The 288358-nt window shown below is 44.4% G+C and overlaps 5 protein-coding genes and 1 non-coding gene across 10 annotated transcripts in view; all 6 read left to right on the top strand.

The window, feature by feature from the left end:
• Positions 1-103088, top strand: part of dst (dystonin) — a 171739-nt gene extending 68651 nt beyond the window's left edge. The window contains exons 9-100 of the mRNA XM_056292248.1: positions 5252-5418; positions 5969-6081; positions 6286-6392; positions 6590-6709; positions 7809-7904; positions 8019-8146; positions 12836-12929; positions 13033-13187; positions 13287-13743; positions 13854-13982; positions 14151-14228; positions 14355-14516; positions 14764-14868; positions 15186-15281; positions 15811-15936; positions 16032-16184; positions 16288-16442; positions 16633-16759; positions 16982-17165; positions 18041-18198; positions 18297-18475; positions 18613-18751; positions 19290-19483; positions 19937-20099; positions 20197-20280; positions 20733-20840; positions 20936-21034; positions 26700-26846; positions 27998-28086; positions 28165-28273; positions 28943-33469; positions 35088-35234; positions 35968-36204; positions 36982-37134; positions 38504-38737; positions 39295-39579; positions 40414-40962; positions 41263-41439; positions 44058-44181; positions 45514-45722; positions 47050-47367; positions 47552-47718; positions 48371-48527; positions 49173-49299; positions 49479-49529; positions 49794-50029; positions 50157-50286; positions 50569-50768; positions 51001-51499; positions 53619-55087; positions 63112-63273; positions 63487-63657; positions 64651-64817; positions 65861-66020; positions 66265-66591; positions 66787-66871; positions 67210-67451; positions 67565-67771; positions 68095-68214; positions 68357-68464; positions 68613-68831; positions 68960-69163; positions 71878-72109; positions 76939-77165; positions 77292-77414; positions 77573-77674; positions 78858-78959; positions 79298-79471; positions 79860-80015; positions 80522-80719; positions 82081-82209; positions 82804-82974; positions 85375-85530; positions 86141-86347; positions 86652-86771; positions 87544-87713; positions 88422-88581; positions 89093-89287; positions 89396-89524; positions 89957-90100; positions 90228-90416; positions 90686-90815; positions 91085-91248; positions 91428-91590; positions 91679-91833; positions 91933-92007; positions 92266-92283; positions 95773-95890; positions 100471-100652; positions 100980-101090; positions 101697-101823; positions 102001-103088. Of these exons, the coding sequence (XP_056148223.1) occupies positions 5252-5418; positions 5969-6081; positions 6286-6392; positions 6590-6709; positions 7809-7904; positions 8019-8146; positions 12836-12929; positions 13033-13187; positions 13287-13743; positions 13854-13982; positions 14151-14228; positions 14355-14516; positions 14764-14868; positions 15186-15281; positions 15811-15936; positions 16032-16184; positions 16288-16442; positions 16633-16759; positions 16982-17165; positions 18041-18198; positions 18297-18475; positions 18613-18751; positions 19290-19483; positions 19937-20099; positions 20197-20280; positions 20733-20840; positions 20936-21034; positions 26700-26846; positions 27998-28086; positions 28165-28273; positions 28943-33469; positions 35088-35234; positions 35968-36204; positions 36982-37134; positions 38504-38737; positions 39295-39579; positions 40414-40962; positions 41263-41439; positions 44058-44181; positions 45514-45722; positions 47050-47367; positions 47552-47718; positions 48371-48527; positions 49173-49299; positions 49479-49529; positions 49794-50029; positions 50157-50286; positions 50569-50768; positions 51001-51499; positions 53619-55087; positions 63112-63273; positions 63487-63657; positions 64651-64817; positions 65861-66020; positions 66265-66591; positions 66787-66871; positions 67210-67451; positions 67565-67771; positions 68095-68214; positions 68357-68464; positions 68613-68831; positions 68960-69163; positions 71878-72109; positions 76939-77165; positions 77292-77414; positions 77573-77674; positions 78858-78959; positions 79298-79471; positions 79860-80015; positions 80522-80719; positions 82081-82209; positions 82804-82974; positions 85375-85530; positions 86141-86347; positions 86652-86771; positions 87544-87713; positions 88422-88581; positions 89093-89287; positions 89396-89524; positions 89957-90100; positions 90228-90416; positions 90686-90815; positions 91085-91248; positions 91428-91590; positions 91679-91833; positions 91933-92007; positions 92266-92283; positions 95773-95890; positions 100471-100652; positions 100980-101090; positions 101697-101823; positions 102001-102257 (20973 nt within the window). The 3' untranslated portion in view covers positions 102258-103088. The remainder of the gene's footprint in view (positions 1-5251; positions 5419-5968; positions 6082-6285; positions 6393-6589; positions 6710-7808; positions 7905-8018; positions 8147-12835; positions 12930-13032; positions 13188-13286; positions 13744-13853; positions 13983-14150; positions 14229-14354; positions 14517-14763; positions 14869-15185; positions 15282-15810; positions 15937-16031; positions 16185-16287; positions 16443-16632; positions 16760-16981; positions 17166-18040; positions 18199-18296; positions 18476-18612; positions 18752-19289; positions 19484-19936; positions 20100-20196; positions 20281-20732; positions 20841-20935; positions 21035-26699; positions 26847-27997; positions 28087-28164; positions 28274-28942; positions 33470-35087; positions 35235-35967; positions 36205-36981; positions 37135-38503; positions 38738-39294; positions 39580-40413; positions 40963-41262; positions 41440-44057; positions 44182-45513; positions 45723-47049; positions 47368-47551; positions 47719-48370; positions 48528-49172; positions 49300-49478; positions 49530-49793; positions 50030-50156; positions 50287-50568; positions 50769-51000; positions 51500-53618; positions 55088-63111; positions 63274-63486; positions 63658-64650; positions 64818-65860; positions 66021-66264; positions 66592-66786; positions 66872-67209; positions 67452-67564; positions 67772-68094; positions 68215-68356; positions 68465-68612; positions 68832-68959; positions 69164-71877; positions 72110-76938; positions 77166-77291; positions 77415-77572; positions 77675-78857; positions 78960-79297; positions 79472-79859; positions 80016-80521; positions 80720-82080; positions 82210-82803; positions 82975-85374; positions 85531-86140; positions 86348-86651; positions 86772-87543; positions 87714-88421; positions 88582-89092; positions 89288-89395; positions 89525-89956; positions 90101-90227; positions 90417-90685; positions 90816-91084; positions 91249-91427; positions 91591-91678; positions 91834-91932; positions 92008-92265; positions 92284-95772; positions 95891-100470; positions 100653-100979; positions 101091-101696; positions 101824-102000) is intronic.
• Positions 103089-112058: 8970 nt separating this feature from the next.
• On the top strand, positions 112059-138043 carry zmp:0000000760 (collagen alpha-1(IX) chain). The gene is made up of 26 exons (XM_056292465.1): positions 112059-112131; positions 112642-112765; positions 114361-114754; positions 115932-116009; positions 116096-116191; positions 116327-116380; positions 118955-119008; positions 119108-119161; positions 119250-119303; positions 119456-119509; positions 119597-119650; positions 119745-119798; positions 120267-120320; positions 120854-120898; positions 120999-121052; positions 121141-121194; positions 121287-121340; positions 121510-121581; positions 121668-121703; positions 132629-132673; positions 132778-132810; positions 133954-134100; positions 134810-134986; positions 136370-136460; positions 137407-137484; positions 137841-138043. Exons 1-26 carry the CDS (start codon positions 112059-112061, stop codon positions 138041-138043), a joined length of 2286 nt encoding a protein of 761 aa, XP_056148440.1.
• A 3305-nt stretch (positions 138044-141348) lies between these two features.
• Positions 141349-213285, top strand: col21a1 (collagen, type XXI, alpha 1). 3 transcript variants are annotated; one of them, XM_056292373.1, is made up of 28 exons: positions 141349-141465; positions 146332-146892; positions 147322-147487; positions 147577-147805; positions 150532-150705; positions 162002-162079; positions 175485-175568; positions 177902-177964; positions 179159-179212; positions 179318-179371; positions 179499-179552; positions 197935-197988; positions 198491-198544; positions 198625-198678; positions 199280-199333; positions 205109-205153; positions 205369-205422; positions 205553-205606; positions 208140-208193; positions 208443-208514; positions 209179-209214; positions 210302-210346; positions 210630-210662; positions 210761-210907; positions 211059-211113; positions 211204-211395; positions 211782-211859; positions 212128-213285. In XM_056292373.1, exons 1-28 carry the CDS (start codon positions 141417-141419, stop codon positions 212313-212315), a joined length of 2835 nt encoding a protein of 944 aa, XP_056148348.1. In that variant the 5' UTR covers positions 141349-141416; the 3' UTR covers positions 212316-213285. The 3 variants fall into 3 exon arrangements, 2 of the variants coding, with proteins under 2 accessions (XP_056148348.1, XP_056148347.1); XM_056292372.1 differs by lacking the exon at positions 141349-141465 and adding an exon at positions 145975-146098; XR_008811286.1 differs by lacking the exons at positions 141349-141465; positions 211204-211395; positions 211782-211859; positions 212128-213285 and adding an exon at positions 145975-146098 and having other exon boundaries at positions 210765-210907; positions 211059-211109.
• On the top strand, positions 208583-208703 carry LOC130123323 (small nucleolar RNA SNORA76). Its single transcript, XR_008811306.1, has one exon. It is a non-coding gene; the product is annotated as a small nucleolar RNA SNORA76 (small nucleolar RNA).
• A 2663-nt stretch (positions 213286-215948) lies between the features above and the next one.
• bmp5 (bone morphogenetic protein 5) lies at positions 215949-230355 on the top strand. Of its 3 annotated transcripts, XM_056291622.1 has the most exons (8): positions 215949-216406; positions 216545-216584; positions 219735-219927; positions 223647-223799; positions 225723-225910; positions 226544-226620; positions 229933-230043; positions 230206-230355. In XM_056291622.1, the coding sequence occupies exons 1-8, from the start codon at positions 216110-216112 to the stop codon at positions 230353-230355; spliced, it is 1209 nt and encodes a 402-aa protein (XP_056147597.1). In that variant the 5' UTR covers positions 215949-216109. The 3 variants fall into 3 exon arrangements, with proteins under 3 accessions (XP_056147597.1, XP_056147595.1, XP_056147596.1); XM_056291620.1 differs by having other exon boundaries at positions 215949-216584; positions 225723-225916; XM_056291621.1 differs by lacking the exon at positions 229933-230043 and having other exon boundaries at positions 215949-216584; positions 225723-225916.
• Positions 230356-241833: 11478 nt separating this feature from the next.
• hmgcll1 (3-hydroxymethyl-3-methylglutaryl-CoA lyase-like 1) lies at positions 241834-269798 on the top strand. The gene is made up of 9 exons (XM_056292246.1): positions 241834-241929; positions 243450-243527; positions 244062-244169; positions 244614-244709; positions 245335-245483; positions 246463-246526; positions 246754-246942; positions 264717-264842; positions 269694-269798. Exons 1-9 carry the CDS (start codon positions 241834-241836, stop codon positions 269796-269798), a joined length of 1011 nt encoding a protein of 336 aa, XP_056148221.1.
• The last annotated feature ends 18560 nt before the right edge of the window (positions 269799-288358 follow it).

The raw sequence follows: 288358 nt of genomic DNA, 5'->3' as shown, positions 1-288358 counted from the left end.
AAGAGCCGGGCGCGAGGTTGGCGTGTTTACACCTCAGGTAAACAGGACCGGCAAAACAGGACTCTCTCTCTCACTCTGTCTGTCTGTCTCTGTCTCTCTCACTCGTTCTCGTTCTCTGTCGCTCTCGCTCTCTCTCTGTTTTTCTCTCTGTCTCTCTCGCTTTCTGTGTGTGTGTGTGTGTGTGTGTGTGTGTGTGTGTGTGTGTGTGTGTGTGTGTGTGTGTGTGTGTGTGTGAGTGTGTGTGTGTGTGTCTCTCTCTCTCAGATCTGGGAGCATATGAGCCGTGCCTCCGTGTGCATTTATGGTGTTTGTGCTGGATTAGCCAAGCCAGAAAAATGTTTCAAAGGTCAGAAAGGATTCCAGTGACAGAGGAGAAACCCACAAGGAGCGAGGCAAAGACAGAGTGAGAAATGAAAGCTGAGAGAGTTAGAGAGAGAGAGAGGAGCTAGTCCAAAAAGGCCAAGGACCTCTCATCTGCGTCTCCCTATGAGGCGCTGTCAGGAAAAGTAAACTCTCTCACCCTTGCGCTACGTGGACGGAGGTTTTAGTCTGGCTGCTGTGCTGTCTGTCATTGATTTGTCCTCTACAGCTAGGATAGGAAAAAATGGCTTTCTCTCATTTAGACGGGGAAGGTCCAAACCGAGTCAGACTCACTGGAGCCTAAAAACAGTGCCCTGCTGCAGGGGAACACTGTCCGGGGAGAGGAGACTGTGAACGACGGCCATGGGCAACATCTGTGGCTGCGTACGTGGCTCTAAGGAGGAATGCTATGTGGACCCCAAAAAAGCTCCTCTCAACCCTGAGTTGAAAGAGGTCAGGAGTCGCCGCTACTTCCAGAGAAAGAAGAGGAAATCGGGGGTTTTTCAGCCTGTTGAACCTCTCAGGAACATTGAGAAAGAGGTTGGGAGTATTGCTGGTGACACCTCCGGGCACGCCGCCCCTCAATGTGGCCCAGAGAGGAGCACAGAGACAAGTAATGCGGGGAGAGATGGAGCTTTGGTTGGGGAGACACTTGGATCCAGGCTAGCCGGTATAAGCCCTGGTCTCCATGTTAAAGAGGAGCCGATATTTATTCCCAGGGAGCCCTCCACCCCACCTCACAGGAAGAGGTCAGCGTTTAAACCTGCAAAGTTTTCTGCGGATGAGACTGACAGTGATAAGGGTCGGTCGCCAGCTGAAGGAAGGCTCCATGGAATCAACACAACCAGACCGGCTAGGGATGGTCTGCTCGAGAAGAAGCTGCTACAGCACCAGTTAAGGAGGGCTGTGAGCTTCGGAGCCGTGGAGCATATGCTTCGAACTTCGAGAGGTTATGAAAGGTCGGTGAGTGAGGAAAGACTTTCCAAAATACTATGTGGTGCTCAAGTACACAGATGGAGGAGGAGGAGGACCTACACCTGCTGTGACTACCTCGTACCTCTCCACATTGCTACACAATGTGTACCCACCCAACAAGAGGTAAACCAGTGATGTTATATATAGCCAGTGTGAGGGTGAAGAAGTGTGTGAATAAGTCTGATTTAACTTTTAATTTGAAGATTGCAGTTGCTATATTTCAGGCCCAGTAGTCTGGCATTATGCCGAGGATATGTTCCCCGGTGTGTTTGATTTGACGGAGGCTGACGGTGCTTCTTAGTTGCAGGAAAGAATATTTTCTTACTGTGGACACCCAGTTACCGTCTCCCATGGAACAACACAGATTTCTCTAAAATGACATCACAAGCAAAACCTGTCATCATGTGCCATGTAAACTCAGTAGTATAACGCAATGAACCACACCAAAGGGCAGGGAAGACTTTAGGGCACAAACAGTGTGGAAGCTTTGGGGTATATTTAGTTTCCTATTATACTGCTCCTCTGCAGGGTAACTGTCTTATGAAGATGAGACTTGAGGAAATTCATAGCGTTGAAGAAATCTTAGCTGACTAACTGGTGGCCTTGTCATCCTTGATGTAGGAAACGACATTCAGCATTGCGAAAATTTGAGTTATGTGAGCAATCTATTGCTGAAATGACTGGTTGTTTTTTGTTTTTTCAACTCTGATTGTGTTATTGTTTGTCATGCTCCCTGCTTAAGTGTGTCTTAGCCCAGAGTACTACATTAAAAAGTTAGTTTTACATAAGTCAAGTCAGTTTTATTTGTATAGCCCATTATCACAAATTACAAATTTGCCTCAGGGGGCTTTACAGCAACACAACATCCTGTCATTAGACCCTCACATCTGATAAGGAACATCCATCCATCCATTATCAGAATACTTTATTCATCCTGCTCTCAGGGTTGCAGGGATGCTGGAGCCTATCCCGGCAGTCATTGGGCAGTAGGCAGGGAGACACCCTGGACAGGCCGCCAGGCCATCACACAGGGCCGACACACACACACACACTTTCACATTCACACCTAGGGGCAATTTAGTACAGCCGATTCACCTGACCTACATGTCTTTGGACTGTGGGAGGAAACCGGAGCACCCGGAGGAAACCCACGCAGACACGGGGAGAACATGCCAACTCCACACAGAGGACGACCCGGGACGACCCCCAAAGTTGGACTACCCCGGGGCTCAAATCCAGAACCTTCTTGCTGTGAGGCGACTGCGCTAACCACTGCGCCATCCTGCCACCCCAGATAAGGAACCAACTCCCTTGGCACTAAAATCTCAATACTTAAGATAAGGAACAACTTGCTAAAAAACCCTTTAACAGGTAGAAAAAATAGGAAGAAGCCTCAGGGAGAGCAACAGAGGAGGGATCTCTCTCCCAAGACAGACAACGTGCAATGATGTTGTGTTTACACAATTTACACAATACAGAAATTATAATGGAATTATAAAATAGTATATGAAGAATATGATGAGGAGGATGCCAAGCAGTGTCCAGACGCCACCAGAACAGCTCAGGACCCGAGCCACGTGACCACCATCACCATGTAGACCTGGGAGGAGGACAGACTACACATGCACACGAGGGAGACTCACATCACACCATTCACACACAGAAGAAGAGAAAGGAGAAGACATCATTTAGAGAGAGAGAGGAAAGACATGTGAGAGAAGAGAACAGTTTGCAACAGTCAGTAATCTATATTCTATGATCTATAATCTATACTCTATATACTTTATTGAGTATAGAGTATAGATTATAGCATATAATCTATACGCTATAATCTATACTCTGTAATCTCGTTGGCAGAACCGTGGCTGTAAATTCATTGAGACAGAAACCGACCCACCATGCAGTACAGGTTGTGAAGCACTCAACCTAAAGACAACTAATTTTAGTTTAAGGCAAAAAGATGAGTTTTAAGTTTGGCTTTAAAGGCCTCAACAGACTGACTCCACCCCCCACCCCACCCCCCGCTGATCCGGGGAGGGCTGCAGACTACCACATGCCTCCTCCCATACATGTGGAGTCAGCAGCCACTTCTTTTCACCTGACAGTGAGGAGTTTCACTAGGGGGACATAGCATATGGGAGGATCAGGCGCCCCGACCAACCAGAGGAGGTGCTAGTGCAGCCACCAGGACACAGACCCACATCCGGCTTCCCATCTGCAGACACAGCCAATTGTGTCTGTAGGGATGCCTGACCAAGCCGGAGGTAACACAGGGATTTGAACCAGGATCCCCAGTTGAAGATTTGTATTTCTATATCTGCTCTCGGATGGTCAACCTTGTCTAGTTGGCCCCTGTAGCATGTCTGTCCATCCTCGAAGAGGGACCTCTTCTCTGATGTGTTTCCTGAGGTTTTTTTTTCTGTGTAGTTTTTTTCCTCATCCAAGTCGAGGGTGTCAGGATGAAGCATGTTGTTTACTGTCATACTGTGTCTACCTGTTGCTGACTATGTGCATGTGAAGCTCTCTGAGACTGGAGCTGTGATTTAAGACTATAGAAATAAACCTGACTTGCTGCTTTAGCTTGTAGTTTGTAGCTGCTGGTTCTCCTGTTTTGGCAGACTGCAGGAGATTATAGCTGAATAGCTCAGTTTAGATGTTAGGACTGTTGCTCTGGTGTCATAATCATGTCATAAATCACCTATCAGGAGATTTTTATTCTGGTTTTAGGTTATCATACTACCAGGAGATTTTTACTCTGGTTTTAGGTTATCATACTACCAGGAGATTTTTACTCTGGTTTTAGGTTATCATACTTGCTTTGAAGTCTGTTGTGAAATTACTGGTTAATGTATTCGCCTATTATTATCTCCCCCTCCCCTCACTGATTATTGCAACCTTGCTCATATATCATAATAATACTCCCAAAGTACACTTACAATAATTTATCACAGTGTCATCATTACCTTTTTTGTGAATTACATTACTTCCAATTAATTAGCATATTTATTTGGTTGGTTCGAGCCGCGGGGTAGTCCAACCTTGGGGGTCGTCCCGGGTCGTCCTCTGTGTGGAGTTTGCATGTTCTCCCCGTGTCTGTGTGGGTTTCCTCCGGGTACTCCGGTTTCCTCCCACAGTCCAAAGACATGTAGGTCAGGTGACTCAGCCATACTACATTGTCCCTAGGTATGTGTGTGTGTGTGTGTGTGTGTGTGTGTGTCGGCCCTGTGTGATGACCTGGCGGCCTGCTCAGGGTATCTCCCCGCCTGCCGCCCAATGACTGCTGGGATAAGCTCCGGCACCCCCACAACCCTGAGAGCAGGATACACGGTTTGGATAATGGATGGATGGATTTATTTGGTTGGTTGGATGAGACAAGGGCAACACTTTAAACACTTAGAGCCCAGACACACCAAACCGACTAGCGGTGACGAAGGCCGACTGTTGTGTCGCCTCACGATGCCTGCCGTCTGGGCCGACAAGTAGCACGTGAACACACCGCAAAGACAACAGCTGACGGCCCTGATTCGCTAGCTTAGCACTGATTCGCTGAGCTGAACAGCCAATCAGAGTAATCTCTCTCACCGACGGGCTCCGCCGATTCAACATGCTGGAAAAGCTGCTGGCAGGGGTCTGACTAGCGCCGATTGTGCGGGACACACCGCAAAAACGAGGGTCACAGACGTTCACCGACGGCCCGACATTGGGTGTGTCAGGGTCCCTTAGGTCAACTTTTAAATGAGAATTTAAACGACATGCAGCATGTTTCATATCTGCTAGATCTCTGAACTGAATACTCTGGACTGGACCTGCGTTGCCCACACACACACACACACACACACACACACACACACACACACACACACACACACACATAAAACAAGTGACCCCTTTTTCTAAAAATGTTTCCTTTCATCAGATCTCAGAGATCCATTTTGAAGGGGTGTCTGAGGACATGACAGCCAAGGAGAGGCTGCTGCTCTGGTCCAAGCAGACCACTGACGGCTACGTCGGCATCCGCTGTGAAAACTTCACTACCTCCTGGAGGGACGGGAGGCTATTTAACGCCATCATCCACAAATATAGGTACTGCAACTCATCAAGTCTCTACTTGCTGAATAACCAAGTAATAAGTATCAAGTGGACTTGAATGGTCTTTGATGGATGTTGTTTGTTTCCTTGGATACTGTCAATCATCATTGTCCTTATTCTTGTTACTGACGCTCTGTTGTCATGTTTACATTACAGCACTATGAATTTGTCGAGTGTTGGATGTTTTCCTCTTTCACCTACATTGTAGTTTTTTTTTGTAACTGATCTCAGGGACATCAAATATGTCGGTTTGCTGTATATTGAAACCATCTGGTAGACTTTCTGCACCCATCCCCTTTATGCACCCATCCTCCCCCTTTATGTGCTTTCTCAATAAGCAAAACAAGAAATTAAACAAAACCTTTAAATCAAGCATAACCGATATTTACCTGTCAGTAACTACTGCAAAGTTACCTTGTTGTTTTCTCTGTCTCTGTCTTTGTCTTGTTCTCTCTCTCTGTCTCTCTCGTTCTCTGTCTCTCGCTGTCTTGCTCTCTCTGTCTCTCTCTCTGTCTCTGTCTCTCTGTCTCTGTCTCTCTGGCAGGCCAGACCTGGTTGATATAAGCCGAGTGTCGACTCAGACCAGCAGATCAAATCTGGAACAGGCCTTCTGTCTGGCAGAACAGCTGGGGGTGACCAGGCTGCTGGACCCTGAGGGTGAGCTCCATTCTTTTTACAACAACTCCGGCACATTTCATTTGACACAGTAAACGTTCTCATTCCTGTTAACACTTCCACACCGTTAAACACTCAGGATGGCAGCGATGGATGTTTTGCTGAGGGGATGTTTCCCTTGGGCACAGCCTGCTGTTGCATACTATCACGTCATTCATTGCTGCCTTTTATTTTTACTTCTCTCAGACGTAGATGTTCAGTCCCCTGATGAAAAATCAGTTATCACGTACGTCTCCTCACTGTATGATGCCTTCCCCAAAGTACCTGACGGAGTCGACGGTATCAGTGCTAATGTAAGTATAGGTCAAATACATTTGCATAGAGTTTTATATGTGTGAAATTAGAAGAAATAAGGCACCAATGGAGAGAGGAAACATGACTAAACGTTTCATTTAAAGTACCAATATGATTAATTTGTTGACTTTTATGACTTAGCTATTTCCAACAAAGTGATGAAAACTGATGATTTGCAACCGTTTGCCCTGAACAGGATGTTGATATCAAGTGGGTGGAGTACCAGAATATGATCAAATACCTCAGCCAGTGGATCAAACACAACGTGACTGTAATGTCGGACAGAGCATTCCCCAACAACCCTGTAGAACTCAAGGTAGGTTGCTGAGCCAATAAAACGTCTTGATCTTTCCTTATTATCACTCAGTATGAGCATATTTTGGTTGTGACAGCCTGTGGACTTGTGCCCAGTACAAATAACCACGTCTCAAATAGCTTTTTATGGATGGCAGAGAACAGCTCCCATTTGCTGCCATTTGTGAAGCGGGAAATACAGGAAAAGCACTGTCATGTGGGAGTTGTTGTGCAGACATACAGAGAAAGAGCAAAGGCATCGTATTGCAATACTGGATTTTTTTGATTTTGATTTTGAGATACTTTATTGATCACCATGGGGAAATTATGCTCTGCGTTTAACCCATCCTGCGTTTAACCCATCCTGTAGCTAGGAGCAGTGGGAAGCCGCCACGCAGCACCCAGGGACCAACTCCAGTTCTTCTTGCCATGCTTCGATCAGGGGCACAGACAGGAGTACTGACCCTAACATGCATGTCTTTTTGTTGGTGGGGGAAACCAAAGCACCCGGAGAAAACCAACCGCAGACACGGGGAGAACATGCAAACTCCACACAGAGGACGACCTGGGATGACCCCCAAGGTTAGACAACCCTGGTGTTCGAACTCAGGACCCTCTTGCTGTGAGGCGACAGCGTTAACCACTGCGCCACCGTGCCGCCATCTGGATAGTGATACTGGATAATGGGCAGCACGGTGGCCCAGTGGTTAGTGTTGTCGCCGCACAGCAAGAAGGTCCCGGGTTTGAACCCTGGGGTAGTCCAACCTTGGGGGTCATCCCAGGTCGTCCTCTATGTGGAGTTTGCATGTTCTCCCCGTGTCTGCTGTTGATTTTCTCCGGGTGCTCCGGTTTCCCCCACCATCAAAAAGACATGCATGTTGGGGTTAATACTCCTGTCTGTCCCCTGACCGAGGCATGGCAAGAAGAACTGGAGTTGGTCCTCGGGTGCTGCACGGCGGCTGCTCACTGCTCCTAGCTACACAGCTAGGATGGGTTAAATGCGGAAGAAGAATTTTCCCACAGGGATTAATAAAGTAGTAAAAAAACAAAATCTGTTTGGATTCTCTGTTGAACAGCTATTCAAAGTAAAATTTGACTAAATTCCGTGTTCTTATTCACAGGCACTTTATACACAGTATTTGCAGTTTAAAGAACATGAAATCCCACTGAAAGAGAATGAGAAGACCAAAATTAAACATCTGTATAAAATGCTAGAGGTAAGCATATGGAAGAGGGCATCGTATGCTTGAGATCAGAACATACCTGATCAGAGACGTCACAGTCGTGCATATGACAGTGGTAACCTCTCTGTGCATGTGTGTGTGTGACAGGCGTGGATTGAATTTGGACGCATTCAGTTGCCCCAAGGTTATCACCCAAATGATGTGGAGAAGGAATGGGGCAAATTGATCGTGGCTATGCTGGAAAGGGAGAAATGTCTGCGACCTGAGGTGGAAAGGTATGTGGGTTTGCTGAGCATTTCTTCTGGATCTGTCCCAGGACACTATGGTCTGAATTTATCTCTAGGGCATAACTGTTAAACACGCCAGCCCGAAGGTATTTCTGTGGTGAGAGTTTGTAAAACTATTTGGAAGTACAAATAGGGCTGCAAAATATGAATTATGTGTTTCTACGCTGAATGCAGAGCTTTTGTGTTGTATGTTTGCGGTGTCTTTTCACAGTGTAAAAGCACAAATAAACTTGAGTCACTCTGACAGTGTGTTTAGACAGCAGAGATATCTCATTTGTTTTCCAAATGTGAACTTTAAGGCGGATTGTCCACATTATTATTTGCGAGTCTGGCATATCTACATGAGTTGCTATAGCAATAATGTGAGCATGTGCACGCTGACTACTGTCACGTTTCCCAATAACTCTTGTTCTAGCAAACTGTCAGTATGGAGATAGTACATTTTCCTGCTGTTTTTACTATGACAGTGGCTAGTCACCGTACAGAACACAGATAAGACAACAGATGTGTTGTCTTATCTGTGCGTGGGAAGGTATGGGAAGATGCCAGCGCGAATTTACATTTGCGGCGGCCTCACCCAGTGCCGTCCGTCCATGCAGTGTCTTTGTCCGCGTCTGGGTTTGTGTCTTCGTCTGATGGCTGGGAGAGCTGGCTCTGGATCGGCTGGGGGACCTTGGTCTGCTGCATCCTGTCGGCCCGTGGACCGTGGCCCTGCCTGGAGCTGCGCCCAAAGAGGGAACACCAAGGGCGGTCTGACAGGACACGGAAGCGGGGCAGGCTAAGCTAACTGCTAGCCCATGCAGACCAGCAGTTCCGAACACACAGAGGACATTCTGGTGGCGGCCTCGCCTGACTTTGACTGTGTTATAGTGTCGTTGTGTGGAGTGTGGGGAGATGTGTTGAGGGTGTCTGGCTGGGAGAGCCTGGTCTGCTGCCTCCAGTGGGCCCAAGGACCATGGTCCTGCCGGAGCTGTGCCCAAAGAGGTAACACCGAGGGCGGTCCGACATGAGGCAGAAGTGGGGCAGGCTAAGCTAATTGCTAGCCCATGCAGACCGGCAGCTCCGACAGTCATCCTGGCTGGCGTTTGCTGTCTTAGACAGTGATTTATTTTTTTTATTTTTTTGTGTGGCTATGTTGGCTCTATGTGTTTTTGTAGTTTTGTAGTTTTTTTGTAGTTTGGATACATATGTTCTTGTAGGTTTTGGATATGTGATTTTGTCTTTGTGTTGCAGTGCCGTGGGCTGGGGGAAATTATATTTCGTTAAATTTCATGTACGCAAGCACATGAAATGAGATGACAGATAAATGTTCCCGATTCCTGATCAGTGATGGAGGAGGATGTAATGTGCCATCTCGTTTCACTGCCAGCATCAGTGTGCAGCAAGGGATCTGGAGCCACCAGACAAGACATGCAGTGTTTAGTGAGGGATCCACCAGACAAGACATGCAGTGTTTAGTGAGGGATCCACCAGACAAGACATGCAGTGTTTAGTGAGGGATCTGGATCCACCAGACAAGACATGCAGTGTTTAGTGAGGGATCTGGAGCCACCAGACAAGACATGCAGTATTTAGTGAAGGATCTCGAGCCACCAGAGAAGACATGCAGTTGGGGAGTTTAATAAATTATTTTACTACTGTAGGTGCATTTGTGTTTGGCCTGCATTAATGCGTTCCCCCACAGTGAAAGCAAAATTGTTATCTCCTCATTTGACCATGAAAGGTTGTTCTGCGGGCTGTCGCACTCTTGCCTGGTGGTGTTGTGAGCGACGCTGAGTGGCAGGAGGAGATACTGGTAATCTCATTGTATGTAATTTGATCTGAGTAGTCAAACTGAGACGCATTTACAGAGATGAGATTTGAATTGGATAGTAAACCACATACATATGTGGTTGAATCTGATTTGAAGAAGTTAGATTCCATGTGGTTTTTGGTTTGTACAGGCTACAGAAAAAGCAAGCTGATTCAAATCAATCAGATATTCAAAATGTCAGCTTTGAGCTGCCAGTTTGAACAAAACCCAAGATTTTGTGATATTGACAAAGACTCTTTTGGCTGCAGTATCTTGTTGGCTGACAACTTGTTCTCATGTTCTGCAACTGCAGCATCATTTAGCCTAACTGGCAAGGTATTTGTATGAATTGAATGAGCCCCCTTCCACCTTTTGTTGCATCATACACTGTGATTCATCTGAACCCTTTTGCAATCTCTTGCCCCCATTAATTCTCTTCTAATGACATTACAAGAGATGACGTTGACGGGTGTCTCAGCTTATTTCCAGCTGATAAAGTGCATTGAAAAATGAGCAGAAAACATTAAGAAATAGGTTTATGTTCTCAGATTTGGGAGCGACTCCATCAAACACAATCTCAAGTGTCGGTTTTTGAAACGGAGTGGTTTGGTGATGCGTGCCACAAACCCACTACTTGTGACAGCATACTGTCTGAACCTGTAATGGATTTTGAACTGCAATACATGACAGCTACCACAAGGTTTTTACCCCCCTGTAGGGATGGGTATCGTTAGGATTTTATCGATACTACTACTCTTATCGGTACTGCTTATCGGTTCGGTACTTTATCGATACTCTTATCGGTTCTTTTTTATTATTATGCAAGAAAAAAAGACACTTAATTAAGAACAGAATCGACATTGCTTTATTATTCTATTATATAACTTTATATAAATATAAACAAATATTATTTATTCAGCAGCAACAGCAGCAGCAATGTTTTAAATGCGTCTGAATTATAGACTTTATAATCAACATTCAACAACAACAAATAAGATAAAAAATAAAAGTAGATAAAGATAAAGAAAAAAAAATATTAAAATAAATTTTTACAGCAAAAGGCTAACGGAAGTTCAAACAAACAAGAACCTAGAACATTATCCTAACAGTTCTTCTGCAGAAAAATCAACATATCTGCCTTCTCCGGCAGGAGTCGTGATCTCTCCTGACTTATAGTGTCCCCGGCTATTAGCCTAGCTAACTCCGTATCTATGGCTTATATATTTGTAGCTAAACAATTAGCTAAGCAATTATATATTATTTATTGGCCTATTCGTAATAATTCGTTATTAGCCTAGCTAACTCCGTATCTATGGCTTATATATTTGTAGCTAAACAATTAGCTAAGCAATTATATCTTATTTATTGGCCTATTCGTAATAATTCGTTATTAGCCTAGCTAACTCCGTATCTATGGCTTATATATTTGTAGCTAAACAATTAGCTAAGCAATTATATTTTATTTATTGGCCTATTCGTAATAATTCGTTATTAGCCTAGCTAACTCCGTATCTATGGCTTATATATTTGTAGCTAAACAATTAGCTAAGCAATTATATCTTATTTATTGGCCTATTCGTAATAATTCGTTATTAGCCTAGCTAACTCCGTATCTATGGCTTATATATTTGTAGCTAAACAATTAGCTAAGCAATTATATTTCATTTATTGGCCTATTCGTAATAATTCGGTATTAGCCTAGCTAACTCCGTATCTATGGCTTATATATTTGTAGCTAAACAATTAGCTAAGCAATTATATTTTATTTATTGGCCTATTCGTAATAATTCGTTATTAGCCTAGCTAACTCCGTATCTATGGCTCATACAGCTTACCTGCAGTGGACGTGGATGGAGCACTACGAGCAAAGCAGTGGAAAACGCCGCATTTCTGCAGATTAATACCATGTTTCGACAAAAGATGTTTCGACAGATTGCTTGTATTGCCACCCTTACTGGCAAATGATTTGTTGCACTTGTGGCAACGAGCGTTGTTGTCATCGACTTTTGAAAAATATACCCAAACTTTTGACCGTTTAGTTCTCTCCGCCATGATGAGCGCTTGAGCAGAGCTGTCTGTGCGTGTGTGAGCGAGTGTGTGGAGCACAGCACAGCCCCGCCCCGCCCCTCGCGCAGTAAGAGAGAGAGACAGAGAGATGGAGAAAACGGCAAACAAGATTATGTTCGCGACGTTTAAATTCCTCGAAAAACACAATTGCCACAATATAAATCTCACTCCATGATTTCTCGAGTACCTACCGACTACCGATAGCAGAACCGAAAACGTCGGATCTTAAAAATGCTCCAGTTTTTACGAATTTAGAACCGGTTCCCGTTTAGAACCGGGTTTCGGGGGGCATCCCTACCCCCCTGGGCAGCATATCATGTTGGGGTGGGTTCTACTTTACTAACTCCAAACTTGGATGTGTGTGGACATGTAGGATAAGTGTAAATGTGAGCATCTGACTGAATGTACTTGCTTCCAGAGAGGTCTGCAAACTCTCAATGTGAACTTGCTATGGTTCGGTTAAGAGGTCCTGTTTCAGGGAATGTGTTGGTTGAGAATCATAGCAGTGATTCTTTGGGTGGCTCGGAATAGCAAAAAGGTTAATCATGGATAGTAATCTGGCATATGTGAGCAGTGTCTCGTCTGTTAGCAATAGTACCCTCGGCAGCTTGGGTTCTGCTGAGAACTTCTTCAGTAGACCTTCCATAAACTCTTTACTCAGATGCAGCCCAGTCTTTCTCAACAACTCTAACTGGTGAGACTTTACTGTGTAGGTTAGGTTTATAAGAAGCTTTTTGTTTTGCAATAGTGATACTAGTGCTAATAGGTGCTAATAATATCAAGCTAACAAAATTAATGTGACTCATTTTTGTGTGTAGACTGGAGATGCTGCAGCAGATTGCCAACAGGGTCCAGCGGGACTGTGTCAATGGAGAAGACAAGCTAGCATTGGCCAAAACTGCCCTGCAGTCGGTAAGTATTATTTGAGCACTATATGACTTTGTTTTATTTCTGAGATTAAACTGTTCAACATCCATGTTTCGTTCTGAGGAATTCTTCTTTTTTCTTTGCTTAGGATATAAAACGTCTTGAGTCTGGTATTCAGTTCCTGAATGAGGCTGAAATTGCTGGCTACCTTTTGGAGTGTGAGACTATTCTCAGACAACAAGTGGTGGACATCCAAATTCTTCTTGATGGGAAATTCCCCTTTGCAGATCAGCTGGTCCAAAGGTACATACATTCCTACCAGACCATGTCCACTAATGTCTTGAAATTCAATATTCTCATGTACTTAGGTATCTCTTATTCTTTCTTCCTGATCAAACACAGGGTATCAAAACTTCGGGATGACCTTCTAGCCCTCAGAACTGAATGTTCTTCTGTGTATAGAACGGGTCACACCCTGACCACAGAACAAACCAAGATGATGATCTCAGGCATCACACAAAGCCTAAACTCAGGCTTCTCCCAGAACCTTAACGCCGGTCTGACCCCTGCACTCACCCCCGGGGGTCTGGTCACCCCAGGATCAACTTTCACCTCTAGCCTTACCCCTTGTCTGCCCTCAACCTTGACCCCTGCCTTGACCCCCGGCCTGCAGCCTCCTTCAGTCCAGGCTTATGTGGGGGGTGGAGGGGGTGTAGACCCAGGGTCACTCAAGCATCTGAAACACATGCAGATACGCAAACCTCAAGGAAAATCTTCATGGGTGGACCCCAACATGACAGAGGAGGAGGTCAACATGAATTTTATTCAAGACCTGCTCAACTGGGTGGAGGAGATGCAGGTGAGCAATGTGAAACACATGTGGAATCTTAATTTTGATTGCACACAACTTGTGTTCGATTCTTGGTTTTGGAAAAAGACTCTGATTATGCAAATAATTTTTCTTTGTAGATGCAGTTGGACCGTGCAGAGTGGGGATCAGATTTGCCAAGTGTTGAAACGCATTTAGAGAATAGCAAAAGTGTACACAGAGCCATTGAAGAATTTCAGATGAGTCTCAAAGAAGCCAAACTCAGTGAGGTACATGCATTACGGTTTAAATTATTTGTGGTCTATACATTGTGTAATTAACATCAAGTTAGCTGGTTAATCCAAAGTGTTGTTGCATCATGTCCCCCCCCCCCTTTCTCTTCTGGAAAGTTTCAATTACTTTGGAAATAAATTACAAAGTGTGCTGTGTTTTCTCAGATTCAAATGACCCAACTTCTAAAATCAACTTATTCTGAAAAACTGAACAAGTTAGAGAGCCAGTATGAGAGGCTACTTGTAAGTATAGCATCAAGCTTATCTATTTGCATTATACCATGTATGCATTCTGTAACACAGTTTTATGTTTTCTTGTTCTATAAGTGACCCAGCTTGATGACTGCTGTGCCTGTCTACTCCTTTCAGAACCAATCAAGAGAGCGGCAGAGCCACCTGGAGAGCCTGCACGACTTTGTGTCGCGGGCTACCCAGGAGCTTATATGGCTAAATGAGAAAGAGGAAGAGGAGGTTGCCTTTGACTGGAGTGATCGCAATAGCAACATCTCTAAGAAAAGGGACTATCATGCCGTAAGCCACGCTAATATTTAGTGGATGGTTTCGGCTTTTTGTTGTTATTGCCTTTAAACTGGGCTATGTTGGATTAAATTTGATAAGATAATGATTTCTGTGAAGTTTTTTTTTTCTTTTGAATTTTGGAATGGGTGGAATTTCTGTTGCAACATGAAACAGGACACAAGCTATGGTGAGGGGAGGAGGGAGTGGACGTTTGCTGTGGTTCAGTACCAGTGAAACACTGTCTGATGTTACTCACCAGGATCTAATGAGGGAGCTGGATGAAAAGAAGGAGGTGATGAAATCCGTGCAAGACAAGGCAGAAAACCTTCTCCTCAAGAACCACCCTGCCAGACTAACTATTGAAGTGAGATCGGTTATTGTTGTTATATTTTTTATTTATGTATTTATTTATTTTGTTTTGGGTTTTTTCCCTCACTGTGAGCTGAACACTCTGGATAGTTTGACAGAGTTGGATTCTTGTTCCCTGACTAATGATAATATTTATGCTCTTCCCTGAGGAACTGCCATCCAAAGTACACCAAGCTGGAATCTGATTTGTATTTGTTCCAATCTGGACTTTTCATGTTGCATGGTCTGTGTGCTGTTTCAGTTACAAGTCCCCCCTGTGGTATCCATTAGCAAACATTATTGTTGTGAATTTTCTCTCTGTTTGTCACTCAGGCGTACAGAGCTGCCATGCAGACCCAATGGAGCTGGATCTTGCAGCTCTGCTCTTGTGTAGAACAGCATCTCAAAGACAATGCAGTTTACTTTGAGGTGAGTTGTCATTAACTATTTATTTATTTATTGGATTCTTTGTCTCCCCAAATGCACTTGGCCAATTATTATCCCGCTCTCTGAGCCGTCCCGGTCTCTGCCCACCCCCTCTGCTGATCCGGGGAGGGCTGCAGACTACCACATGCCTCCTCCAATACATGTGGAGTCGCCAGCTGCTTCTTTTCACCTGACGGTGAGGAGTTTCACCAGGGGGACGTAGCATGTGGGAGGATCACGCTATTCCCCCCAGTTCCCCCTCCCCCCTGAACAGACGCCCCGACCGAGCAGAGGAGGCGAGGCGCTAGTGCAGTGACCAGGACACACACCCACAGTCACAGTCAATTGTGTCTGTAGGGACGCCTGACCAAGCCGGAAGTAACACAGGGATTCAAACCGGAGATCCCCGTGTTGGTAGGCAACGGTATAGACCACCACGCTACCCGGACGCTATTAACACTTTATTAGTACGGCGAAGATATATCAGTTGATTACCTCTTAGTGTATTTCTTCCTGAATTTGCCCCATACAGTTTTTCACTGATGCCAAAGAGTCCATGGACAACCTCAAGAATCTACAAGAAGCCATTCAAAGAAAGTATAGCTGTGATCGAACAAGCAGCTTACACAAGCTTGAGGATCTTCTTCAGGAGTCCATGGTAAATGCTCACGTTACACACCGGGTGGAGAGAGAAAATGAAAATAGAGAACATACTGAATTTTGTAACTTATTCTGAGTGTGGTATGTCCCTAGGATGAGAAAGAGCAGCTCCTTCAGTACCGTAGCACTGTAGCTGGGTTAGTGGGCAGAGCGAAAACCGTCATTCAGCTCAGGCCCAGAAACACAGACAACTTTGTGAGGTCTTCCATTCCTGTCAAATCCATCTGTGATTACCGTCAGATAGAGGTATTATTTGGGTATTTGTGTCACATTATTTCATATTTGTTTCAGATCTTTTTCCAGTTTGATCAGGAAATCTATGATATATTGATACTCTTTGCTCTTTCAGATAACCATCTATAAAGATGATGAGTGTGTGTTGGTCAATAACTCTCACCGAGCCAAGTGGAAAGTGATCAGCCCTGCAGGAAACGAGGCCATGGTGCCCTCTGTCTGCTTCACAGTACCGCCACCCAATAAAGAGGCTGTTGACATGGCTGGCAGGTGGGATGCTTATACCTGTTCATATTGTTTCTTTTTTGACATTTCTGAAGGTCCTTTAGAATTTCCACTTTGTAGAAATTATTAATATCAAGCACTTCATCCTCAAATTTACATGTCTTTTAACTTGGATAGAATCTGGTGACCTGACTTTGGTTGGATAAATCATTACCGCTTCTTGCTTTGCCCGTAGAATTGAACAACTATACCAGAATGTTCTGGCTTTGTGGCACCACTCCCATATCAACATGAAGAGTGTGGTGTCTTGGCACTGTCTTATGGCTGATATCCAAGCCATCCGCAACTGGAACGTGGCCTCAGTACGTTGAATTTACTTTCTTTTCCTTTATACAGTTATGATAAACCACTGTTTCCAGCTCTGTGTGAGCCGGTATGGAGACGGAGGGAAATGTTTCACTGTTGTAGTCTCTCAGTAGCTGTTCATGTGCAATAAACCAATCTCATCTTTCAAAGTTACAGTATAACAGAGAATAAAATCAGTATGTTGGGGCTAATTTGGTCGAATTCTCTGATCCCTGCAGATTAAGACCATGTTGCCCGGTGAGCATCAGCAGGTCTTGAGCAATTTGCAGTCCCACTTCGAGGATTTCCTGGGAGACAGTGAAGAGTCTGAAGTATTCATGGTGGCAGACCGCGCCCAGCTCGAGAGGGATGTAGCTGCCTGCAAGGAGTTTTACGAAGAGCTGCTCAGATCTGCTGAGAGAGGCAAGGCTGAGCTGCTCTTCCTGTTCCCACCAACAAGGGGTTGTTGGTGCACCTTCAGCACCACACCTCAAGGGAAACACATGGCTCTTTAAGCCTATCAAGCATGAAGTTAATGCCTTTGGGAATTATGTTGTTTGACTGGATTAAGAATACTCTCAAAAGTCCTTGGTTTGTTCTGCCTCTCTGTAAAGGCAAACATTTGGACGGTTCTCATCCGTGGTTATGTTTTTAAAGTAGGCCACGTAGCGGACAGAATATCTGCACACAAAGTAACTGTTTTCATGGGAGTGTGATCGAAAGATAAACAGTAACACAAACCCACAACTACGAGCCGAGTATTTGCTACCTCCCCGTACCCTCCCATGTTTCATTCTCCCTTATTTTTTCTAAAATCATCTCCTTTGATTGCCAAACGGTCCCACAAATGTGATGCCAAGTATTAAGATAAAAAAACAACAACACATTGTTAGGTATGTGGGTATTATTGATGTTCACTAAAGGAGACTCCTTTGGCATAACACATTTCATCATCCTGCTCCATGTTGTGCCACTGCTTCTGAGCCCCTATATCACAGTTTCTCCTGGGTCTTATACTGGGATGATGGTGCCACCTAGAGATGCATTTGTGTGCTCTCAGTACTTAAGGAGGCACTGGAAATAAATGAAAATCTCTAAATCAGGATGAAAGGTTTCTACTAATTTTACTGAAAGTTTTTTAAAAATAGTTAAGGATTTTAACTCCTACAATAGATAAATCCAACAGGCCAGTATCATAACTGAACTGGAAAATTGTCTTGGTTGTTGGGACCTCAAACAGTCATTGCATTTATTACATCCTCTCATTTAATTTTTACTCATGTTTTTGTCATGTACAGAGGAACACGAAGAGTCTGTTTGTAATCATTACATCTCAGAGATACGCAACTTTCGAATGCATCTTGAAGCCCATGAGGAACGCTTGATCAGGCAAATCCGTACTCCGCTGGACAGAGACAACCTGGAGCAAAGTCTACTGTCCATTAAAGAGCACGAGGTACACAACGAGGTGTTCAATACAAGTCGAGGAATATTTCTAAGCATTTACAGATGTCATCGTTTCATCATTTACCTTCACACACTCATAACTTGCAGAAGAAGACAGCAGAGCTGAACCAGCTGAAGGAAGACCTTGAGGTCATGAAGAAGAAGTGTGAGATGTTCCTCAGACAGGCTTCAGCCTCCCCATCTGTTCCGACTCTTTCCTCCGAGCTCAACGTCCTCATTCAGAGCATGAGTCAAGTCTACTCCATGTCTTCCATCTATATGGAAAAGTACGATTCCACTGACACTGACACGACGCCTTCTGTCAAGAACTTACACTGCTGACAAATTTGAAAAAAAAAATACTTGCAAAGGGTAAAATTAACTTTAAGGAAGTAATTAACATGTACTTTTCTCTTTGCTACAGGCTGAAGACAGTGAGTTTAGTAGTGAAGCACAGCCAGGGTGCAGAGGCACTAGTTAAAGCCTATGAGTCAAAACTCTATGATGAAGATGCTGTGAATTCTGACCTCAAGACCATTGAGACAGACATTTCCATGCTCAAGGTACTTAAAACACATTTTTAACTCAATACTGTGTCTTTTTTTTTTTTTACAATATTTTATTAGGACAAGGATGTAACACAAAAGCACATCCACAAAAAAACAAGGTATTTTCGTATTTCATAATTTGAAACCGGCTTTCCCTCAAACCAGGGCCCTTATGAGCCCACTAGATGATTCTCACCCCACAGTCCTCAATGGGATTGAAACAGCACATCAAATCGAGCACTCACATACACAGCAACACAAGCAAACTAAAATTAAAAATCATAGTAATACAGACAAATGAACAAACACTAGAAAAGAAGAGTTGGTAGCTGCTGACATTCAGGCCGTTATGCTGGGCTATAGAAGAGCCGAAGCTTGGGAGGTAAAACTGATAAGACACAACATGTGTACTACTGCACACGCGTTGAGTTCACCCCCCTCATCCCCCCACCCAATGTCTATCTATCTATCTATCTGTCTATTTATTTATTTATTTTGGCGAACAGTGTTTGTTGGTTCATGTTTGAAGAATATTATACTCTTCTGACTGTAGCAATGGCGAACAGAGATTGATGAGAAGCAGGAGGTGTTCCACAACATGCAGGATGAGCTGCAGAAGGCACGAGCCATCAGTGATCGCATGTTTAAGGCCCACAACGAGCGTGACTTCGACCTGGAGTGGCACAAAGAGAAAGCTGATCAGCTGAGCGAGAGATGGCTTAACGTTCACTCCCAGATTGATAGCAGGTTTGTGTTTGAGATCAGACAGTGTTGTTGTTTTCCCCAACTGCAATAAGCCATTCATGACAAACCTCCGGACATCTGGAGGGAGCTCGGAGTAGAGCCTCTATTCCTTCGCATCGAAAGGAGCTGGTTGAAGTGGTTCAGGCATCTGATTAGGATGCCTCCTGGGCGCCTTCCTTTGGAGGTTTACTGGGCACGTCCAGCTGGGAGGAGACCCCAGGGTAGACCCAGAACTGGAGGGACTACATGTCTAATCTGGCCTGGGAATGTCTTGGGACCCCCCAGGAGGAGCTGGAGGGCGTTGCTGGGGAGAGGGACGTCTGGAGTGCCCTACCTAGCTTGCTGCCACCGCAACCCGACCCCGGAGAAGCGGCTGATGATGAATGAATGAGTGAATGACAAACATCACAACATATCAGTCCAACATATTACTCACTGTTGTGAATCTGGTTTCAGGTTGCGGGATCTTGAAGGTATCAGCAAATCTCTGAAGTACTATAAAGATTCTTACAACACCCTCAATGACTGGGTCACAGACATGGAAGCCACACAGCTAAAGGCCCAAGAAAACAAACCAGAAGATAGTAAGGCTCTCTCTGAGCTGCTGAATAAACAGAAGGTAGGGCATGAGGAGACTTATTCCATTTTCTAATGGGGGCAGTAACCAAAACTTAGTTTATTGCAAAACTTCTATTTGAAAACATTTTTTATTTCAGGTCCTTGCAGCTGAAATTGAACAAAAACAGAGCAGAGTTGATGAATGCCAGAAGTACTCGGAGCAGTACTCTTCAGCTGTAAAAGTAAGCAGAGTTCATAATATATTAGAAAGAAATGATTTTGCATGAAATTTAATCATTTTTGTTGACATTGTACACTAGTATTTTAGGTCAGACAGTAAGCAACATCCATCCTAGGTTTTTACAGAGTTTGTTTCCTTGACTTTGCTTTGGCTTTTCTGAAAACTTCTAAGCCAGTCTAGTTTCTGCATCTAGTTTCTGCATCTAGCGGAACAGCAAAATAACACCGATTTGCTTGCAACATGTGTCAAAAACGATTCATTTCAATGTAATGCTTCATGTATTTGTTTTCTATAGTGACTGTAGAGAAAATGATGAAGTGACATTTGTTGGGTGGGTGGAATCGATGCAGTCTTGTCGGCCAAGGCTGCAGTGTTTTCTCCCTGGCCACTAACAGAACTGCATCATCATAACATTTACCTTCAGATAATCAATTTCTCTAAATTTCAATTTAGGACTATGAACTTCAGTTGATGACCTATAGAGCAATGGTTGACTCCCAACACAAATCCCCCCTCAAAAAACGGAGGATTCAGAGCTCTTCCGACACCATCCAACAGGAGGTGAAACTTTAATTTGAAATGAGGTTAAAAACTAGCGCTGTACTGTATGTGCCCTTAATGCTTAATAAACTTCTCCTTGTCTAATGTCACTACAGTTTATGGATCTCCGAACCCGCTACACTGCTCTTGTTACTCTTCTGACACAGTATGTGAAGTTTGCTAGTGAAACACTGAAGAGAACTGAGGATGAGGAGGTGAGTAATTCATATTTAAGGCTTCTTGGGTTGATTGCTTTTAGCATTACAGGACGAGGGGCATTTGGGTGTCATTTGGGGTTCATTTTGATTTAGTCTACGTATTTTATGTGTTTGGTTATGCTTCCGGCGGCACGGTGGCACAGTGGTTAGCGTGGTTGCCTCACGGCAAGAAGGTCCTGGGTTCGAGCCCCGGGGTAGTCCATTCTTGGGGGTCGTCCCAGGTCGTCCTCTGTGTGGAGTTTGCATGTTCTCCCCGTGTCTGCGTGGGTTTCCTCCGGGTTAGGGTTATGCTTCTCTCTGCAGCAAAACGTTTTCTCTCTCACTAAGATATAAAATGTATTGTAAAGCACGAACATGTGGAGTAAAGATGAAATTGCTTTACCTTTACATAATTTTTTTAATGTTGTTGACATGATGTTTAAATCATACATATTTCGGTCTCTTAGCACATATTCAGTTTACACCTAAACAATTCCCTTCACTGTGTTCTACACATACATCATGTAGCTGCCCTAAAAGATCTTCCCTGAAATCGTTTTTAAATTCGCTGGGCAGACGTTGCTGCTCTGCATGCGGAATCTCTCTTAAAAAGCCAAAATCACGAGGAAGATCTTTGATAAAACTTGATTGATTGTTGGGATTCATTCAGCTAAACACAAATAAATATATATCTCCTTGCCAGATAGTAAACAGATAATAAATAGATAATAAGTAAATAGATAATAATTCTATAATATTTCAGTAATAATTGTGGTGATTTTTGGTAGTGCATTTAAGGACCTTGTTATTTCTGAAGAGTAAATTGGGTATCTGTAAATATGGGAGATATTAAAACTGACCCCCACCCTCCCGTTTATAATAATTCTGTAGCTATGTCGATATTAAAAAAAAAGTGAAAAAACAAATTGGAAAATCTTGCAAGCACTGAATTGCAAATCCTGTAATACCTGGAGAGACGGCTATGTAGTGCTGTAGTGTTATGGTGAAGGTATATACGTATTAGAATAACATATTTCTCATGAGGCATAAAAACAGTAGATAATGTCTTTTTTTTGCGTCGTGGAACAGAAAGGCTTTTGAAAAAGCAGAGTATGTGAAAAGGACAGAGAGTATGCAGCTCCAAATGTCTACAGGTGAAAGGGAAAACATTTGTCACCTATGTCAATGGGTAAAGAAACTACAGGAGGTTCTTTTAGAGAGCCAAGCACAGCTGGAGAAGCTGGAAGGAGAAACAAGAACACAGAAAAGGACCACTGATGATCTAAAACATCAAAATTCAAAGATTAAGCATGCGATTCAATGGTATCACACTGAACTAGACATGACAAGGTAGGCAAAGATGCCACTGAACGGGAGACTAGAAGACAATTTAAGAATGAAAGATAATGGGATTAAAGTCCTTTAGAAGCACAAGTGCACAAGAGGACTCAAGGTAAAAGGAGATAAAGAGGCAGAGGATACAGAGCTGCGAAGCCAAGGCCACCTGTTTGAAAGTGATCAGGCCCTGCAGCCTTGTGGATCTGGCACAAGGCCATTCAGTTGAGTCGTGGTCAACTGGAGAAAATGACACAATGCTATCTCATGCTTATATGGAGGTGGGTGTCCTGCATTGCCAAATAGTGGAATTAACTTAGGTCGAGACAAATGCTGAAAAAGACATCAAAACGCTCATATCAGAACTGAGCTCTGTGCTTGAGCATAAAACCAGAGTTGAGGAAAAAGCACAGCATGTTAAAGAGCTGTTAGATGACAGTAATGACAGATTAAAAAAACTCCAGGAGGACATGGAATCAAAGAATCAGCATGAGAGAAAAATCAAAAGCACTCAGCCAGGAAACATTGGACATAAAGAAACTCACATATGTGTTTCAAGAGCAAATCAAATCCCTCCAGAGGGACAAGTCTTCACTGGAGCAAAAAAACATTTTCCACAATACTGATCAGTCAAGAAAAGTTATTTAAGAAGAGCACCATAGAGCAGGAAAACAATGCCAGAATGCAGAGCTGAGAGGAAGACTTAGCTTCCAAACAGGAGGAAATTGATCAACAAAGTTCAAACACAGCGAGGTGTCAAGAATGAATACGCTACTGGATGATAATACTGGATGTCTTCAGGTGAACGTAAAGTAATTGCAGCAAGACAAAGCATTCTCTGAACAAAAGAGTAAGTCTTTTAAAAAATGAGGAAGAGAAATGGAAACCACAGTTTGAAAATGCTAAAAAGAAAAGTACCTTAAAGGAAAAATCTGAGCAAGCCACTCAACTGAGATGTAAAAACCTTCCATCAGAACTTCAAAAATGTGAAGTGCTAGTCTCTTAATTACAGAAACAAGTATAGGAGCTAAAGATATAAAAAATGGAGATGGAAAAGAACAAGAAGAATTTGAAGGCTCAGCTTGATGAGGTGACTGCAGAAATTGGAAGGTAAGGATCAGCAAATTCAAATTTACATGTCTCAGGTGGAGGGTACCAGACGGATCAGAATTACTGAAGAGGAACTGCGGCTGAAATCGCAGACCTCTCATGAGCATCTGACAGTCCTTCAGGCTCTCCAGCAGAGACTCATCGATCAGTGTTACTGCCCAAAGGTTGTTGGAAGCCCAAACTTGCACTGGAGGCATCTGTGATCCAGCTTGTGGGAAGAAGGCTCCAGTTGCAGAGGCCCTGAGAAAGAGGTCTTCTGGATGAGTCGTTAGCCCAGCAGCTTCAGCAGTATGAGCAGGCCTATTATGGCATCATTCAGCCAAGAAACGGCAAAGATAATTTCTGTTGCACAGGATATTCAGGAAAATCTCTTCCCAAAGGATGTGGGTGTTCGCTGCCTTGAATTCCAGCTCCTAATTGGAGGATTGATTGACCCCGAGACTTGTGATAAAATTCCATTTGAGGAAGTCATTTAGAGCAGTCTCATGGACAAAGTTACTGCATCTGTGCTGAAAGATGAGAGGTCATACAGCAAAACCCTCACTTGTCCCAAAACCAAAAGGAAAAGCTCCTTTGAAGAGGCTGCATCTACGACTGCCACACTGGGTCGAGGTTACTGGAGGCAACGAAGACCCACAATATTGCAACTAAGTCAACCTGTAGATATATTCAGACTAGATATTAATCGAATTGAACAATTTATGTCATTTCATATTATGTACTACGTACACAAAAGAAACGAAATTCCGTTTCCTTCAGCCCACAGCAGTGCAACACAAAAACACATCCAAAAACAACACCACCAAAAACATACAAAAAGAGAGAACAAAGCAACAAAAAAAGAAAACAACACAGTCCAAAAACTCCACTGTCCAGAGAACGAACGCCAGCCAGGATGACTGTCGCAACTGCCGGTCTGCATGGGCTAGCAGTTAGCCTAGCCTGCCCCACTTCCCATCAGACTGCCCTCGGTGTTTCCCCCTCAGGCACAGCTCCAGGCAGGGCTGTGGTCCCTGGACCTATTGGATGCAGTAGACCAGGCTCCCTCAGCTGATCCAACGCCAGCTCTCCAGACAGACACCCTGGACACCCCCCCCGCACTCCACATGACAACACAAATGCAGACGCAGACAAAAAAACTGCTCAGTTTACGCTAGGCGAGGCCGTTGCCAGACCATCTCGATGTTTCCTCTTGGGCAGGGCCGTGGGCTAGCAGTTAGCTATGCCTGCCCTGCAGCAGACCAAGCTCTCTATTAAGTCAGAATTTTGTAGCATTGAGCAAGTTGTCAAACTTACCCATATTAAGTGTTGTTTTTTCCATACAAACCCCAATTCCATTGAAGTTGGGACGTTGTGTAAACCTAAATAAAAACAGAATACAATGATTTGCAAACCTTTTTCGACCAAAGACCAAAGACAAGATATTTAATGTTCAAACGGACAAACTTTATTGTTTTTTGCAAATATTCATTCATTTTGAATTTGATGCCTGCAACACGTTCCAAAGAAGCTGGGACAGGGGCATGTTCACCACTGTGTTACACCACCTTTCCTTTTAACAACACTCAACAAGCGTTTGGGAACTGAGGACACTAATTGTTGAAGCTTTGTAGGTGGAATTCTTTCCCATTCTTGCTGATGTACGACTTCAGTTGCTCAGCAGTCCGGGGTCTCCGTTGCCATATTTTGCGCTTCATAATGCGCCACACATTTTCAATGGGAGACAGGTCTGGACTGCAGGCAGGCCAGTCCAGTACCCGCACTCTTTTACTACGAAGCCCCGCTGTTGTAATACATGCAGAATGTGGCTTGGCATTGTCTTGCTGAAATAAGCAGGGACGTCCCTGAAAAAGACCTCGCTTGGATGGCAGCATATGTTGCTCCAAAACCTGTATGGACCTTTCAGCATTAATGGTGTCTTCACAGATGTGCAAGTTACCCATAATGCCATGGGCACTAACACTCCCCCATACCATCACAGATGCTGGCTTTTGAACTCTGCGCTGAGAACAATCTGGATGGTGCTTTTCCTCTTTAGCCCGGAGGACACGACGTCCATGATTTCCAAAAACAATGTGAAATGTGGACTCGTCAGACCACAGCACACTTGTCCACTTTGCGTCAGTCCATCTCAGGTGAGCTCGGGCCATAGAAGCCGGTGGTGTTTCTGGGTGGTGTTGATATCTGGCTTTGGCTTTGCATGGGAGAGTTTTAACTTGCACTTGTAGATGTAGCGACGAACTGTGTTAACTGACGATGGTTTTCCCAAGTGCTCCCGAGCCCACGTGGTAATATCCTTTACACAATGATGTCTGTTTTTAATGCAGTGCCGCCTGAGGGGTCGAAGGTCACGAGCATTCAATGTTGGTTTTGGGCCTTGCCGCTTACATGCAGAGATTTCTCCGGATTCTCTGAATCTTGTGATGATATTGTGGACTGGAGATGAGGAAATCCTTAAATTCCTTGCAGTTGTACGTTGAGAAGCGTTGTTCTTAAACTGTTGGACTATTTGCTCACGCAGTTGTTCACAAAGTGGTGAACCTCGCCCCATCCTTGCTTTTGAACGACTGAGCCTTTTGGGAAATGCTCCTTTTATACCCAATCATGACACTCACCTGTGTCCAGTTAACCTGTTCACCTGTGGAATGTTCCAGACAGGTGTTTTTTGAGCATTCCTCAACTTTCCCAGTCTGTTGTTGCCCCTGTCCCAGCTTCTCTGGAACATGTTGCAGGCATAAAATTCAAAATGAGGGAATATTTGCAAGAAACAATAAAGTTTATCAGTTTGAACATTAAATATCTTGTCTTTGTAGTGTATTCAATTGAATATAGGTCGAAAAGGATTTGCAAATCATTGTATTCTGTTTTTTTTTCACGTTTTACACAACGTCCCAAGTTCATTGGAATTGGGGTTTGTACTTTGAAAATTAAAAACAAAATGTACCTCTATTACTCATTTTAAATAAAGGAATCATATCTGTTGAACTTATTTATGTTTCTGTTTCATTCAACCCTTTGAAATCCTTAACAACACTACACGAAAGAACTGGGATTAACATAAAACATGGTTTTTGAGTTCGGGTGTTCTTGGTCTAACTTTAAGATCAGAAATTTAGTTCACATTTGGCCTTTTTTTGGAGTTCGCCTACTTATAAAATCTGCATTTCATATGGCTTGTGTGAAAATGTGACGAGCTGAAGTAACATCTCTTTGGGAAACTTGTGTGTTCATATTGTAGAGATCTGTTGATGAGGAGAAGAGAGAGCATGGTGATAAAGTTAGCAAACTGCTGCACTGGGTGTCCAACGTGAAACCGAGCCTGAACAATGACGGTACAGCTCTGAAAGATGGTAACGCCAACCAAGAAGCTCCTAACAAGCCCCAGGTACGTATACAGTGTGTCTGCCGCTCCTGATGTTTGTGTTGCAGGTCTCCTGTTGTGCATTATCCCCATTTGTTTACAAGAAAATGCTTTTCAGTGGAATTCAAGCATACACTTTTTAATCATGCAGAAATATCAGTGCATTCTCTGTGTAGATGAGTCATTTTTGATTTAAAACAACAACAGCACTGCTATCCGCTTTTTGAAAATGGGAGGCTCACTGCACAGTTAGATATATCTTCATTTGTTTTATGTTTCTTCAGAATGTGTTTTGAATAGGAGTGAAATCTGATATACCTGCAAGCTTCCCAAATATATCAATGTTTTTGAAGACTCAAGCAATTTCCCCCATCGGACTGCACTGAAGCCCAGTGAGAGGTTTTGTTTCCCAGAACTGTAGCGTTTAATTCTGTTTTTGTGTATATGATTCTAAATGAGGCATGGTGGCGCCAGTGGTTAGCGCGATTGCCTCACAGCAAGAAGGTCCTGGGTTCGAACCCCGCGTTAGTCCATCTTGGGGGTCGTCCTCTGTGTGGAGTTTGCATGTTCTCCCCGTGTCTGCGTGGGTTTCCTCCGGGGGCTCCGGTTTCCTCCCACAGTCCAAAGACATGTAGGTTAGGTGAATTGGCCGTACTAAATTGTCTCTAGGTGTGAATATGTGTGTGGGCCCTGTGATGGTCTGGCAGCCTGTCCAGGGTGTCTCCCTGCCTGCTGCACAGTGACTGCTAGGATAGGCTCCAGCATCCCATGACCCAAATTCGGATAAGCGGTTTGGATAATGGATGGATGGATCGAAAAATGTTTACACACCTCACTATAATTTATAGTTGTGATTCCTTTGGTGAATCCCTGACAAGTTTATTCATGGAACATTTATATTTGTAGTATTTTAGCGTACTCTTCATGGCCTTGATGAAATATGAAGAACAACAATTGACTCCAAATAGTTTGGTTGCAGAAGCACAAATATAACTGAAGAGAACCTCATCATAGGTCAGAACCTAAAATCCCTTTGGATATCATATGTGTGAGCCTACAACTTGAATCAAACCCCCTGTAGGTGGTTGAACAACCCATCAAAGTGCTGAAATAAATAAGTAGCAGAAGTTCCTGAGTTCATGTATATAATGTAGCCTCGCTAAATGATGTTCCAGGTTTCGATGGAGGAGATGGTAACCAAGAAGGAGCAAATAGCAGAAGCGCTGAGGTCCACGCAGATGATGCTGAATAAACATAGTGACAAGTAAGCCAAGGATCCACAGCACTTAACTGTCACATGATGTCACACACTTGCATTGCTAAAGCCTGTCACGTCTTATAGGATGAGTGAGGAGGAGAAGCAGAAGGCCCAGGAGCAGCTCAGGGCTCTCAGCCAGGCCTACTGTGATCTCTCACAACACTGTGCGGATCAGACGCCCTCTGCAGACCAGGTGGGTCAGAGGGCTGGCTCTGCTATTGGATGGATTGTGTTTGTGATGTACAGTGTTGTTCCACAAAGTGAGAAACTGCCACCCACTGTTCAACTGCATGACTAACCTTTTCTCCTATATCATCCTATTTCTAGCACGGTGTGAAAATTCTTGTCTCTTGAGTTGCCCTATATCTGTAACACAATACAAGGTCATCTCTTCTTAGAAAACAATGATGAGAAAAACAAAAGTATTTGGACCAATGAGTGAAAGAGAATTGGAGTGTGCTGTAAACATGCTTGGTGCCCACAACATGCAGGTTTATTCTGTCATTTCACAGGCATCACTGAACCCACCCAGATGCGTGGGTTCTCCCCCAGTTCAATGAGCAAATACACAACCATCGTAATGTGATGTGTCTAACATGCTCTCTTTTTTGCAAGATGCTGGAAATGGCATTTGCAGATGCATGTCCGCTTTTAATGTGTCACACTGCTGTTTAAACCCTGATTTAATCTTGCACGTGCGCACATGATGTCTTAACATGCACGAGTCTGTCTGATGGTGAGTACAAGTTTTGTCTTGCCTTTGAATACAGTTGATATGAATTTTACAGTTTACACTTAATATAGGTTTTGACAGGCTGTTTAATATGAATTGAATACCTTTTCATGTTTTCATTTTTCTTAGGATTTGGCAAGCGCAGATGACATTTCTAAGCCAGAGGATGGAGATGCGCACTCTGGTCGAAGTAGCTTGATTGATCAGATGGCTGGAGATGTTCTGTCAGAGGCCCAGTCTAAAAAAACGTCTGATTTCCTGATGTCGACAGACTTGGATTCTCTGAAGCAAGATCTTACTAATAACTCAACTCTGTGTAGACTGAGTTCACAATTCTCCTCTGTACCGCTTTCTGAAATAGCAATAGCAAGGAAAGGAGGCATCTCTGAGCAACTAATCATCAAAGTAATGGAGATCAAACACGGCAGTGATGGTTCGAAGGTGGGCTATACAGGGGAAGCAATGAGCCTGGAGACAGCGTTTCAGTTTGGCGTGATTCCTGCTTCTCTGTATGTAGAGGTTCTTCAGAGGCACAAGACCCGGGAGGATCTCATGTGTCCCGACACGGCTGAAAAGGTTTCAGTGTTAGTGCCTGAGCAGAGGAGTACACCTTGTGAGGAGAACGGACTGGTATCTAAGGGCCAATATGGAGATATACAACTGAGGCCAGGGATGGGTGCTAGTGTCATGGGAGATTTTAGTGAAGGCTCAATAAATCAGAAGGCCAGACTCAGGCTTTTAGGGCCTCAGATGATGTTGAGGGGAGTTAGTGACTCCAAAACAGATGGAGCGACTGAGGAAGAGGGCTGGTTGGAGAATGTCATAGATCAGAATACGTCAGGTATGATCCTGTGTCCACAGAGCCAACTCGGAAGCATTGTGAACCTCCAGGACGAGGGCAAGCTAACAGTGGATGAAGGTGTTCAGTGTGATATGATGCGCTATAGCAGCACACTCATCGTGCTTGGTAAACAGTGGGAGTTTATGGGACTTGTATTGCCTTGCTCTGGGGAAATCTTCACCATGTCCACCTCAAGGCAGCACACATTCGGTGGCACCGAATTTAGTAGCAAACTGCTCAGTAACCGACAAAAGATAGCTGCTTTTTACATACCAGAAAATTCTGAGGTGGTAGACGTCGCCTCTGCCGTTAAAGATTGTTTGATTGACAGTTGTACAGCAGAGGTTTTGAAAACTATAGAATTTTCTGATGCGTTTTCGGATTTTGATCAACTTAGTGCAAAATTTTCATCTTGGCTAATGTTTAAAGAGCTTAACATTGTTGGAGGCTGTCATGTCACAGATTGTCCAGATGTTGGAGAAAGGAACATTAATTCCCCGTCTCCCAAAGAGGCAAGACAATTATTCATCTCCTACCTTATGATGAACAGCTACATCGATCCAGACACCAACCAGAGGCTGTTAATACTTGATAGACAGTTTTCGAAAATAGCGAGACAATTCGTTGAGGATCCAGACATTTTTGAAAGCAGAGAACCGAAATATTCATCTCTCACTTCAAATATCAGTGCTGGCCAAGAAAAGGTAGATTTACAGTTGTCTTTCGAGAGCGAAAAAGACACGGTGGTTTTGTTGCACATAAATGTGGAAACAGATGATTTAATGAAAAATGGGCAAGCATTTGACCGTCAGGATTTTGGTCCCTTGGTGAATGAGGACACGTCTGATGAAAAAATCTCAGGTAATGATGAGGTACTTCAACAACTACAACCCATGGAGGAGTGTTCAGTAGATGAGTACTCTGTTAGGGGCACCTTACATTGTGATCCAAATGAACATGTATTTCAGAAGTACACAAATGGCACACACGATGCTAATGTTGAAAACTGTCCAGGTATTGCTGGAAATGTAGAAACTGAATTTGGAGATGCTGTTAGTCAAGGTATGGATATCCCTGTTGTTCCGGAGAATTCAGACCTTCCCACCTCATTTTCAGGGAATAATGCAGACGTCAGCTTGCCCTTACCGGTAGATGACTGCAACATTCAGATATCACCTGTCAACTCTTGTCATCAAACACAAACACGACATGATCCTGATTCAGTGTGTGTGCTTTTAAGAGGTGCTGATGAAACAGCCACAGAGTTGCCAAGCTCTGTGGATGTTTTTTGGGGGGGAAACGAACAAGACTATGCCATTCATCTTCTAAGAGCCCAGGTTGAGGAGGGGGGCATTTTGGATGTCACATCTGGGAAGCGCTATGACCTGGAGGCGGCTGTCAGTAAGGGCCTTGTTGATGGGGGGATGGTATTAGAGCTGCTTTCACTGCAGCAAACAGGAAAAAGAGGTATCACGGGGGGTGATGAGGGCAAAATGTCTATCCTAAAACAAGCAGTGTCAGATGGCTGCATATCTTCTAATGTTGCTCTCCATATTATGGAGCAACAGAGCCTTTTGGGTGGTGTGTATGACTCACAATCTGGTTGTCTTATAAGTGCTGGTGAGACACTGGACTGCGTATCCATTAGTGGTGAATTTGTTGATGCAATCCTTCATTCAGCCCCGATACCCGAGCCCATCATCTACCCAGAGGGAAAATGGAGTCATTGCACCCCTGATAACCAAAGCCAGGGATTCACAAACGCAAATGAGATTGAGAATGAATGGCATGAGAAAACGGAGAAGAAAGTTGCCGTCATGGTGCTTGAGCTCACCGATGAGCAGGCTGATAAAAAAGGGGTCGATATTAAGAGCCAACATGCGTCAGAGAACTGGAAGGCAGGAGGAAATGTAGAGGAGATGAGTAATCATCCTCGTCCTTTACATCCCCCTTTCATTGATCATGAGCTGGCCTGCATTCAGATGACCACACCCAGCTCACAGAGTCAGGTTACAGAGAAATGTGCTATTCATCAGTCTGACAGAACATCTTTACTGAGTCAAGACTGTGACCGAGAGGTGTTACTCAGTAGTGATCTAATGGATATGACCTGTCAGTCTGGAAATATCATTCAAAATGCTGCTCAACTGAACTTGTCGCAGCTGTCTGATTTGAGTGATGGAGCACATGAGGGTAACGTTCAGACTGACAGCCAGAGTAAATATGCTGTCTCTCTTGAACAGCCCTCTAGGGGAGATGGCTTACAAGTAAATGAAGATTTTCTCAGAGCTGAATGTCACGCCTTGGTGGGGAATCAGGCTGTGAGTCCTGTTCAGAGCGACTCGGGTGTGTCATCACCCTTCAGCGATGTGTTTTTTGAAGAAGGTAGGATGGAGAATGTAGTTGGGGCTATTCAGTCATCCCTGGTCAGTGAGCTAGCTCTGAGTGCAGATTACTCATCACCCAGGGAGTTGTTTGAAAGCACTTTTACCTCAGACTCCCAGTCGAATGATGTCCATGTGAAAATGATCACAGAAGATGACATAATTACATTACCTCAGCAACCAGTATGCTATAATTCAGAGCCAGATTTCAGTACTGAAAATGAGCCCAAATGCTGCCAAAATGGTCTGACCGAAAGCTCGCTTCACTGTGAGATAACTCCACAGCAACTGAATTACTCCTCTCAACAATCAGTTATTTCAGGTGAATTTGATTCAACATTAAACATTGTCAGTCGTGGCTGTGATGTCGAAGAGTCAGAGCTTTGCAAATCGGTTCCTATTGGAATCGTTGCGGGGATGTCAATGACTTATAACTGTCTGACAAATTCAAATGACAGTGCTGCCGATGAGATTGACTCGAATGACTGTGAGATTTACCCAGAGAGGCAACATTGGGACATTTTCACAGTCAGCAATGAAGACAAGCAGACGTCCATGTCTACACATGCACAGTCAGCGGAGACAAGTGATAGCAAATGCAGTGAAGGTATTAATGAATGGGCCTCGTGCTCAAACCTAGCGTTGGGATCAGACATCGAGTCGGTGCATTTTTCAGATGGAGTATTGGCAGGTTTAGGATTAGAGTTGTTCACAGATGGAAGCAACTTAGATACGAGTCATTTAGTTGAGAATCCCCAAGTATTTACTGATGTTCTGTTGGATTACACAGTTATATCTGATACTGAGTGTCAACCCACATCAATTATTTCTAGTGCAGTAAGGTCAAGCCAAGATGGGCAGGGTAAAATAAGTGTGGAAAGAGATATCCACGACTTGGAGGAGGTAGAAACTCAAGATGTTGAAGGTGTTGCCAATGTGATCGAGAGCATTCCTCAGTCCTCATGGAGAGATAATTTGGTTGAAAATAGCACAACCTGTGGATTTAAGGCAAGTAGCTCAGACTCTGCTATGGAGTTTCTGGAGCTGGATGCCCCAGTTTCCAAGAGCACAGAAACAGGGAACTCAGATTGGATACCCCAAGAACAAAAAGTCCAGGAGGAGACACACAGTTCAGATGTTACAAGCATCCAGTCCCAACTACTGCAGGTTCTTCAGAGCATGTCCTCAAACCAAGACCCATCCCTGCTGCAGGGTGTGATGGAGACCTTATGTACTGTTCTGGGTGGTGCTTCTCAGGAGGACAGACGCCACACCCTGGAGATCATACAGGAAGAGATCACAGAAGAGGAGGCTGAGCTGTCAACAGAGGACATCTCAGATCTCTCTCTCACTACCCAAATTAGTCCCCAGCCATCTGTACAGACTGATTCCGATGTCATGAAAGCCAGAGACGTCGCATTAAATGATACGGTAATTCTTGTGGATTTAAAAAAAAAAAATTATTCCGGCTTGAAAGGGAAATTTCACCGATGGTTTTGTGTAGGTGCAACCAGTACTGATGAGTAATGTAGTGGATTGAAGTAATAAAGTCCTCTCTGTGTACTATATTGATGGAGCAATCCCAGATAGCAAAGAATCTTTGGCCCAAATATGACCCACATCTGCACTTATTTTATGGCCCACATCTGGCCCACAGTATGTGCTGTAACCCAAGTCAAGTCTGGTTCATTACAACTGGGCCATTTCTGGCCCACACAACACTTGCCATAACCCAAGTCAGGCCTGGCTTATGACATTTGGGCCACATCTTGCCCACACAACAGTTGCCAGTGCTGTAACTGAGCCGTAAGTACCAAAAGTGCCCCAGATTAGGCCCAAATGTGTCTGCTATCTGGGATGGGTGTTCTGCTCAGACTCTTTGCCACAGTGCCTACACATACTTACCTGAAAGCCTCTGTATCATCATCCATAAAATCCTCTGCGCTAGTGTTGTGGGACATCATTTCCACTATCGGAAACGTAGCTTAGTCAAGAGAATGAGGATGTGTTTTGTTGAACAGGCTGTTTACAGCAGAAGAGAAGTATTAGAAACCCTTCTGGGCTTGTTTTTCCTGCCAGCAACTGACTTCACGATGCGTTGCTTGGCGGCAAGGAAAAAAAAAGTTTCAGTGCTGCTCCAGAGGGTGGCACAGTGGTTAGCGCAGTCGCCTCACAGCAAGAAGGTCCTGGGTTCGAGCCCCGGGGTAGTCCAACCTTGGGGTCATCCCAGGTCATCTTCTGTGTGGAGTTTGCATGTTCTCCCCGTGTCTGCGTGGGTTTCCTCCGGGTGCTCCGGTTTCCTCCCACAGTCCAAAGACATGCAGGTCAGGTGAATCAGCCGAACTAAATTGTCCCTAGGTGTGAATGTGTGTGTCGGCCCTGTGATGGCCTGGTGGCCTGTCCAGAGTGTCTCCTCACCTGCCGTCCAATGACTGCTGGGATAGCCTCCAGCATCTGCGACCCTGAGAGCAGGATAAGTGGTTTGGATAATGGATGGATGGATGGATGCTGCTCCAGAGATGCAGAAATGATCAGGGACAACTACAGGTGTCCATGTGCTATTCCTGTTGCAGATAGACAGGGATAAGGTTGAAAATTTGTGAATCTTCCCTTTAAGATTGCCCCTTCAGCTCTTTGTTCAATCAATCAATCAGTCAAGTTGCATTTTATATAGTGCTTTTCTAGCTGCAACAGCCACTCAAAGCACTTTACATTTCTGGTCAAATCAGAATTTCAGACACCTGTTGTAATAGAAGACAAGCTGTTTTCTGTACAGCCACTACCTATTTTGTAAGTGTAAGGCCACTGAAACGTGATTTAAAATGATTAACGTATTCACACGTGTGTTACTAAAAGATTTGACATGGGCCGTTTGAGACTACTGATATTAAGCAGACCAGTGACAGACCTTAGTCGGTATGCAGATAATGGATTGTCGACAGCAGTGGAATGGTCATCAGAAGCTAGGGCTGCACAATGTATCAAAAATTTGTTGACATTATTTCATAACAGACATCTATTCTTCCTGTTTGTATTCAATTTCCTACAGCTGTACTCCATCCATGATTATTTGGAGTGTGTTGGGAGACTGCAGGATCATGCTGATGTTTTAGACGATGTCAGAACTGACCTCTTAGCTCAGGCACCCTTGACCAGCAACGTAGAAGAGTTACAGAATCAACTGGAAAAATCACAGGTTAACATTTAGTAACACTTTTGTCATTTTTGTTATCTGTAGCATTAATATTCCATAAAAATTAAACTTTATGATTAGTTTTAATAGTCTTTTATAAATGAACGTGTTTATAATCCCTGATGAAATGCACTGTTTTCCAGTCATTGGAGTCCCAGCTTTCTAGACTGACTGGAAATCTAACAGCAGATCTGGAGAAGGCCCAGCACCTCTTGGACTCTATTAACGAGCATATTCCCATCCAAGTCCACCAAGATTTGGCTTCAGCATCTCGAGATTTGGAGCCAAACTTTGCTGCCATTTGCCAAATGTGTGCAGAGAGATCACAAGCTGCAGTTCAGGCATTGGAGACAGCAAAGGTCGGTGTTCAATCCCTATTGTTACCAAGTAAACATATGTGTTCTTTTGACTGCAGCATCAGAATTATTAAACATCTTTCGTGTCATTGTAGGTGTGTTTGGAGTCAACATACCAAAAACTGCTCAGTAACCTTGATAAAATAGCTGTGGTGATCCAAGGGAACACGGAAAAACTGAACATGGATTTAGCGAGCACATACGATCTGGAGACGTTGAAACGCATCATACAGCAGAGTGAGGTATCTCCCAAATACAAACCCAATGATTCGCTAGAACTGAAATTTATACTGTTTTTAAAGCCCAAGTGACCTTAAATTGCATTATTAAGAGGGGCTGACACAGCATAACTTCATGGTACTGAATCCCCATTACTCCAGGACACGGAGAGCAATCTACTGAAGAGGATCCGGCTTGAATTAGAGGACCTAGCCTTTGATATCCAGTGCTTTATATCCGAGCACACCCAGTCCTTGAGCCCGACTAAGAGCAAGCACCTTCTCAAATTATTGAGCACCACGCAGCGGGCCTTCAGGGAACAAACCGAGGCTCTGGTTACCCAGAGACGCATCCTGGAAGATATTCTAGAGACCAGGGAGAGAGAGAGTCAGCTGAAGGTCGGCATTCGGATATGGTCTGACATCCAAGAATTATGGTTGTATTTGCTTAATGAAAACTGAAGTGATTAATGGATATTAACACACTGCATGTAGATTGGGGAGGTCATGGTGCAGGTCACTTGTAATCATTTGTAACCCACAATGTCATTGTGGGTTACAAATGATGTCTGAATCTAAATTCATTTCTATAATTAGAACATTTCATTAGAGCCACTTCCATTCCAGTCTTATGTTTTGAATGACTGAGAAAAATGACAGTACTGCATGCTGAAATCCTTGAACACAGCTATGTATGTCCTAACCCTTCTGCTGGTTGTGTTCGACAGGCCTCAAGACAACAACAGTTAACAGCGGACAGAGTGCAGCCACTATTTTGGAAAGCTTTGCCCTACAACCTGAGCACTAACACATTATGTCCCATCTCTTTTGCGTGTTACCATATAATGAGATGACTGTTGTGAATGGCAAGCATGTTTACAGCATACCAGGTCCATTGCATTTGAGGGTTGAAGGGAAATCTGTTCATTAACAGTAGCTCACATGTGGTGTCTCATTTTGACTCTGGCTGACATCAAAAGCTAGAGCTTCAATTCTCTGGTCTTGACCACTTTATAGAGATGTTCTCATGTGCAAATATTGCATAAGCTGCTCAAGATAGTTGAAATAACCCTTTATTTGTGTCTCACAGAGTATAATTTTTCTGCTTTTACACTGTTTGTTTTATATGACTCATGTTGTTGATATGATATTAACTGTGTATTTTTCCATTTACAGTGTGTAGTGGAGAAACACAAGGAGTTTTCAAACAAGTTGGAGGAACTCTGTGACAGCCTGACCCTGACAGAGAACCGGCTGATTGGTCATCAGCAACAGGCAGAAAACACAGAAACTGTCAGAGACCTGCAGCAATATCAGCAGGAGCATCAGGTGCACTACAGGCTAATGCTTGTTTTGACTTTCTAGACACAAATATCACCACTTTGTAAACCAAGGTATCTCAGAATAGGTTTCCATTACTTCATTTAACAAGTATTACAATCCATTCTGCTTACACTCACTGAGCACTTTATTAGGAACACTATACTAATAGTGGGTAGGGCCTCTCTTTGCTTTCAAAACAGCCTAAATTCTTTGTGGCATGGATTCCACAAGATGTTGGAAACATTCCTTTGAGATTCCGGTCCATGTTGACATGATTGAATCACGCAATTTCTGCAGATTTGTCAGATTTTCATGCTGTGAATCTCCTGTTCTACCACACCCCAAACGTGTTCCATTGGATTCAGATCCGGTGACTGGGAAGGCCACTGAAGAACACTGAACTCATTGTCATGTTCATGAAACCAGTTTGAGATGACTTTTGCTCTGTGACATGGTACATTATCATGCTGGAAGTAGCCATTAGAAGATTGATAAATTGTGGCCATGAAGAGATGCACATGGTCAGCAACAACACTCAAATAGGCTGTGGCATTCAAGTAATGATTGATTGGTATTAAACGGGCCCAAAGTGTGCCAAGAAAACGTTTCCTACACCATTACGCCACCACCAGCCTGGACTGTTGACACAATGCAAGTTGGGTCCATGGTTTCATACTGTTGGCATCAAATTCTGACTACCATCTATGTGCCTGAGCAGAAATTGAGATTCATCAGACCAGGGTACATTTTTTCAGTCTTCAACTGTCCAGTTTTGGTGAGCCTGTGGCCACTGCAGCCTCAGCTTTCTGTTCTTGGCTGACAGAAATGGAACCCGACATGGTCTTCTGCTGTTGTAGCCCATCTGCCTCGAGGTTCAACGTGTTGTGCATTCTGAGATGCTTTTCTGCTCACCACAATTGTAGAGTGGTTATCTGAGTTATCGTAGCCTCTCTTGTCCGCTCAAACCAGTCCGACCTTCCTCCATTGACCTCTCTCATCAACAAGGCTTTTTGATCCACAGAACTGCCTCTCACTGGATTTTTTTTCACTCCATTTTGAGTAAACTCTAGAGACTGTTGTGTGGGAAAATACCAGGAGATCAGCAGTTATAGAAATACTCGTACCAGCCCGTTTGACAGCAACAATCATGCCACGGTCAAAATCACTGAGATCACATTTTTCCCCCCATTCTGATGGTTTATGTGAACACTAACTAATAGAAGCTCCTGGCCTGTATTGGCATGGTTTTATGCATTGCACTGCTGCCACATGATTGGCAGATTAGATAATTGCATGAATAAGCAGGTGTACAGGTGTACCTAATAAAGTGCTTGGTGAGTGTATTAATCATGTTTAATGCCTGTTCCATCTCAAGGCTCTGCAGAAAGATGTGCTGACAAATGCGAGTGCCTTGAATGAGGTTATCACCAGTACTAAAAAGTTTCTGGAGGAGAACCAGAGCAAGCTGACGCCTGAACAAATCACTGACATCGAGAACAAGTTAGAGGAGGCCAAGAGCAAAGCCAAACTCATTGACCAACGGGCTGAGGAATCCAGGAAAGACTTGGAGAAGGTTGTTACCACAGCTATAAAACAGGAGAGTGAGAAGGTCAGAGCCCATCTTACAACCCCTCGTGTCAGTAACACGGTACAATAATGTCTTTATGCATGCTCAATACTCAAGGTAAGGAAATCAGTTGAATCGGTTCATCTGGACACGTCATTTAGTGAGTCTGGGGGTGTAACGATCAGGGATGTGTAGACTCACTAGCCCTTGGCTAACAGGTCAGACCCTTTAGTTGACTGGTTAACGTAGTCTCCCGTAGTGCGGGAGACCCGGGTTCGCGTCCCGGCTGCCCCCCCCCCCCAAAAAAATTCGCTACATTGGCCCCCCTCCTTCGGGACAGGGGGATACCTGTAGTCAGTTGAGACTAAAGGTATCCCCCACATGTGCAGTCAGTTGAGACTGACGAGGCCACTTAGATGCGTGATGAAACGTTTCTCCCAATAAACACTGTGTCCAGATGAACTGATTGAACTTTCTGTGACAGTACAATAATAAATTCAACAACTGTAATAGACACTCATCAAACTGCTGAACCCATATTGTATTCTGCTAGGTTATGTTTTCGATTGTTCAACATTTTTCCATCGCTTTTTGGCCAGGCTGCAGCTGTTGAACAGCTTGAAGAAAGCAAGAACAAAATTGAGGGTCTCCTGAGCTGGATATCCAACATAGGGAATGAGAAAGAGACCGGTCTTGAACAAACCGGCCATATAAGCCGACAAAATGGAAACATTACAGATGAAACGTACGCCAAGGGCTTGATGGAAGAGGATGATGACGCCAATGGAAACGCTCCACAAACTACAGAAAATGATGGTGTGAGGGATGTGAGTGGGAAGCCCTCCTCTTCACTGGACCTTGACAAACAGTATGACAGACTCAAGGTATATTTTGTTTGGTATACGGATCCTTCTATCTTTTTCTCACTGTTACAGAGTGACTGAGGTGTTAATGATAGGTATGTTCTGCGTAAACTAAGAATCTTGTATTCAGCAATTTTAATAAAACTGCCAACAATGTGGACAAAATGTGAACCTGCTGTCAAACTTTGTAGTTACCTTTTAACTGGCCATTTAATGATCATCTAAAAAAAGAATTCAACAATTTTCAGTTTACTGAAGATGTCTCATGTGCCAGTGCACATTTCACTGTCCATCCGGATAGTCTCCGTTTCATTTTCAGTAAACTGCTCTCATAGCTTGTCATATTTTCAGTAGCATTACATTGGCCAAATACACATTTTTTTATCACTTAATTTTGTTAAACAGCACAAGCTTACTTTAAAAAGCCCTACAATTTTTCAATTTTCTATTTGTTCAAAAACTAAATAGCCTCCACTGGTCATCCTATGATCATTTAAAATGTGGTAATAGAAATGCTGTGAAGGTCGTAACGACATTTCTGTTTTCATCACGATAGTTGCTGCAAAGCGCTCAGTGCTAAATGTAATTTCACGGTAATTTCAGACTTAAAGGAAAAACATGGAACAAGGCAAGTTATCTTAGAAGCAGTGCATTTATTTTTAGAAGCAACTGATAACAAAATGGAGTGAAACATGCAGAGATCAATGTGAAAATCCCTTCTTTTTGTTTTATTTGACCTGACACATCAAATCTGAACAAGCAAATCTTTACAGTCCTGTTTCTGACGATTGTCAGTGATTGTCTGTGACTGTCAGGATGTTTTGAATGTGACCACAGTCTCTCTGTATCCTACAGGCCCATCATCAGGAGATTCTGTCCAAGCAGCAGGATCTGATCATGGCCACCCAGTCCGCCCAGGCTCTCCTCGACAAGCAGGCTCAGATGCTGTCACCGGAGGAGAAGGACAAACTACAGAAGGACATCCAGGAGTTGAGGGGGCGCTACGAGACCTCCTTAGCGCAGGCCGAGCAGCAAATGAAGCAGGTGCAGTGTGTCCAGGAGGAGCTCAAGAAGTTTCAAGGTGACTGTGAGGAGTTTGAAGTGTGGATAAACCAGGCTGAAGGAGCATTAGAGGAATTGGGGGTGCCTGCTGACAGCCTCAATATTCTCAGCGACAACCTCCAGCACCAGAAAAACTTCTCAGAAGATGTTATCTCTCACAAGGGGGACCTGCGCTTTATCACTATGTCAGGTCAGAAAGTATTAGACGTGGCTAAAGGCTGTGGAGGCGCTGATGCAGGGAACAGAAATGCCCAGATGCATGTGGATACAACGGGAACCTGTGCAGCAGTCAGGAGTAAACTGGAGTCAGCAGCCAGTCGCTACAAAGCTCTGCATTCTGAGGTAATGAGCTGGTAAATAGTCACTGATCCACAATAGTTGTAATGGGCTACTCTAACCACATGGTGGGACTATTAATCCTTGCAAAAAAATTCAAGCTGTCTTTTTCTATATCCCATGAAGATATCACACTATCTTTTCTGGAACTGTCAAAGCAAATGTGAATCTCAACAGTCTCTGTCTTCAGCTTTAAAACTGTTTGCTTATGACATTCTCATGAATTGCTGCTTTTAGAATTTTGATTGTTCTTGTTATCATTTACATCAGATGCTAGTTAGATGTTGTTTTTTTTTTTTACTTCAGTGCAATCAACTTGGCAACAACCTCAAAGACGTGGTGGACAAATACAAGAAGTATGAAGACTCATCTGTTGGTCTTTTGAAGTGGCTCGACAGCTCAGAGGAGGAGGCGAGAAGGCAGCAGTCAGAGGCCATTGCTGCTGACCCACAATCACTACAGAAACAGCTGGAAGAGACCAAGGCATGACACACTACATACCAGGGCTGTAGTAAAAAGTCCAGTCTGGTTGCTGAGTCCAACCTAATGACCACATTTTAAAAGAATCTATGAATGAGACTGACCTACTCTGATCAAAGTTTTAGATATCTTTGTGTAAGGTCTCCTTACTCTCTAGATCATCACAAGAGCAATATAAAATTAACAAATTATAGTCTTGATTGTTACTCCTGCACAAAGTGTTGTCTCATCTCATCTCATCTCATCTCATCTCATCTCATCTCATCTCATCTCATCTCATCTCATCTCATCGTCAGCCGCTTCTCCAGGGTCAGGTCGCGGTGGCAACAAGCTAAGTAGGGCACTCTGGATGTCCCTCTCCGCAACAATGCCCTCCAGCTCCTCCTGGGGGATCCCAAGGCGTTCCCAGGCCAGACTGGACATGTAGTCCCTCCAGTGAGTTCTGGGTCTACCCCGGGGTCTCCCCCCAGTTGGCCGTGCCTGGTAAACCTCCAAAGGAAGGCGCCCAGGGGGCATCCTAATCAGATGCCTGAACCACCTCAACTGGCTCCTTTTGACGCAAAGGAGCAGCGGCTCTACTCCGAGCTCCCTCCGGATGTCCGAGCTCCTCACCCTATCTCCAAGGCTGAGCCCAGACACCCTACGGAGGAAACTCATTTTAGCGGCTTGTATCCGCGATCTCACCCTTTCGGTCACCACCCAAAGCTCATGACCATAGGTGAGGGTTGGAACGAAGATTGACTGGTAAATTGAGAGCTTTGCCTTCCAGCTCAGCTCCCTCTTCACCACAATGGTCCAGTACAACCTCCACATTACTGCTGCTGCTGCACCAACCCACCTGTCAATCTCCCGCTCCATCCTACCCTCACTCGTGAACAAGACCCTGAGATACTTGAACTCCTTCACTTGAGGCAACAACTCATCCCCAACCCGGAGGGAGCAATCCACCATGTTCTGGTAGAGAACCATGGCCTCAGACTTGGAGGTGCTGACTCTCATCCCGACCATTTCACACTCAGCTGCAAACCATCCCAGTGTGCACTGGAGGTCACGTTCTGATGAAGCCAACAAAACCATGTGATCTGTGAAGAGCAGAGATGCAATTCTGAGGTTCCCAAAATGGACACACTCCTCACCTTGAGATCCTGTCCATGAATATCACAAACAGAATCGGAGACAAGGGAAGACCTTGGCGGAGCCCGACACCCACCGAAAACGTGTTTGACTTTGTGCCAAGAATGCGGACACAGCTCTCACTTTTGTTATACAAGGACTGGATGGCTTGTAGCAACTGCCCGAGTACCCCTTACTCCCGCAGTACCCCCTCCCCCCCACAGAGTGCCCCAGGGTACACGGTCGTAAGCCTTCTCCAAGTCCACAAAACACGTGTAGACTGGCTGGTCAAACTCACATGCCTCCCTCAGCACTTCCGCAAGGGTAAAGAGGTGGTCCGTTGTTCCACGGCCAGGACGGAATCTGCATTGTTCTTCCTGGATCTGAGGTTCGACAATCGGTCGGAGCCTCCTTTCCAGAACCCCAGAGTAGACTTTCCCAGGGAGGCTGAGCAGTGTGATGCCCCGATAATTGGAGCACACCTTCCGGTCCCCCCCCCACCGTTTTTTCTTTCGTGTCAAGATTGTCATGGGGTGTTAGCCAGCTGTGTGTGGGGGGATTGTGTGCATTCTGCTAAAAAAAACACAGCTGGGTAATATTACGTGACAATCTTGACACAATTTGCAAAAGATGGTGTTATTTTGAGCAAGTAAACCAGCCTTGACCCAAGAGCCGGTTATGATTTGGGTTGAAAAAGGCTGGTTCTCAGTTTGTCTTGACTGAGATGGTCTCCACTACAGCCCTGGTGGAAGTCCTTACAAAATCCCCTTCATCATTCTTTACCAACACTAAATATATTACATCTACTTGCAAGGATGGTTGTGTAAAAGATCAAAACAAGTGGGTGAAAATAGTCTTTTTTTTCCAAGACTTACACGTGCTCTGAGCGTTAAATAGGTCATAAAGCCATTACACAACAGACTTACCAGGCCATATACAGTGTTTCTTTTTACTTTAAAAAATATTTCTATTTATAGCCCGATGTTCAAATTCGGAGCATCACGTGAGTAGCTTTCCTCTGGTCGCTGGCAGCTCACAGAGGCTGGGTAGGGGACAAGTAAGAAGGCTGATGGAAGACTCCCCGCTGCAGCTTTTGATCTCAGCTGGCTTGAAGAACTTGTAGAAAGAAATGGAGTAATGTTCCCCAACATTTCTCTTTGGGGAGGTAGTGACTTACATCATAGATACGCTGAGATAGAAGGCGCCTCAGAGTCGGGTGTGCCCCACTGCCTACTGGGCTGTGCCACAAATCATCTCAGAAATATCTGTACAAGCATATTTTAAGAAATGATGGTTATATCAAGTCTAACCTTTTTTTGTGCAGATTACAGAAGTAATCCTGTGCTTTTGATTATCATTGTTTTTGTGTGTAATATACCAAATTATTGCAGCCATTTACGATGTAATAGTATGTATACTGCATGTAGAGAGTGTGTGGGTACAGATAATGGCTTGTCTAAAAAAGATTTTTTTTTCTGACTTTTTTTTTTTACCCCGCTCATCCCCAGGCCCTGCAAGGTCAAACAACTGGACGTCAGGCAGCAGTTGACATGCTACGTAAAACAGCTGACTCTTTGACAGCGTCGGAGGGAAACCTGTTGAGCAATCCGGATGAGATCCAGGAGTCAGTAGGTGAGGGGAGGATCAGAGCAGGGCTTACAATGGAGTGCTGTGTCTAACTCCATGCTTTTTTTTTTGTTGGATTTCCCCCCCCCTTTTTTCTCCCCAACTGTACTTGGCCATTTACCCCACTCTTCCCAGCCGTCCCGGTCTGTGCTCCACCCCCTCTGCTGATCCGGGGAGGGCTGCAGGCTACCACATGTCGCCTCCCATACATGTGGGGTCACCAGCTGCCTCTTTTCACCTGACAGTGAGGAGTTTCACCAGAGGGACGTAGCGCGTGGGAGGATCACGCTATTCCCCCCAGTTCCCCCTCCCCTATGAACAGGAGCCCCAACCAACCAGAGGAGGCGCTAGTGCAACGACCAGGACACATACCCACGTCTGGCTTCCAACCCACAGACACGGCCAATTGTGTCTGTAGGGACGCCCGACCAAGCCGGAGGTAACACGGGGATTCAAACTGGTGATCCCTGTGTTGGTAGGCAACGGAATAGACCACCACGCTACCCGGACACCCCCTAACTGCAGCCTTTTAGCAGCAAACTAGAGGATAATACTAAGTCATTGGCTTTGAATTAAGGCTTTAGAAATATAATGATACGTCCGTGTAGTGTAGCGGTCTATTCTGTTGCCTACCAACATGGGGATCCCTGGTTCGAATCCCCATGTTACCTCCGGATTCGTTGGGCATCCCTACAGACACAATTGGCCGTGTCTGTAGGTGGGAAGCTGGATGTATGTATGTGTCCTAGTCGCTGCACAAGTACCTCCTTAGGTCAGTTGGTGCACCTGTTCGGGAGGGAGGGGGAACTGGGGGGAATAGCGTGATCCTCCCACGTGCTACGTCCCCCTGGTGAAACTCCTCACTGTCAGGTGAAAAGAAGCAGCTGGTGACTCCACATGTATTGAAGGAGGCATGTGGTAGTCTGAAGCCCTCCCCTGATTGGCAGAGGGGGTGGAGCAGAGACCGGGACGGCTCAGAAGAGTGGCGTAAATTGGCCAAAAAACTACAATTGGGTAGAAAAAAGGGGGAAAAAATCCAAAAAAGAAATATAATGATGCATTTTGGAAAACTAAACATCAGGAAAATAATTTATAAACTTAGGTATCCCAATATTATGTTGTAAAATGACACGTATGAGAACGTGTCTGTTGTTGCAGATGACTATTAGATGGTCTGTAAAATTGGTGGCAACAGCTTACTCAAAAAAAGTGGGTTTTCATGAAATTGCACCAAAATGCATAGCAAATATTTACATGACTGTGCATGACACATTTTTGTGAACTGGTGATGAAGTGCTAACATGTTAACATAACCTCATCTGTTTGTGTGCCCTGCAGAGGACATCGTGGAGCGGTATGACAACCTGTCTAAATCTGTTACTGATCGGAACGAGAAACTGCAGATCACCCTCACCCGGTCTATGAGCGTCCAAGACGGCCTAGATGAGATGATGGCGTGGATGGAGGGAGTGGAGGAGAGTATGAAAGGAAAAGAGCAAGTACCCCTGGAATCTGCAGCAATAACAGACATCCTCAGTAAAGAGGCAGTATGTATTCAAACCATTATGGCAACACTTTTAATTATTGATGCTATTTTGTTATATAATGTGTTGTCAGGTTACAACCCAATTTTAACTTCTTTCTTTGATGCTACAATCCTGGAGGTTGTCATTGTGTAATTTACTGACAACGACGATGATACTGGCAATTGCATTAGTGTTTAATTCCACTAGATTGCAGCAATCTATTCAAAATAAGTCACCAGCACCACTGTGTCAGCAACTTTCCTATTGCTAAATGAAAAACATGGTTGATCCTGGGATTTAGCTGTTGATGGGGAACAGTCAGCTGATAAGGACTCCCTGTCCAAAGTAACGGGGAGTGCAGAAGAGAGGTGAAGAAGAGAGTGCAGGCAGGGTGGAGTGGGTGGAGAAGAGTGTCAGGAGTGATGTGTGACAGAAGGGTACCAGCAAGAGTTAAAGGGAAGGTTTACAAGATGGTAGTGAGACCAGCTATGTTGTATGGTTTGGAGACAGTGGTACTGATGAAAAGACAGGAGGTGGCGCTGGAGGTGGGAGAGATGAAGATGATAAGATTTTCATTGGGAGTGATGAAGAAGGACAGGATTAGGAACGAGTATATTAGAGGGACAGCTCAGGTTGGATGGTTTGGAGACAAAGCAAGCGAGACAAGACTGAGGTGGTTTGGACATGTGTGGAGGAGAGATGCTGGGTATATTGGGAGAAGGATGCTGAATATGGAGCTGCCAGGGAAGAGGAGAAGAAGAAGGCCAAAGAGGAGGTTTATGGATGTGGTGAGGGAGGACATGCAGGTGGCTGGTGTGACAGAGGAGGATGCAGAGGACAGGAAGAGATGGAAACGGATGATCTGCTGTGGAGACCCCTAACGGGAGTAGCCAAAAGTAGTAGTAGTAGTAGTAGTAGTCAGATGATAAGGGTCCTGCATGTGCCCTCTCTGACATGTCTGACTTTAGCCACAACAACTTTGCTTCTTCAAATGCACAGCGACCAGCCTTATTCTTCTGCATTTGGCTAATATGGTAAAGACTTCAGATGCTATGCTCCATATCATGTTCCCCCAGAAGGTCCTACCCGGTAGCAACCATTACAATGAACAAGTACAAATTTGTACATAATTTGTATATTTATGGATTAGCACTTGTCTTATCCAGCCGCAGTAGGAAGTAACCAAAAGGACACATGTTTACATGTCATTCTTCAGGATTGTATCTTTGATGTTTCAAATTTTATTTTTGGTCATATTCCATATTATCTTGATAAATTCCCCTTTTTTGAACACCGTCATCATTAAGCCATTTAAACCTTTCTTTTGTTCATTGTGTCTTCATTGAAGGCACTTGAGCAAGACATAGCAAGTCGCCAAAGCAGCATCTCTGCCATGAAAGCCAAGGTGAAGAAGTTTGTGGAGACCGCAGATCCTTCTGCAGCCGCCCTGCTGCAGTCCAAGATGGATGGTCTGACCCAGCGCTTCTCTGATGCCTGTGACCAACATAAGCAGAAGGTGTTGAGGCTGGAGCAGCTGAAGGATAAAGTGGAGCAGTTTGAGAAGGCTGCGGAGGGAGTCCAGCAATTTGTTTTGAAGCGTTCACAGGATTTGCACGAGACGGACGGCCCAGCCAAAAGTTTCAATGAACTCTCTCAGCTAATGGAGGTAACGCCAGTACAGCTGAACAAGTGGTTGCTCACTGTCTCGTATGTATCGGTGTCTGCTATCTTTCTATACTGTGGTGTCTTCAACTTAAAGGAAAGACCAGTTGACAAGCTCTAACTGTGTCCGTTCAGTGTGTTTGTGTGTTACAACTCCAGTGTGTTAAACTGTTAAAATGTTACCGTAGGATACCAAAGCCGAGATGGCTGAACATGCCAATGATTTAGAGATGCTGCAGAAACTCGTGAAGGAGCTTTCTGAAATCAGCCCTGAGGGAAACATGGCCCAGATCCAAAGCAGGTTGGACACCGTCTCCAACACCTTTGATGCCTTCAAGGACACTGTGAGAGAGAAGTAAGTTGGGACATAGAATGCATGGAGGGGATTTTTTTGATCCTGTTTTTCAACAATCATTTTGTCTTTTCAGTATTCAAACCACTTGAGTGATGTTAAGGTTGTTTTTTTTTGGATTCCCCCCCCCTTTCTTTTTTTTTCTCCCCAATTGTGCTTGGTGTACTTGGCCAATTACCCGACTCTTCCGACCCGCCCCGGTTGCTGCTGCACCCCCTCTGCCGATCCGGGGAGGGCTGCAGACTACCACATGCCTCCTCCGATGCATGTGGGGTCACCAGCCGCCTCTTTTCACCTGACAGTGAGGAGTTTCACCAGGGGGACGTGGCGCGTGGGAGAATCACGCTATTCCCCCAGTTCCTCCTCCCCCCTGAACAGGCACCCCAACCAACCAGAGGAGGCGCTAGTGCAGCGACCAGGACACATACCCATGTCTGGCTTCCCACCCTCAGACACAGCCAATTGTGTCTGTCGGGACGCCCGACCAAGCTGGAGGTAACACAGGGATTCAAACCAGCGATCCCCGTGTGGGTAGGCAATGGAATAGACCGCTACGCTACCCGGGCACCCCCATGTTAAGATTTTTTATGATATCGGTTGATCCATACAAGCACATACAATACACGATATGTTTGATTGTTTTTATCTGCCACAGGGAAGATGAAGTTTCATCCTGTCAGGACCAGCTTGGAGAATTCAGGTCTGCAGCCGGAGCCCTGACCAAGTGGCTGGAGAAGACCACCGAGGAAGTACCTGCAGTTCAGCCAAGCAGCAGTGAACAAAGTCTCGGAAAGGACCTGCAGAAAGTCACGGTGAGTCATCAACAAACAGACAGACAAATAGCAAATGTCTTACAGAGATGATGTTACTCCCACACATGGACTGGTCAATTCAAGGTGTCTGTGTTGGACCAGAGGCCATAATGATGACCTGTAAATCTGAAAGACAATTCAGGGCACATGTGTTTTGCAACAGACTGACGTGAGTGTGGTGGTCCTTTACTCCCAAGCCTCCTCATTCTTCCCTTTGTCAAAACTAATGAGAGATGTATGGTTACAGTGTAAAAAACAGGTGTCTGGAGAGAAATGCTACACCATTTTCTCTTTTATCAGATAAGGAAATTATTTTTATTTGAAAAACCAAAATGTCCCAGAAAAGATTGAAGTAGAAAAATCCACAATGAGTAAGTAGCTTGGCATCAGCAAGCACAGTAAATGCCCTGTGATTATTAAGAGAATGTTTGTGCAAGAGAAAATGTAATAATTCTCCAAAAAAAAAAACTAAAAGTGAGGAAAAAAACCCTAGACAGGAAGCGAGTTTCTTTTTAGGTTAATACTTTTGATACTTTTGATCCTGTTATGCCTTTCGTTATGATTGTGTTGTTTTACAAGGCAGCATAATGACAACTATTTCATACCTTTGTAGACCATTTGTTTGACTGACTGGTCTCTCCTCAGGGCTTATTAGAGGAATGGGAATCCAAAGGTCCTGATGTCCAGGACTTAAATAGCAAAGGATCATCACTATGTAGCCTCATCAGTGCCCTCACATCCCCCGCCAAGATGAAGACGCCTCATAAATCAGGTATTTTGTCAACATGTGCTCGCTTTAAGTCTTTCAAAGGAATGGGAAGCATGGCATTTGGAAGCCTTTCTGAATAACGTGTGATTATTAACCAGTAGAGGTGACACTTACTTTGGGGTCAACAATCCTGCGTAGCTTGCTTGTGCATTACTTAAGCTCTACTTGTGTCTTTGTGTTAGCTGTTACTAATGGTGGAGGTCCGGGGAGCCATTCATACTTAACCCATGAAGGTAATCATTTTGGCATGGTATGATGTTTTGACTCTCTTGATGTCAGTATGTAAAAAGATAGTTTTGTGTCAAACAAGAATCAGTAATCTAACAAGTTTACAAAAGATCTCTATCATTACACTGTCTTTCTAAACTGAAATGTGCTAGAGGCTTGATTCCTGGACAAAAGCAACGTTTGAAAGGCGTCATAATCATACCAATGTGCTAATATAGTGCTAATATAGCCTTGAGCTAGCACAATGAAGTCCTTTCTGATGTCCTCAGAGCTGACGGTAGTTCAGCAGAACATGTCGTTCATCAATGAGGGCTACGAGAGCCTGGGAGACATGCTGAAGAGTCGAGAGGCCGAGTTGAGCGGGTTGGTTGGAGAGCTGAGAGAGGCACAAGAGGAGACTGACTCCATGATGACATGGCTGAAGGACATGAAAAAGACTGCAGAAACCTGGCGCTCTGCAACTGCAGAGAAAGACTTGGTAAAAACACAACTTGAACAACAAAAGGTACAGAAACATTTACCCTATATTATTTTACCCTGTGTGTGATAAGCATACAAACTGTTCAGTGGAAGTCAGAGGCTTCACCATGTATTGTGAGTTTAGATCAGGTGTGCGTTTTTGTTTCTCTCAGGCTTTTGAAGAGGAGATGAAGCAAAAGCAAGAAAGTCTCCAGAAGCTCAGACAGAAGCTCAACCTTTTGATTGAGAAACAGCCAAACTCCCCTGATGCAGAAAATTGGAAGCAGATTCTGGCACAGATGGGTATATACTAAAGCGCTACGCTTTATCTTTAAAGGGTCCTGTGTGGACCCTAGTATGTTATCATAAGGAAGCCTTTGGTGACATCTGTTCCCCACACTCATGTTAACCAATGCTAATTCTGTTTCAGTACTTTGACTCTTTCACAGTAATAAGCATGCCATAGTCCTAGTTCAAAGTCCGAACCAGCAGAGGGTTATTAAGAGGAGGATGAGGTTGTGTATAGAGGGGTGATGTTATGCTGACTAATGCAGACTGGTATAATTGTTCTGCCCTCCTGCTCAGATGATGCCTGGGCTGACGTCAGTGGCTCTGTGGAGGAGAGGAAGCAGCACCTGGAACAGTCGAATAGGAACCTGGACATCTTCCAAACAACAGAGCCACAGCTCCGTCAGTGGCTCTCAGAGAAAGAGCTGATGATGAGTGTCCTTGGACCCCTCTCTATGGACCCTAACATGCTTAACATGCAGAAACAACAAGTGCAGGTATTGACAGAACACGTCTTCAGAGATTATTCCATGTATGTACATGTATAAAATGAAGTTTCCCTCTCTTGATTTTGTGATGGAGGGGCCTGTTGTCATCCCATGGTGTTATATATTGACATTTTTGTCAAAGTATCAAATTATGATGTATAAGGTTCCTTTTGGTATGAGACGTGGCATAGTAACCACTTTCTAACCTTAATCCCAAAATTACAAATTTCCTTCCCTTCAGATCCTTCAGAACGAGTTTAAGAGCCGTAAACCACAATATGAACAGCTTGAGGAGGCTGCATCTGCGATCCTAAGCTCCACCAGCAAGCAGGACCCCTCCAGTGAGAAGATGGTGAAGGAGCAGCTGACTGCAGTTTCGCAAAAGTGGCAAGGCCTGACAGGGCAGCTGGACCAGCGAGCCAGCCTTATTGATGAGGCTGTGGTGAAGACAGGACGATTCCAGGAGCTGCTGAAAAGTCTCAGTCAGAGTGTCGCTGAGCTGGAGACTCAGCTCAGCAACCAGCAAGGCCACAGCACCCAACCTGATGCTGTGAAGAAGCAGTTGGAGCAGGTCCACGATATTTCTGCTCAGCTGAGAGAGGAGAGGAAAAGGTTGAAGGAGGCGGAGGCCCTCAGTGCTGAGCTCACGGCTATAGTGACTGAAGACTATCTCAAAGCAGACTTAGCCAGGCAGTTGGAGAGTGTCATCAATCCTTTCAAGCAGCTGGAGGAGAAAGCAGGTTTGATCTTGTTTTAATATACCTTGAATTAACGAACTGGAAGCTTTGTTGTTTAAGAATCAAGAAATGATGCTATTTCCGTTGAGTCATTTTAGAATAGGTTTGTTCTATGAAGCAAAGAAAATAAAATCCATTCCTGGGGGATGATCAGGGGCATGCTGTCTATGTTGAAGAGCAGTTTTAAGTGTCAGTTCATCTGAACACAACGTTTATTGAGAGAAACGTTTCATCACTCATTTAAGTGACCTCTTCAGTCTCAGCTGACTGCAGGTACCCCACCCTTATAAACAATACAGTGGCATAACCACCGAAACCAACAATCGGTTTCATATGCAAATAGCTGTGACCATTAACTAGAGTTTCGATGGCCATGTGTACTATTCACAGAGGATTTGGGAATAGTTGCAATCAAGTCTTGTAACATGGTGACAGATGTACTCTTAGCCCCCCCCCCCCTTCGGTTCAGGGATGGTCATTCCCTCTTCACATAGATGGCCTCTTTGACTCCCCATTCAAACCAGCGTTCCTCCCTATCAAGGATGTGCACATCCTCATCCTTGAAAGAGTGGCCACTGGCCTGTAGATGGTGTAGACTGTGGAGTCCTGGCCTGACGTGTTAGCTCTCCTGTGTTGTGCCATCCTCTTGGCCAGCATCTGTTTAGTTTCCCCAATGTACAAGTCACAGCAATCCTCCTGGCACTTAACAGCGTACACTATATTGCTCTGTTTGTGCCGGGGGACCCAATCCTTGGGGTGGACCAACTTCTGGCGCAGCGTGTTTTGGGGTTTGAAAGCAACTGAGACGCGGTGTTTGGAAAATACACGTCTCAGCTTTTCCGACACTCCTACCACTAGTTTACACTTAGACAGCTGTTGTCCTCTCTTCGATCAGCTGGTGCACTATTTCGGTGTCTTCCAGGCTTTGACAAACGCCCAGTTAGGATAACCGCACTTAACCAGGACTTGTTTAGTGTGGGACTTCTCCCCTTCTCTGGACGCTGTGTCGGTGGGGACGTTGTCAGCTCGGTGGTACAGCGGCCTAATGTCTCCTAGTTTGTGTTCCAGTGGACGATGAGAGTCAAACCTTAAGTACTTATCAGTATGTGTTGGTTTACGGTAAACATCAACAATCAAATGTCCCCATCGCCAATTACAATCTCACAGTCTAAGAAGGCGAACCTGTCATTTTTCACATCCTCCTGGTGAACTTGATGTGGTTGTCCAAAGAGTTAATGTGGTCGGTGAAATGTGGTATGGCCAGGACTCCACAGTCTACACCATCTACAGGCTAGTGGCCACTCTTTCAAGGATGAGGATGTGCACATCCTTGATAGGGAGGAACGCTGGTTTGAATGGGGAGTCAAAGAGGCCATCTGTGTGAAGAGGGAAGGACCATCCCTGAACCGAAGGGGAGGGGGGTGTCTAAGAGCACATGTGTCACCATCTTACAATGCTGTGATTGCAACTATTCCCCAATCCTCTGTGAATAGTGCACATGGCCATTGTAACTCTAGTTAATGGTCACAGCAATTTGCATATGAAACTGGTCGTTGGTTTGGGTCGTTATGCCACTGTGTTGTTTATAAGGATAGGATACCTGCAGTCAGTTGAGACTGACGAAGTCACTTAGATGAGTGATGAAACGTTTCTCCCAGTAAAAGTTTTGTCCAGATGAACCGATTCACCGTTCTATGATTTCCTTACCTGGATTATTGAGCATGCATCAAAAGATGAACTGAGAGTGCATATTACATTGTTTTAGATTGTTTTATTAGCCACATGACAAATAATATGCTCAAACTTGTGAGATTTTTCCCACTGCATTGTTCTTTATGCTTAGTTTTGATATAGTTATGATACTTTTGTATAGAGTTATACTTAACTTTCAAAAATGAAAGGAAAAGAAGCACGTTTTGTTTATTTTGTTTATTATTTTGTGGTTTCTAATATATTTAGTTAGAGATGTCATTAACTACATTTTCAAAATAGTTTCTGGGAGCGATAAATATAAATATATTTCTTACATAAATAATATTAGGAGCTAGAATAATGTGGTTGTAATAAAATTATTATTACACTTGTATAAAATCAGTCTATCACTTGTGTCTCTCCCTTGTAGAGAAGCAGATCCAGCAGCTGAACTCTACCTTCACCACCTCGCAGCAGTTTCATCAGACCTCCAAAGACTTCCAGGCCTGGCTGAATGAGAAGCTCCAGGAGCAGTCTACTCATCAGTCCATCTCTGCACATGTAGATACCTTACGAGAGAGCCTCAAAGAACACAGTTCTCTCCAGTTGACCCTCAGCAAACATGAGGAATCTTATAACACCATCATGGGAGAGGGGGAAATGCTTCTGCAGAACACTGATGGTGCAGAAAAGTTGGCCCTGCAAGGGCAACTCTCTGCCCTCTGCTCCAACTGGGAAGAAGTAAAAAAGAGTTCAGTGGACCAGGGTGACAAACTTCAGGGTGCTCTGCAGAGATCTCTGAAGTACCAGGAACATGCAGAAAAGCTTAACTCTTGGCTCCAGGAGTGTGAGGCCAGTGAGGGCCTTATCAAACTAGCTGTTGATCCTGTGGCAGTAGAGAGCTCCCTCTCTCAGCTGAAAGCTCTCCAGAAGGATGTGGACAAACATCGAGGGATGGTGGAACAGCTCAACGCAGCTGCAGATAGCCTTCTTGAGGTAGCCAATGCAGATACCGAAGCTGTCAAAGAGGAGAAGGGAGGCATTGGCAGAAGAGTAGACAGTGTAATGGAGGGCCTTCAGCGCAAGAGGGATTCGCTGGAGAAGATCTCACAAACTCTGAAGGACTTTAATGACACTCACAAAGAGGCAAAGTGTTACATTGAGGGAGCTAAGAAGCAGGTAGACACATATGAATCACAGGGAGTGCAGGCGTACAGCAACAAGAACTTGACTAACATGAAAGCCCAACAAAAGAGCTTAGAGGGAGTGCAGAACCAGGTTGAGCACCTGAAGAGCCTAGCCAAGAACCTTGTGCTGGAGGCCCCAGATGCTGATGGAGTGACAGACCTTTTACTGCAAGCTGACTCTCTGGATAAAGACTACGGGTCTCTGAGCAGGAAAGTAGAGGAGACTTGTTCAAACTTAGAGAGTAAGCTTCAGGGTATTGGACAGTTTCAGAACAACATCCGTGAGATGTTTACACGATTCACAGACTATGATGATGAGTTGGATGGCATGGAGCCAGTAGGTCGTGACTTGGCCACTCTTAAACAACAGCAGGACAGCATCCAGAGCTTTTTGGCTAAGCTGCACGAGCTGATGACAAACACGGCAAATGCTGGGGACAGCTGTAAGAAGATGCTAGAGACTGAACCCTCACCAGACCTGTTAGGCCTGAAGAGAGACCTGGACGCTTTAAGTAAGCAATGTGGCAAACTGTTGGACAGAGCCAAAGGCAGAGAGGAACAAGTGGGGAATGCTCTCACTAACCTCGAGGAGCTGTACTCTAAACTTGAGCACTTTATGGAAAACTTGGATAGAGCCGTGAATAAAGAAGAGTCCCAGGGTGCAGTTGGCATGGAGACAGAGGTTATCAACAAACAGCTGGAGACCTTCAAGGTATGTCAACACAATCAAAAAAAATATGCTCATGCTCATATACAAATGTATGGCAAATGTACACTTTTCTTTCACTTGTTTGATGTTAAACAGTATAGTGAAATATCAGAAAAATATGAAACAACAGTGTCTACAATGACTGCATTGTGAGTCTCACATTATATTTCCATATGCCTTGTTTTGGTTCTGGGATAAGTTTCATTTGTCATACCATCAGACTTGATGATGTACTTGTGCCAGAGGGATTTAAATGCTCACAAACTGTCTCCTATTACCCATAAAGCAACCCCAGCCTCCAAATGAATTTCTCGCTCTTAGAATATTTGCCATAATAGGTGGGCTACATTTTAAGTTAAGTTGAAATTAAGATTTTGAAAGCTCACCATGTTTGTGTCAAGGCGAGGCCTCATACCCTCCCTGTAGGTACTGTCATAGTGCCATGATGATTTGTGGACCAGTACACAAAGTGTCTTGAAGGTCCCCAATACTCTTACACTGCTAACATTTAGCTGTTTATGAAGTGAAACACTTTCCAGAAAAATTTGAGTACTATTGTATAATCATAAACGTTTTATAAAGGAAAACGCAGAGGATGTCCAGGTGGCGTAGCGGACTATTCCATTGCTTACCAACACAGGGATCGCCAGTTCAAATCCTTGTGTTACCTCCGGCTTGGTCGGGTGTCCCTACAGACACAATTGGCTGTGTCTGTGGGTGGGAAGCCAGATGTGGGTATGTGTCCTGGTCACTGCACTAGCGCCTCCTCTGGTCGGTCGGGGTGCCTGTTTGGGGGAACTGGAGGGAATAGCGTGATTCTCCCACACGCTACGCCCCCCTGGTGAAACTCCTCACTGTCAGGTGAAAAGAAGCGGCTGGTGACTCCACATGTATGGGTGAGGCATGTGGTAGTCAGCAGCTCTCCACGGATCGGCAGAGGGAGTGGAGCAGAGACCAGGACGGCTCGGAAGAGTGGGGTAATTGACTGGATACAGTTGGGGAGAAAAAAGAGGGAAAATTACAAAAAAAATAAAAGGAAAACACCGTCCGTTCATTATAACAGTGGGAGTTAGAATATGCACACCGTTTTTCTTTTCTTTTTTTTAATCTAGGCCCGTGTCTAAATCCTGTCCAAGTTTTTATATTAATTGATGATTTCTTGCCTCTCATTTTGTGGGTATTTATAATAACTGTTTTGCATGCTGCTGTCTTAGTATAAATCCTTATATGGATGCGGATTAAATGGGGCTCTTTACCAGGCATGCTGGCTACATTCGGGGCAGTCCTCTGGGGGTTGCTGGTTCAGGGCATCTGCTGCTAACAAAAGAGCTGAGGCCAGTGAGCGATGGTGTGGGGTGTGGGAGGGGGGGTACGGGGAGGGGGAGCGGAGCCAGGTGGTTACCAGCAGGGTATTACTTGTTTCAGTGGTCCTGGTAATCAAGCTGGTACAGGGTCCTGCTCCTCTGCCATTCTGAAGGAAACCTTTTTTCTTTCTTAATCGCGTCCTAAACGCTGTGATTAGCGGCGGCCCGGCTCTGATTCTGCCCTCTTTGATGATGCGTTTTAGCCCGGAGCAAATTTCAAGATTTTCTGGTGACACTTTTGGAATGTGCCTTCGTAAAACATTTGTTTATCCAGGGCCACAGTGAGGGTCCACTGCAGCTTTATTTTCCATGAAGTCAGCCCGGCGCTAAAATGCGAGGTGATAAGACTTGACTTTGCTTGGCTGACAAAGGCAGACGGCACCGAGCCAGTCGCCTCACAGAGCTGGAGAAGTTACGCGGCTCTGTCTGGAGAAAACATTTGCTACCTGAATGACCATTGTTGTGCACTGTTGTAAATGTGCATCTGACATTAGGTTTTTATTCATGGATGTTATCATAGACGGAAGGTTTCCGCTGCCATGGTGTTTGGGTTACATCTCTGACTTTGTAATCTTTGCAAGTACTGCCGCCGGGTCTTCATCTAGGCCTGTCTTATTTGTAGTGTGAGTGTAGAAACAACACAAACCGGGGCATCTGGGTGGTGAAGCGGTCTATTCCGTTGCCCACTAACACAGGGATCGCTGGTTTGAATCCCTGTGTTACCTCCGGCTTGACGGGCGTCCCTGCAGACACAATTGGCCGTGTCTGTCAGTGGGAAGCCGAATGTGGGCATGTGTCCTGGTCGCTGCAGTAGCGCCTTCTCTGGTCGGTCGGGGCACCAGTTGCGGGGGGGGGGGGGTAGCATGATCCTTCCACACACTGCGTCCCCCTGGTGAAACTCCACTGTCAGGTGAAAAGAAGTGGCTGGCGACTCCACATGTATGGGAGGAGGCATGTGGTAGTCTGCAGCCCTCCCTGGATCAGCAGAGGGGGTGGAGCAGCGACCAGGATGGCTCGGAAGAGTAGGGTAATTGGCCGGATACAATTTGGGAGAAAAAGGGGGGGAAATCCCCCCCCCCAAAAAAGAAACAACTCAAGGCTCATGTGGTCTGCATGTTTGCAAACCCTATTCTCATTGAGACGTACAGACGATCTTTTCATTAACATAAAAACCAGTGTTTGTTTGGCTTCTCTCTGCTGTAGTACTTCTGTCTGCTATAGTACTCTGCAGTAGTACTCTTCCGTCTGCTGTAGTACTCTGCTGTAGTACTTCTGTCTGCTGTAGTACTTCCGTCTGCTGTAGTACTTCCGTCTGCTGTAGTACTTCCGTCTGCTGTAGTACTCTGCTGTAGTACCAGCTATATACTGAGTCTGCAAGTTGTTACGGCCATCGTCAGCATCGGTGTGGGATAAAGAGTAAAAAGCCATTAGATTGACTTGCAGGCACATGTTAAGTGTGTAAAAGCCTGTAAATTCCTGCAGAATTGATGAGAGGATTAACCCGTTTTAAAGTGAAATTATAACAGTTATTTATTCATAGCTCGCACTGCTATATTTACACACACTAAACAGCACCATATGAGCAAAATGACACATTTTTAAAGATATAGGCCAAAGGGATTTTATTCGGTATGGTTCTTTTCCCCCCCTCAATAATAGAGACATTGTGTAGTCACACAGTAAATCCCAGCATGCAGTTTGGTCATTTGGCCTAAGATGTCAAAGGAGATTTCATATCTTGTGCTCTGCTTGTAGCCTGTCTGTGTTTTTGGATCTTAATTCAAACGTCTTTTTTTGTTGTTGTTTTTTTCCCCCCTTTCTCTCCTCAATTACCCCACTCTTCCGAGCTGTCCCGGTCTCTGCTGCACCCCCTCTGCTGATCCGGGGAGGGCTGCAGACTACCACATGCCTCCTCCCATACATGTGGAGTCACCAGCCGCTTCTTTTCACCTGACAGTGAGGAGTTTCACCAGGGGGATGTAGTGCGTGGGAGGATCACGCTATTCCCCCCAGTTCCCCCTCCCCCTGAACAGACTCCCTGACCGACTAGAGGAGGCGCCAGTGCACTGACCAGGACACATACCCACATCTGGCTTCCCACCCGCAGACACGGCCAATTGTGTCTGTAGGGACGCCCGACCAAGCCGGAGGTAACACGGGGATTCGAACCGGGATCCCCATGTTGGTAGGCAATGGAATGGACCGTCACACCACCCAGACGCCCCAATTTAAGAGGTTTTGATAGGGTAACCGTCAAAGAAGTGACTGATTTAAATTGTTGCCAAGCAACACTGGTCACAGTGCTTGTTCTTTATCCCTCTTTGTCCCCATCACCGTTCTGGGTGGAGGGAGTCTGCACAGCCTCCACCACCAGGGGAAAGTCCCCATCGCCCTCGGTCGCATCAGTACTTCTCTGTGCTCAGCACGTTGGTAATGAATATCAAAAATAACAAAGCAGCACTGAGACTTAGGTCATTTCTTTATTTAGTTTCAAGTTTTATCTCCCGATGCCAACAGACTGCGTGTAGTCGTGTTACTTGCTGTGTTGTGTTGATTAGGCCCGCGGCCGTGTAGATTACCAGGCTCTATTGGCAAATCCCGGGGAAGTAATAAACATAGAAAGACAGGGCTGAGATCAGCTCGTTTCACGTGCTGTTACCATTTTAGGTCACGGTTTGAGAGGGACGTCCTCACTTGCGCGATGCTTTTACTCTTGCCGTTTTCCGAGTAAGAGAGCGGGTGTTCCAACCGGGAGGTTCTGGCGTAATGTATATCTTCATGTGCAGCCTGGAAGGAGAGTCTACTGACCATCATCCACGGGGGGTCGTGAGGTACATGGGACGAGTGGGTGTCTTTTCTTCAGTACTCAGACATTACATCAGTGTCTCCTGTGATTCCAGAAGGAATTTCTCTCTTCTGAATCACACCGTAGTTATTCCTGTCATTGATGAGGGGAAAATGTGCCATCGGGGAGCCCACATAAAATTACTCACTCACTGCTGCATGGCGATGACACATGCCAGCCCTAGCCCTCAAAGTACAAACACGAACCTTTGTATACCAGCAGGAGACACGTATGGATGTATTGGTGATGGTTGGACAGCTGTAGTGTCCTAGCACATCTCAAGCAGTGTCTCGCTTATCTGCAAGCAAGAGGAGCTTTTTGAAAGGGAAAAATCCTGCACCCTCGATCATGGTGTGTCATTTGCAGCCATTCTTTGGAGAGGCTGGTGGGTGCTGCTGTGTGCTGTTAAAGGGGGCTTTGTCCAGAAACTTCACAGAGAAATGTCTGCCCGTGATTGGGCCTGAATTTTCTCTTAGACATAAATCGATTACAAGGACGGGTGTCTGGATGAGGGTCCCTGCAAGAGCTATGAAGGAAGGACTTGATGAATAATTTGCCCCCCCCCTTAATTCAATGACCGGATTACTTAAAAAACTGTGTGGGATTCAGTCACCGAATCTCATCTCCAAATCCCACTAGATCTCTTTAACTGCTTATTCATCCCCTCCAGCATTCTGTTTCAGTCCGCCCCCCGGACACGGAGAAACAAGTTGGGATTATTCACCTCCTTACCTCACTCTACTACGATACACCCTATCTAGGCAACATCAGTACAATCCTGTCATTATCTCTGCTACTCTCCTCCTCGCTTCCTGTTCCCCCGTCACTGGCCGTATAAAAAAAAAAAAATCCCCATGAACTTGGCAGAGCTGTTGGGTGTTAAATTACCTGGGTCTTGTGCCTCCTCCACATTCCACAGTAATTAACAATATCTGCAGGGTCCACGGCAACCGTCCGCAAGAGGAAAACAGAGGGCAAAGAGAGAGAGAGGGAAAAACATGTATCTATTTCAGCATGGTCTGATGTCATCCGAGTGGGAGCCGCTGCTGGCTGCAGGTCTGAGATTGTTCTTTTTTTTTCTCCTTTTTTTAAAAGGAGAAACGTTGGTGCGTATGGGTCCCCCTCTCCGCTCCCCCTAGTCGAAGAGGGAAAGTAAAGTGAGTGACCGTGTCACGATGCAGAAGATGGCTCAGAAGTTAAGTCATATAGGCCAAGCAGACAAGGGATAGGGGGGCGGGGTGTGTGTACGGGGGGGGGGGTCAGGGAATTAAGAGGGAAAAAAAAGGGTCACACGTCCACCAATCAACATGTGCCGGAGCAGCCCTCAGCCCCTCCGCACAAATGGAGTTGTGGCAGATGTTGTGGGAATAATGAGCGGGGGGCGGGGCATGCAACCCTCTGCCGGGAGGGCGTCTGTCATTGCGAGGGGAGCGGTGAGAGAGAAAGGGCAGGCTTTTTTGTTTATCCAGGAGTACCGGCTCTCCTTAAAATTGCTTATAGATTTTGCAGCTTCCACTGGATTTGTCTGTGGACGTACAGTTGTTGCACTGAAGAGTTTCCTCCGCTCATGTGGATGATGCTCGATGGCTTTTCAGGGAAAGAAGAAGCACTTTTGGACCAGCGGACAAATAATGAAGTTTTGACACTGTTCATAGAGGAGTCATAAAGAATATATTTTTTAAAGGATAGGTGACCATGATAAACAACTGGATTACTACTCCTGAAACTGATTCCAACGCTGCTCTAAAGTCTTTTTGTTTAGGTTTTTATGCTGTCGGTCTTTTTTGAAACCTTTATATTTTCTATTTCGATTAGCAGTTGTAGTACTTATGTGGTACTATATTATGTGGAAAAAAATCTCCAGGAACAGTTTTTATTTAAAATGCGGAGTAACGATTAAGAAACCTTTTCCTATTTATTTGTTTCCATTTAATTTCGAGGAAGAAAAATATCACTCTTATTTTACACAACTGCTTCTTGTGCAGATTAGAGGCATGTGTGTTGCTGCACACTTTTTGTTGCAAATGCTGTTTGATTAAAGGAGCACTTACCCGAGAGCATATTACTACTCTCTAAGCACTGCTTTATTGTCAGTCAATAGTGACAATTTTCTCAGATGGGGAAGCCTCTTAGCAGGCCAGACTGTCTCCGTCAGAACCCCTCCTGTGTGGGGAAGGGGGAGGAGGAGGACCTGAACATTGATGACTGCTATGTGCCACAGAGGTCCATTTATGACACTGTCCGCCTCAATGAGCAGATAGACTCGGGCTCTAAAGGCAGCCTGTCCTCACGCCACTTCACAGGCACTCTGCCCTACACTCACCGCACACTGGACCTCAGTAGCCTGTGTGGAAATGGAGGTCTCGCCTCTTCCAGTGCATTTGAGCTGCGAACCCGTAAACCGGCCACACTGGATGAGCGCGCTGTCTTTGATGGACTCAAACTCAACGGTGACATTATCAGAGGGACAGATACACTGTTGTCCAAGTCGCGTCTTCAGGGAGGTGAGAAGAAGGACCAACCTCATCATCGTCGCTCATGGCGGACTTTCGCCCCAACTAATTTAGGCGAATACGCCAGCCGCAGTGGTACCCTGTGTACAGAGAGCGTGGAGAGGCCGGGAGTAGTGAGTGACAGGAGGGGACGGAGTATGACTAGTTCGCTGACATCTGAAGAGGACTCGGGATTGTACAGTCCAACTGTGGAGAAGGAACGATATGCCAATCGATCTCACAGGAGACCAGGCACTGGTACCAGGAGCCTTTCCTCCTCAGAGGCCATGCATGTGTCTGGAGACCTAAAACCAGGACGGTCACTCAGTTCAGGGCAAGAAGAGTTCCCTTTCTCCCCTGCTAGAGATAACCTGTCTAGATCACTGTACCATAGTAGCAGCCTTGTCCAGGAGTCGCAACAAGGGGACTCCTACATGATAGACCTGCGTGAGCAGGACTCCATCACCAATGGAGACTATAGATACTCCATGGGCAGGTTATCATCAGGGTCAGCCTCGAGGATACCAAATGGGAGCTCTGGGTGGCGCTCAAGGACATTAACAGATTATGATGAGCTGTCCACCACAGAGTTGTTAGAGGATGTGTCATCTCAGGAGGACTGTGAGTTGGTCAGTGTGGTAGTGACGCAGCCGGAGACGAATAGAAACCCTTTGCTGCTGGCTGACAGCTGTCTGGAGTCACAACAGTCTAGCGTGCAGCACAATGCATCCAAATACAGTATGGAGGACCTGGATGAGTTCCTCCAATCAATGGAGGCTTGTCTGCCTAATGGCAACCTACAAACATACCAACACACAGGAGAGCGTGAGACCTTACCGAATGCCATAGCTGTGTGTCCTCACATGAACCCCATGGGTTATTTCCCTCCGCAGGTGACCAAAAATAGCCCCTCTCCATTATTTCTGGTGTTTGTTCAACCATTCAATACAAGTTTCACTTGATGGCTACGCATGTCCCTTCAGATTAGTGTGTCCAGGCTGCTGGCTCAGCGTGTTCCTTGCATATCAGATTACATGGTGGCTGAATTAGGTTTAGCCCACTAGTCCATCTTGGAAGTCTGTGTCTGTGATGCTGCACAGCTGTGCCTTAACTGATAGCTGTACTGTCTGCTCCCAGAAGCAGCTGAGCTGTTTATGTCACCTTTGTTTCTAACCTCAAGATGATGCTGATGTAACCATTCCTCAGGACTCTTTGTACCTCATATTTCTTTTACCCACATTTCTTATTATGAAGGGTAGGGAGTTGTCTTGGTCTCATCTGAGTCTGTATAAACTGTCTGCTTTGCTTTACTCAATTTGACAACAGGTATTTCAGAAAGAGGAGATCGAGCCACTTCAGACACAGCTTCATGACATCAACTCGCTTGGCCAGGGGCTCATTCAGAATGCTGCCAAAGGCACCAGCACCAAGGCTCTCGAGGACGACTTGGAGGACATCAACACAAGGTGGAATACCCTCAACAAAAAGGTTCGTTGTCATGTAGACCTGTTCTAGCTGGTCTACATTTGCATTCACAGTACATAGCCCAACAAGGTCAAGCAAAAGTGGAGAATTTTTGTTGGTTGTTTTAACATTAGATCTCAAAAATATGAAGTACTTTTATTTTTCCTTGTATTACTACGGAACAGTTTTACATGGCTCATTACATTAAATATTACATGTTTAACATTTGCTGTGTAGATTGCTGAGCGTTCAGCCCAGCTGCACGAAGCCCTTTTGCATTGTGGGAGGTTTCAGGATGCTCTGGAGTCCCTGCTCAGCTGGCTGACGGACACAGAGGAACTGGTGGCCAATCAAAAGGCTCCTTCTGCAGAGTTCAAAGTGGTCAAGGCCCAGATACAGGAGCAGAAAGTAAGCTCGCATCATTTGGCCAAAACACATAAACAAATGTAATAATTAATAATGAACTTTATTTTTCAACACATTTCACATAAATGAATGTAATACAATGTGCTTTACAGGAGTGCGACACAAACCTTAAAAAAGAAACGTTACAATAAAAACGGTAAAAGTGGAACACATCTAAAAACAAACAATTTGAAGTAGATTTTAAAAGCTCTGATGTACAGTATCTTTGAGTATTTAGAAAATGTATTATTATTGTTATCATTATTATTACTATTATTATTATCATCATTATTATTACTGTTATTATCATTATTATTACTATTATTATCATTGTTGTTATTATTATCATTATTATTACTATTATTATCATTGTTATTATTATCATTATTATTACTATTATTGTCATTATTAATATTACTATTATTATTATCATTATATTGTTACTGTTATTATTATTACTGTTATTATTATGATTATTATTATTATTATTACTAGTGTTGCATGTTTTCATATTTACTGGGAGGCTGTTCAGAGTCTGGGAACATGTGAATTTGAATCAGGCTCACCGTAGTTCTTTGTCCTGGACCAAGGCACAGTCAACAAGAGAGAATCACTGGATCTGTGCACTCTATTACCAACATGTTGTGAAAAGTCTTTACACAGACATGTTCATATATGAGTCTTTACATAGACACGTTCATATATGAGTGCATACCCATGCACAAACACGCAAGCATGTAGACACTCCAGCTGTGCTTTTTTTTTAGCCTTCTACTCTATCTTTAGACAGTTTGTGCCAAATTATCCTGGACATCCATTTGTTTTTATAGCCGTCCATTGTCAAAGATGTATGCGGAACAAACCTGAAAGCTTTTATTTCAACAGACACGTAATTTGTGACTATTAAATTTATGTTTTTATGCCATGAAGCAGTCCTCGTAGTGAGAACACGATTAAGCAGTGCAATAATTCTTCTCCTTTGTCTGCCTGTGACAGCTCTTACAGAGACTGCTGGATGACCGTAAGCCAACGGTAGAGCTTATTAAAAAGGAGGGAGGGAAGGTTGCAGAACTGGCAGAGTCTGTGGATAAGGAGAAGGTTGCAAAAGAGATCGAAAGCCTGGGGCAGAGGTGGGACACCATTCTCAAGAAGGCTGAAAACAGGTCTGTATCGCCCGCCACCTGCAACTGTCTCTCGGTGTACTCCTGTGACACTGAAACCTACACTTTATCCATTAAGAGCAGTTTAGTCTCCTGGATTAGATGGGCTTCATATGTTTCAGGCAAAAACCGTGATTGTTAAAAAGTTTCTCCACATTAGTTTGTTAGCCAGTCAGGGAGTTGTGACTCTAGGAGGAGATTTAAAGGGATTTGCAATAGTCAACATGTGCCAAAGGCTCAGTTTGAGGATTAATCATTGAGTTGATTGAATTAAAGGGTTTCAAGAAATTACAAAACAGTTTGCCAGTTGTCTATGATAACTCAACACATAAGGTTCATGTCCTAAGCTGATTTTACTTTGTTTTTCCCACCTATTGAGCCATGCAGATGAATTAATTTTTGTCCCCTAACATTTAACTTGCTGCTAAAGCATCTTTTGTCAGTCACTTTTTTTTTTTGGGGGGGGGGGGGTTCCTCCTTTTTTCTCCCCAATTGCTCCTGGCCAATTACCCCACTCTTCCGAGCCGTCCCGGTCGCTGCTCCACCCCCTCCGCCGATTCGGGGAGGGCTGCAGATTCCCACATGTCTCCTCCGATACATGTGGAGTCATGAGCTGCTTCTTTTCACCTGACAGTGAGGAGTTTCACCAGGGGAACGTAGCGCGTGAGAGGATCACGCTATTGCCCCCAGTTCCCCCTCCTCCCCGAACAGTCGCCCTGGCCGACCAGAGGAGGTGCTAGTGCAGCCACCAGGACACATACCCACATCCGGCTTCCCAACCACAGACACGGCCAATTGTGTCTGTAGGGACGCCCAACCAAGCCGGAGGTAACACGGGGATTTGAACCGGCGACCTCTGTGTTGGTAGGCAACGGAATAGAACCCCACGCTACCCAGACACCCCAGTCACTGGGTTTTTGAATGAAAAAGTTACAGATTTGAAGAGGTCTTGGAGTTTTGAATGAAACTTACTTCCTGTGTGCAAGTTACAGATCTGAAGGGGGACTTATTGTTAATATGTCCTCTCTTTTTTATAATCTCAACAGGCACAAGCAGCTGGAGAGCATCCTGGTAGTCACCCAGCAGTTCCATGAAACCCTGGAGCCCCTGTCTGAATGGCTGGCCACCACAGAGAAACACCTGGCGAACTCTGAACCCATCGGCACCGAGACATCAAAACTGGAAGAGCAGATCTCCCAGCACAAGGTAACACAAGATCATCTGAGTTCATCACCATTTGGGGTCAAGTCATTTTTTCTTTTTCATTGGATTACTTTCTGTCCATTTTATTCGTGTTTACTTTGATCTTGTGATTTTAGTTATCCATTTTGTTGTTTCATTTTTTCCTTCATGTCCATTGTGTTTTTTGTGTATGTTTTTTTGCGTCTGTGTGCTTGTGTTTTGTGTTTGCGTGGTATTCTCGTGGTTTGTGTCGACTCATTGTGATCAGGCCTTAGAGGAGGACATTATGAATCACAGTAAAAACCTGTATCAGGCGGTCAGCCTGGGACAGATGCTCAGAGCCGTGAGCTCAGTGGATGATAAAGAGTTGGTCCAGGCAAAACTGGATGCTACCCAGGCCGGTTTTATAGAGCTCCAGGAGCGCTGCAGAAGGAAGGCTGAGATGCTGCAGCAGGCTCTGGCAAATGCCCAGGTCTTCGGAGAGGATGAGGTGGCCCTCATGAACTGGCTCAATGAGGTGCACACTATGCTGAGCGAGGTGGCTATGGAAGACTACAAAGCAGACATTCTTGAAAAGCAGCTTGCAGAACAACGGGTACACACTCCTCTGGCCTAACATTAAGTTGTTATTCTATTTGGGTTGTCTTCATTGTCTTTCATTTGCTTCATTTCATACTTTTGTCTCATTTGAGCACCGCTTCATTTGACCTTGAATTAGCATTGTTGGAAATCACTGCACTACCGAATGGAGTTTTAAGGATATCTGTTGATGTGTGATTTCTATTTTCAGGCTTTGCAAAGTGAAATAGAGTTGAAAAAACAGAGTGTGGACCAAGCCATCTCTAATGGCATGGAGTTACTGAAGCAAACAACAGGTATCGCTTTCTTATGACTGCCAGAATGTAGGGAGACAAAATTGGCATCACTTCCTGAATAAATATTATTCCTTCAATTGAAAGGTACAAAACCATGCATCCTTGATATGGTGATTAACTTATCATTACCACCAGAGTAATGAATGGTGTACTTTGCCTAAAAGCAGCTTATGTTGTTGGTTTCTCTTCAGAGCTTGACTGGTGTGACTTGCACTTGTAGCGCTCATTTATTGCTGTTGTCATTATTACTGAGAGTTGCACTTTACCTCTCAGTGCCATGAAAGAAATCAACACTTTACTCATGTTAACATTTCCTTATCACTCTGCTTTATTTGAAGGTGATGAGGTTGTTGTCATTCAGGGCAAATTGGATGGAATCAAAACAAAGTATGCTGAGATCAGTGCCATGAGCGGGAACGTGTCGCAGACCTTGGAGCGGGCTCTGACTCTTTCTACCAAGCTGCAGTGTACTCATGAGCAGCTCAGCTCCTGGCTGGAGAAAGTAGAAGCTGAGATCAGTGCCTTTGCTGCCCAAGAACCGGCTGGAGAGCAGCTCACTCACGCACAAGACCGACAGAGAGTAAGCTTGTGTGAATGGGAGGTCTTTCCACTTTGTACAGTTCAAATATGCTAAGCTGCTTTCACGCTGTTGAAGCGACTGGTGCGTATTAAATGTCATGACATCTTGTCCAGGTCTTGTTGAAGGAGTCAAAAGAGCAAAAGCCCCTGCTGGATAAACTGAACGAACTGAGCAGTTCTCTCCTGGATCTGGTCCCATGGCACACTCGTGAGGGTCTGGACAAGATGGTGACTGAGGATAATGAGCGGTACAGGACTGTTCGTGACACCATTACCCAGCATGTCGACCAGATAAACGCCGACATACTGAAGTCACAGCAGGTAAATTAGCGTATCCCAGAGGACTATTACCAAGGGATGTTTATGATTGAGCTGATGTCATTCTCAAAGGAGACCTAAGTGGAAAAAAATAATGTGTTTTGAGCGTGGGATTTTAATTCACCACTGCATTTTCTCTTGCTCTTTCATTCATATTTTCTATTTTCTATTGTAGGCACCTTCTTTATTACTATTAATGAAAATCACCAGACGTGAAACTAAGAGCCACTTTTTCAGCAATGTAATGGCACTGCCCGTTCAATGCAGTAATGCAGTATACTTTGCATATATTTATAAAAATGATTATTCTTGTTCTTTGTTTGCAGTTTGAACAAGCAGCAGATGGTGAACTTGCTTGGCTGACTGAGGCTGAGAAGAAGCTGTCGTCGATGAGCGAGATCAGGCTGGAGCAAGACCAAACCACTGCTCAGCTCCAGGCACAGAAGGTCAGTGTGTGGTGCTGTATCTGTGAAGAGAAACACAGGCCAGCACCAGACAACGTACTGTACACATGGTGGTTTCTGTGGCGGCTGTGTCTGCCCTTTTATTGTACAAGTCAAACCAAACTTCCTCTACCGGTTTTTCCAGGTCCTCTCTATGGACATCATGAGACATAAAGACACTGTGGATGAGATTGTGAAAACAGGCAAGGCCCTCGTGAACAGCAAAAACCAGGAGGAAAAACAAGCCTTGATGGTAAAAATAAAAAAAGCTCTTCAGTGAACATTTCAAACATGAATGACTGACCTGTTTATCTAAATAACTAAAGTTGTCATCATTAAAAATGTTCCCCTCTGACATAAAAAATGAATGAAAATACTAATTTTTTTCATTTTATCATCAGGACAAGAGTCAGACTCTGTTGGACAAGTATGGTGTTGTTAGTCAGCTGAATTCAGAGCGTTGTCTGCAGTTGGAGCGAGCCCAGTCTCTAGTCAGCCAGTTCTGGGAGACCTATGAGGAGTTGTGCCCCTGGCTTCAGGAGACCTTGATGACCTTTAGTCAGCTGCATCCACCTGCCATTGAATATGAAACTCTCAGGCAGCAGCAAGAAGAACTCAGGGTACGAAGTCAGCTAGTCCACATACTCACTAAAACCTTTTTTTTTTAATTCAAAAACAACCTTTCTGCAACAGTAAGTAAAGAAAAAAAGTAACATACTGGTTCACTGACAATGTCAATCTGCTACAGCAAATGAGAGAGCTAATCGCCGAGCACAAGCCACATATTGACAAGATGAATAAGACGGGTCCCCAGCTACTGGAGCTGAGTCCAGTGGAAGGGGAGCCCATCAGAGAGAAGTACACAGTAACCGACCAGCTGTACACCCAGCTCAAAGCAGATGTCAAGCAGAGAGCTGCCACTCTGGACGAGGCCATCTCCAAATCCACACAGGTGAGACACACTTCTTTGGTCTCTGGAAATCTACTTGGGTCTTTCTTTCTTTCTTTTAGCTGGTGGTCATTTTCCTCAGTGAAAGTGACCTTATAACTGTATATGTGATTCCACTGGGGTGAACTACATCCCTCTTGAAGAGATTTTACAAGGTAATAATTGCATTTCACACTCCCAATTTTTTCACTGCAGTGAACTCAAACTGTGTCCATGGTGTTATTGATGCTTTTAAATCATTGATCCCTCCTCACTCCATTCATCTTAACATTTCAGACAAATATTACTTCCACAAGTTGCAAAGAAATGAAAATGGTATGAGACAAAAATGAAAGTATGATAGCTGTCCTTTGAAAATGAATTAATGATGTTAAGAGTTCAAGTAAGCCATGTCTGGTGCCACAAAAGCTAGCATGACTATTTTCTTAATGACATATGACTTTATATTTTTATATATATACAGTGCATCCGGAAAGTATTCACACCCCTTCACTTTCCCCACATTTTGTTATGTTACAGCCTTATTCCAAAATGGATTAAATTCCATTTTTTTCCTCATCATTCTACACACAATACCCCATAATGACAAAGCGAAAAAGGTTTTGTAGAAATTAATTAAAAATAAAAAAATTAAATATTGCATGTACATAAGTATTCACACCCTTTGCTATGACACTCAAAACTGAGTTCAGGTTCATCCTGTTTCCACTGATCATCCTTGAGATGTTTCTACATCTTGATTGGAGTCCACCTATAGTAAATTCAATTGATTGGACATGATTTGGAAAGGCACACACCTGTCCATATAAGGTCCCACTGTTGACAGTGCATGTCAGAGCAGAAACCAAGCCATGAAGTCAAAGGAATTGTCTGTGGACCTCCGAGACAGGATTGTATCAAGGCACAGATCTGGGGAAGGGTCCAAAAAAATGTCTACAGCTTTGAAGGTCCCGAAGAGCACAGTGGTCTCCGTCATTCGTAAATGGAAGAAGTTTGGATCCACCAGGACTCTTCCTAGAGCTGGCCGCCCAGCCAAACTGAGCAATCGGGGGAGAAGGGCCTTGGTCAGGGAGGTGACCAAGAACCCGATGGTCACTCTGACAGAGCTCCAGCATTCCTCTGTGGAGATGGGAGAACCTTCCAGAAGGACAACCATCTCTGCAGCACTCCACCAATCAGGCCTTTATGGTAGAGTGGCCAGACGGAAGCCTCTGCTCAGTAAAAGGCACATGACAGCCTGCTTGGAGTTTGCCAGAAAGCACCTAAAGGACTCTCAGACCATGAGAAACAAGATTCTCTGGTCTGATGAAACCAAGATTGAACTCTGACCTGAATGCCAAACGTCACGTCTGGAGGAAACCAGGCACCTCTCATCACCTTGCTAATACCATCCTTACAGTGAAGCGTGGTGGTGGCAGCATCATGCTGTGGGGATGTTCTCCAGCGGCAGGAACTGGGAGACTAGTCAGGATCGAGGGAAAGATGAATGGAGCAAAGTACAGAGAGATCCTTGATGAAAACCTGCTCCAGAGTGCTCAGGACCTCAGACTGGGGCGAAGGTTTACCTTTCAACACGACAACGACCCTAAGCACACAGCCAAGACAACGAAGGAGTGGCTTCGGGACAAGTCTGTGAATGTCCTTGAGTGGCCCAGCCAGAGCCCAGACTTGAACCCCATTGAACATCTCTGGAAAGACCTGAAAATAGCTGTGAAGCGACGCTCCCCATCTAACCTTACAGAGCTCGAGAGGATCTGCAGAGAAGAATGGGAGAAATACCCCAAATATAGGTGCGCCAAGCTTGTAGCTTCATACCCAAGAAGACTTGAGGCTGTAATCGCTGCCAAGGGTGCCTCAACCAAGTACTGAGTAAAGGGTGTGAATACTTATGTACATACACCCCCAACGACCATCGCCACTAAACATCGGATCACAAAGAGCCACGCATATCAATACCTCTGATAACGATGAGCGTTGCTAAACGTCGGAACACAAAGAGCAATGGACATCTATAGCGCTGATAACGACTCCAAAGAGGATAAATATCTGCGTTTCATCACCAGCCAGTCAGACTAGCTTGGTCTAGTTGGAAAGGCACGAACTGAGGAAGCCTCTTGGATGAGACGCGAAACGTCTTCACGGATATATACCAAGTCCAGTTGCACTTGATTCAACTCCTTTGGATGATTATGTACATGCAATATTTCAGTTTTTTATTTTTAATAAATTTGCAAAAATTTCTACAAAACCGTTTTTGCTTTGTCATTATGGGGTATTGTATATAGATTGATGAGAAAAAAAGGAATTTAATCCATTTTGGAAGAAGGCTGTAACATAACAAAATGTGGGGAAAGTGAAGAGGTGTGAATACTTTCCGGATGCACTATATTTTATATATATATATATGTGTGTGTGTGTGTGTGTGTATATATATATATATATATATATATATATATGTATATGTATGTATGTATGTATGTATGTATGTATGTATGTGTATGTATGTATGTATATGTGTATATGTGTGTATATATATATATATGACATGTGATTTTTTCAAAAGTCTTTTTTAAAGCAATATATCTTTTTGTGAGCCATATGTTATACAAATGTGTGTCAGAAGTGGTTATTTTCTCCACTTTTCTCTATTTGTAGATGTAAACCTGACCTGAAGTGTGTTTTTTTTTTCACTGTGTCCTTTTCCTTTGCTTTACCAGTTCCATGATAAGATTGACCCCATGCTGGAATCCCTGGAAAGAATTGCCGAGCGCCTTCGCCAGCCTCCCTCCATCTCGGTAGAGGTTGACAAGATAAGGGAGCAGATTGCTGAGAATAAAGCTGTCTATGTGGACTTGGAGAAACTGCAGCCCTCCTATGAGACCCTGAAGCAGCGAGGCGAAGAAATGATTGCACGGTCAGAAGGGGCAGACATGGACATTTCTGCCAAAGGTAAGACATATCATCTTGATTTTTGACTTGAATTCTTTAAGTTTTATTATTTATTATCATGTCAATTCAGAGAACGCCAGGAAAGGTTCTTTATAATATATGCACGGACGTGTCCATTTGCATGTGGACACACGTTGATCCTAGATGTGTGCGTATTTGTGAGTTCTCTTGAGTTAACAGTATTTTCATGTGTCCAGCCTTACAGCTGTGACCACACTAACAAGGACAAATTTGAAAACATCTTCTATTTTCTGTTTTGGGCTTCCATTTGCACTGAGCTGTTGTTTTCGATCATAAAAACATACATATTTTTTCAAAAACACTCAAAAGTGGGTAAATTTGAAAGCTATGGTGTTGTAGTGTGGATGGGGAAAATGGAGCTTTTTGTAAACGCTGCCATATGATTATCATGTCAGGTGGCCTGTGCATGCTACATAGAATAGACTTAAACCTGTAGTGTGGAGGTTTTGTCACCCGCTTCTGGCAGTGACAGTAATTACTTCACTTCTTTCAGCACTCTCCAACAAGGAAAAGCTACACCTATGGATATCAGTGTTTGTCCTTGCCGCTGATCACGTTTTTTTTTTTTTTTTTTTTTTTTTACTTTAATCCTTCCTCTGAACGCAGAGTTCCTTTTCTCTCGAGAGCATCAGAAACTTTTCTTGGATGCTTCTTAGGTTTTTCCACCATTGTTCCCACACCCAGAAGCTTTCTGGCAGAAAGCCCTGATGGCACGCCAGTCAGAGGCATGCGAACGCTTTTGTCACACGGAAGTTCAGTTCTGGCAAAACAGTCATTGCTGATTGATGAAAAACGCATCACTTTGCATCACCTCTCGTGCACCAGCGCGGGAATGCAGCACAGGAATGTCGCCACCGACACCAGACTTAAAACTCTGGTATACTGCAGAATACAGATGGGCTTGATCATCATTGTGTGAACTCATTTGGCAAGGGCTTGAATGTCACAGACACTCATTTATATGTAAAAGTCCCGCATTCTAGCTTTAAGCTTTTTTTCTTCTAATTTAGTGTTTCAGTATGGATGGCAAACTTTTCAAAAACGATCTAAAAACACTAGTGTAGATTGAAAAATCACAACCCATTTGACATGAAAACTGAATTTTCCAATTTCTCCAGATTATTGTGGACTTGGCCTAAAGAAGAAAATAGCTTTGGATATGTTTGTGCTGAGCACTGTAAGCTTGTGCTGAAAACTCTTATTAATGTTTGGTTTTCTTCATGAGCTTTGTTTATTAATTTTTGATGACATTTTTCATAAGAAGGGTCAGATAAATTTGAAATATACAAAAGAAGGTCGTCCACATAAAGAGAGACCCTCTGTTCTGTGCCATTCATGGTTACCCCAGTGATGCTGGGGTTAGAGCGAAGCGCAATGGCGAGGGGCTCAATAGTGACGGTAAACTGCAGGGGGCTCAAAGGGCAACCTTGTCTGGTGGACATATGGAGAGGAAAGTATTCTAACTGAGTATTATTTGTTCTATCCGAGGCTTGAGGAGAGGAATAGAACAGTTTAACCCAGGTAATAAATTTTTTGCCAAGTTTAATTTATCTAGAGTATGAAAGAGATCGCCCCATTTCACGTGATCACAATCGTTCTTGGCATCCAATGCTTCTAGAGCAGTGAAGGTAGATGGATTATAAATTGTACTGAATAACAGTCTTAGATTAAAAAAGCAATGTCTATTTCTAATGAAACTTGTTTGATCAGAGGAGATGAATGATGGAAGTGTAGAGTCAAGGCACAAAGATAAGAGTTTGGATAGTAATTTAAAGTCTACATTCAGCAGGCTGATGGGACAAAACGAGGTACAGGACAGAGGGTCCTTATTCTTTTTTAAAATAAGGGAGATTAAGGCATGGGTGAAGGTCTGGGGCAATTTAAGAGATTCAAGTCATTCATTAAACATATCAATTAAGATGGGGGCTAATTTATGTAAAAACTTCTTATAGTACTCGTCAGGATAGCCATCTGGTCCTGTACATTTAATACATTGTATGGAATTAGCTGCTGTAGTGAGTTCTTCAACAGTAAGTTTTCTTTCCAAATCATCGACAAAATCAGCGTGAATGGTGGGGATATCAAGTGAATTAAAGAAACTAACCAAATGCGAAGAATCAGCTGTGTTTTCAGAAGTATACACCAATGAGTAAAAATCTTTAAACTCATCATTAATTTTCTTAGGATCAATTGTTAAGCCTGAAGTTCAAATTTGGTGAGATGATGATGTCTGTCACGGCTGATAGGCTAACAATCTGCTGGCCTTATCCCCATGCTTGTAATAAGTATATCTGGATTTCAGTAGCATTTCCGATGTATGATCCGTAGCTAAAACCTCAAACTCGGCCTGTAAGGAGAGGCGCTGCTTATATAGATCTGGAGAAGGAGAGGTGGCATAAATTGTGTCCAGCTGTGCAGTGTTTTGTTAATTCAATAAGTTTTTCCCTCTTAATTTTCCTCTCAAAACAACTGTAAGACATTATTTCACCTCTGATATACACCTTCAGAATCTCCCATAACACTGACGCGGACACATCGGGAGTCTTATTTACACTAAAAAGCAATCTGTTTGCTTTGAAATAAATTCCACAAAGTCCTCATTTGAAAGTAAATGCTTGTTGAAACGCCTTGGAGCACGGTTATTATCAGATCCTTTAAATATATATTCATACTTGGGCATCTTAAGATATAACTATTGCATTACATGAAATTGACTTTACCGATGGGAGAATGCTATTATAAAAAAAAAACCCATCTATATGAGTAAGAGTGTCATGGACGTAACAGTTCCGGTTGGAGGAGTGGTCCTGTTTACAATCCAGCCAATAGTTGAAATCCCCTCCTAAAATAAGGAAATGTGAGCATATATCTGGTAGAGTGGAAAAGAAAGTTTAAAAAAGCCATCATCACCCCAGTCTGGGCCATAAATATTAACAAGACGCACTGGAGTGTTTTACATTTTACCACTTACAATTAAGTACCTACCGTTTAGATCTGCAATCCCATTTGAACATACAAAAGGAACTGACTAGTGCAATATAATAACTACTCCTCTAGATTTACCCTGAAATAAAGAACAGTAAGGATGGCCAAGCCAACTACTTGTAAATCTGGTCTGATCAGAAACTCTAAGATAAGTTTCTTGTAGATGAATTACCTGGGCACCCAAGTGTTGGAGATGATGCAGTACTTTGCTACACTTAACAGGATTACTAAGGCCTCTACAATCCCAGCTACAAAATTTTAGCCCACTTCCATCTTGCTGTGTTATTTTAAGTGAAACCATAGCAACATCTTAAGAAGCAAGGAATGAAGCCCAATTATAGACACACTCATGGATAACTATCTAATGAATGTATTACATGTTACCAAGCAGACACAAAAAACAAACAAAAACACAAACTAGAACAACCCTTTGTGGTAAACAAATCACTTTATCCCTTCCATAGCCATCACCATCATAGTCAACTCATATAACCTACAGCTACCCCACCAGAGAACTGTGTTGGTATCAAATGATTGTAAACGTACAAAATTAACAGAACCTTGGTAACAGGATACCAATAGATTGCCAAGTTAAGGAAGTCATCCGTTAGTATCGAAGGCAACAATGACATAGCGGGATATGTAGTCCAGGTCAAGGTAAACAAGCAAGTGTAGGCTAGGTTAGCCAGCTCTGCTAGCACACCCGTGTCTCTTCACACATTACTTGGAGTGACTGCTTTCTTGAAGGTTTTGTTGATAAACTTACCTGGCAGTGGCAGGATCTTCAAACCGCTGTGTGTGTCTCCACTCGCCAGGGTGATTCTGAGCACTACCGGGTACAGCAGCCCAAACTTGATGCCCAAACATGAATGGAGCTGATGCTTAACATTGCCAGAAACAGTCTGATTTTTAGCGACAGTGGACACGTAGTCAGCAAAGATGGAAATGGTCTTACCCCAGTAGAAGAGAAGAAGAGAGTTTCCCAGCCTGACGTAGAATCTTATTGCGAATGTGAAAGTAGTGTAATCTTACAACAAATCGTTGGAGTGCATCTCCCTCTTTGGGCTTGTCCCGCAGTGTATGATGGGCTGTCCGGGTGAAGTATATTTCTTCTAGTAGTTGGGCGATCAACTCCCTCCAACCCCTCCAGTAGGCCCACCAACTGAATATTATTTTTTCTGGATCTCCCCTCCAGGTCCTCGCATCCGTCATCCAGATGTTTAACTTGAGCTGCCAGCTTGCTAACTGTAGCCTCCAACTCCATTATCTGGCCGCTATGGTCTGTAGCTGCTTGCTCAAGCTCTAGCATAGTTTGCCCGTGTTGCTCGACCTTTTCTTGTAATGGTTCTATCGACTCTTACTTCTTTTCGGACAGAGGAAATCTCTGAGCGGAGACTGGAAGACAAAGAGTCAGTTTTACCAAAGATGTCAGCTTTCAGGGAGTCCGTCATAGTTTTCAAAGGTTTGGCATTGAGTGTGTTATCAGTATTAGCCTCAACCACCTGTTGAGTAGCTGGTTCAGGAAAAGGCGAGGCTTTGTTGTAACCTCTTCTTGGTGGTTTGGATTTTAGATGAGCAGAAGACATTTTGGTCGTTTTGGTTTATAAAAGTCACATACAACCAATTTTAAGTATATGTTCCATGTTTTCTAACTATAAATGACCAGAACTGTGCAGGAAATTATTAAATTAAGTCACATTCCCAGGAGCAACAGAGAAATGTGTCTTAACTCCTTGGCGCTCTTCAAATCCTCTTAATTTTTAAAGAAAAACAAAATCTTACATATGTCCTCAAGATAATTAACATTGCTCTGTTTCCCCAAGCTGTACAAGACAAACTGGACCAGATGGTGTTCATCTGGAACGACATCCAGGCCTTGCTGGAGGAACGGGAGGCTAAGCTCCTGGATGTGATGGACCTGGCAGACAAGTTCTGGTGTGACCACTGCGCCCTGATCGCCACCATCAAAGACAGCCAGGACCTGCTGAAAGAGCTGGAGGAGCCAGGAGTCGATCCTTCGGTGGTCAAACAGCAACAGGAGTTTGTGGAGGTGAGAGAGAAAGCCTCACCTAAATCGACTCAATTAGCCCAATTGCTGGTGATTGGTAGTGACAGAACACATAAACTATTGTTTATTCTAAGGGTAAGATGTGTTTGGTTTTTTTTTTCCTACCAGGGGTTCAAAGAAGAAATAGATGGACTGCAGGAAGAGCTTGATGTGGTCCAGAACCTGGGGGCTGAGCTTATGACTGCCTGTGGGGAGCCTGATAAACCTGTGATGAAGAAAAGCCTCGATGAGGTAATAACTTACCAGCTGCGTCCTACACAACATTTCTTTTTCTTACAGTGGTCTGCGGATACCGTTGATTGAACAGTAGAGATTTCACTTGTGAATATTTTGGAGTGAATGTTCAGGCAGTGGGAGTGCTATGAGGTGTTCCTACAATGATTTTCCAGGTGAACACAGTGTGGGAAAGTCTGAATAAAACATGGAAGGAGCGGGGAGAGAGGCTAGAAGAAGCCATGCAGACTGCTGTACAGTTCCAGGATGGCCTACAGGTACTTGTGTTACTGTCTGATTGCGTTTAGTTTGAAGCACGCAGACGTGGTCCCAATTACTACTAGAGGCACTTAAAGATACAACAAGAAGTGCTGTGTGGCTTTGGGGGTTTTGGTGCCTTTGAAAGGGTTAAAGTTCTCCTTCTAAACTTAGTTCAGATCCCACAACTCCTCATAAAACACAGTTCTTCTTTTCTGTTTTTCTCACTTGTGTTTTCTTGCATAATTAATAAGATAATTGTCAGTAGAAAGAAATCAATTTGCAGCTTAAACTATGGTTAACTGCACAGATCAAAGTTTTGAATAATGAAACTTTGTAATGTTTTATTGCTGTTAATATGACATTTTACGAAAGAGCTGTTTCATCATGAAGCTCTAAACATCAGCCACGGTGGATGCTATATTTGTACCAAACTTTGGCTGGTGTTTGTAAAATGTTTCTAAGATCTTTTCATGATGTTAAACTAAACAGCTCTCATACTCAAAGCTGGTCCAGTTATACTGATGTGAGGGATCACATTTGCAGTCCTCCAGAATTTTTCCGTCTTACTGTGCATGTCTTTCTATGATGTTGACTGTTCAGATTTACGTCACAAGAACTGGTAGAATACATACATGTTAAGGTGATGATTGTGGGGCATCTGGATGGTGTGGTGGTCTATTCCGTTGCCTACCAACATGGGGATCGCCAGATCCAGTCTCCATGTTGCCTCCGGCTTGGTTGGGTGTCCCTATGGACACGATTGGCCGTGTCTGCGGGTGGAAAGCCAGATGTGGGTATGTGTCCTGGTCGCTGCATGAGCACCTCCTCTGGTCGGTAGTGGCGCCTGTTTGGGGGGGAGGGGGAACTGGGGGGAATAGCGTGATCCTCCCACGCGCTACATCCCCCTGGTGAAACTTCTCACTGTCAGGTGAAAAGAAGTGGCTGGCGACTCCACATGTATCGGAGGAGACATGTGGTAGACTGCAGCCCTTCCCGTATCGGCAGAGGGGGTGGAGCAGTGACCAGGATGGCTCAGACGAGTGGGGTAATTGGCCAAGTACGATTGGGGAGAAAAGGGGGGAACTTAAAAAAAAAAGAAGAAAAAAAAAAGATAATGATAGTGAAATCTGATTCTCTGTGCACCCAGCATTGTGGCATTGTGTACCCTCAGTGACAATGGTCTCATCCTCTCATACACAGGGTATGTTTGACTGGGTGGATATACTGGAGGGCAAACTGGAATCCATGTCACCCGTGGGCACAGACCTGGAAACTGTCAAGCAGCAGATAGTAGAACTGAAGGTATGGTGTTCGGTTTCTGTCTTGATGAATGTCTCATCCATTCAGACAGCAGCAGAGAGTCTCTGATGCTGAAAATACGAGATTTCAATTATTTTTTTTTCTTATACTGACTCATCCACAACCACACTAGGTGTAATAACCAACTGTGTTTGTGCACATGACCTACCCTCTTTGACCTGTGCTGTACTGTAGACATATAATACATCTATGGCTGAATACAAAAGACACCTTTGCTTTGATAAAAAGGGAAAAGAAACGGTTGTGTCAGGTGTATTGTCCGTATTGCTTTGTGCTACTGTTGCCTTATTGACTTGACGATTGGCGTGTTTTGCCGTCAGGAGTTCAAAGTGGAGGCGTACCAGCTGCAGATCGAGATGGAGCGTCTCAGTCACCAGGCGGGCCTCCTACTGAAGAAGGTGGTGGAGGAGGGTGACCGCTGTGCAATCCAGGAGCCCATGTCTGAGCTTAAGATGCTGTGGGACAGCTTGGATGAGAAGATTATTAACAGACAGGTCAGAGGCTGAGACTTGTTAAGGATATTAATGAGTTTCCTGTGTGTCCTCCATCAGAGATCCATCACTGGAACAAAGCAACACCTGCTCACGGTGAAAAAATGTCTGTATGAAAAGAAATCACATTAAAGGTTCCTGTTTAGGTCGGGAGTCATTGTCAGACTTGTTTACATAAGAGTTATGTTCTTGGTAATAGAAGCATTTTTAAAACCTTACCCTAACATCCCTAAAAATCCATGTAGTATTATTTCTCAAAAATAGATACAAATATTGAATCTGTGATAAACAAGATTCATACGTTTAGATGCTGTGCCCTTTGTTATCTTACACATTAAGGGTTTTAATTGTACGGCGTTTCTAATGTTTTAATTTGTCCTGATTTGTCCAGCACAAACTAGAAGGAGGCCTGCTGGCTTTGGGACAGTTCCAGCACGCGCTGGATGAGCTTCTGGCATGGATGACCCATACCGAGGAGCTGCTCAACGAACAGAGAAAGGCTGGAGGAGATCCCAAAGCCATTGAGATCGAGCTTGCCAAGCACCATGTACGACAGATCTCTCCATCATGGTGTTCTATGTTTTCTACAAACTAGGATAAACAGGAGAATTTCAGTAGACAACCTTTTGACCCTTCACTCTAATTAGATTAGCAGCAGATCATCAGCGGACTCTTAATGCTATTCCACCGTAAACTTGCACAGTGCTGTCATCCCAACCGCAGCATAAACAGCACTTAGAAAACAGTGTTAGAAGGTTACAGAAATATGTACTTAACACATACACTTTTCAAATAAGTTTGATGTATAACTGTAGCTCCTAAAAAGGTAGAAACGATGCATCACATTAAAGTATTCTACTGTCTTATTGTTTATTCTGATACAATCGTTTGCTGACGGTAACATATGTATAACTGTAGATAAACCCCAAACTGCTTAGGATGCACACTGACTTTTTTATCTTGAAACTAGCCACTGTAGTTTTGGTTTGGTCCTGTGTCTTTCTCACCCACTTGGCCTTATGCTCACCATTTCTGGCTGCTGTGTTTCTCTAGGTTCTCCAGAATGATGTGTTTGCTCATAAGACCACGGTGGAGACGGTGAACAAGGCTGGTAGTGACCTGGTTCAATCCAGTGCTGGAGAAGAAGCTGCCAGTCTGCAGAGCAAACTGGAGAATCTCAACCAGCGATGGAAGACCATCTTGGAGAAGACAGAGCAGAGAAAACAGCAACTGGAAAGTGTCCTGCTCCAGGTATTTATCAACATCGCGTTAAACATAACTTAACCAAAAATAAACGTGTTCAACTAATATCTGTCATTACTGTCTAAAGAACGTAGCCAGGCCGTCCGGGTAGCGTAGCCGTCTATTCTGCTGCCTACCAACACGGGGTGATGTCAGACGAAACCGTGCAACTGTACGTCAGAATCTACCAAGGGAATGCGTTCGCCATTCAGGTTTCAAGTTGTGCAGCGTGTGATTGAGTGCGGCAGGTTTTTTTTCCACCATATTGTTCATGGGAAATCTGAGGCAGTTGCACTCTATATGTACAGAACAAACAACTCAGATTTTTGTATCAAGATTACTGTTATGGGTGTCCGGGTAGCATAGCGGTCTATTCTGTTGCCTATCAACATGGGGATCGGCGGTTCGAGTCCCCATGTTACCTCCGGCTTGGTGGGGCGTCCCTGTGTCAGAGGAGACATGTGGTAGTCTGCAGCCCTCCCCGGATTGGCAGAGGGGGTGGAGCAGAGACTGGGATGGCTCAGAAGAGTGGGGTAATTTGCCAGGTATAATTGGGGAGAAAAAGGGGGGAACCCCCCCCCCAAAAAAAAAACCTAGCTGAAGGCCTACGTATAATTTTTTAATAAAGATATGATTGATTATTTTCGCTCCAGGAGTGTTAGTTTGTTCTTCAGAGCTATAAATGTCCTTAGAAGAGTGGTTCCTGTCTGCTCCCATCTCATTCCTGTCCTAGCCCTTGGACTTTCTATTCATAACTTTGACATTTAAGGGTATGAGGGCTTCTTGATGTGAGGGGGATGTGAGGAATGCAAACACTAAGGATGTGGATTGTCTCTCACAAGTTGAGCAAGTCTTAGGAGGAACGCTTGACAAGATGTCTCGGAAATCATCCCACAAAAAGGCAAAGTGCCAAATGCAGTGTCCTCAGGTTCAGTCTGCCTTGCCAAAGTACGCTGTCCACTCGAAGAGGGTTTCACTTTAGTATTCAGCGAATTACAATAGCATGATTCGAAGAATTTTTTTGTTATGTGTTGAGTAGATACCGTAGCTGTTTTATAAGAGTTTTGCTCTATACATTGGCAGTGGGAAAAGTGAAAACACAAAAGAAGACATGTACACCGTGGGTGAAGGGTGAAAAGTCACACTGCTTTTCTGATTTTCCATTGGACACTCATCTGTTAGCATTCAAAACTTTCTTCACGCTGTAGAATAGATGGACCTCTCGTGGTAATGAAATGAAATAAGGAATGGTAGAGGAAAGGAAGCGGTGAAGAATTAATAACTGAAAACATCCTCCCCTTTCAGCCCGCGGGTCTTGATAATGGATGGCTGACAGCTTTTGTCCTGACTCAGGTTGTATTGTGTTGTAGGCCCAAGGTTTCCATGGTGAGATAGAAGATATGCAGCAATGGCTGAAAGACACAGAACGTCAGCTGTTGGCATCAAAGGCTGTGGGAGGCTTACCAGACACGGCCCGGGAGCAGCTTACCGCCCATCTGGTATGTGTTTAACAATATGAAAGGCTGCATGCAGATGGCAGGCTTGTAAGGGCCCAACTATGTCTTTTCTGTGTTTTATCTGAAGTGTGAAAATTAAATGACACTCCAAAATGCACGACTGTGTCACTTAAAGTGTTTCTAATTGGTTTAGCCCAGGCTGCCCAAAATGTATGGGGGAAAGTGTTTTTCTCTTTGTTTTCCTTTACTCTAATAGGGAAACCCCTCTCACACTCAACATTCCCTTGGGGAATAATAACCATAACCTAGCCTATCATGCAAATGAAAACAGGGAAGAATTGAAAATATGTATAGATGTAGAGTATAATCTTGGATTTTAGAACTTGACCATATTCAGGGAAAATGCTTGTGTGTGCCTGCCTCACTTCATTCATTTATCCATTTTAGGACTAGAATTTGAATATCACTAAATAAATGTTTTCTTCAAAACAGAACACACGGACAATAACTTGCCAATGTCAGTTGTTCAAGCAAAGTTTGTGTATAAGTTATGTGAGGTACTCACGGTCTCTGGGGCATTTCACAAGGACCCTGCTGGAGCATCGCTCTCATCTCACTGTGTCACATTCCTCACAGGAGTTGTGCTCCACCTTTGAGGCGAAGGAGGAGCTGTATCAGATGCTGATGAGTAAGGGTCAACAGCTGCTCACCATGACCCCTGAGTGCCCGGAGAGCAACACGGAGCAGGACCTCGCAAACCTGAGGGAGAAATGGGAAGCTGTGCAGGCAAAGGTTGCTGAGAAAAAGGTACAATGCCATCAGATATGCATTGGGAATACACTGAATGGATTTTGTAACACCACAGGGGATTATTTATAATGTCGGCTTTTCGACACATTGAGAAACTGCTGACATGCCACTTGGCAAGACCTCTGTATTTGTAAGCCTCTGAAACCAGTATTGGTACTGAATGGTTTAGAGCAGAGACAGCTGTATGGATGTGGTTACAGACTAGTCACCGAGTCAGCCTGGAGCAAGAGTGGGCTAATAAATGGAGCATTCACCTGAAACTATAATTATTTCAAACCAGACTACACGATCAGTCGTGCCTCCATGTTTCCTGTTCAGAATACTATCTAAAGCTGTTTTTTGTTGATAAGAAAAATAAGCTAGTCACTCGTGACTGTTTTTATAGTCATTTGTGACTTGTGACTATCTTTTTATAGTAGCTTTTTATACATGTATATATGGTATATATGTGTGGGTGTATTTATTAACTATTTAGCTGAAGTAGATAGTATGCCATACCATACCATATCAGTATTCTTGCCAGTGAGCCAGTAATACACGATTCAAACGCGTGTGTAGTCGTACAGCAACTTCTGATAAGCATGAGTTTATGAATGTCAGTACTAGTACCACAACAACAGTACAGTTCTTTGTTTTTGTAGACGGTACTCTGCATGAGCAATAATACACAAGGGAAATATAAGCCATCAGTCTTGTAATGGTTGTAATGTCATTTAGTCAACATTTACCGTAATGTGATGAGGCTGTTGCACCGGTCTTCCCATTTCCACTCGGGTGGCGGAAGCATAATGCACGTTTTTTTTTTTACTGGTGCACATTTCACTCATTCAATTAAAAGCTCATCTCCAGAGATGCTAACTTCCTCTGTCTTTATATAGACGTTATGCTCGTATCAGCTGCAGTATTGTCATTATGATCACTGCCTACTGTTGTGGCAACCAAACAGTCTGCAAGCCACCGAGTGCATGAGACTCATGATGTTATGATTCTCTTTGACCTTTGTATAACCAAAGTGTACATCCAGTCATTGCAGACAGGATGAGGAACACACACATCATCATTATACACAGAGACACCAAGGATAACTAGAGGCGTGCAGATCTCTGCCAGTCGTATGTAGCTCCCCTTCTCCGTTGTTCGAACTTGACTACAACCCCCCCCCCCGCCTACCGGGAGAAAGGAAATACAGGGACACAGACAGAAAAAGTAGGGATTTTCCTGTCATTATAAGACTTTTGTGTAGTGCCCAAGTCAGTTGAACAGGAAATATGGAAAAAAAACATTGTTAATATGTAGCGCTCAAGCTAAAAAATCATCCCAATAAAACATTTTGCCTGTCTGTGTGGACAGCCTGTCAGTGTGTGGATGTGCCTGTCAGTGTGTGGATGTGCCTGTCAGTGTGTGGATGTGCCTGTCATTGTGTGGATGTGCCTGTCAGTGTGTGGACAGCCTGTCAGTGTGTGGATGTGCCTGTCAGTGTGTGGACAGCCTGTCAGTCTGTGGATGTGCAGTCTCCTAGGTGGATGCTTGCATGAATGCGACCAAGTCTGACATGAAATGACAGAGATCAGGCTGTCATAATTTCAAAGCCCTTATTAAAAGAATTCAGATGTGTTTAACCGTCGTGGTTTTCATGATATAAAATGAATGAAGGTGAACGGCTGCTCTGCTGAGTGACTTTCATTCATAAAACAGTAAGAAAACAGCTCAGCCATGGGGGATGTGTTATTGTAGCTACTGAGATGATTTCCAGCTGTGGCTGTGATTAATCCTACTCTTAAACTGTATTTTTATAGCAGAGTTTTAACATTGGAGACTATGGCACTTCTGCGTGGCGGCGAGGTGAATGAGGTGAATTGCTGTTGGGTCATCAGTGTTTCCCCAGTTCTGCTGTGCTGAGGTCAGCAGTGAATGATTTGCTGGATTACGAAATATGATTGGCTTCTCATTTATTTTCAAGACTCATACCCGAATACATAATGTTTTGGTTCTGACACTGTCGCTGCCCCATCTGACTCAACCTTAGATGTGAGTTGCACATGTGCACAGTTGATTTAGATCGGGCAGTGACAGAGGGCGGTGTTGGTCGAGCGAGTTAGACAGTGAATTGAGAGAGGGAGTGGTGAAAGGGAGAACAAACGTTTTTCGAAGGTTTTGAATCACTGCAGCAACGAGAGGCTCTTCATTCAGTCATAACTGTGCGCAAAAGATTTTAGGCTGATAGGTCCAGCAGTTTGCAAGATCAGCCATGGACGGACACACACACACACACACACACACACACACACACACACACGTGTGCGACCAAACGCATAATCCCTTCCAGGCTACCGCCTGGCGGAGATAATAAAATGTGGAGGCAAGACTGATGCTCCTGTATCTGTTCTTTCTCTGTAGGTTAAACTGGAGGAAGCCTTGACCATGGCCACAGATTTCCACAACTCCCTGCAGGACTTCATCAACTGGCTCACTCAAGCCGAGCAGACGCTGACTATGGTTTCTCCAGCTTCCCTCATACTGGAAACCATTATGTTTCAGATAGATGAACACAAGGTAATGTTTAAATAGACTCCTTCCTGTATTATCCAAGTGATGATGTAAAGATTCCCAGAGAAGGGCTCTGTGGAGAAAGCTAGTGCTGAAGTCTGAACCAGGCATTTCAACAATGTCTGTAAGAATATATAGTGGGTGCTCATTTACAAAAATGACCTTATCCAAAGTAATTTTTTCATTCATAAGCCGATTTGGTCAGAAGACTTCAGTTCCTGAAAGACCAGGTAAATTCCAATATTAGATATTTGCAAAGTATCTCACATATTACATTTGTTCAGCTACACTAAGAATGTTATATTTCTATTTCAATATATGATCCAGTTCTTCAGCAATAATTTTGGACATGGCCGGAAAACTGTTTTATTGACATGTTGCTCATGATACCAGTGTGCCGTGGAAATGGTGGGGTTATGTTTGCCAAGTCCCTATTCTGCTTTGTCAACTGACCAACAATGGCATAATGAGTCCATCTGTTTTGTCATTCAGTACAAAGCTCACTGGCACATTAGCATGTGAATTACATCAGTGCTTTCATCCAGTCAGACACAAATATCCTGTTTTCCATGTTGATACCAGTCAATTGACTTACACCTGTCTGCTCTCTGGTCAGGTTTTTGTGACCGAGGTGAACTCCCACAGAGAACACATCATCGAGCTGGACAAGACAGGCACACACCTGAAGTACTTCAGCCAGAAGCAGGATGTGGTCCTGATCAAGAACCTGCTCCTCAGTGTGCAAGGCCGCTGGGAGAAGCTGGTCCAGCGGTCCGTGGAGAGGGGTCGTCTTCTGGATGATGCCAGAAAGAGGGCTAAACAGGTATGGCAAGTGTATTGGCTGCTTGTGTTTATACTATATGATTTAGACAAATGAGTCATGGAGGCAGGTTTCCACTACCAATAAAGTTTTTGTTATCCTTGTGCAGGAATTATTTACACAAAGCCCGTGTAACACATCCCGCCTAAAAGCCTGACAAAGCATTTTTGTTAGTGTGGGCCTATGATGTTTCCCAGCCCTGAAAAACGATTCATCGGAACTTTAAACAGAACAGGACAATAAATTAAGTGAAATCATACCTTGCACAAAATATTTCACACAGTGCTTATTTCTTCATCTTCCTCAGTTCCACGAAACATGGAATAAGCTGATGGAATGGCTGGATGAGTCTGAGAAGGCGTTGGACTCGGAGGTGGAAATAGCAAATGATCCTGACAAGATCAAGATGCAGCTGGCCCAGCACAAGGTGACTCATATCATCTATCGCTCCTCAGAAACAGAGTGACAGTTAAAGAAGCTGGCCAGGTTCCTCTGAACACATCTACAGTGCAATGTAGTTTATTACATGAAAACAGCTACTGCAATCAAAACATTTATCAAAAATTGGAATTACCAAGCCAGCTGTTCCCCAACCCACACCCTTCTGTCTTTATACATGCAAATTATATAGAGTTAGATAACCACAAGCTCCCGAGGAAAAGCCATTTACAGTATGGAAGTTTACAGGGTATATGTGCTGGATTAATGCATTTTGTAGTATTATCTACTGAGTCTGCTCTTGTCTTCCTTGCAGTGTTGTGTGAGGAGATTGTGCTAATCCTATCATAATCCCTGGATGGGTCAAATGTATTAAGGGCATCTCTGCTTTTGGATACTTTTAATCTGTGCGGAGCAAAAGCGCTTGAGTTATGACCCCCTTTTTTGTTTCTGTTGCAGTTTACCGCCTTGTTTATAACAAACAGTCCGCAAGAATCTCACGTAGATTAGAAAACTGTGAGACATCTCAGCAGTAATAAAAAGAAAATCCACCGAGTAGAAGCTACGGCTTCACTTTAAGGCTACCCTGCTGAAAAATTTAGGTTTTAATTAGCCGAAAGAGCTCGGCTTTAAAACAAATATAATTTCACTTTCTTTGTACCTGTGCCATCTATTGGTATGTACACACAGCATCTCTCGCAGATTGACATTGAGCGAATGAACAGTATAATGACAATGTTTCCCCATGTGGACATGAACAGGAGTTCCAGAAAGCTCTTGGCAGCAAGCACTCCGTGTACGACACCAGCACGAGAACAGGGCGGGCACTGAAGGACAAGACCTCCCTGCAAGATGACAATCAGAAGCTGGATGACATGCTTAGTGAACTGAGGGACAAATGGGACACGATCTGTGGCAAGTCCGTCGAGAGGTGAGGACTTAGTCTTCACACTTGTGTCTCATAGTTCAGTACCGGCACTGCAAGTTTGCTCTTCTGCCCTTGAATTCCAGCTGTTTAATCAGGGGGGTTAACAGAAGGGGAATGTAATGAGCTACTTGGCGAGAGTAGAAAACCAGCAGGACTGTCTGAGAGTTGGGTTGAGAACCATTGTCATTTGTCTCGGAAACTAGAGTAAAAGTCACAGTTTCACTATTTAAAAATGTCCACTTAGGGGGTATCCAAGTAGGGTAGCGGTCTATTCTGTTGCCTACCAACATGGGGATCGGCGGTTTGATTCCCCGTGTTACCTCCAGCTTGGTCGGGCTTCCCTACAGACACAATTGGGTATGTGTCCTGCTGCACTAGTGCCTCCTCTGGTCAGTCAGGGTGCCTGATTTGGGGGGGGGGGTTGGGAGGAATAGCGTGATCCTCCCATGCGCTACGTCCCCCTAGTGAAACCCCTCACTGTCAGGTGAAAAGAAGCGGCTGGCGACTCCACATGTATGGGAGGAGACATGGTAGTCTGTAGCCCTCCCTGGATCAGCAGTGGGGGTGGAGCAGCGACCGGGATGGCTTGGAAGAGTGGGGTAATTGGCCAGATACAATTGGGGAGAAAAAAAAAAAGGGGGGGTCAACTTGTAGCGTAATAATCTTCTAAAACCTTCTGTACTCATCGGTCATGATTTAACTTTCTTTCAGACAAAACAAGCTCGAGGAGGCGCTGTTGTTTTCTGGCCAGTTCACAGATGCACTCCAGGCTCTCATTGACTGGCTTTACAAGGTGGAACCTCAGCTGGCTGAGGACCAGCCAGTCCACGGAGACATCGACCTCGTCCTCAACCTGATTGACAACCACAAGGTAGAAAACGCCAATCCACCACACACAGCATGGTTCAAAATTGCCAGTATGTTCCATTACACATTGCTGTAGTTACTAGTTGGCCACCATGTTAAAGCTACTCACATGGAAAGGGGAGCCTCAAAACTTGGCTTTGAAAATACTCTTGCAGCCCTTTAATACTGTGTGAATACCACCTATCGTGATGTAGTCATTATGTTTCATCAAAATGGATAACACCTTAGTTGTAAATAAGCTTTAATGCATCATCGTTCTTCTTCAGTCAGGGCTTTATTTAGATCTAACTAAAGCTCCACGGTGGCTGAAGAGCTGACATTTGCATATCAGCCGTTTGGATTTTCTCAGTCATTATAAATTATTGCTTTTACTTTAATTATTGCTATTACTTTGTCATGGCTACTTCTTCCTGCTTTGGCTCTGCACAGTCACCTGTCATGAGCATCAGTTAATACTTAAGGTTATGCTTGTGTGTATCTTATTTAACCTTTCCCTTCCCGGACCCCTTCTGCAGGTCTTCCAGAAGGAGTTGGGTAAAAGGACCATGAGTGTTCAGGCCCTCAAGCGTTCAGCCCGGGAGTTGATCGAGAGCAGTCACGATGACTCCTCCTGGGTCAAAGTCCAGATGCAGGAGCTTAGCACCCGCTGGGAGACTGTGTGCTCCCTCTCGGTGTCCAAGCAAGATCGGCTGGAGCAAGCTCTGTGTCAGGTAGAGATCTGTGCAGCCATTTAAGGAATACTGTAATCACGCCAAGAATATGTAGAGAGACAACGCGAGGTTAAACAAAGTTTGACTGACACCTGTCTTTGGCTCCAGGCGGAGGAGTTTCACTCTACAGTTCACATCCTGTTGGAGTGGTTGGCTGAGGCAGAGCAGAGCTTACGCTTTCATGGCAGTCTGCCCGATGATGAAGAGGCCCTCCGTACTCTGATCGAGCAACACAAGGCAAGCGAACCAGCTATTTTTGTCTCAAGTGAAAGCATTTTTGCGTATACTCAAATTTCATTGAGTGGGCATGTGTTTATTTTAATGTGTTTATTTTAGATCAAGAAGTGAAACATGCTAGCATTCTTTGCTGATGAAGTATTCTGATAATCAAGTATAAACAGTAAAAACTCAGTTTAACCTGACAATTCGTCTAAATCTAGCATGTTTGCCAGTAGCACACTGCCACGCAGTGCTCTTCCAAGACTTAATAATGTATTTCTTTTACTTAGACATGATCTCATCCGCTTTAAAATAGCCTTTCTTCACTCAGATATTAAAACACTAACTTTGTCAGAGATATTCCTTTTTTTATTTTGACTTTGCTGCAGTCATAACCTCATAGCTAATGGAAACTGTTCTCTGTTCTGTTGCACTACGTCCAATTTAAAGGAGTTCATGAAGAAACTGGAGGAGAAGAGAGTGGGTCTGAACAAAGCAATCAGTATGGGAGAGGCTATCTTGAGCATCTGCCATCCAGACTCTATAACGACCATCAAACACTGGAACACAATCATTAAGGCCCGATTCGAGGAGGTCAGTTCACAGCTACGAGCCTGTCTGCTGCTTCATACCAAGGGGCGGCAGGCTTGTACACTGGCAAAGCAGCCATTTTGGGCCTTTATATAAAGTCATCCATATGTGTATGAATTTTTCGTCATAGGTTCAGGCGTGGGCCAGACAGCATCAGCAGCGCCTGGTTGGGGCCCTCAACGAGCAGTTGGCCATGCAAGACCTGCTTGAGAGTCTGCTTAGTTGGCTGCAGTGGGCTGAGACCAATGTCAATGACAAAGACAAGGAACCATTGCCACAGGAGATAGAGGAGGTCAAAAGTCTCATAGCAGAGCACCAGGTACGACATTATGGTAGCTATGAGAATATTACAGGATGGTTTGATGTTTGGGATGTTTTGTTTCGGAAATTTGGGGGATCGTAAATGACCGTACCGACCACACTCTATTCTGTTCCGTGGTGTGGACTGTCATTTTCATCTGCAGACTGTATGCTCTCTGGGCTTTTTAAACTTGTATACGTGTATGATTTTTCTTGTTAGAGCACTGATTCACCCTTAGAGTACACTACACAAAAACTGTACATTTGCTTTGTTGTTTGACCCTGCAGGCATTCATGGAGGAAATGACCAGGAAGCAACCAGATGTTGACAAGATCACCAAGACACACAAAAGGAAGGTTGCAATGGAGCCCCAAATCCAGTCTCAGATCCCTGTGCTCGACAAAGGAAGAGCTGGAAGTATGTGTTCCTGCAAATATCCCTCAAATGCCCTGACACGAGCCATCTGGCACAGAGTTGAGCCACTGCAGGATGACTCAACATCCTCAGTTGGTCCCTGTTTTGATGTTATGGCACCTGGAATGATGTCGCCTCTAAATTATGCCTCTGTTGTAGCACTCTGTCACTCCACCACTTGCGGAGAAAGATAGAGATGGATCACATGTTCGATATACATTCACCAAGAGGGATTAAGTTTCTTTGTTTTTTTTTTTTTTTTCCATTTTCAGGAAAGCGCTCTCCCACGCAAGCCATGTACCAGTCAGCTACACAAGCCCCCATTGAGACCAAGAACCCACAAGTGAACTTGCTGGTCAGCAAGTGGCAGCAAGTGTGGCTGCTGGCTCTTGATAGGAGGAGGAAACTCAATGATGCCTTGGACAGGTTGGAGGAGGTAATAGAGCGCCACACCTCTGACACGAAGGTGGTCATTCTGTTTCTTTATTGACAGGCTCAGGGGTTAACTTGGCACATTTCCACAGTGTTGTCATGGAATTTGCAAAGCACACTTGTTTCTCACCGGGATTTGTGTGTTTCTTACTATGCGCGGTATAATTTGTCTGATCTGTCCAGTTGAAAGAATTTGCCAACTTTGACTTCGATGTGTGGCGCAAGCGCTACATGCGCTGGATGAACCATAAAAAGTCTCGCGTCATGGACTTCTTCCGCCGTATTGACAAGGATCAGGATGGCAAGGTCACCAGGCAGGAGTTCATAGAGGGCATTCTCTCCTCTAGTGAGTACACAACTCTGTCACCCACAGTAGGCCGCCATGTGCACCAGACAGAAGAATGCTAATTTCTGTTCTGAACTGCCCTTTCTAGAATTCCCCACCAGTCGTCTGGAGATGAGCGCCGTGGCAGACATATTTGACAGAGACGGCGATGGCTACATTGACTACTATGAGTTTGTGGCAGCTCTTCATCCCAACAAAGATGCTTACAAGCCGCTAACCGATGCAGACAAAATTGAAGATGAGGTAATGTGGAACGTCCCTGCCTGAAACTTGTGCGAGTGCTGAACGTTGAGACAGAAACTAGGGCTTTGTTACGCTGGCTAAACGACGCTCTCCTTCCAGGTTACACGCCAAGTGGCAAAATGCAAATGTCCAAAGCGATTCCAAGTGGAGCAAATCGGTGCAAATAAATACAGGGTAAGGAGATTTTATCCCTTCTAAATCAGCAGTGTTTAAGAAAGGGAACTGTTGTGTGTTAAATAAGTTCATGGGGTCATTTGTGTGAAGTGTTTTGAATTTTGACTGAAGTACTGTTTCACAAGATAATGACTTTTCTCATATTCCAAGCTGTTGGAAGGTAAGTGTTAATTATGTGGGAAAAAAAAGCTTTCGTGGACAAAAGTTACTGGGAAAACTCTAATGCATCTGTATTTTCATTGTCCCTCACATGACCAGTTCTACCTTGGAAACCAGGTACAGATACGTGTTCTCTTCTCTTTGAATCATTTATGTGATCAAGCTTTCTTTGCTTATCAAGCTTTATTTCCTTTTCATTTACCAAGTTTGTTTACCTGTTAACATTGTCTGCCCACAATCTTAGCTGATAATGGTTTAATGGAACTCAGAAGTGGATAGACCGTCCACCGGCTCCTGTACAAGGACCCGCTGTTTCAGCAGCTTTATTTGTGTCCTGCTACAGCTAATGACATCTGAAGTTTCAATTCGTCACTCAGTTTGACTGAGATTAAGTCTTAAGATGATTTAACAGTGGGCGTCCGGGTAGTGTAGCGGTCTATTCCATTGCCTACCAACACAGGGATCGCCGGTTCAAATCCCCGTGTTGCCTCTGGCTTGGTCGGGCGTCCCTACAGACACAATTGGCCGTGTCTGCAGGTGGAAAGCCGGATGTGGGTATGTGTCCTGGTCACTGCACTAGCGCCTCCTCTGGTCGTTTGGGGCACCAGTTCAGGGGGGAGGAACATCTGGGGGCAATAGTGTGATCCTCCCATGCGCTACGTCCCCCTGGTGAAACTCCTCACTGTCAGGTGAAAAGAAGTGGCTGGTGACTCCACATGTATGGGAGAAGACATGTGGTAGTCTGCAGCCCTCCCTGGATCGGCAGAGGAGGTGGAGCAGAGACCGGGGCAGCTCGGAAGAGTGGGGTAATTGGCCAAGTACAATTGGGAGAAAAATTGGGGGGGGGGCGATTGGGGAGAAAAAGGGGGCGGGGGGAATCCAAAAAAAAAAAAAAGACTTAACACTAAACGTGACCACGAGATAAACGGGGTGTAAGTCAGTGGTATGTACAGATGCTGTGGGTGTATTCACACACATATCTGCTTTTGAGTTTCGGAAATTGTGATGCTGTTAACACCACAACCATCCCAGTACATCTTCTATGGGCACAAGTCCAGCTGCTGGGCAGTAGTGAATATAATGCTTTGTGTGTGCTTGCCTCTTGACGCTTCACTATCACAGGAATGGTGTCCCTCAGTAATGGCTGACGTTTCTGTTTGACAGATGCTGTTGATTCATGCCTTTTTAAAGTTTGACCACCATCTTTTTTATGAATACTTTGCCTTTTTCTTTGCTTACTCACATAATTTGTCTTGAGTAACTGCATGTTTACAACTCAGTACTGTGATGAGGTTGTGTGTCCCACGCCTTCTGGCGCTGGCTGGATAAGGTCAACAGGTTAACGGGAGGTGTTGGTGAGCTGGGTTAGGGGCACAGTTGTCGACTTGGTGTGTGTCACACAGTATGTGCACTAGTTTGTATTGCTGTATTACACGACAATTAAACCACGTGATTCTTTTAACAGTTCGGTCTGGTTCACTGCTTACATGACTCCTTAATCGGCGATGAGACAATAGCAAACAGGGAAAATCAAAATGTAACCCCGCACCTACATGTCGCAGTTTTGGAAAGCTGTATCCTGGTAAATGGTTATTCTTCAGTTGTTTCTTGTGCCTCTTTTCCTTCAGATCATTATTCAATCTCCATCACCTTTACTGTATTTGATCACACACAAAAAAAAATCACCAGTGGCATTAAATCATGTTGGAAATCATACAGTGCGACGGTTTAACCGGTGCGAGAGACTGTTGTAGGCACCTGCAGGAAGGTCATCAGTGTTTGCTCATGTCTGCGTGTTGCACTGTGCTGGACTACTAGACAGAAGTCCTACAAACCATCGCTCATGTTGTTGTTGTGTTTCGTGGAGCTAGCTGCATTGGTTCTGCATCAGTGTCAGTGCATCCTCCGACTATATGACCCGTAGTGATAGTACGTGCAACCGAGTCATGTGTGACTATCTGCAGGAGATTGCTGTATGTCTGTTTAATCAATGTACCATTATTTTCTTTTTGTTGGTTGTTCTTTGTTTGACAGTTGCATGCGGCTGTGATTTTTGCGTGTTAATTCTCCCGTCTTGCTCGTGCATGGTCGTATCCAACTGGCTGACTTCAGGTTTCATCTCACACAGTTTGTGCGCTGCCCTGCCATACCAGGCTCATGTTCTTTCTGCGTCTGTGCCCACACGTTGCCTCAAGCGGTATGGTAAAGGCAGATCGTTGCACAATAGTGCACCCTGGTGGTGTAATCGATCAATCAATCAATTTGCATTTTATATAGCGCTTTTCTGGCTGCAACAGCCACTCAAAGCGCTTGACAGTTAATTAATTCTCTCTCTCACACACACACACACACACGTTGCTCGTATAATGATGTGCCTTTCGTATTGAAGTGTTTTTTAATCCTCATGTTGTGTTCACTGGTCAGCAGTGGATGTGTTGTTCACTGGTCGTATTGACCCAAGCCACTTTTGGATTTTATAGCGATACAGCTGTAATATTTATCTAAACATACCCAGTATGTCTTATCCTCATCTCACTTATTACTAATATTAACTGATATAACACCGTTTATGGTCAGTAGTTGCTATTTTAAATGGGTCATTTTGACCCAAACAGAACACAAGGGTGAACATGCTTGACCCACAGTAGCCGACCCGGACCGCACCTGCAAATACAGCTATAAATACAGTTCTCCAGCTGTAAATACAGTTCTGCAGCTGTACATACAGTTCTCCACCTGTACATACAGCTGTAAATACAGTTCTCCAGCTGTACATACAGTTCTCCACCTATAAATACAGTTCTCCAGCTGTACATACAGTTCTCCACCTGTACATACAGTTCTCCACCTGTACATACAGCTGTAAATACAGTTCTCCACCTATAAATACAGTTCTCCAGCTGTACATATCATTCTCCACCTGTAAATACAGTTCTGCAGCTGTACATACAGTTCTCCACCTGTAAATACAGTTCTCCAGCTGTACGTACAGCTGAATGTTCAGTTCTCCAGCTGTAGTTCAGGACCTCAGATGCAAAGTGTTGTGAAAGCTGTGCAGACGTGACACCAGTGCCTCGCTCGTTTTAGATATCATATCAAGCTCTGTAGTGAAATAATAACGCCACGCTGGCTTAAATCTCACATCATAGCGGCAAAGACGTGACTCTCTCTCTCTCTCTCTCACACACACACACACACTCGCACACACCGACCCACACCCTGACAAGACTTAACCAGTTGGATTGACCTTTGTGTGCCATGTGTGTCTCTGAGAATGGACAAATGTGTCAAAAGTGTGTCTGAATCCTCTCGGCTGTCTCTGGTTGTGCAACATAGCAAGGAAACCAGTCAGGAAGTGGGAATCAAGTGTGCCATCACACACTTTCACAGCCACCATGTCAGTAACTTTATTCCTTTGGAGCGTTCCAGTTTACTTCTAGAAAAAGATGGTGGATAAGTTCTGTGAAGCGGGTACAGGTCTGGGAAACCGGCTGGTTTCTAAGAGCGTTGCACAGCTTTGAGCCGACGAGGAGGAAGTGCTTTTATCAGGTGGACTCGTTTGATTTCCTGTTCACACACTGTTTTCTTCCCTCCTTCCTCGTGTAGTTTGGAGACTCGCAGCAGCTCCGCCTTGTGCGCATCCTGCGCAGCACGGTGATGGTGCGGGTGGGGGGCGGCTGGATGGCTCTGGACGAGTTCCTGGTGAAGAACGACCCCTGTCGAGGTGAGCTCACACAAACATCTGGCGACACCAAAGTGCAGAGTAACTTTACTGTCTTAAAGAAAACACGTGATTCAGGTTTTAGAGTCACACACTCTTTATGCTTCCTCTGTGTTCCTTAACCGAACCAAACCAAGCCAAACCAAACCTAGCCAAGCCAAGCCAAGCCAAACCAAACCAAGCCAAGCCAAGCCAAACTAAGGATTCATTTTTATTTTCCACTTCAGGACACAAAGTCTCGTCTGTGTGTGTGGTGTAGTGGTGTCAGTGTAATGTGTGGTGTAGTGGTGTCAGTGTAATGTGTGGTGTAGTGGTGTCAGTGTAATGTGTGGTGTAGTGGTGTCAGTGTAATGTGTGGTGTAGTGGGTGTCAGTCAGTGTAATGTGTGGTGTAGTGGTGTCAGTGTAATGTGTGGTGTCAGTGTAATGGTGTCAGTGTAATGTGTGGTGTAGTGGTGTCAGTGTAATGTGTGGTGTAGTGGTGTCAGTGTAATGTGTGGTGTAGTGGTGTCAGTGTAATGTGTGGTGTAGTGGGTGTCAGTCAGTGTAATGTGTGGTGTAGTGGTGTCAGTGTAATGTGTGGTGTCAGTGTAATGGTGTCAGTGTAATGTGTGGTGTAGTGGTGTCAGTGTAATGTGTGGTGTAGTGGTGTCAGTGTAATGTGTGGTGTCAGTGTAATGGTATCAGTGTAATGTGTGGTGTAGTGGTATCAGTGTAATGTGTGGTGTAGTGGTGTCAGTCTAATGTGTGGTGTAGTGGTGTCAGTGTAATGTGTGGTGTCAGTGTAATGGTATCAGTGTAATGTGTGGTGTAATGGTGTCAGTGTAATGTGTGGTGTAGTGGTGTCAGTCTAATGTGTGGTGTAGTGGTGTCAGTGTAATGTGTGGTGTAGTGGTGTCAGTGTAATGTGTGGTGTCAGTGTAATGGTATCAGTGTAATGTGTGGTGTAGTGGTATCAGTGTAATGTGTGGTGTAATGTCAGTGTAATGTGTGGTGTAGTGGTGTCAGTGTAATGTGTGGTGTAGTGGTGTCAGTGTAATGTGTAATGTGTGGTGTCAGTGTAGTGGTATCAGTGTAATTTGAGGTGTCAGTGTAATGTGTGGTGTAGTGTTGTCAGTGTAATGTGTGGTGTAGTGTTGTCAGTGTAATTTGTGGTGTAGTGGTGTCAGTATAATGTGTGGTGTAGTGGTGTCAGTGTAATGTGTGGTGGAGTGGTGTCAGTGTAATTTGTGGTGTAGTGGTGTCAGTGTAATGTGTGGTGTAGTGGTGTCAATGTAATGTGTGTTGTAGTGGGTGTCAGTCAGTGTAATGTGTGGTGTAGTGGGTGTCAGTCAGTGTAATGTGTGGTGTAGTGGTGTCAGTGTAATGTGTGGTGTAGTGGTGTCAGTGTAATGTGTGGTGTAGTGGTGTCAGTGTAATGTGTGGTGTAGTGGTGTCAGTGTAATAGTCTTCTTATAGTCGTGTCTAGTTACGATGTGTGCAGGGCTTGGTTAGGAATGGTGATGGCCTCTGATGTGACATGATATTGACGTACAATACTTTGTTCAATACACACATTTCACATTAGGTGGTGGTGTCAGAGGATGTACCCAGTACGTACTGCCATGTGCCCAGTACGTACTGACATGTACCCAGTACGTACTGCCATGTGCCCAGTATGTACTGCCATGTACCCGGTACGTACTGCCATGTACCCAGTATGTACTGCCATGTGCCCAGTACGTACTGCCATGTACTCAGTACGTACTGCCATGTGCCCAGTATGTACTGCCATGTACTCAGTACGTACTGCCATGTGCCCAGTATGTACTGCCATGTGCCCGGTACGTACTGCCATGTGCCCGGTACGTACTGCCATGTGCCCAGTACGTACTGCCATGTACTCAGTACGTACTGCCATGTGCCCGGTACGTACTGCCATGTGCCCGGTACGTACTGCCATGTGCCCGGTACGTACTGCCATGTGCCCAGTACGTACTGCCATGTACCCAGTACGTACTGCCATGTGCCCGGTACGTACTGCCATGTACTCGGTACGTACTGCCATGTGCCCGGTACGTACTGCCATGTGCCCAGTACGTACTGCCATGTACTCAGTACGTACTGCCATGTGCCCAGTATGTACTGCCATGTGCCCGGTACGTACTGCCATGTGCCCAGTACGTACTGCCATGTACCCAGTACGTACTGCCATGTACCCAGTACGTACTGCCATGTGCCCGGTACGTACTGCCATGTACCCAGTACGTACTGCCATGTGCCCAGTACGTACTGCCATGTGCCCAGTACGTACTGCCATGTGCCCGGTACGTACTGCCATGTGCCCGGTACGTACTGCCATGTGCCCGGTACGTACTGCCATGTGCCCAGTATGTACTGCCATGTACCCGGTACGTACTGCCATGTGCCCGGTACGTACTGCCATGTGCCCAGTATGTACTGCCATGTGCCCAGTATGTACTGCCATGTGCCCAGTACGTACTGCCATGTACCCAGTATGTACTGCCATGTACCCAGTACGTACTGCCATGTGCCCAGTACGTACTGCCATGTGCCCAGTACGTACTACCATGTACCCAGTATGTACTGCTACGTTTTCTGTTTCTGTATGAATTTGACTTTTGTCAAATGCAGCCGGCAAGCTCCTTCTCACTGACTTTGCTTGAGCCCCACAGATAGTTTAGAGGAAGAGAGGAGTGGCATCCGGGTGGCATGGCGGTCTATTCCGTTGCCTACCAACACGGGGATCGCCGGTTCGAATCCCCTGCGTTACCTCCGGCTTGGTCGGGCGTCCCTACAGACACAATTGGCTGTGTCTGGGGGTGGGAAGCTGGATGTGGGTATTTGTCTTGGTCGCCGCACTAGCGCCTCCTCTGGTCGGTCGGGGCGCCTGTTCGGGGAGGAGGGGGAACTGGGGGGAATAGTGTGATCCTCCCACGTTCTACGTCCCCCTGGTGAAACTCCTCACTGTCAGGTGAAAAGAAGCGGCTGGTGACTCCACATGTATGGGAGGAGGCATGTGGTAGTCTGCACCCCTCCCCGGATCAGCAGAGGGGGTGGAGCAGAGACCGGGAAGAGTGGGGTAATTGGCCGGATGCAATTGAGGAGAAAGGGGGGGGTGGGGTTGTGTCAAATAAATAAATAAATCGTGTTTGCGCCCACCTGTAGAATAAAAGCTTGTTGTCATTGCCTGATCTTGCTTTTTACTGTAGGCATCATTTTTCCTTCCTTCCTTCCTTTTTTCCTTCCTTCCTGTCTTTCCTTCTGACTGCAACGTTTGCTATTGCTTTGTGTGACGAAAGCGTTGTGTCGTTTCTTCTAGTTCATCACCACGGGAGCAAAATGTTGCGCTCGGAGTCAAACTCGTCAATTACTCAGTCTCCTATAGGTTGGCAAATCTCGAACTTTCTCACCTTGCTCCATGATCCCACTGGTGGTATGTGTGTCTGCACACCCGAATGCGTGCTGGTATTTGTGTGTCGTGTGTGTGTTTGTGTAAGTGTGTGTGATCACTCATCATAAACTGGCTCCACTCACTACCTGCTGTCATTCAGCAGTCTGGTTTCCATGCATGCAGTTGTTTTTCAGAGTCACCTCACTTGCCCCTGAGGCCCCGTGTCGGTGCTGCGTTTCAGATCTCCCCCTCGGCATGTCAGTGGCGGCGCTGCTCACCGCTTCTTTCGCGGGGCTGGTTTTCTGATTTGCTTGACAATCACACACTCCTCGTCATGCAGATTTGTTTGCAATTAAATGCAATTACTTTAGAGCCCAGGAATCGACAAGCCTAGCACATGAATTCACATTAATTACACATTAATTCACATTAATTACACATTAGTCATACATTAAAAGCTACTAGTTCGCAATTTTTGTATGTACTTGAAATCCTTTTGATGTGAAAAGTAAAGATGCTATATTTATATTTATTTATATTTATTTGTTTGCTGAATTCTTGATTATGTTGTTTGACAGGGTAGTTTATAATGTGAATTTTAAGTTTCATTGACGTCCAGGAAGTTAGCACAGTTTTGGAATTTGTGTTGGGGAGACACACGACAACACAACGAGGGTTTACAGAAGATACTGATTTGTTTGATATGCATGGGAGGGGATCAGAAGTCGTGTCCCACATTTCATTCTTCATTATTCCCTCCATGTTGTGTCCTCCATGTCAAGACTTGCAAGGACACTTTTGTTTATTTGCTGTTGATTTATGTGTGTTGATTTGGACATTTTAACTCCGAGGAATGGGGGCCGGCAGACCATTCCTGTTCTGATTTACTGGGTCCAACTAACATTTGTTGAGCCGCTCAACCAAACAGAGTGGTTTTGGTTGACAAAACAACAACACTCACTCAGTATGGTTTTGGACTCGTCACTCAGATTCTCAGTATGGCTTGGCGGTGTGAACCTGCATGACTTGTGTTATTCATCGTGTTTTATTATTTGCATTGAATGTTTTGTATTTTCATCCATTTTAAGCAACTCTGCTTCGTCTTAAGGCAGATCACCACCGCTCATCCTCATTCTGTAAGAGCCGCGCGTCTCCGTGCAACGCCGCTCATTTTGAATGTGGTTTCTCAGCTAAAGGCAGGACCAACGTGGAGCTGAGGGAGAAGTTCATCCTCCCAGAAGGCACCTCGCAGGTGATGGCAAGTTTCCGCTACCGGGGAAGGAGGTCTCGGCCCTCATCCAGAGCTGCCTCTCCAAACCGGTCCAACTCCAGCCACAGCTGTCCGCTTCAGGCAAACCCACTAATGACCAAGGTACGAGAGCCCACCCGCAGAAAAAGCACGCCGTCTGGCACGCAGCCACAAAAAACGTCCATCTTTTCCTTTACGAAACACACAGGAGTCAGTCTGATTGTCTCCAGCGCCTCAAGTTCTCCCGACCCCGTCCTTTCTTTTGCCTGTTCTGTTTCAGTTCGTCGTATTTGATGCTTATCTCATTGATCATTAGTTAGTCCTTTTGTTTTCCTCTCTTATCCCCATCATAGTTTTCTTCTTGTGTTCAGTGTTCCTCTTCCTGTTATAGTTTTGGATTTCTCCATGTGAATCTTTGTTTTTTGTTTTTAATTTGCCATTGTTTCCCAGACTCCCCAACACATTACCAGAAATTATGATAAACCGTGGCTTGCAAACAGCAAACCCTCAACTCCTCTTAAATCATCCGACTCCTTCGGGAGCCAAGGGTCATCCTCTGAGGTATAGTGACGGTCACAGTGTGGAAAACCTTCAGATTTCTCACCTAACCGCCGGCCCTTTCTATCCAACTGAAATCTGTCGCACACTTCTCAAAAGACCGATTGGCCTGGTAGACATGTTGCAGTATTTATACGTAGTCTCAAGGCACATTTGTGTTACTGGTGTGTAGTGCTGGCTTGCGTCATTGCAGGCGAGTCAGCAGCAAACGGCACAAAGCGCAGCATGGTTTATTTTAGTGCTTGTGTCGTACGTATTTCAGTTGGGTCAGTAAAAGCTATAACTTTCTGACGTACTAACTGGTGGAATATTTTGCCCCTGCCTGAATAAGAAGCTGCTTCGGTTACTAACACGTACTCACATGAACCACCAAGCTTTTAATATGTGCATGAATCACTACGAAGCAACCAAGAGCTAACTTGCCCCCAAATGCCCATGATGACGGAGCATCCATTAGGCTTCCTAATCACAAAACCAGTTGAATAATATTAGAAGCTCACTTAAAGTGGTGAAAGTGTGTAAATGTTTTGTTTTTGTGAGCGCCATGCTAACGGCGCTCTGCCGTACGGGTGTGTCGACTCATCGTGATGAACGGCTTGTGTTTCACAGAACACACCGGTTCAGGGCAGCAAGTTACGTCTGCCTGGGTACTTATCCGGGAAAGGATTTCAGTCCAGCGAGGAGGGAACGCTGATCAATGCTGCGGTGCTGAAGGCTCGAGCACAGACGTTAGGTGGTGAGTGAAAGGCAACTTAAAACAGACCGTGTCAGTGCAAAGCATGATGGTAACACAGTACTTCAGGTCATACTGCTGTTGGACGGCGGTGTCCGCTCTACCGCGTGTTATAGGCTGTTCTACATGCCCGGCACTTTACAGTACCCTGATTGGTTTTTCCCTCTGTGTTTCCCCAAGAGCTGAGAAAAGCCGGCAGTCGACCTGGAAGTAAAGCGGGGAGCAGAGGCAGCAGCCGGAGGGGCAGCGACGCCTCCGACTTCGACATCTCCGATATTCAGTCGGTGTGTTCAGACATGTCCGAGACCGTGGGCGACGTGACTCGAGCGACGCCCCGCTCCGCATCCCGCCAGCGCGGAGTAAAACCCTCCAAGATCCCCACTCCTCAGAGGAGATCCACCCCCGCGAGCAAGCTGGCCAAGGGATCGAAGCGATAGTCAGTGGCCTTGAACGAACCCCTGGAACCAGACGCTCCCTGAGACAAAACGGACACTGGAGATTCATAAACTTAAAAGACTGCCATGTGTTGTGTTATTTAAGATGTCGCGAAGATGTAAAATATTCTGTTGAAAGGAAATATGGATTAATTTTATGTGAGAATGGAATGTCAATGGCCTTGTGTTTCTGGTCTTAATGTATTTTATTATTTTGTGAAAAATGTTCATTTGTTTTTATTGCTTTATTTTATTGATGCGAAACCTGTAGAGGTTTGAAAGACAAGAAAAGAAAAACCCGAGGAAGACGACGTTAACGTGAACTAATATTTGTACACGAGTAATGAACTGCAACATGCAGGATTGCACTCTTGAGTTCCTGAATGCACTGTAATTTATGTATGCTGATGTGTGGGATGGGTGGTGCATTACCGCACCATCCAAAACACTGCGATTATCTATCTATTTAAAGTGCTATGATATACTGCCAACACGCATTTAAGGGGCAATACAGTATAACACAAGATACCACAGTGAACACTGCAGAAACTCCTGAAAAGAGAATGAAAAAAGTAAAACCACTACTGAAGGCGAGTTCACGCTAAAGCCCCCGAATTAACTGTAGTACAGCTTGTAAGTCCCGTTGTTCAACAGCAGCCGCAGTCCCTGTTTCGTTTGATCAGCTCACAGCAGTGTTAGGAGTAAACCTGGAGGTGGCGCTCCATAGTAGGCATCCTGTAGTGTGTCCCTGTCAGCGTACGGTTACTTTCAGTTCAACTCAAATGATTTCTGTATCATATTTGTAATAAACCTGCTTGCAGAAAGCTACCGTGAGATACCGATGTGGACCGCAGGAGTCTGTTTTTGTGTGTGTCTGTGTGTGTGTGTGTGTGTGTGTGTGTGTGTGTGTGTGTGTTGTGGACATACTGTCTCCCCCCACACACACACACACACTCCATCGCTCTCTTTTTAAATGTATGGGACATTCATCTGAAACTACCGTAGTGTGCACTGGGGACAGGATAATGAAGAGGGGACTTCTCATTTAATGGGTCAGAGGTGGGGATTATGACTCCTAGAGCCACCGGGGATTTCACTACTACCTAAAACGTCCATCGGCGGTCAAATTGACTGCCGGTTTTTAAACTCTATATTCTGTCAAGATAAATACCCAACTGAGATGTAAATGCATTGCATGTGTTAGTATGTCTGTCAGGAAACGACTGACACCAAAATTTAACATTTTAACACATCTAATACTATTTTTAAACTATTTAAACTTAAGAGAGACATGGTCCAACTTGAATAGTAAAATTGAAAAAGTGAAAATATTACCTGAAAAACAAAACGGAAACACATATTGCTGATCTGACAAACGTAACAAGGCCTGTATATAACACGTGGAATGTTAAAAAGAACTGAACATAAATACTGAAACACAACGACCGGGACTGAAACACTAGAACGACCGTGGGCGGTTCTTCAACTCTGTAGTCTGTCAAGATGAAACCCAGTTGAGATGTTAACGCATTACGCATGTTAGTATGTACGCTAGAGCAGTGGTTCTCCACCTTTTTGGGGTCCTGGACTCCCTGCGTATTTTTGATCTACCCTGAGGACCCCTCCACCTGATCTTGGGGGAGGGGGGTTGCAATTTGATAGAAACAGTAGAAACTGCATTTTAAATTGCATTATAGCATTTATTCACTCTTTGGGGCAAAAATAAGAGCTTTCAGTTGTAACTTAGATATAGTTAACAAAACAGAATTCTTATGCAGTAACTTTCAGATATATTTAACAAAACAGAATATGTATTCAGTAACTTTCAGATATATGTAACAAAACAATATGTATTCAGTAACTTTCAGATATATGTAACTAAACAGAATATGTATTCAGTAACTTTCAGATATATGTAACTAAACAGAATATGTATTCAGTAACTTTCAGATATATGTAACAAAACAGAATATGTATTCAGTAACTTTCAGATATATGTTACTAAACAGAATATGTATTCGGTAACTTTCAGATATATGTAACTAAACAGAATATGTATTCAGTAACTTTCAGATATATGTAACAACAGAATTTTTATGCAGTAACTTTTAACAATGCAAACGGGAGCGAGATCTCTTATTAAAATACAATAGATTACACTTGTGAAACAGATGTAATTAGAGAAAAAAGTCCTGTTACCCTTTATAGTTTAGGTAGAAAAAGGTCTCAGTCACATTTGAGTAAAATAATCCTATTTCTATAAATGTCATAGGATCTTTTTTTTAAAGATATTTTATTTTCACGGACCCCTTGCAATTACACCACGGACCACTAGGGGTCCGCGGACCCCGGTTGAGAAACACTGCGCTAGTGTAACCGGTTATATTCTTGCCCGGTGCGGGATTCGATACGGGGTGTACTGCGCCACAAGGTGACGTCACTAACCGCTCGGCTAAAGGGTCTGACCCGCTAGCTAGGGGCTAAAGGGTCTTATTAGTAGTTTACACTAAGAAACTAACTGACACCCAAATCAGCATTTCAACAACTTTAATATGGAAGCCAGGCGGTGCGCCGGCGTTTACTACTCCGCAGCGGAGAACGCTCGCCGGTTTCTAGGACAGCGACGAACGTCGCGACGGAAATGACGCAACCAACTACGTCACAAATAGTGGCATGACGCACGCGATGACGCGCAAATTACGCGCGGTCATTTTGATCGCTGGTGGTCGTTTCAGGTGGAGCTCATCGTAACTCTAGTTTTTGTGCAGTTGATCCAAAACTCGTTTAATGCGCATGTGTGTAATAGTAGGAGCGTCCAGGGAGCGGCAGGTCTGTATGTGTTTTCCCTCCCACAACCTTATTAAACGTTGAAAATCGGAAACGGTCTAAATGACCGTCTTGGTCGTCCCAGTGGTTTTTAAGTTGCGGTGGTTGTTTGGGCCTGTTTCAACATTTATTTTCAGTTCTTCTTCTTTTAACATTCCACGTGTTATATATCGGCCTTGTTACGTTTGTTAGGTTAGCAATATGGGTTTTCCGTTTTGTTTTTCAGGTCATATTTTCACCTTTTTCGAGTTCGATCACGTCTCTCTGAAGTTTAAATAGTTTAGAAACAGTATTATCGTACTGCTACACCCAATGTGACCCTTGTCCTATATCAGGTTTGTAGAGCCAGCTAGACTCTGCCTTGCACCATATCCTCCAAGGAACAGACCAGGGTTGTATATGGACGGGATTTAATAACAAGGAAGTGTGAAACTGAAAATAAACATACAGAAAAGCATACATCAGTATACAATGCAAAGTAGCTTACTCAATCTAGAATTACAGTTAGGACAACTCATCCTCTATTTTTCAGGAAACAAGGGTAAGTATAAAACTAACATTTTCTTTGCAGGAATAAAATGTAAGTTGTAGCTAATCAGGTATAGCACTGAACACTGTATTTACGCTAGCATCAAAGGTGGTTTAGCATGAATGCCATCATTAAAATGTGCTGACATACATGTTACCAAAATTACACAAACTGTAGCAAATATGAAAAAATACTTCAAAATAAAGATTCTAGCAATGATGGGTAATAGCTTTATTTACAGATATTGCCACTCAAATGGGTAGAAACTAGGTGATGGCTAATGATGGAGCATGAATATTGCTGTGTTGTCACACATTTTCTTGTTGTCACAGGGAAAGGAAGTAGCTGAAACTGCGGTACTTATCTATGCCACTAGAAGGCAAAAGACTCAAGATAATGGAAATATGCCCCTAGTGGCAGGGAGGCTCTAAAAATAAAGGAAACCGTTCCATTACACTCCCCGTCTGGCATTATTTAAAATGCCACAATAAACATTTACATAATCTAATCTTCTGGAGACGAGAAGAATACACTCTGAGATGGGTCTGGAGAAAGTCTTAGTAGTCTTGTGACGGGTAAGCTTGACCTCCACTTTCCTGACTACTCCATCTTTGCTGCGGTCATTGTCCTGATACCAGAGAAAGCGAAGAAAATCTCTATGATCTTCCTGAACAACAAAACATTAGAATATCTGGTCTATGTCTGCTGTGACAGCAACAGGTTCCTTTCGGAAGCGGAGAAGCACACCCAAAAGGGTGTTGTTGAGGTCTGGCCCCGAAAGCAGCACGTCGTTGAGAGACACTCCATTAAACTGTGCACTCGAGTCAAACACCACACGAATTTTACCAGGCTTCTGTGAGTGGTAGACACCGAAAGTGGGAAGATACCATCTCTCTTTATCTTTGGTGCCAGCGCTGCATGATTGTTATTGAGCATTTTATGCATGAACTCGACAAGGTGTTCTCTCATGTCTTCCTTGTCCAGCTGGCGTCGAAGAGGCATAAGCCGCTTGTAGGCATAGGGTCTGTTGTCTGGGAGTAGACGTCTGGGGCTGCGAAATGGTAATGGGGCGACCCTGCTGTTAGTTTCATCTTTGAAGACTCCTTCCATCTTCTTCAGAAAGAGCATGTCTTCGACAGATGGTGCAAGCTGGTTGTTGGTATCAGTACAGTGAAAGACCATCTCTCCTAAACTCTCTTCAGCGGGTCTTGAGTATGGGCTTGAAGCTTGAAGTTGATGGGGAGTGGCTTTCGAGTAACTCAGACTGAAGTTCTCCTTCACATTGGTGCGGCTGTCACGGGGTGAGAAGGCTTGGGCGTCCATTATCTAATACATGCGTTTTTAGAGCACCCACTTTAGTTGGCTTGTGAGCACTGCCGATGCACACATCGCCTATGATAACCCAGCCCAGGTCGAGCTTTTGTGCATATTGTCGTTGTCTCTGCCACCGAGCTGCTTTCTCACCTTGTGAGCTCTCAGAAGGTTCCGTCCAATGAGCAGGAGGATGTCTGCATCTAGGTCGAGGGGCAGTATCTCAGCAGCTATCGACCTCAGATGGCAGTGGTGTAGTGCAGCTTCAGGAGTGGGTATTTCTTCCCTGTTGTTAGGGATAGCACTACACTCAATGAGCGTAGGGAGAGGAAAACTCATTTTCCCATCTACTGACTCTATTGTGTAGCCGCAAGCTCTTCTACCTGATGTTTCTACTACGCAAGCGCAGGTCTTCAGGGTGTTTGGTTCAACTGTGCTTTGAATGTCAAACATGTCAAAAAACTCAGTCTTTGCAAGGGACAGATTACGTTGGTCGTCCACAATTGCGTCCATATTCTTGCTGTTGTGTCGCTGACCTTCAGGGAAGACATGCACAAGACAAATCTTCGAGCAGGATTTTCCTGTGAATCCATTTCCACATACCTTTGTACATGTTGCTGTAACATCCAGCTTTGATGAGCTTGCTTCCTCCCCGCCATGCTGTTTAGGGGCAGAGAGGGGTTCGGTTGTCTGTGGTGCTGGCCCAGGGTGAAGAGCTGCCAAGTGCCTCTCACTCTCACACTCCACACACCTGATGGTGACATTACAGTCCTTTGCCTGGTGACTGGTGGATGCAAGGCAACGGTAGCAGATGTTGTTGTCTTTGATGAACTTCTTTCTGTCTTCAAGCAGCATCATCCTGAAACCTCTACATCTTTTCAGTGGGTGCGGTTTGTGGTGTATAGGACAGTGTCTGTTTAGATCTTCAACTACCCTTCCTACTTTTGTGGTTACCTCTGCTGACACGTCTGTCTTGTGCACCGTAACTGATGGCTGTCTGTTGTAATTACCCAGGGGCTTTTTCTTTCTTGAAGCTGACAGAGGAGATAGAAGCTGTTGTAAAGCTTGTGTCATTCCTTGCTCTTGCCTCTTTCTGCACAAACTCAGAAAAGACAGAGAAAGGTGGGAAGGCCATTCTACGCTCTTCTTTAAATGCTGACCCAACTGTTGTCCACTTTTCTTGGAGGTGAAAGGGTAGCTTCTCCACAATTGGACCTACTCCCCTGGCTGTGTTGAGGTAACTTAAACCAGGTAAATATCCATCTAGCTTTGCAGCTGACAGTTCTAAGAGCAAGTCTGATAGCTCGCGGGGCTTTTGAGGTTTTTTGCTGGAGAGCTTTGGGAAGTTCTCTATTCTAGAGAACAAGGCTCTTTCTATTGCCTCTGTTGAGCCGTAGCATTCTTCGAGTCTTGTCCAGATCATACCTAGACCAACAGATGGATGATGTATGTTGACTGCTTTGACCCTTCTAGCATGTTCTGAAGACTCTTGGCCCAGCCACTTGATGAGCAAGTTTACTTCTTCACTGGCAGTAAGACCAAGGTCTGCAATGGTACTCTGAAAGGTAGACTTCCAGCTGAGATAATTCTCCGGCTTGTCATCAAACTTAATCAGTCCTCCAGTTACCAGCTGGCTCTTTGCTAGGAACCTGGCGAGGTCACTGGTGGTGTTGTGAGTAGGTGTAGGTTTTGGGTTACACCTCCACTGTGGTTGTGGCTCACTGTAGGAAAGACATTGTTGAAGTGTATCTCTTTGCAGCGCCAGTTTACTGCCCTCTGGTGGTGATGAGTGGTACTGATTTGGATCTTGTCTGAAGTAAGATGTGAACTCTGGTGAAGGTTTCACTTGTTTTTGCTGAGGGGTGACGTCATCATGCTGAGTGAACATGTCTTTCTGTCGTTGCGTGAGCTCAGTGTAGTTGCTTGAGTGTTTATTTATGTACTCACTCACTTTCTGCTCTGGGGTTACTTGGATGGGCAAGAACTCTAACTCCTCACTTTGCTCTGCAATAAGCTGAGCAGCAGCAGACTGCATTACCTCTGCTTTTGCCATGAAAGCGTCAGCTTCTTTCTTGGCTTGAAGTGCATCAAGAGTTGCATCTAAGTGGACCTTTTCAACATTTGCATCAGCTTCTATGCGAGTTTTCGCTAAGTTAATGTTCATTTCTTAGTCAGCGTAGGCTGCTCAGGCTTTAGCAGCCTGTGCTTCAGCCAGTGCTAGTGCTGCTGCCATACTGGCTCTAGTTGATGCAGATGATCTTTTTGAAGATCCTGCTTACAATCTAACACTCAGCTTTCTTGAAGATTTTGAGGACTTTAAGGAGTGAGAGGAGAGTGACTTATTCTCCTCACTGTCTTGACCTTGAGCCTCTAAATGTTCCATTATGTTGATGAGTGCTTGACTTGAAAAGGCTTTGTCAGTTACTGACCTCTGGCTGAGTCCGACAGCTAGTTGATGTCCCTCACAGAGTGCTAACTTTTCACTGTACTGCTACACCCAATGTGACTCTTGTCCTATATTAGGTTTTACAGCCAAACTCTCCCTTGCACCATATCCTCCAAGGAACAGACCAGTGTTGTATATGGACGGGATTTAATAACAAGGAAGTGTGAAACTGAAAATAAACATACAGAAAAGCATACATCAGTATACAATACAAAATAGCTTACTCGATCTAGAATTACAGTTAGGATAACTCATCCTCTATTTTTCAGGAAACAAGGGTAAGTATAAAACTAAAATTTTCTTTGCAGGAATAAAATGTAAGTTGTAACTAATCAGGTGTAGCACTGAACACTGTATTTACGCTAGCATCAAAGGTATAGCCTGAATGCCATCATTAAAATGTGCTGACATACATGTTACCAAAATTACACAAACTGTAGCAAATATGTAAAAAATACTTCAAAATAAAGATTCTAGCAATGATGGATAATAGCTTTACTTACAGATATTGCCACTCAAATGGGTAGAAACTAGGTGATGGCTAATGATGGAGCATGAATATTGCTGTGTTGTCACACAATTTTCTTGTTGTCACAGGGAAAGGAAGTAGCTGAAACTGCGGTACTTATCTATGCCACTAGAAGGCAAAAGACTCAAGATAATGGAAATATGCCCCTAGTGGCAGGGAGGCTCTAAAAATAAAGGAAACCGTTCCATTACAATTATAGTTGTTAAAAATTTAATTTTGGCACCAGTCATTTCCAAACGGACACACTAACAGACTTTAATTGGGTATTTATCTTAACAGAATATAGAGTTTAAAAACCAGCGGTCATTTTGACCGCGCATGGTCGTTTTAGGTAGAGCTTATCGTACCTTTTTGTGTGCAATTGATCTAAAACTAATTTTAATGCAAATATATGCAATTTTATGAGAATTCGGGGAGCGGCAGGTCTGTATCTTTTTTTTCCCACAAAGTTATTAAACTTTGAAAAGGCAAAACGGTCAAAATGACGGCCTTGGTCGTTCTAGCGGTCAGGGTGAAACCAGTCACTGGGTTCAATGCAGGTTCAAAACGTTTTCCGAAGGCCACTAGAAACACTACCTCACTAAGGTTCTTCCTGCCCAACCCCGTTTCAGAGTTGTAGGTCTCCTCAAGGCTGCGTGGGTTCATGGCGTGAAGTGACACAAGTGATGAAGTTTGCGCAGGTCGAGCCTTCGCTGCCTGCTGTAGCTGCAGCAGTTTACGTCTGTCTGTATTCCTGCGCTGGAACAGTCCTCTGTATTTTGATAGTTCAGTTCCAAGAGTTCAGCTTAAGCCTTTGGCCCGTTGTTCGGGTGCAGTGTGGTGTTTTCAGTGGGAGGCCGCTCCACCCTCAGCGCCGTGTTTGCAGAGTACCTTGTGCCTATCTGTGACATACTGCATCTCTCTCTCAGAGAGAAACCGAAGACAAGCGCCTTGGGAACAGCTTGCTGTGACGGCTTCCTGAAAGAATGACTGTGCACACTGCAGTACTGTGCATGCACAGTATTCTGCTTTTTTAAACCGTGTCAATGCATGTCTAAAGCAAAAAAACAAAAACAAAGCTGTGAAATCCCTTCTACAGGGTAATATATAATTGAGTTTGTGTATCTTCAGCATTGAGTTGACATGAAAAAAAAAACAAGGGTGGAGGATTAAAATCCATACCCCTTGTTGTCTTCTTTTACCGTAGTATAGACCTTCCTCGTCAACGAGTGAACACCCTGGTGTGTTGGCTGTCTTTCCTGCCCCTGTTGAAAAACTCATCTGTGGAGTGTGTTATCTCATAGTTTGCTCCACCTTGCTGGCCTATGAGAGAGGGCAGATCCCCAAGGGGCCAAAGGTGTTGTGGAGCACAGGGGTCAGGCTTTACTGAGGGCCAGGGTGTCTGGTTTGAATGGTCCTCCTGTTCAACACGGTGGCTGGCCCTTGGGATGCCACTTCAGATCAGGATAGAGCCTCAACTCCAGGACCTGTAAAAGATCCTTCTGCCAGTCACCCGGGACCCTCTTTTTCAGGAATATGTGAGTATTTCTGAAGACTTCTTGCATAAGATCCGTAAGAGGTTTTTGGTGAAAGCAGGGATATGGATTTGGATTTGGGCTGTGTGAGATGAGAAGTAGGTGATCGTTTAAAGCTGCCTCAGCACACCAGGTGCGTCAACTGTGAACATGGTTAATTTAGTATGAATGATGAATTTTTTTCTCTGATTTTGAGACTTGAAAGTGTTTTGTGCTCCTCTACAGACAAACATTTTGTTTTATGTTACTTGGCAGAAGATCATTTTATAGATAATAATGATGACAATGATTTTTTTTTGTATTTTATAAAAGGGATTCTATACTATTTAGAATTGTTTTGTATATGAAGAAGGCCACTTTGGGGCTCCTGTCAATATATATATATATTTGGGTAGAATTTCTTCTCATAAAATTTTTTTTTAAAGGTAGGCTTTCAAAAAGAATCATGTAAACATTTTGATATGTCCCAGATAGATTGTGTCTGATTCTTTACAGTTTCATTCACATTTAGAAATGGGTAGAATTAGAGACTGATGACTCCTTCGTATGGTATGTGATGGGATTAAAATATCCTATCAAACGGTTTTGAATCTGATTATTCGAACAACTTTTGCAGGCACTTATAACCCCTGACTGTCAAAATCTGAAAATGCCAGCTATTGGAGACATGCTGGTGTTGGTCTTTGCCCTCTTGGGATCAACCCAATGTCAAAATTTACCAAGTAAGTCTTCTTTCAGTCTTTTATCTCAGAGTTTAATAAAAGTAGCCGTCACTATCTGGATGTAATTGTTATCCTCATATGTCATGATGGATGATGATGATTTAGCTCATTGAAGTACATGTGGAGGTTCCACTAGGTGCCAGCATTTTCCAACAATACACCCGTAAGTGGCCCAGACGGATGCAGATGTGCCACTCTTTTGCATTGAGAGACGTCATTTCACCCATCGGGTTATTGTTTTATTTGCAATAAGGACCTTAATCGGATTATTATGGATATATTATTGTAAACATAGTCAGCGGTGTCGTGCCGATATAAACTACAACAACTTCATCCAGAGAACTGACAGTCTTTGTTGATAAAGGATTTGCTAACTGATCTCATCAAACAACTTGTGAACTGAGAAATTTTAACATTTAGTGTAGGCCTGTCAACAGCATGGTGTCGAATTCACGAGACATCTTGTCGGTCATGATGACATGTGAAACTGTGATGTGTTTCCCCTGCGAGGCTTCGATCTCCTGGAGGAGCTCCGTGTTCCAGAGTCAAGAGGGGTGAGGAGAGTGAATGGGTCTGAACCCGAGGCGGTCGCCTACCGCGTCAACCCCTCCATCCATCTACAGAGGTCCATGAGGTACTGCAGGGACTGACACCCAGTGAGGCCTCATAGGAGACGCCAACACTCACTGAAATACAATGAACACTCAATATATACTCAACATATACTCAATATATACTCAATGTATACACAATTTCTTTGCCTTTGTCCCTGTTTTTTCTCCACACAAATCATTTATCACTCATTGTGAGAAAACAGGTTTATCGTGATGTTTTCTTACTGTAGCCCTCAAAACCAGATCGATCTCAGCTCACAGAGGACCTCTTCTTGCCTTGCGTTACTGAACACTGTTGTAGAAAGCAGGGGCGAAACACAAAAGGTCACGTAGTTGGTGGATAGTGCAACCAGTCCCTGGTTAACCACCTCAGAAGGTTTGGTGAAAAGGGAAAAAATAAAATAGCTAGTATATTATTTTAATTATCTCAGTGCATCAGAGCACCGATTCCATTTTTGACGGTAATAATTGTTTTATTGTCTGTGCTGGATGTTTCTCGTCGCTGCCTGGGAGGCACACAGCATCACTGGTAAATTTGTTTTGCAATTTCCCTTCTTTCTTTCTTTTTTGTTGCAAGCTCTGCTCCCTGAATCCCCCCTGCCCGGCGTCTCAGCCGAGCTTTTTGTCGGACATTTCTGCTGGGCCGTAACTCATGCTAAATGTCAAAGAAACAAAGAACGGCAAAATCTCTCAGAAGTGCAACATCAAAAGGCAGTAATGGAGATTTCCCCCCAAAAAGAGTCACAAACACAGCTGGATGCTGAGGTTGTCCAATGTCAGATGCTTTTGTGGAAACTGAGTAATTTATGAAACCATAAGTAACTCTGTTTTTCATTCATTCAGATGTTTGTAACATTATCTCCTGGCATCCAATAACTTGGGCCTCTAATTATTCTCTCATGGACCGTATCATCTATTTCAGTGGTGTTCAGTGGAGGGTTATGGATATACAGCGCAACACGGCACCAGCCGGATTACACATTAACACGCTTTTAACCAGACGGGGGACGACTAGTTACTGCAACCAGCTGGTGTAGTTTTTTTTTCTTTTTGGATACCCCCCCCTTTTTCCCCCCCCAATTGTACCCAGCCGATTACCATACTTTCTGAGCCGTCCGGGTCTCTGCTCCACCTCCTCTGCTGACCTGAGGAGGGCTGCAGACTACCACATGCCTCCTCCCATACATGTGGAGTCACCAGCCACTTCTTTTCACCTGACTGTGAGGAGTTTCACCAGGGGACGTAGCGCGTGGGAGGATCACGCTATTCCCCCCAGTTCCCCCTCCCCCTGAACTGGCGTCCCGACCGACCAGGGGAGACGCTAATGCAGCAACCAGGACACATACCCACGTCTGGCTTCACACCTGCAGACACGGCCAATTGTGTCTGTAGGGGTGCCTGACCAAGCTGGAAGTAACATGGGGACTCAAACCGGCGATCCCTGTGTTGGTAGGCAACGGAATAGACCGCTACACTACCCGGACGCCCCCAGCTTGTGTAGTTTTGGATTGTTATGAAACATACACACCACTCTCAATTGCAAATGATTGTGTTATCCCTAATCAAGTCTCTTCGTTATGTGGCGCTGTTAACCTCTGTGATTGTCCCACCACAGTGATGTGTACCCAGATGGCCTGCCCTCCGACTACTCCGTCATCGCCACGTTCAAGGTGACCCAAGGCGCTGCCCGGACTTCCTGGAACCTGTGGCAGGTCAGTGACCCTGAGGGGCGCGAGCAGGTGGGCGTGCGTTTCCACGGGGAGGCACATTCTTTGGATTTCTTCTACACTGGTCCCCATGGCACCCGGATGCTGCGGACCTTCCACGGGCTCGAGAAGCTGTTTGACGGGGAGTGGCACAAGCTAGCGCTGAGTGTGAGGGGTGGCCAGGTGAAGCTGCTGGTGGACTGCACCGAGGTCAGCGCGGAGCCCATTGACGAGCCGAGGCCCGTCATCCGCCGGGGGTACACCACCATCGTCAAGCGGGCCGCAAGAGACCGCTCAGTCGCTGTACGTTTATAGTCAAATTGCTGCCGTTGTACAATAAGGCGTACTTTATTAAGCTTTTATAATGGACACTGATTACTTTCTTAATGGTTGATAACTTATTTACTGATGCGTTATAATTCAGAAATAAGATGTTTGATACAAAAATATCAAGTATTAATAAAAGAAAATTACTTTTTGGGTTGGGAGGCCAGGTTTTATCGATATGAGGGTATCTCCACAGACATTTGGTCAGAAACTGTGACTGGTGATGACTGCCGATTTACATACTCAGCAAGTGGCATGCAAATAGCAAGACCTGAAAATGACATGCAATGTATACACAAAAGTCAGTTTTCACGCAGTAGCGACAACAACTATAGTTAGATGGTTAAGTTTAGGGTTGATGTCAGGCAACCTAACTTTTGAAGAACAACTAAACCCTATCCCACTTTTGTGAGTTTTCTTCCATCTAAAGTAGAAAAACCATCTATATGGCTAGAATGACAATGGGACCAAGTGATGTAAGCATAGCAGGATAAACGGCTGCAGCTAATAACATTAATGATGGGTCTGTGTGATTTAGCCGGCAGTGATAGCAGTAAATAATTTTGACCATGCTGGTTCATTGTTGCACCTAAATCAAACAGACCCATCATTAATGTTACTAACTGCAGCTTTGTTTATCCTGCTATCCTCACATCCCTTGGTCCCAACATCAATCCAATAATAATGGATGGGTTTTCACTTTAACATGGTCGCAAACTCACCAAAGTGATAAAGAATTTCGTTGCCTTTTGAGTTCAGGGTTAAGGTTAGGCGAGGTCAGATACGGGTTAGTGAGGTGGCCATACAACAGTTCAGCTATCTTTGTCTTATCATGTGGTTTCTGAGAGAATGTCTGTGGAGGCTCATCATATTGATACAACGTGGGCTCCCAACACGGCAACCCAAAAAGTCCTCATAAATGTGTTATCATATTACAGATTTGCCACGCATGAATAAACTAGTTATTAACCATTGATTAAGTAGTGAGTAGCCCCTTATATATAAAGTAAGCCTTATTGTTAAGCACTACCATTATATCTATCCCAATTCCACCTCAGTCTTTAAACTACTCATTGTACCTTTTGGTTGGCTGATTTGCAACAAATCCTTGATTTCCCATCCATATGACTATATTTCATCTGTGTCTCTGTAGGTTGATCTTCAGCAGATGGAGGTGTCCTGTGATCCAGAGCAGGCTTACTCAGAAGGCTGCTGCGAGCTTTCCAGCGTGGTGAGTCCTCCATCGTTCAGCGTTTCACTTCCTCTGATACAGATGGGTTTAATCTCACGCATGTTGCCCCTGTCTGTCTACGACAGTGTGGAGGGTACGCAGAAATCGGCCTGACCGCTGGAAGGCCGACCTGCAAATGTATGCATGGACAACCTGGAATTCAGGGACCTTCAGGACCAAAGGTGAACATGACCTTTCTCCGTCGCCAAACTACACAATACAGAGGAGTTGACCCTATTTAACCCTCACCCCACCCCACCCCCACCTATTTAAACAACCAATCAAAATCCATACCAACGTGTTTTATTCATCTTTAGGGTCATAGAGGTCTCCCAGGAAATACAGGGGAACCAGGAAGACTGGGAAACTGGGTAAGTTGGGGAAGCTTACAGCTTGAGCTCACATCAGTGTGAAGTGTACTTGTGTTCATTGCGGCTGCAAACGACAAACTACCATTTAAGACACAACGTGTTGTCAGTGTTGAATGGCGGCCCCTGCAGCAGACTGGCCCAGGAAAGGGTTAAACAGAACTGTGGGCGACTGAAATGGTAAAACTCTTGGTCGTGGGACAGCAGCGGAGCTGTGGAAAATGGCAGTGGGAGCAGTACCAAGAGACGGCAGGATGGAAACAGATCTGGAAGCAAGGCTGTTTAACGATAGTAAACACAGGGGCTCCTCTCATAGTTTGAAACTCATGTCCCCCTTGCAACAGATTTGGGGTGAAGCCAAGAAAAACAATCAACATATGTGGATGTGATAATGAATTTGTTTTTAGGACTTCTTGTATCGACCGTTTACAACATTTTTCAGCCACTGCTCCAATTCAGAATATCGGACTGACTTAGATCGGATTGGCAGAGGATTAGAGGCTCTTACGATGGCTTCGCTTTTCCATTTGAAGATACTAATTCATTTGTAATGAATCCCAAACACACAGTAAAAACAGAGCGACCTTGGAGAAAGAGCTGTACCCCCTAAATCTCTGATAATTAGCTTGCTTAACAGTATGTGGCGTTTGTCATGTTATTTTTTTCTTTCACAAATATTACTACTTTTATGTATTGCTATAATTACTACAGCATATGAAGACCAGCTGCAGCTGTCTGCTGTAGGATCCACTGTCATGTATATGTGTATATATATATATGAGTGTGTGTGTGTGTGTGTGTGTGTGGAGTTCGCCCTGATTCTGTGCTTGATCCAGCAGCACACATGTTTATTTCCACTTAAGATTTATGAGTAATTATCTGTTTGATGCTCAAACCTTAATATGATGTCGGGCAAACCTAAATGTTTGCTGTTAAACGGGAAGCAGAGAGCACATGTTTGGTAGAGTGTTTAAAGAGAACAAGACTGTTTCCTATGTGATGGTTTGGCATTTAACATGCCCTTTGTGTTTAGTAGGGAAATCCCCAATCACGCCTGTGCGTGCACATGTTGTGAGTGCACACGCATGTGCACACCCACACACACACACACACACACACACACACACACACACACACGGAGTACTATTCCAGAAACACGCATGCCACACACTCGTGTGCCAAATTGAAGCCCTTGCTCACCGGGGAGTGAGTGCACATCTGTCTTGTGTAAGTCAGTGAAGGCCTGACCCCCTGCCAGCATGTGAATCACATATGACTCACAGAGCCCCCAACACCATTATCTACAGCCCCGCTGGCACCAAAAGGAGGGCATTTCCTGACTCCGATATATGGACTGCCCATCTCGGGTGGTGTGTGTGGTCCTTCGCCTCCTTCGGACCTATACCGCCTTGGAAATGTCGTAAAGTTCACGGTCATGCCTCTCGCTGTGCCGTCGGCCATCTCTGAGGTTAACCTCCTCCCAGCTGACTGTGCTCAAAGCACTCGTAGGTGAGATGGTTAAATAAACCGCCAGTGCAGAGGCGTGCTGGACTCGTTTCACTTATACTTGTTTGTTGACTCAGTAAAATGTCAGTTGGAAAACACAATTTTCTCTGTATATGTGAGGAAGCCAGCATCTGCACCAGCACTAAAGCCACCCGTTTTTATGTCATTTCCAAAATGCTGTTTTTTCATCTACTTATACTTGTACTACTGAGTACTTTTTGTACTCCGTGCAGCTTCTCACTGAGTACAAAAAAATCCCAAAAATTGAATAAAAGATTTAAAAGATTTTATATATAACATATAGGAGCTGTTATGATTCCCATGGCAACTGCTTAAAGTTTATTGGTACTTTCTAATTGCTTCATTAAAAACAAGATAATACAATTTCAAAACTTTTAAAAGTTTCTGAGCACCGGTGTGGGAAGATGGCAGCACGAATTCATGTTTGTGGCGGCCTCACCCAGTCCTGTCCATGCAGTGTCTTTGTCCACGTCTGCGTCTAAGGTTGTCTTCGTTTGATGGCTAGGAGAACTGGCACTGGATCGGCTGGGAGAGCCTGGTCTGCTGCGTCCTGTGGGCCCAGGGACCACGGCCCTGACCGGAGCTGTGCCCGAAGAGGAAACACCGAGGGCAGGTTGGGCTAAGCTAACTGCTAGCCCATGCAGACCGCCAGTTCCGACAGTCATCCTGGCTGGTGTTCATTCCCTTGGACAGTGATTATTTCTGTTTAGTTTAGATAGGTGTGTTAGTTTGGGTATGTGTGTTCTTGTAGTTTGGGTGTGTTTCGTCTTTGTTGCATTGCTGTGGGCTGGGGGAAACGAAGTTTCGTTTCATTTCATGTGTGCAAGTGCATGAAGTGAAACGACAAAGTGATTCTGATTCTGAAGTTGAAGTCCACGCCGGTAGTCGATCAGTTTCCCAGTGGAAAGTGACTGACATGAAGATGTATTTGTCCTTTGGAAATGTTTAAATTCATATGAGACTCCTCTGTCTGTATCTCCAGTATGTTGATGGATAGATAGAGACCTGCAGCAAAGACCTGTGTGTTACTGACCCGTGCTTGTCTTGCAGGGGATTATGGGAAACACAGGAGACTACGGCCACATTGGTGAGCCCGGCCCCAAGGTAAGACCCGCCTTTACGTGCTCCTCCTTCTCTTCCAGTTCATGTTCTTTTTTTTGTTACTCACTCCGCATTTATGATGAACCTGGTCCATGTCTGCAGGGGGATCAAGGAATGAAAGGGGAGAAAGGGATGAGGGGGCTCCGGGGCCAAGTGGTAATGCATCAGAAAACACATTATCCCCATTTTACTCTGAAACCCAGTGAGTCCATATCAACAAGACAAAATACTGCTGTTTTTACAGGGGGACAGAGGAGTCAAGGGGCTGAAAGGATTAAAAGGAGCAGGGGGCTTTAAGGTAAATTCCTCTGTTGTCTTAATGGAGGTGTGTTTTTAAATCGAAGGCTGGTAGTGTTAGATCCCTGCCACTGGTAAGCGACAGCGGGTGATTAGTGAGGCTTCCTACTTCCAACCGAGGACTTAATGTCGACATCATGTCTTTAATGACAGGGAGTTCGGGGCCCATCTGGAGTGATTGGAGAGACCGGAGAAAAAGGAGAAGTCGTAAGTTAACTTTAAACACACTGTGGTGAGATGTGTTGAGAATGATGATGTGTCGCTGCATCACTGACATCTCGTCCTCCCTTGAAGGGTCCTCAAGGTGAAAAGGGACACGAAGGCATCCTGGGGTACCAGGGAGTTAAGGTAATTCAGTTCAGTGTGGTGACTCTGTTTAAGTTCTCAGTTTTTTTTTCGTGCACATGCAAGGATATCCGTCTCACTGTGGCTTCATTAATAGGGAGAAGAAGGGGCCCCTGGCAAAGAAGGGCCACGTGGCTCTCGGGGAAAGCAGGTGGGTGTTGAGTCTACAAACATGCCCACCGACTCCTGTTTTTGTTGTATAGAAACCCCATAAGATCCATGAGACTCTTCTTTCATTGACTCGTACCTTGAGAAGCTCTCGTGTAAGCACGCAGATCAAATAAATCATGTTTTATGTTGTAAGAGGCGCTGTTGAACAGGACTATGATTTTGGCATATGTGCCGTCTCCATAAACAAAGTTAGTGCATGTGGTTGGATTTTGGCGAAGGATGGAGGGCCTGAACTACATCAACATAAAGTGGTGAGTCATCGAGGGAAAGGCCTCCGCTGCTGTGATAACCTACTGTGCTCCACACAGAGAACAGGCCCTCCACTCGCTGACTCGTCCACAAGACTCGCTTCTCTGGGCCATGTAGGCACCATGCTGTTTGAGGAAATGAGTGATTAGAATTACAGTCAAAAGTCGTGTACCTTGAGAATGTCTTTGTGACTTGACAGGGTGTTGTGGGAGATCCAGGGGAGAGGGGAACTCCAGGAGAAAAGGGGAAACCGGTACGTATTGAAATGTATTATGTATCAGCAATTTGGGCGGCACAGTGACGTAGTGGTTAGCGCGGTCGCCTCACAGCAAGAAGGTCCTGGGTTCAAGCCCCGGGGTAGTCCAACCTTGGGGGTCGTCCCGGGTCGTCCTCTGTGTGGAGTTTGCATGTTCGTCCCGTGTCTGCGTGGGTTTCCTCCGGGTGCGCCTGTTTCCACCCACAGTCCAAAGACATGTAGGTCAGGTGAATTGGCCGTACTAAATTGTCCCTAGGTGTGAATGTGTGTGTGTGTGTGTGTGTGTGAGCCCTGTGTGATTGCCTGGCGGCCTGTCCAGGGTGTCTCCCACCTGCCGCCCAATGACGGCTGGGATAGACTTTAGCATCCCCGCGACCCTGAGAGCAGGATAAGCGGTTTGGATGAGGGAGGCTTTACATTGTTATGCAAACACAACACAAAACAACACCTTATTAGCAGCCATTACTTGCATTTTAAAGTCAGCATAAGCTTGCTGTACATGAGTGTATTGTCTGGTCTTGTGAAACTAGGGCATCCAAGGACCTAAGGGGAGAACTGGCACCATTGGACCAAAGGTAAGTCACCGCTGAGCTCCTCACAGCATCACACTTGTGGCCTCAAGTACGTTTGAAGAATAATTTATGCGATTTTTAATCAATAATGACACTTCCCCAGGGCATTGTTGGAGATCCTGGTTTTCGGGGCAGAGATGGAGACCCAGGAATAGAGGTACTGTGTGCTGGTTGTATTTACGTTTGATTCAGTGGCATGTGGAAGGCGTGTACTCGGCTCTGTAAGTGTTGTCCATTTCACGCAGGCTTATCAAGGACCGCAAGGCCCCGATGGCGGAAGTGGTCAGAGTGGAACGAAGGTGACAGGCCCGTTCTTATTTGGTAAATAAATACACAGCGTGCTGTTTCTGGCAGATTCATTTGCTGAGGTGTGTGACTTGATCTTCAACAGGGAGAAAAAGGCGCCCTGGGGCCACCGGGAGAAATGGGTCCTCAAGGTCGAGCTGTAAGTCAGTATTTCAGGAGTCATTGCGTAACCATCACTGAAGTGGAACACAAAATACATTTTCAAACCCTGTGTGCGTAAAGTGGTTTGCCATCTTAAAGCAAAGCGATGGTGTGGAGAGTGTAGGCTAGGGGCCCTCGGTAGGTTTAATAAACGTTTTACTCTCCAGGGCCCAAGAGGTTACAAGGGTTCTGCAGCAAAGCCAGGAAGACCTGGATTTATTGGACCGCCTGGACCAACTGTGAGTGTTCCAGATGAATTTTCTAAACTCTTTGAAATATAAATTCATGTCCCGTCAAACCACTAAGCCATGTCATCTCTCCACAGGGACACGTGGGTGTACCCGGCAGACCAGGGCCCAAGGTAGCACATCCTCACCCACTATCAGTTAGAAATGCAAAACCAACACGTTCGTACTGTACTGTGGAAGTTCACATTTGATGCCATGGCCAGCCAGTCGGTATCGGCATGTACACAGAACAGAACATTTACAGCTGTATTTGCAGTAGGTTTTTTTTTGGATCCCCCCCTTTTTCCCCAATTATACTTGGCACCACTCTTCCAAGCTGTCCGGGTCTCTGCTCCACCCCCTCTGCCGATCCGGGGAGGGCAGCAGACTACCACATGTCTCCTCCCATACATGTGGAGTCGCCAGCCATTTCTTTTCACCTGACAGTGAGGAGTTTCGCCAGGGGAGGATCACGCCAGGCGCCCCGACCGACTAGAGGAGGCGCTAGTGCAGCGACCAGGACACATACCCACATCCAGCTTCCCACCTGCAGACACGGCCAATTGTGTCTGTAGGGACGCCCCACCAAGCCGGGGTACCATGGGGATTCGAACCAGAGATCCCGGTGTTGGTAGGCAACAGAATAGACTGCCATGCCACTCGGACTCCCCATTTGCGGTCGTTTTATCCAATCAAGATGATGTGGTTTACGTTTTGCAGTTGGCTAATGGATTAAATGCGAAGCGTGTCCAAATAGTATTCATTTAGTCATTATATTATGACAGAAAATGTAGAATAAATAATTATGGCCAGTGGTCAAATGAGGGCTATCTAACATTTTAATTACTTTCTAAAATCCAAACACAAGCCGCGTTCCATACTCCATTCTTTACATTTCTGTTCAGACAGGCACACAACAGGAAGGCAGGGTTGGGTTACCAACCCTGCAAGGCTGCCCCTTCGCTTCATGTGTCACCATAGCTCTCTTATAACTCACAGCCCCAGAGCCGTCTGTCAACAGACCCACGTCTACCCCACGAAGAGGCGAAAAAAACAATTGGATAATTCATTCAGTTCTCCAGAGTGGCTCCTGCCTCTGGTTCTTTACTGGGGCTCCCGGGGCATGCTGGCTCACAGCACCCCGCCCGCCCCATCTGGACATGAGGTCAAAACGAGTGCTACATACCCCTGGGGGACCCTTCCCAGGTGTTTACAGGATACTTGGAGCCAATTGCCAAGACAAATCTTCCTTTAAAGGCCTCATTTAAGTTGTTTATGGGTTTTTTTGTGTCTTGCTAAAATCTGCCAGAAACGACAACATGAGGGAACCTGGTCAAAAACAACAACATGAGTGAATTAAAAGGTCGTTGATTTATTTAAGGCAGAGTACAAACTCATTTAAAAAAGTATTCAGATATGCAAATTATTCAACACTTAACATATTTCCCACTGCTGTTAGTACTGTTACTACAACTAATAGTAATGAGACAGTACATTTTTCTGATGAAACGTGACCATCTGAACGAATGTAGTGTTCTTTTCAAAAGAAGTCACCTGATATGAACAACATAATGAGATTTAGTCTCAGAATCATGTGATCGAGTGTGAACTGAGTGTAGATTTAGCTTCCCCCCCCCCCTTTTTCCCCCAATTGTATCCGGCCAATTACTCCACTCTGGATGTGCAGACTACCACATGCCTCCTCCCATACATGTGGAGTCACCAGCCGCTTCTTTTCACCTGACAGTGAGGAGTTTCACCAGGGGGACGTAACGCATGGAATGATCCTGCTCTTCCCCCCAGTCCCCCCCCCCCCCGAACAGGTGCCCCAACCGACCAGAGGAGGCGCTAGTGCAGTGACCAGGACACATACCTACATCTGGCTCCCCAGACACAGCCAATTGTGTCTGTAGGGACCCCCATACCCCTCAACCAAGTCAAGTAGAGCTGTATTGTCATCTCATGTACAGCACAGCACACAGCAGAGAGGAAATTACATGCTCCTTGGACCACATGGTGCAACATAGACAGAGAGCAGCACTTTCAGTCAGACTGTCTGAATGTGCTAAATAGGAGGATACATAAATAAACTTTGTTAAAATGAGGGACTGTGCTAAAAATATAGAAAACTATACTAAAAGAACTATATAACTGGTGGGACACATTGGGAAGACAGCGCAATGAATATAAATATAGTTCAAGTTCAGCTTTATTGTGTGTTTTGGAATACAATGAAATTATTGTACTCTTGCTCACTCTGCCTTAACACAAAGGACACAAGGACACCCCCCCCCCCCAAAAAAAAAACTCAAATGGACCTACCTAACCACCATGGTCCAGTGGTTAGCTCTGTCGCCTCACAGCAAGAAGGTCCTGGGTTCGAACCCCGGAGTTGTCCAACCTATGGGGTCATCCCAGGTCGTCCTCTGTGTGGAGTTTGCATGCCTCCCCATGTCTGTGGTGGGTTTTCTCCGGGTGCTCCGGTTTCCCCCACCATCAGAAAGACATGCATGTTAGAGTTAATACTCCTGTTTGTGCCCCTGACCGAGGCATGGCAAGACGAGCTGGAGTTGGTCCCCGGGTGCTGCACGGTGGCTGCCCACTGCTCCTAGCTACACAGCTAGGATGGGTTAAATGCAGAGGAAGAATTTCCCCCCACAGGGATTAATCTACGACTACTGTCAGCTGCTCCCGTTAGGGGTCACCACAGTGGATCATCTGTTTCCATCTCTTCCTGTCCTCTGCATCTTCCTCTGTCACACCAGCCACCTGCATGTCCTCCCTCACCACATCCATTAATCCCCCACATGGATTAATAAAGTAGTAAAAAAAAACAAAAAACTATGTACACATGAATTCATACATTATGTACACAAAATAGAAAAGTACACGATAACACAACAATGTAAGGTTCATATGGGTGCATCAGCTGTTCAGCAACCTGACTGCCTGTGGAAAGAAACTATTACTGAGATGAGTGCTGTGGGATTTGATGCTCCGCTAACATTCTTTTAGATGGAAGGAGTGAGAACAACATGAGCGGGGTGGGGTGGCTGGTGTCCTTAATGATGTTTTGGGCTTTCCTTTTGCAGTGAGTGGTGTAAATATTATGACGTTGTGGTAGTTCCATGCTGATGATTTTTGCTGCTGTCTTTACAGTCCTTTGCAGCAGTCTGCAGTCCTGAGCAGTCAGGCTGCCAAACCACACTGTGATACAGCCTGATACAGACACTCTCCATGCTACTGAGTTAAAAGTTCGAGTTTTGGTACTCATACCAAAGCTTGAGACACTTCTGAGAGTACAGTCTCTGCTGTGCCTTTTTCAGGATGCAATTGGTTTTGAGAGACCATGTGAGGGTGTCTGTTATGTGTAAACCGAGAAATCTAAAACTGTCCACAATTTCAACAGATGACCCATTGATCGAAATAGGAATGTGTATTTCTCTGATCTTTCTAAAGTCAACAATGATTTATTTTGTCTTATTGATATTGATAGAGAGGTTGTTATCATGACACCATATGTTTAAATCTTTCACTTCCTTCCTGTAGGCCCTCTCATCACTGGTGCCTATTAATCCAATCACCGTGGTGTCATCTGTGAATTTAATGATGCTGTTGTCATATTTGGCAACACAGTCGTGTGTAAACAGACTGTACAATAGGGGACTGAGACAGCAGCCCTGAGGTACGCCGGTCCTAAGAACTAATGTGGATGAGTATGTTTTACCTCTTTTCACAGTCTGGGGCCTGCCTGTCAGGAAATCAAATAGCCAGTTACAGATAGAGTTACCCAGACCAAGACCTCTGAGTTTCAACACCAGTTTGGATGGTACAGTTGTATTAAAAGCAGAGCCGTAATCAATAATTAACATTCTGATTTAGGTATTTTTCTTTTCAAGGTGTTTTAAAGCAGCATGCAGAGCAAGTGAGGAAGCATCATCTACAGCTCTGTTAGAACAGTAGGCAAACTGTAATGGGTCAAGGGTAACAGGAACGTTAAATTTTCTACATGATACAACCAATCTTTCCAGGCACTTCATAATAACAGCTGTTAAAGCAACAGGTGGGTAATTATTAAGGCAAGAGACAGGTGTTTTCTTAGGTACAGGCACAATGGTGATTTTCTTAAAACAGTGGAACCACACACGATGACAGGAACAGGTTAAAAATGTCAGTAAAAACCTGAGATAGCTGAGTGTAACATGTCCCGAGGACACGGGAGGGGATGCCGTCTGGGCCAGAAGCTTTACGAGCCATGACCCTTTTAAAAGTTTTACTCACATCAGCCTCTGTCACCTGTAGATGGACTTCATCGGATGGGCACTGTGCTGCTGGCACTGGGTCCAGGTTGTGAGCTTCAAAGCGGGTGTAAAAGTTGTTGAGCTCATCTGGGAGAGAGGCAGGGGTGTTGATAGCCACACTGGGTTTAGATTTATAGTCTGTAATTGCCTGCACATGTGCCGTGGGTCACAGCCACTGTTGTATTTTCCACTTTGTCCCTATATTGTTTTTAGCAGCTTTGATGGCTCTCCGTAGGTCACACCTGGATTTTTTTGTAGCATTCCTTGTCCCCTGATTTAAAAGCAGTGGTATGCTCCCTTAACTTCAGGCGAATGTCACTGTTAATCCAGGGCTTCTGGTTGAGGTAGGAGCAAACAGTCTGTACTTGGAGTGAACAGTCTATACTAGGATACAGTTATCTACACAGAGTTCAATATCGCGAGTAACTGATTCAGATTACTAATCCAAACTCAAGGCTGAATCCTCAAAGATTGACCAGTATGTTGATTAAAAAATGTGACGAGCCGGCATGGAAGAATGAGTCAAGAGGCAGAGATCTCATTTTAATGGCAGCACCCGTGTCCCATACACTGCATGACCCTGGGAGTGCTCTGCTCTTTTATTTTCACATTGGACAGAACAGACCAGAATATTAACAGTCCCATGAGCCCCTGCGCTGACAGTTGGAGCGACTGCCTCCCCCGGTTGCTACATAGCCCCCACCCGAGGGGTCAGTCGTCCCTAACGACCCCATCACCCAACACATAGTGCCCCAAAAGTCCTGGGTGTCATCGCTGGTGAATAGACCAACCAAGGCACTGTGTCATAGGCCTTCTTCTGCTGCAGTCCGGAGCCAGCCCAGGCCTGGCAGGTGCAGGAATCGCAACAGTGTGCGTGTAGCGCCACGTCTCGTCAACAGCCAGGCCAGTAGAACTGCCCCAGCAGACGCTGGAGGGTCTTGACTTTCCCATAGTGCCCTGCCCCCATCAAGCCATGGACCATCTGGAGAAACTGGGGACGCAGCACATGGGGCACCAATAGCTGCATGAGGCCCCTCCCTCGTTTGGGAGCTTGCCACAGCTGGTACGCCAACCCATTGTGGAGCTCAAAGTTGTCCCACTGAGAGTGGTAGGCATTTACCTCGGCCCCAGCGCTGACACCTCTGTCCACTTGCAGCACTGCCCCATCTCCAGCCAGACCCCCACTAGCACAAGGGCCACATCTGCCTTCTTCTGCTGCCTCAGTTGCTGCTTGGTCAACGGGAACAAGCTCACCTTGTTGAAGACAGTCTGAACGGCTGCCATCATCGGTTTCATCTGGCCCCACTCCTCCTGCCGCTGGCAGCAGCAGCACTCCAATGCCGCACCAGGGCTCTGAGCCTGCTGAGCTGCAGCTGCTCGGCGACTGGCTCACCGGTCCTTGAGGCTGCTCCTCCTCTGGCTGGACTGGAGCTCTACGGTCTTCATGCTGAGGGTGATGGTTGCCTCTGACATATCAACACGGGCTCCCCAGCAGGTCAGCAGGTCCAGACCGATGATGCAGGGGTCCTGGATGTTGGCGAGCCAGAACTCATGTGTAAGCAGCTGGTCTCTAGACTGGACTTGCAGTGACCTCTTTTCTCTCATGCCAGCCTTCTCCCCTGTCACCGTCATCAGCTGGGTGTTGGTTGGTGACCATGCCACTGAGAGGGGGCTGGTGATGCCTGGAAGGATACCAGGTCGCACCAGAGAAATGTTAGATCCTGTGTCTACCAGGACCCGGTAGGATTGACCGTTGAGTTGGCAGTCCACATACAGTCCCTTGGTGTGACCCAGGTAGCCAACCAGTGTGCAGCGACCTTGAAGGGGGGCTGGAGACTAGAGTGGCAGTCCCCTCACTAGGCCACTCCACTGTAATTTTCCCGCCGGCCGGTTGACTCTGGCTTTTGGCGCCGGTGCTGGGCAGTCGTGGGCAATGTGTCCAGGCTCATCACACTGGTAACAGCAGTCAGTCAGCCTGGGTGGACGTCACCTGGATGTTTGAGGCCATTGGCCATTGCTGAGACCGCTATAGTGGAAGACGAATTTGGTAGACCTCTTCTACCTCTTCCTTGTCGTCGGACAACCTGATGTGCGGTCGGAGAGTGGGGGCCTTCTGCTGGGTAAGCCGTATGGAGAGTACCACCATGGTCCGTTCAGCTTCACAGAGAGCCTCACAGAGGGACTGGGGCATGGTGAGGCAAACATCTTGATGCAGATGTTCCGGCGTGAGCCCCCGCAGCAAAGTGTGCAGGACCAGCTCCTTTTTGACGGCTGCATCGAACTGCAGGTAACCTTGCTGAGCATGTAGCTGAACGTCTGCGATGAAGGCATCCAGGCTCTCGCCCTCTTGGCGAGAGCCTGCTCTGGTCAGTGAAAAGTCGTCACCTGAATGGCCTCTTCAGCACCACGGTCAGGGCTTGTATGTCCACTGCTCCACTAGGGCTAGATTGAGGAACACCTGCAAGGCCTTTCCCTCCAACACCAGAGCCAGGTGGATGACAGTCTCCTCGTTACTCCATCCGTTATGCCATGCCACCAGTTGCACTTGTGAGAGATATGGCTCTAGCAGTGTCAGCTTGGCTGGAGTTCTACGTGCAGCATTCCTCCCTGACGCTAGGGGGCAGTTTGTGGCGGCGGGCAGCAGGCCTTCCCCTGTAGTGTCCCTCATGGCCACTAGGGGGCGATCGGTAGCGGGTGCGTCGTGCGCACCCCGGTGCTGGTCCTGCTGGTGTCTAAGGGGCAGTGGAGCCATGGTGCAATGGAGCCATCAGGGTTGGCTGGAAAACTTCCATCTCTAGGGCTCTGTCTTTCGCCATGCCAAGTTTTCCAAGCGCCAACGGGTTTGCTTGATGGCCTGCTCCAGGCTCTGGATCTCCCTCTCCATTCTTCAGCTCAATCCCATTTCTGACACCAATGTGCTGAGCCGGCGTGGAAGAATGAGTCAAGAGGCAGAGAGCTTGTTTTAATGGCAGCACCCATGTCCCATACACCGCATGACCCCAGGGGTGCTCTTGTTTTCACATTGGACAGAACAGACCAGAACATTAACAGTCTCATAAGCCCCTGTGCTCTCCCAGCGCAGACCCGCTGACAGTCAGAGCGACCACCTTCCGCGGTAACTACAATCCCTGAAGTTTGGATTCGTGTTCTGTAGTCCATCACTGTACTGTCCTCACCGTGGGCTGTGCGTACTTCACTTTCTGCTTGTAGGCAGGAAGCAAGAGTACTGACAAGTGGTCGGATTTCCCAAAGTGAAGTCTTGGGATAGACTTGTAAGCTACCTTGACCGTGGAGTAACCGTGGTCAAGGGTCTCACTGCCTCTGATTGGGCAGGTGGCATGTTGGTTAAATTTTGGTAGCACAGATTTCAGATTAGAGTGGTTTAAGTCCCCCGCCATAATTGAAATGGCTTCAAGGTGCAAGTTCCCCTACCTGCTAATGGCTCCACACAGTTCGTCTAGCTCCGCTGTGGTAGTATCTTGCAGCAGTATGTAGACAGCAGTTAACAACACGCAGGGGATTTCCCTTGGGAGATAGAATGGTCTGCACCTTATTGTTAGTTGTTCCAACACTGGCAAACAGGTCTGAGAGACTATTTCCAAGTCAGTGCACCATGAATTGTTAATAAAGAAGCATACACCACCTCTCTTTACCTTGCCAGTAGTCGTCATGGAACGGTGCACAGAAAAACCCCTAGTGGTATAGCCCTATCAGGTGTATGAGGGCCCAGCCAAATCAAATTGGGCGTTGGGTAGGACGCTTTGGTAGCCTCAACAGGGTGTCACCTTGTTTAGCTCGCCTCCAGCAACTCTGCCTGTGGGCATTAGTCCATGGTGGTACCTGTTTGTCGTAGATAATCTCTTTTGGCAAGTCCAGTGGCTCGCAGCTGTTGGGAACATCTAATCTTATGTTCAGTAAGGTCTGGCGATCATAGGTAATCGTGCAAGAAGTGTTTATGCAATTTAAGTCAAGTCAGTTTTGTTTGTATAGCCCAATATCACAAATTACAAATTTGCCTCAGAGGGCTTTACAGCAACACAACATCCTCTCATTAGACCCTCGCATCAGATAAGGAACAACTCCCTGGATTATTGAGCACAACAGGAAAACAAACCACAAGACGAGAGCAGCTCGTAGCGAGTTGCCATGGTATGGCACCATCTTTGAACCTCATCACATGAACCAACTCCCCAGCTACACACCTGCTAAGTGTAACATAGTGTAACATTATAAAACAGTACTTAAACAGTATGGATCTGTGCAAACAGACAGAGAGTGTAACATGGATATGTACTTGGTTCAACCAGCCATAGTATATGTATTTAAACATTGGCAGCTGTGGAAGGATCTCTTCGTACCTTTTTTAAAGGTGTTTGTGCATTGTCTTTTAATTGTCAAATGAAGTGGCTATGCAAGTGGGGAGGTGGGTAGAAATTGGTATAGGTCCAGGGTGGGTGGGGGAGGTTGGTATAAATCCATGGCAGGGGTGGGGGTTAAGGGGTTGGCATGAGTCCAGAGGGGGATGAGGGGCTACAGGTGTGGAGTTGAGTTTAAAAAAAAAACGTCCCAGGCGGTGGTGCTCAGAGAATGAGGGGGTTGTGTGTGCCTGTGTGTGTGTGTGTGGGGGGGGGGGATTGAGCCAGAGGGCGCATGGGGCAGCTTGGTGTTCAGGAGCTAGATTGCTTGGGGGAAGAAACTATTGCAGTCTGGCAGACCTGCTCCTGATGCTGCAGAACCTTCTCCCAGATGATAGGCGGGTGAACAGTTGACGGGAGGGGTGGGAAGAGTCAGCCACAATGCTAGTGGCCTTGGAGATGGACTGGGAGGTGAATATATCCTGCAGATAGGGCAGAGAGCTGCCGATGAGCTGCTCCACTGCCCGCACAACCCTTTGGAGAGCTCTGCAGTTGGAGGCATGGCAGTTCCCGTTCCAGACAGTTATGCAACTGGACAGGATGGTCTTGATGATGCCCCTGTAGAAGGTGTGAGGATAGATGTGGGAAGGTACACCTTCAGCCGTCTGAGAAAGTGCAGGTGCGGCTGGGCTGTCTTGGCCAGGGAACTGAGGTGGTGGTCCAGGAGAGGTCCTCTGCGATGTGAACACCAAGGAACTTGGTGCTCTTCACTCGCTCCACCATGGTACTATTGATTTTGAGTGTGGTCAGCACTGGACCTTCTGAAGTCAACAATCAGCTGTTCTGTCTTCCCAATGTTAAGAGACAGATTGTGGTTCTTGCACCAGTCTGCCAGCCGTTGTACCTCCTCTCTGTATCCTGTGCCATTGTTGTTGCTGATGAGCTCCATTACAGTGGTGTCATTGGCAAACTTGATGATATGATTCATTCTGGAGCTTGAGGTTCAGTTGTGGGTCAGCAGCATAAACAGGAGTGGGCTCAGCACACACCCCTGAGGGGCACCAGTGCTTAGCGTGATGGTGTTGGAATTGTTGCTGCTGATCTGGACTGTCTGGGGCATCCGAGTGAGGAAATCCAAAATCCAGTTATAGATGGAGGTGTTGAGCACCAGCAGGCCAAGTTTACCAGTCAGTTGCTGAGGGATGATGGTATTGAATGTTGACCTGAAATCGATGAACAGCATTCTCAGGTAGGCATTGCATTGATCCAGGTGGGTCAGAGTCAGGTGGAGTGCATGCAAGATCGTGTTGCCTGTAGCTCTGTTTGTGCATTGTGCACTAGGTCCAGTGTGGGGGGAGTTGGCTCTTAATGTGACTCAGGACTAGCTGCAACATGCACCAACGGCAGGTGCATGTTGTAAAATCTGCAGACAATTTTAGGCAAGATAAGCAGTGCAGACAAAGTGACAGCTGCAGATATTGTAACTACAAAGTACAGGGGATAGTGGGAGGTAATAAGGCAAATGCAATGTCTTTTTCCCATGTTCTTGAAAGCCTCTATGTTTGGTGTTATCTCAAGATCAGTTGTCCAATCTAACCAAAAAAATGATCTGTCGACAGTGTTTTATACTCACGAGCACTGCTGCTCATTTGTAGCTCAGTGGATGACAAGTATAGACATGGGTTACCACTATAATACATTCTGTGAGCTGGACATGTTTGCATTGCTTGCCATTGGTGATGAATCGCCATAGTACGTGGTTACCACTTGCCTTGCCTTATTCCCTTCTCACTCCTTTTAACCTTTGGGTGTCATATAAACATCAGCTGTTATTGGATTTAATTGATTTTTTTTTTTTTACTTTTTGTGTACATGTGGTGGCATTATGTTAAGAGAAATTAAATTCTGTTGGTTTAGTGGGAGAGCTGTGCAGCTGAGCTATAACTATAAAAGATTCTACTGTTTGTTCAGATTTGCCTTAGCCAGCAAAGGATGGGGGTAGTAATCACAGTGTACCATACCTATGAACAAATGTAGTAATATAATAAATATAAATATGGGGCTTTCCGCTTCCGGTATTGGAAGATGGCTGCGTGAATTCACGTTTGCGGCTGCCTCACCCAGTACCGTCCATGTAGTGTCTTTGTCCACATCTGCATCTAAGTTTGTGTTTTCATTTGATGGCTGGGAGAGCTTTAGTCGCCTAGTAAGCTCACAACACGGAGGTCTTCTTCAGAACAACGAACTAGTCCCTATGTCCAGATCAAATAGTGTCCCAGTAACTAACCCCGTCTACCCTCCTGCTTTAAAAGCCTCCGACCCATTTTAACCTGTTAATAATCTCTGCAACAAACAAGAGAACGTTTTAACCTGCCTGAATTGTTTCCTCATTTCATCACACAGGGAGACACAGGAACTCAAGGAGTCCGAGGAGTTGAAGGTGCAAAGGTATTAATTCTAATCTGCCATCTGCTCATCTTGTCATTTTCTTCTTCTTATCCATTTTTATTAACTATGAATTTATCTTTTTTTTTTTTTTTTTTTTTTTGAAGGGACAAGAAGGGAAAAAGGGCCCGAAAGGCAAGGTGAGACGCCCTTCTGTGGTTTCAGGGTGGTGTGTGTGACAGAACATATTGGAGTGCTTGTTTTAAGTACATCGAATTTTTATTCATTTCTTGTGTAGCCCCATTTTTCAATGGCAACCCTTAACTCTACTTCATATCCAAACCATATCACCCGAGTACTAATCCAGTCCTTTATCAGGATTTTACTTGGTGTCCACTTAATATCCATGTACTTGGTGAGAGAGCAGCGGTAGTTTGAGTGATAACTCAGTAAGCAAAGCTTTCAAAAAATATGTCAGTTATCTTAGTTGAGAAACATGGACTGACCTTACACCGGTCTTTTCCACTCATCTATGCAGCTTGTTTTGTTTTTTTGTTTTGTGCTTTTTCTCCCCAATTGTACTTGGCCAATTACCCCACTCTTCCAAGCCACCCCAGTCACTGCTCCACCCCCTCTGCTGAGCCCAGGAGGGCTGCAGACTACCACATGCCTCCTCCCATACATGTGGAGTCACCAGCCGCTTCTTTTCACCTGACAGTGAGGAGTTTCACCAGGGGACGTAGCGCGTGGGAGGATCACGCTATTCCCCCCAGTTCCCCCTCCCCCCGAACAGGCTGACCAGAAGAGGTGCTGGTGCAGCGACCAGGAACACATCCAGCTTCCCACCCACAGAAATGGCCAATTGTTTCTGTAGGGACGCCCGACCAAGCTGGCGGTAACACGGGGATTCAAACTGGCGATCCCTGTGTTGGTAGGCAACAGAATAGACCGCAACGCTACCCGGACGCCCCCATATGCTGCTTGTTATATACATCATCTCTCTGTTTAACCTTTCGGCTTAGCAAAATTCAATCAATCAATCAATCAATCAATCAATCAATCAATCAAGTGACAGGCATGGGCGCAAGTCCATGAATACTGGGATGGCATCCAGTGCTTTACCTGTGCCCCCGTCCACAGGGTTAGTGGTTGTGTCAGGAAGGGCATCCGATGTAACACTTTGCCAAATCATTATGTGGACTGACAAGACCATACCAGATCGGTCGAGGCCGGGGTTAACAACAGTTTCCATCGATGGAAACTGTAACATCCACTGTGGTGACCCCTGAGAAACAGGGAACAAGCCGAAAGAAGAAGAATTAATTGATCTATCTGTTGTGTAGGTGGGGGACAGGGGCAAGCAGGGTCCCCAGGGCGGACGGGGCAAGCGTGGCCCAGCTGGTGAGTCTGGACGCTCAGGCCCTGTTGGAGTCAAGGGAGTCCGAGGTGAAGGAGGGCCAGCTGGGTTTCGGGGGCCACCTGGCCCACCGGTAAGTAAAATACAGTATGCGGCTCCACTGTGGTGAGTGGGGCACACATGTCCAGGAATGTTGGACATGTTTGAGTTAAGCGATGATATACCTGGGGTACAATGACATGCCACAAGATTTACGTTTATATTTCTATCTCTGTTTAATACACTGATGCTGTTAATACTGTTGTCATGTATTGTGTTGCATAAAGTATTGTAATGTCTAATACAATTAAATTAAAAAAGTGTGACTCAGCATGAAACCCACATTGAAAAGGGTACCTAGCTGCACTAAATAGTGTCGTTATTGTCAATATCCTCTACATGCTTCACAAACAAAAATGATTCCTGTTGAATTTCTGCTATAATCGATAATATCTCTGCACGTAAGTGATACGACCACACAAGGCAGGCCATTATTTGCAGTAGTAGTAAGAGTGACTCAAGTCATGCTGTTTGGTAACAACTGGGGTGTCAAAAATCCCCTGAAACCTTTCTCATTATTCTGTAGTTACTTGTGACTCACTGCGAGGGCTTCGTTTAGTGTGGTCTATAAATCCATAATGAGCCCAAGGAAATATTTCTGGCTGCGTTTGCCCTCTGTTCACTGCATTTCCTGTCTGAAGGCAGTCATTGATTCAGCATGCCCTGTCCTGCTATACTCCGTGTTGCATGTCCCAGAGCTGGGCAGCCTCCAGTGATGGATGTGGTAATGATTTGTTGTGCAGGGCCCGGCCCTCCCTGCTCAACATGTGATCGAGGTCTGCAAGAGAGTGGTACTGGAACAGATGTCCACTTTTGCCAACTCAGTGAAGAGGACGTGTGCTGCAGTGTGTCCTCTCTATGGGGATGTGCCCATGGGTGCCTCCGGCCCACCGGGACAAAAAGGACCCCCTGGACCCCCCGTGAGTCTCTGAGCTAGTGCATTGACTTGTTACAGAACAGAATATCAGGTCATGGTACATCTAATGCCCTTTTTCCACTACATGGTACCAGCTCGACTCAACTCGCTTTGGACATGGGTATTTGTCCTGGTTGCTGCACTAGCGCCTCCTCTGGTCGATTGGGGTGCCCCCCAGATTGGCAGAGAGGGGGTGGAGCAGCGACCGGGATGGTTCAAAAAGAGCGGGGTAATTGGCCAGATACAATTGGGGGGGGGGGTGAAAAACAAAAACAATGGCGGACATCGAGGGGTACGAGGGTAAGAATCGTCTGTACCTCTTCGACAGACCAAGGCGTGGACTTTCGGCTCCCCGTTTTTTTTTTTCACTTACAAAATGTACTTTTAAGATGACTCCACTTCGGTATTTAAAAATGCCAGGTGCTATGCCATGAACGCACAGTGACGCAGTGACGCGTTTCTCTGACCAGTCAGAGGTCTGCATTGATTCTGGTACCGCCCCAGTTTCTTTGGAACCTCGACAAAGGTGGTACCAGAAAAGTGGTAACAGTTACCAAAATGCCGGAACTTCCCAGTAATGGAAAACGACAAAAGGGCGAGTGGAGTGGAGTGGAGCCGGCACCGTGTGGTGGAAAAGGAGCATGAGTGGATCCTTTCCCTGCAAATGAACACAGGGCACAATTCATAACAAATGTGATGATTTAATTTGGGTTCCCATCTCAGAGACACATGAGAGTTCACTAGATTTCCTTGCACATGGTTCCTTTGTGTCTCTCTGGCTTCGTGCAGTGTACTTGACAGTAATCTGTGGAACAAAGGCGTTCAGATTTTTCCACAAAGACAATTAAGGAGTCTCGTACAAGACACTGTTTGGAGAGTATGAAGCCTTTCTTTGGACTGAAAACCCTTCTTTCATATTTATTTCACCAGTTCATGTTTCCCAGCTGCTTTGGTCACAAAGAGCGTCAGGCTGATGGATGTTCATGAACCCATAAGAACATTCACCCACATCCAGTCACCCACATCCAGTCACCCACATCCAGTCACCCACATCCAGTCACCCACATCCAATCACCCACATCCAGTCATGGCTGTAAAGCGTCTTAATGTGACCCCGACAGTTGTTAACATACCTGTCTCATATTTCCTACCAAGCAGAAATGAAAGGCAGACTCAGTTTGTGTTTCAGCTGGTGTAAATGAACTCTGTAAGCTGTCCATGGAGCCTTCATCACGTGTTCATCACGTGTTCATCAAGCGCCAAAGAAAAACAAAATCCTTTCCACCAGTTTGTGAAGGAGACTTATAAGACATATACAACAGGAATAATTTACATATTGCATACTGTGAAAAAGAAGTGTAATTTGGGTGTGTGTCCTTGTTGTCAGGGTGATGTTGGCATGGATGGCGTGGATGGAGAAGTGGGCCAGCAGGGGTTCTACGGAGAAGCTGGAGAGCCGGGCAGACAAGGAGAGAGAGGTGCCACACAAAATATTCACGATGTCACTGCCATAACAGTAGTCTCTCTCTCTCTCTCTCTCTCTCTCTTTTTTCTTTTGATTTCCACCCCCCCCCCCCCCCAGTTGTATCAGTCCAATTCCCCCACTCCTCCGAGCTGTCCTGGTCGCTGCTCCACCCCCTCTGCTGATCCGGGGAGGGCTGCAGACTACCACATGCCTCCTCCCATACATGTGGAGTCACCAGCCGCTTCTTGTCACCTGACAGTGAGGAGTTTCACCAGGGGGACGCAGCACGTGGGAGGAGCACGCTATCCCCCCCAGTCCCCCCCCCACCGAACAGGCGCCCTGATCAACCAGAGGAGGCGCTAGTGCAGCGACCAGGACACATACCCACATCCGGCTTCCCACCCGCAGAAACGGCCAATTGTGTCTGTAGGGATGCCCGACCAAGCCGGAGGTAACACGGGGATTCAAACCACCGATCCCCGTGTTGGTGGGCAACGGAATAGACTGTTACGCTGCCCGGATGCCTCATGACAGTAATCTCAATACAAAAGTGTGAATTGTTTGTTCTGTACGTACAGAGTGCAGCTGCCTGGGATTTCCCATGAACAATATGGTGGAAAAACCTGCGGCGCTCAGTCAGACGCCGTACGGCTCGAACCCGAATGGCGTACGCCTTCCCATGGTAGATTCTGACTTACAGTTGCACGGTTTCGCCTGACATCACGCTTATCCACCAGCCAAGCCAGTGAAATTGAAGAATATTTACAAGGTGTTTCAAACATTTATTCAGCGATGAGCTCAGAAACATGTGTGGTCATTAACCAATGTGAGCCGCATGCTCACGGTGGTTAATGACCACACGCAACACGGGACACAACGAGGGAGGCGGCGTGGAGACACCGTGTGGAGACACCGTCTCTCCTTGTTGTTAAGACGTCTGTGTGGTGTGGTTTTGGCAGGTGACAGAGGAGAAGCGGGTGATAAAGGAGCTAAGGGCTACGGCCTGCCTGGCACCATGGGAGACCAGGGACCTGCAGGTAACGCTGACATGAAAAACCTCGTCTAAGTGGATTAACGAAGGAGAAATAACGCAGCAGCTTGCTTGCTGCTCTTTGTAAAGCTGTTAATCAGTTGCCATGTCGGGCCGCTTGTGGTGTTTTCTGGTTGTACCTGACATGCTGGTAGCTGCAGTCCGTGACAGGCTGTGTCTGAACCCACGAGAGAGGAAGGAGGGTCCGTCTCCAGAGAGCATGTCAGAGGAAAAAAGCAAACTTGGCATTTGTGTTCTGTACTTGGCATCGGAAATCCATAAAAGCAGACTGACTCAGCCAGTTTAGAACGAGAGCTTCGAGAGGGACGGATTCACAACCATATTTCAATTTCAAATCCCCAGGTCAGCGCGGTCGTCCTGGCAGAGTCTTCAACGGCCAGCCAGGGAAGCCGGGGGAGAGGGGACACGTCGGCCGGCCGGGGCTGAGGGGTCACCCGGGTCTGAGAGGGGTCCCCGGCGTGTGCGTGACCTCCGGGTGCGATCTGCCCAACGCCACGGCTGGAACGCCTCGACCCACAGCCCAGAGGCCGAGGAGACGCCCCTGAAGGCAGCGTGGACCCTCCGGACCAACACGGATAGTGACTAGGAGAGCGAGGTTACGGGAGGAAGAGATTGGTGGATAGATTTTGTTAATACATGTATGTTAGAACAAATGGGTTGGTGTAAATACACACTGGAGGAGAACTCATCAGAACCAGGTACACTGAAATTCATCTGAAGGAGACGCAGAACATTTGTAAAAACAGAACATCGTTATTCGATACTTTTATTTAAAATGAGCTCACAGGTCCGAACTGTCTTTAAATAGTTGTTCTTTATAATAAAAGTCCAAAAATGATGATTATCAACTTGTTTTATTACGCCGGTGGTTTCTCTTCCCTCTTCCCCTGAGACTGTCGAACCCTCAGTCATGAAACCGCCGTGTCTGTTGACACACGGAGGTATTGATGACGTGCTCGGTGATCGATCGGAGCGGATAAGTAATAAATGTGCCGTGGCGGCGATTCGGGATCATTACCCGGAGTCTGTTTGGTTTTCCGTTACGGCAGCTTTGAGTAATGGAAAACCAACGGGAGGTTTTTAATGCGGGATAAACAACCCAACGCCCCTTCGGGTTGGTTTTATTTGTGTTTTCATCCAGTTGCTCTCACATTGTGTGTAGTAGTGGACCCCCGTTTTATTCGCCCCCGGGGCGTTGTGGTGTTTACTGACATTATCCAGTACAGCTCACAGACACTTCTTGTGTTTCCAAACGCGTCTGTTGCCGTGCACGGCTTTCTTGCTGTGCACTGCTTATGAGGAACGGACCTGTTTTTCCTGTCTAATGTGTTCAAAAGCCCCACTTAACAGGGAAACAAACGAGGTGCACCGTTATCTCGAAGGAAAAACCGGTTGCCGTGGTAGCAGAACAGTTCTGAGCGTGATTGAGATGGTTTGACATTTGCACGGAGCGGCCCGATAGAGAAGGCTAAGCAGCATCCCTCGGTGAACCCCTCCTGTTATTTTTAGACTTTGTTGTGGAGATGAAAGTAAACAAGGACGGCGTTTTCCGCAGCTCAGACCTGGTGGAGGGGCAGGGTTTTTGTGAAGGAACTCGCATGGAGGTCCTGTGTGTGGCTGGTCACAGTTTGTTTCCTGGCCCACATTTTGTTTCCTGCGAGACGCCCACCTACGGCACGTAGTCAGTCACCCTGCCGGTGAACCCCCCTCTGCGACGGCAGCATCATACGAGAGGGGCCGCTCCGCCGGCCTGTGTCAGAGGATGCTGAAGCCAGATCCTTCCATGGAAAGTATTAGTGTTGTATAATTCTCCTGCACAGTTCCTCCATGGGCTCGGTCACTTGCATCATGCTAGGATCTGCAGGAAAAAAAACCAAAAACAAACCCAAAACATTGGAGTGATCATTTCAAAAAGACCGCATTGGTGAGCGGAAACCCGGGGCAGCCGGTTCCCAGCTCCAGCATAGAAGCACTACGTTTTTTCAAGTTTGAAATTTCATGTTGTGCTGAACATCTCAGTGCAAGGTTCAGGAAAATGGTTGTGATTTAGAAATAAGTTGAATGCGCCTGTATTATGTATTATGAGTTATTGTATTATGGGTTATTGTATTATGGGTTATTGTATTATAGGTTATTGTATTATGGGCTATTGTATTATGGGCTATTGTATTATGGGCTATTGTATTATGGGTTGTTGTATTATGGGCTGTTGTATTATGGGTTGTTGCAAAATGGTTAATTGCTTTGTTGGGACGTCAGCATTATTCATGGTTTTAATTCTGTCCTCTGTGAGCAGAAACTGCTGTTAAATCACATTAAGCCCTGATTCCCAATCACCTCGAACACTGATATTGTGCCCAACTCTGCGTTGTACTCCGGTGCCAGAGACACACTGTGTTGTGCACAGTGCTCATTAGCCATGAGTTTTCCGTGGATTTTTGTGGAAAAAGTATCCATCACATCTGTGATCAACGCTTGCACAATTCAGTTCCCTGTTTTGACCACCAGGATGCGCTAAACCTCAGGGTTTGGCATGGGGCAAGGTTATATCTGATCGACTGTGGAAAGAAATGTGAAACAAATGCCTCTTGTGTAAGATGTCACATGGCGTTTGCTTGATGGCTGCAGGACCGTTGGATGCGTTCGGCATGGCCGGTGGGCGTCCTGGAGGTCCGGGACGACGTGGACACGGCGGAGACGTCCCGACATGGACAACTGATACCAATTTTCTACCCATGTCCTCTGAAACACATGTTGCCTGTGAGGGGTGCCACAAATAGGAGGTGTCACTTTTATGGTCAGTTTATTTTTAGAGCGCCTTGACAAAAAGGGATTGTTCTGAGCCTCGTGTTTGATTTAAATTTATAAAAAAAAAAGTTGAGCTCAGATGTTGAGACAGGATGTTCTCTTTGGTCAGCTTTTTGGACTGGCCACTGCCCATATATGATTATTCTACATCATATTTACAACCCTGAGATTACCAAGAAGGGATAGCGCACAGGTTTAGTAGCCGACGACAACACAGCGCAGCTGTGTGAGGAAAGGTACGACCTGTCTCCAGCACGACCTGTCTCCCTGCTGGGTTTTATGAGGGCCAGTATAAACTGGACAGAGAGCTGCTGCATGGTGCAGGGTGCAGTATGGTGCCTGAACATTATGGCTCTTAAACGAGTATTCCAGAGAGAGCAGGCAGAACATGCAGGCTCTCGGCTGCTGACGCACAGCAGATTGCAGCAAGAGTGCGAGTATGACACAACTCTGCATTCTCAACAGATAGTAGATTGTGCTCTGGATGTCTAATGACTTTCAGATGTACGAGCAGTGCAGGACTGCAGTAGCTTCTGACACCTTGTTCGTTTGCTGACTCGCTGAGCGTGATTCACCGAGGACTGAAACGAGTGAGAAGAGTTACGTAAGCGCGGCATGAAAAATGAAACACATTCAGAATCGGAGTAACATGCAGCGCAACACTTCTGTGCTGGTCACATTTATTTTACTGAGCATGTGCAACCAAGTTCTTGGAAAGACGTTGCCTGAGCCGGTGTCTGTCCTGCGTTCAGAAATTCCCCATGTTCTCCGGTTGTCGCCACAACAACCACGCTGTACCCGGCACTTGGAAGGATGCTGCCTCATTACTCTGATTTTCCCTTCGCAGTGACAGACATGGTCTGTCTGTTTCTGTGTTTCAGGCTCTCCTTATCTGCTTCTCTTTCCACCCGTGGTAATTGAGAGTGGCTGCAGGCCAGTAAAACTCAGGAGAGGAGGGGGGGGGGCGGAGAGGAGGAAGAAGAGGGGCAGAGAGGCAGAAAGAACTTCTGAGAAGGATAGGCTTTCATTTACCAGAGAAACATATGAATTGCTACCCAAACCCAGCTTCCTTAATGCCGTGGCTTTGAACAGCACAGACGCTGGCGATCAATGAAAGGATTAAAGGGAATTGATGCAAGGGCCTGGATGCGAACCTCTGGTAACATTTACTTTTATTCCCTCCATCTCTGTAAGGCGCAATATTGACTGAATTGTCTGAATGCTGTGTTGCTGGAGCTGCATATTTTGGCTAAGAATTATGTATGAAATAAATCTGTTGGAGTCATTTTCCTGGGAATAATTTCTGCAAACTGTTAGAACATGTTAGCACTCTTGAGATATGACTGAATACGACTGATATGCCATCATATAATGTTAGTTTAGTGTTGTCCTGTGCTGCAGCAGTTGCACATTGAAGACATTAGGGACAGCTGTCAGTCCCTTGTTTTGTGCCACTGTCACGCAAAGAATGAATGGAATGACCCGTAGAGCTGGCTGGCCACTGCAAAACATGTAAATATGTCTTTCTGTCATTACGTGAAACTGAAAAGATATTGTGCAGTATGAAGACCAGATTGCTTCATGTGTTGTGCTCACTTTATGGACGTAAGAGGTGACTGTGTGTGAAGGACGGTGAAACTGAGCGGCTACGACGGATGTAGAACATTAAAGATCTGGAAAGCTGAAGGTGGAGGATGCTTGACAAACTGGAAGCACCTCGCGACTCCGAGCAATGTCAGACATTCTTTTATGGTCTGGGTATTCTAGCTGATTTCAGCGGAGAGCTGATATAATGTTGTGACTTTTCCCATGTTGCGTGAAGAACTTGGCAGCAATTAATTCCCCCACATCTTGGCGAGGTTGTAGAGCACGCCGGACAGAATCTGTTGTTGTAGGGATGGAAAAAAACACTCTATTATTACATTTATCACGGAGAACGATAACACACGCTGGATGTGACATTTCTAATGGATTCATTTGTAGATTGGAGTTGCTAATCTGAGCATCAAACAGTCACTAAACAAACAGGTTTCAAAGATATTAATCTGGCTTCCGTCTATTGCTGCCACCGTGAGAAAAATCCATAATTTAAAGGAAAATCTATGGCATGTTATTAGAGTAAATATCTACAACACAATGTGACTCAAATCCTCCTACCCCACAAAAAAGGGCTCTAGTGAAGTGGGAGGCATCAGCTGTTCAGCAGCTTTCTGACTCTTATGTCCAGCTGGACCCAAAAAACCAGACTAGGCATAAATCCTTTGCAAACTACTGCAACAAACGAGAGGATTAAAGCAACGTTCCCAATGCGTTTTGATGTCGCGTGTCGGTAAAGCTGAAACTTAAGGTGTCTGTGTGAGTGTTTACGTTGGTTTTTGAAGGAGGTTTCTTAAAGCCAAGCATGCTAGCCCTGCAGTCCTACCAGCCAGCCACCATCACGAGCAGGCCACAGGTTCTGGAGTGTCTGGGCTGACCCTGTCAAGTCAGAGGCCGGTGAGGAAGTTGTGGTGAACACGAGACATGTGGAGAATGGTAGTCACCCGGCAAACAAGTGCACCGGTAACTTAGAAGGGATGGAGTGTGCCGACATCCTGCATGTGTTCTTCACTTACGCCTAGACAGCAAGATTTAACATGGTCTTCATAGGTAAGTGTCCATCTGCAGCATCCTGACAACTTTGTTGTCGAAGGACAGTCTCTAATTTTTTTATTCCTGGGTGAAGGTCGCTTCCTCCTCATCATAGCTGCACGTGTTCGGTCACCGTCCGGAGTTGGAATTTCACTGTCTGACGCTGTAAATGAATTCCATGTGGCTCAAGCAGAGGTGTAGAAATATTCAGTTTGGGGGAAAGTCAGTCGAGGGGAAAGTCACGCCGACTGGCCCGTGTCAACGCGGGGCTTTCCAACAATCTCCCCTCGCCCTTTGCCGGGGGGAAAAACCTGGAAAAGAAGGTCTGCACATCCATGGCAGTCTATAGCCATGTCGAGCTGTGCTACCTCAAGTCATGGTTTACATGGTGGAAAAACATGGTCATATTATAGATGTGAGCACACTTTGGCTGCCCGGTCACAATGACACATGGTGGCCACTGGCTCTGTCCTGGCCAGTGTTGCTGTAGGTTGACCTTTACATGTCCCCAAGCGAAGCAGCTATGCTGCTGGATAAAGTATACAGTCAGTTCCTGTTAAATTCCTTCCACAAGTCCTTTTGTCTATGCAGCATATCTGTTCCTCATTTATGGCTGCTTCTCTTTATGATGGCATCAGTTTCTTGCTTTAACGTTGTTGGAAACTGCTATAAAATACAGTTTCCTAGAGCACACTCGGACAAACAAAATCTGATGAAATGTCTGTTAATGGTCTAAATGGACACACGCAAAGCACTTGGCAATTCTCGATTAATCACCAACACAGCAGCTGACAACCAGTCTCGTCCAGTATGACAGAGTCAACAAGTTCACTGGTTTACATGACTGTTAGAATTCCACTTCATCTCTAATTTCTCTAACCGCCAATTGACATGGACCTTGTGGGTCACATGCACTTATGTCACATATGTAACTTACGTCACACATGTTACATATGTAACGCATGTTAAATATGTTACATACGTAATGAATGTTATGCATGTTACATATGTAACGTGTTACATATGCATCATGTTACACATTTAACATGCGTTCCAGATATAACATATGTAAGATGTTACATATTTAACATATGTTACATATGAAGTGTGTTACATGTGTTACATAACATTGGTAACATCCATTACATATGTAACGTTACGTACGTAACACATTTTACATATGTAACATGTTACATGTGTTACATTGCATATAACATATGTAACACGTTAGGTACGTAAGACATTTTACATATGTAACATGTTACGTGTGTTACATTGCATATAACATATGTAACATTTGGGACTGACAGTGACTATTGTCATGGGACAAACCCAGCATTGTTACTTTTATTCTTAACTGAATAGCGAGATAGATACATAGATACATAGATATGTACATACATAACATTCAGTAGTGTTATCAGTTCAACTTTGATGGTGAGCCAAAATTCAATAGACATTATACTTATGTCAGTTTCCATTGTCCCGTCTTGTACTCCTTTTGCTTGTTTGTATTTTACAGAAAATGTTTACCGTCAGTTAATCAGAGCTGTGAATGTCAGCTTTACTCAGTGTATGGGAACATTTCCACAGTGAACATACTGTTGAATTTGTACTGCTATAATGTGCAGTATGTGTTGGTCTTGCCAAAAACGTCTTCCAGGTCATATCCTCTACTAGCGTATTTTTCCATTGTTTTAACGTTTGGCTATTTCATGTTAATGTGTCAGAAGACTAACTTTAATGTCCATGTTTAATGTTTAACATGTTTAATGTCTGGCGGCGCGAATTGACGTTTGCAGTGGCCTCACCAAGTACCTGTGTGGGAAGATGGCGGGGCGAATTCATGTTTGCGGCGGCCTCACCCAGTACCGTCCATGCAGTGCCTTTGTCCACATCTGCGTCTAAGTTTGTGTTTTCGTTTGATGGCTGGGAGAGCTGGTGCTGGATCAGCTGGGAGAGCTTTTGTCTGCTGCGTCCTGTGGGCCCAGGGACCACAGCCCTGCCTGGAGCTGACAGGACCTGGAAGCGGGGCAGGCTAAGCTAACTGCTAGCACATGCAGACCGGCAGTTCCAATAACACCGAGGGCGGTCTGGCAGCGGCCTCACCTAGCCTTGCCTGTATTTTTGGTGTCATCGTGTGGAGTGTGGGGAGGTGGGTCGAAGGTGTCCGGCTGGGAGAGCTGGTGTTGGGTCAGCTGGGAGAGCCTGGTCTGCTGCTGCCCGGAGCTGTGCCTGAGGAGGAAACACCGAGGGAGGTCTGACAGGAAGCGGAAGCGGAAGCGGGGCAGGCTAAGCTAACTGCTAGCCCATGCAGACCGGCAGCTCCGACAGTCATCCCGGTGTTTGCTGTCTTGGACAGTGATTTTTTTGTTTGTTTATTTTTATTTTTTATTTTTTTTACATGTTAGGTATATGTGTTCTCGTAGTTTTTTTTATAGTTTGGATGTGTGTCTTCTTGTAGTTTGGATATGTGTGTTTGTCTTTGTGTTGCACTGCTGTGGGCTGGGGGAAACGTTGTGTCGTTTCATTTCATGTGCGCAGGTGCATGAAATGAAACGACAAATATGTTCCTGATCCTGGTGTTTGAGATGCAGTTGGTCATGTTTGCCAACACAGATGGGATGTCTGGGTTATTAACTGATGCCATTTTCCATTTTAACGTATGAAAGCAATAAGTGATGAGTCTATTTATATCTCAGTGATGGGAAACATAAATAACTCCAGACTCTGGTTTTCCTTGTTTTTTTAGTGTGCATGCTCTCTCTTCAGCGCTGCCTTGCCTCACATTCACACAGTGCCAGACTTTCACCAGGTGCCTTGGGCACATCAGTGGTATTCCACACCCAGATTTGTTTCAGCCAGTAAACGGATCAGATCTGGTGAACTTCCTGTAGAAGGCCTGCTTCTCTTGGCTCCTACACGCCCAACTGCTGTAAAGGCAAGAATGACGTAGGACCCACATATCACAAATGCTAATTTTTGCCATTTTTGATATGACAGCAATACAATGCATGTGTTTCCCTTTCCCTGTAGGTGCACAATTGAAGCTTGGTACTGCTGCGTAATGGGTCACAAAAACAGATCCATGCCTTGTCTCTTTGGATGTCTGTGCTTCTTGCTCCTCCATTTGCTTTGTGCAGCACAAGATGAAGACTTAAGAAGTAAGGGTGCTTCTGTCTTCACTTTTCTGTCATTTGTTATGCATGTTGTCCATAAATCAAAACCTGGTGTACCTGCAAATGCATACACCTGGCAAAGGTGAATACATGCAGGGGATCGTGAACGCCCCGGCACTGAGAAAATTAGATACGAACAAGAACTATGGTTGTTTTTACATTTTTTTGGAAACCAATATTAAGGTGACTAATCTAGCTGTATCCTATGTCTCCTTTAGGCTGTAGGACGGCGCCGTGTGACTTGGTCTTTATTCTAGATGGTTCGTGGAGTGTGGAGGATGTCAACTTTGAAATAGTCAAGCGATGGCTGGTCAATATAACCACAAGCTTCCATGTTGGACAGAAGTTTACCCAGGTGGGAGTTGTCCAGTACAGCGACGATCCCGTCTTACAAATGCCTCTAGGGAAGTACCCCTCCAACGAGGACCTCATCAAAGCAATGGAGTCCATTGAGTACATGGGGGGGAACACACGGACAGGGACGGCCATCAGGTTTGCTACAGACAAACTGTTCGGCCTCTCTGAGCGTGGTCCAAAGGGCATTGCAAGAATTGCCGTTGTCCTAACAGATGGGAAATCTCAAGATGAGGTTTTGAAAGCTGCAGAAGCGGCAAGGAAAAAAGGAATAATTCTCTTTGCAATTGGTGTTGGGTCAGAGACAGAGGAGGCTGAGCTGAGGGACATTGCAAACAAGCCATCTTCCACCTATGTTTTTTCTGTTGAGGACTACAAAGCTATCTCCAAGATACGCGAGGTTATACGACAGAAGCTGTGTGAAGGTACAGTAAGAGATGACGGCTCAGTGTCAGAATGGCTTTTTTGTGTTTTTCATACTTCAGGCATTATGAAGCACAAACAGCAAACGGTATTAAGTTATTTCCAACGTAGTCGAGAAGGTGGATTGTGTGAGCATTAGCAGGAGAATTTGGATAATCCTGTTTATAGCCCTATTGACTAAAATGTAAAACCAATATTTCCCAAAGCTATCTGCTTTTGCAGTGACTCATCAGTCAACACAGTCCCTGAAGAATTGTAAAGAAAACAAAGGAGGCACAAGGGTCACCATTAAACAGTCAACAATAACAGGGAAACTCTTACCACACAAATCTTAAAGCATAAACATCGTGACGTCTCGGTGATTTCTCCCTCCCTTTTCCCCCCTCTTCCACTCTCTCTCTCCTCGTCTGGCTACGTCTGCTCTGTTGCAGAGACCGTTTGTCCAGCAAGAATCGCTGTCGATTCCCGTGACGAGAAGGGTTTTGATATACTGCTGCATCTCAATTTGGCTAAAAAAGCAAAGCTGACCCATGGGTCGTTTTATGGCAGTAAAGCCTACGAAGTAACATCTCACGTTGACTTAAGCGAGACAACAAGGTACCGTAAATAACCAGATCATAATCTGTTGGTGGATCATCAGCGATGTTTGGAAAGTTGACCGATGTTTTTGATCATCTCCCCATCAGGTCCTTATTCCCAGACGGCCTGCCTCCATCCTATGTGTTTGTGGCAACCCTGAAGTATAAGGGATCTGTGAGCAAGGAAAACTGGGACCTGTGGCGAGTGCAGACTCATGATGAGAAACCACAAATGGCAGTCTCTCTAAATGGATTCGACCGCACGGTGATGTTCACCACCACCAGTGAGGCACCCAGCGGCATCCAAACGGTCACTTTCTCACAGCAGGCTGCAAGGGTAAACCACCACCACCACCACGTACACATCGCTCACAAAGAGTAGCTGTGCTCAGTCAGATTAATAAAGATTTATAGTCACTGATGTTTTTGAAGACGTAGAGTGCTCATAAGTCTGTGCTGAAGGCTCGGCAAATTATTTGAATCGATTCAAGTAGACATCTTCTGCAGGACCGTCGTCACCATTCACAATCAATCCACTTGCAACGTTTGATAATTTTGTTTCAGCCAAGTTGTGTAAAGTATTTTTGTTCAAATGAAAGCAGAGAACCACGTTCTTTTCATTTTCACATCAGTAGATGGTGACAAACTGTTTACACTGCTTTCAGACATCTACATGACCTTCCCGGATGCTACGGCGGAATATATGTGGGAAATAAGTGCAATATTTCATAAATAGCTTATCTATTTTAAGATGGGCGGCACAGCGGTGCAGTGGTTAGTGCGGTCGCCTCGCAGCAAGAAGGTCCTGGGTTCGAGCCCCGGGGTAGTCCAACCTTGGGGGTCGTCCTCTGTGTGGAGTTTGCATGTTCTCCCCGTGTCTGTGTGGGTTTCTTCCGGGGCTCCGGTTTCCTCCCACAGTCCAAAGACATGTAGGTCAGGTGACTCAGCCGTACTGAATTGTTCCTAGGTATGAATGTGTGTGTGTGTGTGTGTGTGTGTGTGTGTGTGTGTGTGTGTGTGTGTGTGTGTGTGTGTGTGTGTGTCAGCCCTGTGATGGACTGGTGGTCTGTCCAGGGTGTCTCCCCGCCTGCTGTCCAATGACTGCTGGGATAGGCTCCAGCATCCCTGCGACTCTGAGAGCAGGATAAGCGGATTGGATAATGGATGAATGAATGAATGGATGTTAAGCTGGAACTATTAAAGCAGTTTATGTTTCAGATTTCAGGTCTTTGTTAATGTTTATGAAGTAATATGCTTACCTACCTGTCTCGTTACAGTCTACCTACTACTACTACTACTACTACTACTACTACTTTCGGCTGCTCCCGTTAGGGGGCGCCACAGCGGATCATCCGTCTCCATCTCTTCCTGTCCTCTACATCTTCCTCTGTGACACCAGCCACCTGCATGTCCTCCCTCACCACATCCATAAACCTCCTCTTTGGCCTTCCTCTTCTCCTCTTCCCTGGCAGCTCCATATTCAGCATCCTTCTCCCAGTATACCCAGCATCTCTCCTCCACACATGTCCAAACCATCTCCATCTTGTCTCTCTTGCTTTGTCTCCAAACCGTCCAACCTGAGCGGTCCCTCTAATATACTCGTTCCTAATCCTGTCCTTCTTCATCACTCCCAGTGAAAATCTTAGCATCTTCATCTCTGCCACCTCCATCTCCTCCTCCTGTCTTTTCATCAGCACCACTGTCTCCAAACCATATAACATAGCTGGTCTCACAACCATCTTGTAAACCTTCCCTTTAACTCTTGCTGGTACCCTTCTGTCACACATCACTCCTGACACTCTTCTCCACCCACTCCACCCTGCCTGCACTCTCTTCTTCACCTCTCTACTGCACTCCCCGTTACTTTGGACAGTTGACCCCAAGTATTTAAACTCATACGCCTTCGTCACCTCTACTCCCTGCATCCTCACCATTCCACCGTCCCCCTCTGTTGTTCACGCATATGTATTCTGTCTTGCCTTGTCTTGTGTCGTTACAGTGCTACCAATTAACGACATCACCTCATTGGCTGCCTGCTACTTTGTATCAGTGCATGAAGTTGTGCTTCACTGCAGTTGCTAAAGTTGTAGCGACTGGACATACAAGTTGGCAATCAACAACTATGGTTTCTCACAAGATTATAACACGAGATTTTTATACTTGTGCCAAAAGTATGACATGGCTCAACCAGACTTCAAAGGCCTGGTGCACAAGTTATTGAACATCGTGAGTTTAAAATGTTTATGAAATGTTTATGTAGCCATATTGGCCTGCAAGGCTTTATCTAATAACTCGAGTACATAAACTTGTTTTTCCCAATGTTTTAGGAGGACAGGCCAAAATAGTGAGTCTACTTTTTAAGCATCTTGCATACCATCATATTACTAAATCTTACACGTGACCATGGCGGCCCTACAAGGTGCTCCCAGTATTCGTTTTTGTATGGAGCCCCCTTCTCTAGGAAGGAATCTGTTCGGCTCAACGTGGTGTTGGTCTTATACTTCCTCTGGACCACATGTCATATCACATGTTACCAGGCGAGGGTAGGTGAGAAATCTATCTGAAAAAGTTGTACTGGACCTGCATGATGTCAAAATATCAGAACTGCTGTCTGACGGGATTGTTTAAGGCTATTCCAGTTGGCCAAGAGCTGGGACTTTTTTACAGTTGCTTCCTGACATTCCTGAGATACGTGTTTTGGATTCCATAACTCTACCCATATGCATTAGTCATTTGAAAAAAATGTGCAGTGAAAGCAGGTGTTTTTTCAAGTTGAGGACTTCTTCCCCGTTGAAAACACAGACATTTTCAAACAACGAACTATCATCAGACACCTACAAACCTGAGTGGTTTTCAGCGTGAACTGTTTGCACATTTTTCCAAGAGTATTCCAACTTCACCCCAGCCTTAAAGCACCCTCCCCCGCATTGGCAACCTCTCTTATCCTCCCAATCATTCTAGTCCGGCTGTGTTTTATTCTTTGTTTTCTGTCTCTGTGTCAGCCCTGAGTTACCATATAACAGTTTTAACACGTTTCCTATTTTCTCTCAAAAAACACGAAAGACACTGTTTGATGAGAAATGGCATCAGCTCCGGCTACTGGTCACCGAAGAGGAGGTTACCCTCTACGTGGATGACCTGGAGATCGAAACTTTACCCTTGGAGCCCCCAGTTGGCATCTTCATTAATGGGAAAACGCAAGTTGGAAAATACATCAACAAAGAAACTACAGTTCCAGTAAGTTGATCAAGTTGAAGGGAACGGGTTTAAATGTGGATGAGCAACTTGAGCGCTGAGCAAATAAACCTACACATGTCATCCTCCTGTATAGAAGTTTACTGAGAAATATGCAATTTTTAAAAACTGTGCATATTTCTTTGGTAAAGTGGGCATCTTTGTCCTCTAGGTTTTATTCAACTTTGCTTCATTTGTTTCTGTGACTAGCTGCTGTTTCAAAAATGCTGCTAAAGCAGGGAATGATAATAATGTTAAGGTAAGGCACTCTAAAGTACAGCATGGTGTGTAGTTTCTTGAATTATTATGTCAAAAAGAAGCACATCCAAAAGGCAACTGTTTTTGCACCCTGAAAAAGTTCCAGAAAAGAAGACTAGTTTTGAGACATTTTATTCTCAGTATTACAGTGGGATTTTTATAAGAGTGTTAAACTTAATAACTGTTTAAACCCCCTCAGACACCCATAAAATCCATTAGACATTGGTTGCCATCTACAGAGCATTGTTGCAAAAATGGCCACAATAGTAACTAAAACTGAAGGAGAAAAAAAACAAAAAAACAACGATGAACAATGGGTTCATGTTTTGTATATGAGTCTACAGTACAGAGAACTATATACTGTATAACATAAAATACTGGTCTGGCACATACCGGAGGGTGTGCTCCAGTGGTTAGGGCATCACACTGCTCAGCCTCCCTGGGAAAGTCTACTCTAGGGTGCTGGAAAGGAGGCCCTGACCAATTGTTGAACCTCAGATCCAGGACGAACAATGCAGATTCCATCCTGGCTGTGGAACACCGGACTAACTCTTTACTAGGGTTGGGCATCGAGAACCGGTTCATTTGGAACCGGTTCCAAAATTCTGATTCCAAAGGAATCGTTAAGAAAGTCAAATTTCGATTCTGCCCACCAGTTCCTAAATAAATTTCACTCGCGCTAAAGTTAGTTTCAGTTTCCATGGTGGCAGCATGCAGCTTCTGTTAAATGTGCGCCATCATGGACCAAAGTGTGGCTTCAAGAAATGAAGCGTTGGCACTGTGGCAACATTATTTTGTGCAAGGGAGGACGCACAACAAATATGGCCAAACACCTTCTACACGGTGTACAGATTAACAAGTGTACCATGTTGGACACGTTGCGCTGGTTTCCATCTCCTGCCTCGGCGTCCTCTTCATCAGCCCTAAGCAAACAGCAAGCAGCACCTCGTCCCAACTGGGTAGGTGAAAATTAATAACATTTGTCTTCTTCGCAACAGCAAGACAGCAAACAACTTATACATGAGCGAGTCGCTAAACTGTATGTAAATACTGAAACGCGTTTTTTCTGTGCTGAACGCTCGCGTGTACAGTCTGAGAAGGCAGATATGCTCATTTTTCTAAACAAGTACTGTTTCTAATTTACGGACTTTAACACCTGGTAGTCCGGACCAGGGTGTGACTGTGTCTTTATTTCTTCGTCTTCATGTATGAAGACAGTTGTAAATGTAAAGAAAAGAATGAGACATGCACATGAATAATCCGTTCTTAAAAGAGAATGGCTTGTATACAGTTTTTTTAAATAAATTTTTCTTACGTGAAAGAAGCACGTGACCTGTTTTGACCCCGCCTCTCAAAGAACCGGAATCAAGAATCGTTAACAACAGGAATCGAAAAGCAGAATCGGAATCAGAATCGTTAAAATCCAAACGATGCCCAACTGTTGTCTTTACCCTTGCAGAAGTGCCGAGGGAGAGGCATGGGAGTTTGACCAGCCAGTCTGCGTGTGTTTTGTGGACTTGGAGAAGGCTTATGACCGTGTACCTCGGGGCGCTCTGTAGGGGGTACTGCGGGAGTATGGGGTACCGGGGCAGTTGCTACAAGACATCTGGTCCTTGTATAACAAAAGTGAGAGCTGTGTCCGCATTCTGGGCACAAAGTCGAACACGTTTTCGATGGGTGTCGGACTCTGCCAAGGTTGTCCCTTGTCTCCGATTTTGTTTGTGATATTCATGGACAGGATCTCAAGACGCAGCCAAGGTGAGGAGTGCGTCCGTTTTGGGAACCTCAGAACTGCATCTCTGCTCTTCACAGATGATGTGGTTTTGTTGGCTTCATCAGAACGTGACCTCCAGCGTGCACTGGGGCGGTTTGCAGCTGAGTGTGAAATGGCCGGGATGAGAGTCAGCACCTCCAAGTCTGAGGCCATGGTTCTCTACCAGAAAATGGTGGATTGCTCCCTCCGGGTTGGGGACGAGTTGGTGCCTCAAGTGAAGGAGTTCCAAATATCTCGGGGTCTTGTTCACAAGTTTGGGTAGGATGGAGTGGGAGATTGACAGTTGGATTGGTGCAGCATCAGCAGTAATGCGGACGTTGTACCGGACTGTTGTGGCGAAGAGGGAGCTGAGCCGGAAGGCAAAGCCCTCAATTTACCAGTCAGTCTTCTTTTCAACCCTCACCTATGGTCATGAGCTTTGGGTAGTGACTGAAAGGGTGAGATTGCAGATACAAGTGGCTGAAATGAGTTTCCTCTGTAGGGTGTCTGGGCTCAACCTTGGAGATAGGGTGAGGAGCTCACATCCGGAGGGAGCTTGGAGTAGAGCCGTTGCTTGAAAGGAGCACGTTGAGGTGGTTCGGGCATCCGATTAGGATGCCTCCTGGGTACCTTCCTTTGGAGGTTTTCCAGGCACGTCCAACTGGGTAGCCCAGGGTAGACCTAGAACTCGCTGGAGGAACTACCTGCCCAATCTGGCCTGGGAACACCTCTGGATCCCCCATGAGGAGCTGGAGGGTGTTGCTGGGGAGAGGGACATCTGGTGTGCCCTACTTAGCTTGCTGCCACCGTGACCCGACCCTGGAAAAGTGGCTGATGATGAGATGAGATGAGATGGTCTGGCACATGAGACACCACATCTCTCAGCATCATAGTTCAGACTCCTAGGGATTTCCTTTGTTCTAAATATCATAATTTTTGTCACTTTGAATGACAAATGTACCACAACTGTATAAACTTAGCACAAAAAGTAATGAAATGTGTGTTTGGTAGATTGTTTCTTTGTTGTAACAATGCTTCTTGGCAATAAATCTTATATCAGGCACCTGATTGTCAGCACCCGGGGTACCAGAAGCTCAAAACGAGTCAATAGCAACAGCAAAATAAGCTGTTTGGCATTGGCAGAGAAGATTTGGCAAATTTTTCATGGACGCAACCCACATACTCAGCTCTGCTGCTCATCCCACAAATGCATGTTCCTTAAAAATGTGGCTCCATTTAAAAGGGAAATAAACGGGCTTTCCAACGGTATAAGATTTATTGCCAAGAAGCATTGTTATAACAAAGAAATAATCTACCAAACACAAATTTCCTTACTTTTTGTGCTTAGTATAGTAAAGTCTGTAGTTTGTCTGCTTGATATCAGGCACAGTGAGGTTACACTTGCAAGTAACATCTCTGTCTCTATTTTTGACCTCACCTCTTTTAAAACGGGAGGTTTTGTCTTACATAGCCATTTTCCCATTTTATGTGCACAATCTGTCAACCGCAAAACTGAGAAATATCACTTAATCTCAGAGTTCTCCAAATGTATGTCATCACTTGTGGTAAATTATGGCAAAATTATTATAGTTGGGGATTTTAACATTTATTTAGACACTTCACCATATCCCTTCACTGCAGAAGCAGTTGATGTTGATTATATGTAACCTTGAGCAACCTGTACATTACATGGTCCAACACATATTATAGGTCAACTCCTATTCTTGCTCTGGCCTGTGGTGGAAAAGTTAGCTTAGCGGAGGTGAGAGGCAACTGTATTTCTTCTCCACTAGTAGTGTTTGTTTTGAGGATCATCTCTTTCAGCCATCATCACAAAGGAGTCATTCTTTCTCTTCACACATCATTAACTCCAATACTGCAACCAAATTCTCTCAAGTCTTCGCCAGGCATAACAATAAGTTTACTCTAACGTGATTTAGTCCTGCTGCGCTGTTGCTTGATCATTTCAGTGCACCATAACATATGACCATTGATGCCTTAGCCCCTCTGAAAATTTCAATGAAACATGTAGGCAAACACTCCCAATGGATTGATATTCACATTCAAAGCCCAGAGAGGAAATCCAGAAACCCAGAACATAAATGGAAATGTACAAAACAACATCTTCATTAAACCAGTTAAATTGCATAGTCAAACTTTTTCTCAGGGGCTTCCGGATTGATTTGACATGGAGTAGATGAGTTTTCAGGGAGCTCTGCCTCAACTTCACCTTTTACCTCTCCCAAAAGACATTCAACTTTCATTTCTCTGTGTCTGAAGTGAGTTATAATGTTCTAAGCAAAATGACAAAACCAGGAAAGGGACAAGAAAAGAGTTCTGCAGAAGAAGATTCTAGTGAGAACTTGACAAAGCTAATGGGCATGGGAGAAGCTAAAGCTAACGCTGCTAGTGCCCCAACTCCAACTACCGACAAGGATGTCCTGGCAGCAATAAACATGCGGAACTGCACAGTCGACAAGACGCTTAATGGGTCCCTCTTGAGCTTCCATCCGGCGCTATCTGTTGTTAGCGAGCGAGTGTCTTCAACTGAGGCTACCACCAAATCACATGAGAGGTTAATCGAGGAGCTGGAAAGGTGGCAGATAGCCTAGCATCTCAATACATGCAACAACAAGCCAAACATGATAACCTGGAGGCTTGCTCCTGCTGGCGAAACATTTGCATAATTGGGGTCAAGGAGAAGGCCGAAGATAGTAGGCCAACAGAATTTGTAGCCAAGTTGCTTCCGAAGATACTGGGAGATGAACACTTTGACTGACCAATTGAAGTGACCGTGCCCACTGGTGCCTAGCACCAGTTAAAGCTGGTAAATCGAGGGCTATTATTGCCAGGCTGTGATACTTCCAGGTGAAAGAAATGGTGCCGAGGCTCTCAAGAGAGGAGGCTCTGCAACAGTATGATGGGCGCCCAGAGTTCATCTATCCCGATCTCACTTTGGCTACCATTAAGAAGCGTCTGGCTTTTGAAGATATCAAGGAGAAGTGCAGAGCCAGGAAAATTTGATGCGGATTCCAACACCCAGCGAGATTGGCAGTTCCAGTTAACAACAATACAAGCATGTTCAGCACCCCAGCCGAAGCTGAAAGGTTCCTGGGCCGAGAAGCTTAAGACTGGGGGCTCTAGTTTCCGGATGGCACAAGTCTGGTGGTATTGCTAACGCAGACATAATGACAATTTCATTGGGTGCAAGATGATTTTTCTCTCACCTGGGCGCGTTTGCTGATTTCCAGGCTCACCATGACATTGCTTGCACCAAAATGGCCGTGAGGGCGCAGTAGAGGGTGTGTCAGTCATAATCAGGTGGTACAGTGCTAGTTTGGTGTCAAATATAAACCAAATACACACAAATCACAGGCCCTGTGATGGCCTGGTGGCCTGTCCAGGGTGTCTCCCTGCTTGCTGTACAATGACTGCTGGGATAGGCTCCAGCATCACTGTGACCCTGTGTAGGATAAGTGGTTTGGATAGATGGATGGATAAACCAAATATTACACTTGTGTCTCCACCTGATCAGACCACGTCTTAGTGCAGATGCAGGCATTGTGTGGTAGTTTGCAGGCTTTAAACAAAGCTGCATTAAGCATAGACTTATCCAAAATGGCACACGCCACTTTTGAATGTTATGTTGGCATATTTCGTGAATAATTTAACTAATGACTACTGTCCTAAAACCTTTTAATCACACAAAAAATATCTCATTATCTTCTCCAAAGGAGTTGAATCAAGTGCAACTGGACTTCGTATATATCCGTGAAGACGTTTCGCCTCTCATCCAAGAGGCTTCCTCAGTTCGTGCCTTTCTGACTAGACCAAGCTAGTCTGACTGGCTGGTGATGAGACTCAGAATTTATCCTCTAAGAGTCGTTGTCAGAGCTATTGATATGCGTGGCTCTTTGTGTCCCGTTGTTTACCAACACCCATCGCTAACAGAGCAAAAGAGAATAGAGAATAATAGAGTACCTACAGAAACTACAGAAAGGAGGAACCGTTGATCGGATACAATACCACCGTCTCTACCCACAAGATAACATTCCATGCATATATGGACTCCCTAAGATCCATAAAGATGGAACCCCCCTCAAGCCCATCGTCAGCAGCATAAACTCGGTCACTGCCAAACATATAGCCAACATCTTGACCCCTTTAGTGGGCGAAACACCTCACCATATCCAAAACTCCATTGACTTCGTGGACAAGGTCCAAGGCGTAAAACTGGAACTGAATGAAACCATGGTATCCTACGACATGACCTCGTTATTCACCTGCATCCCAACCACGGAGGCTTTGGAAACTGTGAGGCAACGTTTGCTACGGGACGACACCCTCCACGATAGGACCAACCTCAGCCCAGACCAGATTTGCCAACTACTGGACCTTTGCCTGAACACTACATATTTCCAATTCAGGGGCCGGTTTTACAGACAGAAACACAGCTGTGCAATGGGCTAACCAGTATCGCCCATTGTGGCCAACTTATATATGGAAGAGGTAGAACACAGGGCCCTGAACTCCTTCAGAGGAACACCTCCGAGCCACTGGTTCAGATATGTGGACGACACATGGGTCAAAATCCAAACACAAGAGGTGCAAGCGTTTACCAAACACATCAACTCAGTGGACAAGAACATTAAGTTCACAAGGGAGGACGTAAAGAACAACAGTTTGCCCTTCTTGGACTGTGACGTCCACATTGGGGAAGACAGGAGCCTCCACATTGGGGTTTACAGGAAACCTACACACACAGACCAATATCTACTTTTCGACTCACACCACCCTCTGGAACACAAACTGAGCGTCATCAGGACTCTGCAACACAGAGCTGACAATGTACCCAGCAGCACTCAGGCCCAACGGGAAGAACACAAACACCTGAAGGGAGCTTTAGAAACCTGCGGCTACCCCAGTTGGACCTTTGTGAAAACTGCATCACATTCCAAAAAGACCAACCGAGTGAGCGAGGAGGAGAAAAGCAACAGAAGGAATAACATAGTCATCCCATATGTTTCTGGGGTCTCCGAGAAACTCATGAGAATTTTCAACAAACACCGCATCCTGGTATACTTCAAACCCGGCAACACACTCCGACAAAGACTGGTTCATCCCAAAGACCGTGTACCACACACCCGGAAAAGCAATCTGGTGTATGCTGTACAATGCAATGAGGATTGCACTGACCTATACATAGGAGAAACCAAACAACCACTACACAAACGGATGGCCCAACAAAAAAGGCCAAACTCCTCAGGACAAGACTCAGCAGTCTATCTACACCTAAAGGAGAAGACACACTCCTTCCAGGACAGCAACGTACACATTTTGGACAGAGAAGATAGATGGTTTGAAAGAGGGGTGACGGAAGCCATCTATGCGAAACTGGAAAAACCATCCTTCAACAGAGGAGGAGGTCTGCGACACCACCTATCTCCCACTTACAATGCCGTCCTTTCATCTCTACCCAGGAGACTCAAGAAGCCTAGCCTCCAAGAACAACAGTCGCTCACTAACGGCTCCAACCACTCTCATGACCACTGAACAATGAAGTCCAAACTAACACCCCCAACCACCGTCGCTGCTAAACAAATGCAAAGCCATAGCTCCGATGGCAACGGGCACGGCTGGACATCGGAGCGCAGGAGAGCCACGCATATCAATAGCCCCGATGGCGACGGGCCTGGCCAAACATCGGTACACAAAAGAGCCACTCATATGAATGGCTCTGTTAACAACGGGCGTTGGTAAACAACGGGACACAAAGAGCCATGGACATCTATAGCTCTGACAACGACTCCTAGAGGATAAATTCTGAGTCTCATCACCAGCCAGTCAGACTAGCTTGGTCTAGTCAGAAAGGCAGAACTGAGGAAGCCTCTTGGATGAGAGGCGAAACGTCTTCACGGATATATACCAAGTCCAGTTGCACTTGATTCAACTCCTTTGGATAACCACGACCTGGATGAATGAGAACATTCACAGACATGTTTCTCAGAGGGTTTCGGGAAGCCTCGGGGACCTGATCTGCTCAAAGCCATTCTTGGAGCAACAAGCTCCTTATCTTTTGCCAATGAGTATGGAAGAATGGCTGTTTTGGTTAGAATGGAGATTGCAAAAAAGTTAATTGTGCGAGTGTGGAAAATGGACTCTGTACCCACGTGTGATTTGTAGTTGAGAGAAATGGCAAACACATTACGTCTGGAGAGACTGAGGTTTTATAATGAAGATAGAGGAGTTGTGTTCAGTAAGATCTGGGACCCTGTGCTGAATTTTTTTTCAGGGGACTAATGTGTTGTGTCCAGTGTAGAGCACCTTGTTGTGTATATTCCTTTTGTTCTTCTACTATGTATTTACACTTCTGTACCTTTTAAAGAAAAACTGCTCTGTTTTCAGTGTAATAATGACTGTGGTAATTAACATTACCAAGAATGTGCTGTTTGTTTGTTTTTTCCTTGTTTGTTTGTACGTTCGTATTCATGCTATGCTCTCAAAAATAATAAACACATATTTAAAAAAAAACTTTTTCACACTTTTAAATTTCTGTTTACTTTTACTCGCCACCTTGTTAACGCACCACTACTGTCATTTCTGCTTCATCTCCAGAGGACCACCAGAAGTTTCAGGGTTTTTCTTCTAAAAAAAAAAAGATTCGACATTTTTGGAGTACCATGGAAGTACCTTCAAGTTGTGCTCATGTTTACAGTTCTTTCCCCTGCTTCCCAGGCTTTTTTGTGGATTTGATCAGGGTAGTTGGCCCTGAAAGTTTATCTGCTATAAATAGCTCTCTTTTTACTGGCGGTGTCCCAAACATGCAACGACAAAGCCTCTTCTTAAGAAGCCACATTTTAATGTCTCTGTTTTAAGTCAAGTCAATTTTATTTGTGTAGCCAAATATCACAAATTTGCCTTAGTGGGTTTTACAGCTACACAACATCCTGTCCTTAGGCCCTCACATCGGATGAGGGACAACTCCCTAAAAAACCTTTAACAGGGAGAAAAACCAGGAAGAAAGCTCAGGGAGAGCAACGCAGGAGGATCTCTCTCCCAAGACGCACAATGTGACATGATATTGTGTTTACACAATTTACACAATGCAACATTGAAAGAGGATAAACAGAATTATAATGGACTTTGAAAATTTATGAAGAATATGATGAGGAGGATGCCAAGCAGTGTCCAGATGCCACCAGAACAGTCCAGGACCCGAACCACATGACTAGCATCATCATGTAAAAAAAAAGAAGAAGAAAGAAACCAATTTTTTTTAGACAATTATAGATCTCAAAACTGTATGTCATCCCGAAAATGTTGCAAAAAGGAGTAGCAAATAACATTTAGGAACGGTGGAGAAATTTAATAATTTGAGAATTTTCAATCTGGCCTCTGAAAACACGACCGCACTGAAACCGGTCTTTGCAAAGCAACTAATGACGATGATACTGTTAAATGCAGACTCCAGCCAGTGTTCTGTCATCGTGGTTTTAGACCTCAATGCAGCTTTAGACACTAGTCAACAGCCTGAGAAACTCAGCTGAGATTACTGGGTCTGCTCTTCAGTTGTTTCCTCTTATCTGTCCAGTTGAACCTTCACAGTGTCATTGGTGAGTACATTGATGAATGTATGTCCTCTACTGAAGATGCTTGGACTAATCTTATTTCTTCATAAACCTCATATCACACTGGCTTAGTGGTTGACTGTTAACTCACAGTGACAGGGACCTGGTTTGATTTTAAGATCACCTGTGTGGAGTTTCCATTTCCTCTCTATGTTTGTGGGGTTATCCTCCAGATATTCCAGTTTCCCCCCACAGTGCAAACATATGTATGCTAGGTGATTTAGAGTCCCATAGGTATTAATGGTGTGTGACTGTGGACCCGTGATTCTCCTCTGTGCATGCTGGGAAAGGCTCCATTCTCCCCAAACTCTGATTTGGATTAGGTGGGTATAAGCAGCAGATGGATTAATGTTGCCTATCGGACACATGATGTAGCTTTCCATTGTTATGTCGATGACACTCAGTTTTATCTCTCTGTCAAACCTGATGAACTCAACAAAGTTTCTGACCACTAAAATTGTTTAGCTGACAACAGAATGGCTGGCACCTCATTTCCTGCAGTTAAACTTTGAGAAAACAGCAGTGTTAGTTATTGGCCCTGAGATGGCCTTTGAGAAACTGGAGCTGGGCCTTAATCCTCTCTCACTTAATATTAAGCCCTGAGCTAGAAATCTAGGTATTCTTGGTGCAAATCTCAACTTTGAACAAATTGGCTGAGTCCTGCTACTTACAGTTCGACAAAATAGCCAAGATAAGTTCTTTGTCACCTTTTGCGGATGCAAACAAAGTCATCCGTGGCTTTGTCTATTCCAGATAGGATTACTGCAGTGCTCTGTACATCTATCTGGGTCATCAGTTTTTATCCAAACTCTGCAAGGTTGTACAAAACTCTGCAGCCAGATTTCTCACTGGAGCAAATGTTAGGTCACATATAACCCCAATGTTGGCTTTCCCTCATTGGTTGCTAATATGGTTGAAGGGTGCTATACAAATAAGACATTATGATCATCATCTCTGGATGGGCCCCTCTGAACAATAGAAGTCAGCATTTAGGTAGAAATTAAACATAACTCCTGAGGCACATTATGTCATTGTGCCTCAGATCTCAACTGGAGTAAAACTGTATGGAAAGGCCCGAGGTTGTGACTAAGACAGCGCTCGACACTGACATCAACAAAATGCCGGATCAAGAATGTTTCATGAGAGAATGTTGTTACTTCCAACTAAAACATCCTAAACCCCAGTAAAATTAGTAACTGAGGCTTTTCTGGGAATTGTTTGTGGCCTATTGACAACTTTTTTTTGGCAGCTCTTCTATGTAACAGTATTTTGAATTCCTTTGTGCTCATCTGATACTAGAATAAGCCATGGAGACTAATACAAAATCCAAATTTAGTCACTTATCAGAGTATTCTAACAGTATTATTAATATTTTATTAGTATGTTAGAGCCAAATAGAGTATGGTAGTGTTGCTGAAGTCATTTGATAATAGTGTTATTCAAACATACTTTAAACTAAACTTTGAATATAGGTAAACAAAACTGAAAACAAAGGGACCAAAATATGGACATAGAGACTTCATCTGTATCTACTGTAATATACAACAAGCTGCAACAACACTTGCAAAATAAGCCCAAAATCACAGTTTGTTTGCTTGTATTAATGTAAAATAAATCCTGTAACCCTAACCCTAATTTCTCCAACTGTGATTTTATGTAGTTTGAGATCCAGAAACTTCGCATCTACTGTGACCCAGAGCAGAACAATCGAGAGACTGCCTGTGAAATTCCCGGAGTTGTGAGTACAAGACTTTGTTCAACTACAGTGTCAGTGTTTGTTTTATCAGTCTGCTACCAGGAAACAGACCTTGATAATGCTGCTTCACCTTGTCAAACAAAATCTTTGCAATGATTGCAATGCATCATTATCTCATTAGATTTTAACATCAATTTAAAAACATTCTATTGCTTCAAATATCTTTCATTCGTTTTTGCACAGTGCATTGCCATATTTTTGGCATAAAATGCATTGTAAATTCCTTTACTTATACCACATACAGTACATCTGTTGATGCATAATGTCGTATTTGGAAAGAGGACCCATGGCTCATCTTCAAGCATATTGCATGGAGTATTATCTTAATGTCTTCTGGCAATGACTTCATGAAATGGCGGCCACTGTTGTGACGACTTAGGCTGTGCCTTAACCACTGATGTAGTGCCAAATTACTCTTTGAAATACATGGCTGCTGGATATGAATATCTGAGGAGGGGGAAAAAATGACGTATACTAAAAAATACTAAAAGATGCCAAATGCTCTTACTCTGTGTCTCAGCATGTCTCTCTAATTATTTCCGTGAGAACATCCTTAACCTACTCTTGGAAATTAATTTTTCTCCAATTAACTACGTACTATATAATCTAGTGTTTAATTTGATTCTATAGTACTTTTTATAATTTGTATGATTCTATACTTTTAAAAATCTTTATAATTCTATTAAGAGTGTCCTGAATCTCCATTCATGTAGGGTGACCTCGCTCCGAAAGGTCATTACTACACACCTGTAGTTCCTAAAGGTCATTACTACACACCTGTAGTTCCTAGTGGTCATTACTACACACCTGTAGTTCCTAAAGGTCATTACTACACACCTGTAGTTCCTGTAGGTCATTACTACACACCTTCAGTTCCTGTAGGTCATTACTACACACCTGTAGTTCCTAGTGGTCATTACTACACACCTGTAGTTCCTAAAGGTCATTACTACACACCTGTAGTTCCTGTAGGTCATTACTACACACCTGTAATTCCTAAAGGTCATTACTACACACCTGTAGTTCATGTAGGTCATTACTACACACCTGTAGTTCCTAGTGGTCATTACTACACACCTGTAGTTCATTACTACACACCTGTAGTTCCTAAAGGTCATTACTACACACCTGTAGTTCCTAAAGGTCATTACTACACACCTGTAGTTCCTAGTGGTCATTACTACACACCTGTAGTTCCTTAAGGTCGTTACTACACACCTGTAGTTCCTAAAGGTCATTACTACACACCTGTAGTTCCTAGTGGTCATTACTACACACCTGTAGTTCCTAGTGGTCATTACTACACACCTGTAGTTCCTAGTGGTCATTACTACACACCTGTAGTTCCTAGTGGTCATTACTACACACCTGTAGTTCATTACTACACACCTGTAGTTCCTGTAGGTCATTACTACACACCTGTAGTTCCTAAAGGTCATTACTACACACCTGTAGTTCCTAGTGGTCATTACTACACACCTGTAGTTCCTAGTGGTCATTACTACACACCTTCAGTTCCTGTAGGTCATTACTACACACCTGTAGTTCCTGTAGGTCATTACTACACACCTGTAGTTCCTAGAGGTCATTACTACACACCTGTAGTTCCTAGTGGTCATTACTACACACCTGTAGTTCCTAAAGGTAATTACTACACACCTGTAGTTCCTATAGGTCATTACTACACACCTGTAGTTCCTAAATGTCATTACTACACACCTGTAGTTCCTAGTAGTCATTACTACACACCTGTAGTTCCTAAAGGTCATTACTACACACCTGTAGTTCCTGTAGGTCATTACTACACACCTGTAGTTCCTAGTGGTCATTACTACACACCTGTAGTTCCTAAAGGTCATTACTACACACCTGTAGTTCCTAGAGGTCATTCCTACACACCTGTAGTTCCTAGTGGTCATTACTACACACCTGTAGTTCCTGTAGGTCATTACTACACACCTGTAGTTCCTGTAGGTCATAACTACACACCTGTAGTTCCTAAAGGTAATTACTACACACCTGTAGTTCATTACTACACAACTGTAGTTCCTGTAGGTCATTACCACACCCCTGTACTTCCTAAACATAATTACTACACACCTGTAGTCCCTAGTGGTCATTACTACACACCTGTAGTTCCTGTAGGTCATTACCACACACCTGTAGTTCCTAGTGGTCATTACTACACACCTGTAGTTCCTGTAGGTCATTACTACATACCTGTAGTTCCTATAGGTCATTACTACACACCTGTACTTCCTAGTGGTCATTACTACACACCTGTAGTTCCCAAAGCTCATTAATACACACCTGTAGTTCCTGTAGGTCATTACTACACACCTGTAGTTCCTATAGGTCATTACTACACACCTGTAGTTCCTGTAGGTCATTACTACACACCTTCAGTTCCTAAAGGTCATTACTACACACCTGTAGTTCCTGTAGGTCATTACTACACACCTGTAGTTCCTGTAGGTCATTACTACACAGCTGTAGTTCCTAAAGGTCATTACTACACACCTGTAGTTCCTATAGGTCATTACTACACACCTGTAGTTCCTAAATGTCATTACTACACACCTGTAGTTCCTAGTAGTCATTACTACACACCTGTAGTTCCTAAAGGTCATTACTACACACCTGTAGTTCCTGTAGGTCATTACTACACACCTGTAGTTCCTGTAGGTCATTACTACACACCTTCAGTTCCTAAAGGTCATTACTACACACCTGTAGTTCCTGTAGGTCATTACCACACACCTGTAGTTCCTAGTGGTCATTACTACACACCTGTAGTTCCTGTAGGTCATTACTACACACCTGTAGTTCCTATAGGTCATTACTACACACCTGTAGTTCCTAAATGTCATTACTACACACCTGTAGTTCCTAGTAGTCATTACTACACACCTGTAGTTCCTAAAGGTCATTACTACACACCTGTAGTTCCTGTAGGTCATTACTACACACCTGTAGTTCCTAGTGGTCATTACTACACACCTGTAGTTCCTAAAGGTCATTACTACACACCTGTAGTTCCTAGAGGTCATTCCTACACACCTGTAGTTCCTAGTGGTCATTACTACACACCTGTAGTTCCTGTAGGTCATTACTACACACCTGTAGTTCCTGTAGGTCATAACTACACACCTGTAGTTCCTAAAGGTAATTACTACACACCTGTAGTTCATTACTACACAACTGTAGTTCCTGTAGGTCATTACCACACCCCTGTACTTCCTAAACATAATTACTACACACCTGTAGTCCCTAGTGGTCATTACTACACACCTGTAGTTCCTGTAGGTCATTACCACACACCTGTAGTTCCTAGTGGTCATTACTACACACCTGTAGTTCCTGTAGGTCATTACTACATACCTGTAGTTCCTATAGGTCATTACTACACACCTGTACTTCCTAGTGGTCATTACTACACACCTGTAGTTCCCAAAGCTCATTAATACACACCTGTAGTTCCTGTAGGTCATTACTACACACCTGTAGTTCCTATAGGTCATTACTACACACCTGTAGTTCCTGTAGGTCATTACTACACACCTTCAGTTCCTAAAGGTCATTACTACACACCTGTAGTTCCTGTAGGTCATTACTACACACCTGTAGTTCCTGTAGGTCATTACTACACAGCTGTAGTTCCTAAAGGTCATTACTACACACCTGTAGTTCCTATAGGTCATTACTACACACCTGTAGTTCCTAGTGGTCATTACTACACACCTGTAGTTCCTAGTGGTCATTACTAAACACCTGTAGTTCCTAAAGGTCATTACTACACACCTGTAGTTCCTATAGGTCATTACTACACACCTGTAGTTCCTATAGGTCATTACTACACACATGTAGTTGCTGTAGGTCACTACTACACACCTTCAGTTCCTAAATGTCATTACTACACACCTGTAGTTCCTGTAGGTCATTACTACACACCTGTGGTTCCTGTAGGTCATTACTACACACCTGTAGTTCCTAAAGGTCATTACTACACACCTTCAGTTCCTGTAGGTCATTATTACACACCTGTAGTTCCTGTAGGTCATTACTACACACCTGTAGTTCCTGTAGGTCATTACTACACAGCTGTAGTTCCTAAAGGTCATTACTACACACCTGTAGTTCCTATAGGTCATTACTACACACCTGTAGTTCCTAGTGGTCATTACTACACACCTGTAGTTCCTAGTGGTCATTACTAAACACCTGTAGTTCCTAAAGGTCATTACTACACACCTGTAGTTTCTATAGGTCATTACTACACACCTGTAGTTCCTAAAGGTCATTACTACACACCTTCAGTTCCTGTAGATCATTATTACACACCTGTAGTTCCTAAAGGTCATTACTACATACCTGTAGTTCCCAAAGGTCATTACTACACACCTGTAGTTCCTAGTGGTCATTACTACACACTTGTAGTTCCTATAGGTCATTACTACACACCTGTAGTTCCTAAAGGTCATTACTACACACCTGTAGTTCCTATAGGTCATTACTACACAGCTGTAGTTCCTAAAGGTCATTACTACACACCTGTAGTTCCTATAGGTCATTACTACACACCTGTAGTTCCTAGTGGTCATTACTACACACCTGTAGTCCCTAGTGGTCATTACTACACACCTGTAGTTCCTGTAGGTCATTACTACACACCTGCAGTTCCTAGTGGTCATTACTACACACCTGTAGTTCCTTTAGGTCATTACTACACACCTGTAGTTCCTAAAGGTTATTACTACACACCTGCAGTTCCTAAAGGTCATTACTACACACCTGCAGTTCCTGTAGGTCGTTACTACACACCTGTAGTTCCTAAAGGTCATTACTACACACCTGTAGTTCCTAAAGGTCATTACTACACACCTGTAGTTCCTGTAGGTCATTACTACACACCTGTAGTTCCTATAGGTCATTACTACACACCTGTAGTTCCTGTAGGTCATTACTACACACCTGCAGTTCCTAGTGGTCATTACTACACACCTGTAGTTCCTGTAGGTCATTACTACACACCTGTAGTTCCTGTAGGTCATTACTACACACCTGTAGTTCCTAAAGGTCATTACTACACACCTGTAGTTCCTAGTGGTCATTACTACACACCTGTAGTTTCAAAGGTCATTATTACACACCTGTAGTTCCTGTAGGTCATTACTACACACCTGTAGTTCCTAAAGGTCATTACTACACACCTGTAGTTCCTGTAGATCATTACTACACACCTGTAGTTCCTGTAGGTCATTACTACACACCTGTAGTTCCTAAAGGTCGTTACTACACACCTGTAGTTCCTGTAGATCATTACTACACACCTGTAGTTCCTTTAGGTCATTACTACACACCTGTAGTTCCTATAGGTCATTACTACACAACTTCAGTCCCTAAAGGTCATTACTACACACCTGTAGTTTCAAAGGTCATTACTACACACCTGTAGTTCCTAGTGGTCATTACTACACACCGGTAGTTCCTAGTGGTCATTACTACACACTTGTAGTTCCTAGTGGTCATTACTACACACCTGTAGTTCCTAGTGGTCATTACTACACACCTGTAGTTCCTAAAGGTCATTACTACACACCTGTAGTTTCTATAGGTCATTACTACACACCTGTAGTTCCTATAGGTCATTACTACACACATGTAGTTGCTGTAGGTCACTACTACACACCTTCAGTTCCTAAATGTCATTACTACACACCTGTAGTTCCTGTAGGTCATTACTACACACCTGTGGTTCCTGTAGGTCATTACTACACACCTGTAGTTCCTAGTGGTCATTACTACACACCTTCGGTTCCTGTAGATCATTATTACACACCTGTAGTTCCTAATGGTCATTACTACACACCTGTAGTTCCCAAAGGTCATTACCACACACCTGTAGTTCCTAGTGTTCATTACTACACACTTGTAGTTCCTATAGGTCATTACTACACACCTGTAGTTCCTAAAGGTCATTACTACACACCTGTAGTTCCTATAGGTCATTACTACACAGCTGTAGTTCCTAAAGGTCATTACTACACACCTGTAGTTCCTATAGGTCATTACTACACACCTGTAGTTCCTAGTGGTCATTACTACACACCTGTAGTCCCTAGTGGTCATTACTACACACCTGTAATTCCTGTATGTCATACTACACACCTGTAGTTCCTGTAGGTCATTACTACACACCTGCAGTTCCTAGTGGTCATTACTACACACCTGTAGTTCCTTTAGGTCATTACTACACACCTGTAGTTCCTAAAGGTCATTACTACACACCTGCAGTTCCTAGTGGTCATTACTACACACCTGTAGCTCCTATAGGTCATTACTACACACCTGTAGTTCCTATAGGTCATTACTACACACCTGTAGTTCCTATAGGTCATTACTACACACCTGTAGTTCCTAAAGGTCATTACTACACACCTGTAGTTCCTATAGGTCATTACTACACAACTTCAGTTCCTAATGGTCATTACTACACACCTGTAGTTCCTGTAGTTCATTACTACACACCTGTAGTTCCTAAAGGTCATTACTACACACCAGTAGTTCCTGTAGGTCATTACTACAGACCTGTAGTTCCTAAAGGGCATTACTACACACCTGTAGTTCCTAGTGGTCATTACTACACACCTTCAGTTCCTAGTGGTCATTACTACACACCTGTAGTTCCTAAAGGTCATTACTACACACCTGTAGTTCCTAAAGGTCATTACTACACACCTGTAGTTCCTAAAGGTCATTACTACACACCTGTAGTTCATTACTACACACCTGTAGTTCCTAAAGGTCATTACTACACACCTGTAGTTCCTAAAGGTCATTACTAGACACCTGTAGTTCATTACTACACACCTGTAGTTCCTAAAGGTCATTACTACACACCTGTAGTTCATTACTACACACCTGTAGTTCCTAAAGGTCATTACTACACACCTGTAGTTCCTAGTGGTCATTACTACACACCTGTAGTTCCTAGTGGTCATTACTACACACCTGTAGTTCCTAAAGGTCATTACTACAGACCTGTAGTTCCTAAATGTCATTACTGCACACCTGTAGTTCCTAAAGGTCATTACTACACACCTGTAGTTCCTATAGGTCATTACTACACACCTGTAGTTCCTAGTGGTCATTACTACACACCTGTAGTTCCTAGTGGTCATTACTACACACCTGTAGTTCCTAGTGGTCATTACTACACACCTGTAGTTCCTATAGGTCATTACTACACACCTGTAGTTCCTAGTGGTCATTACTACACACCTGTAGTTCCTGTAGGTCATTACTACATACCTGTAGTTCCTAAAGGTAATTACTACACATCTGTAGTTCCTAAAGGTCATTACTACACACCTGTAGTTCCTAAAGGTCATTACTACACACCTATAGTTCCTATAGGTCATTACTACACACCTGTAGTTCCTAGTGGTCATTACTACACACCTGTAGTTCCTATAGGTCATTACTACACACCTGTAGTTCCTGTAGGTCATTACTACACACCTGTAGTTCCTAAAGGTAATTACTACACATCTGTAGTTCCTAAAGGTCATTACTACACACCTGTAGTTCCTAGTGGTCATTACTACACACCTGTAGTTCCTAGTGGTCATTACTACACACCTGTAGTTCCCCAGACCAAAAAGTTTCTTGAAATTCAGGAAAAGGAAAACGCTGCTTACTTTGAGCATGCACAGAGTCGTATGTGCGGCTAACAGGGTCACGGGACACCACCTGCCCTCTATCAAGGACCTGCACAGCTCCAGAGCCAGGAAACGTGCAGGGAGGATTGTGGCTGATCCCTCCCATCCAGCCCACAGCCTGTTCATGAGACTGCCTTCTGGACGGCAGTACAGGTCTATCAAAACTAGAACCGGAAAAGCTTCTACCCCAAAGCAGTAGCCCTTCTCATTACTTCCTGAACTCTTGTACTGTGTGCTGTGTTTCTGTATTTATGTGGTACCACTTTGCATTCAGTGTTACTCATACTGTGCCTGTGTGTTGACTTAATAAACGTATGACAAAAACAGCAGCAACACAAACACAACAAACAATAAACTTCCCTGATCAATTTACCATTGAACATTGGTAAATTGATCAGTTTCTTTTTGTAACCAAAATGCATCATTAGTTAAGTCATATGCGTCATTTGATAAGTTAAATTAATTCTCTTTTGAAGCAAATTAAGAGCCTTTTTCAAAGTTCTGTGCTAAGTACAGGACCAAGAAAACAAAACAATAAGAAAAGACCAACTAAATAAGCACAGATGTTTTGCAGGCCCATATGGATATATTTATGAGCTGGTTACAAACGTCAACAACTTGAAGTTAACACTTGTGACCTTGCAGGCAAAACTCTTCCCACGTTTTCTTGGGAACAAATTTGATGGGGGTCCAGAGAATACAATTCCACACATTTGAGTGTGATTGCATTGCTAGACACACAAGTCTCCATCTCTCAGCTGTTTAAAGTATCAAAAACTGTCAGTCCCAAACGAGCAGCTGTTTCTGTAGGCTAGCTACTTATTGCAGTGAATCTGAGGGCTTCTGCTTTGTTTCTGTCAGCCAAGTTACCATCTAATGTTTCCTTCATATTTACTTGTTGGCAGGACATAATTTGGAATACATGCTAAACATTAACATGCAAACAAAATCTTATTTATCATACTCTTATGTCAGGGGTTCCCAAACTTTTCCATGCCAATGCCCCCCAAATAGCATTAGCTTCTGGCCGTGGCCCCGCTTTTCGCAAGATGTCTTTAAAAACCTATTGACAATACTATGGCAAAGGAAAAAAAAAACAAAAAACTTCCGACTATATTTCCTTACTTTTATTAATGCCATAATAATTAAATTTGTATTTCAAATCTTGGGCGGCACGGTGGCGCAGTGGTCAGCGTGGTCTCCTCACAGCAGGAAGGTCCTGGGTTCGAGCCCCGGGGTAGTCCAACCTTGGGGGTCGTCCCGGGTCGTCCTCTGTGTGGAGTTTGCATGTTCTCCCCGTGTCTGCGTAGGTTTCCTCCGGGGGCTCCAGTTTCCTCCCACAGTCCAAAGACATGTAGGTCAGGTGACTCAAACACATGTGGGTCAGGTGAACTGGCCGTACTAAATTGTCCCTAGGTATGAATGTGTGTGTGTGTGTGTGTGTGTGTGTGTGATGGGCCTTGCAGCCTGTCCAGGGTGTCTCCCCGCCAGCTGCCCGATGACTGCTGGGATAGGCTTCAGCATCCCCGTGACCCTGAGAGCAGGATAAGCAGTTTAGATAATGGAGTGGAATTTAAAATTTTAATCCCACATCTTCCCTCCAATCAGCCGAGGTGCCCTTGGCACCCCCTGCTGGCTCCTACTTTGAAAACCACTGCGTCACTGGCATACTTTATAAAATAGCTGATCTGTATAAACACCAAAACATAAATGTTTTTTTGTTGATTTAAAGAGGTTTTAACCACCAGTGCAATTACTGCTGTCAGCACAGGTGTCATACCCAGTGGCGTCATAGTGGGGGAGGCGGGGGGAGGGACCTACCAGGGCCCAAAAGGGAGGAGAGGGGCCCTCGGGAAGCCTGGAATAAAAAGTTTGTTTTGGTTTGCAAATTTTTATTTCTAACTAATTAGTGTCATAATTTCAGTTAAAATGGGCTCCATACATCGGTTGAGGAACTTAAAGCACACAGTGGAGGCTCTCTGAGGCCCCTCTCAGCCCTTAAAAAGGCACAAAATGGTTTAGTCTGCCCCTCACAAACATCTCTCAGTGCAGCTCATCTAGTCCTGTCACGAGTGACTGCTGACACAAGCACGAGCACGAGCACAGAGTCATGGCCTTCCCAAAGAAATGAACATCTGGGTTCCAGAAAAGAAAAGAAAAGAAAAAAAAGGAAAGGGAGAGAAGGCAATATGAGGGAAAATAATCAGACTTTAAAGATCTAATCAACGACTTTGCAAACAAGAGGTCAGTGGGCATTTACTGTGGAATAAACAACATGGGTGTCAGCATCAGTACCCCAAGATGCACCAGTTTCAAGTGATACTGTACATTTTTTCAATCACTGCAAGATAGTTAAGTTTTGTTAAGTTACGTTAAGTTAGGTTAAGGTTAGGTTAAGTTATGTTAAGTTAGGTTAAGGTTAGGTTAAGTTATGTTAAGGTTAGGTTAAGTTATGTAAAATTAGGTTAACGTTAGGTTAACGTTAGGTTGAGTTAGATAAAATTAGGTTAAGGTTAGGTTAAGTTATGTTAAAGTTAGGTTAAGTTAGGTAAAATTAGGTTAAGGTTAGGTTAAGGTTAGGTTAAGTTAGGTAAAGTTGGGTTAAGGTTTGGTTAAGTTAGGGTAAGGTTAGGTTAAGTTAGGTAAAGGTTAGGTTAAGTTAGGTAAAGTTGGGTTAAGTTAGGTAAAATTAGGTTAAGGTTAGGTTAAGGTTAGGTAAAATTAGGTTAAGGTTAGGTTAAGGTTAGGTAAAGGTTAGGTTAAGTTAGGTAAAGTTGGGTTAAGGTTAGGTAAAATTAGGTTAAGGTTAGGTTAAGGTTGGGTAAAGGTTAGGTTAAGTTAGGTAAAGTTGGGTTAAGGTTAGGTAAAATTAGGTTAAGGTTAGGTTAAGGTTAGGTTAAGTTAGGTAAAGTTGGGTTAAGGTTAGGTTAAGTTGGGTTAAGGTTAGGTTAAGGTTGGGTAAAGGTTAGGTTAAGTTAGGTAAAGTTGGGTTAAGGTTAGGTTAAGTTGGGTTAAGGTTAGGTTAAGTTAAGTTAGGTTAATGTACTGTGTAGATTAATGTACTGTGAGTGTAAATAATATACAGTACGCTAGAAATCAAAAAAGTGACCCGTGAGAGACAAAGGAGGAAAGGGGCCCACAGAGACTGCTTATGTATAGGGCGCAGCATTTTGTGCTACACCCCTGGTCACACCTCAACAGCACACCTGAGGGTTGTAGCTTTTACAGAGGGCAGACATAATAACCGAAGGCAGAAATGATGGGAAACAAACATTTTCAAGGTTTAAAATCACACGTAGGCAGTCTCCTCAGCACTTCTCCACGTGAGTTTGTGTCTCGATGAAGAAATCACAATGAAAAGAAAACATTGTGGGAAATAGGAAATGCAGACTACAATTCAAAGTCTCAAGCAAGTCTGCCCCTTCTGTCCCAGAGTGTCGAATCAGTTCATCTGGACACAATGTGTAGTGTGCAGATGAACCGATTCAACACTCTGGGACTTCCTTACCTGGATTATTGAGCACCAAGACCTGCTTTAATCCTCCACCTCTAATCTGGAGATTTCCTCCACGTGAAGTCAGACGTGCTGAACAAGACACACGGGCGGCGGCTAAGTCCTAGCCACGGCTTGATTTGCTAAAATGGCCGACAACACCCCGCATCTGAAACCTGCCATGAGATGTGGGACTCACTCCCAGTTTTATTGTGGATAACGTTCTGCGATGATCTGCCGATACTGGTTAATGAAGATGTACAACATGCAGACTGTGTGTGGACACACAAGTCAACACTTCAGTCTGCACACAACATCACCACAAAAACACAGCTCAAGCTGACGCCCTAACCTTCCTGTGGTTAAGGTCTTATTCTGACTTATAGTCTACTACTACTACTACTACTACTACTGCTACTGCTACTGCCATTACCACTACTGCCACTACCACTACTACTGCCATTACCACTACTACTACTACTACTACCACTACCACTACTACTACTGCCATTACCACTACTACTGCCATTACCACTACTACTACTACTACTACCACTACCACTACTACTACTGCCACTACCACTACTACTGCCATTACCACTACTACTGCCATTACCACTACTACTACCACCACTACCACTACTAGTACTACTGCCATTACCACTACTACCACTACCACTGCCACTGCCACTACTACTACCACTACTACTACTACTGCCATTACCACTACTACCACTACCACTACTACCACTACTACTACTACTGCCATTACCACTACTACCACTACCACTACTACTACTGCCACTACCACTACTACTGCCATTACCACTACTACTGCCATTACCACTACTACTACTACTACCACCACTACCACTACTACTACTACTGCCATTACCACTACTACCACTGCCACTGCCACTACTACTACCACTACTACTACTACTGCCATTACCACTACTACCACTACCACTACTACCACTACTACTACTACTGCCATTACCACTACTACCACTACCACTACTACTGCCATTACCACTACTACCACTACCACTACTACTGCCATTACCACTACTACTACTACTACTACCACTACTACTACTACCACTACTACTACTGCCATTACCACTACTACCACTACCACTACTACCACTACTACTGCCATTACCACTACTACCACTACCACTACTACTACTACTACTACTACTACTAGTACTACTACTGCCTTTACCACTACTGCCACTACCACTACTACTGCCATTACCACTACTACCACTACCACTACTACTGCCATTACCACTACTACCACTACCACTACTACTACTACTACTGCCATTACCACTACTACCACTACCACTACTACTACAACTGCCATTACCACTACCACTACTACTACTACTACTGCCATTACCACTACTACCACTACCACTACTACTGCCATTACCACTACTACTACTACTACTACAACTGCCATTACCACTACTACCACTACCACTACTACCACTGCCACTGCCACTACCACTACTACAACTGCCACTACTACTACTACTTTCAGCTGCTACCGTTAGGGGGCGCCACAGAGGATCATCCGTCTCCATCTCTTCCTGTCCTCTGCATCTTCCTCTGTCATACCAGCCACCTGCATGTCCTCCCTCACCACATCCATAAACCTCCTCTTTGGCCTTCCTCTTCTCCTCTTCCCTGGCAGCTCCATATTCAGCACCTTCTCCCAGTATACCCAGCATCTCTCCTCCACACATGTCCACACCATCTCCATCTTGTCTCTCTTGCTTTGTCTCCAAACCGTCCAACCTGAGCTGTCCCTCTAACATACTCGTTCCTAATCCTGTCCTTCTTCATCGCTCCCAGTGAAGAGCTTATCATCTTCATCACTCCCAGTGAAGAGCTTATCATTTAACGAAGCCCAACGACAGAGTAAATAACACTTTTCAGGGTCTTGTTAGGTCATCGCCGAATAAACTGTGTGAAAGTCACACCGGCAACAGAAATGCCGCTGCAGTAGTTCGACTGCAGATTCTGAGAGGTGGGGGAAGATCCCTGCTGCATGCAGCCTGTAGTGGAGAAGACACATCACATGTCAGTATGTCCACCATGTGCACACCATGTCTGTCAGTTGGCTGTCTGTCATCTGTGTGCCTCGTTTGGCTCGTTACAGTGCTCCAACAATCCTGATTATGCCGAGCCGACTCCAGAACCCTGTACGTGTCCTCCTGGGCCTCCCGGACTTCCAGGCATGAAGGTTGGTGGTTAAAAAGCCGTGATGTAGTTCTGTACTTCTGTGGACGACTGCTCGTGGAGGTCAGCGGGGGGTCATCCCAGACCTCTGTGTGTGCTGGATCATGTTGCTGTCGTGCATGTGTTGAATGAACGTTGTGTGCAGCGGCGCAGGGATGACTGGATGATGCATCATTGTGATGCGCACTTAAGTGGAAAGGAAACCCTTGTGTGTGTGTGTTTATGTACACAAACACACACACACACACACACACACACACAATAATGTAATCTGAATGCACTTGACTTTCACTGACATCTGAAGCAACACAGCCGTGAGTCAGAGCATGGCGTGGTTAGACAGTAAACTGTCCTTGTGTTAGTTGTGCTGAGGGAAAACATGGTTCATGATTTCCAGACTGACCTGACAGCTGAAGCTGATGTGCTGCTGCTGCTCGTTTTCTCTGTATTTCTGAGGATTTACAGGAACAACAGAACAAACACAACAAACAAAAGAAAAACAGAACAGAAAAAATGGGAGGTCATGGGACAATCGAGAAACTGCTGCAGTAAAATGTCTCATATACAGTATACTTACTATGAGATGTCCCCCTCATGGGGTAAATAAATACTCCACCACCACCAACACCACCCCTTTTTCTCCCAGTCCTTTGTTTGACACTGATTATCACTCTGATGAGATCCGGGCTGCATTTTTTCCTCCCCCCTTTCCCCCCAATTGTATCCGGCCAATTACCCCACTCTTCCGAGCCGTCCCGGTCTCTGCTTTCCCCCCTCTGCCGATCCGGGGAGGGCTGCAGACTACCACATGCCTCCTCCCATACATGTGGAGTCACCAGCCGCTTCTTTTCACCTGACAGTGAGGCTTTTCACCAGGGGGAGGTAGCGCGTGGGAGGATCACACTGTCCTCCCGGCACTTGACAGCTGCACTATATTGCTCTGTTTGTGCCGGGGACCCGATCCTTGGTGCAGTGTGTTTTGGGGTTTGACAGCAACCGAGATACGGTGTTTGGAAAATACGTCTCTCAGCTGTTCCGACACTCCCACCACATACAGAATCACCACTGGTTTACACTGAGACAGCTGTTGTCCTCCTCCTCTCTTCGATCGGATGGTGCTCTTTCTTCCTGGCCCTGTTAGGATAACCACACTGAACCAGGGCCTGTTTAATGTGGGGTTTCTCCCCTTCCCCGGCCGCTGTGATGCCCCCCCTTTTTTTTTGTGTCGCCCGGCCGCTCCCCCCCCCTTTTTTTCCCCCCCCCCAGTTGTATCCGGCCAATTACCCCACTCTTCCGAGCCATCCTGGTCGCTGCTCCACCCCCTCTGCTGATCCGGGGAGGGCTGCCGACTACCGCCAGCCGCTTCTTTTCACCTGACAGTGAGGAGTTTCACCAGGGGGTCGTAGCATGTGGGAGGATCACGCTATTCCCCCCAGTCCCCCCTGAACAGGCGCCCCAACCGACCAGAGGAGGCGCTAGTGCAGCAACTAGGACACATACCCACATCCGGCTTCCCACCCGCAGACACGGCCAGTTGTGTCTGTAGGGACGCCCGACCAAGCCGGAGGTAACGCAGGGATTTGAACCGGCGATCCCTGTGTTGGTAGGCAACGGAATAGACCGCTGCGCTACCTGGGCGCCCACCGGGCTGCATTTTAACAGTAATTTAAATGGAACTATGGGCTGCTCAGCCTTTGCTTGCTAAAAATAAACAAACAAACAAACAAATAAATAAATAGGTGTTTCCCGTTTTGAAAGTTGCTCTGGTCAGAATGCCGCCTTAAGTCCGCTGAGGCTCTTAAAGCAAAAAGAAAACTACTACTACTGACTGAAGCTACAATGGGAATGTCCTGAAATAAGGGGTGAAGTAGTACACAACCCCCTCATGTTCACACAGCGTCAGTGCAGGATGGGGAAGTTGCTGGTTGTTAGAGGCTTTACCAAGTACCTCTGAGAGGTATTACCTCCATATCACCGCTGTTTATGAGCTACAACCTTACAGGGTTTCAGGCGTGTTTGTGTTTATAAGGTCAGCGCCATGTTTTTACTACAGTTGGTAACGCATCCAGAATGCTGTTGCATTGCTGGTTTGCAGATGTTTTTTTGTTTTTTCCAGCCGAATTTGAGGCTGGAAGGTTCAAAGCGTCTTCGGGCGGGCTAGGCATGGTTTAATGGATTAATTAGCTCGGCACTGGTCCCGAGAGACAGGCTTGTTACTAGGTATTATTTTAACGACGAAATATTTAATGCTGCTTTAAGTCTGTAGCCCCTAATGACAGGCAGACATCTACTCTTCATTTACTGATATGATTGCTACTTATTTTCATTTCCGCCCAGGGGGAAAAGGGAAACATCGGAGAGCCCGGTAAAGCTGGAGCAGCTGGTGCTGATGGTAAGCCTGTGAGTACTACATAGTTCAATATACTGTGCAAACACCACCACCACACAAGCCGCCGTGGCACCACCGAAAATTACTAACACACCATGCGAGTTATCACTGTAGTCCACATCCGACACGACGCAGGCGGGACAACTGCTCCAGTCTGATTCAGCATGCTGAAGACTGCTCAACAAAGGTCAAGGGGAAATTTTACCGATTTTTCCAAATTCCTACACAATCTGTTATTTCACATAAACGGAAGGCACTGAAACCACGGCCTCGTGTTGTACAGAGGCGTGGGCATGCTGGCGAAGTGGTTAGCGCGGTCGCCTCACAGCAAGAAGGTCCTGGGTTCGAGCCCCGGGGTATTCCAACCTTGGGGGTCGTCCCGGATCATCCTCTGTGTGGAGTTTGCATGTTCTCCCCTTGTCTGTGTGGGTTTCCTCCGGGGGCTCCGGTTTCTTCCCACAGTCCAAAGACATGTAGGTCAGGTGGATCGGCCGTACTAAATTGTCCCTAGGTGTGTGTGTGTGATGGCCTGGCAGCCTGTCCAGGGTGTCTCCCTGCCTGCCGCCCAATGACTGCTGGGATAGGCTCCAGCATCCCCGCGACCCTGAGAGCAGGATAAGCGGTTCAGATAATGGCTGGGTGGAGATGCACGGACATTTCTATTACTTTTTAGTGTAAAACACAGTAATTGTAACCAGGGGCGATGACTGTAACCAGGGGCAGCTGGCCCGTACAGGGCGCTGGGCAAACTTGTGGCGAGCAGGTGACCTGAGGCTGCTGTCTGATTGGTTTCTCCAGATTTTCCAGGGGGCGCAGTTCTGTGCGCCCCAGACACGCCCACTTTTATTGGCAGTGAATTGGTATTGTTTTAATGTTTTTTGATCTAATGTGATTGGACAATTCTCGTGGCTGTCAATCATGTTCACACCCACCATGACGCCTTGTCTCGACTGTCAATCATCCACCGTCTACCAACCCTGATAAAATCTATAGGCTACGTTGTCCTTCTTAATAACTCTGTGACTGTGTGGACATTAAAGCGGCTGTCAGGTGTGCTGCGCCAAGGTAAACTGTGCCCCCCCCCCAAAATCTTTAGCACCAGCCGCCACTGACTGTAACCCAACACCATCCATCAGAGTTGAGAGGGATGAATATCTGTAGGCCCCCGCTGATCTCATGACCTCTCCTCTTTCTCCGATGATCAGGGAGTGCCTGGCATCAGAGGAAGTCCAGGACAGCCAGGTCCATCAGGAACAGAGGTAGGGGACAGAGCCGTTATATGATTACCCGTCTCTTTATCTTCAGTCAGCCAATGAGTTTTCAGTGAGGAAGGTCACAGCTGCTCTGTTGTGTTCCTCCATCAGGGGCCTCGGGGGCCGGCGGGCTACAAGGGGGAGCAAGGCAGGCGCGGTGATTCGGTAGGGAGGTCAAAAGAAGCACACACTTTTGGCAAGATCAATTTCATTATGACATTAAAGCCCTTATTTCTCACTTTGTGACCTGTGAAAATGTGTTGCCTATCACAAACACGCTGTGTTTTCCCAGGGTGAACGGGGCGTGCCGGGACTGATGGGGCCGCCGGGCCAAGCGGGAGAAAAGGTGGGACGTTAATCATTACGATATACAATGTCATTCTCGTTTCTGTTCAGAGCAGCTAAAGATATGGATCCCACATGGGGGGTTACAAGCTCTCAGACATGTAACACATTGTCAGGAATATCGTGGTTGTGTGATGAGAGATATTCAGTGTTATGGTTGAATAGCAGAAATGAAAGTAAATCATTGGTAATTATGATGAATGCCTCGTCTGACTAATGTACCAGAGAGAGAATTCCATGAAAATAAGATGCACTTAAACTGGATGAACCCACATCAAACAGCCGATGCCAGTCATTGTTTTACTGGGCGAAATGTGCAGTTTGATTCAGAGTCGTACTCCACCACACACACAATACTTACTGATACACAATGTAGTCCTTCACTGATAAACCATGTAGTACTTTACTGATACACAATGTAGTCCTTTACTGATACACAATGTGGTCCATTACTGATACACCATGTAGTCCTTTACTGATACACAATGTGGTCCTTTACTGATACACAATGTGGTCCTTTACTGATACACAATGTGGTCCTTCACTGATACACAATGTGGTCCTTTACTGATACACCATGTAGTCCTTTACTGATACACCATGTAGTCCTTTACTGATACACAATGTAGTCCTTTACTGATACACAATGTGGTCCATTACTGATACACCATGTAGTCCTTTACTGATACACAATGTGGTCCTTTACTGATAAACCATGTAGTCCTTTACTGATACACCATGTAGTCCTTTACTGATACACCATGTAGTCCTTTACTGATACACCATGTAGTCCTTCACTGATACACTCTTTTTCTTTTGTTTTAGGCTTTATTGACAGGACAGTGTAGATGGTAGATGGACAGGAAACAGGGAGAGAGGCAGAGAGAGAGACACACACACAGAGAATGAGACAGAGAGAGAGAAAGATTTTGATTTTTAAAAAGTGACTTTTATTTTAGAAAAATACAATCATATTCAAACCACAAGCAAATAAATAAATTATGTAAAAAATAAAAGGTAAATCACATCAATTCTCCAGAAAAAACAAGTTGGTTGTCTTTTACTGAGCACAACACTTCCCTGTAAGCCCAGATAACACTAAATTGCTGGGTATCCTTCATTTCTTTGTAATAACTGAAATCAACCATCATCCTGGCTTTTACCATTCTAGTAAACAGCAGCTTTACATCAGTGTCTACTGAGTCTTCCGTCTTCCTTTTTCTGCTTACATATATAGCCAGTTTTGCTTGTCCCAGGATGAAATTCATCAGTTGACATTTTTCTTTTACAGTTTGTTTATACACAAACCCCAGAATGAAAATGTGCTTGGAGAAAACCTCCCCTACCTTGCTGAATAAACTTTGCAACAACATGAACAGTGGTGCCAGGCGCACGCACTCCAGGTAACAGTGGAAAACAGTTTCTTTGTAAGGGCAAAAAATACATTTATCACTCACACCCTGACCAATAACAGAGAGAAAAGCATTAACTGCTACTATCCCATGCACAACTCTCCACTGCAAGTCAGCAACCTTCTTTGTTAATGGTGGTTTGTATAGACCCTGCCAAGCAGGTCTGACATTGACTCCCAAGCCCAGAGGACTTTGCCAAGGTGTGTCGACACAGTCGTGTAGTTTACCCTTGTTTAGACATTTAACCATCATTCCATACAGTAATTTGCCTTTTGCCTCTTCTAAGTTTAGAAAAGTACTTCTACTCTCATTCGAAAAAAAGCCTGAACAGTCATCAAAGCTGGGACGAATACTTAAACAAGGAAAAGGATCATCGACATTAGGCACGATCAAACCATTGCTGTATTCATTTAACAGGACGGATTCATGTCTCGTCAGACAGCGTCTCCAGTGGTCAAGCAGCCTGTTGATGATCCTCACAGAACGCACTCCCAGACCAGCCGCAAGAGCAGCTGCATTGCACAAGTCAGGTCCAGCAGTGCGCACCACCGATTCAAGGGTTAGAAAACCTGCTCTGCAAAACACTTCTGTGACTGCCGATCCTGCCCAGCAGGGTGTGTTCAGACGTCCTCCATGCGCCACAGGCTCCCTCAACAACCAGTACAGGGAGTCGCATTGCTTTGTCCTCTCTTTCACCACCATCTTCCACACTGTGAAGACTCCGCGGTAGAAAGGTGGCAGGGTTTGAAACTTCACAGTCTTCAAATCCATGAGGAACAGTGAGTCATGCAGTCCCAAACCACCAAACTTCTGCAAAACTATGTGTGCCAGTGGTCTCCACACCAAGTCTTTCGGGCCATAAAGCAGTCTGGAGAAATTGAAGGCGGAACGCAGCGCCTCTACGGGCCAAATGTGCAAGTCCTTGTCCTCCTCCTCCTTTGGGAGAAAGAGGATAGATAGCCTGGGGAATCCAATGTAATTTATCCCAAAAAAATTCAACTAAAACAGCTTGAATTCTTGCAAGTAAATTTGGAGGGGGGTCAACACAAACTAATCTGTGCCATAATGAGGAGGATACTAGATTGTTGATTACAAGTGTCCTCCCTCTGTAAGACATGCTCGGCAGGAGCCACTTCCACTTTTTAAGCCGGCCTTCTATTTTTTCTAAAATGTTCTCCCGGTTCTTTTCCAACACAGATTCTTCACCCAAAATACTCCCAAGTACTTTATCCCTCCTTTTTTCCAAGTCAGCCCTCCCGGTAGAACTAAATTGTCAAGTGGCATTTTCCCAACCATCACAGCTTCACTTTTTTTCCCAGTTTACCTTAGCAGACGACAAACTATTGAAAAGACCTACAGTCCCCTCCAAGGTATCAATATCACTCTGTTTGTTAATCATTACCATAACATCATCTGCATATGCGGAGACCTTTACAGCTGTGGTACAACCTGGGAAAAAAAACACCTGAGAGTTTTCCCCTGAGTTTGTGAAGAAAAGGCTCAATGGAAGGGGAGTACAGCATTACAGAAAGTGCGCATCCTTGACGTACTCCCCTCTGTACAATAAACTTCAACGGGCAGTCCATCAATGCCAGGTGCTTTACCATTGCCCAGGCTCATGAGAGCAGTGTACAGTTCATTCAGAGACAGTTCTGCATCTAACACCGCATTGGTATCACCGTCCACCTGAGGTAGCCCAGCATAAAAAGAACTGGCCAACTCTGCATCCTCCACAACTTCACTTTTAAACAGATCATTGTAGAAGGAGGTGGTGTATCAGTGGATCTCAGGGGTTCCCGTTATTGTAGTTCCATCGCCAGAGCGTAACGAATGAATGATCTTCCTCTGACCATTCCTTCGCTCCAAACCAAAAAAAAACTGTGATGGGGCAGCCATTTGAGACACATTCATGAAACGTGAACGGACCAGAGCTCCCTGTGCTGTAGTGCCCAACAGGTTGGCTAAGGCAGCCTTTTTAGCTTTAAGGGCTTCCATATGCCCTTGATTTCTTGTAGAATCCACTAAACCCTGTAATTCTACTACTTCAATCTCCAGTTCCTTAAGAGATCTGGTAATGTGCTTAGTGACATTGCGGGTATACTCCTGACATAATTGTCTTATTTTGCTCTTTCCTATATCCCACCATTGCTGTACTGAAGAGAACGTGGTCTTGCGTTTTCCATGTAAAGCCCAAAGAAACTCAAAAGCCTCTCTGAAAGTTCTATCATGTAGAAGACCAGTATTAAAATGGCAATATGCACTCCGTACTTTAACATTCTGAATGAAAAAAGAGCACTGAACAAGACAATGGTCAGAAAAACCAACAGGAGTTATTTGACTTGATTTAAAGATACCAAAATGATGTTTGAAACAATAAAAACGATCAAGTCTGGCCAGAGATAACAAATTGTCCTTGGAGTGACTCCAGGTGTACTGCCTGTCACTCCTGTTAAAACCTCTCCAGACATCTTTTAGTCTTGGGTTTCAATCAGCCACTTAAGTTTGGCAGATGAAGCGGGATGAGGCTCTAGATGGTTCCTGTCTAGTTTGGCATTTTCCGTGCGATTGAAATCTCCTCCCAGAAACAAAAAGAAATCAGTACAATTGTGAATTACATCACATAAGGTGTTCAGCAGTCTCATTCTCTCAACGCCCGAAACTGGGGCATAAACATTCACAAAAATTAATTTCGCACCCTCATATTGTACTGTGACTTTTAGAATGTGACCACACACTATCTCTTCTACCTCAGAAGAAGAGGGACTGAAACTCTTAGAGAAAAGCACACCAGCGCCACCACTGTTAGTTAATTTGTGGCTTAGGAAGACCTCCCCAGGCCACTCCTTCTTCCAGTCACTTTCATTCACGGCGTCACTGTGAGTTTCTTGAATAAAGACCACATCCAACCCTTTAAATTCTACCAACTTGAAGAGAGAAGCTCTTTTCACATCGCTCCTGGCTCCATTTATATTTAAAGACCCTATCTTCAAATCAGCCATGAAAGGGAAAGAAGTGTCTCTGCAACAAGAAAAGCACATACAAACAATATGAGGAGAACAAATTTTGTCTTAATCATCAACAATTAATTGTGCCTTGACTTTTGACGCAATTTTCTTGAGCCGGTAAACCTCTTGGTCACTGAAAGCCCCCTCTTCCTTCCTCAGCCGTGCCACAGACCTGACAAAAGATCTCAAATCGGGGAAGAACTGTTCGGTTCTAACCGCCCTTTGCCCTTTAGTTTCAGTTAAAAATTTCCTAATTGTCTGGAGGGGATAAAAAATGGTTTCATCCTCTTGTGATGGCGTCTACTCACTTTCCTCATCCGATGAATCATCCAACACTTTCTTGGCCTTGGCACTACCCTGCTCTTTGTCAGACATTTTCCTTTTACTGCGTTTAGCTGTTAAACCCTTCTCCTCCGTAGACATGTTTTCATCTATCAGTTCATCACTGACCACACTTTCCACACTTTGATCGCAGTTCGTTTTATCTTTGTCACATTTCTTTTCCTCTGTCAGCTTACATTTTTCCGGTTTCTCTCTGGTCTGGGCATTATCGGCATCATTTCCACTCTTAGCTTGGTCCTGTTTCTCAGTCTGCTCCCTGTTCTGCGTTTCTGCCTCGGTCTCCTCTACTTTCCCTGCAGACTGCTGTGCACCAGGCGAGTCAGACTCGGCTTCAGGCCTGCTGTCCGGCCTCAGGGCAAGACCGAACCACATGTCCTTCTGCACCGCAACCGAAGCATTTCATCGTCTCAGAGGAGGCAAACACGTTATAACTAAAACCGTCCACTTTGAACGTGAAAGTCAGGTTTAAATCGCCCGTGCTGTCCTTAAGGATCATGAGCACCTGTCTTCTGTGACACACAACGTGTCTCAGTTTTGGCGACTTGGACCCCAGCAGAACTAATTTAATGGGGGACACCAGATGCCTGAAACGCGACAGCTCCATGGCCAACACTTCATTCTTAATAAACGGAGGCGCGTTTGAAATAGTTCCCTACTTTGCCAGGTTCACCAGCGGGAGAACAGGGGAGAAAGAGTCGCGAATCACGACGCCATTTTCCACCACCTCTTCACTTTTGGCCATGTCATCTAAGAAAATGACAACAGCTTTGTTCATATGCGAAGCAGACTTCACACTTTCAAACCCGACAACCTCTCCGACAGCATAGCTGGCCTCCTCCACTGAACAGCATAGCTGGCCTCCTCCACTGAACAGCATAGCTGGCCTCCTCCACTGAACAGCATAGCTGGCCTCCTCCACTGAACAGCATAGCTGGCCTCCTCCACTGAACAGCCGACACGCAGCAATATCTTAACCGCATGACAGCGTGTCAGCTTCTCCAGCTCCGCACTACTACTGACAATGGGCATGGTGCCCGGCTGCCAACCGCACCACCAAACTACACCCCAAAAAATTAACCACCTAACAACAAACTAATCACGAAGATAAATACATAAAGGAAAGAGAAAGCATGGAAATATTCGCTGACACCGAAGCAAAAAACGCTGTCACTCCGTTCACTCACTCGCAGTTCCACTCACTTCCACTCGAGAGAGAGAGACAGAGAGACACACAGAGAATGAGACAGAGAGAGGGAAAGAGCGGAAGAGAGAGACAGAGAGACACACAGAGAATGAGACAGAGAGAGAGAAAGAGCAAGAGAGAGACACACAGAGAATGAGACAGAGAGAGAGAGAGCAAGAGACAGAGACACACACAGAGAATGAGACAGAGAGAGGGAAAGAGCGGAAGAGAGAGACAGAGAGACCCACAGAGAATGAGACAGAGAGAGAGAAAGAGCAAGAGAGACAGAGACACACACAGAGAATGAGACAGAGAGAGGGAAAGAGCAAGAGAGACAGAGACACACAGACAGAGAATGAGACAGAGAGAGAGAAAGAGCAAGAGAGACAGAGACACAGACAGAGAATGAGACAGAGAGAGAGAAAGAGCAAGAGAGAGACAGAGAGACACACAGACAGAGAATGAGACAGAGAGACACACAGAGAATGAGACAGAGAGACAGACAGAGAATAAGACAGAGAGACACACAGAGAATGAGACAGAGAGACAGACAGAGAATAAGACAGAGAGAGAGAAAGAGCAAGAGAGAGACAGAGACACACAGACAGAGAATGAGACAGCGAGAGAGAAAGAGCAGAAGAGAGACAGAGACAGACAGAGAATGAGACAGCGAGAGAGAAAGAGCAGAAGAGAGACGGAGACAGACAGAGAGAGACAGACAGACAGACAGAGAGAGAACAGGAAAACAAAATGTAACAATGGCACATCTTTTGAGAATATCAACATAGTCCTCTTCCATCACAGAACCCCAAGTCAAGCCAAAGGGAGGGAGAGAGAGAGAGCGGAGAGAGGGAGGAGAGAGAGGACAGAAAGGAGAAAAGGAGGAGAGAGAGAGTGGAGAGAGAGAGAGCGGAGGGAGGGAGGAGAGGAGAGAACGGAGAGAGGGAGAGAAAGGAGAGAGAGTGGAGAGAGGGAGTAGAGTGGCAAGAGAGGAGAGAAGGAGGAGAGAGGGGAGAGAGGGAGTACAGTGAGAGGAGAGACAGGAAAGACAGGGAGGAGAGAGTGGAGAGAGAAGGAGGAGAGAGAGGAGAGAGTGGAGAGGAGACGGAGAGAGTGGGGAGAAAGTGGAGAGAGAGGAGAGTGAGTGAAGAGGGAGGAGAGAGGAGATGTGGGGTGAGAAAGAGAGAGAAAGACTGAGTGAGTGCATAAGATCCCTTATGATGACCATGTCAAGGTCCTGAGCCAGACTTGAACCTGGGATGTTGTGATAAGAACATATGGTGCTTGTCGTACATGCGTTACATGTTGTGGTACATGTGTTACATGTGGTGCTTGTGGTACATGTGGTACATGTACATGTGGTACATGAGTTACATGTGGTGCTTATGGTACACGGGTTACATGTGGTGCTTGTGGTACACGGGTTACATGTGGTGCTTGTGGTACATGTGTTACATGTTGTGGTACATGTGTTACATGTGTTACATGTGGTGCTTGTGGTACATGTGTTACATATGGTACATGTGTTACATGTGGTGCTTGTGGTACATGTGTTACATGTTGTGGTACACGTGCTACATGTGGTACATGTGTTACATGTTGTGGTACACGTGTTACATGTGGTACATGTGTTACATGTTGTGGTACACATGTTACATGTGTTACATGTGATGCTTGTGGTACATGTGTTACATATGGTACATGTGTTACATGTTGTGGTACATGTGTTACATGTTGTGGTACACGTGTTACATGTGGTACATGTTACATGTTGTGGTGCATGTGTTACATGTGTTACATGTTGTGTTACATGTGTTACATGTGGTGCTTGTGTCACATGTGGTACATGTGTTATATGCGGTACATATTGTACATGTGTTATATGTGGTACATATAGTACATGTGGTACATGTGTTATATGTGGGACATATAGTACATGGTGTACATGTGTTATATGTGGTACATATAGTACATATTGTACATGTGTTATATGTGGTACATATAGTACATATTGTACATGTGTTATATGTGGTACATATAGTACATGTGGTACATGTGTTATATGTTGTGGTACAGGTGTTACATGTGGTACATGTTGTGGTACATGTGTTACATGTTGTACATGTGGTGCTTGTGGTACATGTGGTACATATAGTACATGTTGTACATGTGTTATATGTGGTACATGTGTTATATGTGGTACATATAGTACATGTGGTACATGTGGTACATGTGTTATATGTGGTACATGTGGTACATGTGTTATATGTGGTACATATAGTACATATTGTACATGTGTTATATGTGGTACATATAGTACATGTTGTACATGTGTTATATGTGGGACATATAGTACATGTGGTACATGTGTTATATGTGGTACATGTGTTATATGTGGTACATGTGGTACATGTGTTACATGTTGTGGTACATGTGTTACATGTTGTACATGTGGTGCTTGTGGTACATGTGTTATATGTGGTACATATAGTACATGTTGTACATGTGTTATATGTGGTACATGTGTTATATGTGGTACATGTGTTACATGTGGTACATGTGTTACATGTGGTACATGTGTTATATGTGGTACATGTGTTACATATGGTACATGTGTTATATGTGGTACATGTGTTACATGTGGTACATGTGTTATATGTGGTACATGTGTTACATGTGGTACATATAGTACATGTTGTACATGTGTTATATGTGGGACATATAGTACATATTGTACATGTGTTATATGTGGGACATATAGTACATGTGGTACATGTGTTATATGTGGGACATATAGTACATGTGGTACATGTGGTACATGTGTTATATGTTGTGGTACATGTGTTATGTGTGGGACATATAGTACATATTGTACATGTGTTATATGTGGGACATATAGTACATGTGGTACATGTGTTATATGTGGTACATGTGTTACATGTGGTACATGTGTTATATGTGGCACATATTGTACATGTGTTATATGTGGTACATATAGTACATGTTGTACATGTGTTATATGTGGGACATATAGTACATGTTGTACATGTGTTATATGTGGTACATGTGGTACATGTGTTATATGTGGGACATATAGTACATGTGGTACATGTGGTACATATGGTACATGTGGTACATGTGTTACATGTGGTACATGTGTTATATGTGGTACATATAGTACATGTTGTACATGTGTTATATGTGGTACATATTGTACATGTGTTATATGTGGTACATATAGTACATGTTGTACATGTGTTATATGTGGGACATATAGTACATGTTGTACATGTGTTATATGTGGTACGTGTTACATGTGGTACATGTGTTATATGTGGGACATATAGTACATGTGGTACATATGGTACATGTGGTACATGTGTTACATGTGGTACATGTGTTATATGTGGGACATATAGTACATGTGGTACATGTGTTACATGTGGTACATGTGTTACATATGGTACATGTGTTACATGTGGTACAGACTGCAGCAGCTGTACCACCACATCAGCCCATTGACCTCACCTCGTTATTTTAAGTTACTTTTTGGGTGACCTTTAAATACATCTTTTAAAAATAAGGCTGCACAAGGCCAGAAACAGCCCAGACTGCACCTGTGCACCCTGGCAGAAGAGAAGACAACCAGCGCAGCTGAACTGAGGAAAGAAAGAAAGTAAAATGTTGAGCTATATAGCAACTGACACGGTCTGCTGCTACACAAGGCTTGTCTCCTCAACTCGGACACCACTTCCTTCCATATGAATCATACATGGTTTTTATTTTTTGGGATTTTTCTCCCCAATCTCCCCTTCCGAGCCGTCCCGGTCTCTGCTCCGCCCCCTCTGCTGATCCAGGGAGGGCTGCAGACTACCACATGCCTCCTCCCATACATGTGGCGTCACCAGCCACTTCTTTTCACCTGACAGTGAGGAGTTGCACCAGGGGGACGTAGCACGTGGGAGGATCACGCTATTCCCCCCAGTTCCCCCTCCCTCCTGAAAAGGCGCCCCGACCGCAGCCCTCCCTGGATCAGTAGGGGGGGTGGCTCAGAAGAGTGGGGTTACTGGTTGGATACAACCAGGGAGAAAAAATCCGGAAAAAAAGACACCTGTAAGGACCCTGCAGACTGCGTTGTGGACCACATGTCAGACCTTCAGAGCACATGATAAACAGGGCACAAGCCTCACTGCTGTCTGTCTTACCTGGGCAAAGGAGACAGAGTGCTTGGGAGACAGCATTCGGCATCCAAGCCCCCTGAATCCAAACTTTCAAGAGTAACTTCACTAACACCACATCCCATAACAACATGTCCGGTGAGTGAAGTGGTCTTATGCAGTGTGAACTGTGAGATGCACCCCAAATGATCTACCACCCATGCCCACCAGGTGCAGTTGCCAAATATAACAGCAGCGAGGGTAAACAATGAAAAGCTCTGATTAAACAGGTCCTGCCAAGAGGTGAGAAACATCCAAAACCTGGGCCAGGAAAGGCCAGTATCTCATCTCGCACCGTCAACCAAATGGAGACGATGTGAGTGCAGGCTTCTCACAGACAACGGGCCGGCAGACGGCAGACCCTCGAGCGCCAGGTGAACTTCTCCCGCCTGTGTCCGTTTGGTGATTTCATGGCTCAAACTGGACTCGCCCACGCCGAGATGGTTGGGTTGGAGCAGCTGAGCATGTGTTGATACAGATCTGTAGGTGCTGGACAATTCTGGCGTCCATTTTGGCATGAAATTGCACCTCCACCTATGCAGTCTGGATGAGGACACACAGAAACATCTATCCAAATGTGTCTAATGGATGTTTGCTATATGCATCCCACCCCACTGAAATACATCACTTAATCAGTAGCAACAACTAGCTTCATGCAACAATCTGAGTAAGATAGATAGAAAAAAAAAGAGTGGATTACGTGGCTATTAAATTTGACGCGACTCAAAGACAGTTTGTGCTCATCGTGGCGGACAATTCCAGCTAACTTGGCAAAGTGAATGTGTGTCTGGTACAGGGTGTATCTGCGACTATAAACAACCCATACTACAGCATCTGGTTGGGCTCCAGTGAAAGCGGGGTATAGAGTGCTGTAATAAAATTGATTCGTGGGTGTCCAGGTAGCGTGGCGGTCAATTCCGTTGCCTACCAACACGGGGGTTGCCGGTTCGAATGCCAGTGTTGCCTCTGGCCTAGTCGGGCATCCCTATAGACACAATTGGCCATGTCTGCGGGTGGGAAGCCGGATGTGGGTGTGTGTCTTGGTTGCTGTACTAGCACCTCCACTGGTCGACGCCTGTTGGGGGGGACTGGGGGGAATAGCGTGATCCTCCCACGCGCGATGTACCCCTGGTGAAACTCCTCACAGTCAGGTGAAAAGAAGTGGCTGGCAACTAGGGCTGTGTATTGGAGAGAATGTGGCAATACAATACGTATCATGATGCAGGGTTATGATTCAGTATGTCACGATATATTGTGATACTGCAAGAAAGGTGATATATTGTGATACTGTAGGGAAGGTGATATATTGTGATACAGCAAGAAAGGTGATATATTGTGATACTGCAAGAAAGGTGATATATTGTGATACTGTAGGAAAGGTGATATATCGTGATACTGTAAGAAAGGTGATATATTGCGATACTGTAAGAAAGGTGTGATACTGTAGGAAAGGTGATATATTGTGATACTGTAGGAAAGGTGATATATCGTGATACTGCAAGAAAGGTGATATATTGTGATACTGTAGGGCAGGTGATATATTGTGATACTGTAGGAAAGGTGATATATTGTGATACTGTAGGAAAGGTGATATATTGTGATACTGCAAGAAAGGTGATATATTGTGATACTGCAGGAAAGGTGATATATTGTGATACTGTAGGACAGGTGATATATTGTGATACTGTAAGAGAGGTGATATATTGTGTTACTGTAGGAAAGGTGATATATTGTGATGCTGTAAGAAAGGTGATATATTGTGATGCTGTAGGAAAGGTGATATATCGTGATACTGTAAGAAAGGTGATATATTGTGATACTGTAAGAGAGGTGATATATTGTGATACTGTAAGAGAGGTGATATATTTTGATACTGTAAGAAAGGTGATATATTGTGATACTGTAGGGCAGGTGATATATTGTGATACTGTAGGAAAGGTGATATATTGTGATACTGTAGGAAAGGTGATATATTGTGATACTGCAAGAAAGGTGATATATTGTGATACTGCAGGAAAGGTGATATATTGTGATACTGTAGGACAGGTGATATATTGTGATACTGTAAGAAAGGTGATATATTGTGATACTGCAAGAAAGGTGATATATCGTGATACTGCAAGAAAGGTGATATATTGTGATACTGTAGGAAAGGTGATATATTGTGATACTGTAGGAAATGTGATATATTGTGATACTGTAGGAAAGGTGATATATTGTGATACTGTAAGAAAGGTGATATATTGTGATGCTGTAGGAAAGGTGATATATTGTGATACTGTAAGAAAGGTGATATATCGTGATACTGTAGGAAAGGTGATATACTGTGATACTGTAGGAAAGGTGATATATTGTGGTACTGTAAGAAAGGTGATATATTGTGATACTGCAGGAAAGGTGATATATTGTGATACTGTAGGACAGGTGATATATTGTGATACTGTAAGAGAGGTGATATATTGTGTTACTGTAGGAAAGGTGATATATTGTGATGCTGTAAGAAAGGTGATATATTGTGATGCTGTAGGAAAGGTGATATATCGTGATACTGTAAGAAAGGTGATATATTGTGATACTGTAAGAGAGGTGATATATTGTGATACTGTAAGAGAGGTGATATATTTTGATACTGTAAGAAAGGTGATATATTGTGATACTGTAGGGCAGGTGATATATTGTGATACTGTAGGAAAGGTGATATATTGTGATACTGTAGGAAAGGTGATATATTGTGATACTGCAAGAAAGGTGATATATTGTGATACTGCAGGAAAGGTGATATATTGTGATACTGTAGGACAGGTGATATATTGTGATACTGTAAGAAAGGTGATATATTGTGATACTGCAAGAAAGGTGATATATCGTGATACTGCAAGAAAGGTGATATATTGTGATACTGTAGGAAAGGTGATATATTGTGATACTGTAGGAAATGTGATATATTGTGATACTGTAGGAAAGGTGATATATTGTGATACTGTAAGAAAGGTGATATATTGTGATGCTGTAGGAAAGGTGATATATTGTGATACTGTAAGAAAGGTGATATATTGTGATACTGTAGGAAAGGTGATATATTGTGATACTGTAAGAAAGGTGATATATTGTGATACTGTAGGAAAGGTGATATATTGTGATACTGTAAGAAAGGTGATATATCGTGATACTGTAGGAAAGGTGATATACTGTGATACTGTAGGAAAGGTGATATATTGTGGTACTGTAAGAAAGGTGATATATTGTGATACTGCAAGAAAGGTGATATATTGTGATACTGTAAGAAAGGTGATATATTGTGATACTGTAGGACAGGTGATATATTGTGATACTGTAGGAAAGGTGATATATTGTGATACTGTAAGAAAGATGATATATTGTGATACTGTAAGAGAGGTGATATATTGTGATACTGTAAGAAAGGTGATATATTGTGGTACTGTAAGAAAGGTGATATATTGTGATACTGCAAGAAAGGTGATATATTGTGATACTGTAGGAAAGGTGATATATTGTGATACTGTAGGAAAGGTGATATATCGTGATACTGCAAGAAAGGTGATATATAGTGATAGTGTAAGAGAGGTGATATATTGTGATACTGTAGGAAAGGTGATATATCGTGATACTGCAAGAAAGGTGATATATTGTGATACTGTAGGAAAGGTGATATATTGTGATACTGTAGGAAAGGTGATATATTGTGATACTGTAGGAAAGGTGATATATTGTGATACTGCAAGAAAGGTGATATATTGTGATACTGCAGGAAAGGTGATATATTGTGATACTGTAGGACAGGTGATATATTGTGATACTGTAAGAGAGGTGATATATTGTGTTACTGTAGGAAAGGTGATATATTGTGATGCTGTAAGAAAGGTGATATATTGTGATACTGTAGGAAAGGTGATATATTGTGATACAGCAAGAAAGGTGATATATTGTGATACTGCAAGAAAGGTGATATATTGTGATACAGCAAGAAAGGTGATATATTGTGATACTGTAGGAAAGGTGATATATCGTGATACTGTAGGAAAGGTGATATATTGCGATACTGTAAGAAAGGTGATATATCGCGATACTGTAGGAAAGGTGTGATACTGTAGGAAAGGTGATATATTGTGATACTGTAGGAAAGGTGATATATTGTGATACTGTAGGACAGGTGATATATTGTGATACTGTAGGAAAGGTGATATATTGTGATACTGTAAGAAAGGTGATATATTGTGATACTGTAAGAAAGGTGATATATTGTGATACTGTAAGAAAGGTGATATATTGTGGTACTATAAGAAAGGTGATATATTGTGATACTGCAAGAAAGGTGATATATCGTGATACTGCAAGAAAGGTGATATATTGTGATACTGTAGGAAAGGTGATATATTGTGATACTGTAAGAAAGGTGATATATTGTGATACTGTAGGAAAGGTGATATATTGTGATGCTGTAGGAAAGGTGATATATTGTGATACTGTAAGAAAGGTGATATATTGTGATACTGTAAGAAAGGTGATATATTGTGATACTGTAGGAAAGGTGATATATTGTGATACTGTAAGAAAGGTGATATATTGTGATACTGTAGGAAAGGTGATATATCGTGATACTGTAAGAAAGGTGATATATCGTGATACTGTAGGAAAGGTGATATACTGTGATACTGTAGGAAAGGTGATATATTGTGGTACTGTAAGAAAGGTGATATATTGTGATACTGTAAGAAAGGTGATATATTGTGATACTGTAGGACAGGTGATATATTGTGATACTGTAGGAAAGGTGATATATTGTGATACTGTAGGAAAGGTGATATATTGTGATACTGCAAGAAAGGTGATATATTGTGATACTGCAGGAAAGGTGATATATTGTGATACTGTAGGACAGGTGATATATTGTGATACTGTAAGAGAGGTGATATATTGTGTTACTGTAGGAAAGGTGATATATTGTGATGCTGTAAGAAAGGTGATATATTGTGATGCTGTAGGAAAGGTGATATATCGTGATACTGTAAGAAAGGTGATATATTGTGATACTGTAAGAGAGGTGATATATTGTGATACTGTAAGAGAGGTGATATATTTTGATACTGTAAGAAAGGTGATATATTGTGATACTGTAGGGCAGGTGATATATTGTGATACTGTAGGAAAGGTGATATATTGTGATACTGTAGGAAAGGTGATATATTGTGATACTGCAAGAAAGGTGATATATTGTGATACTGCAGGAAAGGGGATATATTGTGATACTGTAGGACAGGTGATATATTGTGATACTGTAAGAGAGGTGATATATTGTGTTACTGTAGGAAAGGTGATATATTGTGATGCTGTAAGAAAGGTGATATATTGTGATGCTGTAGGAAAGGTGATATATCGTGATACTGTAAGAAAGGTGATATATTGTGATACTGTAAGAGAGGTGATATATTGTGATACTGTAAGAGAGGTGATATATTTTGATACTGTAAGAAAGGTGATATATTGTGATACTGTAGGAAAGGTGATATATTGTGATACTGTAAGAGAGGTGATATATTGCCTTACTGTAGGAAAGGTGATATATTGTGATACTTTAAGAGAGGTGATATATTGTGATACTGTAAGAGAGGTGATATATTGTGATACTGTAAGAGAGGTGATATATTGTGATACTGTAAGAAAGGTGATATATTGTGATACTGTAGGACAGGTGATATATTGTGATACTGTAGGACAGGTGATATATTGTGATACTGTAGGAAAGGTGATATATTGTGATGCTGTAGGAAAGGTGATATATCGTGATACTGTAAGAGAGGTGATATATTGTGATACTGTAAGAGAAGTGATATATTGTGATACTGTAGGAAAGGTGGTATATTGTGATACTGTAGGAAAGGTGATATATTGTGATACTGTAGGAAAGGTGATATATTGTTGTACTGCGGGAAAGGTGATATATTGTGATACTGTAAGAAAGGTGATATATTGCGATAGTGTAAGAAAGGTGATATATTGCGGTTTCATAGGCCTGTATTCTTTGTGCTTATGCTACTTCCTGTCTCCGTTTATGTTGTTGGGTTGGGGTGGAAGAGTCAAATGGCTAAAGATAATTACAACACTGTTATCTAGTGGTTGTGGGGTTACACACAACACGTTTGTCACGAACCTTCAGTGTTTAGAGGGTTACTTTTAAAATGTATTCCGCTACAGATTACAGAATACATGTCATGCAATGTAATTTGTAACGTATTCCGTTAGATTACTCAATGTGAGTAACGTATTCTAAATACTTTGGATTACTTTAATATTTTTTTTCACATTTTGTGTAACAGTATATGTAGCATTCACACAATACTACTTACTTGAGTAAACTATTCTGTTTCTTCTATTGTATCAACTGGCTGAATGCATTTGAGTCACCTTAAATATATATTAACAAAGGCTAGAAGAGTATGTAAACACAAAAGATCTATGATTTTTTTATCTGGTTAAAAAAAAAGAAAGAAGTTTTCCAGGTCCTTTTCTTTATTTCCATAGCTGTTTTTTGTGCTGCAATCCTCTTAAAATAAGAATGGCACCAAATAATTTTTTTTAAGTAATCCATTAATTTCAAGAATGTAACTGTATTCTGAATACCATAAATTTAAATTGTAACTGTATTTGAATACAGTTACTCATATGTTGTATTCTAAATACGTAACGGCGTTACATGTATTCCGTTACTCCCCAACAATGCGAACCTTTACATGTAAACAATTAAAACTCGATATAGTGGTTTTGAGAATCAATACAGTATCACAAAAGATAATATCACAATACTCGAGTGTGTCTATTTTCTTACACCCCTACTTGGTGACTCCACATGTATGGGAGGAGGCATGTGGTAGTCTGCAGCCCTCCCTGGATCAGCAGAGGCGACCGGGACGGCTCAGAAGAGTGGGGTGATTGGCCGGATACAATTGGGGAGAAAAGGGAGGGGGGGGGATGACTCTTGTCCCACACGCTTATATCAAGGGCTTGGTAAGACAATGCTGACTCACAATAAACTTACACACAAGCCCTGATGCTCCAGTGTTGACTTAACCAGCCCCACAAGTGGACTCTCACCAGGCCTTTGGGCCGCCGTGGGTACACGACAGCACATGCATCTAATAGGGCTTCATTAACTGGCTAATAGTACAGAGGACAATGTGAGTGCTACGACACAGCCCTAAGTGTAGCTTCCCTCACCCTGGCTGCGTTCAGAGATCTGTGAAGATCTATGAAGGGTGTAGTCTCCATATTCCTGGCATGCCATCTTCCTGCAGAACAGAAATATTTACAATTTGAGTTTAAAGTGCATGTTACGAAAACCGGAGAGCAGGAGCTGGACTGCTTCTCTGTGTGTTTATTTTAGCTCTTACACACCAGTTGTCTGTTGCACAATAGGACAAAGTGTGCGACGTTGGAGTATTCTAGATAACCAATGTTTAGGTGTTGATTTTACAACTGCCTTGGCAAACTGCCTTCCAGTAACCCCTGCTGTCCTGACATGGACTCTGCCTATAGCTTTGTCCTCAAAGTGGACATAAAATATAATACCACCTTAAATGCCAATGCAAATATCATATTAGATCACAGTATTTACAAGTTACACTCATCTAGAGGTAAATGCACAGTAAAAACACCCAATTGAATATTAAAAGTGACATCTAAAATAATGTGCTCCTGGTGTACCCAAAAATGGCAAACCCTGAACAAAGAGGACCGTTGTCTCTAACGCCGCTCTTCTGACTGACAGTTTGCACCAAATCCTCACAAAGAAGAAGTGTCTCGTAGAATTTTTACATTCATACTCCTGTAATGTGAGTGTGAAGCCAAACACAAAAGACTGTGGTCAAATTACTTGAGGTTTGCTGCACATGTCGGGAGCCCAGACGGACTGTCAAGAGACTGTCAGCAGACTATCAGGACACAGGGCCTCCTCTGTGCACGCAGCATCATGGGGCCGGTTGTGCAGACCTAATGCCGGGTCTGCGAAGTGCATTTGTCTCTTGGTGTATATATAAATTGTGCCTTCTGAGGTGACTGACAAGGAGCTGCTGTTGTTACTGGAAAAGCTTTGTTTCAGGTATGAACTGATGCCAAAGATTTACAACACCAACTTTGAAGGTCCACGAGACATAAGAAATATTGCTTTGTGTTTCATCTTACGATGCTTAAAAATGTTTATTCGCTCCAGGGCTCGACAGGATCCCCGGGAAGGCAAGGCTCACCAGGAAATGATGGCCAAGTGGTAATTATTTTCAGAGATTATATTGAATGACGAGCAGCACGGTGGTGCAGTGGTTAGCGCGGTCGCTTCACAGCAAGAAGGTCCTGGGTTCGAGCCCCGGGGTAGTCCAACCTTGGGGGTCGTCCTCTGTGTGGAGTTTGCATGTTCTCCCCGTGTCTGCGTGGGTTTCCTCCCACAGTCCAAAGACATGTAGGTCAGGTGACTCAGACACGTAGGTCAGGTGAATCGACTGTACTAAATTGTCCGTAGGTATGAATGTGTGTGTGTGTGTGGGCCCTGTGTGATGGCCTGGTGGCCTGTCCAGGGTGTCTCCCCGCCTGCTGTCCAGTGACTGCTGGGATAGGCTCCAGCAACCCTGCGATCCTGGGAGCAGGAGAAGCGGTTCAGTTAATGGATGGATGATGAATGACTGATAAATGGCCATGCGTCAGGACAGTTCATGAGGAATAGGCCTGTCTAGGAAGGACATCCTTATTTAAACTGATTGACTTTGTGATTCCAGGGAGAGAAGGGAAGCTCTGGACCTCCTGGGTCACCGGGATATCAAGGAAAGCCAGTATGTATAAAAACATCAGAATATGATGTGTATACATAAGACAACAGTTTTAAAAAAAAACACCCCTCTCTCCCGTACAGGGCTCGCCCGGAAGAGATGGACACGATGGATTTCCAGGGAGACCTGGTCAAAAGGTTTGTTTGTGTGACTTTCCCAACCAAACCCACTCAGGGATTACTGGATGAATGGAAGCATGAAGCTGGCTTGGTACAATCGTAAGCTCGGCTTGGCACGTACCTTCTCGGGAGACCGACTTGAGGGTTTTCAGAGGATCTTTGGCCGCCATTGAAACGGAGCCCAAAGAATTATTGTTGTCTCTTCTTGTGCTGCCTCACAGTAAATGTTCCTGAGCCTTCTCTGATACGCAGTTCCTCTGTTTTTAGGGTAACATCTGCCTCTTACAAAACAGATTTTATGTTACGTCTGAGAGGAAAGACTAACTGCACATATCAAGTGTACGCTGCTTTTTACTGTTGCGAAGGAAATAGGAAATGAGCGTGCATGTTTGAATAACACTTTAATGTATATCTAGCACTGCCTCGGCCTGGACTGGATGCAGCATTTCAACACTGATTGAATTTAGCACTCGGTTTACATTTACATTGTTGTTCATCAAATCCGTCTCATTTTATTATAAATCTGCCAGCAGGAACACACATGAAACATATAACAGTCAACACGATGCTCTTGTATCAGCTCTATTTTCATTAATCCTTTCTCTTTCAAATGTTTAAGGGTGAACCGGGGACAAGTGGTCTACCAGGTCTCGATGGAAGGGAGGGTCATCCCGTGAGTCATAAACACAAACCCGTTTTTCTTTCTTTGCATTTCGTACATTGCATTCACAGAACTGCTTTACTGGCGTTGCCTACAATGTAAGAAATGCACATGTGTAAAACATGCAACGGCAGAAATGTGGTCTTTATGACTGCCTCAGCGTGCTGGCAGGTAATCCTCTTTCTTGACAAATGCATAAGGAATAATTAAAGTGTCCTTTTTTCAGGGCGGGATTTTTCAATACGGCAAACGTTTATTTCATGGGGCTCTGCAGCTCTCTGGAGGGACACGATGTGAGAGGAGTGTTTGTGGACTGGCATGTAGATCATCAAATAAAACCAATATCAACAAGCCGTGTACTCGGTGCAGGTCCAGAAGCTGTTTTCCATTTCAGGGTTGCAAGCAACAGTTTTTAGAAACATGCTCCCTCATATCATGTCCTGCAGTCTGCAGACATCTTGCCCTGACTGCATACATACTCACGTGTTCAGGTAGACTCACCATGTGCAGGTAGAGACTCACCGTGTGCAGGTAGACTCACCGTGTGCAGGTAGAGACTCACCGTGTTCAGGTAGACTCACCGTGTGCAGGTAGACTCACTGTGTGCAGGTAGAGACTCAAAGTGTGCAGGTAGACTCACCGTGTTCAGGTAGACTCACCGTGTGCAGGTAGACTCACTGTGTGCAGGTAGAGACTCAAAGTGTGCAGGTAGACTCACTGTGTGCAGGTAGAGACTCAAAGTGTGCAGGCAGAGACTCACCGTGTGCAGGTAGAGACTCACCATGTGCAGGTAGACTCACCGTGTGCAGGTAGACTCACTGTGTGCAGGTAGAGACTCACCGTGTGCAGGTAGACTCACCGTGTGCAGGTAGAGACTCAAAGTGTGCGGGTAGAGACTCACCGTGTGCAGGTAGACTCACTGTGTGCAGGTAGAGACTCAAAGTGTGCAGGCAGAGACTCACCGTGTGCAGGTAGAGACTCACCGTGTGCAGGTAGACTCACCATGTGCAGGTAGAGACTCACCGTGTGCAGGTAGAGACTCACCGTGTGCAGGTAGACTCACCATGTGCAGGTAGACTCACCGTGTGCAGGTAGAGACTCAAAGTGTGCGGGTAGAGACTCACCGTGTGCAGGCAGAGACTCACCGTGTGCAGGTAGACTCGCTGTGTGCAGGCAGAGACTCACCATGTGCAGGTAGACTCGCTGTGTGCAGGCAGAGACTCAAAGTGTGCAGGTAGACTCACTGTGTGCAGGTAGAGACTCAAAGTGTGCAGGCAGAGACTCACCGTGTGCAGGTAGAGACTCACCGTGTGCAGGTAGACTCACCATGTGCAGGTAGACTCACCGTGTGCAGGTAGACTCACTGTGTGCAGGTAGAGACTCACCGTGTGCAGGTAGACTCACCGTGTGCAGGTAGAGACTCAAAGTGTGCGGGTAGAGACTCACCGTGTGCAGGTAGACTCACTGTGTGCAGGTAGAGACTCAAAGTGTGCAGGTAGACTCACTGTGTGCAGGTAGAGACTCAAAGTGTGCAGGCAGAGACTCACCGTGTGCAGGTAGAGACTCACCGTGTGCAGGTAGACTCACCGTGTGCAGGTAGAGACTCAAAGTGTGCGGGTAGAGACTCACCGTGTGCAGGCAGAGACTCACCGTGTGCAGGTAGACTCGCTGTGTGCAGGCAGAGACTCACCATGTGCAGGTAGACTCGCTGTGTGCAGGCAGAGACTCACCATGTGCAGGTAGACTCACTGTGTTCGGGTAGACTCACCATGTGCAGGTAGAGACTCAAAGTGTACAGGCAGACTCACTGTGTGCAGGTGGTCGTTACTGTCTTTACGCATGCTCAGTAATCTAGGTAGGGGAAGTGGTGTTCCTTACTGGCCTATTTGACCAATGCTGCAGCCATGCCCATGTTGTTCTGCATCTTCATCTTCATCACGAACCCAAAACCAATTCAACGCAAATGATGATAAGCCTCTTTAAATGGCAGTTTTCAAGAATAACATGGTCATTTGCAGACAAAATGACACAAGCCCAAGAGACATACCATTTGAATGCTTAACTTTTAAAAATGACTCAATAAATGACACAGATTTGCTTGCATTCTTTTGTTACTGTTGTAAAATTAAGACGTGTTAAAGCCTCTAAAAGCAGCATTCAAGTATTTATGAAAGCCAGAAAATCCAGGGTGGTTCCCCTCTAGGTCATCCTAGGATAACCCTCTTATGTAACTGGCAAGTGTCTGCCATAATTTGACAGAGTGAAAGCAACTTATTGAATGACTGCTGTGGTCCGCCGGTGGCAGAGTGTTTGTTTTAGGAAAAAAGTGTTTCAACTGGGCAACCACACCATTGATCATGAGCGTTGCCCCAAACGTTTTGTGATGAATGTACAAAAGATGAGTCAGTTGCTCCAGGAGGCTGCAAGCCATCTTTTCCACTGGAACAATAGATTGAGCAACTGAGACTGTACTTTGTCAAATTGAAGCAAGATCAAGTTAGCAATTTACTGTACACTACAGGTCCTTTACGGGGCGCCGTGACTTCCTGACCTATAGGTTGGGTGTGCAGGGGATTTCCTTTAGGTGTTCTTGACTCAAGAATGAAACGGAATACTGTATACAGCAGTCCCATCCTACCCTATACCTCTATCTGTTTATCCATTCATCTTGCATGTTTCTGAGCTGCTCAAAATACGTCTCCTGCCAGCTGCTAAACATCTGCACCCGTTTATCTTGGGGGGGAAAAATATTACAGAGGCTTTCCAAGGTAGTTTTGCTGGATATGCTCAAACTCATAAACAGCCATTGTATTAAACTTTTCGTTTACATGGCTGTTTGCTTCCATGCTTTTCCTCTGTGTTTTAGACACTAACAACTCTTTGTATAATTTCATTTACCGGTAAATATAAAACTGTACACTGCTCTGCTTGCAGCAAGAGTCTAGTTTGATATCTTAGGGCTGTAACACAGCAAATATGCACATAGAGATATGAAGGGATTTGCCGTTGCCAAGCTTCTACATAACACATGTAAGTTTTCTACAGCAAAGTCAGGGGTCACCCTGTTGGTCAAGGCTGGGTTGGTACCCCCAGGGGCCCCATGGCACCTCCCTCACACAAACCATGCCCAGCCCACACCACCCACCTCAGCCATTAAACCCCACCTTTAATTATTTTGAGCTTTCAGTCAAGCTGGCATGTGAAGTCCACCAGACCATAATCACACACCTATTGGTCAAAGGCTGAATAACCGGTCCAGCTGAGCAGGTACGCCTACAGAGCTCAATAGACCAAGTACTGCCACTTCACTCACAAATCACAAGACAAGGAAACAACGGATTAAATCATCCCAAGGCAGTGTGAGTAGACTATGACAATATTTGTGTTCACTTAAAAACCACCCAAGCAGACAGCACACCAGTTATTACTGACACACAATAATGTGACCGACTGGGACTAGGTTTACAACAACGCCGTCGTAAGGTAATCACACAGCACAGCTGAATGCAGGTTTCAAAATAAGGCTCACTATGTGAGCTAGGCAACTTCACACAACATTGCAAAAACCAACATATAATGAACTTGACAAACTGACTCCAACCCAATATAGCAGCATCACACCACAGTGAAGCAATACACGTTATGCAAACAGGAATCAGGACACTTTGTCATTTCACTTCATGCACTTGCGTACATGAAATGAAATGAAATGGCGTTTCCCCCAGCCCACAACAGTGCAACACAAAGACAAACACACATCCAAAAACTACAGGGACACACCTACTCAAACTAACACATATATCCAAACTAAACAAAAAAATCACTGTCCAAGGGAACAACGCCGGCCAGGATGACTGTCGGAACCGCCGGTCTGCATGGGCTGGCAGTTAGCTTAGCCCGCCCCGCTTGCGCGTCCCGCCAGACCGCCCTCTGCGTTTCCTCCTCGGGCACATCAAACAGCATATCAAATGAACTCATCCACCAAATATACAGCAACACACAGTCATGACAGATACTGCTCACTGCACAACCAGCACAATCAAATGGTTCTTACCTTCAGAAGTTCTTCTTTCTTCACTTTTTCTTTGCAAACTCTGCTCAAGACGCTTCCAGGCTAGCGCTACTGCTAGCTAGCTCGACAGCCGCCGTCAGAATGCCCTCTTCTTCACGTTCTTTAGCTTTTTTGAAAACGCTGCTTATTAGCGGGACATTTTGTCCCCCTTTGTGCTCCCTTCTTTCACTTCCTTTCACTCTCTTTCGGCAGCCCCGCTGGGCTTTTGGTGAACGCCGTCCATTTTCTGCTGCTTGGCAAGTTTTCCCACGCACGTCTCAACTGATACACCCGAACTGATCGTGGATAAGGTCAAAATTAATTCCACGGCTTTTAACCTCGACTTGGCCTGTGAAAAACTGATCTTGAATCTGCGCAGTGTAAACCCCCATGCTCTCTATGCCCACCCACCTTGACCATTAGCCATTAGCATTACCGCTTGCTCACCAGTCACCACTTGCCCAAAACAATCAATCATGGGACTTAATTTTCTTGGAAACAACTTTTATTTTATTCTGATTGGATAATTATCAAGACCAAGAGAATGGGTCAAGTTTTGTGTCATTTCTGTGGCTCTCGACCCAACAAATAAATGCATACTGTAACGTGCACGGATAAGTAGACACCTTAGCCCTTAGTTAAAGGGGTCGGACCCTTTAGTCGACTGGTTAACGTTGTCGCCCGCGGTGCAGGAGATACGGGTTCGCGTCCCGGCTGTGGCGGTCCCGGGCTGACCCCCCCCCCCCGAATTCGCTGCATTGGTGACAGAAGTGGGATGGTGAGACTGTGAGGTCATCGGAAGCGCGTGCGCCCAGACGGGTGAGGAAGCTGATATGCGCTTCCTGACAGAGGGGGGGGTAGTGTAACATACACGAATAAGTAGACACGTTAGCCCTTGGCTAAAAGGGTCGGACCCTCTAGTCGACTGGTTAACGTTGTCGCCCGCGGTGCAGGAGATACGGGTTCGCGTCCCGGCTGTGGCGGTACCCGGACTGCCCCCCCCCTAAATCGCTACATTGGTGTCAGAAGTGGGATGGTGAGGCCATCGGAAGCGCACGCGCCCAGAGTTGTGAGGGCATCGGGAGCTGATATGCTGAAGCGCAGGGACGCGCTTCCCGAAAGAGGGGGCTAGTGTAACGTGCATGGATAAGTAGACACGTTAGCCCTTGGCTAAAAGGGTGGGGCCCTTTAGTCGACTGGTTAACGTTGTCGCCCGTGGTGCGGGAGATACGGGTTCGCATCCCGGCTGTGGCGGTCCCGGGCTGACCCCCCTGAATTCGCTGCAATACTTTTTCCCCCCCATCGTAGAGGGCCCTTTTGCACGCAGGGGCCCCTGGGCATGTGCCCAGGTTGCCCATATGGTAGATCCGGCAGCGCTGTTTGTGACCATTGTTGTTGTTCATTCAGATCTGAAGTGCTGTCTCACACATGTCCTCCCACAGAGCATATACCGTTGTCGACAATCCAGTGTCTTTCTTATCACTTTATAAAAAGAGGAAGCCAATGGAAACATGCGAGTGCATCTGCAGTACAGCCGCTCTGTTCAAGTAGACATATGTATTCATTTGTTCTTAAAACACTGGAGCCCCTTTGCCATCAAAGCCCACTTATAAGCTTCACTGGACACCTGTTTGACATTTTATTCTGCATTATTCAATAGAAAGGAAGAGGCAGTCTGCTGTACAATGGTGATCTATGGAACAATATAATGTTTGTATCTGTTTCCTTGCTACTAGGGTATGCCTGGCGTACCTGGAATTGCAGGCCTTAATGGGCTTAAGGTGAGCTTCCCTCTTGTACCAATAACAAACTCTGAATTCATCTTCTTATAATGAATAGACATTAGGAAGATATTAAAATATAACACTCAACGTTCGTCGACAACTATACTGGAGATACTGCTCAAAACTAACATCCATGATTATATCAGTGGTCTAGATTTGCAAATCAGTTTGGATCCCACAATAACGTGTGGTGCATTTGACTATGTTCAAAGGGGGAGGCTGGTTTGCCTGGACCAAAGGGCTCTAAAGGATCAACTGGACCAGCTGTAAGTTGATTGCCGTCGAACCATCAATACAATCAACATGGTCATACTGTATATGTCACTGCCACCATGTCAGGCCTACCCATTTTCTGCTCACCAGTGTCTTCAAAACACTTCCCTCACACTTTCATAGGGTGAGATAGGCCTACTGGGAGCACCTGGTTCAACAGGACAACCTGGGCCCAAGGTAATGGAGATCATTCATGCCCTCTACAAAAGTCCTTTTTGGTTTCTGGAGATGATGCACTCTGAATAGATAGATGCCTTTGTTCTGTCTGCAGATTTTAAGAGGAACAACATAAGTTGTTCAAACATAAGGGTCAACACACGTTAAACACAGTTAAAAAGAAAAAGGAGGGGCATCTGGGTGGCGTGGCGGTCTATTCTGTTGCCTACCAACACAGGGATCGCCGGTTCAAATCCCCCGTGTTACCTCCAGCTTGGTCTCGCATCCCTGCAGACACAACTGGCCGTGTCTGTGGGTGGGAAGCCGGATGTGGGTATGTGTCCTGGTTGCTGCACTAGCGCCTCCTCTGGTCGGTCGGGGCGCCTGTTCGGGGGGAATAGCGTGATCCTCCCACACGCTACGTCCCCCTGGTGAAACTCCTCACTGTCAGGTGAAAAGAAGCGGATGGTGACTCCACATGTATGTTGGGGAGGAGGCATGTGGTAGTCTGCAGCCCTCCCCGGGTCGGCAGAGGGGGTGGAGCAGAGACCGGGACGGCTCGGAAGAGTGGGGTAATTGGCCAAGTACAATTGGGGAGAAAAAGGGGGAACCCCCCCCCCCAAAAAACCACAACACAACACAACATGTTTGTCATGAACCTTTACATGTAAACAATTAAAAACCGATGTAGTGGTTTTGAGAATGGGTACAGTATCAAACAAGATAACGTCGACATACTCGAGTGTACCAATATTTTCTTAAACCCCTACTTTCAAATTGGAGAATGAACGCAGCCCGACTGCCACATGTCTGCAAACGTGTTTAGCGAGGCGGTCGAACCCGAGCGGATCCAACATGACCACGTGATACGGCACGTAGAAAGAAGCCATTTGAATGAATAGTGTCTTCATTTATTCCTCTCGAGCTGTCCTTTCTTCCTTAGTCAGGTTTTACGCACATGTGTAAGAGCTGTTGTATTTAATATTGTGTCCATAGTTTGCCAACTTTGTCATTCGTAAAGATAAATGAATAAAATCCATGAGTGGACAGTTGTGATGCCATTCGTTTTCTTTATGCAGATTTATGAAATAGTCCGGCGTGTCGTACCAAGACTGGGCTGGCCTCAGTGACGTTAATGCACTCCCAGAATGAGCTGTGCAGCTGTATTATACAGGAAAATATTAAGACGGGTTTGGGAATCGGTATCAGCAGATGCTCAATATTAAATGACGCGGACTTGACAGACGGCCAGAAAACACTTGATCGGGAACATCCGTAATGAGCGAAGTACTAATCCATCCTGCAGCTGAAGCGGGGAGGTTCTCTGGTGTAGTGTTCCTGGGGTTGGCTCGTAACATGTATTTGTGAAGCAGCAGTATACAATCAACATCAGCCTTTACGGGTCATCTGCTGGTTTCAGCACTGGCTGGTTTCTGGGGGTCCGTGTCCCCCCCCCCCCAAAAATATAAAAGAAGTCAAAGCAAATTACAACCTGTACCAACGACGTAACACGTAGAGAGGTTTCAACTGCACGGTAACACTTTATAGTAAGAACTACACAACTGAAGCATTAGTTAAGTATTAGTAACTACTGAATTCATCATTTGTAAAGTATTTGTAAAGTAAGACATGCACCAAAGGTTGGTGAGTGTGTTAATAGATGTTTATACTGCAGTTCATGATTAATTCTAGTTGTTAGTTCAGTATTTTGTGTGAGCTCATGTAAAGTCAGGACTATCTGGGCCTTACAAAGCATTTACACATGAGACTGAAAGGCCAGCAGCACCTGGAGACTCCTGAAAGTCTACAGGATCATAAGATCCTTTAGAAAGTGTAAGTACATGATTAACACACTACTGACATGTACATTTGTGCATGATTAATCATGACTTGCAGTACTAATAAGTGTTTCTAAAACATCTATTAACACACTCGCTGCCCATTGCTGCATGTCTTGCTTTACAAACGATGGATTCAGTAGTTACTCTGTAACCAGTGCTTCGTTGTGTAGTTACAAAGTGTTACCAGCTGCATTACTTTTGTCAGTGGTCGTTTGGTGAAAGTCTGCATTTGGTTGTGTGGATGCAGCATGCACACATCACTTTTCATTAGTGCATCTGCAGCTCGGCGGGCCAAATCATCCGGATATAAATAGCACGGCGGAGAAACGGCAGATTTATAGACAATCGCGTCGCTCTCTGATTTAATGGTCGAGTCTCAAATTGCAATTACTGGAGCCGATTCCTCGGAAAAGAAAAGAAAATGACCAGACATGGCTAAACCGCAGCCCAAAATATACCGACAACTCATGATTAACAAAGAACAGCGACAGTAACGCGCACACCGGTTAAAATGCAAGACGGCCTCATACTGAATCACTGACAGCAGTGCAATCAGCACCACACAATCACGTCAAAGAGAAGTAATGACACACACTTGACAGTCGCTGTACACTGGAAAACATCTCGCCCACATGCACGTTAATATAGTTCTACGCTGCCTCATAGATCAGCCGCATTCATCATCACCGTGTATGCTTTATTTCTTAATTAAGGGGAGCAAGGGTGAAAGTGGAGCAGCGGGTCTACCAGGAAAACCAGGACAGGAGGTACGTTTACATTTCCTAACTCAAGAATGAAATACGCGACTTTACCCCCGCCGTCTACTGCACCTCCAGTGTAAACAGTCGTGATGGCTTGCTCAGCGATGCAGCTGCAGCACAACACGCCACTCATATCAGCCCTTTTCTGCTAGCTTGCATAATTTTGGACCGAGTGTTGTGTTGTCATGGATCTTTAAACACAAAAGTGTGTGCTTTTATAATGAATGCCTGCTGTTTAATCAAATGCCGTTTCAGGGAAAAGCAGGTGAACCGGGAACGGCAGGTCAGCCAGGGTACCAAGGCCTGCCCGGCCTCAAGGGCCTCAAGGTATTTACTGTATACTGTTACCTTTCCAGCAACCATCCTCACGCGCTCTTTCTGCACTAACGGCAGCTGAGCTGCAGCCACATCCCTGCAGCTCAGCAGCAGGGGCTGCAGGGATGTGGCTGCAGCTCAGCAGCAGGGGCTGCAGGGATGTGGCTGCTGAGCTGCAGCCACATCCCTGCAGCCACATCCCTGCTGCTGAGCTGAGCAGCAGGGATGTGGCTGCAGCACGGCTGCTGCTGAGCACAGTGTCTCCGCCTTGTGAAGAAGAGCATATCCATTTTTGATTCTTAGACGTGCTGTACGGTTGACTTGGGATTCAGGATGTGAAAATCAACGGCGGATGCTTCTCAACAAGCTTGTAGCGGAGCCAAAACCTTGAAATTGTTGAATTCTCTTTTTTTAAGAAATGTCCATTTAAATACAACAGTGTGTGTTTTGAGCTTTGCCAAAAAAACAGAGCCTTGAACACGCAAACAAGCAAGTATGAATGAAATACGGGAATCCTTATTGATGATGTAATCATATGGGGCTATCTTGAAAATGCCTCAGTTCAGGAAAAGCCCTTGCAAGTGTATTTCTCTAAACCACTTTAAACCATAACCTAACCACCAGCACAAACCCGTAACCATGTAAATGTCTGACGCATGTGATTTTGCTTCATTAGGGACAAAGAGGAAGCCCCGGTGAGAGAGGAGGGGAGGTAATATTTCAGATGCAAACACACCGCCGACATGCAGCAGTAATGTACACAGGCAGACGATGCTAAACTCTAATCTCAGATAATCTGAAGGTTCCCCCCCTCTTTTTCTCCCCAATTGTACTTGGCCAATTACCCCCCTCTTCCAAGCCGTCCCGGTCTCTGCCCCACCCCCTCTGCTGATCCGGAAAGGGCTGCAGACTACCACATGCCTCCTCCCATGCATGTGGAGTCACCAGCCGCTTCTTTTCACCTGACAGTGAGGAGTTTCACCAGGGGGAGGTAGCACGTGGGAGGATCACGCTACCCCCCCCCCCGAACAGGTGCCCCGACTGACCAGAGGAGGCGCTAGTGCAGCAACCCGGACACATACCCACATCCGGCTTCCCACCCAAAGACATGGCCAATTGTGTCTGTAGGGACGCCCGACCAAGCCGGAGGCAACACAGGGATTCGAACCACTGACCTCTGTGTTGGTAGGCAACGGAATAGACTGCCACGCCACCCGGATGCCCAATCTGATGTTTTTTGACACAGCTCTGACCCACTAATGACACAGAGCCCAGAATTAAGCTTCACATCCTGCAGTAATAAGTCTCAAGTATCCAGCCAATCTCACAGATGGAGTTCTCCTAACACGGGATATTCAGGATATCCTCTGCATTCATCTGAGATAAAACCACCGGCATCATGCTCGATTCTGAAGAACCTTAATGAGTCCCCTGTATTTTGTCTTTTTTTTTTTTTCAAAGTAAAATGGGATTCTAAGCTTACGGGCCTTCCTTCAATGTGGTTGCTCACATTACGCCAAACTGGAACAGCGGTTCAACTCAAAGTCATGACAACAAAACCAGCTGTGGTTACGAGAGGGGGAAACTAGGAAGTGGACACATACCTAATGCCAATTGCATCATCGTGTTGTAGTTAGAGCTGTCATTTGCACTCGGCTGAAAGTGGAAAATAAACTTGGAGCCTCATGTTTTCAATGCAATGTTTTCCACCTTGCATGCATCACACGCACGCATTTACCCTACGCTCTGCAGCATTTATCACGTGCTCTTTCATGACACGTCTTGCATTCGTCTACCAGGGAATGAAAGGTGAAATTGGACAGCACGGTCGGCCAGGGGATCACGTGAGTTCCTTCTGAGCAGCTTTGTTTTATGATTAGGACAGTAATCTGTTTCCCTGTCGTAGCCATGTTGCTATATCACAGTGTGTTGCCATATGTCCCTCAAGACACATTTAACTGCTGGCAAACGGCCCACCATCGTCCCAACATACTGAAGGAGACGAGTTAAATGGCTGAACCTTTACTCAGTTTATGTGTCGATATTCTCTCATTGTGAGTCTGGAGAGTTTATTTCAATCTATTGTCCCTTTCATTTCAAATGGACGTCCCTAATTGTGTTTGACAGGGTCTTGCTGGTCCAACGGGGCCAAAAGGAGAGGTAAGTTAAGATGAGCATATCATCCACAGCATCGCTGACATGCATTATTTTATCTGCCCATGGCAGCATGGCTAATGCTGCGCTTGTGTTTGTGCCAGAAAGGGACAACAGGAGAGCCGGGCCAGAGAGGCCAAGTGGGTCAAGAAGGGAGGCCTGGACAGCCAGGACAGATAGGCCAATCTGGTCCCCGGGGACAGCGCGGAGACACTGGCCCTCCTGGCCTGCCCGGTCCAGAGGGGAGACCCGTATGTGCACCACTCATTGTTCAACTATCTGTGCTGCCCCAAAGATTACAGTGCTGTTGAAGACTGCTATAATAAAGTTGCAGGATGTGGACTGAGATGAGTGACCAATTGTTTGCAAACCCCAACAATGTATGACTTTGTGTTTTTAAAGGGAAGTGATTTGTCAGAGAAGCACATTCGGCAGATATGCAGAGAGATACTCCAAAGTGAGTATGTTCTTTGGCCTGACTGATGGTCCATCTAAGTAATATTTTTGACCTACACATCTGAAAACATTTTGCTGTATATGATCCTAGCGGAGATGCCTTTACTGCTGCGGAGCAACCAGCAGAGTGGCTGTGTCGAATGCCACACCAGGCCTGGGTCCCCTGGTCCCCCAGGCCCAACGGGGCCCCAGGGCTCCAGGGGTTTGCCTGGGTTGCCTGGCTCCAGCGGACAGTCGGGCCACCCTGGTCTACCGGGGCGCCCTGGTATTCCTGGAGTTAAAGGTACTGACAGGGTCGTACAGATCCATTTACTCGCAGCAGCCTGTATTTATTTGTTCTGATGTGAGCGTATGTGTGTGCATATGTACCTGTGTAGCTACTGAGAGGTCTGACCCTTGGTGGCTCATCTGAGGACACCTTGGCCGGTCCTCACTTCTTCAAGGGTTGATTTTAGAGTTAGGATTTGAGTTTAAGGTTAGAATTAGGATTAGGTTAAGGGTAAGAGTTAATGTTAGGGTAAGGGAATGAATGTAGTCAGTGAGGGTCCTCACAGCTATAGACGTTCCAACATGCATGCGTGCGTGTGTGTGTATGTGTTTGTGCATGTATTGTGAAAGATATAATGGAAAATTGCTTTGCAACGACCGTTGTCCTCTTTGTATTTGTAGGAGATCCAGGTTTTAAGGGTGAAAAAGGAAGTCCTGGTAGAACAGAATTTGGAGACCAAGGGCCACCAGGCCCCCCGGGTAATTAATCTGGCTATAAATTATTTTATGAAAAATGGAATAAATGAGGAAAGTAATTTACAAGCTGTGTTCTGAAATCAGGAATCGGGAACACTTTGTACATGAAATGAAATGACAAAGTGTTCTGCAAATACTGCAACTTTATCAAATACTCAAGATATTTAAGATGACCATGATTAATAAGTATTGCGGTAAATCTCTGTGTTAGTTCCCTTATGCACAACAGAAATCCCTCTGTCACGACCTTTTCTTTCTTTTTCCATTACAGGCCCAGTGGGTCCCCAAGGGTACAGTAAACCCGGTCTTCCAGGTAAGCCTGGACCCCCTGGTCAAAATGGAGTAGAAGGTAAAAGAGGTAGCCCTGGTGTCCCTGGCCAACCCGGACTGTGTCATCCATCCATGTGTTATGGTACTATGATGCGGCGGGACGCGTTCAGCAAAGGGCCAAACTATTGAAGCAGTGTAATACAGACAACAAATGAGTGTATGGAGCAAACAGCAATTCTTTCTAATCTCAGGAAGATCTCATCTTTACAGTGTTTCTCTCTGTCCCAGAGACGAAAAGTACCTCCTTTAATGTGTCACGTGATCTCATTCCGTCGATAGAATTAGATACTTTCTCACATTTTCTGTTGTAAATTAGTATTATCTAAATGTCTTTTAATATGTTTTGAGAGTCAGGCGATTTTCAGAGCATTGACTATTTCAAGTTATTGCTGCTTTTTTGAGCTCTCTGAACTTTGTGGCTTGGCAGAGGTTCCCATTATGGGCAGTGAGGCTGGTACGTTTTCCCATACTGCCCCCTGGTGTTGCTTCTTTGCATGTTGCTTTTGTAACTTTTTGCTCAACACTGTAGGTAGGTGGGGAATCGGTGAATAAATAAATAAATAGGCTTGATTGAAGGACAGTTTTCTATGCATATCCATTTCATGCTCCATAACTTATTTTTGCTGAAATTTACGTCAGGAATCTGCACGTTTTTGGACAACAGATGTGTATTTGTTTTCCTGTACAGATCCAAAGAGGCTGTAAGCCTGAAATTCCGAGTTTTCGAACTCTTAGGATTAAACTTTCAAATCAAATCTTTTAAAACAACAAACACCACATATCATTTATGAGATATTACTCAAGCTAAGCACATTTTGTAATTTTACCCTTGTAATGATAACATGTCATATGAAAATTGGGCAAAATTGGGAAGTAAAACCTGATCCATTTTACCATTTATCGACAGATATGCAGGAACTCAGCTAATAGGATTTCTCCTCTATGTGGCAAGACCAATTTTCATTACTGTAGTACTGTAGTTTTGATGTTATTTATAAAACCGAATAACAACTGTGTTCACTTCAAGCAGCCTCTGTAATTTTATTTTCTTTGTAATAGTTTTGTATGTTTTTTTTTACTAGTAATAAACATTTTTGTAAAGTTATTATCGATGTATATTATCTTTAATGCCGCCATTTTCAAGTGTCAGTTTTATTTCTGCATTCACTCCCAATCATTTGGATCAGCTAGTTTTCGTGGACCTTCACATATTGGTCCAAAGGTCACTTAATGGGTGACCTGTGGGTTGCAGGTATATGATGAATGGTTTTATTTTCACTGCAGCCTCAAAACATATGTACCATAAATGCAGCTTTTGTGAAAAAAAAACCCATTACGGCACATCACACGTTCTGAGTTACTCTGCGAAGGTACAATACGGCCAGAAAAGTGGATAAAACGTCCGTGCAATTTCAGTCGTGAAGTATTTTCAGTGGATTTTTTTGTGTGAGGGTAAACAGAATTTAAACAGAACATTTTTATGAGGGTAAATAAAATTGACTTGAATTGACCCAGAAAACAGGCTAAAATAATGGAAGTTTCCAATTTGCACACTAGAGGGCGGAATGGTGCAACACCTTGGAAACAACTAGCCGGGACCAAGTGAAGGAAGGCGCTTCTTCTTCTTCTTTCCCCTTCTTGGACAGCACCCATTCACCAAACGTTACCCTCTGTCTATTTATAAGTTTAATTATACTAGACTTCATTGTTGCTTTTTAAAGAAGCTACTTCTCAACATCCTATACCTCTTTGTGGTCTATTGCTGCCTCTGCGTCAACGAAAGCGTTGTATTTGTGGATGTTTGTGCTGAAATAGTGGCAATAGTCGTCTGACGTTGCATCAGTGGCCTCACTCTACTACTGAACAGCCCCTCGTCCAGAACCGACGAGTTCCGACGTCCCCCTGCGTTTACATGACCCGGCGACAGTAATCCAACACCGGCACACGTCCACTCTCCTCCGCAGCTGAAGACGGGGGGGGGGTGGCATGAAATTCAGATTGTTGACTAAATTAATCAAGTTATTTGAAAACTGGTTTGGGGTTGACACGAGCGCCACGTTCTTCTTCTTCTTCTTCCGGCATCATCGGCTATGATGTTGGCCGCCGAAGAAGACGCTCAGCAACGGTCGGCCATTGCTTTGGTGTGGTTAAGCACATGTTGGGTGTTGGGTAAACAGCAGGCGGTGGCCCAAAGGTGGAGAGGGTGGTGAACGTCAGTTGGATTCTGATACTCTGATCGCTTATGTTGACGTTGTGCAGAATGCCGTGTAGGTGTCGTGACGGCGTTCCCCTTACCGCCCTGCTTTACGGCCTTCCTACTCGTCTAACGATGCGTGTGGCTTTGGGGTTAACACGTGTAGGCTAATTAGCTGACTCGTGTTGCAACACCCAAAAAGTTTGTTTCGTTTCGTTACATTTAAGCACATGTTGGTGTACTTTCAGGGCCCTTTGTTCGGATGTCTTACAGGGGTTTCTGCCACAGCACACATCCACCCCACCGAACGAACGGCTGCCTACTTACAGCGACGCGGGGCAGGTCGGTGTATGTGTGGTGGTCTGGGCACTATGCGGACTTCCACAAGCCGGGGTGCTGAAGGGCTCCGTCACTAGTCCCGCTCTCCTTAATACGGGTCTCGGATTTCAAGTGTCTCCTTTCACACGCCGGAGCCGCCACATTATTCATCCCGGAGTCGCTTCAGTGGGAGTGCGGCCGCTGGAGGTGGATTGGGAAAAAGAAAAAAAGAGAAGAGAGAGAGAGAGAGAGAGAGAGTTGTATGTGGGATGGACTCACCGGGCCACTGGTCTCAACACACCGCGCTATAAAACCCACAGGGCCGAGGCCGCGACGCGAGAACCATCTCCTGGCGACTCCGCACCACTCAACGCGTCTCGTCCCGCGGAGGATCTGGGCTCCGGCGGACGGAGCCGTGGGCGTCCCTACGCGCTCCCCACTCGGGCGGAATAAGGTGCCGGGCCGGGGGGGGGGTCTTGGTAATTCCTCTACCGGACTGATTTAAACAGGGACCGCTGGGTTTGTAAGGGGGTTTTGGATGTAGTAGCCCGACCCGAGCGCAGCAGAAGAACCGTGGACCACTTGGCGGAGGAGAGGAGAGGGACTTTTTTTTCCTTTTTTTTTTTTACTGCAGAGTTTGACGCATGTCAATCAAACGACGCGCGTTAAACATACCGCAAAAAGCGTGGTAGCCTACCTTAACATGGGCCATATATGATCCGGGTTTAACGGTGGTCTATGATCCGGGTTTAACGGGGTACATGATCCGGGTTTAACGGTGGTATATGATCCGGGTTTATCGGTGTATATGATCCGGGTTTAACGGTGTACATGATCCGGGTTTAACGGTGGTATATGATCCGGGTTTAACGGTGGTACATGATCCGGGTTTAACGGTGGTATATGATCCCGGTTTAACGGTGGTATATGATCCGGGTTTAACGGTGGTACATGATCCGGGTTTAACGGTGGTATATGATCCGGGTTTAACGGTGTACATCATCCGGGTTTAACGGTGGTATATGATCCGGGTTTAACGGTGGTATATGATCCGGGTTTAACGGTGGTACATGATCCGGGTTTAACGGTGTGCATGATCCGGGTTTAAGGGTGTATATGATCCGGGTTTAACGGTGGTGTATGATCCGGGTTTAAGGGGGGGTACATGATCCGGGTTTAAGGGGGGTACATGATCCGGGTTTAACGGTGGTCTATGATCCGGGTTTAACGGTGGTACATGATCCGGGTTTAAGGGTGGTACATGGTCCGGGTTTAAGGGTGTACATGGTCCGGGTTTAAGGGGGTACACAGACAGACCAACAACACACAGTTCTCCGGTTCCAAAGCGGGCATGCCGACGGCCGAGCGGTCGCCCCCTCGTTGTACTTGACGCGCCGGGAGCCGTGTGACGATGAGGCCGGGGAGCGGCGCCTTACTGGGGCTGCTGTGCTGCTGCCTGGGGTTCCTGTACTGCGCCCGCTGCGGCTTGAGCGACAACCACGTCCACTCCAGCTTCATCTACCGCCGGCTGCGCAGCCACGAGCGCCGGGAGATCCAGCGGGAGATCCTCTCCATCCTGGGCCTGCCGCACCGCCCCAGGCCCTTCTCCCCCGGCAAGCAGGCGTCCTCGGCGCCCCTCTTCATGCTGGACCTGTACAACGCCATGACCACCGAGGAAGAGGAGGAGGACGACGAGGAGGAGGAGAAGGAGAGGAAGAAGAAGGAGGGCGGCTTCGGCGCCAAAGCCGGCGGGCCCCCGCGGAGGACCAAGGCGGTGGCCGCGCAGCCGCACCGCGCCGCCTCGCTCGCCGGCCCGCCGCTGACCACGGCGCACGAGGCCAACTTCCTCAACGACGCCGACATGGTCATGAGCTTTGTTAATGTAGGTGAGTAGATGATGATATAACGCCCCGCCATCCACTATCCACACAGCTCGTGTAATAAGCTCATCAACACCTCATGACAACAACAATAATCATAATCATAAAGTGTCGGGGGTTTTATATCCTCGGCATGTCTGTCGACGGAACCCAAACAGGTAGATGCCAGCAGATCTCAGCCCTCAGCCGAAGCCTGAGAGCGTTTTCAGGTTCGGTATGTTGTGACGTTCTCTGCAGCCAGGCTTCACTTCTCTCATATCAACTCTCATATTAACTCTCATATCTACTCTCATCAACTCTCATGTCAACTCTCATATCTACTCTCATATCTACTCTCATATCAACTCTCATATCTACTCTCATATCAACTCTCATATTAACTCTCATATCTACTCTCATATCAACTCTCATGTCAACTCTCATATCTACTCTCATATCAACTCTCATATCTACTCTCATATCAACTCTCATATCAACTCTCATATTAACTCTCATGTCAACTCTCATATCAACTCTCATATCTACTCTCATGTCAACTCTCATATTAACTCTCATGTCAACTCTCATATCCACTCTCATATTAACTCTCATATTAACTCTCATGTCAACTCTCATATTAACTCTCATATCAACTCTATTAACTCTAATATCAGCTCTCATATCAACTCTCATATTAACTCTCATATTAACTCTCATATCAAACTCTCATATCAACTCTCATATCAACTCTATGAACTCTCATATCAACTCTATCAACTCATATTAACTCATATCAACTCTCATATCAACTCTCATATTAACTCTCATATCAACTCTCATATCAACTCATATTAACTCTCATATCAACTCTCATATTAACTCTCATATCAACTCTCATATCAACGCTCATATAAGCCCAGCTAAGCCTCCGTCCCTGTTGACACCCCCTGTAGCAAAGGCGACAAGTCGCCCACCTGGGTTTGCTGGACCACCGAACTGTTTGTCTGAATCAAGTACGGGTTGATTTCCATCGTGTTAGCTAGCTATGTGTTAGCCTGCCATTTCTTTATATAAAGTTCCTATAACCATTAATTATCTGATCTTGGAAATATTCTGAGATTAATGTAGCTTGGTTAAATAATTTGTATTTGAAATAATTTGCCCAAACATTTTTGTCTTTATTATTATAGTGCTACTCGTTATTTAGGAGCCACTAGAATGATTGTTTTTCTTCAGTAGCTGCAACCTTTGACACGGTGGTTCATAGCAGCTTATCAGATGACTGTCTGACCTTGAGAAAATTGGTCTTAATTATTTCCTGTGGTTTAGAAAAAGGAATGATATTGAAAGACGCTTGCTTTTTTTCAAAGCCTATTCCACATGGTCATAAATTTTCCCTTTAAATGCCAGCAATTCCCCCGTTTATTTCATTGGTAGCATCTGTTCTTTAATGGATATGTAAAATGAAAATGTCCCTTTGCAAAAAAGAAAAGAAAAAAGCGCGATGCAACATTTCACATCTCATATGAAAGGTAAAACATATGGACGGACTGGTGGCATCAAAATATGGTTCTGGCACTACTGAGCTGAAGAACATCCTTAAAAAATACACAACAATACATGTGGGGAAAAAAGAGTTTGTGTTGGTTTGCTTGGAAGTTTAATCCCTCACCTTGGCCCGAGCCCATCTGTTTCCACTTACCGCTACCAGGGCATGTACACTGTCAGCCTTGGACGCTCAGCTCTCATTTTTGGGACTGTCAGTGAAGTGTTCAATGGGGCTCTGTATTTAATACAATGCACCAGAATATTACTTCTGATTTCAAATGGTTCAAGAAGCACCTCTTATAACATTTCATACAAAATTACGGGGCTCATATTATTTCCTCAGTCGTATTATCCTTGTCTTTTGTGATCATGTGATGTCACTGTGAGAAAATGAGTGTAAAAATGACTCGGTTTGCGTTTGACCTCAAACCATTGAAAAAGGCAAACTAATAAAATAGAATATGCTAGAGTGCAACAGTATACTTATTGTCGTTGCACTGGTGGCCTATTAGTTGTATTTAAACGCAATGGATCTTATGCTTGTAGGACACGGAATGTGAATCCAATTTATTTGCAACACGAAGTATACAGGAGGCTTCCAGCTTGTTGCGAGTGAAGTCATTTAATCTTTAGCTATCTAGAACATAAACACTTACTACACTTAGTGTCACTTCTGCTTTGGATTACTGGCCATGGCTAAGAGAGTGGAACATACTCAGTGAGTAAAAGTCAGAGATGACCTCTGACCTGTTTGTGTTAAGTAACTGCAGACTTTTGCTCTTGATAAACTATCAGGGAAATGCATGGGACAATACCACTTTGAGTGCTATGAGAAACCAGCTCACCTTAACCCTCTGCTGCATTTCTGCAACTTAACAGTTAGCGTCAGATGGGTTACCGGTCACCTTTTTATGTTCAAGTGGGATACAGGAGAGTTAAACTAAGTCATATCATTTTTAAACTTTTCCCTCATGTTGTTCATTATCTGGATGCAGCCAACGTCTTTCAATGTCAGCATGAAATAATTAAATGACATTACATTCAGGATAATCACATCGTCACGTTGATATTTAATCACAACATCAAGGTATATTATAGCACTTATGTAATCCACATGAAGTTTTAAAGGTAAAGGGTGATCAAACAAAATCAGTGTATTGTATGAAACCTATGGGAGGTCATTATAAGGTCAGAAATGAGGTCAGAGTCTCACGATGTTGAAGAATCCTGTCTGGTCTTTTCTCTCAGTGGAGAAGCAGACGAAAGCGTCTTTAATTGAAATCAGCCTGTTTTTCTTAACTGACAGCCCATTCATCATGGCCAGAAAATGTAGTTAGGCACACAGTAGAGGGCCTGTCTGGGAATTGCTACCTGTATTCAGTTGAGTGATTTAATGGACTAGAAAGTGCTTTTGTTGGTAGTCAAAATGTTTGGATTGGACTCGGAATGTAAAAAGACGGTGTGATTAATTACCTTTTTTTTCAATATGTTAATACTGGAAAACCTTTTCCGTTTTCAGCAGCCCACACCCAAAAATGTGGTTAAGGAGGTTGTAGATTGTCTTTTTTTGATCAATATGTTTTTCTGCCACTGAAAATGAAATTCATCACAAAACGTTTTCTTTCCCAGTGGAGAAAGATAAAGACTTTTCTCACCACCGAAGACACTACAAGGAGTTCCGTTTTGATCTCACTCAGATTCCAGATGGAGAGGCTGTGACTGCTGCCGAGTTTCGGATCTACAAGGATCATAGTCATACCCGCTACGACAATATCACCCTGAAGGTCAGCATATACCAAGTCATCAAGGAATATCAAAACAAGTAAGTGCACGCTTCAATGACCAACATGTCACATTTGTCAAATTCTATATCTATACTATTCAGAATAGTCAATAATCTTAAACATTTGACATGAGCTCAAATATATACTCAACAAATCCACTACAAATCATTCAGTCAAATCAGTAAATTTTAAGTGAAGTCACTCTAAGAATGTTGTGAGGAGTGAGAACCTGAGAGCATGGCGTGCAGATCAGCACTCAGCCTCGTGTCTCACAAAAGAAAACTTTGAAAATGGCTGTTTATACAGTTCATGGTCCTGCAAAACACTTAAGACACTTACTCGAGCCGAACGTAAAAGAACATCCTGTTTGTACTTGTATACTGTTGGAAAGACCATGTTTGTCTTTTTATCCACTAAAAATAATGGTTGCTTCATTGCAACAAAGTAAATGTGAACTACAAAGACTTCTTGTGTTTTGATCCCACACAGTATTTGAATTTATAAATTTAAAGATACAAAATAACTTGCCGAGTATTGTCTCCTACCTTTTTTCTATCCAAAGAAACTGTCCAATAGCACACATCTTCCTATCTCGGACTCTGCTCTACTTCATTCTCACCATGCCCTCCTTACAAATATAGTTCTAGGATAAAGAGAGATCCATTAGCAAGTTGACCACTTATGAAGCCTGTAAGGTCCATCAGTTATCACTCTCCTGTTGCCTGTTGCCTGTTGCCTGCCAGGCAGGTCGCGTCTCAGAAGAAAGCCATGAGGGCCCATTGTGGGGCCTCCTCCAGCAGACCCATAGTAACTCTTATGCCCACCACCTGCCTGTCTTAACAATATTCCGGAAGTTAGACCCATGACATTGCTGAATACACAGGGGTGCTCTTAAAACAGGGCCCACATTTACTTGCCAAATATGTGTGTGGGTGATTGAAGGGGAGATATGGCCCCTTTGGGTTTTGAAGAGGACTTTGTGAATGTGCGCTCCCATCTTAAAGGGGAATTACCACTCCGTTTGAAAATTCAGCTATGTTATTCTAAGGGCATAGTATTCTTTAATCAACATCGAATAACATGAACCACTTTCTCCCAATGCATGAAACCTGAGAATCAAGACTCTAATCCTTAATGTCATAGTAAAGAATGTAGCTACCACCTGGATTTCAACTAACAAGGAAAAAGAGACAGATTTGTGAGGGTTTTAAAAATGTTGTCTTCACTCCTACACTCATATAAACTTTTAAATATATCAGTGCTTTTAGTTCCCAAGGAGAAATTGCACCGCTATCTGCTGAAAATTGTCCTGGCACAGTCACATATTCCATCCAATCCAAGTCATTCTCAGTGGTACAGTACATCATGTAACATCACAGAGGATCAGCTTTTTTTCCCTCTTGGATATGGCTATCTGCGGAAGTAGTGAATACTCACTTATACAAATTGAACTGACTAGGGACACATTAATAAAATATTTCAAAGATGGAATTTGGCACAATTCCTCTCTGTATTATTAACCTTAATCATGAAGTTTCGCTTGGTTCATTACACATATAATTAATATATGATGAACTCCTAGAGCCAGGGGGATGCATGGAAATAATCTTAATGTAATTAAAGTAATCCTAATCTAATTGAGAATGATACTGATGAGCCATTTTAAAACCCAGCAGTGAATATCCTTTGAATATTTTTGAATCTGGTGAACTCTGAAACAGTTCACCACTCAGCTTTGCAGTTAGAGTAACTATATCTACAGGTTAAAAACCATCAAACGGTAAAAACATTTAAGGGGCATCCGGGTAAAAAGGAGGGGCATCCGGGTAGCGTAGCGGTCTATTCCGTTGCCTACCAACAAGGGGTTCGCTGGTTCGAATCCCTGTGTTGCATCCGGCTTGGTCGGGTTTCCCTACAGACATCATTGGCCGTGTCTGCAGGTGGGAAGCTGGATGTGGGTGTGTGTCCTGGTCGCTGCTCTAGCGCCCCCTCTGGTCGGTCAGGGCGCCTGTTCAGGGGGGAGGGGGAACTGTGGGGAATAGCGTGATCCTCCCACGTGCTACGTCCCCCTGGTGAAACTCCTCACTGTCAGGTGAAAAGAAGCGGCTGGTGACTCCACATGTATGGGAGGAGGCATGTGGTAGTCTGCAGCCCTCCCTGGTTCAGCAGAGGGGGTGGAGCAGAGACCGGGACGGCTCGGAAGAGTGGGATAATTTGCCGGATACAACTGGGGAGAAAGGGGGGGGGGTGGAGATTAAAAAAAAGTTAAAACGTGCCAGGCTGGTCTTGGTACTCTGTGATGTAAGCATAGCAGGATAAACACAGCTGTAGCTGATAAAAATAATAATGTTTGATTTAGGTGTGCCAAGCACAGTTGTCAGCATTGACAGACAGACAGACAGAGCCAGCATTAACAGTTGTCAATAGTACTGTCAATGCTGGGTCTTTGGTACGCCTACATCCAACAAACCATCGTTAATATTATTAGCTGCAGCTCTGTTAATTCTGATGTGCTAACATCACAAAGTACCAGGACCAGCCTGCCATGTTTTTAACCTTTACATGATTCCCCCCCGCCCTTTTTCTCCCCAATTGTATCCGGCCAATTACCCCACTCTTCCGAGCCATCCTGGTTGCTGCTCCACCCCCTCTGCCGATCCAGGGAGGGCTGCAGACTACCACATGCCTCCTCTGATACATGTGGAGTCGCCAGCCGCTTCTTTTCACCTGACAATGAGGAGTTTCACCAGGCGGACACAGCGCAAGGGAAAATCACACTATTCCCCTCAGCCCCCCCCCCAAACAGGTGCCTCGACTGACCAGAGGAGGCGCTAGTGCGGCGACTAAGACACATAACTACATCTGGCTTCCCACCACAGACACAGCCAATTGTGTCTGTGGGGATGCTCGACCAAGCCGGAGGCAACACGGGGACTTGAACCGGCGATTCCCATGTTGGTAGGCAATGGAGTAGACGGCTACGCTACCCAGACGCTTCATTACATGGTTTTTAACCTGTAAATGTCAGCAAACTCACTAAAATGGTCTAGGGTTTAGTTGATCTTTAGGATCTTTGCCCATCATTGCCTTCAGCTGCCTGGTAGAAAAGAGAACAACATTCCTTCATTTTCTTCCACTAACGTTCCACATTTAAACGATGGAACCACTTATCAGTGTTACGCCACAGATCAGCAGCATGTAAAGGCAGCCCTTCTTACAGACAAGTATTTTGTTCTGAGAATACAAAATTAACGGACATGCCCAAACTAACTAAAACACCAATTTCTTTTGTTTGTTTGTTTTTTTGTTTGTTGGTGGATGTTATATTGCATACTATTAAAGACTGAAGAATCCATCAGTGATCAGTCAGTTACAATATGCTTTATATTCTGTCCATTATGGCAGCTCTAGACCTTTTGAGTTTTTATATCCTGGCTGTGCGTATCCGTATATTTTCTTCAGCCAATACATTTTTTGGCAAACATTGAGGTGCATATTTTTATTTCTTCCCATGTTTAAAGCACCATGATAGGGACTAAATTTAACAAATATATTAAATGATTATGTTAATTTCACAACCTTCTTTGCATCTTTTTCAGCTTTGAAGAATTTTTCCTTAGTGTTGTTGCAATGTCCATGTTCTGTACCCATTCTGTTCTGTAGCCATTCAAACCAAAATTAATGCAACTTTCATGGATAACAAGCAATGTTTTGTGTTGAAACCTTATCAATACATTTTTTCACCTTTCATCAACAGAGATGCGGAGACATTCTTGCTCGATTCCAAAAAGGTGCGGGCCTCTGACGGAGGTTGGCTTGTCTTTGACATCACAGCAACAAGTAACCACTGGGTGATGAACCCACTGCAGAACATGGGCCTGCAGCTCTGTGTAGAGACTGTAGATGGCAAGTGAAGAACACTGTATTATTCTGTGACTTTGAAAACTATCATTTTAATTGTAATCCCTCTAAAATGTACACTGAACAAAAATTTGAACGTGCCATGTACAGTTTGGATTCCATATTTTTTAAGCTGATGGAAAAAAAAACATTACAACATCGCTGTGTGATCAAAATGATAATTTCTCTAAAATTTTGTGCAAAATGTTTATATCCCTGTTAATGAGCATTTTTTCTTTGCTAAGATAATCAATCTAACAGACGTATTTGGCATATGAAAATACGGATTAATCAGCACAGGGAAATGAAAGGAGACAGATATGTGCAGCTCTGTTAGATAACAAAAATTCCACAAATGTCTCAATTCTTAAAGGAGCATGCAATTAGTATGTCTTCTGCAGGAGTTTCCCCCATCATTGAATCTGTTTATCTAATTTAAGGCGCAGCCAACATTATTTCAGATAATTTGGAAATAGTGTATGTTCAACCAGAATCATGAATTGAAGACCACAAATCACCACAGGAACCCCCATATCCACTTGTTTTCAACTGCAGGAGCATTTGAGACCAACCAAATGGCTGATGCAACCAAGAATTTCTGTATAAATTGCCAGAGGCTATCTCAGGGAAGCCCATTTGTGTGCCTTTTACTCTCGCCAGGGTAACCTTCTCTTATGCAGGCCAGCGCTCACCTTCAATGGCCGCTGACGCACTGGAGAAGTCTTCTCTTTGCACTTATATCATGATTTTAACTGTCAGGCAGATGGCAGACTGCACATGTGCCAGTGGTGCCTCAATATGCAGGTTTTCATTCCAACTCAACACTACACCAGATGATTTCCCTTACTGGTACTCCCTTCCCAGTGAAATCAGCTGGTGTAGTGTGTTGTGTCCTGTTATGTGGTGGAGTGGTCTGCTGAGGGTCAATGTCATCATCAGGTTTGATACACAGTTAAGATATGGGCATAGATATGTATGAGATAAGCCTACAGACAATGCATGCACACAACGTAATCTCTTCAACTGCAATTTGAATGCGCAAAGATACAAGATCCTGAAGAGCAATTAGGTACCATGTATTCACTGCTGTCCCCCCACTTTTTTTGGTATAATGGTGCAAAGTGCCATGTCAGAAAGATCTATACACAATTCCTGGAAGCCCAAGACATCGCAGTTCTCCCATGGCCCACCAAGGAAACCTGTCACCAGACTTCACATCCATTGAACATGCTTGGAATGATCATGATCATTGTGAGCTAGATACAGCCAATATCCAGCTACTTTGCACAACCATTGAAGGGGAGCAGGGCAACATTTCACTTGGCTGCAGCATACAACCTGGAATGTGTTGAGCTGCATGAGGAAAATGAGAGTCACAACTAATAGCGATTGTTTTTCTCATCCACAACCCTCCAATGCCTCTTATCTGTGACCATCAGGTGCATGTCTCCGGTTATGAGCAAATCCAGTTTGGCATCTTAATGATTGACTTGACTTGATTTATTTCATTATATGAAGTGCGATTCAGTGAAATCTTTGCTGTTGTTGCATGTTGTGTTTATATAGACTTCTGTAAAGTGTATATCCAAGCCAAATGCCCTAACCGAGATATGGACTATGTGCTGTACCATACGGTAGAACATGACTTTATGTTGATGACTGTTTCAACTATTAAGATTAGGCTGACACAAATATTGCCCTCAACTTTGAGTTTCCAAGTGAAAAATACCATTACGAACAATTTACATGGACAAAATTAACTTGGATTATTAGTCCTGCAACATGTCAAGATGCTGGAATTTACATTTTTAAAACATGCAAAATGAAATTCCTCACAATTTATAAAAACTGTCAGTGTCCATAAGACATTTTCTGCCTCCATAATAGATATAATTAGTTGTATTTCTTTTTTCAAATTTCTTTCTAAAGGGAGAAGTATCAATATAAAATCTGCCGGAATTGTTGGACGGAATGGGCCTCAGTCCAAACAGCCATTTCTAGTTGCCTTCTTTAAGGCCAGTGAGGTGCTGCTGCGCTCTGTCAGGGCCGCCGGTGGGAAAAAGAAGAATCACAATCGAAATAAATCTGCTGGTCAACAAGAATCATCCCGAGCACCAAAAGGTGGAGGTGGGTGCATCTTCTGTAAGAGTTGAAATATCACCTGACGTTTTTATACAGTTGTGGAAACGAGACATTTGTTTTTAGGTTCATTGTAAATGATATGGTGTTTATCAATATCATCAACCCACTGTACTACTGGTAAATAATCAAATAAAACAATTTGTTATTATAGCCTCACATTTATGTATGTGTGTACGTACAGACATTTCCCATGTGTTGCAAAATACATTTATCAGTATCACACCATGGTACATGTCTGTGAATGTTCTCATTCATCCAGGTCATGGTTATCCAAAGGAATTGAATCGAGTGCAACTGGACCAATATATACCAAGTCCAGTTGCACTCGATTCAATTCCTTTGGAGAACACCATGGTACACTTACTATACATATACAGTAATGCTCATTATTTTGCTTTATATATGTTGTGTTGTTAGAGAATCATATTTACGAAGGAGCTGGAAAAGCCTGTACAATGTAGCTAATATGTACCTTTACCCTTATTCTATAGGTGCTGGGAAAAGAACAGTATACTGTATATACACATGCATATATTCTGTTATATTTCTAATTTAATTTCTCTTTGGTAGCAAACATCTTCAACATTTTTTGCATTATCATTTACTTTTAAGATCACAACACCAGTGAACAGAAGCAAGCCTGCAAGAAGCATGAACTTTATGTCAGCTTTAGAGATTTGGGTTGGCAGGTAAGAAACATACTTACTTATCACAAACTATGTCCTTCTTACTGGCTTTTATAGGACTGGCTCTGGTATATTCCAGGAGGTTGCGTAATGGATTAAGATTACTACATGGTTTAATCTGAACATAATGAAAAGGTAAAGATTAAGATTTGGTTCAGAGCATTGAGGTAGCTGGTTGCATTATACTTTAACTGTTAATAACTTGGGGAAATGAGGAAATCGTCACACAGTTTTAACTTTTTTAGTTCTGACATTTCTCGGGCTAAAACCACTAAAACAATGTAGTTTTTGAACCAAAATAGCTGAAAATAACCAAACAATAAGAGGAGGGTCCATTCAAGAATGCTACCTTCCTCTCACCCTACCTGAAAGCTTACTTGAAGACTGAAGTTACTGATGAGAAGTTTTTCTCATTACAGTTTGTATTTTTCCAACAATAGAGACCAAACACATGCCCATTGAACTGACAGGGGCTTCTAAAACTGCCCTGTATAGACAATACCGATGCTGGTCTGTTAGTTTTGGCAGTATACCTTTGCATATAGGGCAGCATGGTGGCCCAGTGGTCAGCACTGTTGCCTCACTCCAAAGAAGGTCCTGGGTACGAAACCCCGGCTGTCCAGAGTCCTTTCTATGTGGCGTTTGCATGTTCTCCCCGTGTCTGCGTGAGTTTCCTCCCACCATCAAAAAGACATGCATGTTAGGGTTAATACTCTGTCTGTGCCTCTCAGCAAGGCAACAGAAAGAAGAAGTGGAGTTGGTCCCCAGGTGCTGCAGCTGCCCGCTGCTCCTATACTACAATAGGATGGTTACATGCAGAGAACACATTCACTGTAACCTGTACCATGACACAATAAAGTGGTTTTCTTCTTCTTCTTCTTCTCTTAACAAAATGGTGCCATAAGTTATAACATAGTTCATGAGGTACAGTTTGGAATATATAAGTTATAACATAGTTCATGGTGTACAGTTTGGAATATATAAGTTATAACATCATTCATGAGGTACAGTTGGGAATATATAAGTTATAACATAGTTCATGAGGTACAGTTGTGAATATATAAGTTATAACATAGTTCATGGTGTACAGTTTGGAATATATAAGTTATAACATCATTCATGAGGTACAGTTGGGAATATATAAGTTATAACATAGTTCATGGTGTACAGTTGTGAATATATAAGTTATAACATAGTTCATGAGGTACAGTTTGGAATATATAAGTTATAACATAGTTCATGAGGTACAGTTTGGAATATATAAGTTATAACATAGTTCATGGTGTACAGTTTGGAATATATAAGTTATAACATAGTTCATGGTGTACAGTTTGGAATATATAAGTTATAACATAGTTCATGAGGTACAGTTTGGAATATATAAGTTATAACATAGTTCAGGAGGTGCAGTTTGGAATATATAAGTTATAACATAGTTCATGAGGTGCAGTTTAGAATATATAAGTTATAACATAGTTCATGAGGTACAGTTTGGAATATATAAGTTATAAGATAGTTCATGAGGAACAGTTTGGAATATATAAGTTATAACATAGTTCATGGTGTACAGTTTGGAATATATAAGTTATAACATAGTTCATGAGGTACAGTTTAGAATATATAAGTTATAACATAGTTCATGAGGTACAGCTTGGAATATATAAGTTATAACATAGTTCATGGTGTACAGTTTGGAATATATAAGTTATAACATAGTTCATGGTGTACAGTTTGGAATATATAAGTTATAACATAGTTCATGAGGTACAGTTTGGAATATATAAGTTATAACATAGTTCATGAGGTACAGTTTGGAATATATAAGTTATAACATAGTTCATGGTGTACAGTTTGGAATATATAAGTTATAACATAGTTCATGGTGTACAGTTTGGAATATATAAGTTATAACATAGTTCATGAGGTACAGTTTGGAATATATAAGTTATAACATAGTTCATGAGGTACAGTTTGGAATATATAAGTTATAAGATAGTTCATGAGGAACAGTTTGGAATATATAAGTTATAACATAGTTCATGGTGTACAGTTTGGAATATATAAGTTATAACATAGTTCATGAGGTACAGTTTGGAATATATAAGTTATAACACAGTTCATGGTGTACAGTTTGGAATATATAAGTTATAACATAGTTCATGAGGTACAGTTTGGAATATATAAGTTATAACATAGTTCATGAGGTACAGTTTAGAATATATAAGTTATAACATAGTTCATGGTGTACAGTTTGGAATATATAAGTTATAACATAGTTCATGACGTACAGTTTGGAATATATAAGTTACAACATAGTTCATGGTGTACAGTTTGGAATATATTCATGAGGTAGAGTTTGGAATATATAAGTTATAACATAGTTCATGAGGTACAGTTTGGAATATATAAGTTATAACATAGTTCATAGTGTACAGTTTGGAATATATAAGTTATAACATAGTTCATGAGGTACAGTTTAGAATATATAAGTTATAACATAGTTCATGAGGTACAGTTTGGAATATATAAGTTATAACATAGTTCATGAGGTACAGTTTGGAATATATAAGTTATAACATAGTTCATGAGGTGCAGTTTGGAATATATAAGTTATAACATAGTTCATGAGGTACAGTTTGGAATATATAAGTTATAACATAGTTCATGAGGTACAGTTTAGAATATATAAGTTATAACATAGTTCATGAGGTACAGTTTGGAATATATAAGTTATAACATAGTTCATGAGGTACAGTTTGGAATATATAAGTTATAACATAGTTCATGGTGTACAGTTTGGAATATATAAGTTATAACATAGTTCATGGTGTACAGTTTGGAATATATAAGTTATAACATAGTTCATGAGGTACAGTTTAGAATATATAAGTTATAACATAGTTCATGAGGTACAGTTTGGAATATATAAGTTATAACATAGTTCATGGTGTACAGTTTGGAATATATAAGTTATAACATAGTTCATGAGGTACAGTTTGGAATATATAAGTTATAACATAGTTCATGAGGTACAGTTTGGAATATATAAGTTATAACATAGTTCATGAGGTACAGTTTGGAATATATAAGTTATAACATAGTTCATGGTGTACAGTTTGGAATATATAAGTTATAACATAGTTCATGGTGTACAGTTTGGAATATATAAGTTATAACATAGTTCATGAGGTACAGTTTGGAATATATAAGTTATAACATAGCTCATAGTGTACAGTTTGGAATATATAAGTAAGGTAGCCCAGCTAAACATATGTAGTACTGTTTAAGTGTGTTGTTTCTGGCTTATTTTTGAAGGACTGGATTATTGCACCAGAGGGCTATGCTGCATTCTACTGTGATGGGGAATGCTCTTTCCCTCTCAACGCTCACATGAATGCAACAAACCATGCAATCGTTCAGACTCTGGTAGGTTTCTAGCATTCTGTCTGTGTATTTTTACATTAAGATGTTTTTCCAAGCAAAGTGGAAATGTGTTCTGTGCTATTATGATGTTCTTCCCATTTCTTGTTCACTTGAAACAAACTGCTGTTTATGCCTCCTGACCAGACCCTCTCCTTCTACTTATAGGTTCATTTAATGTTTCCTGACAACGTGCCAAAGCCGTGCTGTGCCCCGACCAAGCTGAACGCAATATCTGTACTTTATTTTGATGACAGCTCGAACGTTATCCTTAAGAAGTACAGAAACATGGTAGTTAGGTCTTGTGGTTGCCATTAGTGGCCAGACTGAGTTTTATTTAAGATAGGTGGTATTGCTGGAAAACATATCTACCAGGGGTGTGACGTGATGTACAGTATTATGTATATATATAAGTTTTATTATCTAATTTATTTCCACTCTTTAATAATAACACTGAATTTATAATATTTAAACTAGAAAAAAATATTGATTCCATATCACCTAACACCTTTACCTTTGTGTCCATTGGCATATATTCTCTTTTAGTAACAACTATATTAATTTAATCAATTACCCCAAGGGGCTTTATAAGGTTGTATTGTATTATTACATGTATGTAAGTAAGCTATCCACTGGATTGTTGTTTTAACGATGTCAAATGAATTTGTCCTCTTAACTCAAAATGAAAAGCAAAGACGAACACGCTGCCTGGGCTCTGGTGACTCGTGTTCTGAGGCACTGTCGTCTTTTTACAACACTCATTACACGACTGTTTAAAAGGCAGAGAAAATACTTTTCATGGTTTCTGACGTAAGCATTATTGATCCATACGAGTATATTGACGCATACGCTATGTCAATAAAGCCATGATTACAAATTTACCAGGAATTAAACAGTTCCATAGAGGGGAGCAGTATAAACAAGATGAAGTGTTTACGGCTCTGGGTGAATAATCAGTGTTGCATTATGTGAACTCGTCCCAGGCCAACGAGAAGCTGAAATTAAGCGGTGGCAACCATTTAACATACTTACATAATTTTCAATATTTTTCTGTATTTTTCTATGCCAGCATCTTTTTAAGAGAAGGTGTCCAATTTTCCGTAGTTGGTTATCTCAGTTTGCTGAGTGTTCAGTTAAGGATGCTCCATGAATTATGACATTTTTATAAATACTGATGCAAACGGCATCCAGAACAATGTTATACTCTTATGTGTTGACAGTACAATAGCTAGCTTGTTATGCATTACAGTGCGTTTCATTTGCGTTTGGAAGAAAGTATCTTACTGTCGAGTTTTGTATATTTTAAATAAATGTAATATTTTTAAACCTTGCCTTCACCTGAATTTATGGTTTCTTTCACTCCGCCAGCAACCCCAATGAACACATAGAAGTATGTATTTAATCTCAGTCATTATTTTTCTGCAGCTGCACAATGTCCAGCCTTTCAGATTCAAGTCGTCCTTCGGTATTTTTGTCTGCCGTTGTGTGGATGTGTATGCAACACATTGTTGGCCCACTACCTACCGCATGAGATTTATAAACGTTTGACGAGAATGAAATAAAGTGGGCGTTCACCCATGAACCCTATGAATGCGTTTGAGGGAGACGGTAATGATTGTGTTGCGGTGCAAGTACTTGAGGGGGTGATTTGACTTCCCAGTAAGCCGGCACTTGAAGAAGAAGAAGAAGGAGAGATAACATCCGTGACATGATTTATGGGGAGTGGAGAGGCTCAGAACTGCTCTCCTGCATTGTGCACCACCACCAGCACCACACGCTTTGAACTCCACCGCCGTTTGAGTGCTTAGATTACTTTCGTGTGTGTGCGTGTGTGTGCGTGTTTGGTGTGTGTGTGCACACGCGCGTGTGCGTGTGGAAACAAAACTGAGACTATAAGCTGAGCAAGTGTCGCTGCCTTTGCTCCAAATTTTGGTGCAAAGTGGAAGGTTTTGCTTCCAGAAAAGTGTGAGAGAACGTGTTATTTCCAGAGAAGTTCTCTGGTTACTCAGGGATTTTCAATGGACTTGGAAATGTAGGGATTAGGTTAAGGATTAATATTTATTTGCACAACTGTGTTGACCTTCACTGAACACAGGATATGTACTGTTACACTTTCTCTCCTCACACCCTCCCTCCTTTTATACCAGTTTTTTTTCTAGCACGGTGAAACATTGAGTGACTGTATTTCACTTAATTAAAAGCAGCGACTGGCCTTCCCAGATGTTATGTGTGCGCCATCTAGAAGGAGTGTTGACATTCAGTGAATAGAAGCGCCCACCTGCTAACTTAACTCTTGGCTTGAGGGATGATTTGAATTCCTGTGGCCTGTTGCCTGGCATGATTACTCCTAACACTTCACAATCCCATCTACTGTTTAATATCATGGACTCGTTCCAATTCAGCAACATTTCTTCCTCTCTGTAAAGTATGGGCTCGTATGAATGAACCCCTATTTAGAGAATTTCACCAAACCTGCATACCCCCCTAGGCAGAGCCCTACTGACCACATGAAGGTGGAGGGTAACAATTGCCATACTGAGGGCAAGGCTGATCTACTGCCCCTTTCTTGCAGTGCCACCTGGGGTCAAACACAGCCTGTAGTCAGTCAGAAGGGCCTTGACAGTTATCACACCAGGACTCCAAGTTCTTAGATGCAACCAAATGGAATCATCCCCCAACATCTTACTTTTGACTTAATTGAAATTAAGCAAGATGGTTTTCAAGAGTGTGTGTGGCCCATACTATTGCATTTATAGCATATGTCATACATATATGCCGTTGAACTTGAAGTTAATATAAACTAAACGCTTTGCTAGGTACTGGTATGTTGTGGCCAGCTTTTTTTTTTTCATTCATACCTCACAGTATGATAATTCTAATGGAGAAAACAGACATACCCTCCTTGAGCATTTGTTAAAGCCATATTTTTCTTTTGTTCGGCAAAGATTTTTTTTTTTGGGAACGTCTAAGAAGGGCTATCAATCACTCAGGAATCATCTGAACCTCCCACCCCAGCGGGGCTCGATGCTTGATGATTCAGGCAAACGGTGGACAGGTTGGGTCCTGTGAGAGTCAGTCTGGGCCATCACTTGCAGGAAATTTCTTATTGATAAATGTTTTCGAAAAAGTAGAAGGCCGCGGGTCACTCCACAAGCCACCGCATTATTATGTCAATACTGCCACACCAGCCACAGGGGTTTACGCTCTGGGGTCCACTCAATGCTGCAGACCCACATGCAGTTGGAAAGAAGTTGAGCTGCTCTACTGGAGTGAATGAGCCCAAGCTGAATACAAACAGGTTGTCTGCGGAAGTTGAAGAGGACGGACTCTTCCAGCCTCATGCTGAATGCACACCAATAAAAATGGACTGGAAATGCAGCTAGCTAAGAGAGTAAATACAGATAGCTAAGAGAGTAAATGCAGGTAGGTAAGAGAGTAAATGCAGCTAGCTAAGAGAGTAAATACAGGTAGCTAAGAGAGTAAATAAGGCTAGCTAAGAGAGCAAATACAGGTAGCTAAGAGAGTAAATACAGCTAGCTGAGAGAGTAAATGCAGGTAGCTGAGAGTAAATACAGGTAGCTAAGAGAGTAAATACAGCTAGCTGAGAGAGTAAATGCAGGTAACTAAGAGAGTAAATACAGGTAGCTGAGAGAGTAAATACAGCTAGCTGAGAGAGTAAATACAGGTAGCTGAGAGAGTAAATACAGGTAGCTAAGAGAGTAAATACAGGTAGCTAAGAGAGTAAATACAGCTAGCTGAGAGAGTAAATGCAGGTAGCTAAGAGAGTAAATACAGGTAGCTAAGAGAGTAAATACAGCTAGCTGAGAGAGTAAATACAGGTAGCTAAGAGTAAATACAGGTAGCTAAGAGAGTAAATACAGGTAGCTAAGAGAGTAAATACAGCTAGCTAAGAGAGTAAATACAGGTAGCTAAGAGAGCAAATACGGCTAGCTAAGAGAGTAAATATGGCTAGCTAGGAGAGTAAATACAGGCAGCTAAGAGAGTAAATGCAGGCAGCTGAAAGAGTAAATGCAGGTAGCTGAGAGAGTAAATGCAGGTAGCTGAGAGAGTAAATACAGCTAGCTGAGAGAGTAAATACAGGTAGCTAAGAGAGTAAATAGAGGTAGCTAAGACAGCAAATACAGGTAGCTAAGAGAGTAAATACAGGTAGCTAAGAGAGTAAATACAGGTAGCTAGGAGAGTAAATACAGGTAGCTAAGAGAGTAAATACAGGTAGCTAAGAGAGCAAATGCAGGTAGCTAAGAGAGTAAATACAGGCAGCTAAGAGAGTAAATACAGGTAGCTAAGAGAGTAAATACAGGTAGCCAAGAGAGTAAATACAGGTAGCCAAGAGAGTAAATACAGGTAGCTAAGAGAGTAAATGCAGGTAGCTAAGAGAGTAAATGCAGGCAGCTAAGAGACTAAATGCAGGTAGCTGAGAGAGTAAATACAGCTAGCTGAGAGAGTAAATACAGGTAGCTAAGAGAGTAAATACAGGTAGCTAAGAGAGTAAATACAGGTAGCTAAGAGAGTAAATACAGCTAGCTAAGAGAGTAAATGCAGGTAGCTAAGAGAGTAAATATAGCTAGCTAAGAGAGTTAATACAGCTAGCTAAGAGAGTAAATGCAGGTAGCTAAGAGAGTAAATACAGGTAGCTAAGAGAGTAAATACAGGTAGCTAAGAGAGTAAATACGGGTAGCTAGGAGAGTAAATACAGGTAGCTAGGAGAGTAAATGCAGGTAGCTAAGACAGTAAATACAGGTAGCCAAGAGAGTAAATACAGGTAGCTAAGAGAGTAAATGCAGGTAGCTAAGAGAGTAAATGCAGGTAGCCAAGAGAGTAAATGCAGCTAGCTAGGAGAGTAAATACAGGAAGCTAAGAGAGTAAATGCAGGTAGCTAGGAGAGTAAATACAGGTAGCTAAGAGAGTAAATACAGGTAGCTAGGAGAGTAAATACAGGTAGCTAAGAGAGTAAATACAGGTAGCTAAGAGAGTAAATACAGGTAGCTAGGAGAGTAAATACAGGTAGCTAAGAGAGTAAATACAGGTAGCTAGGAGAGTAAATGCAGGTAGCTAAGACAGTAAATACAGGTAGCTAAGAGAGTAAATACAGGTAGCTAGGAGAGTAAATACAGGTAGCTAAGAGAGTAAATACAGGTAGCTAAGAGAGTAAATACAGGTAGCTAGGAGAGTAAATACAGGTAGCTAAGAGAGTAAATACAGGTAGCTAGGAGAGTAAATGCAGGTAGCTAAGACAGTAAATACAGGTAGCTAAGAGAGTAAATACAGGTAGCTAAGAGAGTAAATGCAGGTAGCTAAGAGAGTAAATGCAGGTAGCTAAGACAGTAAATGCAGCTAGCTAGGAGAGTAAATGCAGGTAGCTGAGAGAGTAAATACAATAACAAAGTGAACGCTATCTTTTAAAAGACTGTGATGAACTCCTCCATGCTATGAAGTCAAGCAGCAAAGGCCTGTTTTTGTTGAGTCACGTTACTTCATCTTCCTGTGGCTTCGAGACTCAGCATCCGGCCTCTTAGACATGAGCGACACCTCAACGTTGCACCTTTTCAGTGGTGTCCTGGTCAAACCTCTGGCCAACATGCCAAAAATAAACCATCTTTCAGCATTGTGACTGATTATGACGCTATGTACAAGTGACTGAGCAAAACAACAACGAGGGACAGTTTAACTTGAATGCTGGTCCAGGTGGCGTGACGGTCTATTCCGCTGCCAACCAACACGGGGATCGCCGGTGGGGTAATTGGCCGGATACAGTTGGGGAGAAAAAGGGGGGAAAACAGAAATAAGTAAGTAAGTAAGTAAGTAAGTAAGTAAGTAAGTAAATAGAACGCTGAGTTGATTTGATTTGAAACTCTCGGGTCCAAATTCATTTTGATGATTAAAACGTGGGGAGTGTTTTTTCGTGGCTCATGTGTGTCAGAAGCAGCTGTTTGTTTTTGGGCTTTGCATCACATACACACATTAGAATAACTTGCTGTTGTTCCTTCTGTTTAGTAATTGCCACAGCTATTATCCTTTAGTAAACTACATTTTTTTTCTCTCCCTGTGGCGGGGCATTTATTTTCAGAGTGTCACCTTGCACTCTGTCCACAAGGCTGGTGAAACTGTATCTAATAAAAATGTTGTGCAGTTTACCTAATTCATCTTTCCACATATGGTTCTCCTTATTTGTATTCTGTGGGTGGGCCGCGACTTCCATACTGCTCAATCAGTGCCTCTTGAAGAAGGGGGGGGGGGGGACCATATGGGTCACATTTTTAAATGTTGTTTGGTATGACAAGGCTGACCAGGAATGTGTCCTCGTCCACGGCACGGCACCACACCGCTGTGTTTGCCTGCTTGTTCACATGCTCATGAACTCCCTGGCGGCTACACGGTACGTGTTGGTTCTCCAGGTTTTGGACCTTGAATGTCGTATTAAATAACAGCTTAAGGAGGCACCTGTGCAAGAGAGGCAGTGGCTAAACAGCACCGTTTGGACACTTTTTCATGGGTCGCTCCTCTCTCGTCTCTGTTATGCCACACACTTCACATCCTGTATTCACGAGTTCAAAACTGGACAGTTAAAATTCATGGGACATGTGAGACAATTCAGTCATTAGTACAGTTTTAGACGAGGGACGGAGACGATTTTTAGTGTTTGTATAAGTAAACTAAAAATAAAACATGGAATTGATTTACCACTGTATTTACATTGGTAAACACCTCTATAAACGTTATTCTGGGTCAGGCTTTACTTTATGTATATACACACACACACACACACACACACACATCTATATATATATACACACACATATATACTCATACATATACATTCATACACACATGTATACACTCATACACACACACACACACACACACACACTCATACATATATACTCATATATATGAGTATATATGTATGAGTATATATGTGTGGGACACATGAAACAAGCTTGTACTGAAATGTCTGAAATGTATTTCGGTTTATTTTCCTACAACTATCTTAATATTCCACTCCTCATTTGTTGAACACTTTTATCAACACCATTGATGGTTTCCAGAAAACCCCCCCCGCTATATATATATATATATATATATATATATATATATATATATATATATATATATATATATGTATGTAATGACAGTCGAGACAAACATGTCAGGCATTACAACTTCTCTCAGCAGCAAGAAGAGTTACTGAAACCACAATGTCTCCTTCCTCCTTATTTTCGGGTCCAGCCACAGTACCATGTTATCATTTCCTTGTTAAAAAGGTTATTTATGTCCGTCTGTTGTCCCTCCGATATATGGTTTATGTCTGCAAATCACGTATAAAAAATAGAGAAGAAAGAAAAAAGAATTGTGAATCAGATGTGCAGTATATCAGCCTGCTTGTGCGGCAGAATGAAACAGGTCCTGGGACATCTGCATCCTGTACTCATCCTGTACTCATCCTGTATTCATCATGCTGATTTACCACCAAGCTCCTCCGACCAATCTTCCTCTCCTGTGAGAACACAGAAGGTCATAACAAGAACACACACACACACACACATGCATACATACATGCACGCACACACACACACACGCATGCATGCAAGCACACACACACACACACACACAGACATTTGCCGCCTACATTGAGTGACAGCTGTAAAGACAGCAGTACTTGTCAGACGTCCTTAGTGGGCTGGACGGTACTCTGCAGAGCCAGAGCTCTCTGAAGAACCACTAGAAACTTAAAATAGTTTTTCACAGGCACTCAAATGCCAATTACCACTCCCGTACGGCCTCAAGTGGCCCGGTATAAAATGAAGGGCTTCTCCCCTGGCCGGGACCTTATAAACGGGCTCTGCACCACATCGACCGTGGTTGTCGGTCTGGGAGTGGGTCGTGACTGAAGGCCAGCCAGCTGATACACTGGGGGGGGGGGGGGGGGGGGGGGCGATTACTCTCTGGGGACTTGTGTTTCGCCGGACAGTGTCAGTAAAGCTGGGGGAAAGAGCCGGGGACACCGGCTGAGAAAGATCCCACAACGTCAGACGTGATCCCCCGGTGAGAAAGCGAAGCCTCTAAACGTGCTGGTGTCGTTCCACGTCGTTCTCTGGTTGGACTCTTCATCGATAATAAAACTGATACGACGACGTGGGCGTGTTTACTCGACCGGCGCGTGAGATGGAGCGACGGAGAGCAGGCAGCACTGCAGCTCGTTAGAGAGCGGGGGGGGGATGACGACAGCTGCTGTTCCACTCAGCTCATGTGTTAACGCCGCTGTAAATTGTGCTGTGATGTTCTTTTTTTGTCAACAAAGGAACGGAGACTTGTATGAAGAACTCTTTTTTCTGTCGTCCAGTTGGAGAACTAATTCCTCCACGGTGCAGTTAAGCAATCTGCACGATATATATGTCGCTGCTTTGAGACATCTGCTCGAGTGCATCACTATCAGCCGCGGCGTTGCACCGCTATCACGAGAAATGAGAAAGTACACGTCCCCTCCAACCAAAATCCACAACAATAAAGTAATACTGCTGGACAAATATCATACACTGGGAGGGAAGTGGGTGCTTTGAATCATAAGTCCCATCACTCACGCAGTAATGCTCCAATCTCTGCTGACACCGGGTATGGACACACCGCTGCACAAGAGGCCTTTCTTCAGCGGCGTTGGGTGAACATGATAAATCATATTTTTTTGGAGCGTAAATGACCACCTTTCCCCTCCACGCTGGACCATATTTTGTGGACAGGACGCCAACACGCAGGTCAGTGACTTCCCTGTCAAAAGGCATGGGGTGCTGTGCAGTGTGACTGCAGGAAGGTAATCTTTAACACACATGCCGTCTCTGAGGAGCGCTGTGGAAAGTTGGCTCAGCCTGGCAAACCTTCCTGAAGAGCTATAACGTAGGCCACTGTTTTTATAAAGGCTTTACATTTGCAAGAAATAATATTTCCCTAAGGTCAAGGTTTTTCTCTCGTTGCACATAGCTGAATTTCTTCTTCTTTTTTTTAAGCCCGGGAGAATCCAAGACTTTTCATGCCTAACAAACTGATTAAAAGGTGTTGACACAAATTAGTTGTGCACATATCACATGTTCATATTCATATTTCCCCCGAAAGGTATTTAATGCACCGGTTTAAATCCTGCACCGTCCGCCGGGAGCGTTTCTACTCGGCCGGCGTCCAGTGTGACATGTGCTGTTGATAATAAGACAGCTTTGTTTAGATAACTGCAGGTTTACAAACTCCTGCGTCTCTGCAGAGGGCGCGAGCCATCCGGCACCGGCAGAACGTGCCATTCGCTCAGCAACAGCACGCTCTCGTTACCGCACTTCACCTCAACCCATCATGAAGAAATTGAACTCGGATGAAGGATGAAAATTGATTTTATCTGGTTCCTGTTTTCTCTATTCCACTTTGTTTTCAGTGTATATCTGAGAGCTTAAAACCTCTTTCATGCCATGCCCAAACCTGTACCCCATAACGTACATTTTGCACATCTGTTTCTTCCCGAACACAAAAGAGATGCGGGATCGGTCCGCTCGCTCTTTTCACGGGGAGCTTTTCACAGTTCAGAAAAATGCTGCGCTCTCCAAAGAAAGACGGATTTTTTTTTAATAACTTACAGTTACTCATAATCATGCCTCCGAGATGTTTATTTGTAAAATATGGACGGCTCACAAAACTATGCAGCAGCTTCTTTGTCCCAGAAGGCCATATCTGGTAGCCCAATCTACGCTGACATATCGACACAGCATCTAGTCCTCCGTCAGCTTTGTATCGTCAACCCACATCGTGGGTCGTACTACACAGCATCCAGAGTTGCTTTAGCTCCATACTTTCTCCCTTTTTTCTTTTCTTTTTTTTGCAGTTTGCACATGCATGCCTACATTTGAAAGAATAAAATATACCCTTATGAAAATGCCTCACTTAAATCACGTTTTCCCTCCGTTTCTAAGATGAGACAACATCAATGCCTATGAAATGTTTACAACGCCATAACAAAAACGACTCTTCTACAGCAACGCCAATCTATAAGCTCCACTCTCACCTGCAACACATGGCTTCCTAGCAGCGAGGAGGCCCCGAGGGCCTGTTCTTTACAGTAACCTCCTCCAGCTGTTATTTGTCAAGACCAACCTGAGCTGCTGACTTCTCATGCAAGCAGAAGCCTTAAATACCTAGTTAAGGACACACAAATGCTCAAGTTTACTCCAGCTGCCATAAATTGAGAAAGAGTGATTTCAGAACGCAATTTTCCCCGCAAGGTCAAATTATTAACCTGACAATAAATAACGTTAATGTAAAGTAAAGCAGATCTGGAACCCACGTGGAGATACTGGTGCAGAGGTTGCTTCTTCTGACAAGCCACATCTTTCTGCAGATCTGCATAACACAGTCGTCCCTTCGTATTTCAGTCACCGCAATAAAACCTTTCATTGCAGTCTTCAATCAGCTGTAGATATTCATTATGTTTAAACACAACCCCACATACAGTAAATATTAGATATTGTGGCCATCTGCACAATGTTCGGTTGCCTTTGTGAACTGCTGATTTCATTATTCCCTCTCTTGCAGCTTTTGGTGCACAAGCTTTGTGGTGCATCTGGGAAGAATTTAAAAAGAGTGAAGCTATCAAACTCTGCCAATTGTACAAAAATGAAAGAACGAAGATAATTAGAGTCCTTCACAATAGACAATATTGCCTTTTCTTTTGGTCAAGATTGTCAAGGTGGACAAAACTGTTCCGATAGTCGCATGTTCGAAAGTAAACCGAGAGCCTTAAAAACATCTGATGTCATTACATTCCCCTCTCTCTGTAACTAAGAGGATCAGGAAATAGTAATTAGAAACCATAAACCCAGAGATGGATTTCAGATTTCAGGGGGGTGCCAACCGATAGACATCAACCTTGAGGTCTGTTACAAAAAAGGCTTTTTCAGGGCTGATCACACGAGTCGCCTCCCTCCCCCGAGAGGAGGGTAGGGGTCTCTCATCACAGGGCCGTTTATCGTGGCGAGATGGTTGAGTGCTAGGACTTCATTAAGTCCCTCTATTGTTAACATCTGGGTCCAGAAGAATGGGTCTTTCTCCGGTAAATTTTGCCCTGGCTTAACAAGGGATTTTATTACACCATCCAGTTGACATTGGCAGCAGTGGCAAGTCTGGCAATGGAAACCATTCAGCTGTTCAGGTCACAGGAGATCAATCAAAGCAGTCCGTTTCGCTGAAGCCTTAAATTTCTCCTGAAACCGGGGGAGTGTGTGTGTGTGTGTGTGGGGGGGGGGGGGCTGGAGGTGAATGCATAACGCTACTTTTTCTAGAATTTGAAGAAAAGTATACACATCCCTGTGGTGAGCCCCGCTCATCAGCAACATCAGCTTGCAAGACTGTCAGTCTAGTCTAGACACCATAGCCTCCACTATAATCCCCAGTGAACTGTGAACCGCTCCATTTGCCGTTCTTCCTCTCACAACCCCCTCTCTCTTACTCTCGCTATCTCCTTCTCCCCCTCTTTCCAGCTCTCACTTTGGTTTGATCCCTTCCCTGCTAGGGATGCAGCTGCTATGGTAACTGCTGAGTCATTCTCTAAAGCCCACAGCCGACCTCTAATTCTATTTCCTGATGCAGCAGGGCCCTCCATCATCCAGCCAGCATTAGCATATATTCATCAGCCGGCGTGTTCTCCCACTGCTCTACACATCTTGGTTACATTAGACCGTTACGATCCATCTCGGAGAGTGTCAGAGGATTTTGGACGGCACAGCGGGCTAAGTGACGGCCTTTCCAATGGGTAACGTACCCACCACAGTAAAGCATTGCCTGAGCTACGAGCAACTGGTCCGGGATTACCCGTGGCTTAAACGCTGGCTGCAAGAGGAAAAGGTGGGGATCTTCAGCTTATTTTCCCTCTGCTGCACATGCTCTGCCACGTGACCGTCATGACGGGGGGAGGCTGCACGGCACATCACATGAAACAGCTGAGAGGATGGAGGAGGAGAGATGCTGCGCTGTGCTCCTGCGGTGTGCTCTGCCCGATAGAAGTGTCGTTTTTATTTTCACCATTCTCGTCAGTATTCGGCGTGGATTTAGAATTGCACCAGTGTTTCGAAAGACTAGCATCAGCATTTACCTAGAAGTCTAAATTCCTTCTTGTTAAACGGATTAACCATCGATGAGTAGATGTGCTAAATTCCTCTCCTCCTCCTCTGTAAGATCTGTTTTATTTTTCCCTCCAAGTGCATCGAGGAGCTCCCTTATTTCCCGAGTGCATTAACTTACCGTGTAGTGAGGAGACTCGTACACTCTCATACGAGTTCCTACTTAACAGTTAGTGAAAGCCGAGGAACATCTAACATGAGACTCAAACACAGCAGAGCGTACATGATGTTCGCATCAGAATGTGACTCACACGTCTTCCTGTTAGCGGTCCATGTGGCTCGCTCGGACTTCAGATGTGGATGTAGTGTCCCCTGAATTGTTGTTGAAATGTTGTGCATTACTACATCAGTTTAGGGCAGCCTAAACAACATTTGTAAATGACTGTATCCCGAAGTCAGGAAAATTTTACAATGATGTCATCCAGATGTAGAGCCAAAAGCTCCCTCTCAAACAGTGAACTGGATGTCAATCCTGGGGACAAAGGAGGGTTTTTTTGAGAGTCCACATCCAACGGAAATTTTTTCTAGCTACACATTCTTTAAAAAATTTCCCCCCCAATTGTATCCGGCCAATTACCACACTTTTCTGAGCCGTCCCGGTCGCTGCCCCACCCCCTCTGCTGATCCGGGGAGGGCTGCAAACTACCACATGTCTCCTCCCATACATGTGGAGTCGCCAGCCGCTTCTTTTCACCTGACAGTGAGGACTTTCACCAGGGGGACGTAGCGTGTGGGAGGATCACGCAATCCCCCCCCCCCCCAAACAGGCACCCCGACTGACTAGAGGAGGCGCTAGTGCAGCAACCAGGACACATAACCACATCTGGCTTCCCACCCGCAGACACGGCCAATTGTGTCTGTGGGGACGCCCAACCAAGCCAGAGGTAACACGGGGATTCGAACCGTCAATACCTGTGTTGGTAGCCAATGGAATAGACTGCTATGCTACCCGGACGCCCTAGTTATAAATTTTAAACCATAACAAAGTACTACTAACCCCCAGGATATGTCCCCCCCGGCACGCTTACAGCTGCTTTTACTATTGCTCCAAAACCAGCGTTTCATTAATTTACACCTTACACCATCACAGGTTTACATCCTCCTTATCTGGGTTCTACCTTTGGGCGCTGTTCAAGTCACCAATAATTACAAGGTCATCCGCGAGTGAAGAAGAGACTGCTCACTGTATGTAAATGTTTAAATATCATCCACTTCTCAAAGGCCTTTGCTCTGATTCCTTTTCAGAGCATCGCGGCACATGGGTACCCGGAGTTTGTTAAAATTGTTGAAGTTGGGCCGAGAGATGGACTTCAAAATGAAAAGGTATATTCTTCAACAAGTCTCTGATTTCATTGGTGTAGATGCCGCCGGGATCTTGCACAGTGATTAGAAGTGCAGTCTTGGTAATGGTACAACATAAATGATATCTCCTCAACGACATGAGATTTCTGTTATTTTCACTGTTGTTTTTCTGCAACTGCCAAAAGTCTCTTGCCTTTTCTCTTAAATCATTTGAAGACCAACAAGTGGCCGTAAATTCAACACGAACAATTCTGCTAATCCTGTAGGACCTAGTCCTTTACACCCTGTTAGCATGGCTGGGTCAGAATGCTTCCATACTATATAGTCCAGAATGGTTTTACAGGTTGACGTCTCACCAGAAATAAAGTGCAGGCACAACACAGTGTACTTAGAAATGTTTTTTCTAAATAATCGTGTTCAACAAGTAAGGGCAATAAATCACTGATTCCAATGGCATGGCAGCCGAGTTGGCAGGACAGCCACAGTAGTTGTGTAACTCCCGTCTCGAATTGAATCAAATCCAGAAAGAGTTGTTTCATTTTCATTGTTCCCCAGGAAATCGTTCCGACGGGGGTCAAAATCCAGCTGATAGACATGCTCTCAGAAACAGGCCTGTCTGTGATCGAGGCCACCAGCTTTGTCTCTTCAAAGTGGGTACCGCAGGTAATAATTCTTCTCTGTGCACAACAAAAGAGTGCTGACTGATTTATTAGGCTTCTAGTTTTTTTTTTCCCTGATTCACTCTTGAGGGAAAACCCGGCCTCTCCAGCATCCTACTTAGCTGTGCTGGACTCGCAGATGTCTGAGAAGAATATTTTAATATGTTCAACATACAGTTTCAATCTATGCCGTCTCCTTCACTCTCATAAATTGTTCTTCTACTTGCCAAATGAATAAGCAAACATGACTGCTGCTTTTGGTTTACAACGAGATTTATAAAACATGAAACATGGGGCATGTAGGAGTTTTCTTGATGGATTTGTTTGCTTCTTACAGGGACTTAATATAAAAGCATTGCTACAGCATTATGTGTTCCCATGTCCAGATCCAGATGTAGTTGAATGTCTTATTTCCTACTTCTTTTTTTTTTTAAATATTTTTCCCAAGATGGCGGACCACAGTGATGTACTTCGAGGAATCAAGAGATCACCTCATGTTCAGTATCCAGTTCTAACACCCAACATGCATGGCTTTCAAGATGCTGTAAGCACCCGCCATTGACCCAAACAGGATAATGTTCTCTGATGGATAGAAGTACTTGGCAAGGGGCATCTGGGTAGCGTGGTGGTCTATTCCATTGCCTACCAACACGAGGATCGCCGGCTCGAATCCCCGTGTTGCCTCTGGCTTGGTCGGGCGTCCCTACAGACACAATTGGCCGTGTCAGTGGGTGGGAAGCCGGATGTGGGTATGTGTCCTGGTCATTGCACTAGCGCTTCCTCTGGTTGGTCAGGGTGCCTGTTCGGGGGGGAGGGGGAACAGTGTGATCCTCCCACGCGCTACGTCCCCCTGGTGAAACTCCTCACTGTCAGGTGAAAAGAAGCGGCTGGTGACTCCACATGCATTGGAGGAGACGTGGTAGTCTGCAGCCCTCCCCGGATCAGCAGAGACCGGGATGGCTTGAAGCGTGGGGTAATTGGCTGGATACAATTGGGTAGAAAAGGGGGGAAAAATCCAGAAAAAAAGTACTTGGCAAATCAGCAGTTGGACCTAATGCTTGGCACTTAACTGCATTGCTTCACCTGATGATTAAGGGAGTTGTAAATGTGGTTTCACCTTGAGTCATAAGACAACATTTTACAAGTTCAGTTTTTCTCTTTATCGTAAGGTTGCAGCTGGTGCCACTGAAGTGGCTGTCTTCGGGTCGGCATCTGAGACCTTCAGCAGAAAAAACATCAACTGCTCCATCGATGAAAGCATGCTTAGGTTTGAGGAAGTCATTAATACCGCCAAGGAGCGACAAATTCCAGTCCGCGGGTTTGTATTCCTCACATTACAATGTCCCTTTACAAGAAGCGAAACCACATATCTGATGTCTTGCTTGTTTTATGGTCACACAATAACGACGCAATTTATTTTTCACTCCACATGAAACGTCTGTCGAAAACACCACATTTTTCTATGTGCAAGGGAGCACTCTCACAATCCAGAAATAATAGCTTTGCAGCAAAGTTCCAGATGTGCACCCCGTTATTCTATGCGTTGGTAAAACCACAAACCCAGTTGTACATTAAAGAGGACCTAGCAGGGCATATGTCAGGGAAGTTGCACAGTAGCACTTCATAAATGTATGCTGCCGAATAAGCCACTTCTGCTTTAACGTATCTTTCGATGTTCTTGTTGTGCTAAATGTTACTGAAGGGCCGCTGGTTGCAGGACTTTGTTAGAACATGGGTCTGTGAAGGAGTCTAGACTGAAGAAGCTCACGGGACACATATCAGTGGGCACGGTAGGATTTAGTTAAAATGAGATGAAATGAGACAACCGTTTCATAAAACAGCAAAGTGAGGATTTGCCTTTGGCTGATTAGAATTAAAGACTAGGTAAAAAAGCGGCAAATAAGTAGACATTGAAGAAAGTCAGAACAGAAAATTAGTAACAGTTAATAAAACAAATGCAATAAAATCAGGAATGTCCCAGGTACCTTTAACCACTGGTTACGTTATGTGATAAACAAAGACTCTGGAGAAACATTCAACTTTTCAGATGTTGATTTCTACATCAATAAATGTAAAGTATACTTTATACTTTGTAAGGGCCTCTTGCCAACTGTCAGGACTACAGGTGCCATATGTCAACTTATCCAGCAGCGGTTTGAAAAACATGATGTAGCTCGTACATGATACTCTACATCAGCTGACTCCACCTTGTCAGAAACAGTTATGATATTGTGTAGTTATATTGTAAACTGTTAAGTCGAGCAAGGGCTTTATAATGCTCACTGATGCTTTTTCAGATACGTTTCTTGTGCTCTGGGATGTCCTCATGAGGGACACATAGAACCCTCCAAAGTTTCAGAGGTAAGGCAAATCTTGTCATAGTCACCGACTGGCCTGCCATTTGCCATTTTAATATGAGATAATTCTCAAAATTAATTTTCTTCATCCCTACCAACCAAGTCTTTATGGCTTTGAAATGAGTCTTGCATATTTGAAAAGCTTGAAATAATTCTGTCATAATGAAGCATTCAAATACCAAAGTATGTCTTTATTAAGGATTGTGGGGTTTTCTGCTCATTCTTCTTTAGGTTGCAAAGCGGTTATATGAAATGGGTTGCTACGAGGTTTCCCTTGGGGATACCATTGGTGTTGGCACACCAGGTTCCATGGTTAAGATGCTGGACAGTGTGATGCGGGAGGTACCCAGCAGTGCTTTGGCAGTTCATTGCCATGACACCTACGGGCAAGCACTGGCCAACATCCTTACTGCTCTACAGGTAAGAAACCACAGTGCATGAAAAGGCCATCTTAGAGCAAACAGATACATTAACAACTAATAATAAGTATAATTTTGATAATATTGTAGCGAGGGCAGCTGGGAACCGCCGCAGCGCGAACCTGGGTCTCCCGCACCACAGGCGATTACGTTAACCAGTTGACTAAAGGGTCTGACCCGTTAGCTAAGGGCTAGCAAGTCTATTTATCCGTGGTCGTTACACGACCCCCCTCCTTCAGGAAGCACGTCCCCCATGCTTCAGCATACCATCTCCCTCACACCTCTGGGGGCACATGCTTCCGATGGCCTCATGGTCTCACCATCCCACTTCTGACACCAATGTAGTGAATTCGGGGGGAAGCCGGGAACTGCTACAGCCGGGACGCAAACCCGGGTCTTCCGCAACATGGACGACTACGTTAACCAGTCAACTCAAGGGTCCGACCCGTTAGCCATGGGCTAGCGAAAGGGCTAGCGAGTCTATTTATCCATGGTCGTTACAATATTATAATAAACATACAGCATCTTCTTCTAATAAGTTATATGCACAAGAATATTATTAGTTAAGTTTATCAAAAAGTGCATAAAAGATGGATTGGTATGTTAAATAATCATAGTGTGGCATTGCCACATGTTTGAAAGGAGATACATGTCTGTGTGGTCGACATAAATCACCAAATCCTTGCAAGGTTAAACAATTCTTGACATCTCATTAGATAGTTACCATGTTTGGTACTGTATTTCTTTAGGGATGCTCCCCTACTCTTACAATGCAAACCATTGGCTTGCCTGCATATAATTTATAAGGGCCTCACACTTCCCCTATGACAGAACTGTCCCCCAAATACCAGCTAGGAGAGGCTTCAGCATCTCACAGGCCTGAACTGGATTAAGTGGGTTTAAACAATGAATGTATAAATAAATGAATGAGCCTGTATGACATGGTGGACCACATCAAGACCACTCAACCGTTTATAAATCACACTGGACTTTTAGAGCTCTAGCTTCTGGACGGCTCAAGGCCGGTGGTAGTGCTAAGCAGACAGAATGACAATTTCATTGGATGCAAGGGAATTTTTCTCTCTCCTGCGCACGTTTGCTAATGACATCGCTTGCACTGAAACAGGTGTGGGGGCGCAGTAGAGGGAGTGTCAGTCAAAATCAGGTGACACAGTGCTAGTTTGGTATCAAATAAAACCAAATATTACACCTGCATCTCTGTCTGGTCAGACCACATTTTAGCGCAGATGCAGGTGCTGTGTGGTAGTTTCCGGGCTTTAGGCGAAGGTGCACTAAGCAGACTTATCCAAAATCACACTCGCCACTTTTGTGTATGATACGTTGTCCTACTTCACAAATAATTTAACTAATGACTACTGTCCTAAACCTTTTTAATCCCAAAACAAAATGTCTGCACGTGCGTCCGTGTTCTCCAACATAAAACAATGTGCGTCATTACGCGATGGAGATTTCAATATTTCATTCAACCTAAAGAAGGATAATTGATCCGAGATCACAACTATTTAAGGTCTCCTGCTGTGTTCATAGAATGAGCAGGAAAGAGAGGAAGATGCTGGTGAGAACGAAGACACGTTAAACAGTAGCCGGTCAAATAATCATGTTTGCGTGTTGTCTCATGTCACATTGGAATTGGTGTTAATGTTATATGCGCACTTGGCGACTCTGCACCTCCCGAACAAGGACATCAGCTTCCTCCTGGGAGCTTTTCTGCCTTAGCCGGTCTGGACTTCTGCCGTCTGTTACGAAACTGGCAGTTCACCATAACAGAGAACGTGTTGTTTTTAAAGGGAATGAGAGGAGCTGATTTGATTGGCTGTAGTTGAGGACAGCCCCACCACTCCTACTGATAGCTTGTTCCTTCTAATCCAACCTGTTTACAACTGCAGCTCTGTTGTGCCCGATTGCTGCCAGTGCAGCATGTCCTGAAATTAGTAAAAAGTATAGGCAACACCTTAGATCGACTTGCGCCGTGAACTAGCACCAGCGCCTTTGACTGTGGTATGAGCTGTTAAATTCTTACTGCAGAAATTACTTTTAGTCTGGACTCTATTTACTAGATGATGTAGGACTTTATCTAAAGAAATTACATTTAGTCTGGAATCTATTAACTTGATGATGTAGGACTTTATCTACAGAAATTATGTTTAGTCTGGAATCGTAACTTGATGACATAGGACTATCTACAGAAATTATATTTAGTCTGGCATCTATTAACTTGATGACGTAGGACTTTATCTACAGAGATTACATCTAGTCTGGAATCTATTAACTTGATAATGTAGGACTTTATCTACAGAGATTACATCTAGTCTGGAATCTATTAACTTGATAATGTAGGACTTTATCTACAGAAATTACGTTTAGTCTAGAATCTATTAATTTGATGGTGTAGCACTTTATCTACAGTAGCTGTTTGTCTGTCTTCTATCTAGAAGAAAAAAAGGCTAAACGAGCTGAGCTAGTAAGAGTTGTCTCCTCTGAGAAGAATATTCTAGTTGACTTTAGGTAGGAAATCACACAAGACACCCCTAACATCCTTGAAAATTCTGGATAAGGAAAGTGAATGTCTCCCTAACTGCTCTGAAATTTTGGTGACGTGACCTGCATTTTCTAAATTTGTGATGGAGAGATCTAGTAACTGGTGCGAGGAGGACACTTGAAAGCTCAAGGAGACCTTGCAGAAGAATGCAGCTCCTCATACAAGGTAGAAGAGGAACTTGGCATCTGTGAAAACTGGGTGGAGTTATGTGGTAAATGATTCAAGTATGAAACATGACTCCCTGAAGACAAGGAGGAGAGAACGTCTCTGACATCTCTAGAGGGAAAGTGGAGAGAAATCAAGGGATTTCATAGACAATGAAAAATGACCCTGATCTCTGTGTGAGGGATGTGAAATATGGCATTGATTTCTCTTGCAGAGGTCTATAGAGGGATCCTGGCTTGCAAATCCTGGCATCTCAAGTAGAAGATGATTCATCTTCTTCAGAACTGGGAGTGGAGAGGCCTTCCTCCCTCTGTGGAGAATGATGGGGAAGCATGATCTGTTTGATCTCCAAAAACTCCTAATTTTCAGTTGTTTGGCAGTTTTATCTTTAATCTTGAACTCTCACGTGATTGACAGGGAGTTTTTGAGGTCTTCGTTATTCAGGGTCACGCCATCTTTAAAAAGGATAAGGACTAATATTTTTGAAAAGCGCTGCAGAAAAGTCCGGAATGAATGCACAGCCTTTGTTTAAAGCAAAGTCGTCATTATCCATGGTTATATGAGGAGTGACATCCTAATAAAAGAGCAAAGTAAAAGGGGTGATTCTTATAAGAGGATACTGTTAAACTTCTCAGGTTACTACTACCAGCCCTGCACAAATCAAACGTTTCTTATGCATTAGAGTACTTGTCCTGGTGTGTAGAGTATTATCTTAAATTGTATTTTCTTGAAAATGCAAATATCAGTGCTACATACAACTTTGTAAGAAAATGTGAATAACAACACCATTATATACTGCAGCTGTATAATGTATTTGAATTGTCTTATATAGTTGTATGTAGCGCTCATATTCAAATTTTATTGTGCAATGCAACATATCCGCAAACCATGAAGTAAGTTTTCTTATTCACAGATGTCTGACAGTGACGTCAATGTTGGACACAATTTTGGTGGCGTTTCAAGAGACATACTGACACTTGCTTAGTATTACAGCTGCTAATGCAGTTCCATCCCAACAACAACTACAACACACACATCGATCAGCTAAAACATCAAAACCACTGACAGGTAAGTGAATAACATCTCTTTACAATGGCACCTGTCAAGGGGTGGGATATATTGGGCAGCAAGTGAACAGTCAGTTCTTGAAGTTGATGTGTTGGAAGCAGGAAACATGAGCAAGCTTAAGGATCTGAGCGACTTTGACAAGGGTAAAATTGTTATGGCCAGACGACTGGTTCAGAGCATCTCCAAAACGCCAGATCTTGTGGGGTGTTCCCAGTATGCAGTGGTCAGTACTTAACAGTGGTCCAAGGAAGGACAACCGCTGAACCGGCAACAGGGTCATGGGCGCCCATGGTTCATTGATGCGTGTAGGGAGCAAAGGCTAGCCCATGTGGTCCAATCCCACAGAAAACCTACAGTACACTCATCCACATGAATGCCAGGACCCAAGATTTCCCAACAGACCATTGCCCAGAGCGTCACACCGCCTCCACTGGCTTGTCTTCTTTACATAGTGCATCCTGGTGCCATTTCCTCCCCAGGTAAATGACACACACAAACCTGGCGGTCCATGTGACGTAATAGAAAACATGATTCATCAGACCAGGCCGCTTTCTTCCATTGCGCCATGGTCCAGTTCTGAAGCTCACGTGACCATTGTAGGTGCTTTCCGCAGCGGACAGGGGTCAGCATGGGCACTCTGGCCCATCTATGGCAATGTAGCCCCATATGCAGCAAACTGCAATGCACTGTGTGTTCTGACACCTGTCTATCATAGCCAGCATGAACTTTTTTAAGCTATTTGAGCTGCAGTAGCTCTTCTGTGAGATCGGACCAGACCGGCTAACCTTTGCTCCACAAGAGCACCGATGAGATATGGGTGCCCATGACCCTGTCATGGGTGCCCATGACCCTTCCTTGGACCACCTTTGGTAGGTACTGACCACTGCATACCGGGAACAGACCACATTACCTCCAGTTTTGGAGATGCTCTGACCCAGTCACCCAGCCATCACAATTTGGCCCTTGTCAAAGTTGCTCAGATCCTTACACTTGCCCATTTTTCCCGCTTCTAACACATCAACTTAAAGAACTGACTGTTAACTTGCCGCCTAATATATCCCACCCCTTGACAGGTGCCATTGTAACGAGATAATCAATGTTATTCACTTACCTGTCAGTGGTTTTAATGTTTTGGCTAATTGCTAATTGGTATACACACACACACACACACACACACACGTATATATAATCCAGTGAGTCAAGTAAATTCTTTATGAGACAGTACAAGTCGGTTTCATGCCATAAGCAATCATGATGATTATTTTGCTCCTTATTTGTTGAGCACTTTCCCTACCGTTGAGTGTTTCTTTAAACAAAGTTATATATATAGTATATTATACACACACACACACACACACACACACACACACACACACACACACACACACACACATATATATATATATAGTATACACACACACACACACACACACACACACACACACACACACACACACACACACACACACACACACACACACACACACACAGTTTTCCTTAAACAAAATTATTAGCTTAACCCAACAGCGAGACTGGCACTTACAAATAAGAAAGTCCTCATCTTGCTAAAATACAACTCAATGAACCTTATTCAACTGTGAGCATTTGACTCAAAATTACGATCAAATTTCCTATTAGGCATATGCGTTATTGCTGGTGCCATCAAACTGAGATGGTGCAGCAGAATAATTCCATTCATTCTTCACACAGATTAACATTCATTTATCCTGAGTTCATCTTTGTCTCCAAACGGTCCAACCTGAGCTGTCCCTCTAATATACTCGTTCCTAATTCTGTCCTTTGTCCCTCCCCCGAAATTCTTAGCAACTTCATCTCTGCCACTTCCACCTCCTGTCTTTTCGTCAGTGCCACCATCTCCAAACCATACAACATAGCTGGTCTCGCACAACCATCTTGTAAACCTTCCCTTTAACTCTTGCTGGTACCCTTCTGTTGCAAATCACTCCTGACACTCTTCTCCACCCACTCCACCCTGCCTGCACTCTCTTCTGCACTCCTCATTACTTTGACTAGTTGACCCAGAGTATTTAAACTCATTCACCTTCGTTACCTCTACTCCTTGCATCCTCACCATTCTGCTGTTCCGCCTCTCAATCATGCATATGTATTCCATCTTGCTTCTACTGACTTTCATTCCTCTTCTCTCCAGTGCATACCTCCACCTCTCCAGGCTCTCTTCAACCTGCTCCCTACTCTCCCAACAGATCACAATGTCATCCGCAAACATCATCGTCCACGGAGACTCCTGCCTGATTGTCCATTAACCTGTCCATCACCACTGCAAACAAAAAATGGCTCAGAGCTGATCCTTGATGTAATCCCACCTCCACCTTGAACCCATCTGTCATTACAACCGCACACCTCACCACTGTCACACTGCCCACATACATACAGTGTCTTGCAAAAGTATTCAACCCTCTTGACAGTCATCACTAGTTTCTGGATTATATGGTCGCTTCACTATCGCCTCCTCTGGTCGGTCAGGGCGCCTGTTCGGGGGGTGAGGGGGAACTATGGGGGAGTAGCGTGATCCTCCCATGTGCTACGTCCCCCTGGTGAAACTCCTCACTGTCAGGTGAGAAGAAGCGGCTGGTGACTCCAAATGTATGGGAGGAGGTATGTGGTAGTCTGCAGCCCTCCTTGAATCAGCAGAGGGGGTGGAGCAGTGACCGGAACGGCTTGGAAGAGTGGGGTAATTGGTCAAGTACAACTGGGAAGGAAAAGGGGCAAAAAGACAAAAACAAAAAAACAATAGCAGTATGGAGCCAAAACAGCAAACACTGTGTCGCTGTCAAAATGCTTATGGAGCTCACTGTAGAATAGAAGCTGCCCCGAGATTTGATTGTATCACCTTCTGTTGTTCTGTACATACATATCCACTGTTTGGTACATATTAGGAGGGTGCCGTTTGCCTCAGAACAAATGCATGGGACATAAAGAAGAACAGGAACCATCCGTCAACATGGAAAGGTGGAAATGAGAAACATGATCTAACCTTCCCCACAAAGGGAGATGATTCACAAACTGCCCGCTGAAAAAAATCCCAGAATTTTAATGAAGAAAATATTTACACAGAGCCCTCTCGCCAAAGCACACATGCAGCACAGGGAAGAAAAGAGGCCTTTTGTCTCATTAATGACGCTCTTTTTTGTCTGATCTTACAAAAATGAAATTAGCTTGTACAAAGCCCTCTGGTGTTGTGCGCCTCTTTTGGTGTTTCTTGCCACTTCCCAGAGGTGAACCAAAAACCTGAGCAAGAATCTGGGCATAAAACAAGTGGGTAATGCAGATATGGCAGTATCAGTTCTCAAGGGCAAATTGTATTTGCAGAGGAGTGATGCTGAATGGGGGCTGGGTGGGTCAGCAGATGTGAGAGGGTCAACACAAAGGCTTACCTATTCACTGTCTGTCTGACAAAGCAAAAGAGAGCTCGGCGGATAGAAGGGCCCTGGGGGGCTCCTAACTCATCTGTCGCTCGGCTGTTGAACTTTCTGACAATGCAGCGCTTAAAGGGCAGGGGAAAATGATCCTTTCCTTGCCCTGCTACTGAACACATGACAAACAGTGCTGCAGCTGCAGCCCAGTGGCCAAGAGTGATCCGGAGACATCTCGGCGTAGGCCGAGAAACCTGAGTCACCGTCAAATTCACCAGGACACACACATCAAAGATTAAAACGAACATTCACTTGAGAAGAGCAAATAATGGTTTGATTTACCCTTCAGGTATACACTCGGTTATGTACTACTTCATGTATAGATGGTAATCCTATCTACTTACAAAACACCGATGAATGTATTTAGGAAAACCTTAATAATATACTTGTGTGTAGTAAAACTACTAGGTGACTTTACGGATAAAATTTTGGGTGCCACTGACAAGAGTAAAGAACGAGAGGGATGGTGGAATTCCTCTGTGGTTCCTGCTGTGATTTATTCATTACAGCTGCTGCATGACCACTGAACATAATAGCAGCCAAAGATACTTAGCCTGCCATTTGCACACTCATTAACGGAGGGGAAATGAAAGATTCTATCATAGCTTTTCATTATTGTGTGCCAGTACGCCACACCACCAACTGGGAGAGAAATGAATTCCCCCAGCCCTGTCAGCCCTGAGTCACCTCTTTTGTTCCCGATAAAGACATTCCATGCTCTTTGTACCTTGTTTCAGAAGGTCTGGGGGGCTTTGTTACAAACCTTCTCCTGGCAGGTCACACAATGAGAATGTATGTACTTGGATTTCACAGGCTTGGCAGGGAAATATATTTGATCTTCCCTACGTTTCAGTGTACTGTATAATGCTGCGGCTTGCTGCACAGTTAAAAGTCGTTAGCGGGTCAAGCTAGCTTCGCTTCCTCCTCACACTTCATCATTCTGCCTGCAACTGATTTCAAATTCAACGATGCAGTTAACTGGATACTTCTAGTCATCCAACCAAAAAAATTAGTATTGTCTAAAGAGATTTCTTTTAAAGATGAGACCTACTGTAAGATAAACTGATTTTTCTTGGAGGGGGGGGATCCCCCCCCTTTTCTCCCCAATTGTACTTGGCCAATTACCCCACTCTTCCGAGCCGTCCCGGTCGCTGCTCCACCCCCTCTGCCGATCCGGGAAGGCTGCAGACTACCACGTCTCCTCCGATACACGTGGAGTCGCCAGCCGCTTCTTTTCACTTGACAGTGAGGAGTTTCACCAGCGGGATGTAGCACGTGGGAGGCTCACGCTATTCTGCACCCCCCCCCCAAACAGGCGCCCCAACCGACCAGAGGAGGCGCTAGTACAGTGACCAGGATACATACCCACATCTGGCTTCCCACCCACAGGCACGGCCAATTGTGTCTGTAGGGCCGCCCGACCAAGCTGGAGGTAACACGGGGATTTGAACCAGTGAGCCCTGTGTTGGTAGGCAATGGAATAGACTACCACGCCACCTGGACACCCCAGATAAACTGATTTTTGGCATTAAGTACATTATAACATAGTCCTTCATTCACGATGGATCTGATGATCCGCTCCAGATGCTCATTATACATTTTAATCAATAATTGATGAATTAATTTAAATATGTAATGTGACATTTATTACATTTATTTGATAGTTTGCACAGTATTCATGGACAATAGCTACAGCTGATCATGAAAATATTTCAGTTTGTCATTAATCTCCAAGGTCTCGTTCACGCAACTTACCAATGACGTGTCAGTCTTCCAGAGAAACTCTTCAACGTGGTCACGGCGTGGAGCTGAACTTCTCCTCTTGTTGTAGGACATGCTGAGTACTTCTAAAGTCAGGAGCTTTAGCTGTTCCTCTAATCCGTTACGTTGCCATCCTTTCAAACTTAAATGTGGATAAGGTGTTCACGTTCTTGGTCCAAAAATGTTGCACATTAAAAAAAATAGATACACATTTTGCCCATTAAGTTTAAACACCAACTATATGCACCTACCAATAAGCTCACAAAGATTTTTAAGAGTTGCTGAACCCATCCATCCATCCATCCATCCATCCATCCATCCATCCATCCATCATTCAAACCGCTTATCCTGCTCTCAGGGTCGCGGGGATGCCGGAGTCTATCCCAGCAGTCATTGGGCGGCAGGTGGGGAGACACCCTGGACAGGCCGCCAGGCCAACACACACACACACACACACACACACACACACACACACATTCATACCTAGGGACAATTTAGTACGGCCGGTTCACCTGACCTACATGTCTTTGGACTGTGGGAGGAAACCGGAGCCCCCGGAGGAAACCCACGCAGACACGGGGAGAACATGCAAACTCCACACAGAGGACGACCCGGGATGACCCCCAAGGCTGGACTACCCTGGGGCTCCAAGCCACGACCTTCTTGCTGTGAGGCGACCCAGCTACCTACTGTGCCACCGTGCTGAACCACAATGTCAGATTAAAGTAAAATGCATATGAATATTTTGGACTTGGTGTGCCAAGGCCTTTATTAACGCTGAGCAGTTAAGTAGAGACAGGTGTTCCTCTCTGACCAATCTAGCATGTGAACCACTTCTACCTGCCTGCAGAAATGCCTGAACCATGCCGTTGCCACATGCTCTGACATTGATTTGCGATGAGCTGTCTATCTGGACACCGTATCTAGCTTGAGGCTGAGGTAGCTGGCCTTTGAAAAGGCCATCACAGGTGTCCTTCGACAGGACTGGAGAGACACACAAAGCCTGCATGGCACAGAAGTCACAAAAACATTTTCATGACTACTACCATAAAACGTCTGCTTGCACTCTGTGTTTCCATGTTTTACGTTTGCTGATGTTGAATATGATTCCACCACCAGACTATCATCAAACCCACCGGCCATCATGGCGTGAAACAGCTTACCTTGAACCGTTAGGATTATTCAGGTACTTCCAGCTTTCTGCATGAAGAAATAGTAAACAGCAACCTGCCCAACTAGCAACACGTGAGGTTGTACCTGTATGGAAGAGCAATGCTGATACTCACCCATGCTTTGGAACGGCTTGCATCCACCACATGGTTAACTTTGATGCACTTTCTTTTCCTCCTGCTGCCATCCTTTTCGTAATGTGGAGACTAGCGTCACCTTAGTAGCTTGGTGATTCCTCAATTTGGGGCACTTTTGGCTTTTGGAATTTTGAAAAAATAAAAAACTAAATTTCTTTAAAATCAGTTTTTTCCCCCTCTTTCAAAAGCTCTATTAAGCGGTGTGGAATAAATATGCTCGCGTAGCTTTGATCGTCCTACACAATAAGTTTGATGTTGTGATGCTTTTCTCAAAGTTGTAACAGCAACATGTGACATAATGACATGTGATGCTAATGACAGTTTTCACTTTGTGGAGAAAAGGTTGGCCAAGTCTTAGACTTGCTAAGCTAACTTGTTAGCTAGCATACAATGTACAATGAATATACGTGACTAAAGAGAAACTTCTTATTTCTGAACTAAACACTCAGCTAGTAAGGTGTTTGGTAATGACCTGTAATAACCATCCTGTCAGATCAGCACATATAAACCTTCACATGTGTGACATGAACAAGTCACGCTTCTGCCATGATGCTCACGCGCCTCTGGCACTTCTCGTTTCCATGGCAACCACGTTGTTGTTGTTTGGAAAAACGTCGTTCCTCTAAAATGTTGGGTGTGATATAATGGCACATGTATGTATGAAGGACAGCCATATTTAACTATAACAAATGCGCAAACTGCACATATATAAACCATGTGAATTTGAAATATGTCTTTTTAAATTATTATGAGAAAATGCAAAGTAAAGATTTAATGAATGTCACCATTTTTATGACTTTATTGTAGAGGGGAAGTTAGAAAGGCTGGGTTGGGGACAAGCCCACAACAGTGAGATGCTGCCACGTTTGAATTTTCAACAAACTGAAGAAGTATTAAAATGTCGTCACTGAGACACAAATCTTTTTTTCATAGCTAACACAACCCAACTCTAACAAATACAATAATTGTTTTTTCAAAAATAAATAAATAAATAAAAATGTTTTTTTTCTTGAAAATCTACCCTGGGGACAGAAGAACTCCCTTCATTGAAGAATCACCCAGAACCCCAATTCAATGCCATGCAAAAAAGGCTATACTTCCCAAAATGTGCCAAACTGGCACTGAATATATGTATTTCAGCCAAACGGTGGGTTATGCGTTCACAGAGGGCCAAAGGCAGGCACGGACTGAAGGAAATCTTTTCCATTCCTTTATTATAATCTTAACATGAAAAAAGGCTGCCAAGGAACATCAACAGAATGCTATTGGTTAACCTCCACTATGTGGTGGAAAATGTCAAATTACTGAGACAGGACCATTTAGCATATGAAGTGTTGCAGCTGGCAAGGTTGGTGTTCACTTTCTCCACAGATTAGTATTCATTTCCTAATAGTACTGCTGAACAGAAGTCCCCTATCACCGAGGACAAGCACAAAGAACCGACATGGGTATTCTCAAATAAAAGGCATGTTGCTTTATGATCAAAACGGCCTTTTTGCCAGAAAAATACCGACAGCTGCATGCTGCTCCTCACTGGTTTTTCTCCATTCATTGACCCCCCCCCCCATTTCATTTAGAAGTTGGTGCTAGAATAATGATATATTGACGGCAATATGGTATTCAACCATTTGCAAGACTGAAGTTTCATTTATCCGGCTCATTTTTCTTACATTCTTTCTGGCTGCCAATTTACCGCACATATTTGGGATGGACTGACGCTTTCCACAGCAGATTTGTTTATTTGTCACCAGAAGGGTCTCCCGAGGTGATATATGTGTCAGCTGTGGATTTCACCTGCGGAAACAGTTTGGTCCAGCTTCAGAGTTTCTGCGCAGTGGCCAAAGCATCTCTGCTGCACGGCATTCAAAGAACATATATTCTCTATCCCCTCCCTCCGCTGCGAGGTCACCAAACCACAGCGGGAACGTTTCCATCTCCGAACGCGTTCACTCTGCGCACAGAATGTCAACAAGCTTATTCCAAACCATGCAAACTTGAAAACTAGAACATAGTGTGTATTTACCTAAGTATTGCTTTTATATAGCCACGGCTCACTGATTGTGGCTATTAAACAGCAAGTCCACATCTGGTTTTTGGGCAGTCTGAAGCAAATTGAAAACGGGAAAGACGGAGTTTCTGACCGCCAATTCTTGCCCGATTACCGTCCAAGGGAACAGGGCGCGCTCCTGAAGGGGATCGCTGTTCCCTTGTCTTTCGTTCCTCTCGGAAACGGCACGCTGAAGACCCCTGGCCTTACACGGGGAGCAGCTGAAAGCGAGAGGATTGGCATGGTAGATTACAACTCAGTGTTTATACAAAAAAAAAAAGAAAAAAAAAAAGGTCTGCCTAGTACAATATCCTGTTCTGGCTTTATCCAAGGTCTGGAAATCTCGTGCACACAGCACACACTGGAGTGAATCCCCTCCTCCTATCCCACCTCCTCCTCTTCCCTTGCCAACACAAACAGCAATTATAGCTGGCTCATACAGCCCTTGAAAGAAGTGGGGTCTTGTTAGCAAGAAAAGGCACCAATTATGAACATTGTTCCAAAAACCAACAGAAATTCTGTTAATTTTGTTTGCTCGGTCAGTCCCTGTGGGGGTGAAAGTCCCCCGCGGCACGGTGACCCAACGCCACCGAAAGGATCAGTGTTAATTTTGTCTCTCTGTGGGATCCTCCGACATCTGGATCTGCCACGGATGCTGGAAAACCTCTTTAATATTCTCTTGACAATCTCAGGGACATGTGGAAAACATTGCGATATCGCCGCTCCTAACGAGTCCGAGAAGTAAAGGCTTGGCTTCATCATGTGTCGGTATGAAGACGGGAGTTAATGGTTATACTGGACTTGGGGATAACGTGATGAAGACCCATAATAACGACCATACATAGCAATCACTGTTAGCTGTCAATCAAAGTTAATGAACGTGTAAAAACATGGATAGAAACAAACAAATACGACGCGACTGGTAGACCGTAAAGTCTATGTAGCACATCCGATACACATACACACCACAGTGATATGTGCACACAAATACACACCACACAGTGATATGTACACCCAAATACACACCACACAGCCATATGTACACGCAAATACACACCACACAGTGATATGTACACCCAAATACACACCACACAGTGATATGTACACCCAAATACACACCACAGAGCCATATGTACACGCAAATACACACCACACAGTGATATGTACACCCAAATACACACCACACAGCCATATGTACACGCAAATACACACCACACAGTGATATGTACACCCAAATACACACCACACAGCCATATGTACACGCAAATACTCACCACACAGTGATATGTACACGCAAATACACTCCAGACAGCGATATGTACATGCAAATACTCACCACACAGCGATATGTACACGCAAATACACACCACACAGTGATATGTACACCCAAATACACACTACACAGTGATATGTACACCCAAATACACACTACACAGTAATATGTACAGACAAATACTCACCACACAGCGATATGTACAGACAAATACACACCACACAGTGATATGTACACCCAAATACACACTACACAGTGATATGTACACACAAATACACACTACACAGTGATATGTACACCCAAATACACACTACACAGTGATATGTACACACAAATACACACCACACAGTGATATGTACACACAAATACACACCACACAGTGATATGTACACACAAATACACACCACACAGTGATATGTACACACAAATACACACTACACAGTGATATGTACACACAAATACACACTACACAGTGATATGTACACACAAATACACACCACACAGTGATATGTACACGCAAATACACACCACACAGTGATATGTACACACATATACACACGTGTGTATTCACTGACGTGTCGTGCAGACTTAAAGGGACATTGCAGTCTTGTCTTGGGTTAAATCAATGTCTTGGGTTTAGATCATTTAAAAAAGTGATACTTAAAAGTGAAAAGAAAAACCGTGAAACCTGGTAAACACACATGTAGTACAATGTAAGTGTTTCTGCAGCCTTGATGTCAAAACACAGACAGTGGGCGTCCAGTAGTGTGTGTGTGTGTGCTTGGTGAAGCAGCTTCTAACAGAAATGCGGACATGCAAGTGAACGACTCTCAACGCCGTCAGTCCTCATATGGAGGCCAGACACACGGCAACGCGGGCAGGACCAACGCATTTCCAGCAAAAAGGCAAATATGACAATTACTCGGAATGCGGGCAGCCTTCGAAACAAACTCACAACGTGAAACAAATCAGTCACACCCCCACATCCACTGATGGGTGTGGGTGTCAGTCATGGCGTTTACATGCACAGTTAAGTGGAGCTACGGTTACAGCTCGACTAGGCCATGTAACTGGACTTCTGTCGTTGTCCCAGTATACAAGAACCGGGGGAGAATAGATTTATTGACCAAAGTACGTCCAACCCCGGTACGGCAGGTGGCGATATGCCCCCTTTCAGCTGGTTGCTGTTTTTTTCCTCCCCAATTATACTTCGCCCATTACCCCACTCTTCCAAGCCCCGCCGGTCAACGGACTAGACCACCATGCCACCCGGACGACCAGATGGTTGCTATTGGACCTTCCTCTGGTTGACCTATTACATCACATACCAAACAAGTGACGAACAAGTTAGCAAGCCATGTACTTTAAGAAATTCAACTCCTTTAGCTGACAACATAAAGTTTGTCTCCTCGTCTGTCCAGAAATGCGTGGTTCTTGCTTAAGCACTCGCTATGTAGATACTGTTGATACTACGCTTTTCAACTTCCGGGTGAAAGACCGCCGCGGGGACTATGGGTCATGCACAGAACGCCTAGGCCAGGTCGGGGCTGTTTGAAGCGTATACATGCCAGAGTAAATCGATCCCCAACTGCATTATCTAGGTGTGTTAGTCCGACTTCAAGAAGTTCAATTTAGAACGATTTCAGTCGAACTAACACGTTTACATGTATTTTAAAAGTCCAGTTTCAGTCGCACTAACACAATAAATTGACTTTTTCTAACATCACGTAAACGTACTGAGTGTTTTGACACCTTGCGTGTGTGTGTGCGAGGCAGTGAACAGCAACATGAACACCACAGGCGTCAGGGGAAATCACACTGTAACAATATGTGAGGCAGTGAACAGCAACATGAACACCACAGGCGTCAGGGGAAATCCGACTGTAACAATGTGTGAGGCAGTGAACGGCAACATGAACACCACAGGCTTCAGGGGAAATCACACTGTAACAATGTGTGAGGCAGTGAACAGCAACATGAACACCACAGGCTTCAGGGGAAATCACACTGTAACAATGTGTGAGGCAGTGAACAGCAACATGAACATCAAAGGCGTCAGGGGAAATCACACTGTAACAATGTGTGAGGCAGTGAACAGCAACATGAACATCAAAGGCGTCAGGGGAAATCACACTGTAACAATGTGTGAGGCAGTGAACAGCAACATGAACACCACAGGCGTCAGGGGAAATCACACTGTAACAATGTGTGAGGCAGTGAACAGCAACATGAACACCACAGGCGTCAGGGGAAATCCGACTGTAACAATGTGTGAGGCAGTGAACGGCAACATGAACACCACAGGCTTCAGGGGAAATCACACTGTAACAATGTGTGAGGCAGTGAACAGCAACATGAACACCACAGGCATCAGGGGAAATCACACTGTAACAATGTGTGAGGCAGTGAACAGCAACATGAACACCACAGGCTTCAGGGGAAATCACACTGTAACAATATGTGAGGCAGTGAACAGCAACATGAACACCACAGGCGTCAGGGGAAATCCGACTGTAACAATGTGTGAGGCAGTGAACGGCAACATGAACACCACAGGCTTCAGGGGAAATCACACTGTAACAATGTGTGAGGCAGTGAACAGCAACATGAACACCACAGGCTTCAGGGGAAATCACACTGTAACAATGTGTGAGGCAGTGAACAGCAACATGAACATCAAAGGCGTCAGGGGAAATCACACTGTAACAATGTGTGAGGCAGTGAACAGCAACATGAACATCAAAGGCGTCAGGGGAAATCACACTGTAACAATGTGTGAGGCAGTGAACAGCAACATGAACACCACAGGCGTCAGGGGAAATCACACTGTAACAATGTGTGAGGCAGTGAACAGCAACATGAACACCACAGGTGTCAGGGGAAATCACACTGTAACAATGTGTGAGGCAGTGAACAGCAACATGAACACCACAGGCATCAGGGGAAATCACACTGTAACAATGTGTGAGGCAGTGAACAGCAACATGAACACCACAGGCTTCAGGGGAAATCACACTGTAACAATGTGTGAGGCAGTGAACAGCAACATGAACATCAAAGGCGTCAGGGGAAATCACACTGTAACAATGTGTGAGGCAGTGAACAGCAACATGAACATCAAAGGCGTCAGGGGAAATCACACTGACCCTGTTTACACTTGGCTTTAAAATGCATTTTGGGCGATCGGATCCCAATTGGACAGCGAGACACATCGCCATTTACACCTGTGTCTATCATGTGTCTCCAAATGCGTCTTGCTGACCACTTGTGATCAGATTTCGTTACTCCAAAGAAGAGGAAGATTTCATTTTACGTCCTCGTCAGGGATGCATCAGGATGCATTAGCATTTACATTACAAAAGATATGTGGTCAAATGCGCCCCAGACCACATAGGTAAGTGGTTTGAGTAACCGGTTCACAAAACGTTTTGGTGGTCGCTTATACTTGTATTTAGCGCTGTCCATTTGTGAGCCGATCGCAAAAAATGCATTTTAAAGCCAAGTGTAAACGGGGTCACTGTAACAATGTGTGTGTGAGGCAGTGAACAGCAACATGAACATCAAAGGCGTCAGGGGAAATCACACTGTAACAATAAGTAAAGTAGCCAATCAAATAATGGATGACTAATGGCGAGTTTTCAGCAAAATAAAATCGCCGAGCAACAGTGTAGCAACATTATAATGACTGTATTGTTGGCAGTCTGAATGAGAATGGTGTTGAATGATGTAGAAGGTAGAGAAAGTCCCTCAGCGGCCCGAGAGAGAATCCACATCGTGATTAAGGTCAGAGTAGTGCTGTGAAAACACGAGTCTCCGAGAGAATCAGAAACCCATGAAATGTTCTGCTCAGCATTTATCGTGTTTCTCTCCCCCCAACAAGGCCGTCATTATGTGGTACTGGTGGTTTATCATGACAAAGAGGATGAGTAAGCCATACTGCGGGACATTTTGTGCCCGCTCATTTTCAAAACACAAACCTGCAGTTCCCCCTAAACAGCTGTAAAACATGACCGCAGCCTTGGCAGGGCACGTCGCACGAAACAGAGAGACCCGGCAGAACAAGGATCATTGTTCTGGGATCTGACTCGGGGTAAAGCCTGTGCGGAGGTGCTGAATGTTTCTGTTGTGTTGCCTTGCAGATGGGGGTTAGTGTGGTGGATTCCGCAGTAGCTGGTCTGGGAGGGTGCCCGTACGCTCCGGGTTCATCTGGCAACGTCTCAACAGAGGATGTTCTGTACATGCTCCACGGCATGGGCATCGAGACGGTGAGTACACCTTTACAACACAGTCTGACAGAACAGCAGTGTTTTCTGCCCTTCAGACCAGCAGGGACTCACAGCCAGCGATACTGTTGTTAAGGCAATTACGGTGGAACACATTGTTCTACTGTAACTCTACTGTATGGGCCATGTTTCATAATGTCCGCGGTTTGAAGCGCACCCGTTTTATTGGTCCTGTCCTCCCAACGATTTGTTTTACAATTGCTCCCCCTGCTGGTTAGACATCTCCACTCCACCACACACACACACACACACACGCGCGCAAACCCATTCACATGCAAGTACACGTTCACACAATGAATATGCAGATTCAAACGCAGGTACACATACGCTATATGTACAAAAGTATTGGAACAAACCTCTTAATCATCAGGTGTTCCATTCAGACCCACTGCCACAGGTGTATAAATCCAGCAGCTAGTCATGCAGTCTGCATTTACAAACATGTGTGAAAGAACGGGTCGTTCTGAAGAGCCCAGTGAATTCAAGTGTGGTGCTGTCATAGGATGCCACCTTTGCAACAAGTCAGTTCGTGAAATTTCTTCCCTGCTTGATATTCCACGGTCAGCTGTAAGTGGTATTGAAAAGTGGAAGTGTTTAGGAACCACAGCAACTCAGCCACGAAGTGGCAGACGATGTAAAGTCACACAGCGGGGTCAACGAGCGCTGAAGCGCATAGTGCGTAAAAGTCGCCAACGCTCTGTTGACTCGATAACTGCAGAGCTCCAAACTTCCTCTGGCATTAACACCAGCACAAAAACTGTGCACCAGGAGCTTCATGGGATGGGTTTCCATGGCCGAGCAGCTGCATGCAAGTGTAGCATGGTTAAAAACGTCACAACCAGAAAATCTTATATAATTACACAAAGTATCACCACATGATTATCATTATTATTATCATTATTATTATTTTCATTGCCAACATTGTTATTTTATCTTATTATATCATCAGGAAACGCTTATAGTAGCCCCTCCTTGTTGTGACACCATTTCCTGTTAGTAGCCCCTCCCTGTTGTGACGCCATTTCCTGTTAGTAGCCCCCCCTGTTGTGACGCCATTTCCTGTTAGTAGCTATAAAACGTATGCTCCCCCTGACTTCTGCCTCTTTCCCGCTTTGGACATGTAGAAAGAGGTATGTGTTCGTTTTGTCTGCCTCTGTAATTTATTTTATCCATTCCTAATGTGTCTTATGTCTAATGTGGGTGCCAATTCTTGCGTAGGCTACAGCAGGAGCTGATCTGACGTTTTCTGAAGCCTGTCCTGTTTTGTTTATATGTGACAGGTATATTTTATTTCTTTTTGTAAAAAAAATTGTGTTGCTAGCTACGCTCTCTTTCCCGCTCTGGACATGTGGAAAGAGGCTACAGCAGGAGCTGATCTGACGTTTTCTGAAGCCTGTCCTGTTTTGTTTAGATGCGACAGAATACAGATCCCATGCATGAGAGAAGTTGTCCTGTCTTTCCTACACAACGCAATGAAAAAGTACACCGGTCACACAAGCCTTACATGACCAAGCACAATGCCAAGTGTCAGATGGAGGGTGTAAAGCACGCTGCCACTGGACTCTGGAGCCGTGGACACGTGTTCTGTGGAATGATGAATCAAGCTTCTCTGTCTGGCAGTCTGATGGACGAGTCTGGGTTTGGCGGATGCCAGCAGAACGTTACCTGCCTCTGCCTGACTGCATTGTGCCAACTGTACAGTTTGGGGGAGGAGGGATAATGGTATGGGGTTGTTTTTCAGGGGCTGGCCTAGGCCCCTTAGTTCCAGTGAAGGGAAATCTTAATGCTTCAGCATACCAAGACATTTTGGACAATTCTATGCTTCCAACTTTGTGGGAACCGTTTGGGGAGGGTCCTTTTCTGTTCCAGCATGACTGTGCCCCAATGCACAAAGCAAGGTCCATTAAGACATGGTGAGTTTGGTGTGGAAGAACTTGACTGGCCCGCACAGAGCCCTGACCTCAACCCCATCGAACACCTTTGGGATGAACTAGAATGGAGGTTGTGAGCCAGGTCTTCTCGTCCAACATCAGTGCCTGACCTCACAAATGCTCTTCTGGATGAATGGGCAAAAATTCCCACAGACACACTCCAAAATCTTGTGGAAAGCCTTCCCAGAAGAGTGGAAGCTGTTATAGCTGCAAAGGGGGGAACAACGCCATATTAATGCCTATGGATTTAGAATGGGATGTCATAAAAGCTCCTGTAGGTGTAATGGCCAGGTGTCCCAATACTTTTGTCCATATAGTGTACACAAAGTCATGCCCACTGATAAATCCTGTATGTGCACTCACATATCGCAGAGGTGGCCAACCCGGCTTCAGAAAGTAAAAGTCCTGCCATGTATTTGTTCCAACAACACATTACATCAGCTGAATTTAATTAGCACAACTCTTCAGCCAATAGAGTGAAATCACCTTGTTTAGTGAATGGCTACAACAAATACATGGTCCGATTGATACTTTCTGAAGCCTGGGTGTCCACCTCTGTATATGTTACATTAACTATTACACACATACAGAACATACTCTGCACATACACTGATAAATTAACACACACACACACACGCACTCATATATTTACAGTCCTGTCATAACAGAGGTGACTGGTCAGACAGCAGGATACCACAGCACCACAGTCTTCAGAATGAGACAAACGCTGACTGTTTTCTAGACACCCAAGGCACTTCACATTCAAGAGGGTTACTCACTTAAACCACCACCAACTCACAAAAAATACAACCACAGACGGAAAAAAGTAGTTCTAAAGGACTGCCATAAATCATATGAGAACACATTTCAAAATTAAATGTACTGTATAGTATCACAGGGGACAAATGGGGCTGCAAATATTGGTAATACACTGCATAGAGTCAAGATTCAAAGGTTTGTCCCAGAAAGTTGAATCAGCTCATCTGGACATTAAACCATGTGTCCAGACGAGCGTATTCAACTTTGTGAGAGTTCCTGACCTGGATTATTGAGCATGCACCAAGACACTCAAAGGTTTATCGTAATGTACTTCATGTGTAAGTACAATCAGCAGTGAGATACGTTTTTGGCAATGCAAATTCCAAACTGTGCAGCAAGAAGAACAGCAACAACAATTAAATAGGAATAAACGCAAATATGGAGGGCGTCCGGGTAGCGTGGCAGTCTATTCCGTTGCTTACCAACACGGGGATTGGCGGTTCAAATCCCTGTGTTGCCTCCAGCTTGGCCGGACATTCCAACAGACACAATTGGCCGTGTCTGCGGGTGGGAAGCCGGATGTGGGTATGTGTCCTGGTCACTGCACTAGCGCCTCCTCTGGTCGGCCGGGGAGCCTGTTCGGGAGGGGAGGGGGAACTGGGGGGAATAGCGTGATCCTCCCACGCGCTACGTCCCCCTGATGAAACTCCTCACTGTCAGGTGAAAAGAAGAGGCTGGCGACTCCACATGTATGGGAGGAGGCATGTGGTAGTCTGCAGCCCTCCCTGGATCGGCACAGGGGGTGGAGAAGCAACCGGGACAGCTCAGAAGAATGGGGTAATTGGCCAGGTACAACTGGGAAGAAAAGGGGGGGGGTATGAAAATACGCAAATACTGTACAAATGTGCAAAAGTCTGTATGGAGTAAAGTGTCAGGTAAAGTGTCAGTACAAACAGATGTATGCATAGTATACACAGGGTGAGTTATGGACATTATTTGGTGTTAAGCACCCTCATGGCCTGGAGAATGAAACTTCTGGGTCTCTGTGTTGGCCTTGTGTCAGCTGACATTCTGTTATTGGGATGATGGGGCTCCATAACAACCCTTTTAGCCCTGGTCCTGCACCGCCTGGTGTAGAAGTGCTGTAGGGGGGGGTGGATGTGGTCCTGGTGGTCCGCTCAGCCGACGTACCACTCTCTGCAGGGCTTTTTGGTCTCGAGGTACAGTTCCCACACCAGGCGGTGAGGCACCCTGCCGGGATGCTCTCTATGACACCAGAGTAAACGGTTTTCTGGATCTATAGGGAGACACCGAACTTCTTCAGTTGCCTGAGGTGATAAAGACGCCGCCTCGCCTTCTTTACCAGAGTGTCCATGTGTCGTGTCCATGTTAGGTCCTCAGTGACATAAATACCCAGGTACCTGAAGATGCTCACCCTCTCTACTGGGACTCCGTTGATTGAGAGAGGGGTGTAGGTCTTTCACTGTGTCTCTCTGAAGTCCACAACAAGCTCCTTGGCTTTGCTGACGTTTGCTGGACAGCTGTTGGCCTGGCACCACAGCACCAACAGCTATCCAGCAAAACGGTGACGTTGTGGGGGTGGAACTGGATCAGTGATGTTGTCCCATCCACTCCATGACGTGCCGGTCAGGCACAGGAGTATTTTTTAGTGATAGACTCATTCTGCCGAAATGCACTACAGAGCGCCACAGGAGGTCATTCCTGCCTGTGGCCATCAAACTTTACAACTCCTCCCTCAGAGGGTCACACACTCGGAGTTCATGGTCATTGGACCGGCCCTTCCACTTGTTTTACCCTGTCGGGTGTTGTTTGTGTTGTTTTGTGTGCTGCGGTAGTGCAGTATAGACAGGGTGTTATGTGCACCATGCTTGTTGATATATTTTGTTCTTATTTCTATTTCTTATTTTATCTTTTATTTCTATTTGTTTCTGTTTTTCTTGCTTCTATTTTCTTGTTATCTTGTATCTTGTTAGTTTTTAGTTACTAGTGCGTGAGTGTCTGTAGAAGTACCCAATTTCCCCTCGGGGATGAATAAAGTATTCTGATTCTGATCAAGTCATAGGGCTGTATGGTTGCTGAAATCTGATTAATTCTCACCCAAAGTGTTCTCTATTCTTTACAGGAAGTAGACCTCCCCAAGGTAATAGAGACCGGTGACTTTATCTGCAATGTCTTACACCGCAAGACAAACTCCAAGGTTGCCCAAGCGAGAGGCATGTCTCCGTGACAGACACCGCTATAAGAGGGAAGACAGCTTTGATTCTTTTCTCCATTGTTGCTGCTGCATATAGATGTGGATGCTATTGTAGTGGCCAGCAGGGGCATCTTAACTATCTGTAAACACCCCCGAAGCTGTTGCAAACCAAACTTTCCATTCCAAACAATTCAATGCATTTATATCTTAAATTTATATATTCCATTTCCATTCCAAACCAGCAGTTTTAAATTATATGTAATTAATATGGATTCTTTTATCAGGAGGATATTGATAACCCTTCATTTCATTGTGTAACTGTGATGCAAAGCTTCTGTTTCATTTCTATATTAATGTGGTTGTTAATACATAAATACTATGTCATATGGTTTGGTGACCAGCATAATTATGATCTTCCGCTCAATGTCAAAATTAGTTTTTATTCAAATATTACCAGATTAATGTCTGCCTTCACCAAAAAAAAATTAAATCGAATTAAATTAAAGGGAAAGTTTACAAGATGGTTGTGAGACCAGCTATGTTGTATGGTTTGGAGACAGTGGTGCTGATGAAAAGACAGGAGGAGGAGCTGGAGGTGGCAGAGATGAAGATGATAAGATTTTCACTGGGAGTGATGAAGAAGGACAGGATTAGGAACGAGTATATTAGAGGGACAGCTCAGGTTGGACGGTTTGGAGACAAAGCAAGAGAGACAAGATTGAGATGGTTTGGACATGTGTGGAGGAGAGATGCTGGGTATACTGGGAGAAGGAGGCTGAATATGGAGCTGCCAGGGAAGAGGAGAAGAGGAAGGCCAAAGAGGAGGTTTATGGATGTGGTGAGGGAGGACATGCAGGTGGCTGGTGTGACAGAGGAAGATGCAGAGGACAGGAAGAGATGGAAACGGATGATCTGCTGTGGCGACCAGGGGAGGCTGGCCAGTAGAGGGCGCTGGGCACCGCCCCCTTCAAATATTAAGAGATGAAAATCTACTTAAACATGTTAAATATAATGAAGTTGTATAATGCAAATAATTATGAAAGAAAAGTGTTTTCAGTCTGTGAGCGTCTGTCAGCAGCATTAAATACTGGTTCAAATGGTATTTGGTTGGTTTCTGTCTGAATACATATACTTCCTGGGTGAATACATATACTTCCTGGGTGAGGGGCGCCAGCCAAACCATACCTTATGTAAGCTCTCGAACTCATGGCAAGCAGGTGACCCGAGGCTGCTGTCTGATTGGTTTCTTCAGATTTTCCATGGGGCGCACAGACATGCCCACTTCTATTGGCAGTGAATTGGTTTTGTTTTAATGTTTTTTGATCTAATGTGATTGGACAATTCTCGTGAATGTCAGTCATGTTCACACCCACCACCACGCCTCGTCTCGGCTGTCAATCATCCACCGTCTACGAACCCTGATAAAATCTATAGGCTACATTGTCCTTCTTAGTAACTGTGTGGACATTAAAGCAGTTGTCAGCTGTGCTGCGCCAAGCTAAATTGCGCCCCCCCCCCCAAAACATTTTTTTTAGCACCAGCCGCCACTGGTGGCGACCCCTAAAGGGAGCAGCCAAAAGTAGTAGTAATGTTTGTCTTCACCAGGGGCAGCTCTCACTGGTGGGTTTTTTTTCCATTAATAATTTGGGAATTACTTTTCAAGATATTCCAAACTGTGATCAACAGATGCATAATGAGAGTTATGGGGGGTTATATTTCGTCTGTAACGTCTGGAAAACAGCCTAACTAAGGTTGGGGTGGTGGCCAACAAATGAGGATGTATTCTGTTATCGGCCATTTCTAAAAGGGCCGAGTGGAGACTATCTCATCCCACTTTATAATGAAGGCTTTAAAAGAAGAAAATACAAATCAGGCAACTCAATTGTGTTGCTCCAGGCGGTCTTAAAAAAAGCAAGTGTTTTCTTGTCCGGCAATGAACTACTAATTCAAGTAGTCACGGCCACAGGTGCCTCTGTTAAATGTAAATAAAACGCCAAAGACACATTGCCCACTCTTCAAACGTGACCTTAAAACTTTTCTGCAACACTGCCATTTAGCACTACAAAGCATCATCTTCATTTGTTTGTGAGCGACTGCAACCTGAACTGTCAGACTTGAAGCCTGTTCATATTATTTTTGTTTTTTTCAGATCTTGCATGAAAATTGGCAAGGCAGTGTAATAATGCAAAGATGTGCCTGCTTGATATTCTTGAGCTTTCTCTTGCAAATCAGCCAAAAGGAAATCCTACATGCATTGCAGAACATGTCTTGCAGGGAAGCATGGGCGACCGAGGATCATTAAGAGCTGATGCTCAACACTAGCTGCCCAGAGGACAGTCTGCACGGCAATGCCAAGTGGTCTGCTGTAAACTGCATACTGCTCTTGACTAGAATGAAAAGTATGTACTGTGACTGTATGACTGCAGCGTCTCATGCTATGCCCTCACCTCTCTCTCCTCTATTCTTGTCAACATACATGTGCTGTACTAACAAATGATAATCATATTAATAAAAAACAAGAACAAAACATACAATGAACTAACGTCTCTAATGCCAACCACACACCTCAAAAACCGCCAGCCTTTTGCCACTCCACTTACTGACCTAGTACAGGTGGATGGTAACTGTCATGTGGGATGAACCCACCCATCCATCCATTATCCGAACCGCTTATCCTGCTCTCAGGGCCGCAGGGATGCTGGAGCCTATCCCAGCAGTCATTGGGGGGCAGGCGGGGAGACACCCGCCAGGCCATCACACACACATACACACACACATTCACACCTAGGGACAATTTAGTACCGTGAGTCACCTGACCTACATGTCTTTGGACTGTGGGAGGAAACCAGAGCACCCGGAGGAAACCCACGCAGACACGGGGAGAACATGCAAACTCCACACAGAGGACGACCTGGGACAACCCCCAAAGTTGGACTACCCCCGGGCTCGAACCCAGGGCCTTCTTGCTGGTGAACAGCAAACTGTGCAGCTTAGCTTTACATTAAGGATACATACACAAGGTGCTTGCTAGCTTATATCCAACACTAACTAACCTTTGCTTTAAAAAAAAAAATCCCCAAAGGCATTCAAATGTTTCAGAGTAACTGGATCATATACTGAAAAATGCTTGCTCAAGGAGCTGGGTCCAGATATACCAGACATCACAATTAGGCACCACTCTAAGGAAGTAGGTAAAGACAAGACACCCAAACGCTCTCCTGTAACCGCTGCACCGGAAAGACTCGGCTGGCAGCACTTTGCATACACTGCTATGCACACCAGTTACACTACGTGATGCAGGAGGCAGTGTCGTCAACCCGTGTTGCCTTGTCTCTGATCTCACTACTTGTCCAGTTGTCTTATTCCTTGTTCTCCAAAAAGAGTGGCTGTTTTGGGCAGGGATAGTGTTACAATAGCACGCAGGTTGCTGCAGGCATCTCAAACACGGGGAACTTTCATAGTCATGTTGTCAACACTGTTGAAGAGAACAACGATGCTTTGGTGATATGCTCAGTTGTAGTCTCGGCCTATTTGGTGCCCTCTGCAAAATCCCTTTACCCCCTCCTCACCTCCACACCTAAATTAAAGATCACCTCCAGATGCATTTTAAACCCATAAGTTATATTCTGGGGCAGCACGGTGGCGCAGTGGTTAGCGCAGTAGTCTCACAGCAAGAAGGTCCTGGGTTCGCGCCCCAGGGTAGTCCAACCTTGGGGATCGTCCCAGGTCGACCTCTGTGTGGAGTCTGCATGTTCTCCCCGTGTCTGCGTGGATTTCCTCAGGGTACTCCGATTTCCTCCCACAGTCCAAAGACATGTAGGTCAGGTGAATCGGCTGTACTAAACTGCCCCTAGGTGTGAATGTGTGTGTGTGGTGTGGGGGGGCAGTGTGATACTCTGGTGGCCTGTCCAGGGTGTCTCCCCACCTGCCGCCCAATGACTGCTGGGATAAGCTCCAGCATGCCTGCGACCCTGAGAACAGGATAAGCAGCTTGGGTAATGGATGGATGGAAGTTATATTCTATATTGAATAATAATGTTTAATATTGTTTTTCAACCAAACATTTTCACTACTGTAAATGGCCTCGTAGCATCTTTACACATTAAAGGCCAATTCACACTTTCCACGTCTGCGTCAGACCCCTATGCAGACGTCCGTGTGCAGCCCAATATTTGTGACCGGGCAGATTTTACGCATAACAAGCGTGCCAACTGCAGCTCTAGATAACAAAATGGATGCCTGTTTTGACGAGAGGTTGTGCAAGGAGACATGCCGTTACCCACCCATCCATCCATGCATCCATTATCCAAACCACTTATCCTGCTCTCAGGGATGTGGGGATAGTGGAGCCTATCCCAGCAGTCATTGGGGAGCAGGTCTGTGAATGTTCTCATTCATCCAGGTCATGGTTATCCAAAGGAATTGAATCGAGTGCAACTGGACTTGGTATATACACTACCGTTCAAAAGTTTGGGATCACCCAAACAATTTCGTGTTTTCCATGAAAAGTCACATTTATTCACCACCATATGTTGTGAAATGAATAGAAAATAGAGTCAAGACATTGACAAGGTTAGAAATAATGATTTGTATTTGAAATAAGATTTTTTTTACATCAAACTTTGCTTTCGTCAAAGAATCCTCCATTTGCAGCAATTACAGCATTGCAGACCTTTGGCATTCTAGCTGTTAATTTGTTGAGGTAATCTGGAGAAATTGCACCCCACGCTTCCCGAAGCAGCTCCCACAAGTTGGATTGGTTGGATGGGCACTTCTTTGAGCAGATTGAGTTTCTGGAGCATCACATTTGTGGGGTCAATTAAACGCTCAAAATGGCCAGAAAAAGAGAACTTTCATCTGAAACTCGACAGTCTATTCTTGTTCTTAGAAATGAAGGCTATTCCATGCGAGAAATTGCTAAGAAATTGAAGATTTCCTACACCGGTGTGTACTACTCCCTTCAGAGGACAGCACAAACAGGCTCTAACAGGTACTATTTAATGAAGATGCCAGTTGGGGACCTGTGAGGCGTCTGTTTCTCAAACTAGAGACTCTAATGTACTTATCTTCTTGCTCAGTTGTGCAACGCGGCCTCCCACTTCTTTTTCTACTCTGGTTAGAGCCTGTTTGTGCTGTCCTCTGAAGGGAGTAGTACACACCGGTGTAGGAAATCTTCAATTTCTTAGCAATTTCTCGCATGGAATAGCCTTCATTTCTAAGAACAAGAATAGACTGTCGAGTTTCAGATGAAAGTTCTCTTTTTCTGGCCATTTTGAGCGTTTAATTGACCCCACAAATGTGATGCTCCAGAAACTCAATCTGCTCAAAGAAGTGCCCATCCAACCAATCCAACTTGTGGGAGCTGCTTCGGGAAGCGTGGGGTGCAATTTCTCCAGATTACCTCAACAAATTAACAGCTAGAATGCCAAAGGTCTGCAATGCTGTAATTGCTGCAAATGGAGGATTCTTTGACGAAAGCAAAGTTTGATGTAAAAAAAATCTTATTTCAAATACAAATCATTATTTCTAACCTTGTCAATGTCTTGACTCTATTTTCTATTCATTTCACAACATATGGTGGTGAATAAGTGTGACTTTTCATGGAAAACACAAAATTGTTTGGGTGATCCCAAACTTTTGAACGGTAGTGTATCTGTGAAGACGTTTCGCCTTTCATCCAAGAGGCTTCCTCAGTTCGTGCCTTTCTGACTAGACCAAGTTAGTCTGACTGGCTGGTAATGAAACTCAGATATTTATCCTCTTTGGAGTCGTTATCAGAGCTATAGATGTCCATGGCTCTTTGTGTTCCCATGTTTAGCAACGCCGTCGTTATCAGAGCTATTGATATGCGTGGCTCTTTGTGATCCGATGTTAAGCAGCGACGGTCGTTGGGGGTGTTAGTTTCGACTTCGTTAGTGCTCCATTCAGTGGTCATGAGTCGTTGGAGCCGTTAGTGACCGACTGTTGTTCTTGGAGGCTAGGCTTCTTGAGTCTCCCGGGTAGAGATGAAATGACGGCATTGTAAGTGGGAGATAGGTGGTGTTGCAGACCTCCTCCTCTGTTGAGGGATGGTTTTTCCAGTTTCGCATAGATGCAGGGGTGGAGCGTGGGTCTCGGCACAAAGGGGGCGGAGCCACCCGATCTTCGTGGTTGTCCTAACACAGGGGTCGGGAACCTTTTTGACTGGGAGAGCCATAAAAGCCAAATATTTCTAAATATATTTCATTGAGAGCCATATAGTATTTTTAACGTATAATAAATTAAATATGTCTTACTTTTAATGCGACTTCTGGTGCTGCATGGTTTTGCTGATGGCCTTGTAGTCTGGTTCATACGTGGTGAGGTTGAGCTTCATGCAGGCGTTGAGGCTTCCATCAGTTAAACGTGAGCGTAGGTTGGTCTTAATGTTCCTCATATGCGAGAAAGACTGTTCACATGCATATGTAGAGCCAAACATGGTCAATACGGCAATACTCACACGCTGCATTGTGTGGTATGTCACAGGAAGCTCGTTCCAAGTTTTAAGAATCAGCTGGTCTTCAGGTTGAAGATTTTTAATTTCTGTCCACTTGTGTTCCCTCGCCAGCTCTGCTCGCTGTCGCGCAAGACTTTCCAACTCTCCATTAAGTGACTTGAACTTACTCATCCACATGTCTGATGCCTTCAGGTCAGCAACTTCCAGCTCAAAGTCTCCGATAGAGACCCCGGGGATGCATGTCAGGTCGATTTTGTCCACTGCACACTCATGTGGATGAGTGATGAACTTGAAAAGACCAGTGCGCGCACGAAATTCTCCAAAACGTGCTTTGAATGACTGCAGGAGATTGAACGTAAAGCCAGCTAGCTGCTGGAGATCCAGATGTTGAGTGGAGTCACTTGCTAAGCATGCATCTCTAAATTGTTGCAGTCTTTCAAAGTGCAGAAGACGACCTGTTTCAATGTCCCTGAGAAAGACTTCCAGCTTGCTTTCAAATGCAAACTGCTTGTTGAAGGGATGAGATTGTATTTCCAATACCTTGCATTTTCACATTGAGCTGGTTCAGATGGCCAGTTATGTCCACGAGATAGTGAAACTGCAGGAGCCAGTCAGTGTTGTCTAGCTCAGGATGCTTGACGCCTTTCATTTCAAGAAAAGTCCGGATTTCACTCAGGCAAGCTGCAAAACGGCTGAGCACCTTCCCCCTTGACAACCAACGCACGTTGCTGTGTAAAAGCAGACCGGGATAATGATTCCCAACTTCTTCTAACAGAGCTTTAAACTGGCGATCATTTAAAGCTCGGGCAACAATAAAGTCGACCACTCGAATGACCAGAGACATCACCTCGCCAAGCTCCTGGCCACACGTCTGAGCGCAAAGCGCCTCCTGGTGCAGGATGCAATGAAAACTTAGGATGGCTCTCTTTTCATGTTCACGGAGAAGCGCTACAAATCCTTTGTTCTTCCCCAACATACAGGGTGCACCATCAGTACAGACAGAAATAAGTTTATCCATCGCTAGTTTTTTTTCTTTAGCAAACTCCATGAAAGACGTGAATAAATCCTCTCCTCTTGTTGTCCCTTTCATTGGCAAAACAGCCAAGCGTTCCTCACGCAGTGTGTCACCTGCAGCATACCTGGCAATGATACTGCACTGAGATAGATGGCTAACGTCTGTTGACTCATCTAACGCGAGAGAAAAGTATGTCCCGGCGTTTATGTCCTTAATTTGTGTTTCCTCGACTTGATTTGCCATCATGATGCTACGATCGTGCACAGTTCTTGCTGACAGGGGCATGTCTTTTATTCGTTTGATTATCTTGTCTTTATTTGGGAAGTCATCAAACAGTTCATTGGCCACATCAAGCATGAATGTTTTGGCATACTCGCCATCTGTGAATGACTTTCCATTCCTTACTATTGCCAAAGCCCCCGCAAAGCTAGCGGAATTCCCGTCACCTTGCTTGGTCCACACACGTAGTTGCTGCTGACTCGTCTGCACTCTCCGCTGTAGCTCCTCGCATGCCCTTTTCCTGCTGTCCCCCGCTGGAGATTTCGATGCAAATGAAGCATGGTGCGTATCGAAGTGCCGCTTTATATTTGACCGTTTCATCGATGCAATTTTATCATTGCATATTAGACATACCGCAGATCCTGCTCTCTCCACAAATGCAAATTCCTCTGTCCACGCAGCCTGGAATGCACGGTAATCATCGTCTTTTTTTCTTTTCGCCATCTTTTCCGTTACAAGGGTTGAAGCGGATAAACTAGTTGGCTATCTGATAAAATTGATTTCTTCACCTTTACAATGACCCGGACATGCTTGCGAGCCATTGGTTCCCGACCCGACCCACGGGTGACCCGTGACCCGTGAAATTTATCTTCAAAACTAATTTCTGTTTACTTTAAAATGACACAGTATTATTAAGAAATATCACAAGTATTTTAAAATCAGTTCCAAACTGATTTCTTTGAAAAAAAAATAATTTTCAACTCAAAATTGTCTGGGAGCCATATGCCGTCACCGGAAGAGCCATATATGGCTCGCGAGCCATAGGTTCCCGACCGCTGTCCTAACAGGTCGCAGCTGACTGAGATGAAAAATAATTTGTAAGAGGACGACACGACGCAATTAGCTTCTTCTTACTTTCTTGCTTCTTGCGTTTGAATGAGCCTGAGTCATGTTTTTTCTTCTCCATTTTGAAGTTCCCTCAAATTCATTCATAAAACTGTCCAGTTATGTCAAGCGTAAAAATGCTTACTCACTCCCCCTTCTGGCAGTGTGACGCAGTTATACCTCACAACCAATCACAGCTGGATCACAGCTCCGATGCATTCATGAATAGTCGTAAAAAAGGCTATAGCCTTTATAGGGGCCGTTAATATCTATGTATAGGGGCCCCGTACTGCACTGTACTTTTTATCATTAGCCGACTTTACGAGTGTGTCACTGAATGCGTCGGAGTCCCGGGACCTGGTGCGTTCACGGACGCTTGTAAACTCGGCAACAGAGCTCCAAACGGGGCCCCCCCCCCCCGACCTTGTGGGCCCCGGGGCGACCACCCCCATGCCCCCGCTCTGGCTCCGCCACAGCATAGATGGCTTCCTTCACCCCTCTTTCAAACCATCTATCTTCCCTGTCCAAAATGTGTACGTTGTTGTCCTCGAAGGAGTGTGTCTTCTCCTTTAGGTGTAGATAAACTGCTGAGTCTTGTTCTGAGGAGTTTGGCCTTCTGTGTTGGGCCATCCGTTTGTGTAGTGGTTGTTTGGTTTCTCCTATGTATAGGTCAGTGCAATCCTCATTGCATTGTACAGCATACACCAGATTGCTTTTCCGGGTGTGTGGTACACGGTCTTTGGGATGAACCAGTCTTTGTCGGAGTGTGTTGCCGGGTTTGAAGTATACCGGGATGCGGTGTTTGTTGAAAATTCTCATGAGTTTCTTGGAGACCCCAGAAACATACGGGATGACTATGTTATTCCTTCTGTTGCTTTTCTCCTCCTCGCTCACCCGGTTGGTCTTTCTGGAACGTGATGCAGTTTTCACAAAGGTCCAACTGGGGTAGCAGCAGGTTTTTAAGGCTCCCTTCAGGTGTTTGTGTTCTTCTCGTTGGGCCTGAGTGCTGCTGGGTACATTGTCAGCTCTGTGTTGCAGAGTTCTGATGACGCTCAGTTTGTGTTCCAGAGGGTGGTGTGAATCGAAAGTAGATATTGGTCTGTGTGTGTAGGTTTCCTGTAAACCCCAATGTGGAGGCTCCTGTCTTCCCCAATGTGGACGTCACAGTCCAAGAAGGGCAAACTGTTGTTCTTTACGTCTTCCCTTGTGAACTTAATGTTCTTGTCCACTGAGTTGATGTGTTTGGTAAACACTTGCACCTCTTGTGTTTGGATTTTGACCCATGTGTTGTCCAAATATCTGAACCAGTGGCTCGGAGGTGTTCCTCTGAAGGAGTTCAGGGCCCTGTGTTCTACCTCTTCCATATATAAGTTGGCCACAATGGGCGATACTGGTGAACCCATTGCACAGCCGTGTTTCTGTCTGTAAAACTGGCCCCTGAATTGGAAATATGTAGTGTTCAGGCAAAGGTCCAGTAGTTGGCAAATCTGGTCTGGGCTGAGGTTGGTCCTATCGTGGAGGGTGTCGTCCCGTAGCAAACGTTGCCTCACAGTTTCCAAAGCCTCCGTGGTTGGGATGTATCGTAGGATACCATGGTTTCATTCGGTTCCAGTTTTACACCTTGGACCTTGTTCACAAAGTCAATGGAGTTTTGGATATGGTGAGGTGTTTCGCCCACTAAAGGGGTCAAGATGTTGGCTATATGTTTGGCAGTGTTGTACGTGACCGAGTTTATGCTGCTGACAACGGGCCTGAGGGGGGTTCCATCTTTATGGATCTTAGGGAGTCCATATATGCATGGAATGTTATCTTGTGGGTAGAGACGGTGGTATTGTATCCGGTCAATGGTTCCTCCTTTCTGTAGTTTCTGTAGGTATTCTATTATTCTCCTCTTGTAACCACTAGTTGGATCGCGTCTCAGAGGTTCATAGGTGTCGGTGTCACTGAGTAATGACGTGATATTGGCGTGGTAGTCTGTTGTGTTGAGGATAACCGTGCATCTCCCCTTATCTGCTGGAAGGATAGTGATGTTTTCGTCCTTGCTCAGGGCTTCACGGCTTTCCTTTCCTCCATGGTTAGGTTGGAAGGAGGGAGTTTTGCATTGGACAGAGCTGCTGATACCTTTAACCTAAGCTGTTCCGCCTTGGTTTCCATTAGATTGTTTTTCCTTATAGCTGATTCTGTGGATGTGATGAGGTCAACTATAGGTAGTTGTTTGGGTGTCATGGCGAAGTTCAGTCCTTTGGCTAAGACCTCCTTCTCCGATTGTGAAAGTACCTTGTCCAACAGATTCTTGATCCATCTGTTCTGCGTTCCATTTTGTGTGGGATGTTCTGTCTTTTGTCTCCAGGTAAGTATATCTGCTTGGCTAGTGTTGTTGGTTCGTCGCTGTAAGTTTGGAAACTTCCTTGTCTGCCTTTCTTTGGTTTTGTGGTGTTGAGATAGTTGGGCTTTCTTAGTGAAATCAGTGATCCTCTCCAAGACTGCACCAGGCAAGTGGGATGTTAGTTGCTGGAGTAGTTGGTCAGATTTCTCCCAAGTGCTCCTGAGCCCACGTGGTAATATCCTTTACAGAATGATGTCGGTTTTTAATGCAGTGCCGCCTGAGGGATCGAAGGTCACGGGCATTCAATGTTGGTTTTCAGCCTTGCCGCTTACGTGCAGAGATTTCTCCGGATTCTCTGAATCTTGTGATGATATTATGGACTGTAGATGATGAAATCCCTAAATTCCTTGCAATTGTACGTTGAGAAACGTTGTTCTTAAACTGTTGGACTATTTGCTCACGCAGTTGTTCACAAAGTGGTGAACCTCGCCCCATCCTTGCTTGTGAACGACTGAGCCTTTCGGGGATGCTCCTTTTATACCCAATCATGACACTCACCTGTTTCCAATTAACCTGTTCACCTGTGGAATGTTCCAAACAGGTGTTTTTTGAGCATTCCTCAACTTTCCCAGTCTTTTGCTGCCCCTGTCCCAGCTTCTTTGGAATGTGTTGCAGGCATCAAATTCAAAATGAGTGAATATTTGCAAAAAACAATAAAGTTTATCAGTTTGAACATTAAATATCTTGTCTTTGTAGTGTATTCAATTGAATATAGTAGTTCGAAAAGGATTTGCAAATCACTGTATTCTGTATTTATTCACCTTTTACACAATGTCCCAACTTCATTGGAATTGAGGTTTGTATATAATATGTCTTTGAAAGAATGCAAAAACAGCCAAATTGCATTGAACTCCTTGTGATAAATCGTGCAAACAGGCTACCTTGCTGGCTGGCTATCTTGCATTGTTATCTTGGCTGCTTGTATTTGTGCTTTGGCAACCGTCAAACGATTGGTGCCATGAAAAAACAGTGTGGCGTTCAGTAGAAATTATAATTCAATTGTGATGTCAAATGCTAATTCTTCTAGCACTTTCCAACAGCTTAGCTTAAAACTTTTCCATAGCAAATGAATGGTCCAGTCATTTTTTAGAATTGTAGAATACTAAACTTTAATTTAAATTCAGTATACTGGCTACATAAATGTGGCCACCAAAAGGCACATGCTCAACCACAGCAGGGCAGATTGATATATTATCACAACCACAGCAGGGCAGATTGATATATTATCATAACTACAGCAGGGCAGAATGATATATTATCACAACCACAGCAGGGCAGATTGACATATTATCACAACCACAGCAGGGCAGATTGACATATTATCACAACCACAGCAGGGCAGATTGATATATTATCACAGGGATCTGCGTTGTTGAACACGAGATAATGGTGGCCAATGAAAAAGTCTTAATCCTGTGACATTGATTTGAATCATTCTCACTCTAAGAAGACAGTTGAATAAATCCTGTTTTTTGGCATGTGCCAAGGTATTGGCCAAGTTGATGTGCCAAGCGGCATATCAGTGCCTAACTGGCAGAGAATGGGACTGGGTAAAATCGGGTTTTAACATGGAAGGGCTGACCAAAACAAACAGAGCGCCCCAAATGCATTCATTTTAATGCATATGTTCTTTATGTTCTCATCAACTCCAACAGGTGTTCCTGTGGTCACTGTGCCACATTGCCTACAGAGGTAGAAAATATATGCTGCAAGGAAATACCACAACCACAATATTTCATGAATTATTGCCATTTGTACAGTGATTGTTATTTTGTGTGTTCTCTTGTGTAACTAAATGTAACAACAATTGTATGCCTGTATTCCTTACTGTAGTTAGAAAGCAAATGCAGGAAATTGCTGCAGCTCCCCACTCCAACTGCACGACCCTACATTCAGGTCTGGAGCTAGTGAACCTTCATCCACTCAACGTTTACAGGGAAAACCACGGCCCTTTATGCGATGTAAAATGAATATGCGGCATAAGAATTCAATACATTAACATTATTATCTCTTATTAGGTGAGGAAGATTTTCATGAGCATAGCTTACAAATGTAAACAAGGCTTTCCCCCCCGGCAGTACAGTCAATATGGACTGGTTTATAACAGTGCATTCAATTGGTATCAGAATTGAGGGATAAATGAGTTTCCTACCAGGTGTCACCACATGAGCACCCTGAAAAGTTGGATGATGAAGTTGGGTACATTGAAAATTTGGATGCAACCAAACTGCCGGGTTGTGGCATCATTGCAGGTATCATCGTGGCCATCCACATCAGGGAACAGTCCCTGAACGGTAAGAAATGTAACTAATGTGATAATACTAGCTTCAAATGGCAAACAGACTCATTTCTCTATACTATCTACCAAGGCTGGATTTGTACCCCCAGGGGCCTCTGGGCACTGAGGCTCACCCCCCCCCCTCAATACACACACACCCATGCACACACCACGCCCACCCCACGCTCCAGCCATTAAGCCCCACCTTAATTATTTTGAGCTTCCAGTCAAGCTTGCATGTCAAATCCACCAGACCATAATCACACACCTATTGGTCAAAGGCTGAATAACCAGTCCAGCTGAGCAGGTACGCCTATAGAGCTCAATAGACCAAGTACTGCCACTTCACTCACAAATCACGAGACAAGGAAACAACGGATTAAATCATCCCAAGGCAGTGTGACTCTAGACTATGGCAATATTTGTGTTCAGGGAAAACCACCCAAGCAAGCAGACAGCACACCAGTTATTACTGACACACAATAATGTGACCGACTAGGACTAGGTTTACAACAACGCCGTCGTAAGGTAATCACACAGCACAGCTGAATGCAGGTTTCGAAATAAGGCTCACTGTGTGAGCTAGACAACTTCACACAGACCTACAAAAACCAACATATAATGAACTTGACAAACTGACTCCAGCACAATATAGCAGCATCACACCACAGTGTTGCAATACAGGTAAACAGCATATCGAATAAACTCGTCCACAAAATACACAGCAACGCAGAATCACAACAGATAATACTGCTCCGTGCAGACAACATCATCAAATGGCTCTTACCTTTAGAAGCTCTTCTTTCTTAGCCTTTTCTTGGCAAACTCTGTGATCAAGTCCTCAAAACCCATCCACTCGATGGCCACCAGAGAGAGTGCTGAAAGCCTTTTCTGACCCATGGTTGTTCTGAGTTCATTCTTGATCCCTGTCAGGGGTGAAAATGTCCTCTCTCCCTCGTCTCCCTCGCAGGTGGATACAGGCAGTGTGAGAAGAACCCCGAGTGCAACAAAGACGTTGGGGAAGGTTGTCTGGAGTCCGTTCCTCAACACAACTTGCAATAGGTTTGCAGGAGTCGTGCTGACTAAAGACCTTTCCACTGTGTGGTCATCCCCGTCTAAGTCCGTTTCTTCTCCCGTTTTTTGTCGTTTTCCCTATCTTGTTGTACCCCTAGCAGAGGCAGTGTGTCGCTGCTGGGGCTAACGACTTCCAGGCTAACGTTTTCGTTGCTAGCTAGCAGAGGCAGCGTGTCGCTGCCGGAGCTAAAGACTTCCTGGCTAACGTTTTCGTTGCTAGCTAGCTGAGGTTTTGTGTCGCTGCCGGAGCGAAAGACTCCCAGGCTAACGTTTTCGTTGCTAGCTAGCTGAGGTTGTGTGTCGCTGCCGGAGCTAAAGACTTCCTGGCTAATGTTTTCGTTTCTAGCTAGCTGAGGTTGTGTGTCACTTCCGGAGCTAAAGACTTCCTGGCTAATGTTTTCGTTTCTAGCTAGCTGAGGTTGTGTGTCGCTGCCGGAGCTAAAGACTTCCTGGCTAATGTTTTCGTTGCTAGTTAGCTGAGGTTGTGTGTTGCTTCCGGAGCTAAAGACTTCCAGGCTAACGTTTTCGTTGCAGCTAGCTGAGGTTGTGTGTCGCTTCCGGAGCTAAAGACTTCCAGGCTAACGTTTTCGTTGCAGCTAGCTGAGGCTATGCATATGTCAGCTCCCTCGCGTCTCTGGGCGCACGCGCTTCCGATGACTTCACGGTCTCACCCTCCCATTTCTGACACTATGTAGCGAATTCGGGGGGCAGTCCGGGAACCGGCGCCACAGCCGGGACGCGAACCCGTATCTCCCGCGCCGCAAGCGACAACGTTAACCAGTCGACTAAAGGGTCCGACCCGTTAGTCAAGGACCAACGTGTCTACTTAGCCATGCACGTTACAATACAGACATACCGATCCCTTAATTCTCATAAAAGTGCATATATTTGCATTCAAAATGAGTTTTAGATCAATTGCACAAAAAGTTTATGATACGATCTATCTAAAACGACCATGAGCGGTCTAAATGGCTGCTCGTAATTTGTGCGTGATCGTGCGCGTCACGTCACTATTTATGACGTATTGGTAGCGTCATTTCCTTTGCGAAGTTCATTGCGCTGTCCTAGAAAAAACTGGTGTTCTCCAGCACAGAGAAATAGCCTAAACTTGATTTCTGATTATTTCCAACGTGTCTGGTTACAGACGCACCATGACTACCACCGAGGTCTCGCAGTATTTACAGGCGTTGGACAGCGGCCATTTGAAATTGTTTGAAAAATATTAAAGTTAAAATGTTAATTTTGGTGTCAGTCGTTTCTTAACAGACATACTAACATATGTAATGCATTAATATCTCAATCGGGTATTTATCTTGACAGAATATAGAGTTTAAAAGCCGGCCGTCATTTAGACGGCCCATGGTCGTTTTAGGTAGGAGTGAAATCCCGGTCGTTCTAGTTAACCTTGACTTGGCTTAAGAAAAACCGATCTCGAATCTGTGCAATGTAAATCACCTGCTCTCTATGCCCACCCACCTTGACCGTTAGCCAACCCATACAGTGTATTGTATGAAGGTGTTATTGGTGCAAAACAACTGAGCACCTGTGACAGTGGAATTTGTAGTTACACATGTGTATCCGTAAATTTGAAGTCACAGAGAAAAAGTTGCAAACATGTAGAATTTTTTTTCTCCCACAGACACAACACAACAGTTACACCTTCGCAAATCATTCATTGCAGGTGCACAAATACTTCCATCATTGCAGGTGCACAAATCCTTCATTGCGGGTGCACAGAATTTTGGCGCAAGAATAACGCCACAGCATTAGAAATGTGCCAAAATTTTGTGATAGGTTGGCCTGATCTTCAATCACAACACGATTGGCTGGCCTGATCTTCAATCACAACAACATTTCCGGACCAATGGCACGTTTCTAACACTGTGGCGTTATTTTTGTGCCAAAATTCTGTGCAACTGCAGTGAAGGATTTGTGCACCTGCAATGCAGAATTTGAGAAGGTGTAACTGTTATGTTTGAGGGAGAGAAAACAATTCTACAAGTTTGCAACTTTTTCTCTGCGACTTCAAATTTACTGATACACATGTGTAACTATTGTCTACAACTACAAATTCCACTGTCACAGGTGCTCAGTTGTTTTGCACCAATAACACCTTTACAGTATTGCCTCTTGCTCACCAGTCACCACTTGCCCAGCCATCTCACCAATAATAATCAACCATGAGACTTCATTTTCTTGGAAACAACTTTTATTTCATTCTGATTGGGTAATTATCAAGAGAATGGGTCAAGTTTTGTGTCGTATATCTCTGTAGCACGACATTAAAAACAAAAAACAAACAACGCATACATTTTGTTTCCCTCCCATGCCCAGATTGCCCATATGGTAGATCCGGCGTAGCTATTGTGAACTACTAATAAGACACATTAGCCCCTAGCTAGCGGGTCTGCTGACCCTTTAGCCGAGCGGTTAGCGATGTCCCCTTGTGATGCAGTACACTCATATCGAATCCCGCACCGGGCAACAAAATAACCGGTTACACTAGCTACAATTTGGCGACATTTTCTGCTACATGTAGCAGCTCTTCGGTTATTTGTTGAGAGAAATGAGCATACGCACGAACAACAGCCTCTTTGTTTTTTTACAACCTCCACGTTCTTCGTTTGATTCCACCGTGAATGGACCGAGTCGGGTGAAGTGCCTTCCTACTGACAGTGCACGCACTTGAAGGCACAGCCAGTTTTCTTTGCGTTCATTTTCTTATGTAACTTGTTGTTGTTGTTCACAGCATACGCATAGCTCTAAATACAACAAATCATAACCTAAAAGACACAGTTTTGTGGAGTTAGAAAACAACGAGACAGGAGACGTGAGAGTAGACGTAGTCGAGGTAGTTTACTAGCTCCAACTTTGCATGTCATACATTCGACAACGACACTGAACTGTGAACCGGAAGCGGAAGTGCATTATCTGTCCCCTAGCCTCTTCCCTTAAAGGTACACCGTCCTCTTAGGTGAATGTCTCTAGTTATATAGATAACAAGAAAATAGAAATAAAAACAGATGGAAAATATGAGGTTCCCACTAAAGCCACTAGGTGGCACTGTGCCCTTTTGGGTAACCCCCAACTTGACGGTTGAGCCCACGGAAATGGCGCGAGGGGAAAGAGGAACATGGCATTGGAGGGTCTTCCGGGTCGAGCGACTCACCCGCCTTTCCTGCGGAGCGTTTGTTGTTTTAAAAGGGGTAAATATGCTTAAAATGTTATTTCTGTACAAAATGATCCAAAGACGGACATTAAAATGGTTGTATAGAAGGACAACATGTAATGTTTACCGCCGGTGGTAATGTAGATGGTCCGATGTTTACAGATTTTATCTGCACATGCTGAGTGACTCGTGAGAGGGCCGTGAGGTTGATAACCTACTGAAAGCGCTGTAAGTTCATTTTACAGAGGTGTATTTTTGTTACAGTTCATGTGTGAAAACATTTAATGTGTGCACGATGTGCTGAAAACGGTTATTTTCTTTGTGTAGCGCTGTATGGGGGTTGAATGGCGGCCGCCATTTTGTGCGTCTGAGTTAGCGCCGAGATAAAACGTATTTTGAGATATACTGCACATTTCATTTGGATTTCATTCAATGTTAACGTACCAAATGTTTCATGTTTTATAGAAACTGACCTTATGTTGTTTTGTTTATTTTCTTTTGTGTTAACAGAAGAGTTACCACTACAGTTATTTATGCAGTTTATATTTAGTTACACCACAGGCAGCCTGTCCAGGGTGTCTCCCCGCCTGCCGCTCAATGGCTGCTGGGATGATAGGCTCCAGCATCCCCGCCACCCTGAGAGCAGGAGAAGCGGTTTGAATAATGGATGGATGGATGGATTTTTGGTTACTGATTAGATACTGGTTTCTGTAGACCCTTTGAATTAAGATTTTGGGCACTCTATTTGAGCGTTAAAGAACTTCATCGGGGTAGATTAGTGACCAGGAATAGTGAAGTGTCTTTCTGGATGTGAGCTACATTTTGAAGTAAGACATTGTGTCTGAAATTGCAAATCTGTTTGTATCGAACAATCTTTGTTCAATCTACACCACTCAGCACATTTCCATCTCTATCCTTGATCGCCCTAACTTACTGCACATCCTTCGCTGCTCGTTTCCTCTGTCTAGCCAATTGGTACAAGTCCTTTTCTCCTTCCGTAGTGTCTAACCTGTCATACAACTCACCATACGCCGTTTCCTTTGCCTTCTCTCTTTGCTTTACACTGTGTCTCCTTGTACTCCTGTCTACTCT

Source organism: Lampris incognitus, chromosome 13 (assembly GCF_029633865.1).
Source record: "Lampris incognitus isolate fLamInc1 chromosome 13, fLamInc1.hap2, whole genome shotgun sequence".
Classification (NCBI taxonomy): domain Eukaryota; kingdom Metazoa; phylum Chordata; class Actinopteri; order Lampriformes; family Lampridae; genus Lampris; species Lampris incognitus.
The sequence above is the reverse complement of the archived record's forward strand: the minus strand, read 5'-3'. Positions and strand labels throughout refer to the sequence as shown.

Excerpts from the sequence above, each read along its gene's own strand:
- col21a1 (XM_056292372.1), top strand. The coding sequence starts at position 146,002 with ATGGGTCACAAAAACAGATCCATGCCTTGTCTCTTTGGATGTCTGTGC. Across the intron at positions 179,213-179,317 it reads CAGGTCCATCAGGAACAGAG|GGGCCTCGGGGGCCGGCGGG; the intron begins GTAGGGGACAGA and ends TTCCTCCATCAG. Across the intron at positions 210,908-211,058 it reads CCGGTCCAGAGGGGAGACCC|GGAAGTGATTTGTCAGAGAA; the intron begins GTATGTGCACCA and ends GTGTTTTTAAAG.
- zmp:0000000760 (XM_056292465.1), top strand. The coding sequence starts at position 112,059 with ATGCCAGCTATTGGAGACATGCTGGTGTTGGTCTTTGCCCTCTTGGGA. Across the intron at positions 116,192-116,326 it reads AGGGACCTTCAGGACCAAAG|GGTCATAGAGGTCTCCCAGG; the intron begins GTGAACATGACC and ends ATTCATCTTTAG. Across the intron at positions 116,381-118,954 it reads CAGGAAGACTGGGAAACTGG|GGGATTATGGGAAACACAGG; the intron begins GTAAGTTGGGGA and ends CTTGTCTTGCAG.
- hmgcll1 (XM_056292246.1), top strand. The coding sequence starts at position 241,834 with ATGGGTAACGTACCCACCACAGTAAAGCATTGCCTGAGCTACGAGCAA. Across the intron at positions 246,943-264,716 it reads ACATCCTTACTGCTCTACAG|ATGGGGGTTAGTGTGGTGGA; the intron begins GTAAGAAACCAC and ends GTTGCCTTGCAG. Across the intron at positions 264,843-269,693 it reads ACGGCATGGGCATCGAGACG|GAAGTAGACCTCCCCAAGGT; the intron begins GTGAGTACACCT and ends TATTCTTTACAG.
- bmp5 (XM_056291620.1), top strand. The coding sequence starts at position 216,110 with ATGAGGCCGGGGAGCGGCGCCTTACTGGGGCTGCTGTGCTGCTGCCTG. Across the intron at positions 219,928-223,646 it reads ATCAAGGAATATCAAAACAA|AGATGCGGAGACATTCTTGC; the intron begins GTAAGTGCACGC and ends TTTCATCAACAG. Across the intron at positions 230,044-230,205 it reads ATGCAATCGTTCAGACTCTG|GTTCATTTAATGTTTCCTGA; the intron begins GTAGGTTTCTAG and ends TTCTACTTATAG.